The following is a 288,358-nucleotide window of genomic DNA, read 5'->3' on the forward strand; positions in this document are numbered from 1 at the left end:
GGTAACCATTATCCCATGCAAATTTGCATGAAAGAATATCATTTTATTAGTATGTCTATCATTACAAATTTCATAGATCCGAGTCACTGCAGTTAACACGATTTCATTATTTGCTCTTTGTTGGAAAGAGTTGAGGAAGGAGGGAGGGGGCATGAGAGGCAGATGGGGGCAGGGTTATCATACTAAACACTGTGTTGATCCAACATGTACTATTATAAAAAAGTGGCATAGATCAGTTGACACAAAATACTAAATGAGACTTAAGCCATTTACTAAATTTGATGCTGAGCAGTATAAGGGAAAGGTAATCACTCACCTCCAGTGGATCAAAGCATGCAGCACTGAATCATATAACAGGAAATGGCATTCACACTAGCTTTCGAGCAATAGCTCTTTTTCTAGCAATGGTATACAAATTAAAACATACAACTCCAGAGACACACAAATACACACACCTATGGTCGGGCCTTGCCATGGCCATGGGAGTGTGCATTTGGGTGTCTGTGCGGTTGTGTGCGCAACCGTGTGTACTATTGCCAGAAAAAGAGCTAATGCTCAAAAGTTAGTGTGAAAGTAAGACATGGCCACGCGAGTGCACATTTGGGTGTGTCTGGTTGCATGTGTGAATGTGTGTATTGTTGCTAGAAAAAGAGCTGCTGTTCAATACCTAGTGAGAATGCTATTTACTGTTATGTGTTTCTGTGCTTCAAACATCGACCTACTATAGGTGAGTTATTGCCTTTCCCATATTTTATGTACTGCTCCATCCAGGAATTTCCGTCAAGTTGATATTGAATTAGTTGCTTAAAATATATTGCATAAGAGACTGCATTCAGTTACAAATTGAGAATTTACTGACACCAATGCTTCCATAAATTCATGATTAGTAACTATATCTAATCAGTTATGATCACTACACAGCACAAACTGTGCAACAAACTACCTGTGGATTCTGTACTAACCACTGATAATTTTTAAGCAATGATAATAAGTTCTTTTGTCAATGATATAAATGTTTCTATCATTCTGCAATCAAATCTTGGTGGTTCACTGCAGGACTCTGTAACATCCAAACTGACGTTGAGAATTTTTAGCTCCAGAACACTTATTATTATTATTATTATTATTGTATTAAAACCACAGATAGCTCTTCATAAAGAAACATCTGAATTAACACAATGTCATCACTACAGTGATTAAACATAACATTCACCTATTTTCTTTTCCTCTTTTCCTCTCTCTCTCTCTCTCTCTCTCTCTCTCTCTCTCTCTCTCTCTCTCTCTCTCTCTCTCCCTCCCTCTCCTGTGCAGCTATTAAACCTTGTTATGTAACATTAATGTGCACTGTTCTTAATAATATTTATTCTTCAATTCATAAAGCATATTATAATACTTGCCACTTGTGTTGTGCTGACACCTATGGCTAAATATTCTTACTTATCGCTGTATCTAAATTTTATAAAAGAATTCATGTGAAAGGCTGCGTACATGTTAGAAACAAAAGTGCCAGATGCAGGTAGCCTCCTAGCGTAAAAAGTATCACTATGAATTACTTAAAATGAAGGTAGTTTTGACTGGGGGTAACATTTATATGTACTTTTTTGTTGTAAATGTCCAGAAAAAATAAAATAATTAAAAATTAACATCCTAATATGTAAAATATATCATGTAGAACTGCTTGTTACCAAATGTACTGACGAGTCCCTCTTTGCAAAGAAAGAAACTAACTACAATTTTTTTTGCTCGTGGCATTATTAATGCGATCACATAAATTACGATAAATACAAAAATGGATAAAAATACATTGCTCAAATAACACATGTCACTGACAAAGCCATGCTATTCAGTACCAATTAAGATTGCTTGTTTACCTATTAAACTACAAATGAGAAGTAGTAATTCATTTCTCTGCACCAAATTGAGAAAAATCTCTCATTCTAACTGACCAGGTGTCTTTGTACCTGTTTTTGGTTATTCTATACTAGATGTTACGTTACCACGTTTGTGCAGTGTTGAAAATATTTTCATCTTGCAAAGTTAGAAGACTTTTTTCCCATAATGAACAGTGTCATGAACTGAGTATTACACTACAGAATCTGCTTTGAGGAAGCATAATGCAATTTTATATTGTTTGACTATGTAGGTCTGTAACAAAATGTGATATACAAACTAAATTTCCTTCAATGGACTCTGAATCAGGACAACTGCAAGTTGACTTCTCCTGGTCTAGAACTCAAAGTTAAATTATCTTTAATACCTGTAAACTCGAATTGAATTAAATTAATAAGCAGTTCAGTACCCCCGAACGAAAGAGAACAGTCCATGGTGTATCATGTCATCACAGTGATTAACTACTGAATGCTTATTTCCAAAGAATATCTATTCTGTAAAAAATGTTGGTATATACTGGAAACAGAAGCAGCTAGTCAATGCTGAATCTTTCAAACTTTCATTTTATGTGCACTTGACCACATTCATGTCTCTACACTAAAGGGATACCCTGTGCACGGCACCAAGACAATGCAGTAAGATACAGAAAGTTATCTTAAAAACAATAATTAGCTTTTAGAAATTTTCCACATTTCTCGCTGTCTCTGTAACTAAGTTCTGAATTTCTGATGAATTGCTTTTCACGACACTTCCTGTAAATTACTCACTTTACAGTCTTCACTGCTGGCCACAGTTATTCTTAATTCTATACCCTGTCTCACACTAGAAATGGGATGAATATATCCTCCAAGTTCTGTTGGATACAGTGTATTCTTTTCTGTCAATGACAGTATGCATTATCAGCAAACATATTCTGAGTTTAAAACTATCCACTTATGTACTAGTGTGTTCAAAGTGTGTATAAACTGAGATTAAATTTGATGTATCCATATTTACATTTTTTTAAACTCAGTGATGTACAATATGACCTTTCTGCCAAACAATCTTCAACCAAACATCCCTTAACTGCATTCATTAAATTTAATAAATATTATGTTTGCTTACCTCTACTCTATTAGATATTTTCTTTATGGTCTCTTTATAAAACTGACTCATTCAAAATGTATCAATCTCATTTTGTATCACAGTGAAAGGGGTAGGGTCGCAGTGGGGAGAGGAGTAGTAGGGAGGGAGGGGGGGGGGGGGGGGAGATATGGTGTATGGCGTGGATAAATGAGAAACTTGGCCAAAGGGCTACACTCACTCCTGTTAATGTGTTCCCTATCTTCTAACTGAACAGTGCTTCCTCTAAGTATATTTATAGAAATAGCTATGTGACATCAAAGCTATTTTCAAAGCAAATTTATCATAACAAATGATCATAACCCCTGCATGAATTACTTCATGCAGCAAGCATTAATACAATAATCCATATAGACTATAAAATTTTTATAATTTGCAAATAAACATACATTATAAACATTTTTTGGCAATTACAAGCATTGCTACAATGCTTCAACAAGGTCACATAAATTGTAGTAAATTTTACAATAAGTTGTAAACAATAATTTAACTACATGGCAATAAGAAACTGCTCCGATGGCTGCAAAAATATACCACCATGGTATTGTTGAGTGTCTTCTGTCACTTAATGACATGACAACTAATATAAAGCCAATTCAGAGTAAAGCTTTAAATAACACATTTAAAAACAAATTTAAGGTGTTATAGCTCATTGGCTGTTAAGTAAATACTGTTTTCTGTGATTGTGGCACTACTACAAGAAAAGAAGACTGCTGAAACGAAATAGAAGTGAGTAGTGAAGCAGACACAGCATAGATCAAGCACCTCCACGAAATTCAACAACAAATAACATATTTCATAAATAGCTCAAGTACATTCATTGTGGCAAATACAGTTATGGCTACCGTTTCTAAAATATTACAGTGTACACGAAAATTTATGTAGTTTAGGTGGCTGTACATGGATTACACTTAAAAATTACACTTTGTTTTGGTGTGTTACAGTCTTTGTGAAACTATTATCAATAAGGTTTGATGTAGCAATAAAAATACATATTTAACCTCATTAATTTTTTATGTACAGCATACAACAGCACTGCAGAACAAACAGCCAACATAAATTCCAGCCTTGATGTTACTCATGCAGATTCCAACAAATAATATAATTTCTCATCATTATGATAGTTTTTTATTTATTTTTGAAGTCACTGCACTTCAGATGGCAACTGCTCTACTTCACCCATTTCAGTTATAGTGTCATCATCCATTGAATAACTTATCATGAATTTCAGGGAAACTGGTTCCTGAAAATGGAAGTAAAAAATGTCTAGTCCAACTTTCAGTAACAACAACAACAACAAATGATAGCAAAACACTAAATCAATTATGCACTTCATATGTTCAGTGAAGTGTAGTAGTGCACTTAAATTAAAAACTAGTACTATGGCACTTCTGTGAGAGCTAGTGAAGTGGCAAAAAGGGAGCAGGGGTGGAGGCAGTCGCCAACTGTATTGACCATTTTAAATACAGTGGACATATTTAAATTTTTTAATAAGACGAACAGTAGCCACCTCCTGATCTCACTTTTCAATATAGTGAAACAGCTCATCTTTTAACAAGCAATGCAATGACTGTTCATTCAAAAAATAATTCACTTGTAAATGTGTACAATGTCCCACTGGTAGAGGGAAACCTGCTAACATTTTGCAGAATTCTTACAGTTACAGTTTGCACCTGTAGGTTGTAGCTACTATTTCTTGAACTGAATTACTTTGTGCCAGCAGAAAGGTAACCCAATGAACAGATTTGCAATGCAGGTTGCTGTTGCGTCTTCCTGGCCTATTTATATCAATGAAGTGCATGCATATATTGACATTTGTCCATACTGAGCACCTGTTGTGCGAGTTAAAAACTTGGGAGAGATGCAATATCCACTGATGCGTGTGTGCATTTTACCTGTCTTGTAGTTTTTGTGCAGTCATTTTCTGAGAAATTAGAGATTACAAATAACCACTTATGTCCCACTCCTACCCATGTGGTACATCAAACAGTGGGAATGTTATTTTTTTCATACTGTCATTTCTGACCACAACAACAATAATTAAAATAACCATATACTAATGTCTTTCACCCGCAGGAAAGGGGGTGGGGATGTGAAAGAAAGAAAGCCAGATTTTTCCCATTTAAAAAATACACTTTTTCCATGTTAACTGACATGATTTCCCTCTGAGCTGTAATAGTTATTAATTGATTGCGTGGTAATCGTTTTATACACTGATGTAGAACTTCCTGGCACTTTAAGAAATGGAAAAAAAAGACTATGTTTTTGGAAAGATCTCTGATGCGCTGCAACATGCACACTGCACGTTTTCTAATTATGAAAGTATAAATGCAAATTCCACCAAATGCAGCACATTAGTTTCCGAAGCACTGAAATCAAGATTGCAATGCACTTTTGTCAGCCAACCAAAGCTCATGTCACCTGATCTTGCCAGCCGATTACAGCAGATATTCAGAGCATAGGACACGTGATGCAGTCAGCCAATAGCTACATCCCTGTTAAGTGACGTGAACACACAAATAGGAAAAGTTAATGGTTTAGATTAATGTACTCTTAGTTAGTTACAAGCAAAGCTAAGCTTTCACATATAATATTAGCCCTTTGTTGTGCTTGTTACCATTTAAGATATATTACAGACAAATGTGCCACTAAAATTTTAAAAAATGACATAAATGGCTGGTCTTTTGGATCCAAAATTTTTCTCCCTGGCTGGACCTCAAAGTGTTAAGTTTTGAATGAGAGTCCTACACACTGTGATTTAAGGAATTCATCGCACATTCTCACATGTAACGTAATTCATCTTGTGTAAAAGGAAATTTACTTAGAAAGTAACACTTCTCAAATCACCATTTGCAACATTCTCCTCGATCTGTTAGAAATAGGTTCATTTGACCAGTTGCCAGAGATGTCAGGAAACATGCGTTACTGCACACACAGAGCTACGATGATGTTGTAAGGCCTTGCTTGGCATTTGCTCTACTCATATGCCTCAAACACTTGTTTGTATATGCCAGAACTAAGCACAATAATTTTTTATGACATCTTCAAACACTATAAAAAATTAATAAGGTCATCTGTGAAGCCAAGAAATTGTACTACTGGCAGTTTATATTCTACTTCAGCATTAAATATAAAGCTTTATGGGGAGTTATAATGTAAAAACACTGTGTGCTTCCAGCTTATAATTTTCCGAAGAACGGCGTTCTGTAAATTTAAGCCAAAAACAACACAAATTAAGAAATAACGTCAAGCCTAGAGGAGGTATCAGATAAGAGTTGAAACATGTATTGTGATAAAAAGAAATTGTTTCAAGGAAGGCAGATTTGTAAAATTCTGCTGAAGCTGTCAATGTATTTGAAATAACATAATTTATTCAATACTACTGACCAAGTTTGCCCTTTTAGTCATCTTCAAATGAACATTAACTTATGTTCATAGGTATATAGGGTGGTCCATTGATAGTGATCGGGCCAAATATCTTACAAAATAAGTATCAAACGAATAAACTACAAAGAACGAAACTCGTCTAGCTTGAAGGGGGAAACCAGATGGCGCTATGGTTGGCCCGCTAGGTGGCGCTGCCATAGGTCAAACGGATATCAACTATGTTTTTTTAAAAATAGGAACCCCCATTTTTTATTACATATTCATGTAGTATGTAAACAAATATGAATGTTTTAGTTGGACCACCTTTTTCGCTTTGTGATAGATGGCGCTGTAATAGTCACAAACGTATAAGTACATGGTATCACATAACATTCCGCCAGTGTGGACGTATTTGCTTCGTGACACATTACCAGTGTTAAAATGGACCGTTTACCAATTGCGAAAAAGGTCAATATCATGTTGATGTATGGCTATTGTGATCAAAATGCCCAATGGGCATGTGCTATGTATGCTGCTCACAAGGGAACCTCCCCATCGCACCCCCCTCAGATTTAGTTATAAGTTGGCACAGTGGATAGGCCTTGAAAAACTGAACACAGATCAATTGAGAAAACAGGAAGAAGTTGTGTGGAACTGTGAAAAAATAAGCAAAATATACAAACTGAGTACTTCATGGGAAGATAGGCAACATCAAGGACAGTGGCAACGGAGGAGCGCCGTGGTCTCGTGGTAAAGTGAGCAGCTGCGGAACGAAAGGTCCTTGGTTCAAATCTTCCATTGAGTGAAAAGTTTAATTTTTTATTTTTAGTTTATGCGACAAACTCTTATGTTTTCATCACTTTTTTGGGAGTGATTATCACATCCACAAAAAAACCTAAATCGGGCAAGGTAGAAGAATCTTTTTACCCATTCGCCAAGTGTACAAGTTAGGTGGGTCGACAACATATTCCTGTCATGTGACGCACACGCCGTCACCAGTGTTGTATAGAATATATCAGATGTGTTTTCCTGTGGAGGAATCGGTTGACCTATGACCTTGCGATCAAATGTTTTTGGTTCTCATTGGAGAGGCACGTCCTTTCGTCTACTAATCGCACGGTTTTGCGATGTGGTCGCAAAACACAGACACTAAACTTATTACAGTGAACAGAGACGTCAATGAACGAACGGACAGATAATAAATATGCAAAAATAAAGAAAGTAAAATTTTCACTCGAGGGAAGACTTGAACCAAGGACTTCTCGTTGCGCAGCTGCTCACGCTACCACGGCGCTCCTGAACTGAAATTGTCCATGATGTTGCCTATGTGGCCCATGGAATACTCAGTGTGTATATTTTGCTTATTTTTTCACAATTCCACACAACTTCTTCCTGTTTTCTCAATTGATCTGTGTTCAGTTTATCAAGGGCTATCCACTGTGCCAACTTATAACTAAATCTGAGGGGGGTGCGATGGGGAGGTTCCCTTGTCAGTATCCTCGACATCATCCAAGTGTCCGGATCATTCGCTGGATAGTTACGTTATTTAAGAAAACAGGAAGTTTTCAGCCACATGTGAAACATCAACCACGACCTGCAACAAATGATGATGCCCAAGTAGGTGTTTTAGTTGCTGTTGAAGCTAATTCAAGCATCAGTAGCAGACAAATTGCGCAAGAATCGGGAATCTCAAAAAGGTCAGTGTTGAGAATGCTACATCAACATCGATTGCACCCGTACCAAATTTCTATGCTTTAGAAAGCATCGCTCCTGCGAAACGCAACTCGCCCTTTTTGCACATGATATCTTGCAAATCATGGATGAAGGGTATCAGACGCATGCCATATTCCTTGATTTCCGGACAGCATTTGACTTGGTGTCCCACTGCAGACTCCTAACTAAGGTACGAGCATATAGGATTGGTTCCCAAGTATGTCAGTGGCTCGAAGACTTCTTAAGAAGTAGAACCCAGTACGTTGTCCTCAATGGTGAGCGTCCATCGGAGGTGAGGGTATCATCTGGAGTGCTCCAGGGAAGTGTGGTAGGTCCGTTGTTGTTTTCTATCTACATAAAAATGATCTTTTGGATAGGGTGGATAGCAATGTGCAGCTGTTTGCTGATGATGCTGTGGTTTACGGGAAGGTGTCGTCGTTAAGTGACTAAAGGAGGATACAAGATGACTTGGACAGGATTTGTGATTGGTGTAAAGAATGGCAGCTAACTCTAAATATAGATAAATGTAAATTAATGCAGATGAATAGGAAAAAGAATCCTGTAACGTTTGAATACGCCATTAGTAGTGTAGTGCTTGACACAGTCACGTCGCTTAAATATTTGGGCGTAACACTGCAGAGTGATATGAATGGCAGTTGTGGGGAAGGCGGATAGTCGTCTTCGGTTCGTTGGTAGAATTTTGGGAAGATGTGGTTCATCTGTGAGGGAGACCGTTTATAGAACACTAATATGACCTATTCTTGAGTACTGCTCGAGCGTTTGGGATCCCTATCAGGTCAGATTGAGGGAGGACATAGAATCAATTCAGAGGCGGGCTGCTACATTTGTTACTGGTGGGTTTGATCATCACGCAAGTGTTACAGAAATGCTTCAGGAACCCGGGTGGGAGTCTCTAGAGGAAAGGAGGCGTTCTTTTTGTGAATCGCTACTGAGGAAATTTAGAGAACCAGCATTTGAGGCTGACTGCAGTACAATTTTACTGCCGCCAACTTACATTTCGCTGATAAGATGAGGGAGATTAGGGCTCGTACAGAGGCATATAGGCAGTCATTTTTCCCTCGTTCTGTTTGGGACTGGAACAGCGAGAGAAGATGCTAGTTGTGGTACAAGGTACCCTCCGCCATGCACCGTATGGTGGATTGTGGAGTATATATGTAGATGTAGATGTAGACCAGGAATTGCATGGCAACGACTTTGAACGTCGTGTACAGTTCTCCCACTGGGCACAAGAGAAATTACAGGACGATGACCGATTTTTTGCACGAGTTCTATTTAGCGACAAAGCGTCATTCACTAACAGCGGTATTGTGAACCGGCATAATAGGCACTATTGGGCAATGGAAAATCTGCTATGGCTGCGACAAGTGGAACATCAGCGACCTTGGCGGGTTAATGTATGGTGCGGAATTACGGGAGATAGGATAATTGGCCCCCATGTTCTACCGATGTTACTACAAGATGTTTCACTGCATGACAGAATGGCGATGTACTTCCAACATGATGGATGTCTGGCACATACCCCGCGTGCGGTTGCAGCGGTATTGAATAGCATATATCATGACAGGTGGATTGGTCGTCAATACACCATACCATGGCCTGCACGTTCACCAGATCTGAAGTCCCCAGATTTCTTTCTGTGGGGAACGATATTTGCTACTGTGATCCACCGACAATGTCTGACAGCATGCGTCAGCGCATTGTCGATGCATGTGCAAACATTACGGAAGGCGAATTGCTCACTGTTGAGAGGAATGTCGTTAAACGTATTGCCACATGCATTGAGGTTGACGGAAATCATTTTGAGCATTTATTGCATTAATGTGGTATTTACAGGTAATCACGATGTGACAGCACGCGTTCTCAGAAATGATAAGTTCAGAAAGGTACATGTATCACATTGGAACAACCGAAATAAAATGTTCAAATGTTTCTACGTTCTGTATTTTAAATTAGAAACCCTACCTGTTACCAACTGTTTGTCTAAAATTGTGAGCCATATCTTTGTGACTATTACAGCGCCATCTATCATAAAGCGAAAAAAGTGGTCCAACTAACATTTATATTTCTTTACGTACTACATGAATATGTAATAAAAAATGGGGGTTCCTATTTAAAAAACACAGTTGATATCTGTTTGAACTGTGGCAGCGCCATATAGTGGGCCAACCATAGCGCCATCTGGTTTCCCCCTTCAAGCTAGACAAGTTTCGTTCTTTGTAGTTTTTTCGTTTGACGCTTATTTCGTGAGATATTTGGCCCGGTCACGATCAATGGACCACCCTGTATAGCATTAACAAATCTGACTTTATGTCATCAAAGAAACAGGACATTTTACTCCAAGAGCACCATTTTTGTAAACCATATTAAAATTAAAGTGCACATTCGTACGTCCAGAGTCATGCAGAAATAGGCTGCTAGCTGGTATTATGCTTTTGAGTGTGGTTTTCAGGATGCGAATTTTTTTGGAGTACCACCACTGCATTATCTCAGGTTTGGTTTTTTATTTTAGCATTATGCTGTATGCTGCAGAAGATGAAAACATGCACCTAAAATTCAACAAACAGTAGAAACTAGCCAGTAGTGTGGAATGAAATACTTCGATTCAAATAAACTGGTTGCCTCTGCGAAACTGTTAATAAACTCCAAATTTCCTTAGCAATCAACAAAAATAACTCCACTGCTCTGCAAGATGATTAATGCTTGATTGCCAACAATGTGGAAATAAAATAAAATCAGAAAACTGAAACTAATGAAATATTTCAGTCTTCTATACTTATGTGAATGTATTTTAATTCACTTGATAGCTCCCACCCACAGAAATCCAGTTTGTTTCCATTTGACGTGAGATCTATAAACAAAGAGAAAACCGTAAACTCACAAAATGTGAACACAGGTCATGTGGAGACTACTACTATCTGCCTGCCCCCACTGCCAAATTACAACTCAGACTGCTTTGCATATGCACAAATCTGGCAGCCTGACCAGGCTAGAAAAAGTTTTCCAGATAGCATCTGGCTGCTTGCTGCTACTGCTTATGCAGCTGACAGTCATGCTTCAAGTAGCGAGAAGCGGGAGAAGGTGCTGCTCACACAATACTTCACCTCTTTGCATGTGCATGTGTCCTCTTGTAACTGATCAAAGGAAACTAATGTTAACAGTTGTGATGTCATGATCATCGAAAGCAGTTTGTTGTTGCAAAGTATTGCACAGTTCTGTCGTAAAGCCTCTGACACATTTTGCTGCTGGCAGACGCCTGTGTTTTGTTGTAAATGGACCATTTGCTTTGGAATTTAAGTTTCATTTTGGTGTTTTTCCCTCATTTATGCTTTATTGCTGCAGTACTGTTCTCCAGCATTGGGCTAAAGTAAAATTCTTTGTTAGAGTATCAGTTCTTATTATAAGTCAAAATTACAAAAATTTAACTGAAAACTAAAATAATGAAAAATTCCCATGTTTTCTTGTATGAAAAAAAAATCCTGTTGCCCCCCCCCCCCCCCCCCCCCCGGGCATATACACCCTGCAAATATGTATTTACGATTTTTGCCATATCAGCCAGTCAATACTTCAAACATGATGTTGTTGTTGTTGTTGTTGTTGTTGTGGTCTTCAGTCCTGAGACTGGTTTGATGCAGCTCTCCATGCTACTCTATCCTGTGCAAGCTTTTTCATCTCCCAGTACCTACTGCAACCTACATCCTTCTGAATCTGCTTAGTGTATTCATCTCTTGGTCTCCCTCTACGATTTTTACCCTCCACGCTGCCCTCCAATACTAAATTGGTGATCCCTTGATGCCTCAGAACATGTCCTACCAACCGATCCCTTCTTCCGGTCAAGTTGTGCCACAAACTTCTCTTCTCCCCAATCCTATTCAATACTTCCTCATTAGTTATGTGATCTACCCATCTAATCTTTAGCATTCTTCTGTAGCACCACATTTCGAAAGCTTCTATTCTCTTCTTATCCAAACTATTTATCGTCCATGTTTCACTTCCATACATGGCTACACTCCATACGAATACTTTCAGAAATGACTTCCTGACACTTAAATCAATACTGGATGTTAACAAATTTCTCTTCTTCAGAAACGCTTTCCTTGCCATTGCCAGCCTACATTTTATATCCTCTCTACTTCGACCATCATCAGTTATTTTGCTCCCCAAATAGCAAAACTCCTTTACTACTTTAAGTGCCTCATTTCCTAATCTAATTCCCTCAGCATCACCCGACTTAATTAGACTACATTCCATTATCCTTGTTTTGCTTTTGTTGATGTTCATCTTATATCCTCCTTTCAAGACACTGTCCATTCCACTCAACTGCTCTTCCAAGTCCTTTGCTGTCTCTGACAGAATTACAATATCATCAGCGAACCTCAAAGTTTTTATTTCTTCTCCATGAATTTTAATACCTACTCCGAATTTTTCTTTTGTTTCCTTTACTGCTTGCTCAATATACAGATTGAACAACATCGGGGAGAGGCTACAACCCTGTCTTACTCCCTTCCCAACCACTGCTTCCCTTTCATGCCCCTCGACTCTCATAACTGCCATCTGGTTTCTGTACAAATTGTAAATAGCCTTTCGCTCCCTGTATTTTACCCCTGCCACCTTTAGAATTTGAAAGAGAGTATTCCAGTCAACATTGTCAAAAGCTTTCTCTAAGTCTACAAATGCTAGAAACGTAGGTTTGCCTTTCCTTAATCTTTCTTCTAAGATAAGTCGTAAGGTCAGTATTGCCTCACGTGTTCCAGTGTTTCTACGGAATCCAAACTGATCTTCCCCGAGGTTGGCTTCTACTAGTTTTTCCATTCGTCTGTAAAGAATTCGTGTTAGTATTTTGCAGCTGTGACTTATTAAGCTGATAGTTCGGTAATTTTCACATCTGTCAACACCTGCTTTCTTTGGGATTGGAATTATTATATTCTTCTTGAAGTCTGAGGGTATTTCGCCTGTTTCATACATCTTGCTCACCAGATGGTAGAGTTTTGTCAGGACTGGCTCTCCCACGGCCGTCAGTAGTTCCAATGGAATATTGTCTACTCCGGGGGCCTTGTTTCGACTCAGGTCTTTCATTGCTCTGTCAAACTCTTCACGCAGTATCATATCTCCCATTTCATCTTCATCTACATCCTCTTCCAATTCCATAATATTGTCCTCAAGTACATCACCCTTGTATAGACCCTCTATATACTCCTTCCACCTTTCTGCTTTCCCTTCTTTGCTCAGAACTGGGTTTCCATCTGAGCTCTTGATATTCATACAAGTCGTTCTCTTATCTCCAAAGGTCTCTTTAATTTTCCTGTAGGCGGTATCTATCTTACCCCTAGTGATATAGGCCTCTACATCCTTACATTTGTCCTCTAGCCATCCCTGCTTAGCCATTTTGCACTTCCTGTCGATCTCATTTTTGAGACGTTTGTATTCCTTTTTGCCTGTTTCACTTACTGCATTTTTATATTTTCTCCTTTCATCAATTAAATTCAATATTTCTTCTGTTACCCAAGGATTTCTACTAGCCCTCGTCTTTTTACCTACTTGATCCTCTGCTGCTGTCACTACTTCATCCCTCAAAGCTACCCATTCTTCTTCTACTGTATTTCGTTCCCCCATTCCTGTCAATTGCTCCCTTATGCTCTCCCTGAATCTCTGTACAACCTCTGGTTCTTTTAGTTTATCCAGGTCCCATCTCCTTAAATTCCCACCTTTTTGCAGTTTCTTCAGTTTTAATCTACAGGTCATAACCAATAGATTGTGGTCAGAGTCCACATCTGCCCCTGGAAATGTCTTACAATTTAAAACCTGGTTCCTAAATCTCTGTCTTACCATTATATAATCTATCTGATACCTTTTAGTATCTCCAGGGTTCTTCCATGTATACAACCTTCTTTCATGATTCTTAAACCAAGTGTTAGCTATGATTATGTTGTGCTCTGTGCAAAATTCTACCAGGCGGCTTCCTCTTTCATTTCTGTCCCCCAATCCATATTCACCTACTATGTTTCCTTCTCTCCCTTTTCCTACACTCGAATTCCAGTCACCCATGACTATTAAATTTTCGTCTCCCTTCACAATCTGAATAATTTCTTTTATTTCATCATACATTTCTTCAATTTCTTCGTCATCTGCAGAGCTAGTTGGCATATAAACTTCTACTACTGTAGTAGGTGTGGGCTTCGTATCTATCTTGGCCACAATAATGCGTTCACTATGCTGTTTGTAGTAGCTTACCCGCATTCCTATTTTCCTATTCATTATTAAACCTACTCCTGCATTACCCCTATTTGATTTTGTGTTTATAACCCTGTAGTCACCTGACCAGAAGTCTTGTTCCTCCTGCCACCGAACTTCACTAATTCCCACTATATCTAACTTCAACCTATCCATTTCCCTTTTTAAATTTTCTAACCTACCTGCCCGATTAAGGGATCTGACATTCCACGCTCCGATCCGTAGAACACCAGTTTTCTTTCTCCTGATAACGACATCCTCTTGAGTAGTCCCCGCCCGGAGATCCGAATGGGGGACTATTTTACCTCCGGAATATTTTACCCAAGAGGACGCCATCATCATGTAATCATACAGTAAAGCTGCATGCCCTCGGGAAAAATTACGGCTGTAGTTTCCCCTTGCTTTCAGCCGTTCGCAGTACCAGCACAGCATGGCCGTTTTGGTTATTGTTACAAGGCCAGATCAGTCAATCATCCAGACTGTTGCCCTTGCAACTACTGAAAAGGCTGCTGCCCCTCTTCAGGAACCACACGTTTGTCTGGCCTCTCAACAGATACCCCTCCGTTGTGGTTGCACCTACGGTACGGCTATCTGTATCGCTGAGGCACGCAAGCCTCCCCACCAACGGCAAGGTCCATGGTTCATGGGGGGGTCAAACATGATATTTGGAAAAATTATCAGTGGTTTACAGCCGTATTATACATAATGGTGAATATGATTTAGTAGATTTTCTGCAGGAACTTTTAATTTGATATTTTCCTTGTTAACTACGATGTCACCTTTCTTCGGCTATCTGCCTGCACTAAATCTTTTGGATAGATTCATTATGGGTTCTTCCATCACTTCCAAGTCAGAAAGAAACTGCATTAGGATAAGAACGATGTTCAAAATTTAACCAATGTAGCTATTGTCTTTTTCAATATCCACTGCTGAGCAATGTCAATCAGTATTTTTTCTATTAATTAATTTGTTAATTTTTTCTTCCTAGTCTACCTTTTCTCCAGCTCTAAATGCATAGTGCAACGTCATATCAAAATATTGTTTGACCAGGTGTGCAGAAGTGAATATTTGTAGGAAATCCTTCGGTTGTTTACACTGAATCACATGCAAATGGAATTAAATCTCAAATCTCACGGTACTGAAATGGAACAGACTTATCTTTGCTAGCAGGATATTGTACACCAAAGGTAATTCTTCTGTTTTATGCTGTACTCATTCACAAGTTTATTTAATTCTTACTACAGCAAATTAACAAAATGAATATTGTTACTATTGTAATGCTGAACACTATAAGCACAAAATGATAAAAAGTGCAAAAGGTCTGCATTTGTTGACCATAACCTTTTTAAGCCTCAGACAGGAAGTGTGAAATGCAAATAAGTTACCTGACTGTATACCCACTCACTTTTGCTATATGTGTGTTATATTGTTGCATTAACAGGTGTCAATAGATGTAAGCACTATTTTATAAAGGTCCTGTAGTGTGAGGTGTTTACTCATGCCAACAGATAATGTAACAGACATTCTCTTTTTATTTTTGAGTTGTTTAACCTAAATACTAGAAGTTAAAACAACTGCGGTTTCAATACTTTACATTAGTTGTGTGCATATGTGTGTGTGTTGTGTGTGTGTGTGTGTGTGTGTGTGTGTGTGTGTGTGTGTGTGTGTGTGTGTTTTTTTTTTTCTTTTTCTAAAAAGGTTATAATATCAGTTTAACATGACAATGTTAGAATTTTTTAGGTCTTCAGATTAATATACAGTGTCTTTCTAATGAGAATATTTGTGTTTAGGTGTCAATGCAAATGGTTTGAAGATTCTAACATATCACCACCCACATTACAATAATATGCAAAATTAATTATTTCCATACTAAATATTAAAAATACCCTTCATCATTCAATTGAGGCAGAGTCATCAAAATACTTTTTAAATTATTATTGTGACTTGATTCCTCACCTTTCTTGGATTTGCAATCAGCATGACTTGCGTGATGGCGGAAGGTGGCAAAAATGGGCTGTGCCCAGGAAGTTCAGATCCAGATGGAGGCTGAAGCCTTAACTTGCACGACTGTAACAAAATAAATTATATGTCATGCAAAAAAAGACAAAGCATCATTGAACAAGGGCCTGCAATGTAAATGCATGTCTTTCAAGTTTTTGCACTTAAGGTGAACCAGTTAGTACTCTTGATACAACAGTCTGACACTGACATTGTTTTTAATTATTTTTTTTTAGAAAAAAAAAAAGATATAAAACACGAATTCAGTTAAGTCAGACTAACTTTCAGATTTCCATCTACGTTTACAAATATCATCACTTTAAAACTACAAATGGCTGAAAGCAGGGTGAGACTACAGCCACTATATTTCTCAAAGACATGCAGCTCCAATCTATGGTTTGTTGATTTTGGTATACTTACCCCTTTTGGAATTGCAGGTGTGGACTATTCAGGATGATGAGGTCACCATAAAAATTGAACTCTAGCATTCTACAGGTGAGAATGTGAAGTGTTAGATCCCTTAATTGGGAAGATAGGCTACAGAATTTGAGAAGAGAAATGGATAGGTTGATGTTATATATACTGAATATAAGTGAAGTATGGTGGCAGGAAGAACAGGATTTCTGGTCATTTGTGTAAAGGCTTATCAATAGAAAATGACATAGGGATAACACAGGAGTAGGACTAACAATGAACAGGAAAACAGGGCTGCTGGTAAACTATTATGAACAGTATAGTGTTTGTACTACCGCTGACCAGATGCACACAAAGGCAAGATCCACTACAATAGTACAAGAAGGCCCAATGAATTATGTTCACTAACACTGTAGATGATGAAGAGATAGAAATAGTGTGTGATGAGATTAAACAAATTATTCAGTATGTTAAAATGGAAATTTAATTGTGTGGGACAGGTACCTGATAATAGGAAAAGTAAGAGTTGGAGCTACTACAAGGTTCGAAATAGATTGTATAAAGGCAAAACAAAAGACTTTACAACCAACACATTTCCACAAATAGATGTGCACTCTGATCATAATGTATCTGTTATGAACTGCTGATTCAAACTTTACAAAATTGCAGAAAGACAAGGGGGAGGGGGGTGGGGGTGTGGACCACCACCAAAGATTGTCGTCAGTTTCAAAGTGAGCCTTAGGTAAAAGTGACAAACTGGGGGAAAGGAAACAGTAGAAGACAACCAGGTAGCTTTCAGATGGAATAGTGAAGGCAGCAGAACAACAACTACGCAAAAAAAAGAACCCGTTTAAAGCCCTGGACAAAACACCACCACCTCCACCACCACCACCACTGCACAATTCCAGTTCCTTTGGTACTGTTAATGAGCCTCTTCCTGTTTCTTCTGTCCATGCATAATCTGTCATGGAGATCATCATTCACTGTCCTTCTCCTGTCAGCACGGTCTTCCTTTAACATGTCCAATAACAGGTTCTGGATCTTCCTAATGGGCGTTTTTCTTCCATCTCTCTTTCCAAATCTATTCGGACTGTTCTTGAAGTCTCCAACCCATTACAAGCCCTTACCACAGTAGTCTGGATGTACTGCTTCTGTCCAAGTGGAATGTCTTGGTACCCGCTTTCTTCCTCATCTCCTCATTCCTTAACTTATCCACCTTAGTTTTCTGGATGGTGGATCTAAGGAAAGTCTTCTGGATGATGGAACTAAGGAATTTCATTTCTGATCTGATGCCCAGTCTCGTTCTGGAGATTAATTCTACACATTCTACCTATGTGGTCTCCTAATTTCACGATTGATGAATGCCCTTCTCTGCTGACTGCTATCACCACTGTCGTGGTCTCCCTGATGTGGAGGTTGTAACCCTAGAACTTGGATTTCCACACATTTGAGTCTGGTCTGAACTTCCTCTTCTGGATCACCTCAGACCATGACATAATCAGCAAAAGCAACAGCCTTATTATTATTATTATTATTATTTAGTGATGCTGCTGCCAATTGACTGTAATAATTTTTATTTTATTGCTATACAATCCAGATTTCAGCCTTAGGCCATTTTCTAGTACAAAAACTTATATATATGTCATAAGACATCAAATAAGTTTTTGTAACTAAAAATGGCCTAAGGCCAAAGCTGGATTGTATAACAATAAAGTAAAAGTTATTATCAAATGGCAGCAGCATCACTCAAAAACTTTACTATGATTGTGGCCTCAGCCAAAATAAAAACAATCACCTGTACTGAGTTCATCAAAACTTTTCTTAGTGTTCTTTATTATATTATCCATAAGATGATCTTCTCTCCTCAACTTGTTCACAGCTAGCACAGTTGTGGTATAGCACCTGGATTTTTCATACCTGTCCTTGCAGTCCATTCCTTTTCCTCAGGCACTCCCAGATCTACTTCCTCGGAACACTACTGTATGGCTTTTTCTACATCTTAAAAAACAATTAACAGGTTTTTGTCTTCATCCCAGTATTTTTCCATTAGTACACTGGTACCAAGGAAGATCCATTGATTATATGTTATTTCTGATGCTGTTCTGATCGATTTTAAAACCATTCTCAATCTTCACGCTATGGTTTTCTCCAGACTTTTCATCCTGTGTGACAGCTGGGATATTCCTCTCTGAACTAATCATCTCTGTCTGCTGCCTTTCTTACACATACAAATCAAAACACTATTGCTCCTGTCTGTGGGAATCTTGTTGTCTTTCCACAATGTACTGAGTGTTTTGTGTAGCCATTGTAGGCTCTGGATATGTTTTGCCTTTTATAGTGCCTGCATTTACTACATCTGCACCTGGAGTTTACCACTAAACACAGATTTTAACGTTGTCTCTGTTTCTGTCCAGATGGCAGGAAGCTCCTCACTGTGGTTCTGATTATCTGTTTTTTTTGTGCAGTTCTTCAACTGGACAAAATGGTCCTTCAGGATTTCTCTGATGACAATTTCTTTTCTAACCAGATTTACATCTTCATCTCCAAGTGCCTTTACAACATTCACTTTACCTCTGATAACATTGTACAGTTGTTTCTCATTGCTTCTGCTACCCTCCTCAACTTTCTGGGCAAATACCTGCCATGTCTCAGTCTTCTCTTCTGTGACTGTTCTTTCAAATCATAGTTTTTTATTTCAGTATATCTAGTAAGTTCTGGTTTCCTTTTTTCTTGGTCGCTTTCTTTTTGCCCAAGATTCTCTTACGGCTGTATCACTCTTTCATTCCACCATGGCATTCCCTTTTCCCTTGTTTTTCCACTTGTCTTCTCACAAACTGCTACTGCCTGCTTCACCAAGCTGTTCTGTAATGTAGTCCAGTCAGGCTCTCCAGTTTTCATTTCACCTTTTGGTATCTCAGTTATTATTTACATATTTTACAATAGTTGCAAATTTTTAAACGGGGCAAAGCCAATTGACAGTAAAATCCTAAAAGTAAGACAAATGAGAATGTCAGTGGTGTTTCGTGCAGGAAGCTAGTGCAAGTAGTTTACGAGTTATCATACAGTGAAAATTGTAAACACTAACAGCTGTTTTTTCCATCCTATTTGCTTAAATGCTATGCGATGATGCTATGTTTGTTTACATTGTTTGTGTGTACACTGCGATTGCACTGCGATGGTCCTGACAGTTATTGTGTGATAGTGGACACAGGAGGACATGCTTGGAAGAAGCATACATGTTTATGGTGAATGTAAGAAGATGTAGAAAGAATCCCGTTTGTTTGTGTACTGTCTACACAGAAAGGTATCCCAAGAGAAATCAATCAACATGACAATTATTTGTGAACCTCTTCAAACAATTGCATGTAACCGGTGGTGTAGCACCTAAAATATATAGCTGAACAAAATGTAGCTGGTGAGGAGGGTGAAATTAATATTCTGGCTGCTGTAGCAATAGATCCACAAAGTACTTCCTGTACAATCACACAAGGAAGCGGCCGAAGTTGGGCAAATGTACTATGCATTTTAAATCATCATAAGTTCCATCCCAATCACATTTCTCCCCCTCAAGTTCTGCACGGAAATTAAAACGTGATACTCCAGATGTGTCATGTCTCTTGTTTATGGATGAAGCAATATTTACTAATTGTGGCCAAGTAGACTGTTGTGACTCATCGATCTTTCAAAGTGCCACCATGCAGTTACGCATGTCCTCTACATGCGGCGCTGCCTGACAGCCAGCGGCCACTAGACTTTGACTCAGTTATGATTTGACTGTTAAAGTGTACACACGTCTTACTCTGTTTACTTGACCTGTGACTTTCATGTATTGCGTCTTCCTTGAAATATATTTGTTCAACTTGAAAGTTATAACAATTGACGATGAGGATGGGATTTTTCTTTTCCATCGTTGACCCACGTTTCCATGGCTACTTTAGAGCAACTATTGCAAGGTCTCATAGAGCAGCAAACGATTTTCACAAATTTGATTTGTGTCTCTACCTACTTTTCCTCTTCACAACGAGACGGTGGAAGATTGGTCTGATTACGAAAAACATCTTTGACAGCACTACTTGGCATTTCATGTCGCGGACAAAAAACATGTAAGTCTCTGTTCCTTTCATGGATTTCACCTCAAATGTATCGGTTGTTGTCGCAATTGGCTCCTTTGAAAGATCTTATGTCTTTGTCCTTTGCTGAAATGTGCTCACTTCTGTCCGTCTATTTTCAAAAGCAAAGGCATGTGGTAGCCTCTCGTGTTGCCTTTTATCGTTGTCAAAAACAACCGAATCAATCCTATCACACTTGGGCTGCTGAACTTCATGGCTTCAGTAGAAAGTGTCAATTTGTTACTGAAGTTCACAAAGAATCCTACGCCGATTCCATGGTACGGGATGCTATTATCTGAGCAGCGCCCGACAAAGAGGTTAGGCAACGTGCCCTTCAGTTGGCAAATCCAACTCTAGATGAAGTCCTATCCATCGCTCAGTCTTCTGAAATTTCTCGCGCCGCTGGAGCACAAATAGAGGCATGGGGCGATGTCGGGGAAATACAACCTCTGTGCGATGTTGAAGAAGCGTGTGGCATGTCGCCGCCGGCCGACGTGGCTGCAGTATGCTCCCTAGCGCAGCCTCGGCCTAACCGTAAACAAACCTCTAAGAAACTGCAGCAAAACCCAAGGCAACTTGCTTCATGTCCGCGGTGTTTTACGAAACATTCACAAGAAGATTGTCCACAATGTTGGACCATGTGTGTGTGTGTAAAAAAAAAAAAAAAAAAAAAAAAAGGGGGGGGGGGGGTCATGTGTCATCCATTTGGAAATCCGACCGCATACATGATGTTCACGAACATGACACAGATTCTGATTCTGTGTTGTCTGTCAATTGTACTTCTTCCCTTTCAGGGAAGTTATTCCTCACTGTCAAAATACTTGGTCGAGATGTTCGCATGCAGGTGGATACTGGTTCTGCTGCCACTATCATCAATTCTCAGATGTATCTTCAGTTGGGTTCTCCAATCCTGTCACTTGTCAGTAGGCAATTACGGACTTACAATAAACAGAAGATTTCTCTCTTGGGACAATTTGATGCTGAGGTATCCTCCAAATCTGTCATTCGGACTGTTCCCATATTTGTGGTCGACCATAGTAATGCAGAGAATCTTTATGGTTTTCATGCCTTTCGCGTTTTTGGGTTCTCCATAGATGACTCTGTCAATACCGTCTCTGATGCTATTCCTTATGCTCAACTGGATTCCTTGTCGACGACATTTTCGTGACTTTTTTCTCCTGGGTTAGGCCGTGCAAACGACTTTGAAGCTCATATCACGCTCAAACCCACTGCTCAGCCTAAGTTTTTCCTGGCTCGGCCCATTCCTATGGCCCTTCGTGATCAGGTCAAACGGGAGCTGGATCGTCTCACTGGTTCAGGAGTCTTGCTTCCTGTCACTTCCAATGAGTGGTCCTCTCCTGCCATCGTTGCTAAGCCAAATGGTGATATTAGTCTCTGTAAATGCTCAATGCCTTATCGACACTTACCCCATGCCTCAACCTGAAGAATTGTTCACTAAACTTGCTGGAGGCCAGTAGTTTTCTAAACTTGACCTGTCAGAAGCTTATCATCAACTTCCTCTCGACACTGCTCCCGGCAGTTTCTGGTCCTTAACACGCCTTTTGGCCTCTACCAATACCAACGATTGCCATTCGGGGTTGCCAGCGCCCCTGCTTTCTTTCAGCGATTCTTGGAACAATTATTGCTCACTGTCCCTGGGTGTATAAATTCCCAGGACGACATTGTTGTCACTGGCTCCACCACTGACGAACATCTTCAAAATCTCCGCACACTTTTTCATGTCTTACAAACTGCCGGTCTTATGTGTAATCTTCAGAAATCAAAATTTTTTCAGGCGTCTATCACGTACTTGGGGTTTCAACTCTCTCGGGATGGTATTTGTCTGCTTCAGCAAACTGTCGCTGCGATCGATGCCCTTCCTCGCCCTACATTTGTTAAGGAACTGCAGGCCTTCTTGGGGAAAATAGCATACTATCACAAGTTTTTACCGTATGCTGCTTCGGTGGCTCAGCTGTTGCATAAAAACGTGCCTTTTCACTGGTCCGCGTCATGCGATGCGGCTTTCCAGAAATTGAAGACTATGCTGAAACAGGCCCTGTGCCTGGCTACTTATCGACCTGGCCAACATCTTGTTCTTGCCATGGACGCCTCTCAATACGGGGTCGGTGCAGTCCTTGTGCACTGTTTTTCTGACGGTTCTGAACAACCCATTGCTTACGCCTCCAAAATGCTCACGGATGCCCAACAAAAGTATTCTCAAATTGAAAAAGAAGCTTTGGCCATTATTTATGCTCTTCATAAGTCTGGTGTTTTTCTCTATGGATCCGAATTTCATCTTGTTAGGATCACAAACCACTTGTTTCCTTGTTTCATCCATCAACGTCACTTCCCGACAAGGCTGCACACCGCCTCCAGCGTTGTGCTCTTTACTTGTCTCGTTTCAATTATGAGACTCATTTCCGGCCGACAGCTCAACATGCGAATGCTGATGCACTGTCTCGCCTTCCCATGGGTCCTGATGTGGCATTTGATAGGGACAAACTTTTGTGTTTCCACCTGGATGTTGCTGAGCAGCGGGTTGTGGACGGGTTCCCCATCACCGGGGACCGGGTGGTGGATGCTACAGGTTCTGACCCTACCCTATCCCGGGTTTTACGCTGTATTCAGAAGGGTTGGCCAGATCGTCCATCTGCCAAGACTTTTGATACGTTGCGGAACTACTGCACTTTGTGTTAGCGCCTCACGGCTAGGGATGGTGTTATCCTCCTTTCCACCGAAAACGCTTTGCCGCGTGTTGTGGTACCTGCGTCTTTGCGTGCTTCGGTCTTGCGCCTCCTTCACCAAGGGCACTGGGGTGTCTCTCGCACAAAATCTCTGGCGCGCTGTCATGTGTACTGGGTCGGCATTGACTCTGAAATCGCACACATGGTTGCTGCCTGCGGCCCTTGTGCGTCAAGGGCCACCGCCCCGAAGTCATCTTTGTCACCGTGGCCTTCGCCTGAGAAGCCCTGGGAGCGTATTCATGCTGACTTCGTGGGACCTTTTTTAGTCAAATGGTGAGGCTGAACGACTGGTCTGCACATTTAAGGCTCAGATGAGGAAACTCCTGACTTCTTCTGCTGCTGCTGACGCGCTTCTCCAATTTCTGGCTTCTTACTGTTTCACCATGGGCGACCACAGCCCGGCTGAGTTCTTATATGGCCGACAGCCCTGCACGCTACTTCATCTTCTGCGGCCTTCCACCTCACAGCTGTAGGTGCCTTCGCTTGGCCGGTTCACCGCCAGGCGGCCAAAATGGAGTCCTGACCGCATCATACAACACTGTGGCCAACACCTGTATGAAATCCAGATGGACACGGGTGTTGCAGTGTGTCATTCAGACCAGCTTCGGTCTTGTGTGCCAGCAACGCCTGTTCCGGATGCCGCTGCACCACGTTTGGCTCTACCTGACGCTCAGGATACTGGAATCTCTCATTACTCACAACGCAGTCCTCTCACCATCTTATCGGTGCCAGCACAAGAACTGATGCCACCAGGAGACGTGCAGGAACCAGATGGACCATCATCTGTCGGAGCAACTCTACTCGCCTCCCTCTCCTACAGACGCGGACACATCGCCCATGTCTCCTGTTATAACAGCTGGACTTGCTGCAACGGGCAGATTGGTGCATGGGGCCCCAGCAGATTCGACCCCCACATCTCCGGTCATCTTGACTCGTTATCATCGGGTCCACTTCCGTCCGTTCCGGAGGCCTCCTCCTCGAGACTTTACGGCCAGTCAAACACCACCTATGGACGTTAGCAATCTACAGGCCACCTCCACCAAGACCTGTGAAAAAAATTCAAAGGGGGAAAAGTGTTGTGACTCGTTGATCTTTCAAAGTGCCACCACGCAGTTACGCGCGTCCTCTACATGCGGCGCTGTCTGCCAGCCATGCAGCAGCATCGTCACCTAAGCGGCCAGCCAGCCAGTGGCCGCTAGACTTGGACTCAGTTATGATTTCACTGTTAAAGTGTACACACGTCTTACTCTGTTTACTTGATCTGTGACTTTCATGTATTGCGTCTTCCTTGAAATATATTTGTTCAACTTGAAGTTATAACATAAACCTCAGAAACAGGCACTACTGGTCTGCTGACAATAGCTGATGGCTTCATCAGTGTAACATCAGCGTCCATGGAGTTCAAACGTGGTGTGGAATAGTACACCATCACCTCAAAGGCCCATTGTTTGTAGAGGAAATGCTGAATTCACACAAGTACGAGGCCGGATCAAATACAAAAGGGATTTTATTTTTTATTTAAATTCATTTATTGAAATACTCAAGGCAATTATAATTTATTTTTTCACATCGTCTCCTGCTTTGGAAATGCATTTGTCCCAGCGTAAGGGCAGCTTTTTGATGCCCTCATGATAAAAAGAACTGGTTCGTGTCACCAGCCAGTTGTGCACAAAGTCTTCCACACTCTCATCTTCAAATCGTCACCTTCCTAGAGCTTCTTTAAGCAGTCAAAATACATGGAAATCGCAAGGCGATAAGTCAGGTCTGTAAGGAGTATGATCAAATGTAGTCCAGTGCATTTCCTGTAGCTTGGAAACAGTTAGAACTGCAGTATGGGGTCATGCATTGTCGTGGAGGAAGATGACCTGTCGAATTCATTGGTCGCATCTTATGCGGCGATATGCAACTCTCGCCTTGTTCAACAGTTCGCAGTAGTAAGCAGCATTGATTGATTTTTTGCAGGAGCGACGCACAATCAGCAAAATGCCTTGCTGATTGAAAAAAATGGTTGAAAGAACCTTGCCAGCTGACAGTCGAGTCTTGGCTTTCACTGGTGCTGCCTCCCCTTTCCTCCACCACTCCTTACTGGCTTGTTTGGATTCTGGAGTGTAGTGGTGAACCCATGTTTTGTCACAGGTGACGATCCGACTTAAAAATGCACCACCTTCTTCCGCAAACCTTGCTGTAAGCCTCTAACAGACCTCCAAATTCCTCAACTTCAGATTTTCGATCAAAAGTTTAGGGATCCATCTGGAATACACTTTAAGGAATTGTAGACCATTTGTGATGATTGCATGACAGCTCCCACAACTGATTCCCACTTTTTGTACAATTTCTGGTACTATCGCCCGTCAGTCGTCATCAATAGTGTCTTTAACGACCTGAATGTTTTTTTCTGCAATGCTGGTCTGAGGATGGCAATCGTGTTGTTGATTTTCCACATATTCTTGTCCTTCCTTGAACTTTTTATGCCAGGCAAACACACGCGTCCTTGATAATGTTTTATCACTGAACTGTGCAGTCAATCTTTGGTAAATTTTCACCACTGTAACTCCTTCACGAGCAAGAAATTTGATAATTATTCATTGCGCAATGGAGGGGTGCACCTGTTGCTCAGACACCATGAGCATTCCTGACAAAACGGCAGGGAAATCTAACAGTATGCTCTCCTCACTTCTAACGGTCCCGCCTAAGCATAGCAGAAGCGTGGGGCCAATTCTACCAACTGTTTATGTTCAGGAACAAAAATCCCATTTATATTTGATCCCCCCTAGTATCTCAACCTCCTAACAGACCATCTGCCACAGATGTTAAAGGAAGTTCCCCTTCATACTAGAAGGAACCTGTGGAATCATCATGGTAGGTGTCTGGCCCATAGTGCACGAATTATGACTGTGTGCGTCTTCAGGGACTGTTTCCAAATCATTGGACTGGAAGAAAAGAGCCCGAAGCTTGGGTGGCCCATTCCCAAGTTCTGATGCCTCTGGACTTTTTTCTTTTTCTTTTTTCTTCTTGTGGGGGAAGCTGAAAGACACTGTTTTCAAGGACATTTCAATGACACCAGATGATATGAAATGAAATATTACTTCTGCCTGCCCTGCAATTCCCACTCAAATGCTAGAACATGTGCAGCAATCATCGCATGGCAGACTCCAGGCTTGTGTTAATACTAGTGGTGCTCATTCTGACCACAGACTTTGAGGGTACACCAGTTCGTTATGTGTAAGACACCACAGAAGTACTGTATTCACTTTTGTTCATCCTTCGTTTGTTCTAGGCAATGCCCCATTTAACAGCACAACACCTACAGCCGCACATATGCATCCATGTCTAATTCACAAGTGTGCGTGCCACTACACTGAACAAATAACTGTCGGCATTTACAATGTTAAAACTATGATATCTTATAAACTATTTGCACTAGACTCCTGATATTGTCAATAGGCACTGTTCCCATAAGACTGGGTATGGGCTGCAAAGGCAGCCATTTAATCTGTAAAATCCGCATATCAATGGTGCCTTCCATTCCACAAATACTGGCAGAGTATGTATTAGGTAAATCACTCTGTATATCATTCCATCATGAGGCTAACCTCAAACAAAATAATATTTGCAAATTTCTTTTCCTTTAGTCAACAGTTTATCGTCCTTAAAAAACTTTTTTTTTTTTTAATTCTGACAACTGTAACTACAAACTGCTACCCAGAGGTTCCTGGCATGTACGTGTGGCTGGTGAAGTCTATCAAGTATGACAAAACAGCACCAGGTCGGGTTGACAGAGGAGATAGAGAAGATCCAAAGAAGAGTGGCGCGTTTTGTCACAGGGTTACTTGGTAAGAGTGATAGCATTACAGAGATGTTTAGCAAACTCAAGTAGCAGACTCTACAAGAGAGGCGCTTTGCATCGCAGTGTAGCTTGCTCTCCAGGTTTCGAGAGGGTGCGTTTCTGGATGAGGTATCTAATATATGGCTTCCCCCTACTTATACCTCCCGAGGAGATCACAAATGTAAAATTAGAGAGATCGAGCGCGCACGGAGGCTTTCCGGCTGTCGTTCTTCCCGCGAACCGTACGCGACTGGAACAGGAAAAGGAGGTAATGACAGTGGCACATAAAGTGCCCTCCGCCACACACTGTTGGGTGGCTTGCAGAGTATAAATGTAGATGTAGATGCATCCCTTGAGAGTTAGTGGCTCCAGCGGGTTTGGGCTAGGTGCTTGCATTTAATTTTCATGCGATTTTCCCAATTATATTGTGCTGTGCAACTTGCAAAATTGATGATGGCAGATCCCTGGGAACTATGCATGTGCATAAACTTTTGTTTCAGTCTCAGAAAAACCTCTACATAAACACATGACATGTTCAAGCATGCATCTGGGGAAGACATCTTAGGTCGCAGTCAAACTTGTGACTGTACTAAACATTTTCTAGGTGGCAAAATATCGTTTGACCATGAACCTCATTCGGGACGCCTGTCAACTGGCATTATTGCTGAAAATGTTACTGCTGTTTGGAATATGGTGCTGGAAGATCATAGTCAGACCATCCAGAATGTAAGCAATGTCATATGGCTGTCTTACGGGACATGTCAGAGGATTTTGTCCATTGAAAGTGGTGCACAGGCAGCTGGTTCCTCCATCATGGCAATGTGAAGTCACAAGTTATGTTGATCACCCAGGAGTTTCTGGTGAAAAGCAAAATGACAGTTGTTCCTCCCCAGCAATGTTCACCCAACCTCGCATTAAGAGACTTTTTTTATTTCCCAAATGAAACTCAAGTTAAAAAGCCAAAGATTTCACACAGTTGAGTAGATTCAAATAGAATCGCAAAGTGGAACTAAACAGGCTCACGAAAAAAGCATTCCAAGGAACTTTCAGCTCATGGAAAAACCATAGGGAACATTGTATATACCACCAAGTGATCTACTTTGAAGGTAATGGTGATAAATACATTTCAGGCAAAGTGGTGATGACGAGGACCACAAAAAACAACAAGTTACAGTTTAAATAAGGCTAAGTCAAACTTAAATGCATTGTCTTGTAATAAATAAGTAATGTGATGTATTGTACCATGATTATATAGACAAATCTATTGTAGCATGATTATAAGACAAATTCATGATTATAAGACAAATTCAGGCTACAATATATTGACTAGCAACATGCAGGCCTAATACTGATGTAATTTCGACAACTGAGTTACATACCTATGAACATTCAATGGAAAAATATTAAATATGGGATTTTAGTGACCTGCACAAGGTCTTTATGGGACTTTATTAACCCTTACCTTACAGCTGCTATGTAAAATTTATGAGGCAGGGAAAATACCTTGAGACCTTAAGAGGAATGCAGCAATTCTAATTCCGAAGTAGATGAGTGTTTACAGGTTAGAGTTACAAAATACTAACACAAATTATTTACATAACGATGATAAGCTGATCTTGACGAAGATCAGTTTGGGTTTCACAGAAAGGTAGGAACACAGGATGTAGTAACACTGTTCACGTTTACGTCGCGCTTCACTTAGCGTAGACCGGGACTGTGCCCTAGGCATGCCCGATGTTAACTGACTGGGCATGGCCCGTGCTGCCTGAGTTGTTGTTGTTGTTGTTGTTGTTACGCCGGCAGAGGTCGTGTCCGAATTCTCGCGTGCCCTCTGGTGGACGGGACTCTACTTGCGGCAACTACCGGCCGTGACGCGCTGTGCCGATGTGCACCTCCCGCGATCTTTCTGGTGGCTACTGCACAGGAGCCAATGCTAACACTAAAACTTTTTGTAGCAGATTAGATTGAAGAAAGGCCAAGATATGTTTTTACCTCATTAATGGTTACAATGCCTGTGTTTATACCCGGTTTGTATTTTCACAATACAATGTTCTTCACACATGCATGCAACTAACAGACACTGTCATTAACGAGTACAGCGGTGGTAGACATTACAAAAGAAGTTCGTATATTGCGAATATGCTTTGACGTCAGCTGTTTGCGACACATGAAAATTTGTGTTGAACCAGGACTCGAACCCGGATTTCCCGCTTGTCACAAGCGGTCATCTCAACCACATCAGCTGTCTGAGCACACCTCCAGGACTGAACCAAACTTCCTCATATCACATAGTCACAACCCTTATTCCCACATAATTTGTGATTCCCATAAAGGGAGACAAATATTATATCACCATTTTACCCTATCAAGCCATGGATACACCATTGTAGATTACAATGCCTGTACTTACACAGCGACAACGTCTGGGAACTTGCCCTTCAGTATATCCTCTCTTCCCTTTACCCACCAGGACTCAACCTCTGCTAATTTCAAGTTGCTGCCGCTCATACCTCACCTGTCATCCAACATCTTTGCCTCTGTACTTCTGCCTCGACTGACATCTCTGCCCAAACTCTTTGCCTTTACAAATGTCTGCTTGTGTCTGTATATGTGCGGATGGATGTGTGTGTGTGTGTGTGTGTGTGTGTGTGTGTGTGTGTGGGCGCGCGCGCGAGAGTGTATACCTGTCCTTTTTTCCCCCCTAAGGTAAGTCTTTCCGCTCCTGGGATTGGAATGACTCCTTACCCTCTCCCTTAAAACCCACGTCCTTTTGTCTTTCCCTCTCCTTCCCTCTTTCCTGATAAAGCAACCATTGGTTGCGAAAGCTTGAATTTTGTATATGTGTTTGTGTTTGTTTGTGTGTCTGTCAACATGCCAACACTTACGTTTGGTAAGTTACATCATCTTTGTTTTAAGTTATATTATAATTTGGATGATGTATAAAGCCTCGCACTTACAATGTAAGTTGTCCTGTGATACTAAAATGTAGACTTTCACGGCTGGAAATGTAATGTCCATTATAATTATCAGGGCTGTTATGCCATGGTCAGTTGATGAATTGTGTTGGAACTTCCATCAAGCTACAGACCCCCTTGAAGATGTCTCCCGCAGATGGGGACGAAACATTGGGAATTGACACACAATTCATCAATCGACCACAGCATAACAGCCCGGATAATTATAATGGACATGTCCTCTGATAGCCATCTTTCTGGTAATTCCATAAGAACTTTTGGATTACTAGTGCTACTTTTTGGTTACACATAACACACATAGGTTCTCAAACTTAATACATTTATTTTAGTGCAGCTTTAACAGTTGAGTACAATTGATAGTGTAATGTGAAAAGTGAGAAAGACTGGAATTTTGTAACAAAGCTGCCTTCTCTTTGGGATTACATTACTTCTTATAAGCTTTATAGATGTAGAGCTCTCCCAAATTTTTCAGTACAGTGCATCTTACTGTATAATAATTATTTTGTTGTATAACATTTAAACTTAGCCTTATTTCTAGCACACATCTAATACTATCCTTTTGCTGTGAACCATGAAATTTGAAGAGCCAAATGCTAGAAATATTGACTGGTGTATTGGCAGAGTAAAACTTAGTGAAAGATGTTAGATAAAATAATCGATGGTTGCATTGCGTCTGCATATAGTGAAGTCTAACTTAACAGAAACAGCCAAGACAAATTCATAAATCAGTCTAAAATTTATCAAATGGTTCAAATGACTCTGAGCACTATGGGACTTAACTAAAATTTATCAACACAGGGATCAAAATTTCAGCGATATGTACTAATATTCTGACAATATCTACTACAAATGATACATACACAACCGAAATGTAATATCCTAATCATTATTACAATTCTTAATACCACATTACATCATAAATATCATACTATTTACTAATGATAGTAAATTGCAATTACCTTGGGAACAACGGCCTGGAACAGGTAGTTAGTTAGTGGTGATGGATTTTTACTTATGGTTGTCACAACAACAACTGATACATCTTCTCGTGGTCTATCTTTTGCAAAATGAAGTATAACTGAGACACCGTTTTTCTCATCCAGCACAGTCAGCGGTGGGACTGATCCTGCAAAACCATTACAGCAGTAATGTGAAAATGTGAATTCATTTACTGGTTTCATGTACATACTTGCTTCAGCACTGCATGTTGACACCTTCCTCTACCAAGAAGTGCAAAGTTGATTGGCATTACCTTTGCAAAATACGGCATCAACAGAATTCATATGTACATACAACAAAAAGTACTAAAAATGAAAACAATATGTACTTAGGCATGTACGACAAAAGGTCTGATCAATTAACATCATGAATTATTGGGAGAGTGACGAGAAAAGATAGTGACGTAGAGAATGAAAAAAGGGGGAGGGGGGGGGGCAGGGAGGTTGCACAGGGTTATTACAAATGACTGAAGCGATTTCACAGCTCTACATTATTATTTGAGATATTTTCACAATGCTTTGCACACACATACAAAAACTCAAAAAGTTTTTTTAGGCATTCACAAATGTTCAAAATGTGCCCCTTTAGTGATTCAGCAGACATCAAGCCGATAATCAAGTTCCTCCCACACACGGCGCAGCATGTCCCCATCAATGAGTTCAAAAGCATCGTTGATGCGAGCTTGCAGTTCTGGCAAGTTTCTTGGTAGAGGTGGTTTAAACACTGAATCTTTCACATAACCCCACATAAAGAAATCGCATGGGGTTAAGTCGGGAGAGCGTGGAGGCCATGACATGAATTGCTGATCATGATCTCCACCACGACCGATCCATCGGTTTTCCAATCTCCTGTTTAAGAAATGCCAAACATCATGATGGAAGTGCGGTGGAGCAACATCCTGTTGAAAGATGAAGTCAGCGCTGTCGGTCTCCAGTTGTGGCATGAGCCAATTTTCCAGCATGTCCAGATACACGTGTCCTGTAACGTTTTTTTTTCGAAGAAAAAGGGGCCGTAAACTTTAAACAGTGAGATTGCACAAAACACGTTAACTTTTGGTGCATTGCGAATTTGCTGCATGAATGCGTGAGGATTCTCTACCGCCCAGATTCGCACATTGTGTCTGTTCACTTCACCATTAAGAAAAAATGTTGCTTCATCACTGAAAACAAGTTTCGCCCTGAACGCATCCTCTTCCATGAGATGTTGCAACCGCGCCGAAAATTCAAAGCGTTTGACTTTGCCATCGGGTGTCAGGGCTTGTAGCAATTGTAAACGGTAAGGCTTCTGCTTTAGCCTTTTCCGTAAGATTTTCCAAACCGTTGGCTGTGGTACGTTTAGCTCCCTGCTTGCTTTATTCATCGACTTCCGCGGGCTACGCGTGAAACTTGCCCGCACGCGTTCAACCGTTTCTTCACTCACTGCAGGCCGACCCGTTGATTTCCCCTTACAGAGACATCCAGAAGCTTTAAACTGCGCATACCATCGCCGAATGGAGTTAGCAGTTGGTGGATCTTTGTTGAACTTCGTCCTGAAGTGTCGTTGCACTGTTATGACTGACTGATGTGAGTGCATTTCAAGCATGACATACGCTTTCTCGGCTCCTGTCGCCATTTTGTCTCACTGCGCTCTCGAGCGCTCTGGCGGCAGAAACCTGAAGTGCGGCTTCAGCCGAACAAAACTTTATGAGTTTTTCTACGTATCTGTAGTGTGACGTGGCCATATGTCAATGAATGGAGCTACAGTGAATTTATGAAATCGCTTCAATCATCTGTAATAGCCCTGTACAAGAGATATTTCTGCTATCAAAATTAGAAATATTTTTACGAAATATGACGTGTAACACCATTAGGACAGGGACTCTAAAGAATAATTTAGTCGAAGGCACAACCCCTGGACCTCTAAAGTTTATGCAAGTCGCACAAATACGAAGGATTCCCTAAATACACAAACACTTCAATAGATGCTATCCATGCCTTGTAAGTGGAAGTTAGACTGTTTACAAGATTAATTTGTAGTATGATTTTCTCTTAAAATGTTACATAAGTGCCATCACAGAATGCTACAATTACATTAGTATTGCTTGGTGAATTGCAGGTAAATGTTGAACTACACATCGAAACATTCACGGTTCAATCCACAGATCTTTTTATGGCAATTCATGCCCTGTGCACATCTAGAACACTGTGTGTGTGTGTGTGTGTGTGTGTGTGTGTGTGTGGGAGGGGGGGGGGGAGGGGGAATGCATTTTCTCTGGATCCACGTTAAGCCATTAATCCATCTGCCAGGCTGGGTGAGTTAATACTCAAGTAAGTATGAATTCAAGTTAAATGGATTTGTCACAACACATAGAGTGAGGTCACCACATCTAAAATGACTGAATAAACACACAACAAAACATTTACCTCACATACTCATTCATGGAGGAAAATACTTACAGATACAGAGAAAAGTGACTTTCAAGGTTTCAGGGATGAAGAAATAAAAACTGTACAAATAATGAATATGACAACGGGTTTAAATTGTTTTGAAGATGTCAATGAAAAAAACTTGAAGGAGCAGCTGAAGTTTGACGCATGTGAACCCAGCTTCCAGTAGATAAGTGATGTCAGAACTGTGACTGCTGCTTCACAACAAAACAGAGAACACTGAATGTGGAAGAGGAGATGAAGACAAAGACAAAATATTTTTAAAAGGTGATTAAAACCTGACAAATTATTTCAATAAACAGACAAGGCACAAATGAACTGATTTCGTTTTTGATTATCTCCTACCAAAAAGCAGAGTTAAGAGCATAATACATTTCTCCATTACATTACTGGTTGGCATATATGCTCATTTATTCTTTTAAACAAATTTATTAATATGTTAGAGACATTGGTGACGCAGTTTTGGTAATTCGATATCGGTAATATTAATTCATAACTAAAATCTACATCACATTTTTATAATTAATAGCATTCTACATTTCAATACTGGAGAAGGAAAAACAAAATATTTCTGGAGTGCTGTTCCTTAGGAACCTTAACAAAAAATGAAGTGATCATACTAGATTTTTCTTTTCTCAAGATTGTTTTGAATGGTTTCCCACTTCCCTTTCTTTCACCCATTCTTCTGTCTTCATGATTTGTGCAGCCTCTAGCACTCTTTGTTGCCTTTAAATAATTTCTTTTGAGTGCTTTCATCAGTTTGGTTGAAGCTTGAGATAGAAGTTCTCGTATCTCTGCAGATAGTTTGTGTATATTTTACTGCAGCACTCAATTATCCAGCAGCTTAAGCTTACAGTAATATATGTTTTTAAATATTTCTTCTGGTTCAGTACCATGAAGATTATAGATTCACATTATCTACAAACATCTTCCTAAACTGCATATACTGAGAAGGTACTCTTCCAAATCACACTCATAATCACAGAAGTCGTCATAGCCCCCATCAATGTGACTCAAGTGCTAGATAATGGATCCAATTGTCTAGGATTCAATCCCTGGTCATTCCTGGGATTTTTATGAGTTACTTATCACATCTTGACTCTCTGTTGCTGTGAAAACTGCCAAGTTTTACTGTGGATTGGAGTTCATATAGAACTGTAGCTCCCCGTCTAACTGTCTGGGTAAGCTGTACATAAGACCAAAAGTCGCACAAAGGCAATGGCATACCATCTGCAATGGGACAATGCCTAGTGAAGCACTGTCGCATTCAAACCAATCCTCAGATTGATACCCCTCCCCCTGCATCTTTTTTCTAACTCAAATCAGTCAACAGGACTGTTTCAAACCCGGTACACAGGTTTGCATAGGATGGTACTACATGTATCTATGGACACCGGTTATATAATATTGGTTCCTGTTATGACTGCACACTAGATTGGATTCCTCCCAATTGATATTAGTCAAGGGGCCTGAAGATGATGTAGTGGAACATTGAAACTGGTTGCGTAAATAAATTAAATGAAAAAGTTTTAATTTTCATTTCAGATTCATTTCAGGCAAAATCCTTGTAACCATTTATTATAACAATGGACCTGTAAAGATTCTCCAATTGTCCTGACCAGCTTTCCACAAATGAACAAGCTGAATTTTGGCACAACAGATAAAATGGTAACATTTCTAACTACACAGTGAACAATTTTAACTTTTATTTAAGTCTGCAGGTTTTCGTGGCTGTCTCACTGAAAGTAAAAACTTTGGATTTTTAGGCTGTACTACTTCAATACAATCTATGTTTTGACCCCTCTGCTGCTATCTTTTTCAGGATCTTGTGGTGTCCACAGTTGACATAACATTCTTGTGGTGTCCACTACTGAGTGAATATAAATTTCAGTCAACTGTGGACTCCACAAGACAGAGGCACAACAAAGTAACAAATAAAGAATGGTCTTTTCGCTGCATAGAGCCATAATAAATACTGCAGCACCTCAAAGTAAGACACTGAATAGGTGGACAGCAATTACAAGCAGTACAAAAAGTTCAAAATTCTGTCAACCAGTTAAGTGGAAAACAGGCGTGTGGGGTGGGGGTTGGGTGGGGATGAGGGTTGGGTGGGGGTGGGGGGGAAATTAGAGGGATCAAGAAAAAGAGAATAAAAGTATAGCTCTCGCTGACTTAATTTCCTGGTCACAAATACAACACAGGTATTAAGTAATAAGAAAAGTTGTTTTTTTTAACTAAACACCTGTCAATATGTGTAATCTTACTGAGAAGTGTTGAGTTTAAAGCTGGCCTACTATTAATGGAGGAGGGGCAGGTGAGGGGAGGAGGAGAGAGTATTTCCATATCTATTCAATTATTATATTTAAATGTTTTCCTTCGTACCATCTTGATGTTTGGAGTGAAATTATTGCTCATCAAATGCATTGCTCCAGTCAGCTACTCTAAACAATTGCACATAATTACACTGAAAGTCAATGAGCTCCAACTGAATTTCAGGAGGCACATGTTGCATTTCCACTGCTAAAGGAGTTGCAAAAACACTTAAGATCAAGTTCAAATCATTTTACGCCACTAAATCTGCTATCAAAGTTTTCTAAAAAAGCCTGTAACATCACAAAGAATGTCTGCTTTTCAATATTTGTTTCATTTATAACTCATACAACATTCAACAAGAGCGCATATGGACTTTCTGAAAGTTACTTTAGCGATAACAACAATTTTCTTTTGAAAACCAAAAACAGTGTCAAAAACACCCACCTTGCAATTTTGTGTTCAAGATATTCAGATACTTTGTACGGTGAGTTAGGAAAACAATATCCACTGGGGTCACCAAATTCTTTTACTGGCCTTAATTTCAGGTCCATGAATAATGCTATGTCTTTACATAAGAAGAAAAAACATTCAGAAACAACAATGGAAAATCCAGGATGGAATGTAACAATATTATGAAAAGGGAAGTTGCAATCACCATCGGGGATGCTGAGTCGCAGAAGGCACAACAAAAAGACTGTCACATATAAGCCTTCAGCCAGCAAAGTGTGTGTGTGTGTGTGTGTGTGTGTGTGTGTGTGTGTGTGTGTGTGGATGCGCGTGTGGTCTATTTTTGACAAAGGCCTCGCTGGCTGCTCTGCCATAAAATATTTAAATTGCTGTTGCACCAAACTGTTTTCATCCAATTTACTATCTGTTTTTACAACAATGTCCGTGGCACTTCTTATTTTGGCATATTTTACCAGCAGATTAATGCAAGATAGGACACAGTATTTTGCTGGTATTTCCTGCTGAATATAAACTTTTTCACCTTTTTTTTCTTATCAAAGCAACACATCAGTGTTTTGACCAATCATTGAAGGAGGTCTGTCTGTTGCAACTGATGAAAGTCTTTCCCAATAAAGGTCATAGTTGTCAATAACGTTTCCTAAGAAAGAAAATATTTCATCGGCCACAACAGTGTCACACACTGATACTATATCAAGTGATCCACTATGTCACTGATCTCAAGTGTTGACACCTCTCACAATGCAGCAAGCTCAGCAACACCCATTAAATGCACACTTTCATATAATCCCAAAGAGAAAAAACAAAATTTTTAGTCTTATCTTTCAGTTGCATTTGCACACTTGCCACCTCTTCAAAATGCCTGCAAAGTGTTCTCCATGAAAGCACAAATGTTTCAGTAACAGAAAGAACCGTTACACACAAGATTGTTGCAGCAACAACAAGATGCTCTTTAACAAATTCTCAATCACTGAAGCGATACACTGTTTTAGCTATTTTAAGAGCTATGATAGCTTCCTTCCCTTTCACCATCGCTGTTAATGAGTTGGTTCTCTTCCTGTAAACATGTTACAAGTAACTGGTAAAAATCAAGGCAAAACCAGATAATGCTTTATAAATAATAGCAATATTTTCAAGTAATCACATACATCTACATGAATTTACTTCTTTCTCTCTCTTCTGTTTTAGCTCGAGAAGTTGGGCTTCTTTTCCAAAGGATCCAAAGTGATCACAAATTTCTCACGAAGGAGATGAAACTGTCATTTCACAGAGTACTATCTCCACAACAATAAAATAGCATTACATAACAGACACTGAGGGTCAGTTTGTGTTTCAATAAAAAAGTAGTCTTCCATAGTCTGCTTCCCACTGTGGGTTAAAACATAGGGATTCGAGAGATTTTTTATTTTGAGGGTCTTCACTCCTCCTCAGCCATTTTCCTATCACAAATCTTATCCTACCTCAAATGCCAAAGAGACTTTAACACAACTTCAGAGACACTTTGGCAGTGACAACATTAATGACAGGAATTAAACAGACCCATCCTACTGAGCACTGCAAATTATAAGAAATAACTGTCATTAGCAGGGAAATGGAGAGGAAACTGCTGTCTGCTTTTATTAGTACATCTGCCCCCCCCCCCCCCCCCCCCCCCCCCCAGCCCCTGTCCTAGTATCACTAGTACTCAATACAAAGCTACAAAGCCTTATGGGAAGTCTGTCCAATCCAGTTCATTTTCAAAACTTTCAACTGTTTTAAAACACCAGGAGTGCTTACTCACTTGAGTATTCGTATTCCAGGCAAATGATGTCAATAAGCAATGTATGTTGTAACTTGCAGTTTTCAAATATAAAACTTAAAATGATCATTTTCTTTTTGTAGCATCTGTTTGTGTGCCACACTGACTGCTGAGTTATTTAACATGTGATCATAATTTTTTTGACATGCTCTGAAAGATCGTTTATTTGTATACATCACGTATAAATTTTCTCAAAGGTACAAGAGTTATTAACATTGTCAACCAGGCACCCTACATTTTATTTTGAACTGTGTGTGCAACAGCGTGTTTTCTTTGGGTTTTATAAACAAACTGGTGATGAACAATGTTGTACCCAACAAAAAGTAAATTTTACATGAGGACAAAAAATTGTTTTTCAATTACCTACTTGGGCTTTCTTGATATAGGCAAGGTACACACAGTAAAATGCTATTCTGCATATTACTGTAAGACTTTGAAACAAAGACCACAATTTTAATCTTCCTGTAAGAAAAACATTGTATCTGCAGTTACAAAGTTGTACTGCTGAAACACACTGGATTATCTGTGTTAATTTTTCGCAGAAATAGAAAGCTTATTGCAATAAAAATCTGTCCAAGATGCAGCAGACAATACTGAAAAGTTTAACACTATTCCTGTCACAATGACACTACACATGCACATTCTGCATACCATTTGCAGTCCCCAAACAATGGGTTTTGCCAGATAGGCATGTTAATCGACTATTCAGTTGCCAATTGCTGATAGAAATTCCATTTTTCAGCAGGGATATACTGACATGTCAAGCAAGTCTCTCTTCTTGGTGCTTTTGATTTATCATATAAGACAAGGAAAACTGAAATGTTACCTGGTGGCAGTTTCTTTTCCCAGTACCTCTCAGCTTTTTTACAATGCTTTGACAAACCATAGTTGCACGATGTTGTGACTTTTCTTTGTCCTTAGTGTAGTACGGTCATCAGATTAAATTTGTAGCCAGATACACTCAGTTATTTTGTATAGGTCTGTATGCAACACTTGGTCTAGTGTGCTAATCCCTGAAATCATTAGCTTCCATATTGTAGACAAGAAATCCATTGTCCTTCACATGGCAAATTGCTATTGTGTCATAGGCAACTATTCCCCATAATGAGGAATCAAATATTAATTAACAATCAGATTTTGAAAACGGGATATCATCCAAATCATCCAATAACTGATATTCTGCCTAATGTAACAGTCAGACCAGACTAATGAATTCTGAGTCTCATCATCACTGTGCAGGTTGAAACGTGAGAAAATATACTTTAGGATGTATTAAGGTATCTTTGCTCTGTCTCTTCTGGCAATAATTTCAAGCCAAAAATACATGACAACAGCATTACTAGCAGTTATATACTTCCAGGTTGTGACAAGAGCAGTGTCAATTATAAAATACATGAGAATCTAAGGACAGAAGAGTACTTGCTGAAGTTCAACTCAAAATGTCACTTATTGTTGTTTTGCTTTTTCCAGTTTCAGCAGTAAGTGTTTTGTATGCTACTTCAGCTGGACCTAGCAGGGTAAATTGTGCTTTCCATTTCAAATATGTTAACTCCTTTGGTAGAATCTGCATTAACCGTCCACTGAAAAAGTTTCTCACCATATGAACATGCACCTGACCTTTGCACACCAAGATCTGAAAAATCTCCCTCTGCTAATTTTTGCTGGTATTTAGTTCAGGGTACTTATCCTGGAAAATGATATTAAACACACTTAGATTTGAATTTAAACAGCACACTTGCATGTCCAGAGCAGCAAGATTTGAATTTAATCAGGAACTAACACTTGTATGTACAGAGTAGCAGGTTTCTTACTTTGGAAATGATTCAATTTGTTTCTTCAGTAAGTCGCCATCAAGATCCAGGATTTTGTAAAACCTGTTGGAATGCTTTCTTCTTTTGTCATTAAGGGTTTAACTGCCGTTTAACTTGCCAATCAAAATTTGCAATGTAAGGAAAAGATAGATTGCTACTTACTGTAAAGATGACATGCAAGGTTGCAAATAAGGCACAGTTAACAGACACTTGGACAAAGCTTTCAGCAACAGCCTTCACCAGAAAAAGAAAGAGAAGTTTGCACACACACACACACACACACACACACACACACACACACACACACACACACACACACCTCTTGCACACATCAGTGGCACCTTGGACCAGCATTCCGAAAGCTTTCTGTAAGTGTCTGTTAATTGTGCACATCTGTAACTTCACATGTTGATATTCTAACCTGGAGTTTTGCATGTTCAGTCAAAATTTGCAACCTACTTGGTGTAATAATGTGAAACATTACATAGTGTCTTGACAAATGCATCACTTACCAATTTCTACAGGCAAATGATACATTAGTGAACAATGTGGACAAGACACACTCTCTTCTGTTGATCTTCTGTTCACATCAATCATCTCAATGCACTGGAAAGTAGAAAATTGCCTCTACTTGTCATCATCAGGTGCATAAAATCTCTGGAAGAGCTGCACCTTATCTTATGCAAATATCTCTTAGCATGGAAATTAATGGAGAAAATTCTTTCCCAAAAGATAATGAAATTACATTCCTGTTATTTTGAACAGCTTTCACAAAACCTGAGATATTTAGCATTAAATATGAAGAAAAATCATTTAAAAATTAGAAACTGGGTTCAAATACTCCATTTTTCAACTAAGTGTTACATTATTGTATTAGAACTCTGCAAATATTTAACAAATACAACTTTCTGGCTATGCGAATTATGAGCAACAGTTTTTTTTTTTTTTTTAATAACAGTTACAATGTCAAGGTTGTCATAAGTTTCCCAAAGTGAAATTCTCTGACTTCCAGACACAGGTTTAGTATTTATCCCTGACGTATTTTGATATCTGAAGAGTACGTAAACAGGTAAGTTGTAAAAATAAAAGTCATTTTTAGTTAAAATATTTTTGTGTTTATCAATGAGTTCGTTAGAACTTTGAATTAAGAGCAAGTTTTTGCTCCTCCTACCACCAAAGATTTATGAACTTTCCAGGGAAGATAATGCAACAAATTGGACAAGAAACATAAAAGGAATATTCTGAATAAAATTAATATTAAAGTTTCCAAAATAATAATAACAGCACTGTGGTATGGATAATGACATTTTCTCTGCCAAATAATACACATTTTGTGGCCCTCTCTGCTGGTATCCATGACTTTTTGGCCTTCAGTTCATTAACTAGCTGGATGATGCACCTCATCCATCCAGCTCTCTCAGCTTCTTCATCTTCTTCACATCACTTCAGCATAAGACTTTGCCATACCAATCTCAAGCAGTGCGAGAGTCACATCAGTCCTGAAGATACCACCAGCCAATTTCAGGCCATCATGTACTTGATGTACGACTAACAATGACTTGGTTTCTTGTTTGGCTACCACACACTCCTTTTATTAGGCTAATGAAAAAACTTTGCTCTGTGAAGGCTTAACCATGACTCAGAATGAGAAACTTTTCATGATAGCTACATAAATGTTGACAGGTTTATCACCATTCAATAAGTCTCTCCAAAAGTGATCAATTCTCGTCTCACTTCTCTTGTATCTTGCGTGAAGATATATATATTAAAAAAAAAAAAAAAAAAAAAAAAAATCTTACATGGCAAGTAGTTATGCAAATTCTTTCTCAACTTTGTCACAATCTTTGGCACTCAAACAATTTTGTGAATAGAATTTCTGTGATGCATTTGATTGAACACATTCTTACCACAAAGTAACTGCACTTGGTCCTGAAAGTTAAAACATCTTTGACAGGTAATTTTACCTTTCTCAGCTCAGACCGTACAGTATGACTTAAGTTAATTTCTTGGCACGAATAAGACTAGCTTCACCATCAAGTTTTATAACAAATACAAATTTCACAGCAGCTAATACATCAAACTTAACTACTATGGATATCACATCAGCTAGAATAGTTGGTGTTGGTGGGAAACTGTGGTATTAGTCGCTATCTAATCGGCTGCACTTTCAAATATCCGAGCCGCCAGTTACACCACCACATCTCCTACAGCTGCCAAGAACAATTACGCTGCTGCCAATAAGACGCAAGCATCCCCTCTCTGGAGCTCCAGTGGCAAGTGTACTCAAGTTTGAACATTCATGCACTCACCCCATTTTGTACGTCTGCCAGTTGAATAACATTTACAGACTTCCATAGCAGCAGGATCGTCGTCTGACCATGTGGGGGATTGCCCAAGAGGTTGGAGTGAGTACAGATTCTGCACATGCAATTCTGCAATATGATTTGAACTTGCACCGAGTGGCTGCGAAATTCGTGCCCAAGTTGTTGTCGCCGGAACAAAAAGACCTCAGTTTTGAAGTTGCACAGGACCTTCTGGACACCACCAACACGAATCCTGGGTTTCTGATCACTGTAATAACTGGAGATGAGTCATGGGTGTACATGTAAAACCCAGAAACAAAAAGACAGTTGTCACAATGGAAGCATCCCAAGTATCCAAGGCTGAAGAAAGTGCAGCAGGTGCAAAGCAAAATCAAGGTGATGCTGACTGTCTTCTCTGATGTCCGTGGAATTGTGCATCATGAATACGCACCAGAAGGACAAACAGTGACAAAGGAGTACTATCAACATGTTCTCCGGTGACTCCATGATGCAGTTTGGCGCAAAAGACCAGATATGTGGATGGCAAAATACTGGCAACTGCATCACGACAATGCCCCCGCACATTCAACCAACTTGATCCAAAATTTCTTGGCCAAACATGGAATTACAGCTGTTCGCCAGCCTCCCTACTCTCCAGACATGGCTCCTTGTGACTTATTTCCAAAGTTGAAGACGCTGCTGAAAGGATCACATTTTGAGAGTAGAGAAGAGAGAATGCGGAACACGACGACAGAGCTGAACACCATCCCAAAAGAAGACTTCCAGAGGTGTTTCTGGCAGTGGAAGGATCGGTAGGCTAAGTGTGTGCAAGCACAAGGGCCTACTTTGAAGGGATTAGGGTGCCAACCCCATCAGGTATTCGAAATATTTTTTCTGGCCAAAGGTTGGATACTTTTTAGACAAGCCTCGTAAATTAGAATTATACGTTGGATACTGAAATTTAAGTAAAAAACACATTTACTAAAATAAATCATACAAAATAATCATACAGTGATGTGAAAATTGTGTTTTAGAAGAAATACATCAAATATGGGATAGTATTTGACGAAGAATGGTGCTGACTGATTAAGCCTCACGATACCACCGGGAAGGGTGGTTTCTTTAAGCCCACCTTTTGAAAATATTGTAATCTAGTCACTTTTTTATATTTTAAAATTCTGGAAAAAATATTTGTGTGTTTAATGACTTCTTCTAGCAGATTCCAGACATGTTTTAAATTTTTCATTTAAACTTAACCTATAAAATTAAGTGTTAATAGCAGATGTCAAATTTCCCAATGAGTACCACTCTCAACATTTTCAGGTTCAGGACCTTACTTACACATCAGTACTTCTTTGAAAAGTATTCACATTCTGGGCCCTACTTACACATTAGCACCTCTTTAAAAAGTATGCTATTAATATCATTCAACAGCAATTAACTAATTTTACTTTTTTTTTATTTGTTTTATGGTGGGCATAAAATAACTCCCCTGCCCAAGTGCATCATAGAAAATGCGTTTGAACTGCTAGGGTTAAGACAATGTGACAGGACCAATGATAAAATACAGTGGTGGTGGTGGTGTGTTGGGGCTTATGGGCGCTCAACATCGAGGTCATCAGCGTCCTGACACACATTAAAAGGAACAAATGTGGGCAGACCTAAGAAAACTAAAGCACACACTCAAAGAAAGCAGGAAAAGAAGGAAAATGCTACATAAGAAAGTAAAACCTAAGGAAAGGGGAAACATAGCAACAAGAATGTCACAGGAAATTGTTATTGGCTGGCCACTGGAAATTGTTATTGGCTGGCCACTTACATAAAATATGGGCGAGCTTGTCACACAGAGACCAAATTAAAATCCTCTCCCTAAAATCTTTGTAAAAACATTTGACAGGGCACAGAACTTTAAAACTTTAACCACATTCGTCTGAGTGTTGCCTAAAAGAGATGGCAGGTCCGCTGGCAAGTCAGCCGTGACCCGCTGGTCAGAAAATAAAACGCAATCCAATAAAACGTGGCGCACAGTGACCTGGACGCCACATGCACCACAAATTGGAGGGTCCTCTCGCCGGAGCAGGAAGCCGTGCGTCATAGGGCTGTGGCCTATTTGAAGCCGAGTGAGGAGAACCTTGTCCCGTCAATGGGACTGAAAGGAAGTACACCACACACGCGTTGTGGGCTTGACTATATGGAGCTTATTGTCAGTCACTTCCAGCCACTCATCCTCCCACCGGCGCATGACCCGTGAGCTCAACAGCGAGGTGAGTGCGTGCAAGGGGATAGCAGTTCAATAAACTTCATCATGACAAGTTAATGAAATATGCAATAGTATACCGGTAATGAAAAATAGTTGTTCAAAATACCACAATATAAAAGTAAACAATGGAAAGCCCAAGCTGGAATATAATCAGCTATAAAACAATTCAATTGCTACTCACTGTAAAGATGACGTAGAGTTGCAGACAGGCACAATGAAAAGATTGTTACACACTGAGCTTGTGGTAAAATCCTTCTGCAGAAAATAAAGGAAAACATCACACTTTCACACAAGCAGGCACACCTCACTGCTATCTCCAGCTGCTCTGTCTTTTCATTGTGCCTGTCCACAGTTCAACATGTCACCTTCATGGTGAGTAGCAATCTATCATTTCACAACTGTTTTAGTATAAATTTGAATGTTCCACAAAATTGAAACTGTTCTCCTCAGTGCCTGCCTAATCACCACCTTAGAAATCGGAACACTCAGAAAATATCCCACCAAGTTTCTGAAATGATCATTTTAAAAGTGACTGCTATGAGTGGACAATCAAACAGCCACAGTCAAACGTAACCTAGACCTCAGTCTATGCTACATATCTGTCAGTCACCACACAAAATTTTCTTCTATTCACATTCGTTGGCTTTATCTACTCACAACCAAACAAACCTGAGCTGCACTATAGATCACATCATTACCACATCCATTTTTTTCTTGCACTAGTTCGCACATGTACCTTAAGGTGCACTACTTTCGCCTATTTGTGACACTAGGTCATATGTAGTTCATAAGAGTTGATAGTAAAGTTCCCAGTTAGAGGTGGCAACTTTCCTTCAGTTCAGACAAATACTAAATGCCTTTACTGCAGACAGGAAACAAGACATCGTTCGTGACGGTGTGTATGGTACACATAAGGCACGACTGTGAAACTGCCAAGCAGAAAACATTTGTCATGTGATGAAAAAGCAAAAATCAGTGGTTACAATGAAATGGGATACCAATTGTCAAATCACCAAGAAGTTGAATGGTTCAAGTACAATGACTGATAATTTTGTTAGATTGGGCACACTATATGGACAGAATGGAAAATATAGTCAATGTAGAAAATTATCTGTGGTATCAAAATGGTTACTTTTGGGAAAAGCAAGGGCCACAAATTGTTATCCTTCTCAACTTGTTGCCAGTTTATGGATGCCAGTAACTACCAGATACGGATTACATATTTTGTAACATGACAAACATCTAGCATTCAAGAATCACCTGCAGAAACTTGCTCTAACACTCAAACTTAAACATGGTAGATTGGAGTTCACTGAAAAACGTACGATGTGAACTTTAGAATGGGATAAAGTGACCTTTAATTATGAAAAGTTTATCTTTGACGGGCCGAAAGAATTTCAATATTAGTGGCATGATATGAGAACAGAGCAGCAGGCAAGAATGAGCAGAAATTTTGGCAGTGGAAGCATTATGATTTGGACAGCCTTCTGTGTTAAAGGTAAATCTTGCACTGCATGGTTGAACAATAGAATGAACTTTCAACATGTACACTGAAGTGATATAGATAGAACTGATAAGAATGCACACAGATTAGGGGACGAAACTCTAATTTTTTCAAAAAGATAATGCATCTGCGCATGTTTCTGCTGCAACCAAAAACTTCCAAGGCATGTTTATCATGGCTGTAATGAAATCAACGACACGGAGAATTTTTGAGGCAATTAGGAAGAACAGAGGTTGGAAAGATAACACAAAAGAACAGTGAGACCCTATGTACCACAATTTTCATCCAGGAAATGTGAACCCCTTATTTTGTTACCCATATTATCAAAGAAATTACGTAATTCCATTGTTACCATTTATGTGTCTAATAGTTTCACAACAAAACTGATACATGTATGCTTCACACACAAGACCAGCACTTTTGTAAGGAACCTGCCTTTACACCAATTTCCACTACTGTATACGCAAGGCACGCAGTTGCTGATCATACCAACACAGCAGCACTCAGTGAATGACTGTTGAATTTCTTTGTGATATGTACGATAACTACTAAAAATTTCAAACCACAAGTCAAAGCAACTGCCACTATCTACCTTCAGTTGCAACCTCTCACTAACAATAAAAACGCAGTGAACTAGTTTCCAAACATCAAAATTCAACACTAGAGAGCATCACCAAATACTACCAAACACACACTTCAAATATGCTGCCCAGCCTTCATGTCATATAAGACAACATTGTTATGTCATCAGTTAAAGCCTGTAAACCGTTAGGCAGAAGTAGGAACAGTGGTCCAAAGTGCCACTATCCTAGCATCGCCAGTTACTTGGTTAGGCAACAGCTGGAGAGCCTGGTGTGCAACAGGGATAGAGAGCACACTTGCAACACTACAAACTATCCTCCATCTTTCTCTCTGCACACAATGCATCACTCAGCTGCCTTCTTATCTGGACACCACTATATAATCTAAACGTTTACATTTGCCATAGTTTGTTTACAATTTCATTTTTCAATTAACTGAAGCAGAGATTTTGCATATTTTCCTTCATACAAGATTTCACTACACTTGCTTCCTTCTGAAGTGAGATAGATTTTGCGGCAAGAAAAGACTTTCAATCTGCCAAATTTACTTTTGAGATGGTTCAATTTGTGATCAGCCACATACATTTCAATGCCTTAAAAAATAAAAATCAAGAAATAAATTGGGCATATAGTGGCTAGCACACTGCCACAGAAATTATTTTAAAGAATGTTCCTAATGTATTTGTAGTGTCATTAAAAAATTACATTAGCATTCATTATAGGTGCCTTAGAAAAACACAAAACTAGACTAGGCCACTCTCCAAATAAACTCCATTTTTTGTATAAATAATTATTAATAAACATTATAGAATATAATTTTTTTCTCTATAGTGAAACTTCATAACATACCTGAAACTAGGGTATGATATCACGTGTATACAGGAAAATGGCAAAGAGCAAAATATAAGTTAAATTCAAAGATTTGTAACAATGTCATTTTAAATAACATATATGATAAAACAAGTTTATCATTACCTGGTTTTATACTGTCCAAAGAAACATTGATGTCATTCAAGGGTTTCACTTCAATTTGCTTAGGTTCACAGATATTTACACTTTCTGTGCTAGTCCTGTGAGATTTATCATCTACTGAGTTAACACTTAGCCGGTCATCACTGTCATTTTTGTTATTTTCAGAGAAAGAATGTACTGGTGTTTCTTCACTAATATCTACCATTGTATCATCACCATTAAGTAGATCTAATGTTCTGCTCTCCATTTTCTGCACAGAATCTTTTTCTAAGGGCTTCACTGGTTCTCCAGTAAGAAGATCCAAATCTAATACACCCGATGAATTGTCACTGCCACTCTTCTTGATGGGTGTTGATGTTGTGATATTGTCTGGCTTTGCCGCATCTTGCTGTCTGCTCAGCAAATTCATGGGTATTTTCGCTGGTGGCCTGTTTACAAAAAAAGCACAACTTCAAGTTCAATACTGAGGAATAAAAAGCTATTTATACTATAAGAGTCATCTGTAAAGTGTGTTTGTCCGGGGGCTGGGGGGTGCGTGTGCACAAGCATGTCAAACAGCAAGGGAAGGAGTCACAAGGAATTTTTTTACAGCATGACAATGACCGCATGCACACTGGGCATTACAAACAGGCAGTGGTGCAGTTCTTCAAGTGGGAAATATAGTACATCACTCATGTAAACAATTCTCTTAACAAGTAACTTCGATTTATTTGTAAAAGTTGAAGGAACATTGAACGGAAAATTTTTTTCAATCAATATGGAGGTTGAAGAAATGCTGACACTGGAACAAAACTACTTATACACACAATCACATTATGTATAGACATAAATGATTATATGGAGAATGGTACAATATGATTCTAATGAAATAAAAATGCATAACAGAAGAAATTTTTTCCCTGCTTGGTACTGTTACTTTGAAGATAACACTCCTATTTAACTTAATTTAAAATAAGCGAAAGGCGACTACTCAAGGCAACCACTCAACTAAGGCAGATCAATTTATGGAGCACAGTAACATATAATAGAAAACAGCATTCACACTAGCCTTCAAGGACTAGCTCTTTTTCCAGCAATAGTACACACACACACACACACACACACACACACACACACACACACACACACACACACACACCCAAATGCACACTCCCGTGACCACGACAGTCTTGCTGTGTGTGCATTTGGGTGTCTGTGTGGTTGTGTATGTGAATTATTTCTGGAAAAGAGCTATTGTTAGAAGGCTAGCGTGAAGCTGTTTTTCGTTGTTTCACTGTGCTCTGCACATCAATCTGCTTTTTTTTTTATGCATGTCAGGTAACCTGAACAGTTTCTTGGCAAGATCAGAAGGCACTTGAACCCATTAGTCACTTAACAGATATCAGAAAAAAAATTACCAACAAGAACTTTTTGCATGCAAGGCCAGGTGACTGTGTAATCATTTACATATGTACATCAATAATTAAAAGGTTCCTCAAAAATTGATAGCATAAATAATAAACTACTTAAAATAAAAAAAACTAGTATCAAAATAGAAAAATACTTAAAAAGCATAGGTGTCTAAAAGTTGTCTGGAAGAAAGGAAAAAAAAATAAAGAGCTGCAAAACTAATTTTAAATCTTGCTGGTACAGACATAGTTATTCCTTCTCAGAACTTTTGGTACAAGCAGGGAAAAAGTTGCAAAATGTTAATTTGTGTTTCCAACTTTAAACGTTATTACTTAATACTGAAGGCAAGTTCTCACTCAAGCAGTAGATTGCCCTCTCATTAGCAGACTGAGTGCTCTCTTTCCTAACATGTCATACAAACAGGACTGCACAAATTCCTTATAAAATTGGAGCAGATGTAGTGTGCTTTTCCCCAAGAACTGTGGCTAAGACGCTTCAAGATGTGCAAGTGTCTTAAGAGACCTATTAGTGTTACTTAACCATCAATAAACTATTGATTAATCAATAGTGTCTGCACTATCGTCACTATCAGTAATCTGGTTTACGTAATTATCAACAGTCATATAGTTTATAATGTAATTCTTCTTTAACTGTCGCGTGAAAAATTCTCAGGTCCTATTACCTCCATGGCGAGTGGAGTGCAGAGGGAAGTAGATTGCATGGAGATATTTAATCAGCATTAAATAAGGTAGTGCCTTAGCCAGTCTATGCTGTGTGTAAATGTATGTTGTTAATAGACTGGCTGCTATGGGGAACAGGTCGTCGGAGAGGGAGTTTTCGTGTTCGTCTTCCAGTGACAACAACTCATGGTCATGAGTACGTCGAACCAATCGCATGCTTATTGTGAAAAGTACACACATAAATAACATGAATTCACGAATGTGTATTATACAGGTTGTCATCTTCAAACGTGTGAGGATATTTACTTGTAGCAAGGAATAAAAAAGTAAAAAAGGTTGTTGTAATACAACACAGTAGGGGGGAAAAAAAAGGGAGGCCATTTTAAAGATTTGTAAGCATTTATGATTGTACTGTATAATGCATTTTAAAATAAAGATGATTATTATCATTATTAATTAAATACACTCGCTACTGACCTCTTCTGTTTCTGAGTCCTCACTGTAGACTTACAAGTGGTTGCAATCAGGCATGTTAATGCATAAGATGATTTGAAAACACAAAACATCGATGCAATCCTAACGCCCCTGTGTCACTTCTGCCTTTGTAGAAGCACAAATACCTTTCATATGTTGGTTACCTGTGTTCTATTCAATTAGCAGAGCTTGTTCCTTCAAGAGTGTACCACGTCCCACAAAACTGAATAAAGTTAAAGCACAACGTGTCAAGTGCCAAGGTTTTTATTTGTAAGGTGGGTGGATATAATCATTAAAATATACAACTGTATTTACAGGCTATCTGCTTTCACAGTATTGCAATGCATATTCAGTAGTAATTAAGGTGAAATGTGAGTGTTTCAAAGGATGTAAGATAAAACTAACCTCTTCTTGCCAAGACTTGGTGGTGAACACCCAGGAATGTTTTTGTGAAAATTTCTAATCCTGTAGATATTTGTTAAGTTCTTGCCCGTTAATGATGAAATCCCTTGTTTGAACCTAGTGAAGTTGGTGAATTAGCTCACCGGTTTACAGCATTCTGCAACCTGATTAATTTTTCAAGCACCAGGAGAAAGGATGCTGAGTTTCTAGCTCTTCGTGATATCGCAGGAGGTACCTCACAGTGCAAACAATGGCTTCTTCATCACTCACTTTGTTATTTAAATGCCACACAACAACGCGATTATTCTTTGTCACACAACTTTAATGCCACAAGCCACAACTGTTGAAACGCTACTGTTGGCAGCAGTGATACAAAGAGCACAGTCGCCATGAAGTACTCTGAGTGGCGCTGACATGAAATGATCTGTACTTTTTGTGTGCCACCAGGTCTCTGTTGGCTGAGGAAATCTTGTGTTTCCAAGATTACTCTGTTTATGTGTAAAGTGCATAAAAAGAGTTTTTTTGTTATTGTTTTGAAAATGAATCATAAAAATCAATCATCTGTGTGGAATTTTTTTCAAGGAGGAGGCAGATAATAGTTTGTGAAGTGTACCATCTGCAGTAAAGAATATAAACATCCAGAAAATACAACTAATTTAAGAGATCGCTTAAAAGAAAGTATGTGAAAAACTAGAGAACCATAGATTAGCAGTAGAATTGAAAGGTGAAGGTCAAATTATGAGCTATATCAAAGTGCAAGGGGCGAGGGGGGGGGGGGGGGGAAGAAAGAAAGAAAGAAGAAGTTTTTTAAAACATTATTTTAAAAGAAGTCAGTTGTATGACACCAGTTGAAAAGGAAAAAAAGAACTTGATTCCCTTTAAGCACAAATGATCGCTATCGATATGCTGCCGTAAAGCACTTCCAACAATCAAGGTTCAAAAAAATTTGTTCATGCCATAGACAGCAGATATGAGAGGCCAGATAAAACCACACTTAAATGTTCTCTGATTCCAAAACTACATGAAGAGATACAAAATAAATTAGAAAAAGCCCTTACAAAATGTAATTTGTTGAGTGTTACAACAGACATGGATACCGACACAAACAAAGGCGTACTGATATTTACTTGGCACTTTATAATGGACAAAAAATTAGTTTCACTCATATTAAAAGTGACAACAATTGTAGGTCACAACAGTGGCACATATAAGTAATATATTTTAAAATGTTTGCTTCCCTAACTTTTCAATACCATGTTGAGATTCAGTCCATTCTCGTGAGCAGTACATGCCTGTACAGTTCACGTCTGTACAGCTTGTGAAGTTCTTCTTGGCAGCTTCATCTCCCACCACCCCCACCCCTCTTGTCAATAGAAATCTAAAGACATTGTGTCATTTCAAATCATAGAATAATTGTGTTACAACAGGCTTAATTTATTTTTTTATCCATTACTACAAATAAGCAAAATGTTTGAATGCAGGTGTCTCTATAATGAGCTTTCTCAAAACCTTGTTACTTCTGCACACCATTTATAGCGGACTGCCCAAAGTTTACACTTGAGAGATGAATTTCAAGTTTGTACAATAACAGAGTAACAAGAGAGAAATGAATGTGAATCCCAACACTGAACCAAAATTAATATAGAAGAGCAAAATCGGCTGGTCGTGGCATTACAATTACTGTGTTGCTATCTTCCAAGAATATAAACAACGTGCTTTGGTGTGCAATTTATACGAAAAAGCTATCATTGTGTTAGTGAGTTGGAAAAGAACTAGAATTAAAACTAAAACTTCTGGTACTTATAAAATGGCGTCAATATTAATGCATATCTTTCACCAAAAAAGGCTAACCATAGCAAGTTGTTAACACAGGCTGTATTAATTGAATCAGAATTTTCCAATGGTAATGGAAACCTCTCATCTGTTGTGTAATGGTAGCTGTTGTATCACAAACATAGTGAATCCGTCAAAAAAACTTTCTATCAGGACCTGTCAAGTTCAGACTTCGAGTGGCCTGGGTATATTATAGGAATACATCGGTAAGATGGGTGAAGGTGCCAGCATTGCTGTCTCTCCCCGTACTTCTCCTTACCCTTCATTACTACTGTTCTCTTTATACCCCTCCTTACACTTCCCTCGGTGAACAGTGAAACACCCAACACCACTTCCACAAGCTATACACTTTATGCCGACTGCATTAAAATCATGAGTGCTGCCGACCTCAGCAATGTAGCAGCTGTAGCACTACAGTAGAGTAATGGCCCTATTGTTTTGTATTTAGAGTCAACTGAGAAACACCCCTTGTCCCTTCAATGCACTTTCTCTAAAGTTGTTACTCCCACGTGCAGTTTATATCATATCTGGTGCAGTTCATCAGCAAGCATTAACATGTAAGGTAGCAGCATTGCATGGCAGACCACTAAACATTTACCCTCTCACACACCTATTCATCATGGAAACCTTCCTCTCCTCCTCCTCCTCCTCCTCCTCTTTTTCCTGATTTCCCTGCACTTTTAAGATGCTGAAGCTGAACTTATCATCAACAAGTAATATATTGGCCTGATTTTTATGAGAATTATTTTTTTATATATGAAAGTATTTTTTCATATAAGAAGACATTGATTTTTTATGAGAATATTAAGCAAAATCTTGGACATATTGGCACTTAATTTTAACATTACATTTTTTTCCTGGTCATCAATCAAATCTTACTACAATACAATATTCATAACAAAACAGTAGCAGTCATTACAGACAATCAGACAATGCTGCAGTTATGAGGGAAAAAAACCCACCTGAAATCTTAAGGATTCAACACTCATCCTGTTTCGCCTATTGCATCAACTCAACAGTACACGATTGTTTCAAAGTAGAATCATTTTCCAAACTTTTATTGAAAGCAAAGGCTACTGTGACTTTCTTTTGTAACTCTACACTAGCCAGTGAAAAACTGCGCAATGCTCAGAAAGGAGCAAACAAAACAAACAAACTCATACAAGAGGTATCGACTCGATGGAACAGCTCACACTACATACTCAAAAGACTTTTGGAAGTTTGAAGTGAGCTTGCGACAGCAATCAATGAAAGTTGGAAAGCACAGCCTTCCCTCACAGCAGAAAATTACTTAGCTATACACGAGATGAGTCTTCTTGAACCTTTTGAAGTAGCAACAACAACAATCTCAGGGGAGTCATATGTCACTGCTTACTTAATTATACCTCTTATACGAGGTGTTTCAGCTAAGTTGTCAGACTTGGAAAGCACCTTAACAGCTAATGAAGAACAAAGGTTTTGGATTAATTGATTACATCAGTCAATGGAAGTCTGAAACCACACGTGTGACATTAGTACATCCTAGGTTTAAGAAACTTGGTTTCAGGACATTTCAAGAGGCACACAACACTGCACAATTATTTCAGAAAGAGTATGCTGCTATCACTGCAGCAACACCAAGAATAATACCTGAAACACAAGCATCTATGAGCAGTGCTAATACGTCTACATTTGAAATCAGATGGTCTACTTTTTTTGCCCAATCAGCAAGCGCGTAACATACATATCGTTACACCAGACGGTGATTTCATAATTGACCTACATCAATATTTTGAAAAACCTGTAACAGACAAGTGTGCTTGTGCATTAGAATACTGGGCAAAATCTAATAGCATGTTGCATGTAATGGTCACTAAATATTTGTGCTGTCTGTCGACTTTGCATAATTAATGAAAAATACAACAGACTAAAGGAGAAGAATTCAAATACCTTACTTTTTATAAGACAAATCTGCATATCTTGTATTGTTGTCTTTAAACAATGAAAATGCTTAGAAAGTTATTTTTAGTTTGAAATACTTGCACAAAACAGTCAATAGATAATTGATAAATTGATAGATTTTAAAAATACTTTCAATAATATCTCATGTGCTAGCTATCTATGTTCAAGTAATATTAAGACCTGTATATGTGATAGCCATATCAGTTCATAATCAAATATGGACCAAGAAATTTAAATGGCTGTTTCATATTCAGAATGGTCTCTCTCAACAATGACATGGAAGGAATAAACCCACACACCACTGTATCTGATGATCACTTGAATCTTATCTGTGCACTCTACTCCTCCAGTATCTTTAAAATCAGATACAACAGAAGAAAAAGGAAGAAAGATTAGGATTCAACGTCCTGACAATGTCAAGGTAATTAGAAATGGAGTAAGATATGATTGGGGAAGTAAATCCGCCATTTCATTTCGAGGAACCATTCCGGCATTCGCCTTAAGCAATTTAGGGAAATCATGGAACACCTAAACCAAGGGGACTGGATGGAGTTTGAACCAGCATCCTGCTAAATACAAGTACTTTGTCTCATCACTATGCCACATCACCTCACTCAGTCAGTGTCTCTGAAATGAGTCTCTGGAAGACAAAGACCCAAGGGCTTCACCAGCACCAAAAGTCTCACCTCAACAAGAATAGTGAAGACTGACCATGTGGTTTCTGGGGTAGATAGCTCCCTGTAGCAAACTTCAAAATTCATATTTTGAGGTGGACAGTCGGCATCAATCTCTTCGAACAAAATTTGCGCCACACAGTACGACACCTTTGGACCAATTTTCTGAAAGTCTGTTAGTATTGTGGGTGAGGGTCCACCAACTGTGCAGCCCTCCTTTTGTTCCCTGTAGTTATGAATTTCTTCATCTTGCAGTCTCCCTCCCCCTCCCCCCCCCTCCTTTCTGTTGGTTGTTGTAATGGTAGCACACTAAAGGACAGTAATGTTCACGATTATCTGGGAGCAGTTCTGGGTACTGGAAGATTTTTTTCTTGTCATGTGCATTTGCAGGTACATGTCTTATTGGTTTGTGCCATGGTTAATGCATTAGCCTTCTTAACAAACTTGAAAAATCTAGGTGCTTACAATGCCTTAAAAGCTTTTTTGCTTTCCCATACCGAATTTCTCTTGTGATTTCTAGCTCCTGGATTTTCGATCCTTAGACTACACAGAGCGTTGTTTACTCCACAGAGTGCAATTTACTGAATAGCTGACATACTTAGGCGGTGATGTACATTCCAATCCTCATTCACAAGCTGATGAATAATACTCACACATATAGCTTTATTTTCGCACATAACAGTGGAGTATCTACACCAACGGTGGAGTATCTACACCTCCGATAAGAATATTTTATTTGATTTCCTATAAGTGGACCACTCAAGCATATATCATGAGAATAATGGGTAACAGTGCCTCAACAGACCATGGGTTCGAACAGCACTGACAGCCTTCTTTCACACCTGAAACTGTATGTGGGTATTATGTATATGGTCTCAAGTCGTATTTGTGGAAACTGGACTTGAACCCCTTCATCTCACAAAATATGGAATTTAGACTTAACAAGTTTGTTTGCATAGTTATATGCCTTTGTCTTGCTGTAATTTATTTTAAGATTCCAGACATGTTTTGCCTATTACATTAAGACAGCTTCAATGGATTTAATATGTAATGATACAATTTTTTATGGTTCATTTATTATGCAGAGGATGTCATCCATTTATCTGAACCAGTATAATACGTTGCGTTCTTTTGCAACTGTTTTTTGACAATAATCTATTCAATGTGCTTTATAAAAGTAATAGCTAAGACTCATGAAACTGGGGATCCTGTTCGTAATCAATCTTCTTGTATACAACAGAAATTGATAAAATACAAAAAAATGTATACACACTTTGAACTGTCATAGGCAATTTACTTCCCGTTCTACAAGGTTAAATATCTGTGAGATAGTAATGTTGTGTTTCTTCAATACGTGGCAGCAGTGGCAAGGAAGTAACTGCAACATGGTGGACATGTGTTTGAGCTTTGAAGTGCGGAAACAGATAATTAAGTGGTACTGGAAGTTTGAGAATGTAGCTGCGGTTCAAAGACAGTGGAGAAGTGAGTATTGTGCAGAACCACCTTCAAGGTTAACAATTATACATCTACGAGACAAATTCGAAATTCGTGGAACAGTGTGTGATGTGCATAAAGGTCGATCGGGGCAACCTCGCACAGCTACAAGTGATGATTCCACAACTGCGATCTTGGAACTGTTACAGCGTTTGACTCAAAAATTTTCAAGGCAAGCGGCACGTGAGAGTAATGTAAGTGCTAGTAGTGTGCTACACATTCTGAAGAAAGGCAAGTTTCATGTGTACATTCCAAGGCTGGTGCAACAGCTAAGTGACGACGATCCAGATCGAAGGTTAGAATTTTGTGAATGGGTTCAGGAGATGGTGAGATGTGAACAGGGATTTATGGGTAGCATAATTTGGTCGGATGAAGCCCAATTCAAACTCAATGGAACTGCCAATAGGCACAATTGGTAATCCTCACATTACAGTTGAAAAGGCTGTGAATTTTCCTGGTGTAAATGTGTGGTGTGGTTTGTCTGCAAGGGGACTCATTGGGCCTTTCCGCTTTGAAGGTACTGTTACTGGAGAAAAGTACCTAACAATGCTTGCTGACTCCATATTCCCTGCCATTCGTGCATTATCGGTAATGATGAGTTTTATTTCCAACAAGATCATATCATAGGGACATACGAGCATACCTGGATCACAATGTGCCAGGCCAGTGGATAGAATGCAGGGGACCAATTCCTGTATGCTCTCCAGGCCTCACGCCACTGGATTTCTTTTTATGGGGCACAGTAAAAGATGAGGTGTACAAACGTAAACCACGTAACCTGGACACACTTTGGAATGAGATTCAGGCACTGTGCGCAGAAATCTCATTGGACACTTTGGTACAATGTACGGAATCAATGGTGACTCGTACTCAGAAATGTATAGATGCTGAAGGCCACCAGTTTGAACATTAATCACATCTGCAAAGTGCATTTATTTTTCCAATTGGACTTTAAGCTTTCCATTTCCAGAAATTTAACATTGTAGAACGGGAAATAAATTTTCTATGATGCTTCAAAGTGTGTATACATTTTTTTGACGCACCCTGTACATGCCAGCATAAACAAGGGACATAAAAAAAATAAAATTCAAAACTGGTAATGAACATATTAATCAAAGTAACATTTTAGATATAACAATTAAAAAAATACAAAATAACAAGCACCTATTCAAAATTTACCACAAATCCACAGCATCTGACACAATCACCCAACAAACCTCAATACTCCCAAATTCACAATTACAAGCAGCACTTCAACACATGCTTCGCAGACTCAAGATAGTGCTGCTCAATAAGAAAAGCTACTGAAAAGAATTAGACATCATAAACAGTCACAAACAATGAATGCAAAAGCAACATAATCCACAGTTAAACAACAAAATTAAACATTAAACGAAGAGCCATAAACAACACATACACACACACACACACACACACACACACACACACACACACACACACTCTCTCTCTCTCTCTCTCTCTCTCTCTCTCTCTCTCTCTCTCTCTCTCTCTCTTCCATAACATTAACAGAGAATAATCTGGAAAATATAAAAGATGTCTCAAGATGATACACAGTGACATACAAACACACATTCACACATAAAATCACCACCATTTTCAAAAGACAAGGCATACACATAATATGAATAACAGACAATTCTATCCAAGAACACACTGTTCAAAAGAATTACGGGAACACTTGTATCAACATCCAGTAAGTTAACACAGTACCTGTGGTCTTATTGGAGAGTTTCAAGTGTGTGTGAAACCTTATGGGACTTAACTGCTAAGGTCATCAGTCCTTAAGCTTACACACTACTTAACCTAAATTGTCCTAAGGACAAACACACACACACACACACACACACACATACACACACACACACACACACACACACACACCCATGCTGAGGGAGGACTCGAACCTCCACCAAGACCAGCCGCTCAGTCTATGACTGCAGCGCCTTAGACCGCTCGGCTAATCCCGCGCGACAAGAGTTGCGGATCTTCACTTTCAACATATGCAACAACTAATGTCATTCTCCACCTATTGGGCATGTTATACATTACAACATCAGGTGAATCCTAAGAAGGAAGTGAGAAACACAGTGTTCCAGTGTTTTCTAGTGAGTTACACAGATGATAGTCGTCATTTGTAAACCTTGTATTCAACCAATCACATGCAATGTGACATTTTAATACAATGCAAGATGCAAGGGCAGTATGTTTGATCCAAAAAGAACAAAATTCCGCCATGTTGCTGTAGGTGTCAATGTCTCTCCATCTTGTCATCCATAGGTCGTGGACATGCTACAGGCAGAGAGGTCAGTACATATGACGAGTTGGACATGGTAGCTGATGAATTACAATGCTGAGTGAAAGTGATATCTGGCCATCTCTGCATTGCAGTGGCATATGGCTACTACCAGAAGACTGCAAGACAACTGCTGCTGAGTCCAATCAAACTGTAAGGAACAGATTACGAGAAAAGACCTAACAATTCAGACATTCTGTTTAAGTACCCCGCTTGACATGACATTTCGCAGCCTGCCTCCAGTCCTACCATTCCCATGTCAGCTGGCAACTGCATCACTGGCAAAACATGTTAGTCACAGACGAGTCCAGACTTCCTCTGGCACAATGTGATGGCCAAGTTGTGTGGAGATGCCATTGTCAGTAGTGCATGCCAAATGTTGTCCAGGAAGCTATCAGATTTGGCCAAGATTCTGTGATAGTACACCAAACAGATCCTGCTGGACCATGTGTTGGCTGCTGCGTAAGGTGGTGATCATGAAGTCCTTTTCATTCATGATAATGCCAGAGCCCATATGGTGGGAGACACGAGTATGCCTTGCACCATCTGAACACTGAAGTAATGAAATGGCGAGTAGTGACTCCTGACCTAAACCCCTCTGAGCATATGTGGGACATGTTTGACAGACATGTTCATGCTTGCCCTATTCCATCACAGACACTCCAAGAATTCTCAAGGGCTCTCATTGAAGAATGGAAATGGATAACGTAGGGTGACCTCTGTAGACTTATAAGGAGTGAGCCACTTAGCTGTCAGGTAGATAAATGGTCATGGAGACCACACACATTTCTGAAGCTCTTGAAGTCCAATGAAAAGTGCCCAGGATGACAGGGTGAGTGATTGTTTCAACTTTGTTTAAGACACCTGTCAGGCATTTCAGTTCTTTTTGCAGAATGAACAAGGATGTAATGATGTTTTGTGGTGTACTTAATTTGTGAAATATACAAGTATAATTTGATAATATACTCAGTCCAGAATTATTGCTCAATGGAGTGTGGCAGATGCCCGAAGTCATGTTCCCCTAAATCTTTTGAACAGCGTACATTCAAATTACAATGTTATGCATGTGACAGCAGATACATGGGGCAAACAGGTAAAATGTTTGCTATCAGATACAAAAGCACTTTTAAAAACATCACATTATAGCTATCAGACCCAAAGACTGTATTATACAGAAGAACAAGGCGCCAATAGGAAGACAAATATCAACTGTTCACACACATTAAAGGCCTAAAGGCCTAAATACAGCCAAACATTCCCCTGAAACCCTGATTCCACACAATTAAGGCGAATAAAAAGTTTATATGCTCCATACCTTGCCTAAGATTTAATCATGGATAATCACCAAGCCATTTTCATTGAATACACATTCAAGATAATCCTTACTGTGAATGTGATCTGCAAACCCACAGACTGATTTCATGCAACAGATCATAAAATCTCCTCAACCATTACCATATAGAGAGAGAGGGGGAAAAAGAGAGAGAGAGAGAGAGAGAGAGAGAGAGAGAGAGAGAGAGAGAATTTGAAAGTATGGGACAAATCAATAATTTTTTGGAGACCATCTCAGAGAACAAAATCACAAGCCACCCTCCAGAGACAAAGGCATGAAAATAATCAGAATTAACAATAGGAGACACATTATAATCTAGCAAGAAAATTATCATATAAAAAAAAAAGCTGAAAAGAAATCCCTTTTGAATGTCCAAGTGTCCATGACAAACATCTCACTATTTACGTTAAAAGATAAAACAGTAGAATACCATCCCAATGATTGAGCATCAAAATAATGTCACAAAATCACTTTCCCCTCACTCTTCCATGATCCCCTCCAAATAACCTTTACACCAGAAATCCAACCATGCGAATGTCTGGTACATTTTACCCACTCTTTTTTTAAAAAAAAAAATAAATAAAAAATAATAAAAAGGTAATTTAGTTTTATGCAACATTGGGAAACATATTTACTCTTTGAAAAAGCTGTTTACTCTTTATGTTTGAACTGTATCATATTTTTGAAAATGCTTTTATTGATTTGTGTGTTCTACATAATATGATTCAACCAAATGAATACCATGATGCCACAATTCTCAAGATGTTTCGTCCATACTTCCAGACTAATAACATTAACTGTGAAAGTAACTATCTGTCACGTTTTCACTGCTGAACAGATTTCGATGATGTTTGGTAAAGAGATAGCTTGAACTCTGAGGTAGAACATAGGCTACTTTAGAAAATAAAAAAAAAAAAAAAAAAAAACAATAAATAAATAAAATAGTCAGACAGACTGTGAACTAAGGCATGGAAAACATTTCTCACATAAAGTGTCTTAAAATATTATTAAATTTGTCATATAATGTCCAGCTGTACAATGTATAGTTACTTCAGTAGCACGATGCATAGATGTGCACTCCTGCCCATGCCCCTCCACGCACACTGCTTGACAGAGACTCTGCACATGCCACCATGTCTTGCATTAGAGAAGTGGAGTGGCAGGGGGAGGGGGCTGGCGGCACACATCAATAGTTACACTTACCAGAACAGGCAGACACTTGAGGGCAGCTGACATCATTACATTACTACACATACAACAGCTTACTTACTGAACATCAATCATCCCAAAAGAAAACTACCGATGTGCATGCACAGCTGTGGGTAACCGCTAGTTTATTTGTAAAAAAAATTGTGATATGAACTATTTAATAACAACAATGTAAATTTCTGGATGAACTAAGAAATAAAATAAAGGTTCAACAACAGCTCATTTATGTATGGTACACAGAAATATTCACCAGAAAACAGTAATTACACTAGCTTTTGTCCTTTCTCTAGCCAAAGTACACATATTCGCATTCTCACACACAATTACGCGGACACCCAAATGCTCACAGCTGTGGCCACTGCAAGACTGACTGCAGTTGCCAGGGTAGATGGAAGTGGCAAGGGGTAGGAAAGGATGCACGATACAAGGAGGGTGTAGGAGGGTGGTGTGAGGCAGGTCTTCTGACAGACGAATCAGCAGATGTGCAAGACGACAAAAGGGGTACAAAGTGTAGAGCATATACAGGGGAGGGGGAAGGGGGGGATGGGGGTAGGAAAGGACACGAAGGTGGAGATGAGAGGAAAAAGAGGAAGGGAGACACCTCTGCATACAAACCTTACAGCCATGACCACATTCCAGTAGTCTAACAGGACTTGCAGCAGCTCCTCAACGCCTTAGGTCCATCCCGAAACTTGACACTTGAATCCATCTCCCTCCTCACACCAGCAAACCCCACCCCCTTGTACCTTTTACCTACTCCACAAACCCAACTCCACAGGTCTACCTACTGATCATCCCATTGTGGCTGTGTACAATATTCCCACAGAATGAACCTCTGCATTTGTCGACTAACAGTTCCCAGCTATTGTTGTTTGTCTGTAGCTTCCCATCATACATTCAAGACAATGCTCACTTCTTTCACCACCTTTCCACAGTTCCTGTCCCTTTATCTCTACACTCCTTGTCTGTCACTATGGATGCAACGTCCTTGCACTCTAACATCCTCCATGCCCATGACCTTGCGGCCACGTAACACCACCTTTCCCAATATACTCCTCCTACAAAACCCACTACCTCTTTCATAATCCTCCTAGCCAACCACACTGCTAGCCACAATTATAGCACATTCAAAAGCCAAATATACAAACATATCCATGGTACTGCCATGGGTACTCACATGGCAACATCCTATGTCAACTTATTTATAGGCCAACTGGAGGAATCCTTCCTATCCAGTCAGTGCCTAAAACCCTACTTTGGTTCAGATTCACTGATGGCATTTTGCTTATCTGGACTCATGGCATGGATGACCTCTGCTCTTTCCCCCGTAACCTCAAGGTCCTTCTCAATTCAACAACCCACCTTCTTAGATGTCGATCTTCTCCTCTCAGAGGCTCCGTTAAAACATCTGTTCATATCAAGCATACCAACCACCAGCAGTACTTCCACTTGGATAGCTGTCACTAATTCTATGTCAGAAAGTCTTTTCTTTACAGCCTAGCCACCTGTAATGGCAGATCAGCGGTGGAAATCAGGAGGTGTGGAAATCAAGGGCTATTTGGAAAGTAAGGTCTGATTGTTCACAAAATGGAAAAAACTGTGAAAATTATTTTTTTTTATTTGCAACAGTTAGTTACATCTTACAGCTGTTTCTCTACATAGTCGCCACTCTGAGTTAAGACATTTGTTGTAGCATTGTATCAACTTTCCAACAGCCTCGTCATAGAAGGCCTGTGCTTTCTGTCAATTCTCAACGCTAGTCTACAGCTCAAGGTCTGTGCCAAAATGATGTCTTCATCACTAGTGGTTCATGGGAGCAGAGATGAAACTCAGGGGAGCCAATTACAGTGTGTATTGAGAGAGATCAAACACTTCCCAATGAAAACAGTGTAGGAGCATCTTCGCTGCCCCTCCAGAGTGCAGCCAAGAATTGCCATGAAGAAGGAAACACATGACAGATATGTTATGTGTGCTGCATGACATCAAGAGAAATCTCTCACCAGGCCCTCATACTTGGTGGGAGACGATATTTTCTAGGCATTTTTATGTGCTCACTGTGCATTCAGAAGCGAAAAGAGAAATGTGATGTGATCCATGCGCATGCATTATATGCAATATATATGTGCAAAGATTCATCAGATTTTCACTGTGGTTTGCATTTAGCGTCCAATCAGACCTTAGTTTCTGAATAGCCCTCGTACAATAATACCAGAGCTTTTACTGGCCACAGCATCCTATCCAGCTCATCCACAAATAGATCTCCTATGCAATTTACTTGTTTGAAAGCATGAAGCCTGTTAACCAGCCACTGACAAGCACTACTCCAATCACCCAGCATTACTATGGACTTGAAATGCACAACCACATTCTTCTTCGGGGCCCCTGACTACCTTTCATCATGTCCTGAGATGAGGGACATTACCCACATCAACCAGACCAGTGTTTCACTGTGCACCCAACCTACAAAACATCATTATCCATTCCTACTCCAACCCTGCTATGCCCCAAGGGTCATCCCTTGTAATTGACCCACCTATCAACACCTACTGCAGTCCAGTTACAGGCCTTTCTTACCCATAAAAGGCAGGGACACATGTGAAAGGAGCCATGTTATATATTATCTGTGCTGCATTACCATGCAGCAGTTTAAGGGGGCATGACAAGTAACCAACTATCTACTCGCATGAATGGCCACTGCCAAACAGTAGTACAGCACAAGCTTAATCCTCCCATTTCCGAAGATGTTGTACACCACAACATAAATGACTATTAACAGCTGCTTCACTATGCAAGCTCTCCCTTCCAGCACTAGTTTTTCTGAAACAACAGGTGAGAATTGTCTCTCCAGTATATCCTGCACTCTTGTACTCCTCCTGGTCTAAATCTCCACTAATCTGTTTCCTATCGTGTCACTTTAACTTTTGCCTTCTTTCTTCTCTCCCCACCAATCCTTCCCTGTCCAGATCATGTACTGCCTTCTCCTACACCCTCTCCCCCTTTTCTCTTCCCTCCCTGTCTCCCCCTTTATCTCCTTCCACATCTCCTTTCCTCCCCTCCTCCCTACCTCCATCTCTTATGCGCTAAACCCTTCATTTTGTTGTATAGCTGCTGATTCATCTGTCGAACAAGCTATCTCACACTGTCCTGTTTGCCCCGTCTTTGCCTCGTGCATCCTTTTCTACCTTCTTCCCACCTCTATCTACCCAGGGAACTGCTATCAATAATCAGCGGTCAATCTTTCCACAGTTGCAGATGTGAGAGTTTGGATGTCTATGTGGTTGTCCATGTGAATGTGTGTACTTTTTCTAGAGAAAGAGCAACAGCTCAAAAGTTAATGTAACTATTATATTTTGTTGAGAGTTTCTATGAGCCACATACCAGTCGGCTATAGCTGAGCTGTTTTTTTAATTTACAAACATCACATATAAAAGCAAAACTGTATTATTCCAGATTATATCCACTAAACATTACTTAATGCAAAATAGTGGAAAGTGTTTGGAACAAATGAAATAGACTGCAGCAATAAAAGGCATCTGAATTTATAAAATTAATATTTGGGCTTAACATTCTGCACAATATAATTATGGACTTTGTGCCTTTTCACATATATATTCTGTCTTTTTATGTTACAGAAACACAGATGCATAAAATCTTAATAATGTAGTTCTATCTAAGGTTAAATTTACTTTTTTTTATAAAATTCCAAAATTCTCTTATACCTGTATTTCCTTGCTTCCTGCCATTTTTCTATGCACATATCCACGCTATTGTAACATGTCACACCTCGTGAAAAATTTGGGCCATAGTGGATGACAGGGTCTGATTCTGGTATGCTGTGGCAGGGAGCTTTGTCCAACATTGAGAGAATGGATCAGACTTTCCATAATCCTTCACACAGGGTTATGGTCAATGTCTACAAAGCTGACCTAAAGAGCTAGACTTCTGATAATAAGCAGCACCTTCCACAAGAATTTTATAAGCAAGGTTGACTGGCTGAAAGGGTTAAATTCTGAAAGAATTTCACAAAGCAACTTGGAGCTCACTAAATCGAGGCATTGGTAAGCAGCCCAGCAGAAAGGTGGTGGTGAGTCATGGGCCTTGTGATGATATGTTTTAAGAATGCTGCATATACAAAGGTATAGTGTGACTGATCCTTCATGATACAGAAAGTTATCATTACACCTGCACAGAAAATTCTGGAAGAGTTCACAATTGCTTTCCCACATGTGTACATGCTTGGAAGTTTGCTTAATCTGCAGGTTTTCTTGGTGAGTGTTGCATTTTAGTGAGCATGTACTTAGTCAGAAAAAAAGGGCCTCAGAGTGCTGAGCTGAAGTGGTGTTTACTGAATAGGGTGGATTACACAAAGTCTGCTTGAAATAACAAATTCCACGATTTCCACAGAAATTTGAAGTGAAATGCTTTTGTATCTCTGGACTAGTTGATTCTGAATTGTATTTCTGTTTTCACATTTTTTTTTATATTAACAGCAAAAGTTTCTAATAGTCAGCTGGAGGCAGTGTATAAACTGTTAGTGGTGCACATTTTCCAGTTCATTCTAAGAATCTATCTCAAAGTAAAAAGACTGGTATAGGGGATTTATTACTGGTACAGGAGTAGTGACAATTTTAATCCTGCATCGCGGATTAAGGTAAGGCTGGTGACCATTATTTAAAATGATTTAATTTAGCTATGTAGAGGATTAATTTGGGCACACTAAAAAATGTTTCTGAGTATTGCAAAGAGTGTGTGGATTCTGGTTACAGATGTATCAGAAAAGACTCTAAGGACCAGACATGAAATTATTTTCTTATCTGCAGAAAAATTATTTCCTCTATTCCCAACAGTATCCTATTGCTCAAATTGCAGTAAGCTAACAAGGAGAGTCAACTTATTACAAGTTTGAGAAAATTAATGTCATTATGTGAAATATTTTATTAAATTCTAATTCTCTTTTTATAATCTATTTTTAATGCTGGTGACTTACTTGGAAAATTGTGAACCAATTTTGGATGTAGCAGGCAAACTCTGTTTAAGAAGTGTTTCCCCCAGGACATCGAGATCCTCCAATGCCTTTTGTTTACTGGGCTTCTCAGGAGGATCCAACAAATTAGAGACTGCAACATAATAAGTTTCAATTAATCATTAAATGTAAACATCAATTAACATTCAGAATCACAATGAATCACGGCACAGTGACCCAATTTCTTACACAATAGTTCACATTTACTGGTAATGCGGCAGATAAAAACATCATTGTCTTTCCCTCTCTTCCTGTTGCAGTAAGTCGCACCTGAACTGTAGTCCTGGGTGACTCTCCCAAAATCTACCCTTTTTCCTAGACCTCTCCATTCGTTTTCCTTCACCCCTCTCCCTTCCCATTGAAGCCTTCTGCCTGAAGGAAGTGGCACTGGCTTCAAAAGCTTGCCAATTACAACCGTCTTATGTGTGTGTTCTGCTGACACTTGGTGAGTAGATTTTTTATCTATCCAGTTGAATTATTAACAGTATTTTGTAACACAATTACTATTTAAATGCCACACATGTTACAATAATATCCTGTTCTACAATGGAAGGAGATTTGTATAAAATCTCACAACAACATTAATAATTTTTAGACTTTTGATGAAATACAGCACATGTGCCATTCTCTAGTGCTTATTTTAGCTGGATTATGCTTCCAAAAAATAACAGCAACAATGGCCACATTTACAAAGTAAGGGATAGCTCCTATAACATAAGATCTTATCCACAGAATACTTATGACAGCAGATGCAACACATCAACCGAGTATTTATATTGGGCTGCAGAATTTCATAAATCTGTGTTCACTGCAGCTGTTAATCCAAGACCTGCACAAACTTTTATCAGAAGATAAGCAAAACATATCTGGGCAAACGACAACAAAGCCAATATTGGTGTAAAATACATGTGTAACACCCCCCCCCCCCCCCACACACACACACACACACAAACCACAGGTGGTGGTGGTGGTTGTGGTGGTGATGGTGGTGGTGGTGTACTGCTTGGCTCAACAATACAGACAACCGTACTTTACATATGATACACAGGAGGGTATCTGTGAACAGGGCAGACTGACATTTGGTTCCTGAAGAAGAGCAGTGGCCTCAATGCCCTGCATGAAGGCTGATCTGACCTTTTAAACATCATCTAATATCATGTTGCCATGTTGATACTGCTAATGGTTGAAATCAAAGGTACACCACAGCCATATTTTTCCCAAGGACATGCAGCCCAACTGTATAGTTTAATAATGATGGCATCTCCTTCGGTACAATATTCTAGAAGCAAAATAGTCCCTCATTGGGATCTTCAACCAAGGACTACTCGGAAGGATGTAGTTACCAGAAAAAACCGAACTGGAGTTCCACGGGTCAGAATATGGAATGTTATACTTAATTAAAATAACTTTGTAACATAAAGTGGTGGATGGGCCAGTTTTGCCAATGTGCACCTAACCATGCTTGGCAAAGCTAGAAAATTAAGAAAAGGCACATGAATAGGTTGAATTGAGATATAGTGAGGATAAATGAACTTCGGTGGTAGGATGGACATGACTCCTGTTCAGGTTTAAGTTGCTATAATCAGCATTATCAAAGCCAAGATAGGTACAAAGCCAACACACACCACAGTAGTATAACTTTACATGCCAACTAGCTTTGCAGATGATGATGAGACAAAGAATTTATGATGTGCACTTCACCATCCCCCCCCCCCCACCCGTAATCTGCTACATCTCTCACTCCTCGCCCCAGCCTCCTCCTCACCCCCATCACCTGGACTGCTTCTCCCATCGTGCGCTGTTGTTTGCAGTCTGCCTCGGCAGCCAGAGACAGTGGTCATGTGTGTGCGAGTTGTGTTTGCGTTAATTTGTGTGTGTGTGTGTGTGTGTGTGTGTGTGTGTGTGAGTGTGTTTTCTAATTCAGCAGTCTTTCTATTGTCTGAAACTCAACATCTCCACTATATAGTGAGTAGCAATCTAGCAATCTATCCTTTTAATAATACTGTCATTATTCCATCCTGGATTTTCCACTGTTTAATTTGTATAGGTAACATATTTAAGTGAGTAACACTGCAAGATCACAGGTTAATGCAAATGCGAGATAGGCCAATCCAACTGTGAAATACTGGTGTATTAATAACTGGTGTTACCACCAGAATGTTGAATGCAAGCATGTAAACATACACGCATTGTGTTGTATAGGTGTTGGATGTCAGTTCGTGGGATGGAGTTCCGTTCCTCTTGCACTTGGTCGGTCTATACAGGGACGGTTAATGCTAGATGAGGATGACACTAGAGTTTTTGTCGGGTGATGTCCCATATGTGTTCGGTTGGAGACAGATCTGGTGAGCGAGCAGACCAAAGTAACATTTGACAGTCTGTATAGCTTATTGGGTATGTGGGAAAGTGTTATACTGTTGGAAAACCCCCCTAAAATGCTGTTCATGATTGGCAGCACAACAGGTTGAATCACCAGACTGACTAACAAATTTGCAGTCAGGTTGCTTGGGATAACAATGAGTGTTCCTGCTGTTCTATAAAATTGTAGCCCAGACAATAGCCCCAGATGCAGGTCCAGTGTGTCTAGCATTCAGACAGGTTGGTTGTAAGCTCTCAACTGGCCTCCTCCTCATGAACACATGGGCATCACATGGGCACCAAGGAAAAACTAGCTTTCATAAGAAAAAACAACAGCTCTCCACCCTGTCCACCAATGAACTCTCACCTGACACCACTGAAGTTGCAAATGACAGTGGTTTGGGGTTAACGGAATGCACGCCACAGTGTGTCTGGCTCGGAGCTGTCCTTGAAGTAACTGATTCGACTCAGATTGCTGAAGATGCAATATGATGTGCCAGAGCTTACGTTGAACAACTACCTCTTGGTAGCACCAAGTGGTCGTCTGGAGACCAGTCGTCTTGTGATCGTACATTCTTGTGATCACCACTCTCAACACTCATGTGCTATGACTACTATCCTACCAAGTCTTCCTACAATATCACAGAAGGAGCATGTAGCTTCTCGTAGCCTTAATATGTGTGACCTAGTTCAAATACAGTGTGGTGTTGATAATGGCATCTTTGTGGTCTTAAATGCGTTATTGTATAATTGCAAAGATAACTAATGCTCATGACCATTACAGTGTGTATTTAAAGCAAACCTGATTTGCATCCTCATAGTGATGCTACTAGTGCCATTCTTATGCGATTGTCGTGAAATTTGAATAATCATCACCTTTCAGATGTAGAAACATGCATACCAGATTTCATTTATGTCGCCAAAACTACTCCTTGGTGTTGTGATTTTTCTTTTTTGCATTACTGCAGAAAGGAACAACTAAGTAGATCAATATGAGGTGTGAGATATACTGCGAGAACAATTTGACAGGTCACTGAAAGACCTAAGCCAAAACAAGGCATCTGGAGTAGGCAACACTCCCTCAAAACTGCTGATACCCTTGGGAGAGCCGACCATGACAAAACTATTCTGCCTTGTGTGTGCAATGTATGGGATGAGAAATCATTCTTGAACTCCATAAAGAATGTAGTAACTCCGATTTCAGAGAAAGTAGGTGCTGACACATATGAACATTACTGAACTATCAGTTTCATAGATCATGTATGCAAAATATTGACAGAAATTAGTTACAGAAGAGTGAAAAAGCTGGTAGAAGGTAACCTCAGGAAAGACCAGTTTGGGTCCTGGAGAAATGTTAGAACCCATGAAACATACTGACTCTAAGACTCATCTTAGAAAATAGGTTAGAGAAAGGCTTACCTATGTTCATATCTTTTGTAGACATAGAGAAAGGTTTTGACAATGTTTTCTCGAATACACTCTTTCAAATTCTGAAGGCAGCAGGGGTAAAATACAGGAAGTGAAAGGCTATTTACAACTTGTACAGAAACCAGATGATACTTATAAGGCTCGAAAGGCATGAAAGGAATGCAGTGGTTGAGAAGGGAGCATATATCCCTGACGTTATTCAATTTGTATAATGAGCAAGCAATAAAGAAAGAATCAAAATTCATGAAGAAGAAACAATGACTTTGAGGTTTGCTGATGTTTGTAATTCTGTAAGAGACAGCAGCACAGGACTTGAAAGAGCAGTTGTACAGAAAGAGGGATATAAGATGAACATTAACTAAAGCAAAACAAGGGTAGGGGAACATAGTCAAATTAAATAAGGCAATGCTGTGGTAATAAGAATAGGAAATGACACACTAAAAGTAGTAGATGAGTTTTTCAGTAAAATAAACGATGATAGCCAAAGTAGAGAGGATATGAAATGTAGACTGGCGATGACAGCAAAAACATTTCTGCAGAAGAGACATTTGTTAAGACTGAATATAAATTTAGGTGTTAGAAAATCTTTCCTGAATACACCTGTCTGGAATGTAGCCTTGCACAGGAGTGAAATGTGGACAATAAGTAGTTTAGACTAGATGAGAACAGCAGCTTTTGAAATGTGATGTTACGTGATGCTACAGAAGGATGTTGACAATTAGATAGATAAGTCGCATAACTAATGAGGAGGTAGTGAATAAAACTGGGGAAAGGCATTTGTGGTACAAGATGACTAAAAGAATACATTGGTTGACAGTACAGAGTCTGAGACATCAAGAAATCTTCAATTCAATGCTGGAGTAAAAATTGCAGAGAGAGAGAGAGAGAGAGAGAGAGAGAGAGAGAGAGAAGCACAGTAAGCAAATTCTTAAGGATGTGGGTAGCAGTAGTTATTTGGAGATGAAGAAGTTTGCAAAGGATAGAATAGCGTAGACAGCTGCATCAAACCAGTCTCTGGGATGAAGAAGACAACAACAACATATACGTCTTCGCTCAGCAGATGATGATGAGGTTCAAAGTATATACAATGATACAAAAGAAGTTATTCAGATAGTTAAGGGAGACAAGAATTCCATTGCGACAACAGACTGGGATTCAATAGCAGGAAAAGGAAGAGGTGGAAAAATAGTAGGAGAGTATACACTGTGTGAAGAAACAAAAGAGGAAGCTGCCTACTAGAATTTTGTACAGAACATAATTTAATCATTCCTAATGCTTGGTTTAATAATTATAAAAAGAGGCCATATATTTGGAAGAGACATGGCAACAACAGAAAGTTTAAGAAAAATTATAAAATTCGAAGGAGGAAATTTTGAAATGAGATTTTGAATTGCAACACTTTCACGAGCAGATGTAGTAGACCGACATCCTTTAAAACTTTCTTACTATACTCGTCTCTTGGTTTCTCTCTGCAATTTTACCACCCCCCTCCCCCCCACCCACCCACACACACACACAACACACACACACACACACACACACACACACACTTCCCTCCAGCACTAAACTGAAGATTTCTTGATGCCTCAGAAAGTGCCATATCAACGAGTCTGTTCTTTTAGTCACCTTATACCACAAATTTCTTTCCTCCTCAGAAATTTGCCGAATGACCAAAATTTTTTATCACAATCTCTGGAATGAAACTGAAAAATTGCAGAAAAGTAGGAAAGAAGAGGCCTGAATATGATGGAACAACCAGAGAGTACTGGGGGTTCAAAACAGAGTGTCAGGCAAAGAGAGACTGAAACAGGTGAAAGGAATGTGACAGAAGATCAATGGGTAACTTAGGATGATATGATATGATAGTGAAGGCAGCAGACATTCAAACAGCCGAAATGACACATTCCAGTAGTGGTACTCTCATCACACACGAGATATTTAACTGATGAAAGGAGAAAAACAGAAATGCACGCAAAAGGGAAGGAATGGCTACAGGAGAAATACGAAGCTGTGGACACATGCATTACTGAGTAAGGTAGATGCCAACTATAGGAAAATTGCATAAAGATTTCAAGAAAAGAGAAGCTCCTGTATGATTGCCAAGAGCTCAGAGAGAAAACCATATTAAGCAAAGAAGATACGGCTAAAAGATGGAAGGAATGTATAGATTAGCTATAAAAGACATTCAAAAGTCACTACTATGAAGTGAGAAGAAAGAGGGGATTAAGACAACATGGGGCACTGCGAGAAGAATATGACAGAGCACTAAAAAACCTGAAGTGCAACAAGGGACCAGTAGTAGAAGATATTACAACAGAGTTATTGAGATCCTTGAGTGAGCCAACCATTACAAGACTATTCCACTTGGTACACACGATTTAGGAGGCAGGCAAAATAACCCCTGGATTCAAGGAGGCGGCACTAAAACCAAGTCCATAGAAGACAGCTGCTAACAGTGGGGAAAAATGTTGTACTATCTACATCTACATCTACATCTACATCCATACTCCGCAAGCCACCTGACGGTGTGTGGCGGAGGGTACCTTGAGTACCTCTATCGGTTCTCCCTTCTATTCCAGTCTCGTATTGTTCATGGAAAGAAGGATTGTCGGTATGCCTCTGTGGGCTCTAATCTCTCTGATTTTATCCTCATGGTCTCTTCGCGAGATATACGTAGGAGGGAGCAATATACTGCTTGATTCTTCGGTGAAGGTATGTTCTCGAAACTTTGACAAAAGCCCGTACCGAGCTACTGAGCGTCTCTCCTGCAGAGTCTTCCATTGGAGTTTATCTATCATCTCCGTAACGCTTTCGAGATTACTAAATGATCCTGTAACAAAGCGCGCTGCTCTCCGTTGGATCTTCTCTATATCTTCTATCAACCCTATCTGGTACGGATCCCACACTGCTGAGCAGTGCTATCTGTTTAATACATCATGGTTCCAAAAAACTACCACAAATTATTTACAGCAGAAAGGAGAGACTGTTAGGAGCTGACCTTGGGGGAAGATCAGTTTGGGTTCTGGAGAAATGTAGAAACATATGATGCAATAGTGAACCTACGATTCATCTTAGAAGACAGACTGAAGAAAGGTAAACTAACATTTACAGCATAAAAAAGACAATTCTGACAAATGCTCTAATTGGAATTTAGAGTGTAGGTTGGACAAAAGACAAGGAGCAAGAGGTTATCAACAACTTGTACAGAAGTACAACTGAAGCAATATGGGTCAAAGGGCATGAAACAGAGACAGCAGTTGAGAAGGAAATGAACCATCTTGATAAAAGGTTGTAAGATGAACATCAACAACAATACAACAAGGATAAGGATGCGTAGTTGAATTAAATCACCTGAAACTGACAGAATTACATTAGGAAATGAGACAAAGTAGTACATGAGTTTTGCTATTTTGGCAACAAAATAACCGACAATGATCTAAGGAGAGAGGATATAAAATGAAAACTGGCTATAGCAAGAGAAGTGTTCCTGAAAAGAGAAATATTTTAACACTAGATATAAAATTAAGTGTAAGAGAATATTTCCTGGAAGTATTCGTCTGCAGTGTATCCTTGTGTGGAAGTGAAATGTGAACAATAAACAGTACAGACAAGAAGAAACTACAAGCTTTCAAAATGTGATGCTACAGAAGAATGCTGATGATTATACAGATGGAGCAGATATCCAATAAAAGGTAGTGCACCGAAGTGAGGGAGAAAAAATTGTGGCGTAACTTGGTTAAAAGAAGGAATCAGCTAATAGGACACACGCTGAGGCATTAATAAATGGCCAAATTGGGAGAGACAGAGGTGGAGAGGGGGATTTTAGAGAAAGACAAAGTTTGATGTTTTCAGACTGAAGATGACGAAGATGACCACCACCGCATCATCCTATTGTATTGTGTACGCAACATTACAGTCATTACTTATTTTACATCACATCAATCTCAATAAATGAACTTATTTTGTTTTGCCTCTCCCTTATTTCAAAATCAACAAGTGTTGGCAAATGAAACAACTATACTTTATTTGATTTTTTTCTCATTTATATGTTTCATTTCCCTGGCCCAGACACAGCAACTGCGAAGTCACCTTGGAGAACTGACAAATGGTTCTATTAGCAACAATGATCAGATCTAAGTGTAAATGTGGAATGCAGTCAACAAATTGTGTTAAAATACTTCAAATGTTAAAATTAGTTTTGCAGACAACTTCTTGTGTAAATAAAACATATTCAAATTTCGTGTTTTAACAGCCAAAATGTTTGTTTAATAAAAACATCTCATAGAGAAACAATATTCTGACAGATAGAATGGTCAGCAATACGACATTTACATGCTGCTTATCTATGCTTAAATATATTGCGTGGAAAACTAGGCATGGAAGTGATTGTGATGAACACTGATAGGAGCCACTGGTGGAACAAAGAGGTTCACATGCCATAAAATCTCATCGAGTTCATCTCATACTATAAACAACAAAATTTTCAGGCAAAAAACAAAATGTGCCAGAGATAACTGGCATAACAACAGGAGCTCTCTAAAGCAGATGACTCAGAATTATGAACAGCATTATCTCACAGTTCAGAATAAGTGGACCAAGTAACTGCAGGGACACCATCTGGCAAGGAAATGGCTACAAATGTGAAAGAAATGAATGACATAAATCAAAAACTAAGTGGCCTAACACTGAAATTAAAACTGTTGCTTCCCTTCTCTTGCCAGCCACTAGTGTAATAACCTAAAAAGTATTTGCTTTAGTTCTGACAAAGGAATTATTTTATTCTTTTGCTTTTTTAATTACCTTTGTTACATTATTATAATTACTATCATTATAACAAAGATTATTTACCGCTGCTACCATAACAATTATTTTAATTTTGGTTCTGAAATGTTCTTATTTGTTTCTAGCTCATGATACTACAGTTTTGTCATTTTGCTTGATTACATTATTAGTATATCATCCTGATTGTATCTGTTTGAACTCCAAATTATAGTCACAAATATCACCAGAGAAACCATCTGAACTGCATTGTTCCTTTGTGTACAAATCTTCTAGCTAATCTCTTCACTTTAGTTTACATCAATCAGCAACATTCAGCCCTGCAAATTGTGCCATTTTTTCCTTGCTCTATAAACCTCACAACTCCTTCCCACTGACTATTATTGCCTTTTTGTCATGTAGAATTACTCATACATCTCAACATTGTCTCATTTATATCTTAATGAAGCAGCAGCAGCTACAACAGCAACATCATCACATCTCAAATATTGCATCCTTATCTCCTAAATATGCATAACCTCTGCCAGAAAATTATTTTCACTAATATCTCTACTCAAGTTATGATGTATTAGGGACATTCAAAAAGAAATGACCCAGAGGTTGTAAAATGAAAACTGCTTAATGGATCACAATTCCACCACTGACAGAAGAAGGTGTGGTCCCTGTAAGAGTGCTGAGGACTTGAGGGATATTGGAGCACACCTACATAATGACAGAACAAGTATGTGCACCTGTCTAACATCCACTGCACTCATGGCGCTGAAAACAGAAATGGGGGATTCAGAATAACAGCAAATGGATGTAGTATGTTTCATTACAGCAAAAGCACTGCAGGGAACAGAAATTCACCAAAGAATGGAACAAGCATATGGAGAAAACTGCATTGCAATTCTGATGCTCTGGTACTAAAGGCATCCATCTATAGGACAGTGGTATCGCTAATGCTGTGTGATGTTCCAGATTGTGCCTCGTTGGCACATCAGTCATTTATTGAATTACTTGTGCCATACCTGGACCCTTTTAATGAACATGCACAGCTTTTTGTACACTTGGGTCACTATTTGATGAATTCCCATTCCCCCAACTCCTTTCACCATCAGAAAACAAACCACACCCCCTTACTTTTTCTTTTGAAGCCTTCATTTCTATGTATTCAGTACAATGGATGGTCAATGCATGCAAGTGCTCTTTCTGACAACATGCCCACGTCCCTCCAGCAGCAAGTGTGGATCCTCAGCACTCTTACGAGGACATCATCTTTGATAGGCAATGGCATTGCAATTCGTTCAGCGATTTTCGTTTTACAGTCTCTTGGTTGTTTGTTCCTGAATGACTCTAGTATCATATTTGTAGGAGAATTCAGGCATTACATACTACCAAAAGAGTTCTCTGCAGCCCTCTTGGGGAAAAAAAGACGGATTTTGTGTTACTGTAACATAACCAAACCACTGTCACTTTTGGTGAAGATACTGCACTGTTTGTCTCTACACCAGGATAACTTCAAGAACCGATGGAAGAACTTAATAGAGCAAGTTTGAAAACAGGGCTCATAATGAATTATAATACGACTAACTTATAAATTAATGTATAATCAAACCATGGAGGAAGAAAAACAGCATGAATTAAAATGAAGCCACAGAATGATTTGAAGAGTTGTATTTAGGAGAGTTGATGAGTACTGTAAGGACAGAAAAAAAATAAAGGGCAGACTAAAAATAGCCTGGAGTCCTTTCAGTCAAGTAAACAGAATTTTAAAAAATAAATAAATTTCAATATGTCTGAAAGCAAAAATTTACAAGAATCTAAGTTTAATGGAAAAATCATTCAGAAGTTGAGGGTTACTTAGTGAGGCACTAAGAGACACACACACACACACACACACACACACACACACACACACACACACACACACACACACAGAGAGAGAGAGAGAGAGAGAGAGAGAGAGAGAAAATAGAACAGGCTACAGAGCCAAGTGGACTACATAATTACAACTGAAATTTTTATTCAATTCTAGGAGCTGAAAAGAAGAGAGATAGATACCTAGTAAAAGGTGAGTAGACAGAAAATATTCTAGAATGGCATGGATGCATATTACCAGAAACCATAATGTACAAAGAAATTTAGAGGATATCTTCGTCAAGCATTGTCATTGGCTTACATTGCTGCCAGGAAAACAATACAAGTTGCACCACCTATAGGGCACGGACAGTGACATGTGCCCATTTGAAACATAACAACAGAAATAAGTGGAAAAAAATGACAGTTAATTTTAAAAACAAATATTGTCATGTAGAAGAAGGTGTAATTAGATGAATGGCAGACACGAACTTCACTTAACGAAGGTTTATTCAGCACTTGCACGTACAAGAGTGGGGAGCAAACTGCCTCCGTCCAGAACACATACAGTATATATACAGCTATGGAACATTACAGAACAATGGTTCTTGAAATTTGTGGATAATTCTAGAATTTACTCGAACCGAATATAGAAATTAAAATTGTACAGTCCAGGTGAGTTTTGAACTCACGATCCTCCATGTAACAGTTTAGTATCATAACAACTACACCACGGTGCTACTCAACTTCTTCTGTGACAATATAAAGAAAGAGAGCTTAATGTATTATTGAAAATACACAGTAGTCAATCAGATTAAGTATAAATAAGAGCCATCTATTAGATTTTACAGAAATTACTATTATATAAAGGTCAGAATAATACAGGTGTTTTTTTTTCTTGCAAATAGATGTACAATCCAGGAAATATCTGCATGAAGGTAACTTTAGTAGCACATATCTATGAGCTTCAAAGGAAATGACTTTTTGGAACCAGAGGCAGGAAAATACAGTAAAAATAAAGGGATCAAAATTCTACGAGCAGTGGATTGAAACAATTGAAAAAATTTTTGTTACATGGTGGTAACTGTTCATTGAGGATGAGGCCATTGTTTTTAGAAATGTGCTAGAAAATCTCCAGCTCTTCGAATGCATGAAGCCTATGACTTTGCTTTTCTGTAAGTAAAATGGACTTTTTTTCAAAGCTTTTCAGTTTGCATCTGGAAATTACTAGATGATCAGCAAAAATGGAATTGTGTATATTAGTGCCTCTTTTTCCCAATAAATGTTCCTCGTACCCAACACTAAAAGACCTTCCAGATTGTCCTATGTAACAAACAGGACACATATCACAAGTGATTTTATAAACTCCTGAACTGTTTATAGGAGAAACTGTGGACTTGAGATTGAATCCATATTTTTTAATTAGAAGAAAACAAATTTTGTATGAAACAGGGCCTAAAGCTACTTGTGACTGTCAGAATCAGCACTGATGCCTAAAGTGGTCACCTTAGTGTCAGTTTTAACTTTGAAGACCTTTTCAACTAAAATTGGATCATAGCTGTTTCTAACTGATATAATTTTATTACATTCACCTCGTCATGAAGCTTGTCAGGTGACAAAGGTAAACTGCACAATGAATGGCTGAATGGAAAAATGTTTTCATGTGGGAATGAGGATGCACTGAACTAGCAGGAACAACTTGATCTGTATTATGTTTTTTCAAAAAATACCAAAGAAAGTCTGTTACTGTCAGTAGCAATACCAAGGTCCAAGTTATTAAGCTGACGACTGTTACTTTCTAATTCACAAATGAAGCTGATTTTTTTCATGAAGACTATTAAAAATTTCAAGCAAATGCTGAATTCCTCCCCGGGAACCACAATATATGATCAAAACATTGTCTACGTACCACGCATATGACAAAATGGCCATATCAGCAGCTGAAAAACTATTGAATTTTTTTCTAGCGTATTAATGAAAATATCAGCCAAGATGCCAGCAAGTGGGTCACCCATTGCCTGGCCGTCATGCTGGTGGTAAATTTGCCATTGGAAACAAAGTAGTTACATTTCACTACCATTAATAGCAAACAAATTACGTCAGTGATTTGCTCATCAGAAATACCTTTTCATTAGTTTGCTAGAAGAGAAATTCTTCAATAATTTTTCAGTGCTGATCTGGGGATTCTGTCTTATGCTTGACGCGTAGACGACATTTTGATATATACAGTGGTTCCTGAGGAGGATTTCAGCATTTATTTGAAATTTTTAATAGTCTTCATGAAAAAATCAGCTTCCCTTGTAAATTAGAAAATGATGACTGTCGGCTTAATTACTTGGACCTTAGTATTGCTACTGACAACGACAGACTTACTTTCGCTATTTTTCGAAAAGCCACTAACACAGATAAAATTGTGCCCGCTAGTTCAGTGCATCCTCATTCTTATGAGAAAGCATTTTTCCATTCAGGCATTCATCATGCCGTTTCTGTATCTTTGTCACCCGACAAGTTTCATGAAGAGATGAATATCATAAAAATTATTGCAGTTAATAACGGCTATGATCCAATGTTAGTTGACAAGATTTTCAAAGTTAAAACTGATGCTAAAGTGACCACTTTAGGCAGTAGTGATGATTCTGGGAGACACAAGTACCATAATGTTTCCTCGATTCCATTTTTAGGCCCTATTTAGTATAAAATTCATCGTCTTCTGATAAAAAATATGGATTCAAAGTTATCTTTCCCATGAAAAATCTCATTCATAACCTCCTATACACAGCTGTTCCTATAAACAGTTCGGGAGTATATAAAATCACTTGTGATACATGTCCCGTTTGTTGTATAGGACAAACTGGAAGGCCCTTTAAAGCCAGGTACAAGGAACATTTATTGGGAAAAAGAGGCACTTCCACTTTTGCTGATCATCTGGTTATTTTCGGGCACAAACTGAAAAGCATCGAAGAAATTTCCATTTTACATAGAGAAAAGAAAGGTCACAGGCTCGATGTACTCAAAGAGCTGGAGATTTTCAAGCACATTTCTAAGAACAATGGCCTCATCCTCAATGAACAGTTACAACTACATAACAAAAATTTTTTCAATGGTTTCAATCCACTGCTCATTGAATTCTGAATCCTTTATTTTTACTGCATTTTCCTGACTCTGGTTCCATGTGGTACTGAAGTTACCTTCATGAAAATTTTTTCTGGATTGTACACCTGTTTGCAAAAAAAATCTATATTATTCTGTCCTTTATGTAATAGTAATTTCTGTAAAGCCTAATAAATGGCTCTTATTTGTACTTCATCTGCTTGACTACTGTATATTTTCAATAATACATTAAGCTATCTTCCTTTACATTTGTTTTTAAAATTAACTGTTGTTTGTTTTTCCAATTATTTCTGTTACAATATTTCAAATGGGCACATGTCACTGTCCGTGTGCAATGGGCGGCGCAATTCATATTGTTTTCGTGGTGGCACTGTACACCGCTGGGCTGGTAAGTCTGATGATGTTCCTAGTGAGGCACACGTGGCAAAGGCTGGAACATTTTACTTTATTTTTAGCTTGAGCACAGCTGCTCTAAAATTGGACCACTCCGTTTTCACAACGTAATTTTACATAAGTAACCTTTGTACCTCATGACAATTGACATCTTGGTTAATGTGTTTTTTGTCATACTAAATTTTCCATATATTTTTTTTACACGGTTTATCAAAATTTCATTCTGATGAAGACACTCTTAGTAGGTGTCGAAACCTAGGTCAATGTACCAAACATTGATTTTGCAACCGGCTGGCTGTTTAATCCTATGTTGAAACTTGTATGTGGTTGCTGAGTAACAGCCATGTTTGAAACTGTACAATAAAAGAGCTCTTCCAAGTATCATTTACAAAAGACCTCTTATAAAATCTTTGATAGTGTATCTTTTACATCCTTCCCCCAAAAGTTGAGCTATGGTACTAATTATTATACAAGATGTGTGTTTAACGTCCCATTGACAATGCGGTAATTAGTGACAAGAGCACAAGCTTGGGCAGGGGAAGGGTGTGGGAGGAAATCGGTCATGACTTTCCAAAGAAACTATTCTGGCAATTTAGTGAAATCATGGACAACTTAAATCTGGATGGTCGGATGCAGGTTTGAACAGTCATCCTCCCAAATGTAAGTCCAGTGTGCTAACCACTGCGCCACCTCGCTTGGTAAAAGATCTATCAAAGCTCTTTGACAGTATAATATGTTTTTCACTTCCATACCCTTGCAACTCTATATCTCCAGTAACACTAGACATAAACACACAGGTACACTTCAAACTTGTTAAGTCATCCATTACAATGTCCAGCACCTGGTTTCACACAATGAAGAACTAAACTTTTACACTTCCCTCTTGCCTGAAACACAGTTGAAGCAACATATGTCCTAAAGTCTGTGAGTCTCTCAAGATACAATGCGCTCAGAGCTGACAAGCTAAACAAGCATGTAGCAGTGGTAGTGCATATGTCAGATCTCACATCAAAATTAAAGTTGTAAAAATGTTGAATGTCAGAGATGAAATTTAAGCAGAATCCATATTCATGGAGCTACGCCTATGAGCCCACAGTACATAGCTGACACCATTTATAAACCACCAAAGAACTACACAATGTCATGCTTCCAGTCAGCATTACACACATTTCAGTCTCAATAGTAAAACGTCATATAGCACACCATCATAATGGGGGACATGAACATGGGCTTAGTGAGAACCACCCATTCCCCAATTAAACTGAGGTATTATTTAGTTCTAACCACATGAGCATTCTGCCATCAGTAATCACATACAGAAATTATCATGAGTTTCTTCAAACCAATTACCATTTCCTTCTTCAAACAACAAGTATACTTGTTGAAACTGAAAATGGTGCCATTAAAACACAGTTTTCTTTCACCGAAACTGTGATGGATATAACATAACTGATGATTTGTGCATGAAAGACAGTGGGAGGAAAAGTATATCATAAAACAGTCAATAAACAAATAAGAACTCACTGGACTGTTCACAGGGTCAGTTACATTATTTATAACAATGGCAAAGAGTGTGGCACTTAAAACAATGCCTTAAGGGACATCTTTCTCTTGTATAAAATTCCTTGACAGTGTGCATAACAATAACAGAAAGACAACCTTGTACTTTTCCAGTATCAGAGGGTACCCCTATAGGTACTTTCTGCATTGGAGGGATTCCTGTAGAGCTGCCTCCAGTGAAGTCAAATTATCTAGGGCACAATGATACTTCCTGAATCCACACTGGAGGTGGGTAACAAGTTTCTTCCTATGCAACATCCAAACGAGATGCATCTTTTCAACTTAACTTGCAAGAGCACCACTATGGTCATTTCTCATGACGGTTCTACCATTTTCCAGTTTTTGGAGGAGTATTTGATAATGGATTCACTTCGCAAATCCGTGTATAGCTCCTATGACGATATGCGGTTGAAAATACCAAGAAGGGTTTCTTTTGATCCTTTATAAGGCTGATACAAAATGCTATACATATAACACATTTACCTGACTATAAGACAACACCCTTCTTTTCATGGGGCTTCTTCAGAAAAATTTATTTTTAACATATTCTGATTAATCAAAATTTCACTGTTTTACTAACAAAGTGTCTCCCTAAAAAGTTAACTTTATACCTATTCCAAATTTATGACAGTTATTGATTGTCTACATTCTGATAATATAAAAGGAAATAAAATAAATGAAAGGAAATGGTTTACATTAATTTTCAGGCTGATCCTTTTCTACATTTATCACTTAACAACCCTATCATCTGCGGTATCATTTTTTTAATCATCATCCTAATAGTACAGCTGTGAAATTTATACCTTGTTGTCACTAATATCTGGCTGTTTTTTCCAAACATGTTGTGATTTCTGAGGTTCTGCTTACCATGGGATCCGAGAACACAGCTGTTTCCTTCCAAATAAATATCAGATTTTAATTTGATACTTACACGAGAATGTTGCAACGTTTCTTGCTTTCAAAATTATCATTTGCCTGCTGCTCTCTCATTGGCTGCATAGAACCAGCAGCTGTCACACCCCCTTTCGTTCCCATCGTAAGTCACGGTGAGCACTGACAACATTGCAGCGCAAAACACTTAAGTATACCATTGGTCCCTATAGTCAATTAAATTCCGACCTCATATGGAATCAGACAACTGCAGTTTAAACATGGAAGATGTTTCTAAAATTCCACAGTATGTGCCTAGATACCCATGGTTGGCAACATAGTGTAATTGCTGCCCACTCACTACTCTCCTCCACACACTCATGTTCTCAACCAAGCTGTTATCACTTTTCCCCCTACAACCCTTCCATTGCTGCTGTTCTTGAGCAACTGTGAAACATGGACTGCAATACCTTCTGGGGAGCAAGTAATATGTTACAACAGTAACTAATACATAAGTAAAAGATCCCAATCATGGTAAGTCATGTTCTCAAACTTTCACGCTCCCTGCAATCTGTTGAGGTCTGTTGGGACCATCTACAAGACAGGTCTTGACGATGTAATTTATTCTCATGAAAACAACTACAATCAGTTTAAAATAATTTATTTCAATCTAGATCGATTTTTCTTCTTGTTTCATCTGAATGTCGCCATCATGTTCTAAACCTGATTAAAAGCTGGTAACATTTTAACCAGTATTCTAATACGCGAACAGTGACCAAATTTTTCATTTGCAACCCATTTAATAAGTCATTACAGTCTCTTATAATCAAATAAAATATTGATCTGGATTCAGAATCAAGTAAGATTTATTGCATTTCTGCTTTTGAATGTAACCTTTATTTAAAAAGCAGCATTAATATTTCTACACAGTATCTGAACTTGTACGAGAACTTTTATTGCAAAACACTTCAAATAAAACAAGAGTTTGTAAGACAATTGAATTTAGCACTAGTTCCTCCTGCATCTCACAAAATTGTCAAATTTTAAGCAGAGCAGTTAACTGTTTAGCAACAATTTCATAGTTTCTCGCATACCCCTTGCACTGGCACCACATTCGTAAAATGTCACGGGATTGTTCGAGCAATGTCAATACGGTTTCAAGTGCTTCAGCGAATCAGGAAATCTTGAGCCTGTTCAAACATGCAAATCATTTGCCCAGATGTCCTTCCAAATTCTTCAAAATAAATCTGCACATGACAAAGCTTCATCTGTAAATGTAAGATGACCACTATATACTCTACAAACAACATAAAAATGTTAAACCTCGGCAGCAATAGCTTGATCTGCAAATGTAAGATGACCATGTAGTTTTCGAATGATGAATTTGGAGACAAAGCCTCATCTTATAATTAGGTAAATATGATACATTAGTGTCTGATCAAGGTGCAGTACTGTTAGCAGCAGACAAGGCATTTCCAGTTCTCAACTTTTCAGAATGAGATTTTCATCACACATCATATATGAAGATATTCCGCCATGCATGGATGATAACAATTACAACCTGTAAGCTGGTGGTGCATGAGACAGGTGAAGTGTGGCATGTGCTAAGAATAACTCTGTCAAGTATCTTTTATAAAAGAAATTTCATAAAGTCTTTGACAGTGTTCTAGGCTACTTTTACAGAATGTTTTATAAAAGTTGCTGTGTGACTATTTTAACAGATTTCACAAAGCTCTTTGACTGTGTAGCATGTCAATAGTTTTCAAGCCTGTCTTCTGCAAACACTTACATAAAGGCTCCCTTTGTACTAGAAATTTGAACTCATCTTATTTACATTCTCCATTCTTTTCCATTCCAGCGAATCACAGAAACTATCAATCATTGAGAGTTTTCTTTTCCTACTCCTCTTTGTGTTGGAGATGTGCAGTAGATGATAAAATAAAGAGCTGGAATGCACCATAGGGACATTAATAACCCACCACTGCCTTCACATTGGAAAGTGACTCTGCATTGTAATTTGATGGTTTTAAATTGATTTTCTTTGGCTTTGCTCAGCCTCTCTTTATTTGGAGGTAGTGGTGTTTTTTATGGACAAGAACACTGACTTTTTAGCTTCTTAATATTCAAATATTTTTATTTGTACAGATTTCAGAGCATTTGAAGGTTCACAGGAAGTTCTGCACTCTCAGATGCAACTACCTGTGCCTGTGTCCAATGTTGATGCGAGTGTGGGTTGAGGTTTTGCTCTTGGCGATGGATTTTTTAGGATTTTCTGGAATGTATGTTGTGAATGCTGCCAATTGCTTTTGCTTTGTAGGCTTTTTTATCCATTCATAAAGTAATCTCCTCATAATTTTCAATTCCTGATTTTTTCCTTCTTCAGGATAAGCGCACATGAAGAATTGCGAGTGTTTGCTAGACATGTGCACGATTCATTTGCTTACGCCCAGGTAGAACCCTGCTTGCCTGGGTAAGCCTCATACAGCTGAGGCGTGGCAGCTAGCCCAAAAGTTGCCAAATATAATGGTGTTCACATAAGATGATGGTAAGTGGGGTGATGCATAGAGGCAAGAAGCAATGTACCACATGACATCATTCTGCCACTTCAACCCATAGTATGCACTTTGGCATGCACTTAGAACAGTTAGGATTGATTTTAATGTTAATTTAGTTATGCTGATGTTATTTAGTCACTATAGTTTTCATTTTGAGTGGCATAAAGCACACAAACCAAGAATTACATAAAGAAGTGAGTCATAGTTTTTCAAGTGTATAAATTATACTCGGGAAAATGAGGAGGAGGAACAGTGGCCCAGTGCAGCACTCACCCTAGCATTGTCAGTTACCAGGGTAAGCAACGGCTGGAGTGCAAGGTGTGAGACAGAACATACAGCTCTTTGGCAACACTGCGTAAGTATTTCCCCCCCCCCCCCCCCTCTCTCTCTATCTGTGTGTCTGTGTGTGTGTGTGTGTGTGTGTGTGTGTGTGTGTGTGTGTGTGTGTGTGTGTGTGTGTTGGGGGGGGGGGGGGGGTTGCTTATGCACACACCCCTACAGTAACTATTTAACTATTTTGCCTCAATTGCCATTCACCTCACTAGTACCTAATTAAAAACATATATGTTTGTACCATCCTCATGATCTGTACAGAATAATCCAAGACTCCTGCTCTCTAAGAGACACCACATTTGACTGTCACATCCTACAGTGGTTGCCAAAACATGCCCTGAGATTACAGTAACAGAGGATTAGCTGAGCTGACCACCCAATAGCTCTGGAACCCCAGGACCGCCTGGTCCAAACCCGGCTGTTAGAGGCTTGGCCCCTTAATATTTGAATACTACATTGTCTTTTAATTTAACTTTCCTCTTCTACTTCCTACAGATATCTCCTACAGCCTGTCCATGTGACTTTTCTATGAGGTTTCAAATTACACAACTTTTTTCTACTTCTGGATGGTGCTTATACACTCTTCTGCACGATTCTGATATTCTCTGACTTTCTGTCAAAATGACAACATCAAGAAGGAGTTGTGGGACATAAACGAAAGTTGATAGGCTTGTTTACATCTGAAATATGATGTCTATTCAAATTTCACAAGTGATGCTAGTAGCACCACTAAGAGGATGCAAATCAGGTTGGCTTTAAATAAACACTGTAACAGTCATAAGTGTTTGTTACTTTTGGGATTTGGACATGGTGAGTTAATGTTAATCGAGAATGCTTTTAGGACCACAAAGATGCCACTGTCCACACCTCACAGAGTTTGAACAAGGTCGTGTATAATAGGGATACAAAAAGCTGGGTGTTCTTTCTGCAGCATTGCAGAAAGACTTGACAGTAATGTAGACTGTGTATACAACTGCTGTCAGCGGGAGTCAATAGAATGTACGGTCACAAGAATGCCTGGTCCAGACAGCCATGTGGCACTACCAAGAGGGAAGACAATTGTGTTCAGAATGTAGTTCAGGTGCTTCGTACTGCATTTGCAGCAGCAATCTGAGCAGCAGTTAGTGACACTACGTACTTTTACAAATCAGTAACTTCAAGGACCACTCCGAGCCAAACACACTATGGCACGCCTTCCATTGACCCCAAAGCACAGACATCTGCAACTTCACTGGTGGCAAGTAAGAGCCCATTGGAGGGTGAGGTGGGGGCCTGTTGTGTTTTCTGATGAAAGCTGCTTCAGCCTCAGTCCCAGTGATGGCTATGTGTTGGTTAGGAGGAGGCCAGTTCAAGGCCTGCAAACAACCTGTCTGCGTGCTACACACACTGGGCCTCAGCGTTAAGGAATGGTCTGCAGTGCGATTTTGTATGACAGTTGGAGCACTCTTGTGGTTTTTCCACTCACTGTGACTACAAAATTATACATCAGTCTGGGGATTCGACTTCTTGTGCTGCCATTGATTAACAGAATTCCAAGGGGTGTTTTCCACCATGATAATAAACACCCACTGATAACTCCAGCATCATCCACAAGCAGGATTAACGATCCCTGTATTGACTGACACATGCAACAGGCACACCATCCCACAAACTGACAACTGACATCCAGCACTTGTACAACACAATGCATGCAAGTTTGCATGCCTGCATTCAACATTCGGGCAGTTACACTGGTTTTTAATATTCCAGCATTTCAGATTTGCAATGGTTTATCTCGCATTTACATTAACCTATGATCTTGCAATGTTAATCATTTAAATATGTTGCCTAGACAAATGTGTTCCTGAAATTTCAGTACTCTAAATTAATTACTTTTGATGTTGTGATTTTTTTCCGTCAGTGTATAATGCCCAGTGTCCTCCAATATCTATCTCTTCTTTCAGCTTAATAACTAACACAGTGCATAGGCCTCACATTTGGAAGAATGGTGGTTTGTATCCCCATCCAATAATGCTGATGTCGCAAATGTCAGGATCATCTCTTTGAGAAGTACACAGCCAGCGTTTTTCATTCATCCTTCCAAATCAAATAAACATATTGCTTTGTTTCTTTCATGACCTATGTCTCTAAAACAAAATGTTAACTATAAATTCTACTAAATAGGTGATGGCTAGTTGAGTTCTCCTAAATTTCATTATTACATAAACCAATGACAATCCACTTATCAACAATCAACACAGTGTGACTTACAAGAAAACTCTTAAGTTTTAATTATCTCTGCCATGAATAATAAATCCAGTATTTGGGCAACAATAGATTTGTCTCTTACATTTTGGAACACATTTAATTTTATTGGGTGTTCATTTTTAATAACAATGTGGAAAGAATACTACACACATTGCTATTATTTTAAACAAAGATAGTACTAAATGAATACCTACTTTTATGCGTCTGCTGTTGGAGTGTGACAGGCTGCAGAACAGGAAGAGGTTTAGGTGCAATATCTGCACCACCAAATATATCTCCGAGTACTTCTATGTTTGATTGTGTAACTGATGCGTTTGGTGTATTTGCAGACTGTTTTGGAGGCTCTACATCAAGACCTAACAATAGAGAATATAACATTAATTGTGGTTCACCAATTAAATATATCCTTTTTGGTAAGGCAATTCATATTTCTAATTTGTGATGTGCTTTACTGGGACCTTAAGACTTGCAGTTACAAGACATTAAAGTGTTACCCAAATCAGCAAGTTGTTTGCCAAGAAGTTCCGTTGGTACTGGTGGGAGCTTTTCTTCACTTGGTGTGCTGAGATCCAGCAAAGACGTACTTTTGGTTTCAGGCAGTTCACCTTGAACAATTATGGCATTGTATTTGTCCGACACGTGACCCAGAGCATCACTTGCTTGAAGTACTTTGTTGAGAAGATGTTCATTGTTGTGTATCTCTGTTGCAAAGCGAAATAAGTTTGTTCGTAGATTATTACAGCTTTGATGCAACTCCTTGATAAGTTCAAGTTCCTCTTCTGAAGTCTCGCCAGGCTTGTAAGAGTCCAGCATTTCTGATAGTAATCTAACACTGCTGTGTACAGACTCTATTTCATTATTACAACGGTTGGTCATTTCAAGTCTTCTTTCATCCTGGAACAATAAATACACTAACACTACCATACACATTCTGAAAACCACAACATTAAACTGTTAACAACAGAATTATGAAAGATTAGTATAGCCTCAACAGAACAAAATGTTACAATACTGTTAAGTTTGAAGTGTAGCATATCACTTCCGGTTGCAATATCCATCCCTCAAAAGTGATTATTTCAGTGCCTGTAACATTAGTTTCCACTGTTCTATAAAAACAATGATAGTTCTACATTTCAAAATTTGTTATCACTGGTATCACTAATGATATAATGACAGCAATATCTAGTTCAAAACAGAAGAAAAGAAAGTCCTTAACAACGTTCTGTGGAAATCGACACCTTTAATAAAGGAACACAATTTCAACCGGACCAATTCACAATGAAGACAGGTAAGTCAATTAATTCCAGCAACCACATTGTGCAATTACCTACAAATACCATAGATGCAGGTTTGAATGAGGCTATGAGGACCATCACTGGCACTGGCAGATAAATTCCCATCCAGTAGTGCCCTGTTCCTCCAGATCTCAGGAGAAAAATGTTGAAGGGGCAAATTCTTAAAAATACGAAGTCCCAAAAGAACTCACTTTTCGGAATCCACAAGCTATACACGTGAAGTTTTTATCTTCGGATCACATACGTTTTCGATGTCACTGAGAAATGGGACAAAAGCTGGAACCAACATCCACTTCAGAATGCCCATTTAAATCAAAACGCAACAAATAAGGCTGCATGGTTTGATGTCCCCCATCATGGAAGGTCAAGATTCAATCGTGTCTGAACAAGAGCATGAGTATGGTGCTACATCTTGAAGAAGGGGAATACCTGTGAAAAGTGCTGCATTTGACTCTGGTAAGCAGAAAGAAACTGTAAGTGATGTTACAGATAACTACCCCGTACATGCTTTGAAAGATGGCCTGAAGGACTTGCATACCAAGTGTTGTGATCTGGCTGTCAGATTTTATTATTACCCTAGGGGACATCACTCAAATACCATGCAACACCACCTTTACCCTTTATAACACCAACAATTTGGTGGTGAAAGGAGTCCTCAAGTCTTCCCAGGTATGCCTTATCCAGATGAAGATCGATTGAGTCAGCAGGCCAGTCAAGCCAAGCATTCGCCAAAATGGAAACATATGCGCACCAGCCCTGTGAAGTTGGCTGTTATCTAATAATATGGAAGTGCCCACAGCTTACTCATTATGAAGATGCAGAAGAAAGGGCAACACCCAATTTATGAGAATGCTGAAATAAATAGTCTAGTTCACATTCACAGTAACATGAATGAGTGTGTCCAAGTTATTATACGTCCCCAACCTCCAGGTAGAGTTACACCCTCCACATAGTGTGGGTATAATGCCCCTCTGGGCAATCAGCACACTCAAAGCTTTCATAATTTAAAGAGAGGCAAAACTGCTACATGTCAGACCACACTGGCACTCCAAAGTGACCAGCATGCTCTTTTAACGGGTGGGGGGGGAGACCAGTTTTTTGTGCAATGAACTTATATTGCATATATACAGGGTGAGGCATTTAAATAGTATCATGGCCATTTTCCATTTTGCTACAAAACAAACGGGAAAATCGAAAATGTTTTCATACAAAATTTGCAGTAGGCATAAGGGAACATAAGAGAGTGACTGTAACTCATCCTCGAAATGCCATTTTAAGAGTTTTATCAGGGCAAATTACGTTTTTTTTAATGGGATGGTATATTTTCTTCTACAGAAATGGTAAGGGTATTTAATTTTGAGTATAAAAGTTTTAGTACAATTAACTAGGGGTGATATGTGATGTGACATTGAACAAATATGAGATCAAATGGTTTTCACGCACTTTGATTTTCTCTCTCTATTTTTATTTTGTTATTGTTATACAATGAAGGGAATTCTTTTTTTTAATGTAAGTAGGTTTGTTGTTCTTTTACTTGTATTCCCATAACGATACTCATTTGTTTACAGGTTTGTCGGCATCGGTACAAGCTTATCCAGAGCCAAGGTGAACCTCTTAAGAACATTACCTACTATTCTCAATGAGATCCACCTTGTTTCGTAATCATGGATGTTCGATGCACAATTAATGATAGAATCGATATGATTTACATTATGGTGAAGCTCATAAGAACGCTGGAGCAACTTGAGACTTATACAGAGAATGAGAGACTTATACAGAGAATGATATCCTGAAAGGAAACAATCATCTGCAAGAAAGTTTCAATGACTTGCCAACTTATTCACCAAACTGAGAGGTGTTACCCAAAAAAACACAGTCGACAAAGAACTGCAACTGATAAAAATTTGGAAGTCGCTGTATTAGCTGCAACTGCCACTAATCCTCACGTAAGTTCCCGTCAACTGAAATGTGATTCAGGAAATTCTCAAAGGAGTGTTCTTCGAATACTTAAGTGTAATAAATTCCATCCATATCACATTAGTCCAGAAGCATGTTTAATTTTGCCAAAGGGTTGTAGTACAATGTGAACATAGTACATTTTCAAACATTTTATTTTCTGATGAGGCAACATTCGCCAATGTTGGTCAAGTGAACCAACATAATATGCATTGTTGGTCAGAGGAAAATCCAAGATAGTTATGTGAAGCTGAGCATTACAGGTAGTGGAGCATGAATGGTTGATGTACAATTCTGGGATTACATATCAATAGACCATACTTCACTGAAGGTAAACTGAATGGCTGGAGATATAGAAAGTTTTTGGTCAAAGAACTTCCAGCATTGCTGTGCCCCTTATGGAACAGGGTGCCATGCGGTATCAACACGGTGGTTGTCCATCTCATTACTCAGCAGTTATCCATCTCATTACTCAGCTGTTGTCCATCTCATTACCCAGCTACAGCTCAAGAAATACTAAACAGCGATTATCATGATCGACGGATAGGATGCTGAGAGCCTGCCCATAGGCCACTGGATACATTAAGGACAAAGTTTATCACGAAATGCCAGCCACACCTGAAAATGTACATCAAAAGGAATGTCCACACTGGAATCAACAAAGAAATGTCTTTTGAAGCACGTTTTCAGAAATGCATCGATGTTAATGGTCGTAACTTTGAGCATCTGTGAAACTGAAATTGTTTGTAATGTGAAAATGAATTATGGTTATGCAGTGTAGAAGTACTGTATGTATATTATGTAAATTGATGCCAGTAAAGTCAAAATGTATGAAAACCATTTGCTGTCTTATTTGTCAAATATCACATCACCTATCACTACAAAACAACAAATGTAGTACAACTTTTATACTAAAAATTTAATGACCTTTCTATTTCTGTAGAAGAAAATACACAATCACATTTAAAGTAAGTAATGTGACCCTGAAAAAAATGTTGAGAAAGGGATTTTAACAGTCACTCTCTTATCCCCCCCCCCCTTATGAATACTGCAAATTTTGTATGTAAACATTTCCAATTTTCCCCTTTGTTTCAAGAGCAACACGGTTATGGCACTATAAATGCTGGAGGAGGAGAAGGAAGAGGAAGGGGAGAAAGAGGAGATCAGTGTTTAACAACCCATTTACAACAAGGTCATTACTGGCAGAGCACAAGCTCAGATTAAGGAAGGATGCAGAAGGAAAGCAGCTGTGTCCTTCAAAGGAACCGTCCCAGCATTTGCCGTAAGCGATTTAGGGAAATCGTGGAAAACCTAAATCAGGATGGCCGGATGCAAGTTTGAACCGTTATCTTCCCGAATGCGAGTCCAAGTGCTAACCACGGCGCTACCCTGCTCGGAGTGCCCACACCACATATATGTGTATGTTCTGTAATGCCATATGCAAGAAATAATGAAGGTGTAATTTAAAGGAAAAATGAGAAAAGAGTAAATCAATAATTCTACCAGCAAACACAAGAAAAGAATAAATCACTAACACTAACTCAGAATTGAAGGTACAAAGACAATGCATGTATAAGCATCCCACTACCATTAACGAAAATATAGCCTTACCGTAAACCACAATATATATTTATGTTTCATATGTACTTGTAGGAGTCATATAGAATTATGTTTTGGTATACATGTCTGCCTAATCCACAATGTATTTAACAACACAAGAATGGAAATTTCATGACAGAAACAGCAAACTAAAATTAGGAACAATACTTACTCAACAGCAGATAATAGCTGGATGGCACAAAAATACAAGTAATTGTTCTGAAAATTACACCTGCATTTGAGCTTTCAGCTTATTTCTAGTCTAAGCACACATTATCATGTTCAACTCAGCACTGACAAGGTCACTGACATTCAGGACTGGTTGCCACTGCCCTCAGTACCAACTAGCAGCACAAAAATGATTATGAACTCTGGTAACAAGGCAATGAACACAAAACTGATGGGTGGAGCATAAGGAGAAAAAAGGGGGAGAGAAAAAATAATTTGCCCAGCTATTACAGAAATTTCCTACATCATTTTTTACCATGACACCAGCAAATGTCTCAACACATTGCCTGGCCAACAACCAGTACTTGCCTTATCAGGCACGCCTTGAAAATCTCAAACATATCTTTAATGTGTTTTGTCTATATCTCCCTGTGTTGGAGACAAGGCATATTCTATGCAAAATCTTACCCTCATCCCTCTAAGCAGTTTTCTGTCACACACCAACCTTAGCTACACTCTCATCTATCCATAAGCCAACTGTGCTCCACACACAATTCCCAGTAGGTGACCTAGCTGCAAGATTTGTCAAATACCTATCCACCATCTCCTATTGCAGCTCAGTAACAGACACTTAATATGCTACAAAACAGAGGGCCGTGGCCATTTAATGTGCTACAAATGACAGGGGCACATATGACAGCTCCACATTATAACTCTATACTGTAATAAATGAAATGGAAATGGCTCTGAGCACTATGGGACTTAACATCTGTGGTCATCAGTCCGCTAGAACTTAGTACTACTTAAACCTAACTAACCTAAGGACATCACACACATCCATGCCCGAGGCAGGATTCGAACCTGCGACCGTAGCGGTCACGCGGTTCCAGACTGAAGCGCCTAAACCGCACGGCCACACCAGCCGGCACTGTAATAAATGTGCAGTGTTCTATGTGAGTATGACAGCTAATCCACTGGCTCCTCCCATAAGCGACCACAACTTAAAAGTGTCTAGTAGCAAACTCCAGCACAGCAATGGTGAACATGACAACACCAATTACTTCAACAGCTATTTCAATGCCTGTGCTATTTCCATCCTGCCCCAAAGTAACAGCTCCTCTAAAATGTGTAGCTGAAAACTGTTGTTCGACCATACCCTTCATTCCAACAATCTCCCTGGCATAAATCTCAAGCAGTCTCCATCTCCTACATCCTATTTCTAAAAGCCTGCCCTCACCCTTTACTCACACATCCTTTTTCAAGCCATACCACATTTCTCATCTCTTTCCCAGTCCATCAACAGTGTCAATACATATATATATATACACACACCACTGCAAGTACCTTGTATTGACCATGTATGATTTTTTTCCTCCTGGTTTACTGGTTTGAATATTTACCAGCCCACAATACATGGTGGACTTAGATGTTAATCATAAATTCAATAGTTTTATTCATTATTATTCTCAAAGAGTGAGCTGCTAATAGGTGTTTCCTGTTATGCCAAAAAAGGCTGACATCTCTAAACTTAGTTCCACAGAATATCTCAGAAGTCAAACATGTCCCACATGTCAATTATCAGTAGGTGACTCGTTGACTAACCACAATTAACTAATAACAACCAAAAATGAGATCATTTACCTCTTTCACCATGTTTTTGATAAGTCTGTTAGCTGCCTGCAAATCATCAGGGTTCTTGCTCTGCAGCAACCTTTGCAACAGCCGTGACTGTTCATCATCATCAAAAATAGACTTTTTTGTTCTTGGTGGTGGTGGTGGCACTGGAGCTGGTGTTGGACTTACTGCACTGTCAGTTTGGTAAATAGGAAGAGGAGGATCTTCCTAAAAATTAAATGATTTTCTTCAGAATAATCCATCTTAACTTTTATTTAGGAAGAAATGACACAAAGAGTATCAGAACAGCTGATTAACAAAAATAACATGCATTTAAATACACACAGTACTGTATATTTAAAAAATGTTGTAACTCATGAAAATTTTAAGTTTATGTTGTATTATATGATCACTTGCTCACTTACACATTGCTGGGAAGATTACCTTTATCACACCTTGTTTCTTCAGCATTTCATAAGCTTCACGGATTTTTGTCTCATGGGGAAACTCTTTTGTCCACATATACATTAGCTGCAGCACTCTCTTCTTCACTACAGGAGATGTGTGAGCCCCAAGATACTTTGGGGATACTAATTTAATCATTTCATTCAGGAACCTGAACTTCCCAACTTCCGCTTGAAATGTTGGTCCACTATGCCTCATACAAGTATCTACAACCTGGAACACATTTAAAGACTCTTATTGTATTGCAGCACACAAGTCTTTTCCACTATTATCATGCACAAAAAAACCCTACATGTACAGAGGACTACAGGTTTTTTTTTTTTTTTTTTTTTTTAAATTAACAGTGCAGTTTTCATTTATTTCATTCTTCTTAAAATAAAAATGTATGTTTCAGATGCTGCAAAAACAATATTTCATTGGCATCAACTAACACTGCACCTTAAAAATTGTGTTTACTCTAAAGTACAAAAGTATCCTGGAAATGGAAGCAGTTCATTTAAGGTTTTAATAAATGTGCAACAACGTGATGTATCATTATGCAGACACTTTAATGAGACAGGTTAAATAGGAAGTGGTTTGAATCATGGTTCCATAGGACACTGGCGAAGACTGGACCTGAACTACAATGTTTATGACACTGCCAAAGCAGCAAAAAACTGTATTGTAGCCGTTGCCAAATGCTTCGTGCACTCCAATCTAGTTTGTGCTGTGTAATGTTCATTGTTTTCTTTTACTGTGAAATGAGTGAAGAGAGTAATCCTGGTTCATGATGGGGTTTGAATATGACCTTCGCAATACCAAACCTGATCAGTGATCCCTGTGACTGTTATATGTCAGTTCAGCCTTCACAGAAGTACAAAACACAGACATAGGCTGCCAACCCTGTGAGAGGGAGGTGAGACTGGTCCCCCCTTCCACTCCTCTTCCTTCAGGTGGTCTAAATATTCAATTGTTTACATTTGCAGTGGACAGATATGTTAGAGTGGCTGCAACCTATCTGCATATGTATACATTGCATACAAAACCTCTTTTTAACAATTTTCTCTAAACATTTAATGACCGAACTTGGAACATCTAGGGCAATATGATTGGCATTCAATAGTCAAGGAGATGAACCTCGAACTTTCAGAACAAGTGAGAGGCAGCTTTTTTAAAAGCTGAACATGCGGTATGAAAAGGAGAAAAGAAGATCAAATGTGATACCATGAATTATGTAGAACAAATTATCACTCTGAATTCCAGGTTATGAGATGCAAGTGGTCTCCAGAATGTATATGAGATGTAAATCAAACTGTAGGTAGGAATGGAAGCTAAATAAAACAAAAAAAGCATTTTTTTTAAATAAATAAATAGAAAACAAAACATATAAAGTTCCTTAGTAAGACAGAAACAGAAGTAAATAACAGAGGGACATTATCAGTGGTCGAAAAGGGAAGAAAGAACTGAACGTGCTAAAAATTGAAAGTGCGAATTGAAAGTGCTAAGAATTGAAAGTGCTTGATGAGAAGGAAACAGAGCACAGGAACTCTGTTAACTGTCATGTAGGCCTACAGCAAATTAAAGAGAGAGTTTCTGAATGTTGGTGATACAAATTAAAGTTGCTAATGGAGCATTAAGATATCTATTTCAGACAGTTTAGAACAAAAGAGTTTTGTATGCTAGCAATCTGTGATGGAGTTTCATAATTATTATGACAGCCAACTCGAGTACACATTGCACATAAGCAATTAAATGAAATCAGTACTTTAACAAACAGTTCTTCCATTACTTATATAGATACTATTGCTGCAGAAGCACTGTATTAGGCAATACCAGTTCATTTCAAGGGGCAAGGGCTTTTTTAATGGTTATAAATCTCATCATACAAAGCACAATGCCAGGATTTTCGTCCCAGAGCCCCAATATTATGACAAATTACAGTAGCGAATAATAAGATAGCTACTTTAGTATGGCATAGTGAAGGTTTCCAATCAGCTGACCGATGCTTGGTAGCAACCTGTTAAGGCCTTTTGCACCACAATATATGATTTTTTTGAAAACTAGACAGAGATGAATTGTCCACATGGAAATTACTTTTTCTTTCAGTACTGTGGATGTGAATTCCACAGTTCATACTACTGTCATTCTTACTATCCAGCAGTAATACAAATATAGAAAAACTGCACTGGAAAATGGAACAGAACTGAGGCTTCTGAAGACAGCTCATTATCAGATTTATATAATATTCTTACTATACACTTCTGTAGAAAAAATACTTTTTGAACTTACTGCTTTGCTCCAGAAGGTGATGCCATAGGACAGCATCTACTGCAAATATGTAAAGTATGCTAACAATCTTATCCACAGATCAATGCACGAGGTAAATTTTTAAATAGAAAGAAGGTGGAAATGGGCCTACTCAGTTTGTTATCTTCCAAAGTACCTAGGAATTTTACACATAATGTGCCACTCACTGTGTGCCCATTGACCTCTATTTCTGATACCTTAAAGTCATTTTTATTTGTTAAGAATGGCATAATATGAGGCTTTATAAGATAAAAAGTTAAGCTGTTTACAATGAACAAGCTGTAAACCAGCTGCATCTTTCTCCTGGCTGAGGCCCATGCAAATGCATTTTGTTACTTTATCCACATACTTGTATCACCTGCAAACGTAACAGTATTTGAAAAGATCTTCAAAATCTTTGGCAAATCAAGTACTGTCTCCAGTTAACAGTTGGTCAGGTAAGATGTTCAAAATGTCTACTGTTGGCAGCTAGACACACAGTGGGATGGCAAGTGGTCACCACAGCTACATGCTGTTGTAATCTCTTGGCAGAGGTCCTCCAATGTGTGTGGCTTAAGTCAACTGGTTTGATATGTTATAGCCCCTCACCCAACTCGCTTTATTTGTTCATGAGACCCAGAAAATATTAGATACAGGCTCCCAGGTAGATGCTATTTTTCTTGACTTCCGGAAGGCGTTCGATACAGTTCCGCACTGTCGCCTGATATAGTAAGAGCCTACAGAATATCAGACCAGCTGTGTGGCTGGATCGAAGAGTTTTTAGCAAACAGAACACAGCATGTTTTAATCAATGGAGAGACGTCTACAGACGTTAAAGTAACCTCTGGCGTGCCACAGGGGAGTGTTATGGGACCATTGCTTTTCACAATATATATAAATGACCTAGTAGATAGTGTCGGAAGTTCCATGCGGCTTTTCGCAGATGATGCTGTAGTATACAGAGAAGTTGCAGCATTAGAAAATTGTAGCGAAATGCAGGAAGATCTGCAGCGGATAGGCACTTGGTGCAGGGAGTGGCAACTGACCCTTAACATAGACAAATGTAATGTATTGCGAATACATAGCAAGAAGGATCCTTTATTGTATGACTATATGATAGCGGAACAAACACTGGTAGCAGTTACTTCTGTAAAATATCTGGGAGTATGCGTGCGGAACGATTTGAAGTGGAATGATCATATAAAATTAATTGTTGGTAAGGCGGGTACCAGGTTGAGATTCATTGGGAGAGTGCTTAGAAAATGTAGTCCATCAACAAAGGAGGTGGCTTACAAAACACTCGTTCGACCTATACTTGAGTATTGCTCATCAGTGTGGGATCCGTACCAGGTCGGTCTGACGGAGGAGATAGAGAAGATCCAAAGAAGAGCGGCGCATTTCGTCACAGGGTTATTTGGTAACCGTGATAGTGTTACGGAGATGTTTAACAAACTCAAGTGGCAGACTCTGCAAGAGAGGCGCTCTGCATCGTGGTGTAGCTTGCTCGCCAGGTTTTGAGAGGGTGCGTTTCTGGATGAGGTATCGAATATATTGCTTCCCCCTTCTTATACCTCCCGAGGAGATCATGAATGTAAAATTAGAGAGATTAGAGCACGCACGGAGGCTTTCAGACAGTCGTTCTTCCCGCGAACCATACGCGACTGGAACAGGAAAGGGAGGTAATGACAGTGGCACGTAAAGTGCCCTCCGCCACACACCGTTGGGTGGCTTGCGGAGTATAAATGTAGATGTAGATGTAGAAGTAAAAGTTCATAGCAGTTAGATTTGTGGAACAAGGGGGAGGGAGGGGGCGAGGGCGGTGAATCACTCAATGGGCCCCGTTCCTCCAGTCCATTGCCCCTGCAGACTGTCATGATTCAGGAATGTTCACAGGTAGTGTGGTGGTGCCCCATCTTGTTGGTACAAGAGCTCATCACAGCTCCATAACGTGCACATACACCTGATAAAATTAATTTACGTAATATATATGGACTCCATACACAATCAAAGGCCTTGTCAAGTTCACAGAAAAAGCTAACAGTTGCCTAGTTCTACAAACTAGTGCATGATATTGCATATTACTTTGACCGCAGAGAATTCTCTGTGCAGGCCAAACCAAGCAGTGGCTAGAACGTTATTCCCAGAAAAGTGGTTCAATATTGCCATAACCTACCTTCTCAAAAAACTTAGGAAGATGGAATATAGGTCTACAAATAGAGGTCATTGTTATCTTCACTTCTATAAATAGGTGTTACTATTGTATAGTTCAATCATTCAGGAACTGCAACTTTGCTCATCAACTGATTTCCAAAGTAACTCAAGGGCACACAACCAAGTCAGCACAAGATTTCAGTACTCTGCTTAATACACCATCATGTACGGAAGAGTTACTGTTTTTTAAATTTTTGTTAATCTTACTCTCATAGCTGAGCTGGTGAAAGTGATGTCTGTTGCTAAATGTTCTATATTCTGCAGTATTAAATTATTGAGTTAACTGGTTTTCGGCTTATAACGCCATCATCACAGTTTAACTGACTTTTGTCACCCAAGAAGTTACTGTGTTTGTAAACGACATTAGGAAAGAGGTTACTCATATAGATTGAGGCACAAACACACAATAAATCTCTTTTTTCACAGTGCGGTCATAATGCAGTTTAAAAGGCAAAACATTGTAAAATAAATAAATAAATATAATATAAAGGGAGTAAACAGGAAAAATAGACACTATACTTTAAACTCATGCCTATATAACATTTTATATTAAATAAACAAACCAAATAAATAAAGTAAAGTTAGTACTTGACAGGACTACTTCAAGAGGTGTTACACATGGAAAGTAATACAGAAACCAATTAAAAGAAAGAATTAACAATTGTAACAACTCAATACGTGAAGTACACAGGCAATCACAATAAAATAACAAGAAATGATTACAGACGGAAAATGGAGGAACAGCAAGGAACAGCCAGTGTGGAAAGTAATGGAAAACAGAGGATTACGAGAAGTTTGGAAGAGGGGAAGTCGTTTAAGATTAAATAAGGACTGTGGGCTAGATGCTCATTGATTTCCTAGGCTTCCAACAGACTGAGTTTCCAGCCTTTGTATGCTAAAAGAAGGACATGGTACCATGGCTGGTAGTTGTGGCCTTCACTTGGTACATACTCAGCACATGTGGTCATAATTCTGCAACCTCCAGCTGCATTTGTGTGGAAATCTGCATGTTTGTGTGTTAGTGGGAGTTGTGAACAAGAAGGTATTACTGTGCCTGTAGATTGGCAACAAATCCATAAACTTCCTAGATTTCACCACTGACATCAGTACACAGACACATTGTTTCAAAATTTATAGGATAACTTAGGGTGTCCATTCGTCCTGTTTTTCCTGGGACAGTCCCGTTTTTTACCAAAATGTCCCGCTGTCCCGAAAGTTTTTTTGGGGATGCTCAAATGTCCCGGTTTTTTATGATTACGCTTGGCTAGAGTATTTTACGCTACTGGTTGTTTGACTTGCTATTAACTGCGCAATTATTAACGCTAGGGAGCGTGTGATGACTTTCAGCATACCCCAAACATGTACCGAACTGTCAAAAATCGCAAGTAATTTTAAGCGCACTATAGGTTACGAATAACAACGAAGATTCTTCTCTTCTAAATCGATCCACTGAATCTGTCCTTTCGGTCCAGAGATACTCTATACCACTGATACTTGCTCTCTGGCTTTCGTCACCACACTGTTAATGTTTTGCACTGTGCAATCACTGTTTCATTATGCCAAAACAAAAGTGTAATTTTAACAGCAATATAAAAAACCAGTTTCCTTTTACCACTGGTAGTGGAGAAACTATAGAATGTACATTGTGCATATCAAAATTTACTATTGGTCATGGTGGAAGGTCTGACACTGTGAATCACATCGCATGAGTGATCAAATGAAAAGAGCAAATAAATGCGTGAGTGACTAATATGTAAACTTAAAATCAGTAACAGAAATTGATAGGCAGTTCGCATCACAAAAAGCTACGTTTGCATACCACAGTGCAATGCATAACCATAGCTTTAAGTCAATGGACTGTACTACAGCAGTTGTTAAAAAACTTTTCAATCCTAAATTCACATGTGGACACACAAAATGTAATACAATCATTTCAAATGTTATTGCACCATATCAGCTCAGCAGGTATTAAATGAACTGAAAAGTGCTAGAGTCATTTCTGTAATGAATGATACATCGAATCATCTGGATTTGAAGTTGGTTCCTCTCCTTATCAACTATTTTAACCCTGAAAATGGCACCACGGTGAAAGTGCTCGAATTGGTTAATTTAGCTGGAGAAACTTCAGATTTACTTCAGAATTATGTGCTGGAGGTTTTAAAGAAATATGATCTTGAGGGAAAGGTGATTGCAGTTTTACAAACTGGCTCAGATTGCCTACCCATCGACTGCCAATTGATTGTAAACAAAATCTGCCAGCATTTCCACATATACAGGGTGTTACAAAAAGATACGGCCAAACTTTCAGGAAACATTCCTCACACACAAATAAAGAAAAGATGTTATGTGGACACGTGTCCGGAAACGCTTAATTCCCATGTTAGAGCTCATATTAGTTTCGTCAGTATGTACTGTACTTCCTCCATTCACGCCAGTTGGCCCAATCGAAGGAAGGTAATGGTGACTTCGGTGTTTGGGTTGACATGCGACTCATTGCTCTACAGTACTAGCATCAAGCACATCAGTACGTAGCATCAACAGGTTAGTGTTCATCACGAACGTGGTTTTGCAGTCAGTGCAATGTTTACAAATGCGGAGTTGGCAGATGCCCATTTGATGTATGGATTAGCACGGGGCAATAGCCGTGGCGCAGGACGTTTGTATCGAGACAGATTTCCAGAACGAAGGTGTCCCGACAGGAAGACGTTCGAAGCAATTGATCGGCGTCTTAGGGAGCACGGAACATTCCAGCCTATGACTCGCGACTGGGGAAGACCTAGAACGCGAGGACACCTGCAATGGACGAGGCAATTCTTCGTGCAGTTGACAATAACCCTAATGTCAGCGTCAGAGGAGTTGCTGCTGTACAAGGTAACGCTGACCATGTCACTGTATGGAGAGTGCTACGGGAGAACCAGTTGCGTGTGCAGGCACTATCAGCAGCTGATTGGCTCCACGGGTACACTTCTGCGAATGGTTCATCCAACAATGTGTCAATCCTCATTTCAGTGCAAATGTTCTCTTTACGGATGAGGCTTCATTCCAACATGATCAAATTGTAAATTTTCACAATCAACACGTGTGGGCTGACAAGAATCCACATGCAATTGTGCAATCACATCATCAACACAGATTTTCTGTGAACATTTGGGCAGGCATTGTTGGTGATGTCTTGATTGGGCCCCATGTTCTTCCACCTACGCTCAATGGAGCACGTTATCATGATTTCATACGGGATACTTTACCTGTGCTGCTAGAACATGTGCCTTTACAAGTACGACACAACATGTGGTTCATGCACAATGGAGCTCCTGCACATTTCAGTCGAAGTGTTCGTACGCTTCTCAACAACAGATTCGGTGACCGATGGATTGGTAGAGGCGGACAAATTCCATGGCCTCCATGCTCTCCTGACCTCAACCCTCTCGACTTTCATTTATGGGGGCATTTGAAAGCTGTTGTCTATGCAACCCCGGTACCAAATGCAGAGACTCTTCGTGCTCGTATTGTGGACGGCTGTGATATAATACGCCATTCTCCAGGGCTGCATCAGCGCATCAGGGATTCCATGCGACAGAGGGTGGATGCATGTATCCTCGCTAACGGAAGACATTTTGAACATTTCCTGTAACGAAGTGTTTGAAGTCACGCTGGTACGTTCTGCTGCTGTGTGTTTCCATTCCATGATTAATGTGATTTGAAGAGAAGTAATAAAATGAGCTCTAACATGGAAAGTAAGCGTTTCCGGACACATGTCCACATAACATATTTTCTTTCTTTGTGTGTGAGGAATGTTTCCTGAAAGATTGGCCGTACCTTTTTGCAACACCCTGTATACAGTAAGGGTTGAATCTCTGAAGTCATTCTGTAAGTTTACTGAAACTGAATTCAAAACTGTACTTGGGCACAGCAAGACAAGGTGGCTATCTCTGCTACCAGCATTGGAAAGAATTGTAGAGATATTTCCTGCTTTGAAATCATATTTCATTTCCCTTGATAAGGGTACTGTTATCCTTAAACAATTCCTTGATAACCCTGTGTCCATTGTTCTTCTACATTTTCTAGTTAGCCAGCTAAAACTTTTCTCCACAACAATTAAATGTATTGAGAAACAAGAAATCACAATAGTGGAAGTTTATCAAGAAATAAACAAATTATTGGGCAAATTACACTCCTGGAAATGGAAAAAAGAACACATTGACACCGGTGTGTCAGACCCACCATACTTGCTCCGGACACTGCGAGAGGGCTGTACAAGCAATGATCACACGCACGGCACAGCGGACACACCAGGAACCGCGGTGTTGGCCGTCGAATGGCGCTAGCTGCGCAGCATTTGTGCACCGCCGCCGTCAGTGTCAGCCAGTTTGCCGTGGCATACGGAGCTCCATCGCAGTCTTTAACACTGGTAGCATGCCGCGACAGCGTGGACGTGAACCATATGTGCAGTTGACGGACTTTGAGCGAGGGCGTATAGTGGGCATTCGGGAGGCCGGGTGGACGTACCGCCGAATTGCTCAACACGTGGGGCGTGAGGTCTCCACAGTACATCGATGTTGTCGCCAGTGGTCGGCGGAAGGTGCATGTGCCTGTCGACCTAGGACCGGACCGCAGCGACGCACGGACGCACGCCAAGACCGTAGGATCCTACGCAGTGCCGTAGGGGACCGCACCGCCACTTCCCAGCAAATTAGGGACACTGTTGCTCCTGGGGTATCGGCAAGGACCATTCGCAACCGTCTCCATGAAGCTGGGCTACGGTCCCGCACACTGTTAGGCCGTCTTCCGCTCACGCCCCAACATCGTGCAGCCCGCCTCCAGTGGTGTCGCGACAGGCGTGAATGGAGGGACGAATGGAGACGTGTCGTCTTCAGCGATGAGAGTTGCTTCTGCCTTGGTGCCAATGATGGTCGTATGCGTGTTTGGCGCCGTGCAGGTGAGCGCCACAATCAGGACTACATACGACCGAGGCACACAGGGCCAACACCCGGCATCATGGTGTGGGGAGCGATCTCCTACACTGGCCGTACACCACTGGTGATCATCGAGGGGACACTGAATAGTGCACGGTACATCCAAACCGTCATCGAACCCATCGTTCTACCATTCCTAGACCGGCAAGGGAACTTGCTGTTCCAACAGAACAATGCACGTCCGCATGTATCCCGTGCCACCCAACGTGCTCTAGAAGGTGTAAGTCAACTACCCTGGCCAGCAAGATCTCCGGATCTGTCCCCCATTGAGCATGTTTGGGACTGGATGAAGCGTCGTCTCACGCGGTCTGCACGTCCAGCACGAACGCTGGTCCAACTGAGGCGCCAGGTGGAAATGGCATGGCAAGCCGTTCCACAGGACTACATCCAGCATCTCTACGATCGTCTCCATGGGAGAATAGCAGCCTGCATTGCTGCGAAAGGTGGATATACACTGTACTAGTGCCGACATTGTGCATGCTCTGTTGCCTGTGTCTATGTGCCTGTGGTTCTGTCAGTGTGATCATGTGATGTATCTGACCCCAGGAATGTGTCAATAAAGTTTCCCCTTCCTGGGACAATGAATTCACGGTGTTCTTATTTCAATTTCCAGGAGTGTACAATGTAGAAAATCTGAAAGATTTCTCACATCCTTTGTACATGAGACTCTAAGAAAGCTGGAAGAAGAGGGTGAAATTATTGTAGAATAATTTCATATTTATGCTGACATCTTCAATGACTCTTGCATTGAGTATATTAAAGAATGGTGATTACAATTTCTCACACCTTTTAAAGCATTTGACTGGGTAAATACTGAAAAGGAGCAGCTACAGTGGAAGGATATTCAGGACTGTTGTGTTTTTGTTAAAAGTATTGTACCAAATTTTCCTGTTGATGAAGACTAACTGTTCGATGAATTTTCATGTGCACAGAACTTCATAAAAAATGAAGAAGGAGACAAAGAAAGTGTTAGTGCAATGTGGTGTAAAATATTTGCTTATTTCAAAAGTAAAAACATTATTCATTTGGTGGAGTTTTGTCTGGCAATTCCTGGGTTAGATGCTGCTGTGGAACGTGTGTTTCCGTTAGTGAACTCCTTGTGGTCAGATGAAAAAAACAGAATGAAAGTTGAAACAGTGAGGGCCTTGCTCATTGTCAAAACACACTTTAATGGTGTATCGTGTACTGACTTTTATGATACAATTTCAAACGAAAATGCACTTCGTGATAAAGTACATCAAAGTGAAAAGTACGGTGATAGTGTGGCAGAATAATTGTAAAAAGTGATTTCGGATCATCTGAGTGCACGTTGTAAAGGTAAACTTGTATGTGTATTAAATTTAGTCAATACAATATTTATGTCCCGTTTTTTTTTCTTCATTGTCCCAGGTTTTTCTCTAATTTATTTTAAATGTCCCCTTTTTCAATGAAAATGAAATGGACACCCTAGGATAACTACAACTGCAGACATAGTAATATTTTCTAGCTCACAACACCTAGTAACATACAAACATGCAGCTTTCCACTCAATGGTACACTGTCCCATATATGTGCCCATGTCCAAAGAAGATTTCACAGCAGAATTAGAAAAAAAGGAAAATTATTGACACAACCAATGGCTACAGTTCTGTTCTCATTGACAACATCTTGCAAATTGAAAATTATACCCTTCCTCTTCACTCCATCTGCTGCCTCCTCCACTGTCTGCAAGAAGTGGTATACAATACCATACCTAGGATAGGTATCACAGACTATAGCAGAAACAATGACATCCTTCAGCTACAGAATTTCCTACTATATGAAGAACTTCACAGCCCAATTTTTTTTTCTTTCTTCAATAACAAAGATAAGAACTAATTACTAGCTAACCGTAGGGTACTCAAAATTACTTTTCCTGACTGTGATAAGTTTTATCTAGTGTAGCAACTAGGCTGGCTGATTATGACTACAGCAGGAGGTTGCAGAATTAGGACTCCACAATTGCTTAGTATGTACTGCGTGAGGGCCACAACTACCAGCCACCATCCCATGTCCTTCACTTAGCATACAAAGGCCGAAAACTAAATCTGTTGGATGCCCTGGTTATCAACAAACATCTAGCCCACAGTCCTGATTTAATCATAAATGACCAAACACAGCTTAAAACTTCCCCTTCTTCTCCACATAATCCTCTCAGTTGCATTCCAAACTAACTGTTCCTTCTTATTCCTCCATTTGCCTGTATGTACTCATTTCTTGTTATTTTACTGTGATTATGTATGCCATGTATATATTTGGTTGCTGCAATTGTTAATTCTTTCTTTCAATTGGTTTCTGTATCACTTTCCATGTTTAATACCTCTTTAAATAGTCTTGTCAGGTATTAATTTTCTTTTCTTCTATTGGACTTTCATTTATTAATGACAACTGTTAAGCAAGCACAATTTTCAAGTTTAGTGCTTACGTTTTCCTGTTTGCCACCTTTATATTTATCAGTCAACTTTTTATCTTTAAATTGCATTACCACCACACTGTAAAGATGACATTTACTGTGCGTTTGTACCTCAGTCTAGATGAGTAAAATTGCATTCCTCTAACTGATGTTAGGAAGTATTCATTGGAAATGGTGGCTAATGTTTAAAATTTAAAACCATCTGTCTTGCAACTGCAGAGATTATCTTACCGAGTTTATTCATTCTGCACCTTATAACACGCCAAATTATCTTTGCTTTGTTCTTGGAATTTTGATTTTCTGTTCATTCTGTTTCATTACACAATGTAGAATGCTGCAGATTTTTTGTTTGTAGTGTAGCGTAGCTAAGTCTTGATTAAAGCTAGTCCAAAGTTCCCTTCAGATCCCGTAACCCACCCCCCCCCCCCCCCCCCCACATACACACCGCTGTATATGCCCCTGACTTGACATAAAGGAGAGCTGGATTCAGAGTATTTGACAAATATTTTAAGATGGAATTAAATTTCTCATCTACCATGTGTCCTTAGAAAACTACTTCATATTGTTTTTCCAGTAAATTATCACCGAATAATGTGAGGAGTCAACATTTATGGTTCTACAAAATTACTTTTTTCCCTTCTCAATCCAATCTGATTGATAGGGATGATTTTTTGCTGTCACACAAATGATTACTTCGCATTATGTGGACAAAACAAGAGGTACACAACAAATACCATGAGAGGCTGCCACCACACAGGCACAACCACTGGCTGGCACCTCTCAGTTCCGAGCAGCAGCCTCCTGAAGGTGCTCACGATCAGCAATCTGGACATCTTTCTGCTTCTGCACTACACCCTTCAGTTTGTTGTACTCATCCACTGACACAGAAATCCTTCTGCCAAACACACACATGAAGGGGGAGCACGTCCCAAGGCATGCAGACATCCGCAAAATTACACACGACCTAGTTGCTGTGTTGTGAAATTAAATGATATTTCGATTTTCAGTAATACGATTAAAAATAGTTACGCACTATCTATAGTCAGCAAGCCCAACAACAGATTTAAACTATCTATTTATCCATAGTACTACCTGGTTTTAGTGAAGACCAAGTGTTGGCCTTGCTTGAGCTCAGTTGTTTTGTTAATAAGTTCAGTTCTTACTTGCAGTTGAATTTAATGTAATTGCTACCACTCATTGTTTTTGTGTTGTGTGCTGTAGTGTTAGTTTCTATCTGTGGGTAAGTCTGTGACAAGAAAGGGGAAGAAAACTGGTTTTGATCTGTCTGCTAGAGTTATGGTAAGTTAAAAATATGTACTACTGTAACAGTGTAATTACCTGCTATAGCACTTAGCACTGGATTCATTATCTGGAGGCTGGAAGAACTTTGGGGTAGTAATATTTTAGTATTTCGCATGGCAGTGGGGCGGTCAATATCATTTCAAACAACACTAAATTCAATTCAGTGCATATAACACACATGAATTTGCCTGTGCAGTCTAAAAATTGCATTGATCAATAAAAATACTGCCCAAATGGCTATGGTTACATTTCCTTTATAAAAATTTGCTGATTATTTTATCATTGCTAGCCAAAATGGCAAAATATCATCCAGTCTGGTCACCTGGGACAAACTCATTTATGAAAACTAGTTCCAATACGGAAAGGAAAGATGGGGAGGGGTTAGTGGAGAGTGAAATAGATATGTGCTGACAGCACATTCCATAGTTTGTTTGTTTCTAAAAGATTTTTTCATCTGGCTTCTTGACTTCATCACAGCTGACTGTGCCCTGCAACACCTTTTCATCCAAAATCTATTTACACTCTTGTAATACTATAATAACTAAAGCCAGTTATTCCATGCACAATTAAATCCTAAAATATGCATGCACGCATGCACAATCAAAATGACTAAAATATGCACAATTAATGGGAAAACATCTTTTGTTGAGGTGCATTTTATTTTATTTTAAAACAAAGTGTACAACAACCATGCTTTTCGAATTTTCCACCAGCTTCAGGTGGCTCTGCATGTCGAGGGGCTGAGGTAGCAATCCCTGGATTCGGGAGCAGTGATGGTTTGAATCCATCTGCTGGCAACCTTGAAAATGGTTTTCTGTGAGGGTTCCACTTCCAATTTAGGCAAAGGCCGGGTTTGGTTGCTTACTGTAGGCCACAGCCAAACCTTTCCAAATACCTTTCTTTCCCGAAAGATTTCAATTTCCTTAAAGATGCAGCTCCTCTGATTAAATAAAAAGGAGCTGCATCAAATGTGAGCCATTCACCTCTTCGGGAACTCCCAGCACTAGAAGCCGTATGATAAATAGATAAATAAATAAATAAATAAACAATCATACAAATTCTCATGATTTAGGCTCAAGAATTTATTTACTGGGAGATTCTTCAATGCAGGAAATGATCTTTCTTACAACACAAGAAGTGGCAGATGCATACTTAAATGAGGAAATTTGGGAATGTATATGGCTGAATAATTCTCCAGATCCTTCGCATTTTCACCGCCAAAAATTGTTCTAGCTTCTCTGTCAAACATAGATCTCTTTGACAAACTGCCTGTTGGCGTCTGCCTCTAGTTCTTTGGTTGACGTTTGTTTGATGATTTTTCTGATGTTTCACCAGCATGTGTGGCTGCCATTGTCAAAGCTTCACCCTCCATTACTGGTGATGGACTGAAGTCGAGCTTGTAGCCACAGATTATATGTACCTGGAGTGCAAACATCAAGGGCCTTTCTGGTACGGCTCTCTTCTTGCAACCTGCAACAGTCATTCGCTGCAGCACAGGAATCTAGGATCCGTTCACTTTGATGACTTCTTCTTTCTTGTTGAATCTATTCTCACGTTGTGCATTTCTAAAGCTTCTCTGAACAAGCAGATGCAACAGCTCTTCTCTACAGCTAGAAACTTTGTCTCAGCGAATTTTACTATGTGATAGGTTTCACATAGCGCGTGCTCCGCCACGTCTGATTTCTGCACCAGCCCTAACCAGCAATGCCGCTTATATTCTGTATTCCAGTTGTTGATTGATCATCCAGTCATTCCCACATAAACTTTTCCGCATGTGCATGGTATGTGGTGTATTCCCAATATTGTAAGTGGGTCCCTTTTCTCCTTTGCCAATCTCAGGCATTCTGCTTTTCTTTGTTAGTTTATAAATAGTCTTTACACCATTTTTAGCACAATACACAACCAATTCTGTCTGACTCTAGGAATATATGGCAGAAAGGCCTACCCAACATTTCTTTTTCCGATGTGTCAATTCACTGAGTGTTTGACACTGTTACACTTCTTTTTAACTGGTGGAGAACCCATTGCTCCTCAGAGCACTTTCCAGGTGTTGCATCTCACATCTGAAGTGCTGCAGCTCACATATTCATCTTGCTCTAAGAACGTATTAATCATGCATCTTTTCTGGCTCATGTGGTGATTTGACAGTTGGTGTATGTGTCAGTCCTTGTGTGTCGGTTTTCAACACACACAATGTGTCCCAGGTTTTCACCATCCCTTGTAAACAGCACATCTAGAAAGGGTAGCTGTTTGTCTTTTTCTACTTACGTGATAAATTTTATGTTGGCATAGAGGCTGTTCAAGTATCTTAGGAGGTCACCGAGCTGTTACTATGGCTCCACACAACGAAGGTATCATCAACATATCTGTACCAACCTTAGATACATAAGGTGCCAAGTCCAGCGTCTGTGCTTCGAAACGTTCTATGAAGGAGTTGGTCACCACTAGACTAAGAGGACTGCCCACTGCAACATATTCCAGCTGCTCATAGAAGTTGCCATTCCATGCGAAATACTTAGTGGTGAGACATGCATGAAAGAGTGTGGTGACGTCTTGCAGGCAAATGGAACCAATATGCTCCAGAGTGTCACTAAGTGGTACTCTCGTAAACAAAGCAACAACATCAAAGCGAACCAGAAATGTTGTTTGGTCCTAGTTTTAGTTTCTTCAGCTCTCAAAGAAATGTCTTGAGTCCTTTATGTATATTGTGCAAACACAGCATAAAGCCTATTTATAATCCAACAAAGTAGATTAAAGAGTGTCAGATTGGCAAAGGAGAAAAAAGACTAACTTGTAATGTTGAGAATATACCACATACCATGCACATGTGGGAAAGTTTATGTTGGAATGACTGGATAATCAATTGACACCAGCATCATAGAACATAAGCAGCTTTGCAGGTTGGTGCAGGTGGACAAATTGGCCGTGGCATGGCGCGTGCTGTGTGAGGCCTATCATATAGTAAAATTCGATGAGACAGAAGTTCTGGCTGTCAAGAAGAGCTATTGCACCCACTTGTTCAGATAAGCTATAGAAACACACAAACTTGAGAATAGCTTCAACAGGAACAGAGAAAGCCTCAAGGTGAACAGATCCTGGATTTCCATCCTGTAGCAAACGACCGTTGCAGGTAGCAAGAAGAGAACTGCACCAAAAATGACCGTGGAAAAGCCTTTGGACGTTTGTGTGCCAGGGATATATAATCTGTGGCTGTGAGCTCAACTTCAATCCACCACCAGCAATGGGGGGGGGGGGGGGTGAAGCTTTGACAATGCCAGCCTTTTGTGCTGTCAAAACATCAGAAAAATCATCAAACAAACGTTGGGCAAAGAACCCAAGACAGAAGCCAACAGGTAGTTAGCTGCAAGTGGCCACAGGAGGCTTAACAGTTTTGTAGAGATCTGTTTACTCCAAGAGCCCTGTCAGTAATAATCACATTGCCTCAAAAAGTTAGCGCTCATCCGTTCCTGATCACTTCCTTGGCTCAGATCCAGACTGAAAGAAGATGAATGTAAAATGACCTTGCAGCATGAAGGGCAATTTGAAGACGACTGCTTCTTAGTGGTTTCCCAAAAGACAGCTCTCCAAAGTAAATCTCGTGACAAAAATCCTGTTGGATGTCCTATTGGCCGGCGTAGTGCAGCAACTCAACATGCATGGACTCAAGAAGTTGTTGAAGTTGCCACGGAAACTTTCGGGGATGTTTGCCTTTCCAGATCAAATCAAAAAGGCGGCATAAGCTGTTTAGAGGAGATCGGGAGGATGTCGCCAATGAGGCCTTCGCAGAATGCCCATCAACACTGCAAACAGACAATCAGGCAACTCATGCGCCAGTTACTGAATTCAGGCTGTCAAATGAGTGTTCGCTTGATGTTGGAAATATTTGACTTGCTGAAAATGGATGTTTATGAGACTTTACCTGAAGACTTGGCCATGCAGAATATTTGCATGAAACTTGTACCCAGACTATTGATTGGTGTGCAAAAGAACACTGAGTGGAAGTGTGTGAAGAACTTAAGAAACTCTGCAAAGATGATCCCAATTTTCTAGACAATGTGATCACTGGGGATAAGTCATGCGTCTTTCAGCACAATTCAGAGTCAAAGAGGCAAAGTACAGAATGGCACACAAAGTCATTCTCACGCCAGAAGAAGGCTCACATGAGTAAGACATGGGTGAAGTCCATACTCTTTTCTTTTCTTTTCTTTTTTTTTTCCAATGAGGATAATGCATCATGAGTTTATATCCCCCAGACCAGACCATCAATGCTCAGTTTTACATGACAGTGATTGGTTGGTTGTTGGTTAAAGGATCAGGGGAAGGGACCAAACTGCGAAATCATCAGTCCCTTGTTCCCGATAAAATAATTACACAATAGAAAGAAGAAAAGGAAGGAGATGTACAGCACAATAACAGGAGAAAAGAAGAACCAGAAAAATGACAGTAGGACAACCAATGGACAAAACAGGAAAAGAAAACCACAGAGAGAAGCAAGAAACAGGTACAAGGGGTAAAATCAAAAGAGTAGATGACCGTGACTGGCCAACCACGAGAATAAAAAAGAAAAGCCACCCACTCTGTGACACACATTGAAACATCCATCCTAAAAGCATTAGAGTGCAGAACACTAAGGGACAAAGGAAATGCGCTAAAGCTTATATAGAACAATACAACCCACCGTCATGTATAAAATGTAAAACGAAATTAGCCAACAAGGCATTGTCAGCTAAAATTAATGGCAACGAATCTGGTAAATGAAGAGTCCGTCGCAGGTCAGCCAAAGAAGGTCAGCTCACCAAGATGTGGGCCACTGTCAGCCGGGGGCCACACCGACACTGAGGTGGGTCATCACGATGCAGGAGGTAGCCATGTGTCACCCAAGCGTGGCCAATGTAGAGCCAGCAGAGAACCACAGAGTCCCTGCGAGAGGCCCGCATGGAGGACTGCCACACACTCGTAGTCTCCTTAATGACATGCAGTTTGTTGTGCATGGTGAGGTTATGCTAATTTGTCTCCCAAAGCCACAAAACCTTGCGGTGTAGTACTGAATGAACGTCAGTTGCACAGAAGCCGATCTCCATTAGCGGTTTTCGCGTAGCCTGCTTCACCAGCCTGTCGGCAAGTTCTTTGCCTGGGATTCCGACATGACCTGGGACAAACACCACTGAACGACTAGACCATTCCAGTGCATAGATGGACTCCTGGATGGTCGGTACCAAAGGATGACGAGAGTAGCACTGGTCAATATCTTGTAGGCTGCTCAACAATTCAGCACACAGAAGAAACAACTCCCAAGGGCATGAATGGATGTGCTCAAGAGCAAGAGATATAGCCACCAGCTCGGCAGTGAAAACACTGCAGCTATTGGCCAGGGAATGCTGTCAATATGTCCTCCATGGACATACGCAAAGCTAACGTGAACATCAGCCATCAAACCGTTGGTGTAAGCCACTTTGTGGCCTTGGTACACGTCAAGAATCGATAGGAAGTGGCAGCGGAGAGCTGCAGGGTTAACTGAGTCCTTAGGGTCATGTGAAAGGTCCAGGCAAAGCCGCGGCCTAGGTGTACACCACAGAAATGTATGTGAATGGACTTCAAGTATAGGTGGTAAAGGCAACAGCTCCAGTTCGGAAAGAAGGGATCGGACACTAACTGCAATTGGAAGCTCTGACTTGGGCCACCAATGCGGGAGATAAACTGTTGTGGGTAGGAAAAGAAGACTGTGAATCGGATGTGCAGAAGAACTACAAATGTATGCAATGTAACTGGGCAGCAGTTGTGCATGCCTACATGCCTAACCTGCAATGGAGGGACTCCAACCTCCGCCAGCACACTAGTCACCGGACTTGTCCTAAAAGCTCCTGTCACTAGGCAAATGCCACAGTGGTGCAGTGGGTCGAGTAAACACAATGCTGAGGGCACCGCCAAACCATAAATCAGACTCCCATAGTCAAGGCAGGATTGAACCAGGGCTCTGTAGAGCTGCAGCAGTGTAGAGCGTGACCTCAGTTGGTGTTGCTCAGGCAGCAGAGGGCATTGAGGTGCTGCCAGCACTTCCGCTTAATCTGATGAAGGTGAGGAAGCCAAGTCAATCGGGCGTCGAAAACCAGTCCTAAAAGTTGACATGTCTCCACTACAGTGAGTGGATCGTTGTTGCAGTAAAGTCATGGTTCTGGATGAACCGTACGATGCCGACAGAAGTGCATAACACATGACTTTGCGGCTGAAAACTGAAGACCGTGGGCTAGAGCCCATGACTGTGCCCTGTGGATGGCTCCCTGTAGGTGCCGCTCAGCAACACCAGTACTGGTGGAGCAGTACGAAATGCAGAAGACGTCTGCATACAGAGAAGGTGAGATGAACGGCCCTACAGCTGCTGCTAGACCATTAATGGCCACTAAAAATAGAGAGTCACTCAATAAATAGTCCTGCGGGACCCTATTCTCCTGGACATGGGGGGAGGGGAGGGGATTGGGGAGGGGAGGGGGGGACTATGGGAAGCACCAACCTGGACACGGAAAGTACGAAGCGACAGGAAATTTTGGATAAAAATCGGGAGCGGGCCTCGGAGACCCCACTTGTATAATGTAGCATGGATATGATGTCGCCAGGTGGTGTCATACACTTTTCGTAAATCAAAAAATACTGCAACCAGGTGTTGGCGTCTGGAAAAGGCTGTTCGGATGGAAGATTCGAGGTACCTAAGATTATCAGTGGTAGAGCGACCCTGGTGGTAGCTGCCCTGACATGGAGCCAGTAGGCCACGTGACTCCAGGACCCAACCCAACTGCCGACACACCATACATTCCAGCAGCTTACAAAGAACATTGGTGAAGCTGATAGGCTGACAGCTATCCACATCAAGTGGGTTTTTACCGGGTTTGAGCACCAGAATGATGGCGCTCTCCCGCCATTGTGATGGAAAGACACCATTGCACCAGATCTGGTTGAAGATGATGAGGAGATGTTGCTTGTAGTCAGATGAGAGGTGTTTAATCATCTGATTGTGGATCCGATCTGGCCCAGGAGCTTCGGGGCAATGTGCAAGGGCACTGAGGAGCTCCCACTCTGTAAATGGGGCGTTATAGGCTTCACTGTGGTGTATAGTAAATGAGAGGACTTTCCCTTCCAGCTGCAGTTTGAGAGCTCGAAAGGCTGAGGCATAATTCTCCAATGCAGACACTCGAGCATAGTGCTCTCCAAAGTGCTCAGCAATCGCATTTGCGTTGGTAGATAACATACCATTTATGTCAACACCGGGAACACCTGTTGGAGTCTGGTACTCAAAAACACATTTGATCTTTCCTCAGACTTGGGAAGGCGACGTCTGATACGTTGGCAAACATGGGCACGGAGCCGTTTAAAGGCTATGAAGTGCTCCAATGAAGGGTGCCGCTGTAGAGCTCGCCAATGCTCCTTAATTGCTTCAGCGACTTCTGGTGACCACCAAGGGACTGCCTTTCGCCAGGGGCACCCTAAAGAGCGAGGGATCTTGTTTTCTGCCACAGAAATGATTGTTGTTGTCACCTGCTCAACCATCACATCGATGTTACCGTGTGGGGGAGATTAAATTATGACAGCAGAGGTGAAAGTTCCCCAGTCCATCTTGTTTAAAGGCCATCTGGGCAGGCGTCTGTGGACCTGATGCCAAGGCAATGACAAGAAGATGGGGAAGTGGTCACTATCACACAGGTCGCCATGTACGGATAGATGGGAGAAGTCCTGTGCTGCAAATTGATAAATCAATGGCCAAGTAGCTACCATGAGCCACACTGAAATGTGTAAGCAACCCCAGTATTTAAGAGGCAAAAGTTGTACTGAGACAGTCAAGTTTCGACATCTCTGCCTTGACCAGTAAGAACAGTGCCACCCCACAAGGGGCTTTGGGCGTTAAAATCTCCCAAAAGTAGGAAAGGCCTAGGGAGCTGATCAATCAGTGCAGTTAATACATTCAGGGATACTGCACCATCTAGAGGAAGATATACATTGCAGATAGTTATTTCCTGCAGCGTCCTTATTCTGACAGCCACAGCTTCAAGAGGAGTTTGAAGAGGCAAAGTTTCACTACAGACCGAGTTTAATACATAAACACAACTCCACCTGACACTCGATTATAGTCGCTACAGTTCCTTATGGCAGCGGAGAGCAGGGGTCCACATTTCCGGGAACCAGGTTTCCTGGAGGGCAATGCAGAAAGCAGGTGTAAAGCTGAACAGTTGCCATAGCTCAGTCAGGCAGTGGAAAAAACCACCGCGATTCCACTGGAGGATGACACCATCGTGAGACTGGGAAGGCATGGAACATTCAGTGAGGCAGTTTATGTCTCAGGGTCACCTGCTGCCACCGACGTTTTGCCTGAGCAGTCTATATCCACTGTGTCTGAGGGTCCGGTGAGATATAGGTCCTCAGCAAATGCCAGAATCTCCACCTCATCCACAGATTCAGAGCTTGCAGGTAGAGGTCGTGTGGGTGCTACTGCAATTCCCTTGGTTTTGGGAACCTTCTTTTTGGATTTCTCTCACTGCTCCTTGGGTTTCCCTGGCTGGGAGGACTTAACTGATTCAGTCTCCAGGACTGACGATGATCGTGAAGCCCTATGACCAGCTGCATTTGAGCTCTTCAGCCACTGGCGGGTGTCATCTTTCCCTCTAGCAGAAACCTGGGAAGGGAGTGACCCAAGGGACCCGAAGAGCCGAAGAAGACTTACACTTCTCCAGCTCAGAAGTGGGGACTGATATCCCCAATGGTTGGGGGGGGGGGGGGGGGGGTACTGCTCCCGAAATAGGTGGTGCGGAAGCAACAGGGAGGGAAGTGCCCCCTCCCCCCCCCCCCCCCCCATCAAGGGGGCAGGTGTAGGCTTCTGGTTCTGAGAGGTGACTGGAATGCAAGGAAATGACGGGGCGACACCTGTTCTCGCAGTGGCAGAGTAGGAGGAGGTCATAGCCACAGGATGTAGGCACTCAAATTTCCTCTTAGCCTCAGTGTAGGTCAGTCAGACAGTGGCTTGTATTCCATTATTTCCCTCTCTTTCTGTAAAATCCTGCAGTCTGGCGAGCAAAGTGAATGATACTCTTTGCATTTGATGCAGATGGGAGGCAGGGCACATGGAGTAATGGGATGTGACAGATGTCCACAACCTTGACATGTGACGCTGGAAGTACAGCGGGAAGATGTATGGCCAAACTTCCAGCACTTAAAGCACCGCATTGGGGGAGGGATATATGGCTTGAAATCACAGCAGCAGACCATCACCTTGACCTTCTCGGTTAATGTGTCACACTCGAAGACCAAGATAAAGGCACCATTGGCAATCTGATTATGCCTCGGTTCCCAATGTACACACCAGACGAAATGAACACCTCGCCACTCTAAATTTGCGTGCAGCTCGTTGTCAGACTGAAAAAGAAAGTTGCTGTGGAATATAATACCCTGGACCATATTTAAGATTTTATGGGGCGTGATGGTAACAAACATCCCCCCCCCCCCCCAACTTGTCACAAGCGAATAATGCCCATTACTGGGCAGAGGATGCTGTTTTTATCAAGACCGACCCAGAGCACAGTTTGACAAGCCTTCCACCTCCCCAAACTTGTCCTCCAAATGTTCCACAAAAAAATTAGGCTTCATGGATATGAAAGATTACCCATCAACTCTCGTACATATGAGGTACCGGGATGAATAAGCGTCACTGCCATCCAGAGCCTGGCGTTCCTCCCATGGTGTGGCCAGGGAGGGAAACAACTTGGGGTCATATTTCTTAGCACTGAAGTTAGACTTTGCCTGCTTAAAGACTGCTGGCGGCGGACCACCAGCAATAGATGATGTATTACGCTTCATGGTGTGTCATCCGCCCTGATGCCAACCACTCCGACCAGGGGCCCTCCACACGAGTGCCACCCAGCCTCAGCAAGGGCCACCTGGCAGGATGGCCATTGCTGGGAGTCCCCATCCCCCAGGGTGATGGGCATCTACTCCATGGCATACATGGGGAATTAACAGCACAGGCATCAGCAGATCGACCCTGTATTGTCAGGGGGCTACAATCAACAGGGTACATGGTGGCCCCACCACCACAATGGACTGGCTACCGTGCTGGATATGAGGTTCAAAGAATTCCATGGTCCTCGTCGGTGCAGAAAATGACACTGCATAGTGGGTAGAGGAAAATGCACCCAGGAAGGTGTCCTCGCTCATGAGATGGAGGATGAGCGGGACTGCAATACCATGATGAGAAAGTGGGCTAAAGATCTTAATGCATGATGGAAATGATGCACCATGTAAGGCGCCCTTCACCAATTGGGTCATTCTTTGGGAAAATTTTGAAAAATGTAGGTCAAACCCTACAGCAGAACATCACAAAGGCCGAAAGGTGAGAGACTCCTTTCAGTCGACTCTTACAACAGGCAGGAATACCTCGGGCCTATTCTAACCCCAGTGCCCGCAGGTGGACACGACAGTGCTCCAGAGATTGACTCACAGGGTCGCCTGTATTCATAGGAGTTCCTTGCATCACAGAAACTATGCACCGACAGTGTGCTGGCTGACATTGCCTTTGTTGTATCGGCCTATCTGACCCATATCGGTGTGACGAGGGTGCCACAGCCGCCCTACAGCTCTGACCTGGCCCCAGTGCACTTTATCTGTTTCCTTGACTGAAAAGCAAACTCAAAGGAAAACATCACGTCGGTGGGCAATGTGCAAGTTACTTCAACAGCTTTCTTGAAAAGCATCCTGATAGAGAATTTCCAGAAACCTTATGATGCGTGGTTAAAATGGCTCTGAGCACTATGGGACTCAACTGCTGAGGTCATTAGTCCCCTAGAACTTAGAACTAGTTAAACCTAACTAACCTAAGGACATCACAAACATCCATGCCCGAGGCAGGATTCGAACCTGCGACCGTAGCGGTCTTGCGGTTCCAGACTGTAGCGCCTTTAACCGCACGGCCACTTCGGCCGGCTATGATGCGTGGAAATCACAGCGGCAAAAATGTATTGATGCAGAAGGACCATACGTCAGAGAATTTTAATTTGTGCAACCTATCTGAGCAATAAATTAAAGAAAAAAAGAGTGATACATTACTTTCCAGACAAACCCTCTATGAAGCCAGTTCTCCCCTTTCCTTTTATTATAACTATGGCAATGTGATACTAAATTGTATCCGCATAGGTGCATCTGTGCAACTTCTGTGACATCTAAATGATGTTCTGTTACGCATAACACATCTGTAGCAATACATTCTGATTCTTCAGTACACTATAGCAATATGCGAACAACATTTTTCTTATTTAACAGGTTTCTTATGTTTTTATGGGAAACTCAAAATGTATTTTGATTATTACATCTTTTGCTGTCCAAGTTGTCCTTTTCTGTTTCTCCAAAAATTCTTAGAAGTATGTCTATAGTTGAAACTTCCTGGCAGATTAAAACTGTGCACTGGGCTGGGAATTGAATCCTAGACCTATGCCTTCCATGGGCAAGCGCTCTACCAACTGAGCTACTGAAAATCAATTCACAACGCATCCTCACAGCTCTACTACTGCCAGTAGCTCATCTCATCTTCCTTCCAACGATCACAGAAGTTCTCCTGCGAAACTTACGGGACTAAAAGGTCTCAGCTTCAAGTCCCTGTTCGGCACCCCGTTTTAATCAGCCAGGAAGTTTCTTATTAGTACACACTCCGGTGCACAGGGAAAATTCATCCTGATGACTACAGTTATTCAGGAGTACAAAAATAATTGCCATAACTAGGCCCACTGGAAAAATAGTAGCACTGCCATCTTTAAAATGTCCACTAACACACCACAACTTTGTCAAAATATTTTCTACTATGTGATTTATACAAGTAACTCTTATAAGAGATTATATTAATGAAAACAGTCAATTTTTGAAAATATAATGTAATTAGATAGATTAAAAAATCTCGTTTCCAAGCAGCAGCAGAACACACATATGTAGGTAATGAATCTTGGAAGCTTTCAAAGCCAGTGGCTCCATCTGGCAGAAGAATTGGAGGGAAAGGAAGAGGGATGAAGAAAATGTACTGGTGAGGTTTACAAAATGGGTAGAGTTTGGAAATTTAGTCCACAACCCCGAGTCAGGGGAGACTTACCGGACAGGTTGAGAAGGATTGATTGAGTGTTGGGGACTGTACCGAATGAGATTTTAAAATGTGAGAGTGTGTTACAGTATTCTCTTTTAATCTGCACCTGCCTGGCATAAGCTGTAAGCAGTGCACAACATTGTTCAGTTATTTTTCCACCTGTTACCATCACAGAAAACCTCCAGTTAGTTTGTAACTCATACTGAAAACCTATCCCAGGTATATTCTTTGTATTACCATGCAATCAACAGATGTTTAAATAACATAGATGTTAAAAAAGATCACACAAATACTAACAGCACAATTTTCCTTTTCCTCTTGGCAGCCAAGTTCTGAACTGCCGTAAAATGGAAGACACTGCATAAATAGTGTGCTTGAACGGTGTAGCACAGGAGCAGCCACTGTAATATTGCTGTTGAACAACATTTTCTACTTTTATGTACGATTCTTTTCTACTTACTGTAAAATATCAGGTGGTACATACTTAGTTTTATTCTGTTTCAGATCTGAAGACAAGCCATTGTGTAACAAAGACTGAAAAATAACTGATAATGGTTTAGGTATCACTTGTTAATTAATTAACTAATTAAGTTACTTGGTCACAGAATGAGTCAGCACATAGCATACAGAATGCTTATAAGAAAATGTATGAATGAAAGAATAAATAAAACAAAGAAAAAGTTGTACGGGTGTATACGAATAAATAACACATTACAGAGAAAAGTTCTCAACTATTACAAGGAATTCTTGTACAAAATAAAAGGCAAAAACAACAGGGAAACCTTTCAACTTGGATTTGAATACTTGGGGTTTATCACTCAATTTTTTTCAGTTCTGGTGGAAGACTATTCAAAATAAAACTTGCTGAATAGTATATGCCTTTCTGTACAGCAAGCATTATCCAAGAGCAAATTGTATTTTCACCTAGTAATTGATGAATGAAAGTTGCAGTTTCTTGTGAATGAGTCCATATTGTCAACAACAAATCCCACAGTGGAATATTTGTCAGGGACAGCACAGTCAGAATTCCAAGACACCTAGACAGTGACCTACCACAAACTTCGTGAACTGAAACTGCTATCACTCTAACCACCCTTTTTCTAAGCTAAGAATATTCTTCGTGAGTGCACAGAGTTGCCCCAAAATATAACACAATGTGAGATAACAATGTGAAGGTAAGAAGAGTATGCAAAAGCACTGTCTGAGAAAGTGAAGATCATTCTTATGGTGAAGACACTAGCATTTAATTTCGGCCCAAGATTTTGAAAGTGATCCTTCCAGAAAGTCTACCATCTGCACTCAGCCCTAAGAAGTCGGAACAGCAATGGATACTAAAATTCTATTTTTACTGGAGTTCCATGTCTGAACCTACGTGCATATCAATTTATTAATGTTAAGGGTTGATCTGTCCTCTGAAAGCCACGTGCTGATATTACTACTCTAGCAGCTATTAGCTCCACTGTTTATATTACATTCCACTTCCTCCACAGTTACGCTTGAGGTGTCATCTACAAGAAAACAATTTTTGAGTCATCTGTCATGGTTACTAGTGTAAAGTAACAGTAATCATTTCATTAACTCAAAAATGCAGTTATACACAGTACACATACTCAAAAAGAGTTGCCAAAACTGTTGGCACATTTATCCCATTCCGATACCAGCCATCCAATTCCATTCTTGAAAAAGGTAGTAGGCTGCTGTCAGATCCAAGCCTGGACCCAGCCACACACTTCGTCATCCGTTGTGAATCGATGTCTGCGAATAGCTTGTTTTAGAGGTCCAAACACACGCAATTCACACAGTGAAAGGTCAGGACTGTACGGTAGATGTTCCAGTGTTTCCCACCGAAACTGCTGCAATGTTATTTTCACCACATTGGCCGTGTTTGGGTGGGCATTATCATGCAGGAGGATAACGCCATTGCACAACATGCCTTAGCATTTTGACATGACGGTTCGTCTAAGGTTCTGTAAAGTGGCATGATAACGCTGGGCATTGATGGTGGTTCCCCATACCAGGAACTCAACAAGCAGTGGGCCCTTGTGGTAAAAAAAAAGGACATCATGATCTTACCAGAACTGGTGTGCACAGCCTTTTGCTTCTTTGGAGGTGATGAAATCACATGTTTCCACTGCTTGCTCCGACACTTGTTTTCCAGTTCAAAATGATGAGACCATGTTTCGTCAGCGGTGACAATACATGTCAGAAAGCCGTGTTCCTCCTCATGATAACGTTGTAGATGACTCAAAGACAGCACCATTCGAGTATTGCACTATCTGCTGTCAGTTAAATGTCACATTTAAACATATGATTAAATTAGACACAGGCAGAAGAGGTGCGCGGATTTCTCCCAAGGGGGGATGGGGGGCAGCTTTGTAAACTGCTCTGTTAATCTACTCCCAAGCTTAACCCCTTTCCTAAATTGCAGTCATGGGCCAGGATTAATATTTTTCCCTCTTCAAATTCTGTTGACAGTTATAGCACAGCAAAAATAAAGAGTGTTCTTGCAGTCAGCAGCATCATACTCAACCCTCTGAAGCTTCCTTGCACATTAAAACTATGTGCTAGACCAGGATTCTTTAACTAATGTGTGGAAAGTATTTTAAACCTCACTGATGAGATAAACCTTTGAGTAAATGAATTCCTCTCTTTATGAGGGTGAAAGCAACTTGCAGCTTAATGTAGTACACTTCAGGATTGACACACTGCTGCTGTACTATGAAGATCATGCAACAGGCAGCTGTAGCTTCTTTCAAATGTTGACACAACCCCTGCAAAATACCTTGATTGTAATTATTGTGTGTGCTTCAGACTTGAGTCTTGGTCCAGCACACCATTTTAATCCATCACAGTTTTATAAACTGTGTGTACTCTACTGTGAACGCGAAGCCCGCCTTCAACCTAAAGGTAAGTTTGAAAACCACTATGTTTTACTAGACATTGTCCTATTAGGGATGGTATACTCCTTGCTTCCTTCAGCCTTTGAAGTGACTTAACCAGCCAGTGATAGAGTGACCTGTAGTTTAACAGATATTGAACCTTAGTGCAACTCAGCATTTTCAGATTAACAAATCATTGTCAGGAGCAAAAAACCCGCAATGTGACAAAAAAAATCCTAGAACTAGCTGAGGATTATATCTCAGACCATTTGATTTCCCTTTCCTATCTTCAGATTCAAAGATACCAAGCATACATACAATACATATCACCACAGCATGTGATATGCTCATAGTGCAGCTTGGAAATTATTTCACATGCAGTTCTTGTGCTGATATCATCATCATCATCATCATCATCATCATCATCATCATCATCATGTGTGGGGTCTTTCACATGCTTATCACTGATCAGAGAAGTAAACTTTGTGGTGGTTTGATACACACTGTGTCAGTCCAACAGTTGTATATTCAGAGTTGCTTATTGATGTGGCAGTGTTTGGAATCGTCCAATTCTGCCAAGATACCAGCAATAATTTAAGATCAACTTGTGGGCTGAAAATGTAGGGGACTGTCTGGTGGCTTTATATGTTCTCCAAAACAGATTGCTCTTTCAGACTTGTTACAACAGGTGTCTCTGCGAATAGTAGGAAGCACGTGTTTTCAGTAACAGTGTTCAAGATAAAATGGATGAGACCCATCACATAAGGTAGATAAATACGTTGACAGAAGAATAAAATCAGTTCCATGGCCTGCATGTATTCTTGACGTCGTTGCTTTGGATCATCATTTACTAAACCAACTGAAACGGTAGATTTATGCAGCAAACACTGCCAATACAGTGTCACTTCACTAAAATGTCACGAAATTCGGTGAAACCATTTCATACTATCAGAGGCATTTTGAAGGGTACAACAATCCACGAGGGGTAAAAAAAAAAAAAAAAAATGCAAGTATATAGTTATTTAAGAGTTATTTTCTTCTTCTGCTGCATGGAATATGGCCCGAAATTCAGAAATATATATCTCTTACACAGTGAACATTAGGAACAACTACAATGAAACAAAGAATAAATATTGCAGCTATGAAAGAACTTACGATCTGTATCATATTCTTTGAGTAGCTTTCACCAATGAGCATGATTATGTCTTAAATGGAAAGAAAGAATGAGTAAAACCAAATGCTTTACCTGCTGATGACCATTCAATATCAGGATGCTATTTGGAAATTGAGGAATGGAATGAATTCAATGAGAGACACAAATACACAATGAGAGACACACAATGATATTGGATTACTGCATAAATACAGAAGGAAAGGACCAGTACAGAAAGGCACTCTAAAGGTGATAGCTATTTAGACTTTTTGGAACACTCTATTGGAAATGGACAATGTTAATCATGAACACTTTGAAAAAATGTTGTCAAACTCATTTCCCTGAATGTGGGAGACACTACTCACAAAAGCTTATTTTCATTACGGTATATAGCCATTCTCACAGAAGAAGAATGTTACGTGTACATGATTGCTACTGGGTGTGTGTAATGTTGCGGCAACTTTTCAGTTTAAAATTACAACACAAAATGCATGCATAGTTTTTCCACCACCTTTCAGAGTTTTAAAATAGACTGAGTCATTAGCATTATGAATAGACAATGACGATACTAACTTATCATACAGACAGTTGGCATTGGTCCAGAGCGAGTGGTGACAAGATGGACCCACAATATCACTTTAGTTTGAAGATAAGCTGCGAGTCCTTTCAATATGACTACACCATGACAATATTTTAGAACTGATGAACAGACACAAGGCAACAGTTGAAATTTGGTCGGAGGTTACAGGTAGTGTATCACCACAACAGTCGGGAACAGATAACTGAAATCTGGGTTGAGATCTTGATTTGCCATGTGCTATTTTCAGCTGACACTACACCACAAACAGGGGGCTGCATATTGTAGTTCCAGAGTCAACTGGGACATTGAATGGCATTCTGTGGTGTTCGGAGAGGATTCTTGCTTCTGTTTGTGGCAGTCAGATCAACTCCACCACATCCACAGACAGCTTGCTCACAGAACACAAGTAGCAGAAATGATTAAGACCCATATATCTCCAACATCTGGGATTATGGTGTGTGGGAATTATTGGATTGATCTGGTTACTGTTGAACACATGCCGAATCTTTTGCCACCATGTGGCAAGAACAGTAAACCCTGTTGTTGTACCCTTCATGAGCAGGGTTCCAAAAGGCATATTCCGGTACAACAATGCAAGACCTCACTATATAGTTCACACCACAAGCTGCTTGAGGAATTTATGGATCCTTGACTGGCCTGCCTAATCCCCTGACTTGTTACCCACAGAGCACGTCTGGCAAGCAATGGCTAAACATACACTTCCATGCCAGCCAGCAGCCAGCAATGTTCACGAACCTTAACTGACACAGCATGTGCTCCAGGCCTGACACGCAATTCCCCAAAATGATATTCAGAGGCTACTTACTTCCACCACAATGGGTATAAGAAAGTACTTGTGTCTGTGGGGATCATACAGCACACTGATGTTGAAAATGTAAATCAGTTCTGAATAAAATGAAAGTTTAATCAATTACTACCTGCCAACTGGCTGACAAATAAGGACTGATCCTCCTTATCATCACCATATAATGGCGAGTCTAGTTTTAAACATGCCAAGCTAAAAGAAAACAACTGATGAGTTTACCAATTTGTGGTCGCTGAAATAGTTATACTTTCAATCTCACAAAAATTCATATTACACAATCTATATAAATAAAAATGCATGTCTGTTTCCTACAAAATCATAGTAAATCTCCAAAACTCCTTCACAGATTGCTCTGAAATTCTGGAATGATGTTCCATTAGTTAGTTGCATGTTCCATGGATCATTTTGTACAATAAATTGTAATGATGTGGAACATATCATTTTACATTCACATCATAAATTAATTTGTACATATGGTTACATTCTGAACATTTCAATTTGTACAAAAAGAAAATAGATGTGAGTTAGTAATCCCTATCCATCACCTTTTGCACATTACAGAGATAGAAATTATTCTACAGAATAGAAGTAGTGTCAAGCAAAAAAATGGTTCAAATGGCCCTGAGCACTATGTGACTCAACTTCCGAGGTCATCAGTCCCCTAGAGCTTAGAACTACTTAAACCTAACTAACCTAAGGACATCACACACATCCATGCCCGAGGCAGGATTCAAACCTGGGACTGTAGCAGTCTCGCGGTTCCAGACTGTAGCGCCTAGAACCGCTCAGCCACTCCAGCCGGCTGTTGTGCAGAAACCTTTCTTTGCAAATTTTACTTTGCTGTCTGTCAGGCATTTTATATCACTGGGTAAATGATCAAAAATTTTTGTTGTTCCACTGTCCACACCCCTTTTTGTGCTAAAGACAACCTTGATGTGGAATAACGAATGTCATTTTTTCTTCTGGTACTGTAATTATGTAGCCCTACATCATTGTTCCTTTTGAACTGTAGTGGATTATTTACAACAAATATTCAAATATGCACATTATTATACTCCAATGAATATACATATTACTACAGAATCTGTATTTGCAATTACAATAAATAAGACTCACTGTCGAGGAGGGGGTGATGGAAGTGGGAGGACACGAGCATAGAAAGCAGAAAGGAGTAGATGGTAAGAGGGGAAGTGGTGATGGACGGAGAGAGGGGAGGCAGAGGGGCTAGGAAGAGATGGATAGAGGGAGAGGGGAGGAGGAGTTTGACAGAGATGGGGGAAGACACATATCCAGTTCTCATATGTATTAGAAACATGCGATTTCTCTTTTCTTTCTTTTCCATTTAACCAGACTGAGTAATAGCAACACATGGCAGGGAACAGTTAGTGGCAAACAAATTTCAATGACAAACTAGTCTCAGGACACTGACATTAATGGCGACACAATAAATGCCCTCGAAACATGAAATAAACAATAAAGTGAATTTTATACATCTTAAAAATATAACTTTCTTTACATTCAATAATGCCTGTCCCTGCACTGGCCTTTGTACAAAAAGATACCTTCTGTATATTTTCATTTTGTGCAGACTGAGGATTATCTACTGGTGTAATAAAGAAGAAAACAATAAACTGTTTGGCAAAAAGAAAACTGTAACTGGAAACATAGGTACCGTTCTTTTGCCCCTCCCACGTTAACACTTTTTGTGTGCTTATCACTGCTTGGTGCTGAAAAAAAAAAAAGAGTAAAGCAAATTTATTTTACTTGTTTCTTGAAGGACATCATTTTCCTGCATAGGCTGCTATTTTACTTTGAAGTAAACACTTTGTTCTACAACTTGACAATTAACTAATTATCAAGCTTCATCACAGTAAAAATTGTTATGTATATCACACAATATATTCCACACATCCACATACGGGAAGCAACAAGTGATTGTGTCCCTAATAAGAGTTTTCAAACAACCACAGTACACACAGGCACAACTATACCAGATGTGAGACCCATATGTAAAAGGAAAAAGGCACAAGCCTTATGTGGGTTTCGTGATGTTGCCAGCATATACCACATTATATGTTAAGTGGTATTTAGCCCATTTGATTTGAAGATGCTGAACAAAGTTTCACCTTTCTTCAACACAAATATACCACCTTGACCATTGCACTACCTAATTCATTTCAGCAAAGGGAACAGAATAGGCAGTGAACTTGTTGAAGTCCGTTCCCCAGTGATAACATCAAGCAATTTTGGGGAAACAGCAGAAATCTAACAGGTGTACTGAATAACCAGAAAGAGCTTGAACACTACTCCTGAACACAAGTCTTCTGTCTTAAACATAATGACACTTTATTGCAAATCCTGGCTTGTTTACACAAAAGTGACAAGGAGAGGTCTCTTAAAATTTTTTGTACCTCTGTAATGTGGCTAACATGTTCATTTTGCCATTTCAGTGAGTCAATATTTGAATCTTATCAATGCTGACTAATAGTTCCCAAAAAATTTCTCATATTCCATACATTATGCAATACACAATGATGACTTTAATGAGGATTTGAAAGATATGGATAACAAATTATAGACAATGGAAAATGTTTTATTTGCATGCAGTGAAACGATGCTAACACAACACCAAATACATAACTTATGACTGACAAAGATACAAGCAAAAATATTTAGATCCACAATGAAGTACACTTAGAACACATCTGTGACACAACATACTGTCAAAATTAAAACAATTTTAGGCAGATACTACACATTTAGAAATAACAGTAATATCCCTACCACCAGAGCACGCATGGCTTCCTTTTCATCAGGTGACTGAATTTTCGCTGCAAGTAGGCGTGTTGCTTCGTGTGCACAAAATGTTTCTCTTTCCAGAAACTTGCATGCTTCATATATGGCCTGTGTGTCGTGTACAAGTTTACTGGGGTTTGTTGCTTTATCTGAAAAATAATTCATTTTGCATATTAAAATATCTTTCTGAGGAGGCAAATATCTGTGTTGTACAATAAACTGTCTAGATTTAGGGACATGCGGGTAATGTACAACAGAACTGAAAATTTAATTGTCTTGAACACCATTTTTATTAATACAGTACTAAGTACTTTCTCACTCTAGCAACAGCTTCCATTCTGCTTTTCTAGAGACAAACCATTACTCTTTTGAGGTACAATTTTATATCACTTTGTCATTACTGAGAAGAGGAAGAAAAATTCTTTATATTTATCCAGCCTCCTACAAAGAACGATAGTAACTCAATAATCTCCAGGTTTCATGACTTTGCCAATAAAGTTGCCGACATTCACTGTCACATTTTTTGAACTAACATAGAACAGTCAAACGAAATCAAACAATGGAAAATCTAGGATGTAACGCAACAATATCATGAAAAGGATACTTGTTACTTGCCATATAGTGGAGATGCTGGGTCGGAGATACGCAGAACAAAAGGACTGTCACAATGACAATTCAGACACACTTGCACCCCCCCCTCCCTAACCCCCCCCCCCTCCTCTCTCTCTCTCTCTCACTCTCTCTCTCTCTCTCTGTGTGGTCGTGCGAGTATGAAATTGTATTGCATGAGAGAGAGAGGGAGAGAGAGGGAGAGGGAGGGAGGGAGGGAGAGAGAGAGAGAGAGAGAGAGAGAGAGAGAGAGAGAGAGAGAATGCCTTGTTGGCTGTAAGCTAATCTTTTGACAGTCCTTTTGTTGTGCCTATCTGCACGTGGCATCTCTGCTATATGGTGAGTAGTATCTACTCTTTTCATAATATTGATGGAATAGTCATTGTTGTTTGTGAGCTGATAACTTTCCACACCGAGTTTCATCGATAAAATCACCTCAGTGGGTAAGTCCCATAACAACAAGTGGAAACCTTAACTTTAGATGACTACTGTTCAGCCCAAGTGTTAGGAACAAGACTGACTACCAGGAGGCAGGAAGCTAATGAAACATAGCAGAAGGCATTAAGCAATTTGAAATGGGCACTGAATGTAGAGAAAGATGCTGGAATACATTACAGTGTGTTTCAGTTGATACAGGAATAGAGGAACGGAAAAGCATGTTACCACACTGTCAGTTGCATTCAGCCATTGCGTAGTACTGTAGTTCAGTAAGTGAAGGCTATTCACAAGCAGAACTTCAATGCTACAGTTAGCGAGTCTGCAAATGATTGTATTAACATGACAACACGACCAAAAATTTGACAAGTCTCTAGTCTCCAAGCAGAGTACCGAAAAAAAAAAAAAAGTCACCTCATAAGCAACTGAGATAGCTGCTGTTAACAAAAGAAACGCATGACCCAGCAGATGACATCAAAATAAAACAGCCACTCCTTTTTGACACAGTCACCGCTGAGAACGAGACTGTGTTTCTGCGTAAGGGACAAGTTACTTTGGGTAAACTCCACATCTGCATTCATTTGTTAAGATGAAATAGTTATTTATATTTTCATATGAAATATATCTCAGTTATGGTGACAGACAGCTTTACCATGAAGTTATGGGTATACTCTTGGTTAGAAGTAAACAGGTTTATCTGCCGTGAGCAAATAACATATTTTCACTGAGCAATGCTTCTTCACGTGGTTAACTTCTACTTATTTGATTCTGAGATCAAAAGAAAATTGTGTTTTAATTGTATCTCTGGCTGCGAAGATTCAAATTCTGTTTGAGTATCATCTCTAAAAATGGTTCAAATGGCTCTGAGCACTATGGGACTTAACTTCTAAGGTCATCAGTCCCCTATAACTTAGAACTACTTAAACCTAACTAACCTAAAGACATCACACACATCCATGCCCGAGGCAGGATTCGAACCTGCGACCGTAGCAGTCGCGCGGTTCCAGAGAGCATCATCGCTATCCTACAGCTGATTTTATACGGCTAGTAATTTTATTCACAGATTTTATATGAGAGTTCAATTCAATAGCCACAGCCAATAACTCACTCTGTGCTTGAAAAGTTCTCTTTCCTTGTGCTTCTGATATCTGACACATAATAGGAGCCCAATAATGTGAAAAGGGGTAAGGTGGAATACTATTTCATGATACAAAATAAAATACCTTCTGAAAGATTATTTCAATGATTAAAACTAGCTGATGCCGTAATTCAAAATAAATATGCAATTACAATATCAATGTCTTCACAGCATTGCGGATGCAAACAATGAAGTAACCACTTTTGTTTGGGACTTGTGGGATGAGGAAGTGCACCGACCACAGATGAAATCTGCCCAGATTTGGGTTGGGTTGTTTGGGGAAGGAGACCAGACAGCGAGGTCATCATTCTCATTGGATTAGGGAAGGATGTTGGCCGTGCCCTTTCAAAGGAACCATCCCGTCATATGCATGGAGCGATTTAGGGAAATCACGGAAAACCTAAATCAGGATGGCCGGACGCAGGATTGAACAGTCGTCCTCCCGAATGCGAGTCCACTGCGCCACCTCGCTCGGTGAAATCTGCCCAGAGGATTAATGATGAGGGTCAGTGCGTTGATCAGCCTGGATCTGGTTTCCCACATCCCACTAAGTGACCACTGAGCTGGTACCCAAGTCCTGCATCAGTTGCACAATTCAAAACATTTAAGAAACTTTTCCTTATTTTCACGTGACTAACACTACACACAGATAGTCAAAATACACAGATTTCATCCTGAGGGTTACAGGTTGGCAACAGGAAGGACATTTGGCCATCCCTTATATTGCCAGATCTATTAATTACCGTACTGACCCTGTGCTGTCGCAGAGAGGGAAGAAAAAAAAAAAAAAAATTTGCCGTTGAACATAAACTTGCTATTGGCTTAATTTCACCCAAACAGGAAAATTATTCTCTGTGAGGGATTTTCACAAAAGATACAGTAGAACTCATCCAAACCACTTTCACTGATTTTCATATGCAACACTTAGGTTTGTTGTGCTAAAGTGTCAGAGACCCTGACTTCGGCATATTAACATGGTACCATTCTTTCAGATCTGACAATCATCTACTTGGTTTCCAGAATGAGATTTTCACTCTGCAGCATAGTGTGCACTGATATGAAACTTCCTGGCAGATTAAAACTGTGTGCCGGACCGAGACTCAAACTCGGGGCCTTTGTCTTTCGCAGGCAAGTGCTGTACCAAGCATGTGCCCGCAAAAGGCAAAGGTCACGAGTTTGAGTCTCGGTCCGGCACAGTTTTAATCTGCCAGGAAGTTTCATCTACTTGCTGTTTTCTGCACTTGTTTAGAGACTATATATTTCAAAGTTCTTTTCTTTTTTTCTCTCTTTGAAACAAAAATGTTCTACGTGACAGGCACCTTACCTGAGTAAAATAATGCAAACTTAAATGAGGTTACCCACATTTAGTGAAACATAAATACACATTCAGACATGGAATTTCTCACACACACTGTACAGAACAAACATGACAATTTTACATACACTACTTGTAAAATGCTTTGATGTAGTCCTACTGAACTGTAAACAAAGAGACCAAGTACTCTGTATGGGGCAATAAATTTTAGGATTCAATGAACTCTTACAAGATTAGAGAACAATAGTTAGACAATTAATTATAAAAGAAATGTTTACACAAGAACAATGCACAGAGTACTGCTATGTCTTTCATCTGATTTTCCCAAAACAAAAACATTCAAAAAATTCACACAGACACGATACAAAGAAAAGCTATATGATATAACTCCAAGTTTTTTTAAGATGCATCTGACCAATTAATGGAGATTTACTTCAAATACTACGTAAAAGATTTTGAAAATAGTGGAATAGTAAAAAGATCACACAAACACAAAAAATCAATTCCTATTACCAGACAATGAATACAATAAGAAGCATAAGTTTTCAAAGCCTGCATAAACAGTGGAGTTATCAGGGATCCATCATTGGGTCACTTATGTGGAGGATACACCGATTAAGGAAGCATTCAGCTTAATCAAAGAAGGCAATGTGTTAAAAAATAAACCTGGAGGAAAATTTAAACCATCATCTCCTGAAAATGGAGACATATCTTAACATCTATGAAAAGATAGGCTACTTTGTGCAAAATACATCTCGTTGAAAATAAGCAAACTGAGAAGCGCAATTATCTTCCTGTGATGTAATGTAGGCTATTACATTCACATAATTCATACAACTTACTTGTATTTGATCATTTTCTTCATATCATCATCATTCGAAAAATGCAAAAAAACTGTCCATATAAATGAATGGAGCACTGTCATCCTACTTGCATCACATTCAAAGTACTTTTATTTATGGACTTGTAATTTAAGTTTCATTATCATATAATAAAATCAATGTCATGGTCAGCATGTTGCCATATTTTACATTAACAAAGTGCATTTCTCCATTTTATTATAGTATCTTAATGAAATTCCAATGGGGCTTATTTGGTCCTACCTTGTCAATGATATAGCATTGGCAGTAAATGTACTTATAATTCATGGAACATGTAGCTCTAAACAACTAACAACATTGAAGAATTCTTTGATTTACATAATGAGGATAATACGATTTGAGTTGTTTATATTGTGACCTACTGTGCTAACACATTATTTATTATGCCTTTTATTTTCTAAAGGCCTGCCAATTACGAAAGCCATTCCACTGAAAAAGGATCCACGACTAACAAATTCTTGATACCCTGCTCAGAAGGGAATCCAGCATACTAGAAGGCAATAATAATTCTGAACTTTGGTCAATTATATGTAGTGATTTTTATAAATACTTAGCTTAGGCTCTGTCTCAACCAAATTAAGATTAAAATAACTATTTTCTAATACCGTATCCTCTGAAATAACACAAAACTTGTCGAAAGGGTAGTTTACTCTCAATATAAGTTATACACACAACTGCATACCAGTCTAAGTGAAGCAACACACTGCCAATAGTTTAATTTATGTTTTAAATACGGTGTTGTACACAATTCTTGTAATCATGAAATTAACTCAACTAGTTACTTTTCATGAAACTTTGTTTTATCCTTTGCGATTCATATACTAACTTCGCTTAGCCACGAGCAATATACGTAGATCTAGAATGTGTATCATTTGTTCTGGACGCACTGCACAAAACTGGGGATCTGGCGTAAGACTATTCCTGTCCACACGCGTTCTCTAGCAAATTATTTCAATCCCAATGTAACAGTTTGTCAAGCAAAAATGTTACGATGATGCAGACAAAAACAATTTTCGCCTACAAAAAAGCGAATATTCAACACAATCCTTCTGCACGCAGTGGTTAACCAGGCTAACCAGACACACAGTTACCTTTTACGAGAGCACAATTAGATCTGACGCCAGACACCTGCACATCACAGTTACAGGAACAATGCTGACATTCTGTGTGTACGCATTTCATCAAAATATTGACAACAGTCGAAAGCTTCGGATTTTTAATACAAGTCATTACAAAATGTTTTCTTAGAAATATGAAAACACATCAGTCGACAAGTCTCAAGTATTGGATTTTGTTACGAAGCTGTTGCTCACTTCGTTTGTTTTAGTTTTCGTAAGCATTGCAACCTCCCTACCAGTCAACTGCTGATAAAAACTATTGTGGTCACTTTTTATTTTTACATCACTGAAGCACAAGAAAACTGTTTACCAAGGACATTGTTTACTCTATTTAGCGCTATAGTGTCGTCCTATTTCCAAAATTCACTTTAATTCTATGGAACGTAATGAAAATCAGAAACACACACTGCTCTTTTGTTGGAAATGCCATCGCAGTAACCAAATTCTAGTCGTGCCAAAAAAACTGAATTTCGCTATCTTCCGAAAGGTTCGAGGTTCCATGAAATTTTGGTTCTCGTAGTCATTGATAGTTTATTTTTATTCATAGTCAGAAGCAGCGCCTAATCACAAACTTCTCATTCGTATATCGTCTGCTAACGATGTACCACGCATTGTAACTCTATGCTATTGACAACAGCTGAATACTCAAGAAGCTAAACTAATTCATGTCGAGCGGTTCTCAGGTCTTGTCAAACAGAAGGTAACAACATAGAAAGCGACGTTTTAAAATCTTCGTTGCTGACTGACGCATTTCATTGGGCGAACAATATTGACAATGGTATCTTCTTTGAGCACTCTACTTTTGGATTAATATCATCCAGTTACATAGCATTAACAACTTACGTATAATATTTTCTAGCGTAGCTGAGTAGTCCTCCATCGCCTCAAACACTGCATCCACTGCACAGTAGTCTTACCAACTGTACAGCCATTTGTCAAAACAAAATACTCAGACCTAAATGCCCCTGATACAAATTGTGGTATGTTGCTTTCAGTTTCGCAGAAGTTTCATTTAATTGTTTTCGTTGTTCAAGTAAAAGCAAATTTTAATTGTAATAGACATTATACTGCGGACGTTTCTATGCAAAATTCAATTGCATCAGCTGATTCATCAAGAGTACACCGCAGCGTTCAATCAAACATTTTCGTATTGGTACTCGATTTTTCTATCACTTCCAATGACCTTTCCTACACGGTTTTTCACCTATAAAAAGCCATAATGGAGTAAAATAGTTTCAGAAAGTTCTCATGTAGGCCTTATATCCAGCGCTTAAGAGAGTAGCTTAAAACAATAGTCAAGAAACATTTAGGTCTACCTGAAGAATAAATACAAGGATCACAATGTCAAATGTAAATTTTATATACTGGTACTAGTTTTATGAAGAAAATTTATGATGAAATGAAAAGCTGCGACTCAAATAATATCTCTGCTATGCATCTGCTCTAAAGTTTCGGTACAAAATTTGGCTACCGTAGTTGTAGATGCGTCTTCCTTTATCGTATCAGCTCTCAGCTATCGATTAATCACGTACGCACTTTAAAACATCATTACTAATTTTGAGAAGAATAACAATGATGACAGAAAGTTAATGGTTTTCAACGAAGACTATTAAATTGCGATTTTAATTTAACTACCACATGTTTATGGTTCTCGCAGACTACTCAGTATCGCTAGCAAAAATACTGCTCTCATCAATAGCAAACATTAGAAGAGTGATTTGAGCACTATAGGATAGTAATCAAATTCCTGTTGAAACATTTGAAGTTTGTGTTAATGAACTCCAAATGTGTATGTTAAGAACAAAGCTTGAGGATATGTGGAGAATTAGCATCAATACTGGACATAACAGATTTGCATACCTTTATAATAGTGTTAAGCTACAATGTATTTGTGAATGATCGATAAACAGAATTTTTTATGATTTTATTAAATTCTGTAGTATTTCTTGATTACATTGACGTACTTTACTGGGTACAGAATGAGAAATGATCGTAAAGGCCCGTCCACACGCAACGATCTGTCTGCGCAAATGTCTGCGCACATCACATCTGCGCAGACAGATCGTTGCGTGTGAACAGAAGATTTGCACCAACCTGAGGTGTGTGCAAACCTGGAAGTTGGAGTTGGAGGTTTGAGCGAAACCTCTCAAATCTGTCGGTTCAAACCACATCTGCGCAGACAAGTTGGAGCGTGTGGACAGGAGATCGTCGCAAATCTGGCGCGAAACAGCTGTTTGCTCAGTCTAGTGTTTGTATTTGTGCGCACAGGGCATTAAAATGGCTGATACTCGTCAGTGTTCTCGAGAGTTTGTAAGTGAATTCATTGAAATATACAGAAACCACCCATGTTTGTGGAAGATTAAAAGTAAAGAATATAGTGACCGAGACAAAAAGACAGCAGCATACAATGCTCTAATTGAAATATTGCGGGCAGTTGCCACCTCGGCAAACAGAGAAACGGTAATAAAAAAATAATTTCGTTGCGAACTGGCGAAATTATTTGCGGATGGATGTCGAAACTTATAATTATCTCTTAAAGCATGTAACCCTCATATTATGAGAAAAATACTTGTATGAGAAGGGAAATTTCTCCTCATGAACGCCTGGCAGTAACATTAAGATTCCTAGCAACAGGAAGGAGCTAGAATGATTTGGAATTTTCATCTGCAATATCGAAACAAGCATTGAGTGAAATAATACCCAACACATGTGAAGCTATTTACGCTTTCCTGAAAGATGAGTTCATGAAGGCAAGTCAAGTAAATTAGTCTGTCAGCGAACTGTTTACCGAAAAGAGTTATCCAAAGTTCAGAAATCTAGAAGATCTGGTGAAGGAGTAGATCAAGTATACCAGCCAACGGTATGGTATTTTGATCTGCTTGGCTTTCTTAGTGATCAAGAAACGCCAAGACCAAGCAGAAGTACAATTGAAGATGAAATTGGAGTGCCAATGTGCGAGGAAATGGAACACGAGGTTATGTAAAACAAAACAGGTTCGCCCTGCAACTCTCGCAGTAAATTTACGTGACAAAACTGCTTTCGCTTTTGCAGCCACTGTCTGCACCATTTTGACCGCTTTCTCTGTTTCCTGCGGTTTGTCTGAATGTTTTTTGCAACACAAGTTGCGAACACAGACCACAACAGAACTTCCTCCATTTCTATTTTTCAAAATAACTGAATTAAATTTTGACGTTTTCGGGGAGCGTAGTCGCTTGCCACTGATATTTCTTTTCTACACCGACAGATGGCGGGCGAGTAGTAGATTGGGGTTTGTGTCGTGTGAACACACCACATTTGCAGCGATCTTTTGCATGTACAGACATCTGCGCCGATGTCTGCGCAGACAGATCGTTGCGTGTGGACCGGGCTTAAGATACAAAATGTTAGAGTGAAGATCGTGTCTGCTGCTACACCTTATTTCAATAACAGAAAACCATTCGAGTTCTGGAAAGCAACTGGATTTTTTTTTCTTCCAGCGATTCTGTTTGGGATACATTGTATACAATGGGCCCCACACACATAGTTACAAGGATAGGTCTCCAGCAGTGGTATCGACTTTTCGAAATCATCTATATGGTTATGTAGGTTAAGATCCGCGGTATCACACAATGCAGCTGTTCACCTTAGTGGGCCCTCATTTGCCAGAAACTGACGAAAGTAATTTCGAAATTTTGTGTGGCATTAAAAATATTAAATAGTCTGGTTGTGTGGTGTAAGGGACAGGATAGCAGCTTCACATGCAGGAGGTTCTGGATTTGGATCTTGCCACATGCTGTAAATTTTTAAATCTTTATCTAAATAACTTTGATCATCATTTTTATTCAAGTAATTGATTTAAAGGTTTAATTTTTTCCATTCCTTCGTCACATCATTTCAATCATTATATCAACTTCTTCATTTGCTCCCATTTTCCACCTGTCATTCTTTTTCCACTTGGAAGCTTTGTTCATGTGCTTTTAGTTAATTTTATGTATTAATTTCAATTTAATTTATTTTGTTTCATCACCCTGTTTTTTTCATTCATATTATTGCATTCATTACATCTATTTCTCATTTTGTTTGAATTTTGCTGTACTTAAAAGCCCCTTTTTCATTTAAATCTTCACCTTCGTTATTTTGAGCATAGTGCAATAGTTATTATTTTATGTTTTAAATTTTTGTATGAGGATTACCATGCAAAAAAGTTACATATCTGGCAACAAAAAATACATTTTCACACCACTGCACAATCAATATTGCTGCCACTCGAATTCAAAAATCTTAGCAGTAATCCACGCGATTTCAAATCGAAACTGAAGAGTTTCCTCATGGGTCATTCCTTCTGTTCTGTCGAGGAGTCCCTTGAAAAATTAAGCTGATTCTTATTAGATTGCTGATAGCGTTTACTTAAACTTATGGACAGACTTTTTTCAGGTTCATGAACATTTATTTTTATGTGTTATTACTTTTATGTTGTAAGTTCGTGTACTGACACGTTCCATGACCTTGGAGATTTGCTCCTCAATTTGTTCCTACAGAACTTGATTTGTAAATAAATAAATAAATAAAAAGATTATTTGGTCTTTTGTTTTGTAACTGATAGATCGGAATTTTCGAATAACTGAATATAATAATATATAAATATAATTAAATTCATATTCATAAAAATTCCGATTGGAAAAAGAAAGATATAAAGAAAAAATGAAACAAATGTAAGAAGTTCATATGGTGATTAATATAAAGTAGAGGAGTAGAAATAAAAAGGTTGCATTAAAACCAATTAATTGAATTAAAAGCAATAATCAAAGTCATTTCGATAAAGATAAAAAAACCAAATTGCTGCACCCGATAAGAATCGAACTCAAAACCTGTTGCATATTAAGCTGTTGTCCTATCCAGTTCACCATGCAACCAGAGTACATAATTAGATTTTTTAACTCCATTGGGAATCACTAAAATTCCGAAATTTTTTTGTCAGCTATCCACAATCGAGGGTCCACCAGGGTGAATGGATGCAGGATGTGATACTTTGTACTCGTATCTTAACCTACGTCACTGTACATTTGGTTTTAAAAAGTCGGTCCCACTACTATGGGCCTCTCCTTGTTAGTAGTGAGCTCAATGACTTTACTTGTCAGTAGTGAGCTCAATGACTTTATGTTATGTGATTTCCTGTCATGGTGTTCCAGCACTTGCAAATCATCATGTTTGCACCTGTTTATTTTAACTTTGGTGAAGTATTTTGTTTACATCCTACTGAAAGAATGTTGCCTAAGCTCTTACAGATACAGTGCAATACCATCTCCTCTGAGGGGCGATCTTGTTCTCGCCTAGTTGTGACAGATGTAGTGTTGGCGGGCTTTGTGCATTGTACTTTTCAGCGGTGTTAGGTACGTCATGTATTTTCTGTGGTTTTAGTTTTTCAAGGGTGTTTTATATCAAAATTTCACGTGTTAGTTAGAGTATACCATTGATTTACTTACTGTGTATGTTGTACTTTTCAACAGTGTTACATAATATGTTGATATGTTTTCACTTTTTCAGCAGCATTATTTTCAAAATTTCTTGTGCTTGTTATACCATTTATTTACTTCTTGTGCATGTTACAGTCAGTATATAGACTATGTATTTGTGATTCCTCTTCCAGTCACATGCTGAGTGAGAAGATTATGTCAGTCTTAATTCTGTACACTACCACTTGGGACGAATGTGGCTTATTCACCATCCAGCCATCCTGAGTTGGGTTTTCCATAGTCATCCCTAGTTGCTAGAGTAAATATTGGGATGGTTCCTTTGATTAGGCCAAAGCTGACTTCCTGGCCTATCCTCACCTAAGCCTATCATACACTGTTATTGTTTTACATATGTATATATTATTTCTGTAACATATGACAGTCTGATACTGTTGCACTGAATGGTCTATAGACAAATAAATAAATAGGTTCTGTGTGTGTAGATTTTTTTGGCATGCAGTAAATACTAGCAACCCAATACATCCATAAATTCATTAAAGGAAAAATCAAGAGTGATCAATGTATGAACGGAGCAGTCAGTGCTACTGAGAGAAACCTCTGTATCAATTATTGGGTAAGAAGCTCCCATGTGGCTCGCCTCCTGATGATTCAAATTTTTTCATGAATCCTTATTATCAACTTAAGAACATGACAGTGACTCAAAGAGATGTCAAATGATCAGGCACCAAAATTTTTAGCTCTCTCCCTGAACAGATAAAATGTCTAAGAGATCTCTTTTTAAAGTTAAATTACAGAAATATTTGTTAAATATGTCCATCTCTTCATTAGAAAAGTTTTATGCACCAAATGGGGACACTGCATTTAGAGAGAACTCTCCATTTTATAAACAAAGAAATGGCTTTCAATCTTCCAATTTAAAATATGTAAAACTGTAGTACTGCTTTTCAGTTATTTAATAATCAAAGAAATCTGCTCTTATATGTACTTTTCTTTTAAATCTTGTATTAGAATGTGTAATTACACAGAAAATTTTTAGGTATTTAAAGAAGATTGTTTCGTATATTTCGTATCTTTTTGTAATTTTGTTGTTTTGTATATATGAGTCGTTCCACATCTCATGTGACATGCCCACACTTCAGGATCTATATAAAATGAAATAAATAAATAAATAAAATTAGCAGTCATGATTTTTCTAGTAGATGCTAAACCCTTTCTACTACTTTGTTATTCAATTACTTCCAGACAATCTACACCATCACATTGTTTACATTTCGACAATTTCTTTATCAAAGAATATACTTACGAAATTATACAACAATATTTGCCAGAATTATGTGCATAATGGTAAATTAAGTCAAAGTTCTATTGCTAGGCAGATATTATTTATTTTAAGCAATTCATCTATGTAAAATATATTTATCTCCTAAGCAACATCATTGTACATAAAGAAGCTGAATAGTTATTTCTGTTGAACTAGGTGAACATAAATATAATTAATATACATTGACCAAAGAAACAACCTATGCAGAAAGGAATGACAAGAAGAAGTTTGATGACAAAGAAATACCGCAGGATGATAACTATGCTTCAGGAATGGTCTTTGGTGCAATGTAATATGAAACAAATCTCCATTTGTAATCTTGTCCAGGTCATATTTTCAAAATTGTCTATACCTATATCGTAGACCATTGCAGTTTCAACTAAATTTCAGAAAAATAAAGTTTTTAATTAGCAACATGTCCTAAAAAGTAAAATGTAAGATATAATATTTTTATGGTTAATATACATAATGTGTGGAATTAAATTGTTCTAGTATGTTAGTCATCACATTATCATGTGTAGTAAAAATTGGCTGCCTCCACATGTCTGTTATGAAATTAAATGAAATATGAATTTTTAAGAACGATTCCAGAAAATTTTGTACATAGTGCAAATTGTTTAGAAGGTACTCTGCATTAAGTGTGATGAACTACAAAATTTTAAAACATATATAAAAATAGTGCATGGAAGAGACAGTAAAGATTTTTATTTAATATGGTGCCAAAAAAGTGCCCATAAGGTACCCTCCCAAACATAGGCGATATATTGCTGGCAGCCTTAGCAGTATTGCCACCTGCAACACATGATTAAATTCAGGCAATATTTCAAACATTGTGCATTTGCACAATGGAAAATTAACTTTATTTAGTAAAATCTCCAAGTACTTTTCTCTTTTTAACTTATAAAGGTTCAATTTCATTTTCAATATTAATTCCTTTTCTCTGACCAATTGAAAAACAGACATCTAAAATCTTGAAGTTGATCTACATGCAACAATCTACCTGCACAAATGTTTGTGCACATAACATCCATGCAGACAGATCCTGACATGTAGATCAGAAATTTTTTTAGATACAAAATGTGTGCAATCTGGGAAATGAAGCTGGAATATGATGATGCGTTCATACTACATGGAACATCGACGTATCACTTCATTGGTTCATCCCAGTACTGAACAGCATAATTGAGGTTATGAGATATGGTACATTAAGTGATACCAAAGGTCTGGATATAGTATCACAATTAAGGAACTAAAAAATATAAAGTTTATTAAAGGCTGAAGCATAATTCATAACAAACATTCTGCAAAAAATGTGTATAATAAACTGCTGAGAAATGAAACAATTGGAAATGTTTCAGCCAAACATTTCAACATATAGACATTTATTTGCTAGAGAATAAATGCAAACACATCAAACAACATATTTACCTCACCTATTGTTTTTCTTTCTATATGCCAATTAAGTTAAAATTAACAGCGATTTTTCTCTTTCACTAGAGGTGAGTTATTAGCTGTTGAATGAAAATTGTTTAAATAATTCATATTCTTATGGCTCATAAATGTAGGCTCTTTCTTTGTCTAGGTACAATACTGAAGCAAAGTAACTTTTTGCTTAGAGATATCTCATCTGTGTTCGAAGAACGCTAGAAAGTAAAACATCCAAGTTACTTAGAATCTTTGCAACCTGTCACAAAAATTAAAGCAAACAATAAATAAAAACTTAGAGAAAGACACAAAATCCAGTACAATAATGTGAGTGACCATGACAAGAATTATTTAACTTCCAATGTTAGTAGATTATGTTACAGTTCCCAGTTCCACCACCTATGTTAACATCAAAACCTTCTTCCCAACCTTAATGTTGGCACACTGTTCCATTCTGTTGATGACATGTGTGAACGCTGGCATTTGAAATATGTTGTGGAATGTTTTCACATTTTTGGATGTCTAATGCATATCAACATTTAGTAATTTGGGTGAGATAAGTTAAAGACTTCTAGCACTTAAACAAGAGGCTTCAGCCATGAAACACATTGGTGTGTTATGTAAACATGGCTGTAAAGTGTGTAAATGCTATGAAGGTAAATCAAATAAAGAAGATAATTGAAACACTTGTACAGGGTATGATTCGGTATAAATTTAACTGTATGTCCTGTATTGATTACTTATGTCTTCTTGAATGTGATCATGGAAGTTGGCTGAAATGCACAATTTGCTTATGTGACACTTCAGTTCTGAACTCTTAGTTCTGGTTAGTTAGTTTGCTACAAGCTGACTCTGATGTGGAGTAGTTCAGTTTACAGAATATAAATTGCATGGTGGCTGAAGACAGGCCATTTGCAGATGCGTTCACATAACACAAAATAATATTTAGTTTAGTCACTGAAGTCGCTATTTAACACTTCTCCAATGAATAAGTGAGAATTTTCTACATAAAAAGTCTTCTGTTTTATTGAAGGAGTTGCCCAAAAAGAAGTTTTCCACCTTGCTTTGAAATTTAGCCTTGCTGTCTTTCAGACATTTAATATCACTGGGCAAATGATAAAATAATTCACTAGCAGCACCATTCATTCCTTTCAGCAATACAGTCAGTTTCAATAAAGAGTAATGAGGATCATTTTTTTCTAATTTTGCGGTCACAGCTTTCATTATTCCTTCTTACTGAATATAAATAAGCTAAGCATGTTAACTTACTGATTTATCTGGTTCAAAGACCCTCTACAAAATAAAGAGAAAATCTGACTGACTTCCTTACAACCTCAAGAATTTGTTTCTTTTCAATTTAAATTCTCATAATCATATGTACCCAAAAATTTAAATATCCAGCCTTATTTATTAACCACTGTGTATGCTTCAGATTTATCACTACTGATGTACTCTTTGGCATGCTGAGCTTAATATGATGCACTTTCTTAAAACTAAGAGAGAGACCATTTGCAGTAAATCAGTCAATAATATTTACAAAGAAATTATTTAAAATTTTCCTTGTTCTGATGTCGTTTGCAGCTGATTATAATACTTGTGTAATCTGCAAATACGGCTATAATGCTTATTAAATGGATGTATGTTAAATGGAAGACCATTAACACACATGATAAACAACAGAGGAACTAATATTGAACCTTGTTGATCTCCATTTACTGTCCTGTCTGTAGCTGTTCAATTATGAAATACAACTTTCTGCATTCTATCCGTTAAGTATTATGTGACTAAACAGTTAGTTACTCTGTTGATTATGTAAGAACTCAGTTTTTGTAACAAAATATTGTGATTTGAGCACATCACAGAAAATACAGTGTACAGCAGCAAGAGATTGCTACGATATGTGAATAATTTGGACAGTGCGTTTTTCATTTACCTAGCATGGGATTGCATCATTATGAGGGATAATTGCATTATTAATCAGTTATTGGTTGGTATGGTGTAGCCACACTAACATTTCTGTAGAGGTGCATGCTTAGAATGTACTTTCACACTGCCTTTGACAGTGGGACAAAAATGGGCCCTCGCAGTCCCTGTGATCTACATGGGACAAGCTCTGCAGCGAGAGCACTTTTATGACTCTGAAAAGAGCATGCTGGGTTTTTACAGCCTATGAGCGGTACCCCGTCATGTGGCCAGTGGAAAAGGGGGCTTCTCACAGCAGACCTGCGGTCACTGAGGAGGTGGGACCAAGACGATACTGAAACCACAAGACTGTTGAAACAGCGTCTTGTAACCGCCACGATCAGCCTTTTTAGCATGATGGAATGTACTGTAGAATGTCTGCTGCAGATGGGGACTAACTGTCACAAAAGTTCCAATGGCAAATGCGCAGGTTTATTTCCACCAAAGGTTACAGAAAAGCATCTGGTTGGCTGAATTTGTAGACAGAGGAGGGGTCACAATTTGTTGAAGTTTGTTTGATGGCTTCATGACTTGGAGAATGGGAGGTATTCCATTTGAGACGAGGTGGTGACTAGCTGCAAGAAGGGTTCACGCTAATGAGGCGAGGTTTGCTGAATATTAGGCACTTGGAAGTGAGCAGACTCCCTGGCAGGGTGTTGATAGGTACACATCACTAGACTGTGTGTTATAGGACTCTCTGTGAAGTGTCGATAAGTGCACTTGGCTATTTGAAACCACTGATTTCGCCACTAGGAGGGTATCATTCGTTTCTTTCTGAGTGCATCAACGAAACTGTGCTTTGTGGAGACTGCAGCATTATAAAATGCTTCTTTACTACCACACGCTTGAGTCAAGTCTATGTTCCTGGCTTATGAGAAAGCACAATTTTTTTGTTCGTCTCTGGCTTTGCACTGAAATATCTTCGAACCTAGGAGTTTGCGAATGCTGCATCTCGTTCTCTATTCTATCAGCATCTTCGGCTATGCAACGTATGTCGTCTGCAGGACCGCCGTTTAAAGGCACATTTGCATGCAGAGCTTTTATTAGCAGAAAACTTAATTATAAATAATGAAATAAAGAAATAATCTGAGTTATAGACATAGTCCGCGGCTGTATAAATATTGTATGCAGCTGCAGGAAACATTTGAAGATTTTTGATCGTCAGATTATTGGCAGACTAAGAGGCATCTTTTGTTTTCTAGGTCTTGTCCAGATCGGATGTACTTTGGCACACAGCCATTAACACTGCATTATTGTATTAATACATTTACGAATTGCAACCAAACAGCTCTCGCAATTGCCTAATTCAAGTCTCAATGTAAGTGTCGTAATTTAATTGAGTTTTATTTCAGAACATACTGTATTACTAATCTGTATGTTTTATTTTGTATCTTTAGTCAATGTAAGATTGTTGGGTGACTTGGTATGGAAAAATGTTCCGTACTTCTCTTGGCATGGCAAAATATTCCGTACTTCTAAGCAAAAAGTCGTCCAGCTCGATCCAACGTCGTCTTTGGGTGCTGTCTTATTACGAAGTCCAATTATAGTAAAACACAGGGAAACGAAACACGGTTAATAAATACATGAACGGATCTTTAACATAAAAAAAGGCCATGCTCAAGCGCCGAGAGTTTGTATGATATTTAATATTCACTACTATAATTAATTGTATTTTCTCTATCCAGGTACGAACGGGCTAAAAATTAAAGCCGGCAGCAGTGAGCAGATCGCCACTGCAGAATATAACTTTCCAGCACTGAGTTCGGTGATACATGCAACTGCTTGGCAGATAGGGAGTTAATGTTTAACAGTAAACATGTTAAGCTCCATTTGGTTGCTCGCACAGCCCTTTACAATAGTACCAGTCAGGGTGCAGCTTCGATGCTAATCAGTATCAATCACTTACTGTTTTTGTCTTGTAAAGGGGAATGCTATTTTGAATCAAATCATAGACCTTTTGCCAATCTCAGGTTTAGCTTAATGAGCAGGAGTTCACATCTTATATGGCCGGCCGGTGTGGCCGTGCAGTTCTAGGTGCTGCAGTCTGGAACCGCGTGACCGCTACGGTCGCAGGTTCGAATCCTGTGATGTCATTAGGTTAGTTAGGTTTAAGTACTTCTAAGTTCTAGGGGACTGATGACCACAGATGTTAAGTCCCATAGTGCTCAGAACCATTTGAACCAGGATGTTGCACAAATAAGATCTTTTGTGAAGAATCAGATAATACAGGGTGATTCAAAAAGAATACCGCAACTTTAGGAATTTAAAACTCTGCAACGACAAAAGGCAGAGCTAAGCAATATCTGTTGGCGAATTAAGGGAGCTATAAAGTTTCATTTAGTTGTACATTTGTTCGCTTGAGGCGCTGTTGACTAGGCGTCAGCGTCAGTTGATGCTAAGATGGCGACCGCTCAACAGAAAGCTTTTTGTGTTATTGAGTACGGCAGAAGTGAATCGACGACAGTTGTTCAGCGTGGGGCACTGAGAATCAGCGGGAAACAACTCAGTATGAACGTGACTCGCCTAAGGTGAACGTTTTCTGTGCCATTTCAGCCAATAAAGTTTTTGGTCCCTTTTTCTTCGAAGGTGCTACAGTATCTGGAGATGTTAGAGAATTGGCTGTTCCCTCAGCTCGAACAAGAAGCACAACAATTCATATTTCAGCAGGATGGAGCGCCACCACATTGGCACTTATCTGTCCGTAACTACCTGAACGTCAACTACCCGAGGCGATGGATCGGCCGCCAGGCAGCCCGTGACAGAGCACTTCATCACTGACCTCCAAGAAGCCCTGATCTTACCCCCCTGCGATTTTTTCTTATGGGGGTATGTTAAGGATATGGTGTTTCGGCCACCTCTCCCAGCCACCATTGATGATTTGAAACGAGAAATAACAGCAGCTATCCAAACTGTTACGCCTGATATGCTACAGGGAGTGTGGAACAAGTTGGAGTATCGGGTTGATATTGCTCGAGTGTCTGGAGGGGGCCATATTGAACATCTCTGAACTTGTTTTTGAGTGAAAAAAACCTTTTTAAATACTCTTTGTAATGATGTATAACAGAAGGCTATATTATGTTTCTTTCATTAAATACACATTTTTAAAGTTGTGGTATTCGTTTTGAATCACCCTGTATATTATCAGCACATTGGGTGTAAACTTCTAGATAGGAGGACTGGCAATAACTGTCTCAGTAAATTTAAAAATAATTATATAGAATCTTAAGTAGGTTGCTGTCTTTTGTATCTGTATGTGTTTCTACACTCAAAGCTGATAGAGCAAGTGACGCTACTACTATACAACAAAGTTTTTTATTATTTTTACTATTTTATATTAGATGTAGAATTAATTAATAACTGAATTGTCCGTTCACGAGTAGCATCTGTTCCTCGCTCCTGAATAGACTAAAGAACCACAAAGCATGCAAAGGAAGCCTTAACAGTCTTCCTGTTATGCTACATCTGTATGTGTGGTATGGACACAACTTTGTACTGTATGTTAGGATAGGTCTGGAACCGATAGGCACGATCCAGTGTATGTCAAAGTCAGTACGTAAGAATTTGCATGTGTTATTGTACTGATACGTGTTATTGTACTGATTTTTCATCTAGAGTAGATTGTGGTTTTAATTTTCACATGTAGCAAGGCGCATAAAGTGAGTAAGTATGACGAAATGGCAGAAAGGCATCAGGTAAGAGAAAATACATTTAAGAGCCAAAGAAACTGGTCACCTGCCTAATACTATGTAGGGCCCCACGACCACACACAAGGGCTGCAACACGACGTGGCATAGACTTGACTAACGTCTGAAGTAGTGCTGGAGGGAACTGAAACCACAAATGCTGCAGGGCCGTCCATAAATCCGTCAGTGTACGAGGAGGTGGAGATCTCTTCTGAACTGCACGTTGCAAGGCATCCCAGATATGCTCAATAAAGTCTGGGGAGTTTGGTGGGCAGTGGAAGTGTTTAAACTCAGAAGAGTGTTTCTGAAGCCACTCTGTAGCAATTATGGACATTTGGGGTGTCGCATTGTCCGGCTGGAATTGCCCAAGTCCGTCAGAATCCGAAATGGACATTAATGGATGCAAGTGACCTGACGGGATGCTTATGTACGTGTCACCTATCAGTCGTATCTAGACATATCAATGATCCCATGTCACTCGAACTGCACACACTCCATACCATTACAGAGCCTCCACCAGCTTGAACAGTCCCCAGATGATTCGAGGGGTCCATGGAATCATGAGGTTTTCTCCATACCCGTACACGTCCATCTGCTCGATACAAAAGACACTCGTTCGACCAAGCAACCTGTTTCCGATCATCAACTGTCCAATGTCGGTGTTGACGAGCCCAGGCGAGGTGTGTCGTAGAGTCATCAAGGGTACAAGAGTAGGCCTTCGGCTCCGAAAGCCCATATCGATGATGTTTTGTCGAATAGTTCGCACGCTGGCCCTTGCTGATGGCCCAGCATTGAAATCTGCAGCAATTTGCAGAAGGGTTGCACTTCTGTAACACTGAACGATTCTCTTCAGTCGTCGTTGGTCCCGTTCTTGCAGGATCTTTTTCCAGCGGCAGAGATGTCGGTGATTTTATGTTTTACCCGTTTCTTAATATCCACGATGCACTTGTGATATGTTCGTAAGAGAAAACCCCCACTTCATCGCTACCTCGGAGATACTGCGTCTCATCGCTCGTGCGCCCTCTAATAACACGTTCAAATGGTTCATATGGCTCTGAGCACTATGGGACTTAACATCCGGGTCATCAGTCCCCTAGACTTAGAACTACGTAAACCTAACTTAACCTAAGGACATCACAAACACCCACGCCCGAGGCAGGATTCGAACCTGTGACTGTAACAGCAGCGCGCTTCCGGACTGAAGCGCCTAGAACCGGTCGGCCACAGCGGCAGGCCAATAACACGGTCAAACTCGATAACTTGGCGTTATAGCAGCAGTAACCGATCTAACAACTGCGCCAGACACTTGTCATATAGGCGTTGCCGACGCAGTGCCGTATTCTGCCTGTTAACGTATCTCTGTATTTGACTACACTTGTCTATATCAGTTTTTTGGCGCTTTAGTGTATCTTGGATGACGATAAGAGCATCGTTCCAGCTGAGCAACAGAAACCACACATTGAAGTACCTTATCTTGAAGATACTAGCAATGATCAGATAATAGGAGATCAGTCAGATAACGAAGAACAGACGAATAGTCATGTAGAGGCTGTAATGCCGGCTCGAGACTATCAGGACGTCGAATCAGGCAGTTTGAGAATACAGAGAAGGGATTTTAGCACGCCAAGGGGTAGTCCGATGGGCACGAGAAATGTTTCATACGGAAAGAGCAGATTTAAGAGAAGCTAGACCCTCGCCCGTCAAAGTGGGGGGACAGGAACCAGAGGCAGAAAAATGAATATGAGGTCTGTTTTATACTCTATTGCCTGAAAGAGTTAAAACGAGATGGGGAAACGAATATGAAACGTTTGCAGACCGATATTAATAAGACAGTACAGACAGACAACCAGACGTTTGTATTCTGCGCAGAAATAAAACAAGACATTTCAAGCACAAAGAAACAAGCGAAAGATGCGAGAATAATCGCCAGAGGTGCAAAACATACTGCGCAAGAAACACAGGCGGAATCACGAAGTACGACAAAATCGAGAAAAACTGTTCAAAGCAAAATTCGCGGTAGAATAAAGAATCTAGAAGAGGAGAAAGTGCAACATTCAAAAAATTTAACTAGTGAAGAGCACGACGCAAAATTCGGAGAAATAGAGAAAGGTTTAGAGCAAAGCTTTCTACAACGTTTTGAGGAAAAAGAGCCCTAACGATTGAGTATCGAATGCATAGGAAACCAACACACGCAGGGGCAGTGCCACGCGTACATAGAGACGCCGGGCGTAAACCCGCCACAGCGCGAAAGGGTCACAAAATGGGGTGCGTAAAATACCAGCTGTGCATGATGACAGCACTATTTAACCATCAGCGACACAGCTCTGCTCTGAACCAGTTTTACAGGGCGTAGTTCAGATTTTACTGTGGTAGTAAGAAACGGAACCGGTGCGTGAAATCAATGCAAATCAGGAATTTCAGCAGTACAATAACTGCATTCCGTTAAGGAAAAGGGACCTATATCGTGAATGTGAGAGGGTCACACCAGTCAGCAGAGGCATCAAGAGCCGGCCACTGTGACCGAGCGGTTCTAGGCGCTTAGGTCCGGTACCGCGCTGCTGCTACGGTCGCATCTTCGAATCCTACCTCGGGCATGGATGTGTGTGCTGCCCTTAGGTTAGTTAGGTTTAAGTAGTTCTACGAGGGTCACTCGAAAAGAAATGCACACTATTTTTGTAAAAATACAGTTTTCATTCTGCATGTGTGAAAGTTTTACAGTGTATAGATACATCCTTCCCGCTTGTTTTCAAACTTAGTTCAACCTGTTCCCGTGAGTGGCGCCGTCACAGCTTGTCTTCAAGATGGCTGCTACACTTGACGTTCGTCAGAAGCAACGTGCTCTCACAGAATTCCTGTACTGTGAAAACGAGACAGTGGGAAACCTTCACAAAAGGTTGAAAATGGTGTATGGAGATGCTGCTGTCGATCGCAATACAGTTAGTTGGTAGGCAAGCAGGTTACATGATGAAAGCGGGCACGGCAATATTGAGGATTGTCCTCGCAGCGGCAGGCCTCATACTGAACACTCTCCAGACAATGTGCAGAGAGTTAACGAATTGGTGACTGCTGACAGACGCATCACAGTGAACGAATTGTCACGCTACGTTGGGATAGGGGAAGGAAGTGTTTGCAAAATACTGAAAGTGTTGGCGTTAAAAAAGGTTTGTGCCAGGTGTGTTCTCAGGATGTTGACAGTGGCTCACAAAGAAACAAGAAAAACGGTATGCAGCGAACTTTTGGAACAGTACGAGAATGGTGGAGATGAATTTTTTGGAAGAATTGTGACAGGTGATGAAACATGACTCCATCATTTTTCACCAGAGACGAAGAGGCAATCAGTGGAGTGGCATGATGCAAATTCACCCAAGAAAAAAAAAAATCAAAACCACACCTTCAGTTGGAAAAGTTATGGCTACGGTGTGATTCGATTCCGAATGACTCTTGCTTGTGTACATCATGCCAAGTGGAACCACCATAAATTCTGATGCATATGTGACGACACTGAAGAAACATCAAGCTCGACTGAGTCGTGTTCGACCAAATCGGCAAAAGCAGGAAGTTTTGCTGTTGTACGACAATGCACGGCCACATGTCAGTCAAAACACCATGGAAGCGATCACAAAACTCGGATGGACAACACTGAAACACCCGCCTTACAGTCCTGACCTGGCTCCATGTGACTATCATCTCTTTGGGAAACTGAAAGACTCTCTTCGTGGAACAAGGTTTGAAGATGACTCCCTTGTGCACGCAGCCAAACAGTGGTTCCAACAGGTTGGTCCAGAATTTTACCGTGTGGTTATACAGGCGCTGGTTCCAAGATGGTGTAAGGCACTTGAGAGGGATGGAAATTACGCGGAGAAATGAAAATATTGTTCCTAAAGGATGTATCTACACACTGTAAAACTTTCAAACATGTAGAATAGAAGATGGATTAAAAAAAATAGTGTGCATTTCTTTTGGAGTGACCCTCGTAAGTCTAGGGGACTGATGACCTCAGATGTTAAGTTCCATAGTGCTTAGAGCCATTTTTGAAGAGGCAGTAAAAATGGAAAACGTTCTTATGTACGAAATATTATGACTGTGGGCAATAGAAGAGAATCTAAAGAGGCGTTTGACCAAGAACGGTATCTACCCATGAGAAAATTCCAACATTATAAAGAGAATGGGAACATGATGCATCCCCGAACTTTTATCGAACAATCCACAGAGGCAATACCACCGCACTGGCCTGAACAGAAGAATGATTTTGTTTACGCACACCTGCAAGATGTAGCCGCAGAAACAGTGCATAAGACGACCGGCTTAAAAACGCGTTCCTGAGTCGCTACTGGTAGCGGGCCACGCGAAAACGAATAAAACATGAATTAATGATTTTCCAAGATATGGAGTCCCCCGGTCTTAAGCGTCCGGTGAAATTCTTTGATCAGATGAGCAAAAAAATCAATACCTCGATGTACCATGTAGCGACAGTGAAATAATTCGCATATGTTTTACGGAACTGCCGCGGATGTCGAAATGATACTGAGACATTCCGAGGTATCTTGCGGAAATGACTTGTGTAATGAATGAAGATCACGCGAAAAACTAGGGACGTCGTCGTAAAGCAAATTCTGAGCAGCCCTATTATAATACACTCCTGGAAATGGAAAAAAGAACACATTGACACCGGTGTGTCAGACCCACCATACTTGCTCCGGACACTGCGAGAGGGCTGTACAAGCAATGATCACACGCACGGCACAGCGGACACACCAGGAACCGCGGTGTTGGCCGTCGAATGGCGCTAGCTGCGCAGCATTTGTGCACCGCCGCCGTCAGTGTCAGCCAGTTTGCCGTGGCATACGGAGCTCCATCGCAGTCTTTAACACTGGTAGCATGCCGCGACAGCGTGGACGTGAACCGTATGTGCAGTTGACGGACTTTGAGCGAGGGCGTATAGTGGGCATGCAGGAGGCCGGGTGGACGTACCGCCGAATTGCTCAACACGTGGGGCGTGAGGTCTCCACAGTTCATCGATGTTGTCGCCAGTGGTCGGCGGAAGGTGCACGTGCCCGTCGACCTGGGACCGGACCGCAGCGACGCACGGATGCACGCCAAGACCGTAGGATCCTACGCAGTGCCGTAGGGGACCGCACCGCCACTTCCCAGCAAATTAGGGACACTGTTGCTCCTGGGGTATCGGCGAGGACCATTCGCAACCGTCTCCATGAAGCTGGGCTACGGTCCCGCACACCGTTAGGCCGTCTTCCGCTCACGCCCCAACATCGTGCAGCCCGCCTCCAGTGGTGTCGCGACAGGCGTGAATGGAGGGACGAATGGAGACGTGTCGTCTTCAGCGATGAGAGTCGCTTCTGCCTTGGTGCCAATGATGGTCGTATGCGTGTTTGGCGCCGTGCAGGTGAGCGCCACAATCAGGACTGCATACGACCGAGGCACACAGGGCCAACACCCGGCATCATGGTGTGGGGAGCGATCTCCTACACTGGCCGTACACCACTGGTGATCGTCGAGGGGACACTGAATAGTGCACGGTACATCCAAACCATCATCGAACCCATCGTTCTACCATTCCTAGACCGGCAAGGGAACTTGCTGTTCCAACAGGACAATGCACGTCCGCATGTATCCCGTGCCACCCAACGTGCTCTAGAAGGTGTAAGTCAACTACCCTGGCCAGCAAGATCTCCGGATCTGTCCCCCATTGAGCATGTTTGGGACTGGATGAAGCGTCGTCTCACGCGGTCTGCACGTCCAGCACGAACGCTGGTCCAACTGAGGCGCCAGGTGGAAATGGCATGGCAAGCCGTTCCACAGGACTACATCCAGCATCTCTACGATCGTCTCCATGGGAGAATAGCAGCCTGCATTGCTGCGAAAGGTGGATATACACTGTACTAGTGCCGACATTGTGCATGCTCTGTTGCCTGTGTCTATGTGCTTGTGGTTCTGTCAGTGTGATCATGTGATGTATCTGACCCCAGGAATGTGTCAATAAAGTTTCCCCTTCCTGGGACAATGAATTCACGGTGTTCTTATTTCAATTTCCAGGAGTGTATTAATAATGAAGGGAAATTGAAGAAGTCGAATAATTGGAATGGTAACGGAAGCAGGGCACAGAATAACGGCCAGCAGTTCCGAAACCACAATAATAACGGGCGAAAGTGGAATGGTGGCCATAGGAATAACGGATCACTTTTTCAGCGGAATCTAAAAGCGCCAAACGAACCTCTACCGGAGGTTGCGATTGTGGAGGTCAGTTCACCAAACTCAAAATGAATAAGGGAGGAAGAAGGAGTACAAAATCGACTAGTACCCAAAGTGGGAAAGCCGGCCGCGGTAGCCGTGCGGTTCTAGGCGCTGCCGTCCGGAACCGCGGGACTGCTACGGTCGCAGGTTCGAATCCTGCCTCGGACATGGATGTGTGTGATGTTCTTAGGTTAGTTAGGTTTAAGTAGTTCTAAGTTCTAGGGGACTGATGACCTAAGATGTTAAGTCCCATAGTGCTCAGAGCCATTTGAACCAAAGTGGGAAAGACTGCAGAGAAACCCGCATCTAGGATCGGAAACAGTCACGTAAAGTTGTTATATAATACTATGATGGCATAGGAGAACTGCTATTTGAAGACACGCACACAAACCTTGAATGACTCCTATCTAATAGTCTAAATGTAAAAAGGTGAGATCAAGGTAGAAGCTGTTATGGGTAGTGGCAGTCAATTGTCAGCTATCTCAGAGCAATTATACGAGTGCAAAATACGTATATATCCCAATATTAAAAGTTTAGGAAACGAAACTATGAGGGACGATACTAGGAAACAGTACTGAGATGAATGGACAAATCAGTTGGAATTTCTGTGCCAATGGTACAAGTTGATAGCGAATTTATTCTTGGTGCCTAATTTGGTCACAGGAATTATCATCAGAAAGGACTTCCTGGCTGAGCATAAGGCAATTATGGACGTGAGACGAGGAAACGTGACACGAGAAAACAAAGGTAAAAATCAACATTAGATTCGATGAACAAGCTACGGAGGGACACATTCCCTCTAGTTGTCTAAAATTACAAGTAGAAAGTTAGGTTGGTGACACAACTAAGCAATACCTGAGGTAATCGAAGAAGGGATAACAATGCGAGAGAGAAGGTGGCAATTGCCGAGATCTATCAAGCAATTGCTGTAAAGCTATTTCAGCTTACCAGAACCACAGAAATGATTAAAGCGGTACTAGAAGCATTCTTACTAAAGAGGGGGTCGATCAAAGATTTCCAAAACATGTTCAACATATAACCACACAAACCATTCCGCGTTCCACCTTATGCAATACCCTTGGCTTACCGGAGAAAGGTCTTTCTCGAGCTCCATAAAATGATGGATAATTGGGTGATAGAACAAACGTCGTCGACAAATAATAATCCACTGCGAATTGTTGAAAAACAGGACTGCTGTATACGCCTAGTCCTCGATTCAGGACAAATCAACAGAATTATTGTGGAACAGACAGACAGACCAGGAGATTTGGATAATGTAGTACAGAAGTTTCATGGAGTGTCCGTATTTACATCTATCGATATCAGATACAGGTTCTGGCAGATCGAACTGGCACATGAATGTCGCAAGTACACGGCCTTCAGTGCGTCTGGTAAGGTCTTACAATCCGAAAACTATCGTTCCGGCCTGAATGTGTCGTCTGCGGCCTTTTTTCGCGGTTTAGGGACTATACTAGATGAGAATCTAAGGGACAGAATAATATGTTATGTCCATGACATAACAATAGGGAAAAGAATGTGCGGACAACAGAGCGAGGTGTTAGGAGCCGTACTCGACAAAATGCTAGCACATGGAGTAACGGTTGTTGTTGTTGTTGTGATCTTCAGTCCTGAGACTGGTTTTATGCAGCTCTCCATGCTACTCTATCCTGTGCAAGCTTCTTCATCTCCCAGTACCTACTGCAACCTACATCCTTCTGCTTAGTGTATTCTGCTTAGTGTATTCATCTCTTGGTCTTCCTCTACGATTTTTACTCTCCACGCTGCCTTCCAATGCTAAATTTGTGATCCCTTGATGCCTCAAAACATGTCCTACCAACCGATCCCTTCTTCTAGTCAAGTTGTGCCACAAACTTCTCTTCTCCCCAATCCTATTCAATACCTCCTCATTAGTTACGTGATCTACCCACCTTATCTTCAGCATTCTTCTGTAGCACCACATTTCGAAAGCTTCTATTCTCTTCTTGTCCAAACTAGTTATCGTCCATGTTTCACTTCCATACATGGCTACACTCCATACAAATACTTTCAGAAACGACTTCCTCACACTTAAATCTATACTCGATGTTAACAAATTTCTCTTCTTCAGAAACGATTTCCTTGCCATTGCCAGTCTACATTTTATATCCTCTCTACTTCGTCCATCATCAGTTATTTTACTCCCTAAATAGCAATACTCCTTTACTACTTTAAGTGTCTCATTTCCTAATCTAATTCCCTCAGCATCACCCGATATAATTTGACTACATTCCATTATCCTTGTTTTGCTTTTGTTGATGTTCATCTTATATCCTCCTTTCAAGACACTGTTCATTCCGTTCAACTGCTCTTCCAAGTCCTTTGCTGTCTCTGACAGAATTACAATGTCATCAGCGAACCTCAAAGTTTTTACTTCTTCTCCATGAATTTTAATACCTACTCCGAATTTTTCTTTTGTTTCCTTTACTGCTTGCTCAATATACAGATTGAATAACATCGGGGACAGGCTACAACCCTGTCTCACTCCTTTCCCAACCACTGCTTCCCTTTCATGCCACCCGACTCTTATAACTGCCATCTGGTTTCTGTACAAATTGTAAATAGCCTTTCGCTCCCTGTATTTTACCCCTGCCACCTTCAGAATTTGAAAGAGAGTATTCCAGTTAACATTGTCAAAAGCTTTCTCTAAGTCTACAAATGCTAGAAACGTAGGATTGCCTTTTCTTAATCTTTCTTCTAAGATAAGTCGTAAGGTTAGTATTGCCTCACGTGTTCCAACATTTATACGGAATCCAAACTGATCTTCCCCGAGGTCCGCTTCTACCAGTTTTTCCATTCGTCTGTAAAGAATTCGCGTTAGTATTTTGCAGCTGTGACTTATTAAACTGATAGTTCGGTAATTTTCACATCTGTCAACACCTGCTGTCTTTGGGATTGGAATTATTATATTCTTCTTGAAGTCTGAGGGTATTTCGCCTGTCTCATACATCTTGCTCACCAGATGGTAGAGTTTTGTCATGACTGGCTCTCCCAAGGCCATCAGTAGTTCTAATGGAATGTTGTCTATTCCCGGGGCCTTGTTTCGACTCAGGTCTTTCAGTGCTCTGTCAAACTCTTCATGCAGTATCTTATCTCCCATTTCGTCTTCATCTACTTCCTCTTCCATTTCCATAATATTGTCCTCAAGTACATCGCCCTTGTATAAACCCTCTATATACTCCTTCCACCTTTCTGCCTTCCCTTCTTTGCTTAGAACTGGGTTGCCATCTGAGCTCTTGATATTCATACAAGTGGTTCTCTTCTCTCCAAAGGTCTCTTTAATTTTCCTGTAGGCAGTATCTATCTTACCCCTAGTGAGACAAGCCTCTACATCCTTACATTTGTCCTCTAGCCATCCCTGCTTAGCCATTTTGCACTTCCTGTCGATCTCATTTTTGAGACTTTTGTATTCCTTTTTGCCTGCTTTATTTACTGCATTTTTATATTTTCTCTTTTCATCAATTAAATTCAATATTTCTTCTGTTACCCAAGGATTTCTATTAGCCCTCGTCTTTTTACCTACTTGATCGTCTGCTGCCTTCACTACTTCATCCCTCAGAGCTACCCATTCTTCTTCTACTGTATTTCTTTCCCCCATTCCTATCAATTGTTCCCTTATGCTCTCCCTCAAACTCTCTACAACCTCTGGTTCTTTCAGTTTATCCAGGTCCCATATCCTTAAATTCCCACCTTTTTGCAGTTTCTTCAGTTTCAATCTGCAGTTCATAACCAATAGATTGTGGTCAGAATCCACATCTGCCCCTGGAAATGTCTTACAATTTAAAGTCTGGTTCCTAAATTTCTGTCTTGCCATTATATAATCTATCTGAAATCTTCTAGTATCTCCAGAGTTCTTCCATGTATACAACCTTCTTTCATGATTCTTGAACCAAGTGTTAGCTATGATTAAGTTATGTTCTGTGCAAAATTAACGGTTAACATTAACAAATCCTGTGTTGAGACAAAGCAAGTCCACTTCCAGAGTCTCATGATCGCGGCAGAAGGGACAGGCCGGAAAAATTAGAGGCCAAAGTTGAATTCGCAATACGACATACACTTATACAACTTCGCGGGTTTCTAGATATTGTAAATTTATACAAAAGATTTATTTATACGAAGGAACCAGCCATACAGGACAGTGGTGTAGGAAACATAATTTGTCCCCTGGGCACAACACTTTATTGATGAATCCCCTCCCTCCTCGGAGCCAGGGCTACAATAATACACTTTACTGGTGCCTCCCCTATTTACAGAAATATATATAGTATAATATATTTTATGGAAAATCTTGTTTGTCTTGGATACCATTTGGCACCCCCCTGCACCCCCGCCTCGAACCGCCCCCCCCCCCCCCCCCCCCCCCTCGGCAGCCTCACTGCGCCGCTGCAAGATTGTGTGCCATTTCAGAAAAGAACAATACCGTTCATGTGAGACGACATTGCAGATGGATGGGGAGTTTCACAGTTCTAAGGCAGCGCTATTCACAGTCCCGATTACTGCCCCCAGCCAGAAATTGCTGGAGATTTTTGTATAGCCACGGACAGTTCGAAGACAGGTTTTCGCATATTAATATTACAAGAACATGAAGAGAATGGGCAACTGACTCACAGGACAACTGGACAACTGCATTCGGACGCCATGTGCTCATGAAGTGCGAACGAAATTGCTTACTACTGAATTTGAAGCTCTGGTAATCGTCTGGGGTTTTCAAAAGTTTCAGTATTTTCTGTACGAACGAAAAACGAGGGTGAAAACAGATCACAAAGCGTCAAAGTTTCTGATGACAGAGAAACTCGGGTACAGGGGACGGGGGCGCTAGGTTTCGATACTCCAGGAGTATAACTTTAGCACACTATGTACCAGGTCCCCCAATATTATCGCCGACGAATACCCACGCTCGCTTACCAGGAGGAGCCACGAATTATGGGGGAAAGGCATTTGGGGATGACCCCTTCTCAATTTATTATACTCAAAAGGTGGCGTTTGAAAATTTCGTAACAGCTTCAAAGCAAAATATTCGAACAGGACAAGATAAATACTTAAATCTTCTCAGGATTAAAACTAAACGGACAGACAAGATCAAGCGCAATTTTGGCAACATTGTCTTTTGAAAATACGTGTGTCATTCTTCAGATGGAATGTGGGCAGCCCCTATGGATAGTGGGTGCTCCGGAAGAATAAAGTAATTTGATACACACATTTTCGTGCCAAGAAGTCTCCTGAAACTGAAAAGTCTGTGCCACTTCAGGAACACTGAGAAGCAGATACGAAAGGTTCTGACAATCTGTAAAAGGCTGCCAGAACACAAAAACAACCACAGTTCGGACGCAGGTACTGTTGCATCCGATTGTACAAGTGGAGTTAAGGGAAACGGCCGAATCGGGTCTGATGGACCTGCTACCATGCTCATCACGTGGCTTTAATTATATTATGGTAGTGGTCGAGTTAACCTCGAAGTATGTGACAGCCACAACACTGAGAAAGGGCGATGTTATAGTCACAAACATATGGCCCACAATTTTAGACGAACAGTTGGTAACAGGTAGGTTTTTTAAATTAAAAAACAGAATGTAGGTACGTTTGAACATTTTATTTCGGTTGTTCCAATGTGAACCTATCATTTCTAAGAACGCATGCTGTTACAGCGTAATTATCTGTAAAAGCCACATTAATGCACTAAATGCTCAAAATGGTGTCCGTCAACCTCAGTGCATTTGGCAATTCCTCTCAACAGCGAGTAGTTCGCCTGCCGTAATATTCGCACCTGCATTGAAAATCCACTGACGCATGTTGTCAGGCGTTGTCGGTGGATCACGTTAGCAAATATCCTTCAACTTTCCCCGCAGAAAGAAATCCGGGGACGTCAGATCCGGTGAACGTGCTTCGACGACCAATCCACCTGTCATGAAATATGCTATTCAATACCGCTTCAACCGTACGCGAGCTACGTGCCGCACTTCCATCATGTTGGAAGTACATCGCCATTCTGTCATGCAGTGAAACATCTTGTAGTAACATCGGTAGAACATTACGTACCAAATCAGCATACATTGCACCATATAGATTGCCATCGATAAAATGGGGGCCAATTATCCTTCCTCCCATAATGCCGCACCATACATTAACCCGCCAAGGTCGCTGATGTTCCACTTGTCGCAGCCATCGTGGATTTTCCGTTGCCTAATAGTGCATATTATGCCGGTTTACGTTACCGCTGTTGGTGAATGACGCTTCGTCGCTCAACAGAACGCGTGCAAAAGATCTGTCATCGTCCAGTAATTTCTCTTGTGCCCAGTGGCAGAACTGTACAAGACGTTCAAAGTCGTCTCCATGCAATTCCTGGCGCACAGAAATATGGTACGGGTGCAATCGATGTTGATGTAACATTCTCAACACCGACGTTCTTGAGATTCTCGAGCAGTTTGTCTTTTACTGATGTGAGGATTAGCCACGACAGCAGCTAAAACACCTACTTGGGCTTCATCATTTGTTGCAGGTCGTGGTTGACGTTTCACATGTGGCTGAACCCTTCCTACTATCCGGAGAACGGTCCGGACACTTGGATGATGTCGTCCAGGATACCGCGCAGCATACATAGCACACGCCCGTTGGGCAATTGGTAAACGGTCCGTTTTAACACGGGTAATGTAACACTACGCAAATACCGTCCGCACTGGTGGAATGTTACGCGATACCAAGTACTTATACGTTTGTGACTATACAGCACCATCTATCACAAAGCGAAAGAAGTAGTCCAACTAAAACATTCATATTTCTTTACGTACAACACGAATATGTAATAAAAATGGGTGTTCCTATTTAAAAAAGCGCAGTTGATATACGTTTGACCTATGGCAGCGCCATCTAGCGGGCCAAGCTAGACAAGTTTCGTTCTTTGCAGTTTTTTCGTTTGACGCTTATTTCGTGAGATATTTGGCCCGGACCACCCTGTATATATCCCCTGTGACATCTCCTGTACACATCGAATAAAACACTATTCTTGTATAAGGGGAGTGTCTAAGCGCGGACCAGGTGTTCATAGGTAATTTCTGATGGTTTTACTACATCATACCATGGAAAAGCAACGTTCACCTTATCGAAAGGACCCTGCACATTTTTCCTCCAGTATTCTCAAACTGAATTTGTTCTGCAATAGAATCTACACCGAAAAGGGAAAGAAACTGGTACGCCTGCCCAATACCGTGTAGGGCTCCTGTAACCACGTAGAAGTGCCGCAACACGACTTGGAATGGACTCGACTAATGTCTGAAGTGGAACTTGAAGGAACTGACACCATGAATCGTGCAGGGCTGCCCATAAATCCGTAAGAGTAGGAGGGGGTGGAGATCTCTTCTGAACAGCACGTTGCAAAGCATCCCAGATACGCTCAATAATGTTCGTGTCTGGGGAGTTTGGTGGCCGGCGAAAGTATTTAAACTCAGAAGAGTGTTCCTGGAGCCACTCTGCAGCAATTCTGGACGTGTGGTGTGTCACATTGTCCTGCTGGAATCGCCCATGTCCGTTGGAATGCACAATGGACATGATCAGACAGGATGCTTACGTACGTGTCACCTGCCAGAGTCGTATCCAGACATATCAAGGGTACAATATCACTCCAAATGCACACGCCCCGCACCGTTACAGAGCCTTCATCAGCTTGAGCAGTCCCCTGCTGATATGCAGGGTCCATGGATTCATGTGGTTGTCTCCATACCCGTACACGTCCATCCGCTCGATGCAATTTGAAACTAGTCTCGTCCGACCAGGCAACATGTTTCCAGTCATCAGTTCCAGTGTCTGTGATAACAGGTCCAGACGAGGTGTAAAGCTTTGTGTCGTACAGTCATCAAGGGTACTCGAGTGGCCCTTCGGCTGCGAAACCCCATATCGATGATGTTTCGTTGAATGGTTTGATTGCCCAGGATTGAAATATGAAGCAGTTTGCGGAAGGGTTGCACTTCTGTCGCGTTGAACAATTCTCTTCAGTCGTCGTTGGTCCCGTTCTTACAAGATCTTTTTCCTGCCCCAGCGATGTCGCAGATTTGATGTTTTAGCGGGTTCCTGATGTTCAAGGTACACTCGTGAAGTGGTTTTGCGGGAAAATTCCCATTTCATCGCTATCTCGGAGATGCTGTGTCCCATCGCTCGTGTGCCTAGTATAACGCCACGTTCAAACTCGCTTAAATCTTGATAACCTGCCATTGTAGCAGCAGTAACCGATCTAACAACTGCGCCAGACACTTGTCATCTTATACAGTTGTTACCGACGGCAGCGCCGTATTCTGCCTGTGTACAAATCTCTGTATTTGAATACACATGACTATACCAGTTTCTTTGGCGCTCCAATGTATTTCACACGACGTTAAACATTTTTTAAAGTAACTTTACAAGTAAACGCAAACTAACAACGGTTTTTCATTTTTCATGTAATGTTACAGGCAAATAATTTTACATTTGTTATCATCTTACTTACGTGTGTCCGGGCAACGAATTCCGGGTGTATTTCGTGTCTGGTAACACCAGTACGTCGCCGCCCCAAAGAGTCGAGTTCCCATGTATAAAACAGCTTCAAATATCTGATTACTTTACAAATGAGATAAGGTGTTAAACATTTGGCATTAAGCGTGAAGTTCAGAAAATGTTCGAAATTATGTTTAAAGTTTGCTGGAAGTCGCTAAGTGCTCCTATCATCTAACACTGGATGAGTAGCCCTAAAGTCTGGGTAACTGACGCTCCGTTTGAAGCAAAAGCTAGTTTTTCACGCAACTCAATGTTTATGACATCGTATTTCCTGGACCGTGTGTCGTGCTATTATACAATTTAGTAGGCATATTCAGTGGTATAAGTGAATAATTTATGTGTTGCTAGTAGAGTTTGCAGATAAGAAGTAATAAAAATTCATGTACAGGGTGATTCAAAAAGAATACCACAACTTTAGGAATTTAAAACTCTGCAACGACAAAAGGCAGAGCTAAGCACTATCTGTCGGCGAATTAAGGGAGCTATAAAGTTTCATTTAGTTGTACATTTGTTCGCTTGAGCCGCTGTTGACTAGGCGTCAGCGTCAGTTGATGCTAAGATGGCGACCGCTCAACAGAAAGCTTTTTGTGTTATTGAGTACGGCAGAAGTGAATCGACGACAGTTGTTCAGCGTGCATTTCGAACGAAGTATGGTGTATGTGTGGTATGTGTGATAGGTGGTGTATTAAACGTTGGTATAAACAGCTTACAGAGAATGGGTGTTTGTGCAAAGGGAAAAGTTCTGGACGGCCGAGAACGAGTGATGAAAATGTAGCACGCATCCAGCAAGCATTTGTTCGCAGCCCGGGAAAATCGACACGCAGAGCTAGCAGAGAGCTGCAAATTCCACAATCAACTGTATGGAGAGTCCTGCGTCAACTACCCGAGGCGATGGATCGGCCGCCAGGCAGCCCGTGACAGAGCACTTCATCACTGGCCTCCAAGAAGCCCTGATCTTACCCCCTGCGATTTTTTCTTATGGGGGTATGTTAAGGATATGGTGTTTCGGCCACCTCTCCCAGCCACCACTGATGATTTGAAACGAGAAATAACAGCAGCTATCCAAACTGTTACTCCTGATATGCTACAGAGAGTGTGGAACGAGTTGGAGTATCGGGTTGATATTGCTCGTGTGTCTGGAGGGGGCCATATTGAACATCTCTGGTTTTTGAGCGAAAAAAAACCTTTTTAAATACTCTTTGTAATGATGTATAACAGAAGGTTATATTATGTTTCTTTCATTAAATACACATTTTTAAAGTTGTGGTATTCTTTTTGAATCACCCTGTATTATGCTACATTTTTACTGAAGAAACAGCGTAAATTTAAGTGATAAACTTTCCTTCTTTCATCATTTTCTGAGGCGTATCACGCAGAAAAAACTTCGTTAAGGTTTGATATTATGTGTAAAGTTTGTTGGAAGTCGCTGACTCATATCGCTCTCAAAATACTGGACGAATTAATATAGTCTATGTAACTTTCTCTCCGTGAACTGTACTGCCTCAACATGTAACAGAGAGCGTACCGAAAAGTGATTCCCTGGAATTTTGTTTTTTGCTCAATGCGGGTTGAGGTTTTACATGTCATGCATATTACACGGTCGACTTTTCCGCTTCGCTGACGCAAAGGCTCCGAATTGTAGCATGTAACAAGGCGGTGTGCCACGTAACTACGTCGGTGCATAAGAAACAGCTTGTTGTAATCGAGTTTCTAACTGCTCCTATGTATAATCGCTAAGCAGGTTTAACGCTTCCGTTCAGTCACTCGTTGACCAGTCTGGTTTGGCAGTAGAAGATAGTAAAAGGAAGGCCGAAGTTTTAAATTCCACGTTTAAGAAATCGTTCACGCAGGAGAATCGTACAAACGTACCATCGTTTGACCGTCCCACAGAGTCCTGTATGGATGACACTGTAATAAGCATTCCTGGAACAGACAAGTAACTGAAAGAGTCGCCAGGTCCAGATGTAATCTTAATTTGGTTTTAGAAAGAGTACTCTACGTTATTAGCCCCTTACTTAATATACATTTATCGCGAATCTCTCGACCCGCGGAAATTGTCAAGCGGCTGGAAAAAAGCGCAGGGGACTCCTGTATACAGGGTGTTACAAAAAGGTACGGCCAAACTTTCAGGAAACATTCCTCACACACAAATAAAGAACAGATGTTATGTGGACATGTGTCCGGAAACGCTTAATTTCCATGTTAGAGCTCATTTTAGTTTCGTCCACCTACGCTCAATGGAGCACGTTATCACAACATGTGGTTCATGCACGATGGAGCTCCTGCACATTTCAGTCGAAGTGTTCGTACGCTTCTCAACAACAGATTCGGTAACCGATGGATTGGTAAAGGCGGACCAATTCCATGGCCTCCACGCTCTCCTGACCTCAACCCTCTTGACTTTCATTTATGGGGGCATATGAAAGCTCTTGTCTGCGCAACAAAAATGGTTCAAATGGCTCTGAGCACTATGCGACCTAACTTCTGAGGTCATCAGTCGCCTAGAACTTAGAACTACTTAAACCTAACTAACCTAAGGACATCACACACATCCATGCCCGAGGCAGGATTCGAACCTGTAACCGTAGCAGTCGCGCAGTTCCGGACTGAGCGCCTAGAACCGTGTCTACGCAAACCCGGTACCAAATGTAGAGACTCTTCGTGCTCGTATTGTGGACGGTTGTGATACAATACGCCATTCTACAGGGCTGCATCAGCGCATCAGGGATTCCATGCGACGGAGGGTGGATGCATGTATCCTCGCTAACGGAGGACATTTTGAACATTTCCTGTGACAAAGTGTTTGAAGTCACGCTGGTACGTTCTGTTGCTGTGCGTTTCCATTCCATGATTAATGTGATTTGAAGAGAAGTAATAAAATGAGCTCTAACATGGAAAGTAAGCGTTTATGGACACATGTCCACATAACATATTTTCTTTCTTTGTGTGTGAGGAATGTTTCCTGAAAGTTCGGCCGTACCTTTTTGTAACGCCCTGTATAAGAAGGGTAAAAGAACGGACCCGCAGAATTACATATCAATGTCCTTAACATCGGTTTGTTGCAGAATTCTAGAACATATTTGAATTCGAATATAATAAATTTTCTAGAGACCGTAACGCTCATCTCGACGAACCAGCACGGCTTCAGAAAGCAGATTGTTAGTGAAAGTACGTGCATACGCAATAGGCTCCCAAATACGTGACTGGCTCGAAGACTTCTTACGTAATAGATCCCAGTGTGTTGTCCTGGAGGGCGAGTGTTTATAGGAGACGGGGGTAACATTAGGGAATTGTGATAGGACCGTTGCTATTTTCTGTGTACATAAATGATCTGGCAGACAGGGTGTGCAGCAATCTGCGGTTGTTTGCTGATGATGCTGTGGTGTACAGTGAGCTGTCGAAAGTGACTGAGTGCACGTTGATACAAGATCTAGACAACATTTCTAGTTGGTGGGATGAATGACAGCTGGGCCTTAATGTAGAAAAATGTAAGTTAAAGCTCTTGAGGGTAAGTTAAAGCGGATGAGTAGGAAAAACTAACCCGTTATGTTCGGGTACAGCATTAGTAGTGTCCCAGTCGCGTCGGTTAAATATCTGGGCGTAACGTTGCGAAGTGATATGAAATGGAAAGAGCATGGCAGGACTGTGGTAGGGAAGGCGAACGGTTGACTTCGGCTTATTGGGAGAATTTTAGAAAACTGTGGTTCATCCCTACATCTACATCTACATGGTTACTCTGCAATTCACACTTAAGTGCCTGGCAGAGGGTTCATCGAACTATTTTCATACTACTTCTCTACCATTCCACTCTCGAATGGCGCGTGGGAAAAAGGAACACCTAAATCTTTCCGTTCGAGTTCTGATTTCTCCTATTTTATTATGATGATCATTTCTCCCTACGTAGGTGGGCGTCAACAAAATATTTTGGCATTCGGAAGAGAAAGTTGGTGATTGAAATTTCGTAACTGGATCTCGTCTCAAAGAAAACCGCCTTTGTTTCAGTGACCACCATCCCAATTCGCGTATCATATCTCCCTATCGCGCGATAACACGAAACAAGCTGCGCTTCCTTGCACTTTTTCGACGTCCTCCGTCAATCCTATCTGGTAAGGATCCCCGCGCAGCAAATTTCCAGCATAGGACGGACAAGTGTAATGTAGACTGTCTCTTTAGTGGGTTTGTCGCATCTTCTAAGTGTTCTGCCAAAAAAGCGCAGACTTTGTTTCGCCTTCCTCACGATATTATGTATGTGGTCTTTCCAATTTAAGTTGCTCTTAATTGTAATTCCTGGGTATTTAGTCGAATTGACAGCCCTTGCGATTTATCGTATACCCAAAATTTATCGGATTTCTTTTAGTACCCATGTGGATGACCTCACACTTTTCTTTGTTTAGTGCCAATTGGCACTTTTCGCACCATACAGAAATTCTCTCTACACCATTTTGTAATTGTAATTGATCGTCTGATGATTTTACTCGACGCTAAATTACAGCATCATCTGCAAACAATCTAAGGGGGCTGCTCAGATTATCACCTAGATCATTTATGTGAATCAGGAACAGCAGAGGGCCTATGACACTACCTTGCAGAACGCCAGATATCACCTCTGTTCTACTCGATGATTTACCGTCTATCACTACGAACTGTGATCGCTCTGAGAGGAAATCAAGAATCCAGTCACACAACTGAGACGATACTCCATACGCACGCAATTTGATTAATAGTCGCTTGTGAGGAACTGTATCAAAAGCCTTCTGGAAATCTCTAAATGAGACTGCATAGAGGACGCTAGTGCGACCTATTCCTGAGTGCTGTTCGAGTATTTGGGACCCGCACCAGGTCGGAGTGAAAGAAGACATCGAAGAAGTTCCGAGGCGCGCTGCAAGATCTGTCAACGGTAGGTTCGATCAGCAGGCAACTGTTACGGATATGCTTCGGGAGCTCAAGCGGCGGGAATCCCTGGAGGGAAGAAGAAATTCATTTTGGAGAACACTACTGAGAAAGTCGACATAAAAGTTTTCTGGGTTTGGTACCGCGTCATAATGTAAAAACTATTGCTGCTATAGAAAAAACCAACGTTTCGGCGACGACTGCAGCGGCCTTCTTATGGGTCTAATCATTAGTTTTTACATTATGACGCGGTACCAAACCCAGAAAACTTTTATGTCGACTGACTCTGGCCGCGGAAGCCTACGCAATTATACTACTGAGAAAGTTTAGAGAACCAACATTTGAAGCAGACTGCAGAACGACCTTAGTCTCGCCAACAAACGAGGGTTGCCACTATTTAAGTTCCAACCTACGTACATTTCGCATAGAGATAACGAAGATAAGATACGAGAAATTAGGGTTCATACGGAGGCATATAGACAGGAAATTAAAGGAAAACAAACGTTAACACAAGAGATACGAAAAATACCACAAAAATATTCCAGAATGAGATTTTCACTCTGCAGCGGAGTGTGCGTTGATATGAAACTTCCTGGCAGATTAAAACTGTGTGCCCGACCGAGACTCGAACTCGGGACCTTTGCCTTTCGCGGGCAAGTGCTCTACCAACTGAGCTACCGAAGCACAACTCACGCCCGGTACTCACAGCTTTACTTCTGCCAGTACCTCGTCTCCTACCTTCCAAACTTTACAGAAGCTCTCCTGCGAACTTAGCAGAACTAGCAATCCTGAAAGAAAGGATATTGCGGAGACATGGCTTAGCCACAGCCTGGGGGATGTTTCCAGAATGAGATTTTCACTCTGCAGCGGAGTGTGCGCTGATATGAAACATCCTGGCAGATTAAAACTGTGTGGTAGAGCACTTGCCCGCGAAAGGCAGAGGTCCCGAGTTCGAGTCACGGTCGGGCACTCAGTTTTAATCTGCCAGGAAGTTTCGCAAAAATATTGTTTTTCGAGTGTGCAGCAGACTTGTAGACACTACTTTTTTTGTCGCACATGTTTTCACATCATAGAATTATGAAGTTCACTTGGGACAGAGGTAAATAACAGTAATACAACTTAACTCCTTGTGACTTTGATTTGATTCCAAAGATGAAGGAACCACTTCGTGGCATTCGCTTCAGAACTGTTCCAGAGACTCGACAGGCAGTAGACAGCTCCATTCGCACCCTCAACAGAACAGGCACTGGAGACAGATAGGGCATGGATCTTGACCACTGTCTTGTGATGCACGTATTTGCTGAAGGTCAAGAGGAGCTAATCCCCTAACTTTTGAGTATATGCCGCATCATGACGATCTCAGTAGGGCATGGATCTTGACCACTGTCTTGTGATGCACGTATTTGCTGAAGGTCAAGAGGAGCTAATCCCCTAACTTTTGAGTACATGCCGCATCTTGACGATCTCAGTAGGGCATGGATCTCGACCACTGTCTTGTGATGCACGTATTTGCTGAAGGTCAAGAGGAGCTAATCCCCTAACTTTTGAGTACATGCCGCATCTTGACGATCTCAGTAGGGCATGGATCTTGACCACTGTCTTGTGATGCACGTATTTGCTGAAGGTCAAGAGGAGCTAATCCCCTAACTTTTGAGTACATGCCGCATCTTGACGATCTCAGTAGGGCATGGATCTTGACCACTGTCTTGTGATGCACGTATTTGCTGAAGGTCAAGAGGAGCTAATCCCCTAACTTTTGAGTACATGCCGCATCTTGACGATCTCAGTAGGGCATGGATCTTGACCACTGTCTTGTGATGCACGTATTTGCTGAAGGTCAAGAGGAGATAATCCCCTAACTTTTGAGTAAATGCCGCATCTTGACGATCTCAGTAGGGCATGGATCTTGACCACTGTCTTGTGATGCACGTATTTGCTGAAGGTCAAGAGGAGCTAATCCCCTAACTTTTGAGTACATGCCGCATCTTGACGATCTCAGTAGGGCATGGATCTCGACCACTGTCTTGTGATGCACGTATTTGCTGAAGGTCAAGAGGAGCTAATCCCCTAACTTTTGAGTACATGCCGCATCTTGACGATCTCAGTAGGGCATGGATCTTGACCACTGTCTTGTGATGCACGTATTTGCTGAAGGTCAAGAGGAGATAATCCCCTAACTTTTGAGTAAATGCCGCATCTTGACGATCTCAGTAGGGCATGGATCTTGACCACTGTCTTGTGATGCACGTATTTGCTGAAGGTCAAGAGGAGCTAATCCCCTAACTTTTGAGTACATGCCGCATCTTGACGATCTCAGTAGGGCATGGATCTTGACCACTGTCTTGTGATGCACGTATTTGCTGAAGGTCAAGAGGAGCTAATCCCCTAACTTTTGAGTACATGCCGCATCTTGACGATCTCAGTAGGGCATGGATCTTGACCACTGTCTTGTGATGCACGTATTTGCTGAAGGTCAAGAGGAGCTAATCCCCTAACTTTTGAGTACATGCCGCATCTTGACGATCTCAGTAGGGCATGGATCTTGACCACTGTCTTGTGATGCACGTATTTGCTGAAGGTCAAGAGGAGCTAATCCCCTAACTTTTGAGTACATGCCGCATCTTGACGATCTCAGTAGGGCATGGATCTTGACCACTGTCTTGTGATGCACGTATTTGCTGAAGGTCAAGAGGAGCTAATCCCCTAACTTTTGAGAACACGCCGCATCTTGACGATCTCAGTAGGGCATGGATCTTGACCACTGTCTTGTGATGCACGTATTTGCTGAAGGTCAAGAGGAGCTAATCCCCTAACTTTTGAGTACATGCCGCATCTTGACTATCTCAGTAGGGCATGGATCTCGACCACTGTCTTGTGATGCACGTATTTGCTGAAGGTCAAGAGGAGCTAATCCCCTAACTTTTGAATACATGCCGCATCTTGACGATCTCAGTAGGGCATGGATCTTGACCACTGTCTTGTGATGCACGTATTTGCTGAAGGTCAAGAGGAGCTAATCCCCTAACTTTTGAGTACATGCCGCATCTTGACGATCTCAGTAGGGCATGGATCTTGACCACTGTCTTGTGATGCACGTATTTGCTGAAGGTCAAGAGGAGCTAATCCCCTAACTTTTGAGTACATGCCGCATCTTGACGATCTCAGTAGGGCATGATGGATCTTGACCACTGTCTTGTGATGCACGTATTTGCTGAAGGTCAAGAGGAGCTAATCCCCTAACTTTTGAGTACATGCCGCATCTTGACGATCTCAGTAGGGCATGGATCTTGACCACTGTCTTGCGATGCACGTATTTGCTGAAGGTCAAGAGGAGCTAATCCCCTAACTTTTGAGAACACGCCGCTTCTTGACGATCTCAGTATGGCAGTTGTTCAAATGCAGACATAACTGCCATACTGTGCGCCATACGCCGGCCGGTGTGGACGAACGGTTCTAGGCGTTACAGTGTGGAACCGCGCGATCGCTATGGTCGCAGGTTCGAATCCTGCCTCGGGCATGGATGTGTGTGATGTCCTTAGGTTAGTTAGGTTTAAGTAGTTCTAAGTTCTAGGGACTGATGACCTCAGAAGTCAAGTCCCATAGTGCTCAGAGCCATTTTTTTTTTGTGCGCCATATGCACATTATGGATGCTCATAGTTGCGGTTCTCACCTGTGCTCTAACACGGAAGACATGTCGATGATGCCCCGGGTATTGTGTTAGCAGGAGATGCGAGTTTTGCGCTTCTGAAGAACGTGATAGTTTTGGAGAGTAACTTTTCCTGTCAGTGTATGAGACATTGTCAGTATGTGTGCATTCAAATGACATCTACTTTCATTGCTTAACATTACTTACTTTAATTCTCTCTGAATGTAATGGGTTCCTACCTGTTTTTTCTTAACTAGATGTCTTCGTTTCCTTGCATGTTCTATTCTTGAGCCTAGAATTTTCTTTCTTGAAGTTCTTCGTCTCTTGCACCTTCAAAACTTCTAAATTGTACACTTCATAGTCCTCCTTTCTTGTTCTGCTGGTCCCAAGTTTGATTAGAGCGTGCTTCTAATTTTGATAATGGCAGAATGTCACGTGATTGACAGCTGCATAGGGTTACCCCCAAAGTACAGATGTACAGGTTCTTTTGCCACTTTTTTCTGCGAGAGCTAAGTGAGAAAGTTCATTTTTACGGTCGTGCACTGAAGTGTCTTCGCTCGGCACGCGACCACGCCTCAACCAGCTCCTTGCCGCTCCAAGCGACCTCTCCAGTCTGCCTCATTATCCTGACTCAGCTAGGGGTACGGTAGGGCCGCTTTCTCCCGACAACTTACTGCTCAGACTATATAGTGTGTCTTAATACTAACCACTTCTCATTACTACGCAATTTGTTTTTTTCTCACGGAATAACTTTACAGTTTTAAATTTACGGGGCTATTACAAATGTTTGAAGCGATTTCATAAATTCACTGTAGCTCCATTCATTGACGTATGGTCACGACACACTACAGATACGTAGAAAAACTCATAAAGTTTTGTTCGGCTGAAGCCGCACTTCAGGTTTCTGCCGCCAGAGCGCTCGAGAGCGCAGTGGGACAAAATGGCGACAGGAGCCGAGAAAGCGTATGTCGTGCTTGAAATGCACTCACACCAGTCAGTCATAACAGTGCAACGACACTTTAGGACGAAGTTTAACAAAGATCCACCAACTGCTAACTCCATTCGGCGATGGTATGCGCAGTTTAAAGCTTCTGGATGCCTCTGTAAGGGGAAATCAACGGGTCGGCCTGCAGTGAGCGAAGAAACGGTTGAACGCGTGCGGGCAAGTTTCACGCGTAGCCCGCGGAAGTCGACGAATAAAGCAAGCAGGGAGCTAAACGTACCACAGCCGACGGTTTGGAAAATCTTACGGAAAAGGCTAAAGCAGCAGCCTTACCATTTACAATTGCTACAAGCCCTGACACCCGATGACAAAGTCAAACGCTTTGAATTTTCGGCGCGGTTGCAACAGCTCATGGAAGAGGATGCGTTCAGTGTGAAACTTGTTTTCAGTGATGAAGCAACATTTTTTCTTAATGGTGAAGTGAACAGACACAATGTGCGAATTTGGGCGGTAGAGAATCCTCACGCATTCGTGCAGCAAATTCACGATTCACCAAAAGTTAACGTGTTTTGTGCAATCTCACGGTTTAAAGTTTACGGCCCCTTTTTCTTCTGCGAAAAAAACGTTACAGGACACGTGTATCTGGACATGCTGGAAAATTGGCTCATGCCACAACTGGAGACCGACAGCGCCGACTTCATCTTTCAACAGGATGGTGCTCCACCGCACTTCCATCATGATGTTCGGCATTTCTTAAACAGGATATTGGAAAACCGATGGATCGGTCGTGGTGGAGATCATGATCAGCAATTCATGTCATGGCCTCCACGCTCTCCCGACTTAACCCCATGCTATTTCTTTCTGTGGGGTTATGTCAAAGATTCAGTGTTTAAACCTACTCTACCAAGAAACGTGCCAGAACTGCAAGCTCGCATCAACGATGCTTTCAAACTCAGATGGGGACATGCTGCGCCGAGTTTGGGAGGAACTTGATTATCGGCTTGATGTCTGCCGAATCACTAAAGGGGCACATATCGAACATTTGTGAATGCCTAAAAAAACTTTTTGAGTTTTTGTATGTGTGTGCAAAGCATTGTGAAAATATCTCAAATAATAAAGTTATTGTAGAGCTGTGAAATCGCTTCAATCATTTGTAATAACCCTGTATATTTTTACAATTTTAAATTTCCTTTACTTCACACCTACGATCACAATTTGCTTTTGTCATCAGACTACCGGTTTCGTCTATGATGATCGGCTCTGGCTCCAGTATATAATGACATGTTTTTATAAAACAGATCTGAAGATGGTCATTATAGACCGAAACCGGTAGTCTGATGACAAAAAAAGTTTGTGATCATAGACGTGATGTAAAGGAAATTTATTTTATATTCAGGTCACTTTTCAGTTCGCAACCAAGTCCCAGCTTGTGTTTACAGTTTTACTCTACAGAAAAATTATGAAATTAAATGAAAATGATTTGTTGGTATATTTTTGAATTACCCTGTTACGATGATGGTTATGATTGATGGTCATGATGCATGTGCATCTTGTGAAGGTTGGTGCACTGTCAGTTCATCACACAGGTAACGTACAGTGTGAGAATTATTGAACTATATGACAGAAAATGTAAATTATTTAGAAAATACGGCGTGCACGCACTTTATTCAACGCGTAAACTTCACTACAGATATTCGGATTTACGTTATGACATGTTCGACATGTCTGACATCAATGACGAAGTGCGACGCAGACGAATAGCGAAATTTTGCACAAGCCGCTGAAGTATCGTAATGTCGATGCTGTCGATGACCTCCTGAAGGCAGTTTTCAGCTCAGTAATGGTTTTGAGTTATTGCTGCACACCTTGTTTTTAATATAGCCCCACAAAGAGATGCATATGTTCAGATCCGGAGAATATGTAGGCCAATCAAGGACCCATGCCAGTTGCCGCTGGGTACCCCAGAGCCAGAATGCGGTCTCCAAAGCGCTCCCCCAGGACATCAAACATTCTCCTGCTTCGATGGGACCGAGTTCCGTCTTGCATGAACCACACCTTGTCGAAATCAGCCTCACTTTGGATAATGGGGATAAAATCATCTTCCAAAACCTTTACGTACCGTTCGGTACATCGGAGGAACATCGCACCGATTATTTCGTCACTGGACAGTCGAGGATGAAGAGACTTCTCAATCCGCTAAATGCGGCTTCTCAGTCCCCCAAACGCCCCGATTTTGCTTAAATGTGAGATTTCCTAAGGGACCAAACTGCTTATGTCATCGATCCCTAGACTTACACACTACTTTAACTTATACTAAGAACAACACTCTCACCCATGCCCGAGGGAGGACTCGCGCTTCCGGCGGGAGGGGCCTCGCAATCCGTGACATTGTCTCTCAAACCGCGCGGCCATTCCAAGCGGCAAATTTTGCTTATTCCTTGACATTTTCAGGTGAAAATAGATGACAAAAACAAGGCGCGTGCGCATGCACATACTAATTCCCATCATGCCTCACGGCCAACCGTGCAGTTTGAACGTCCTAGTGCAAACCGTTCAGAAGTTATGACAATTTCATTTCATATAGTTCAATAATTGTCACCCTCAACCAAAGTTAGTTGTAAGTTAATTTCTTCAACTACTAAGATTATTTATTGCGAAAAATTTCCTTTTTTTGTGATGATTCCTTCTCTCGGCGCCCGCTTCCCTTTTCGGCGACACGCAGCTGCCCGGTGTTGCCGACTGGCGCTGTCGTTAACATCTGTGAGCATGACAGAAAACACGATTTGCACAAAAATGTTTCAGAAACTGTTATTGTTGCACTACCATTACAATTTTTCTTAAATATAAGTGGTTTTAAATAATGATTCAAAGCAGTTACATAGCTTTTTACATTCAGTGTTTCTACATTGCGCTTGTTTCATTCTCTTTTTATTCCTTCCATGTTCCTTATTATGGGCCATCATGACTTCCTTCTCTACGCTAATATTATCATGATGATATCCATGCTACCTGCTGAATAGTCATGAATTAGTAATTGTGGGGCACTCCTTAAACATAAGACAAATATATCTCCTGCCTTCTTTCACTTCACATAGACATTTCCATTTAAGTCTTGGTAGTATAATATTACGAAAATATTTTTCTACTTCATTTGTCCGTCGTCATGAGTTTCTTCATCAAAACTGCGCTTCCATTCACTGCAGCCAGCCCTCTCAAAACGTCAATGCAAATTATCGCTCTCGCTTCTACGAAGAGCCCACCAAACATCATTTTGCATTTGATTTACTGTGTTTCTTCACACCTTCCTATATACTTAACATCGTTCAAACAACAGAACAATCCCATCCGCCAAATGCATGTTGGCAGAGCAAGGAATGACTCCTCATTGGGAAAAACAAGAAAGAAAGAAGAAACGTAACCTTATTCTGATGTTCATGTTGTGCTTAAGAGTACAGTTTCATTCCAACATATCCGCTGTACTTTGCCAGATCTTCAGGCGCTTCAATGAACCTATTATTCGTGAACCTCTGATTTTAAAACATCGCTACTAACCTTTCCTTCTTCTATGTTTCACAGTTCTTTACGAGGTGCGACAATAAAGTATTGAGACTGATTTTCTTTGCAAGATGTGGCAATCCTGCAGGCTTGCGTAGGTACAATATTTTTGACCTTGTTCTATAAGTTGTGCTGTAATAAGTTAACACGTTTGTGTCTCTCGTCACCGAAATGGAACTGCATAATATTGCGCAACGGTATGCCATTTCTTTTTGCCTTAAATTGAGTGAAAACATGATGACAACTTAAGGTAAGCTTCAGAAGGCTTTTGGAGAGGAGATTTTGTCAAGAGATCAAGTTTTTCGTTGGCATAAAATGTTTATTGAAAACAGAACGAATGTTGAATATGAAGACCACAGTGGACGACCATCAACCTTCTTTGCTTCTTTGATTCCAAGGGAATTGTTCATAAAGAGTGGGTGACTCCTGGACAAACAGTTAACCAATATTACTACAAAGAAATTTTAGAAAGACTTCGTAAAATACACTCCTGGAAATGGAAAAAAGAACACATTGACACCGGTGTGTCAGACCCACCATACTTGCTCCGGACACTGCGAGAGGGCTGTACAAGCAATGATCACACGCACGGCACAGCGGACACACCAGGAACCGCGGTGTTGGCCGTCGAATGGCGCTAGCTGCGCAGCATTTGTGCACCGCCGCCGTCAGTGTCAGCCAGTTTGCCGTGGCATACGGAGATCCATCGCAGTCTTTAACACTGGTAGCATGCCGCGACAGGGTGGACGTGAACCGTATGTGCAGTTGACGGACTTTGAGCGAGGGCGTATAGTGGGCATGCGGGAGGCCGGGTGGACGTACCGCCGAATTGCTCAACACGTGGGGCGTGAGGTCTCCACAGTACATCGATGTTGTCGCCAGTGGTCGGCGGAAGGTGCACGTGCCCGTCGACCTGGGACCGGACCGCAGCGACGCACGGATGCACGCCAAGACCGTAGGATCCTACGCAGTGCCGTAGGGGACCGCACCGCCACTTCCCAGCAAATTAGGGACACTGTTGCTCCTGGGGTATCGGCGAGGACCATTCGCAACCGTCTCCATGAAGCTGGGCTACGGTCCCGCACACCGTTAGGCCGTCTTCCGCTCACGTCCCAACATCGTGCAGCCCGCCTCCAGTGGTGTCGCGACAGGCGTGAATGGAGGGACGAATGGAGACGTGTCGTCTTCAGCGATGAGAGTCGTTTCTGCCTTGGTGCCAATGACGGTCGTATGCGTGTTTGGCGCCGTGCAGGTGAGCGCCACAATCAGGACTGCATACGACCGAGGCACACAGGGCCAACACCCGGCATCATGGTGTGGGGAGCGATCTCCTACACTGGCCGTACACCACTGGTGATCGTCGAGGGGACACTGAATTGTGCACGGTACATCCAAACCGTCATCGAACCCATCGTTCTACCATTCCTAGACCGGCAAGGGAACTTGCTGTTCCAACAGGACAATGCACGTCCGCATGTATCCCGTGCCACCCAACGTGCTCTAGAAGGTGTAAGTCAACTACCCTGACCAGCAAGATCTCCGGATCTGTCCCCCATTGAGCATGTTTGGGACTGGATGAAGCGTCGTCTCACGCGGTCTGCACGTCCAGCACGAACGCTGGTCCAACTGAGGCGCCAGGTGGAAATGGCATGGCAAGCCGTTCCACAGGACTACATCCAGCATCTCTACGATCGTCTCCATGGGAGAATAGCAGCCTGCATTGCTGCGAAAGGTGGATATACACTGTACTAGTGTCGACATTGTGCATGCTCTCTTGCCTGTGTCTATGTGCCTGTGGTTCTGTCAGTGTGATCATGTGATGTATCTGACCCCAGGAATGTGTCAATAAAGTTTCCCCTTCCTGGGACAATGAATTCACGGTGTTCTTAGTTCAATTTCCAGGAGTGTAGTTCTTCGTGTCCGTGTCAACATTGCTGATAATTGGATTCTGCATCAAGATATTGCGCCATCCCATACTACTCTGTCAGTACAGCAATTTTTAACCTCAAAACAAATTTCAGTACTACTACAGCCACCTTATTCACCAGATATTGCTCCATGCGACTTTTTTCTATTTCCAAGAGTGAAAACCGCGGTCAAGGGACACCATTTTCAAACAACACAAGATGTCCAAAAAGCTGTGACGAGGGTCTTGGAGGATATTACAGATGAGTTCCAGAAATGATACCATCAATGGCAGATGCGGTGGAAAAAGTGTGTCTAATCAGAAGGAACTACTTTGAAGGAGACAACACTAAACTTGACTAAAACGGTAAGCAACATTTTTTTCACATCTGTCTCATTACTTTATTGTCGCACCTCGTATGTGTATACATTCTATACTACCTAAAATTTCTGCATGGTATGCTCTCTATTCTGTAAATGCCTGAGGCGGGTCATTTAATGGACCCCAATCGATTTCCCTGTTTTATGCTTTCGAGCTCGACTGCGTTCATTTGAGCAATGCCGCGTCCCCGCACCAGTCCATAGAATGTGAAGAAAAACTTAAGGTAGGTCCTTTTCTGACTGTTCGATGATTGGTGTGCTTTTACAAGAACTTTTTGTCCAACGTGGAATTCCATCACCGTTGCCGTCCGGTCGGCCCTCGCTTTGCGTTTCTGTCCCACAACCTGGATGTTGTGGAGCGCTTGCTACACAATTTCCTCGTACCTTAGTCGAGTTCTGGGTGGAATATCCAGTGGTGATTGTTTCTCAACACCGTCATTTGTGGGAGTTGTGACGTTCTATGAGGAAGCTCATTTATGACATCCTGCAAGTCCCTAAAACACACGTCTCAAGTCAAGTGTTTCTTTGTGCTATACAGACTGCATAAATTTGTCCAAATCTTTCATAATGCGCTCGCACGGGTTCGAACTCGGGAGGTACCAGCTGATGTACACTGGTGTTCTGCCACTTCTATGACCTATACTGTGAACCATTGTTTGACAGAATTCGGTCAACTGGTTTTATCTTATGGCTTCCAAATGTGTTCTGCCACATCTGTGACCTATATTTTGGGGCGTTGTTTGACACAATTCGGTCAACCCGACCCATTTGTGCAAGGAAATCTTTACATGGTGCCTCTCTGATCGAGAACTCTGCTGCCTTCCATTGTGGGGTGGGATTCGCGTACTTTGGGGTTAACTCGACCACTGCCATTATGTAGTTGAATCCCTAGGACATTCGTGACAGGCGGCCCATCACATTCGATGCGGCTGTCTCCTTCAGTTTACTGGGCACCATTGGATAAATGGGTAACTATGCCGTAACTCTTGACGTCTTTATCTTCTGTGCCTCTCCATGTTCCTGAAGTGACACAGGCTCTGTAATTTTAGAAAATATTTCTTGGCACCGAAGTGGGCGCAGATGAGATGTGTGTACCAATTACATTATTTATTTATTCCTCTGGGACACACACTACCCATAGGAAGCTGTCCACATTTAATCTGAAAAATAGCAGGCCATCCCTCAAAAACAGTGCTCCCGCATCTGTGCCTACATCTTCTTTTTTCCATTTTGTTTTGTCTGTTAGGAGATGAGAGTTTTTATCTTGTTCCACTCTTGTATCTTTCATTGAGGCAATTATGAATTTCTCAAATGCCACCTTTTTTAGGTATACTGGGAAACGCCCATCTTCAAGCGCCTTTCTCCCACAGTTCGTTGGTCCTCTTGGTGATCACATTTGTTGGTCCTGGTTTATAGGTTGCTGTGAAATCGTACTTCTGAAGTACTGAAACTCATCGCTCAAGTCGCCCGTACGTGAGTTTAGCTGCTATGAGAAACATCAGCGCTTTATGAGCCGTGTACACTTCAGTTTTGCGTCCATACAAAAAGTAACGAAATTTCTGGAAGAGCCAGACGACAGACAGTACTAATTTCGTGGAGTAATTCATTGGGGACAAGATTTGTGACTCCCTTTTCGACAAGGATGATGAACTACATGGCCCGACACCTATTTCAGTATCACTTTCACTTGTTAAGCACGTATCGTCATCATTGTAGTCATGTACATTGTACGCACAGTCGAGCGTACATGACACCGCACATTCCACTGACTCATCTTACAGAAACATCAATATTTCATCTGCCACTTCTTTCTTACTCTGCGAAATCCTTGGGTTCGTTCCTGACAAATGTCAACTTCGGCAACCGTTGTTGTAAATGTAATGCAATGTTTGACTTGTTTATCATTGCTAATGCTCTGCTTTGTATCAACACCACTGTAGCACTGTTGTAAGTTACCTGTTGACTAAGCAGTTCATCCACGCTCCGTAGCCTCATGCTATGCTCACCACTGGATTCTTCCAGTCCCGCCCCCTGTTACCATTAGCAGCCAACACTGATTGTATGGTAGACAATATTGGGACGTCGAATGCAGTAAACATCATTGCCCTTTTACCACCTCGCACCCACCGAACGGTAGCCATCTTAAGTGAAGGCACCTGCCAAACGCAACGAAGGCACTATACTGTTCAATTCTGGCACTAATCCGATCTGCCAGCAGCTTTATCTGAGATAAATCGAGTAAAAGATCGATGAGGCGTAGTAAAATTTGCTGTTTTGAAGAGCGTGCCGCAGCGCGTAGTGTAAAGCAGTCGCAAACCGTTTCTGGCGGTGGCGCCGCTGTGGCTATCGCAGCTTTGATCACTGATGGGAAAGGGGAAAGGTTGTCTGTTCACGTGCATTTAAGGGGCGCTATCAGCTTGGCAGGTTGTCAACATCCTCACAACCAGGCAATTCCCCTCTGTCTGGAAACATGCTGAGGTGGTCACCATCCCCATGGCTGGGAAGGCTCTTCATTCCCCTGCCAGCTACCATCCCATCAGCCTCTTGCCCGCCATCTCCAAAGTGTTCGAGAGGCTGTACCTTAAACGACTGCTCATCCATATTGCCCGAGAACGAGTCCTCCATGACGAGCAGTTTGGCTTTAGGCAGGGTCATGCAACCACTCACCAACTCCTGCGCCTTGTAGAAGAGGCACTGGACACCATAGAACGTAGGGAGTACTTCGGGGCCATACTCCTCGGCGTGTCCAGGGCGTTTGATTCGGTCTGGCAAGAAGGGCTGCTCTACAAATTATTCTCACTTGGCTTTCCAGTGTCTGTCCCATGTACGGCTAATAGCCACATATCTGGAAGATCGCCCCTTCCACGTTAGGATCCCTGACGGGAAATCTACACGATGACGTATCAGGGCAGGAGTACCATAATGCAGCGTACTTGGACCGCTACTCTACTCCCTCTTCACGGTCGACCTGCCCTCTGCGCCGAGGATAAATTTAACCCTCTATGCAGATGACACTGCACTGTTCTCTTGTTCTCCGAGTGCGGCAGTTCTCCAACAGCGGCTCCAGGGGGCAACAGATTCCCTAACCGAATGAGCTAGGACCTGGCGTCGGGCGTTTAATCCCTCCAAAACCAAAGTCCTTATCATCTGCCGACGCCATATTCCCATTCGGCTCCCACAGGTGTTGGTCCTTGGTAACCCAGTCCCTTGGACTCGTACTGCAAAGTACTTGGGCGTTACCCTGGACCAGCGCCTCACCTGGCGCCCCCCACATCGACGACGTGCGTCGAAAGGCGAAAGGGCGGCTATGCCTGCTCTATCCCCTCATCAATCCCACCTCTTCATTCCCTACACACCTTGCTGTCAGATTGTACACCTCCCTTGTTCGTCCCATCCTTGAATACGCGGCTGTAATGTGGGGCAATGCTGCCCCCACCCACCTCCGCCGACTCCAAACTGTCCAGAATCGGGCTCTCCGGCGTCCCCTCCACCTCCCGTTCGACTTCCCTACCCAAGAACTCCACATCCTGGCCGAGGTGCCGCTCCTTCAATCCCGCGTCCTCTCCGCTGCCACTTCCTTTTACCAGCAAACCCGCCACTCTACCAATCCTTTAATCCTTTCCCTGGGCACCCACGTCCACCGTCTGGCCACCACTCGATGACCTACCTTCTATTTCGCCCCCCATGACTCCCCATTCACTAGCCACTTCATTTCATGCCAATTTTTCTTTGGCCTAACCCTGACAGGCCCTTCCTCTTTTCGCTTCTCCATCTCTCACTCTTTCTCTTCCCCCCCCCCCCCCCCACTCCACCACCTCAAGGTTGTCTGCCATCGCCATCACCGACGCCGCCACGAAGATGAGGCCAGGATAATGGCCCTTCACTTTCATTTAACTCTTACTGTCCCTCCTCCTCTCCTTTAACCTGTCACTTAGTCGTAATTACCGGCTAGCCAATGGGCCGTTCGTTTCCCTCACACTCCTACTGTCCCTTCTACTGTCCTGTCAGCTTTCATTTTTAAATATCACGCCGGCCAGTCGATCGGGCCGTTCGTTTTCCTCCTTCTTCTGCTATCCCTCTGACTATTCTTTCATCTCATATAAAAAAAAACCCAGCTCAAAGTCAAGTTAAAACCATAAGCACTATGTCATCTCCCCACCACCACACCATGCAAGAAGGAGAAGCGTCCCAGAGGCACTAAGACTTCGCTCCCAGCTGAGGGTCCAACCCTCCGTCACGTGCGTCTGCGGCAGGTGGTCAGTTAGTCGGAGGCAGTTGGTCAGCCAGGGCAGTCTGTCTGGGCGAGTCTGGTCAGTTGGTCAGCCAATTTAGTCTGGATCTGTGTCTCGTCCGCATTGGTGAGGCGGTTAGAGTCTGTCGGTCTCCCGGAGTGCTAGTATGTGTTAGGCCGCCAGTCTGCTCGAGTTTGCTCAGGCAATGTGCATTGGCGGTTGGATCGATCGGTTGGTCGGTCGCGCATGTGAGGCCGCCACGTGAGTCCAGTGGCCGCGCCGTATAGCGAGGCGTAGTGGCTTCGCGGCCGACACGAGAGCAGCATGAGTCAACCCACGACATCGGTCTGGCCGGGGCGAGCTGCGACGCAGTGAGACGGGAGATTGGCGCGCCTTCCTGCGTCCGTTGGTGTTGTTTCAGTTACTTGTTAAATTCCACTCGTTTGTCTCTCGTCCGCATTTGTTAGGCTGTTAGTGTCTGTTTATTTGTCTGTCTGTCGGTCTGCCGTACGTTAATAGCTGCCTCTGTCATGTTTGTCGGATTCAGTGTTAACGAATTTATAGAATTAAGGTAAAGGCCGAATTCCTGAAATATGTTTTTATCTTGCCTATCATCTCGCGAGGCGGTATATGCGTAATGTAGAGCATGTTGTACACTTTATGTAAGTCTGAATTTCATGGGTTTTATTTAAATAGTCATTTTTATAAAGTTGCCACCCTCCCACCGTAAGAGCACTTTTAAAAGCAAATTGCACTTTTGGTAGCAAACAATTTCTTAGTGTGAGCGTTTGTACCATTTCCATCCCTTTTACGGGGTGCATAGCTAATGTGTTTGTGTGAGTTGTTAATGTTGTGACTTGGCAAGACAGCCAAGTCACAATGAGACGAAGCCGAAAGGCACGCGCTTAAGCTCACGCAGGCTGGCGCGAGGTCTGGAACAGTTAAGGGAATTGATAGTAGCAACTAAAGTAAGTAGTTGATATAATACTTAACTTTAATCCACAATTGTAGAACATCTCTCTTGACGGTACATGTTATAACCACAATATAAAATAATATCCAATGCTATGGCGCCTTGCTAGGTCGTAGCAAATGACGTAGCTGAAGGCTATGCTAACTATCGTCTCGGCAAATGAGAGCGTAGTTGTCAGTGATCCATCTCTGGCAAAGTCGGCTGTACAACTGGGGCGAGTGCTAGTACGTCTCTCTAGACCTGCCGTGTGGTGGCGCTCGGTCTGCGATCACTGACAGTGGCGACACGCGGGTCCGACGTATACTAATGGACCGCGGCCGATTTAAAGGCTACTACCTAGCAAGTGTGGTGTCTGGCGGTGACACCACAGTTAAAATTTTTAGTTTAAAGTAATCTGATGTGTTGCAGATTTGCACCAGTGTAGTTTTTCAGAGGTCGTTGTGAGCGGTCGTGACTTCGGCCGTGTTGAAAGGGAGCGGAAGCTTCACAGCCCGAAGGCTCCTACTGGGAAAAAAAAATTGTTATTCTGCTTCTGAATAATTGTAACTTCATATTTAGAGGGTGTTTTCTGGGTTTTAGGAATAAAATTCACATTTGTTAAAGGTAATTTTATTTTCCATCAGTTACTTCCTGGCAACTACTTCCATGCTCACCTAGGGTGATTAAATGTGTTAATGTTATTGGTGAATCGCTAGTAAATAAAGTAAATTCTTTAAGAAAAAGATTTTGATAGTTTAAATTCACGGTTCAATCGACACTCTTGAAATTTTTATAGGAGCTTCTACAACTTTTCGGGTCTATCTGTTTCTTCCACAATTATTGTGTTAATTTGTCTCGAATCTAGGACTAAGCGGAAACTGCCATCCCGTTTGTCCACAACCGTGAGTGGACTGTTGCATGTAAATGTGGCTTCTTCAGTTACATCATCATGAATCATCTTCTGTAGCTCCAGATAAACATTTTTTTCTGTAAGCCAGAGGATTCGCATATGGCGGGACTCTGAATGTCTTGTGTAGTTCTACGTTAAACCTGCACTGGAAGCCTTTAATGGCGCCCAGTAAGATACTTAGGAAATGCGCTACAGTACTGCCTCCAGTTCTGCCTTCTCTGATTCTGTGATTCCGGTAATGCCGGCTAATTTGACGTCTACGGCCAGGATATTTCTGAAAGTGCCGCCTTATCCCTATCACTAGTATCCATTTACTCGTTTATCACGGGTGTTCCTCGATGGTATCACTAACCGAGCTCTCGATCTGCAGTTTCAGACAGTTAGTGAGAATCAGTCCCTCCGTAGTTTGTTCATCAAATCGAATGATGATCTCACCTTTTCTCCCAATGTGATCTGCCCGCCTCTCATGTCCAATATTCCTTTATGCTCGCTCAGGAAATACATATACATAATTATCCCAGTGGCCAAATTGAGCACCTCAAAGAAATTAGCTTCAAGCTTCACCCCTTGTCGCATAAATTTTAACCTGGTTTGCCCGCTAATTTCCGTATTTTTTCCTTGTATTGCCCGCGTATTGTCGTTTTCTGAACTTTTAAAGTGGGTTATTTAAATATTTTGAACAAGTATTGTATAAATCTTCAGAGACAGCTGAGTGGCACTATCTAGAATGGCTCCCATTTTGATTTCACCTATTGTAATTTGTACTATAGGATACAAGTCAAACCTGCTTCTTGTCTCCGTTTCCTCAACTAACAGTTCTGAAATGTCATAATCTAACAATTTCAGATGACTGTTTCCGATTCAGGTTGTGGGTTTGTCTGCAGTCTTTCCCGCTTCCTGTGCCAGTCTGTTCTGCGCGCCTTCTTCTTCCCTGACACAACTTGTATTCGGAGGACGCACCTCAACGCTCTGAACCCAAGGCTGTGTACAGTTTTGCACCGTTTCATTTCGCCGAAAATGTGACCCATTATTCCGTCGGCCACTGTTCAATTTCGGCCCATTATCATTCTGAACTGCGAAGCGATGTGATACGACCTGTTCTGTTGCTTTATCAGTTGTTTTAGTTCTTCAAATTCTCCTCATTGTTACCATGCATCTGCACGAAGTTGGCCTCGCGCTGTCATCTTTTCTTTCTGGCCTGTACCTCGCTCACCAGAAATTCTACTTCCCGCAATATTCCTCTGAACGCTTCATCATCTCCACAACTGCCTATCAGTACAGGAAGTGTTATAAATAAGAAATACCATTTTGTTTTTCGTTCAAAAATTTCTCGCTTTTACACATTAAGCAAACAAAATATCTGTAGCTCATACTGTGGGATGAACTTTGATGCTCCCTATATTTTCGAATACATACTACGTCAGGAACACTTCTAAATTAGGCTTAACACAGTTTGACATTTTTGGCTCTTCAGATTTTGGGTACAAATATGGAACAGTGCATTCGTTTCAAGTTTGTTAAAGTTAAAACAAATAATAGAGAATCTAATAATTTCTTCTTCTAATAATTTCCGGGTATGCAGCCGGATCCCGTCGACATTCTGCCACGATATTTCGGCCCAGAGACGTCCGGCCATCATCAGGCGAGTACACAACTACTGAAGAGCCCAGGTGCAGTCGCGGTATTTATGCCGAATCTCGCGCATGTGAAATGTACTGGCATCCTACAGCGCATGCGTCAGGTGTTGACATGCGCAGCATAGCCGAGTTGTACGTGCTGCCCTCGGTGGTGGAAATAAAGGTTCATCTAGTCATTGAGTATCGAATGACACTGTCGATTCCGCTGTGATTGTATAATTTTAATAACAGGATTCCAATTTTTATCCAGCTGAAAGCCGTTGTCTCGATTTATAAGATTATTGGCAAGACGTATTTCCACTGATTCCTTGATTACGGAATCCCAAAAACCGGAAACCGGGGATAAAATTTTTGTTACATTGTATTCCATTGAATGTCCCAAAGAAATACAGTGCTCTGCTACTGCCGATTTTGACGGTTGCCGCAGACGGGTGTATCTTTCATGTTCTATACATCGTTCATGGACAGTTCTTGTCGTCTGGCCAATATATGCAGCGCCACATTCGCAGGGAATTTTGTAGACGCCTGCCTTCTTCAGTTGTAAATCGTCTTTAACGGATCCAACCAGGGCCCGGTTCTTTGCTGGTGGACGGAAGATAACCTTGATTTTATTTTTCTTCAGTAATTGGCCTATTTTCGACGACACATTCCCGGCGTATGGAAGGAACGCAGTTGTGTACTCACCTGATGATGGCCGGACGTCTCTGGGCCGAAATATCGTGGCAGAATGTCGACGGGATCCGGCTACATACCCGGAAATTATTAGAAGAAGAAATACGCCGGGAAAATTTCAGAAGTCACAATCTAATAATTCATTGTCAAAGCAAACACTATAAAACATAAAAACAGAAAAACACGAAATATACTATTTTCAGTTACTAAATATTGTCACATTCTCTCTTGGGAAACCTAGAGATCTATTAAGTGAGGCTGCTGTGCGTTTTAAAATCGAAATATTCTTTTTGTGCCACTTCAAGAAAAGGCGTAACCACCCTCTTCCAGCCTGTTCACCAAAAAATGGATTCTGGATATTATTCGATTTGGGAAACTGAAATGCCATCTGTTAAAAATAATTTCAGATATGTCCAAAAAATTTAGTTTCCACTGGCATACTGTTCGTTAGATAGAACAGTTTTTCTCCCTAGTTCGCTCTTTGTGGCTAAATCAGGTGCTAAATCTGATTTTACTAGCCTTGCACAGAGCGGCCCTGGGAACTTTGAATGTTTTTGCTGCTTTCGAGTAGCCCATTTTTCTCTAACCATTTTAATTGCTCTTTGCGTAGCAGACTCATCCCACTGCTTTCGAGCTCGTGAAGTCATTTCTGAAGCAATGCCTGTAAATGGAACTGGTTGTGAAACTCTGGTACAATACAGCATACTAGTATTCCACATTTGTGACACAGCCATCTTGAAATTCAGAAACGCAAATAAGATCGAAAATTAAATTTAAATAGGCAACAAATAGTCCATTTTACAGCTTAATGTTAGCTAAATGTCTGTTCTGAAAACTTAATAATTTACATATTATGACAAGAATGAAATAGAAATCCACCAACCTGCAACAGCTAATGCTCCTAGCGATTTATTAATGACAGTTCACTCACTCGCAGTGGCTGCCAACTGCAACATGAATGCATCCAAAAGCAGTCTACAGTTGATGAACGTAGTTTTCAAGTAGCTCACCAGCGGACAGGCAAGAAACCGTAGTATTTCATACTACTGTCTCCTGCATCGTTCCCCTACGCTCTGCCAAGAAACATGGGACTTCATTTCCATTTCCACCTCTATTACATACACTCCTGGAAATTGAAATAAGAACACCGTGAATTCATTGTCCCAGGAAGGGGAAACTTTATTGACACATTCCTGGGGTCAGATACATCACATGATCACACTGACAGAACCACAGGCACATAGACACAGGCAACAGAGCATACACAATGTCGGCACTAGTACAGTGTATATCCACCTTTCGCAGCAATGCAGGCTGCTATTCTCCCATGGAGACGATCGTAGAGATGCTGGATGTAGTCCTGTGGAACGGCTTGCCATGCCATTTCCACCTGGCGCCTCAGTTGGACCAGCGTTCGTGCTGGACGTGCAGACCGCGTGAGACGACGCTTCATCCAGTCCCAAACATTCTCAATGGGAGACAGATCCGGAGATCTTGCTGGCCAGGGTAGTTGACTTACACCTTCTAGAGCACGTTGGGTGGCACGGGATACATGCGGACGTGCATTGTCCTGTTGGAACAGCAAGTTCCCTTGCCGGTCTAGGAATGGTAGAACGATGGGTTCGATGACCGTTTGGATGTACCGTGCACTATTCAGTGTCCCCTCGACGATCACCAGTGGTGTACGGCCAGTGTAGGAGATCGCTCCCCACACCATGATGCCGGGTGTTGGCCCTGTGTGCCTCGGTCGTATGCAGTCCTGATTGTGGCGCTCACCTGCACGGCGCCAAACACGCATACGACCATCATTGGCACCAAGGCAGAAGCGACTCTCATCGCTGAAGACGACACGTCTCCATTCGTCCCTCCATTCACGCCTGTCGCGACACCACTGGAGGCGGGCTGCACGATGTTGGGGCGTGAGCGGAAGACGGCCTAACGGTGTGCGGGACCGTAGCCCACCTTCATGGAGACGGTTGCGAATGGTCCTCGCCGATACCCCAGGAGCAACAGTGTCCCTAATTTGCTGGGAAGTGGCGGTGCGGTCCCCTACGGCACTGCGTAGGATCCTACGGTCTTGGCGTGCATCCGTGCGTCGCTGCGGTCCGGTCCCAGGTCGACGGGCACGTGCACCTTCCGCCGACCACTGGCGACAACATCGATGTACTGTGGAGACCTCACGCCCCACGTGTTGAGCAATTCGGCGGTACGTCCACCCGGCCTCCTGCATGCCCACTATACGCCCTCGCTCAAAGTCCGTCAACTGCACATACGGCTCACGTCCACGCTGTCGCGGCATGCTACCAGTGTTAAAGACTGCGATGGAGCTCCGTATGCCACGGCAAACTGGCTGACACTGACGGCGGCGGGGCACAAATGCTGCGCAGCTAGCGCCATTCGACGGCCAACACCGCGGTTCCTGGTGTATCCGCTGTGCCGTGCGTGTGATCATTGCTTGTACAGCCCTCTCGCAGTGTCCGGAGCAAGTATGGTGGGTCTGACACACCGGTGTCAATGTGTTCTTTTTTCCATTTCCAGGAGTGTATTTGTACCTCTTCCTCTACATACTGATTCGACCTTGGCAGTTCTGTGAAACATAAGAGAATGATCTTTACTGGGCTTTCAGATCCAGACGACTTCATATTCCTATGAGCTCGTGTTTTATTCCGTCTTGAGTGGCTCGCTACCAGCAGTGAGTCAAGAACGCATGTTTAAATTCTTCATACGTTCTGCATGAATTAGTCATTTGTGCATCGTTTCGGCGAACAAAACTTTTAGATGCACGCAGACAACATCTGTCTTTTTGTGCTCTGGCCATTACGGAGGTATGGCTTCAGCAAACTGTTCTTCGAAAGTAGGGGGATATAGAGTCTTTCTTTCTTCCTTGTAGTGCTAGAATTTTCTGACAGACAAAGTTCGTGGTCAAATGCCACTTAGTTTCCCTTCAATCCTGTTCAATTATCGCACTTTGTGCGCACTAACGCGTGTTTTGCTCTTGTGCTACCTTCATCTGGTAGTGCGACCTGCTTTTATCCATAACATGCATGTCATATCTTTTTGACGGATGCAGTTCTTATACTGTTGCGAATCCCGTTTTGAACTTATCGCTCGCATCGGTTCCATATTTGTCGGCATGGTGAAATCTGAAGACCACTCTGTGCTTGTGGTTCTGTCCATTGTGGCGTTTCTCACTGCCGAACATTGTTATCACTCACCGTGTGCATTTCCTTGTACAGACTCGCTCCGTCGAGAGGATATGGGTCTGAGCACTATGGGACTTAAAATCTGAGGTCATCAGTCCCGTAGAACTTAGAACTACTTTAACCTAACTAACCTAAGGACATCACACACATCCATGCCGAGGCAGGATTCGAACCTGTGACCGTAGCGGTCGCGCGGTTCCAAACTGTAGCGCCTAGAACCGCTCGGTCACACCGGCCGGCCCGCCGAGAGGATACGCTACACGTATGTGGATTCATGACATCGCTTCTGCGTGTGTCAGTTTTCTGTGCATTAGATACCTATTCCAAAGAGTACTTTTTTCAAAAGCTTGTAGCTACCTTTGTCCTAAACCTTTCTTTATGTCTTTGTATTTTGCATCCTGAGTTTCACATGTCAAGTGGCCTGAATGCTGCCCTTTTTCTTGTTCTAGTTTCTTAACCCCATCCAAGTTGTACACAAATTTGGTTCCCTTCAGAGTCTGCTGATGCAACAGCTCCGTACTTAACAATCGTATACAACAGCTCGCTCGACGAAAGATCCGTACCCAAGGATCGGAAACTTTAACAGGTCCCACCAATATTCAAGTAAGGGAATACGCATAATCCACTAAAAGGCCCATATCATCAACTTCGATACGCAGCGCCATTGTGGAACATATATTGTATTGGAACATTATGAATTACCTAGAAGGGAGTGGTCAGTTGACACGTAGTCATCAATGATTAAGAAAACATTGTTCTTTCCTCACACGAAGCGCTTAGTACTAACGACAAAAGTTTTCAAACTGATTCTCTATGTCTAGGTTTCCAGAAAGCTTTTGACACAGTACCTCGCAAGTGGCTTGTAATCAAGTTGTGAGCTTATGGAATACCGTCTCAGTTATGCGACTGAATTCGTGATTCCTCTCAGAGGTCACTGTTCGTAATAACTGACGGAAAATCTTTGCGCGAAACGAGTGATTTCCGGCGTTCCTCAAGGTACTGTTTCAGGCACTTTATTGTTCCCGCTCCGGCACAAGTTTTCATTGTCATTCTATTCTACAGCTGAAAGTTGTCCATATTCGCAACTGCAAGTACGTTTAATGTACTGTATATGGCAATTCGTTGTCAGGATCTGGTTTTTCGGCAGGATTGGTGCTATCGGCCTCATACAAAAGATTTTTTTTGCGTACATCACGCTTTTGCGCCATTTCGTTTCCATTTTCTAACTTAATCTGTTCGTTGCTATCAGCATCCAGCTCAAATTAATTCCCAGGGATGCAACACTACAGAAAAAAGTTATTACGTGGTGCTACCCAGTATCACCCAAAGAAATGATCAATTATCTATCGTTAATCGCTAGCTCACATCGAATATATTGCGCAAACGAACCGGCATAATACAGGGTGATTCAAAAAGAATACCACAACTTCAGGAATTTAAAATTCTACAACGACAAAAGGCAGAGCTAAGCACTATCTGTCGGCGAATTAAGGGAGCTATAAAGTTTCATTTAGTTGTACATTTGTTCGCCATTTCAGCCAATAAAGTTTTTGGTCCCATTTTCTACGAAGGTGCTACTGTAACTGGACTACAGTATCTGGAGATGTTAGAGAATTGGCTGTTCCCTCAGCTCGAACAAGAAGCACAACAATTCATATTTCAGCAGGATGGAGCGCCACCACATTGGCACTTATCTGTCCGTAACTACCTGAACGTCAACTACCCGAGGCGATGGATCGGCCGCCAGGCAGCCTGTGACAGAGCACTTCATCACTGGCCTCCAAGAAGCCCTCATCTTACCCCCTGCGATTTTTTCTTATGGGGGTATGTTAAGGATATGGTGTTTCGGCCACCTCTCCCAGCCACCATTGATGATTTGAAACGAGAAATAACAGCAGCTATCCAAACTGTTACGCCTGATATGCTACAGAGAGTGTGGAACGAGTTGGAGTATCGGGTCAATATTGCTCGTGAGCCTGGGGAGGGGGGGGGGGGGGGCATATTGAACATCTCTGAACTTGTTTTTGAGTGAAAAAAAAAAACCTTTTTAAATACTTTTTGTAATTATGTATAACAGAAGGTTATATTATGTTTCTTTCATTAAATACACATTTTTAAAGTTGTGGTATTCTTTTTTTCGAATCACCCTGTATTACATGTACGGAGGCAAAGTAAAGATGATTTGATGGTTTAAAATCCGTATCAAGGCGTTCAGTGTGACTTCATCTTCAGCATGAGTACAAGCGGCGAGTTACCTCGCGGCTGGCAGTGGAATTCGATCACAGAAGCCGGAATAAAAAGAGGGAGGGGGAGCCCTCACAGCGATCAGGTATCAGGTGGGCAGCAGGCGTCGCAGCGTCACGGATTAGGCCGTGATTGTAACGACCTCCGTCCAAATCCCAGCGCTGAGACTCGTGGACAGCTGTGTAAACAATGCGGTAATAATTGCACGTAAAAGTCTTCATTTACTGACACAAAAATAATGCAAATGCCTTTTTTTTAAAAAGAAATAAAAATTTTCCTCTTTACTGGGTATTCTCATTAATTACTATCGTGCTTTACACTATGAGAAATGGGGGGTTAGATGAGGAAGAAACCGAATTAAATAGCTAGGATAGATATAATCAGTCTCAGATACGTATACAGGGTGGTCCATTGATCGTGACCGGGCCAAATATCTCACGAAATAAGAGTCAAACGAAAAAACTACAAAGAACAAAACTTGTCTAGGGTTGAAGGGGCAAACCAGATGGCGCTATGGTTGGTCCGCTAGATGGCGCTGCCATAGGTCAAACGGATGTCAACTGCGTTTTTTTAAAATAGGAATCCCCATTATTTATTACACATTCTTGTAGTACGTAAAGAAATATGAATGTTTCAGTTCGAGCACTTTTTTCGCTTTGTGATAGTTGGCGCTGTAATAGTCACAAACATATGGCTCACAGTTTTAGACGAACAATAACAGGTAGGTTTCTTAAATTAAAATACCGAACGTAGGTACGTTTGAACATTTTATTTCGGTTGTTCCAATGTGATACGTGTACCTTTGTGAACTTATCATTTCCGAGAACACATGCTGTTACAGCGTGATTACCTGTAAATACCACATTAATGCAACAAATGCTCAAAATGATGTCCGTCAACCTCAGTGCATTAGGGAGTAAGTGTAACGACATTCCTCTCAACAGTGAGTAGTTAGCCTTCCGTAATGTTCGCACATGCATTGACAATGCGCTGACGCATGTTGTCAGGCGTTGTCGGTGGATCACGATAGCAAATATCCTTCAACTTTTCCCACAGAAAGAAATCCGGGGACGTCAGATCCGGTGAACGTGTGGGCCATGGTATGGCGCTTCGACGACCAATCCACCTGTCATGAAATATGCTATTCAATACCGCTTCAACCGCACGCGAACTATGTGCCGGACATCCATCATGTTGGAAGTACATCGCCATTCTGCCATGCAGTGAAACATCTTATAGTAACATCGGTAGAACTTTACGTAGGAAATCAGTATACATCGCATCATTTAGATTGCCATCGATAAAATGGGGGCCAATTATCCTTCCTCCCATAATGCCGCACCATACATTAACCCGCCAAGGTCGCTCATGTTCCACTTGTCGCAGCCATCGTGGATATTACGTTGCCCAATAGTGCATATTATGCCGGTTTACGTTACCGCTGTTGGTGAATGAAGCTTCGTCACTAAATAGAACGCGTGTAAAAAATATGTCATCGTCCCGTAATTTCTCTTGTGCCCAGTGGCAGAACAGTACACGACGTTCAAAGCCGTCGCCATGCAATTCCTGGTGCATAGAAATATGTTACGGGTGCAATCGATGTTGATGTAGCATTCTCAACACCGACGTTTTTGAGATTCCCGATTCTCGCGCCATTTGTCTGCTACTGATGTGCAGATTAGCTGCGACAGCAGCTAAAACACCTACTTGGGTATCACCATTTGTTGCAGGTCGTGGTTGACTTTTCACATGTGGGCGAACACTTCCTGCTCCCTTAAATAACATAACTAACCGGCGAACGGTCCGGACACTTGGATGATGTCGTCCAGGATACCGAGCAGCATACATACCACACGCCCGTTGGGCATTTTGATCACAATAGCCATACATTAACACGATATCGACCTTTCCGCCATTAGTAAACGGTCCATTTTAAAACGGGTAATGTATCACGAAGGTAATACCGTCCGCACTGGCGGAATTTTACGTGATTCTACGTACTTATACGTTTGTGACTATTACAGCGCCATCTATCACAAAGCGAAAAAAGTGTTCCAACGAAAACATTCATATTTCTTTACGTGCTACACGAATATGTAATAAAAATGGGGGTTCCTATTATTAAAAAAACGCAGTTGATATCCGGTTGACCTGTGGCAGCGCCATCTAGCGGGCCAACCATGGCGCCATCTGGTTTCTCCCTTCAAGCTAGAAAAGTTTCGTTCTTTGTAGTTTTTTCGTTTGACGCTTATTTCGTGAGATATTTTACCCGGTCACTATCAATGGACCACCCTGTATATTACACTGATGGCAGAAAGTGAAGTAGAGTTACAAATCCTCTGACTGAAGGTGAAAGAAGAAAGCGCAAAGGCTAGTCCAGTGCTGAATGTCAGGTAAACTAAAATTAGGCAACTACACCTACCACTTCATGGCATACAGCAGGAGAAATAATGGAAGTAGTTTCTATGTTCAAATATCTCGGTTCCCAGAATTCTGCTGATGGTGAGCGCAGCCACGAAATCAATAGACGCTTCAACAGCAGCTCACAACAACAGCAAGAATACACCGGTTAGGCAATCTATTTAAGGGCGACACAGAGACCGCCCTTTAACAAAATCCTTTTAACTCTCAGCCACAGGTCACACAAACAGCATCATAACCAGTTTCCACTTATTAAGTCATCATTAGATGATATTAGAAACAGGATACTTATTAACAACGCGTCATTGGTAGATATTCAAAATACAACTAAGTTCCACTTCACAAAAACTTGTGAACAGGAAGATCCATTGCATATATTGTAAGTAAATGTTGTAAGTCCTGTTCTACTGAAAGGATAGAAGGAGGAGGCCTGATTGACCAGATAACCGCTTGTTGGGCTCCGGTATCCAGAAGCTTTATAGCTTCACTGAATGGGAGCGCTTCCGAGCTAAACAATTTAAGAGACGACGCAGAGTCACTCTTTACTCGACTAGCTACTTTTCTCGAGACTAGGCGATTTACAGCTCTTTTGCCTCAGAAACCGCGAGAAAAAAAAAGAGTCTGTAAATCACATACAGCGATCCAGTTAATCTGTTGATATACGGTAATTTTTCCAGGGTAGACGATCACTTTCAAAGGTGAAGATGGAGACAGCGCGTCATCGTAGCTACTACACTGCACCTGTGGCAATTTGAAATCACGTCTTTATACGCGACGGGTTTTTGAGGAATACCTTTAAAAATCCTAGTGAAAAAAATTGTATAATTTTCTGTTTTCGGCAGTGTTATGATGCTTCGTATTGCCACACAAACGGTTCCGGGAAGTGAGGACGAATATTAAAATGCTACAGAACATTCAAAATTTATTGAAACTGTAATGTTTCTTTTTTTCACAGAAACGTTAAGTAGCTTCTCCCATTTACATGCAAAAATTATATCCTCCATATGACCACCCAAGGCCACGTCGCAACGAGCAGTGCATTCACTGAAGTTCTCCGTGACGCATTCAGAAAGATCTGGTGGGATATCGTTTAAAAACCCTTTTGATTTCATCTTTCAATTGTATTGTTTGCGGTTTGTTCACGTACACTTTTGATTTCACAAATCCCCACAAACAAAAGTGACGAGGCGTAAGATTCTAAACATTCTGCGTGGTGTCTGTTTGTTCTATATCGTGTCTCCCTACCACTTTCGCGCAACGACGCTCTGAGCGTGTTTTTTAGGGAATTGACTAGTTTGAACCTGGGACCTGTTGCTGGTAAGGAGACGCCAGACGACACATGACATGTAGAATTCAGAAGAGTTCAGTGAGACTAGCGATGATATAATCAAATACTTAATGATTTCAGCGTCAGCTCCACTGCACTCCCTGTAAAAGAATCTTAATATTAACTAAATTTAGTGGAAGGGGTTCAAGGCTTTCCTATTTTTAGTTAGTTGGTAAAATAACGCCGAAAAAGCAGTTAAGTTTACCATTGGAAATTTTATTCTACTCACAAAACATCGTTTATAAATTGCACTATTGATAAAAGGAAATGTTTTAATACAGGATGGTAAAAACCAACTGCGTTCGGAACAAAGATGTGAACGAATATTCCCTGAATGGGTTTCCAAGTTCTACAATGGATAGAAGGATGACCTATGCCATATCACATCTGTAATCTAGGTTTAAATTAAGTTTCACAAAAGAGAAAACTATCAAAATGGCCTACAGTGACCCTCAATTATCTTTAATTACTTACCTAACTTGTCGTAAATTACAGTGGCTGATGTGGCTTCTCAATAACTATATAACAGAAAAATCATCGCGTTTCAGATTTTTTACTTCAAGTGGCAAATGTGAACACCATGAGCTTTAATTGACGATCGACACTATTATTACGCAAAAAGGGGGTGTAACAGATGAGACTTCTGCAGTTCTGAGTGAAGCTTTATGCGCTGTTATGCGGCATCGCGTGCGTTCATTACGTTGTCGGTGTTCGTCAGGGGGCGGCGGCCGGCGCAGCTCTGCTCACCTCGCCGTCTGGGAAGCAACTCTCTCTAACTTCTCCTTACTACAATTTACCGAAGTTGGTTTAAAAAAACTATCTGGCTGTGTTTTCATCTGACCAATCAGGGTCTCAGTGTTAACCTTAAGCTCTGCCCACAAAAATTCTGTCTATCCAATGAGAAACGTTATACTTTTCGTGGTGGGGCAATGTTTTTAAAGTTTGCAACGTAACAGAGACGCGAAAAAGTCTCACGCTAAAACTTGCGGCTGGGGTGTGCCTCTTTTTGTGTTATCGTAAGATCTATGCTATTCTTCTGGAGGGCTCTATCTTTTAACATGGGCTGGAGGGTGGTCCTGACGTAACAGAGACGCGAAAAAGTCTCATGCTAAAACTTGCGACTGAGGTGGTACTAGCGGTTAGCTGGCGACGTGGGTGTCCGCCCCTTATCGTAGGGCCTTCCAGCTTAACACGGTTCTGCTATCGGCTTCTGTTTTCGTTTTTCCCCTCGGAACTGCGTCTGTCTTACGGTGGGAAGGTATGACATGCATTTAGGCATTCTTGTGTTAGTCTGTGGTATTCCATTTGCTCACTCGTTAATCGTATTAGTTTGGTTAATTTAATGTCACGATTTATTCGGAGCTATGTGACATACTACTGGATTTGCTTATCATGTCAGGGTTTTCATGGAAGGTGTTGGATTTGCCTGACACCTTACATATCACCACCCTTCGAACTTAATTTTTGCACTGAATTTAGGCAATGATTGAATCGTTGTCTAAGTCAGTCAAAAATTATTCCTTTATCTAAATTTTGTTGCCTACTGTTCAGCCACATTATTCTGGTTCTATGCTAGTTTGTACTACTAATTTATATTTTTATATTCTTCCACATTATTCTCAAAAATCACAAGAGAAGAATATTTTTATGCTATTACTAATTTTTTTTTTCTTTATTTAAGTGTGAAGTTTGTTTTTTAAGAAGTTTGTTATCGAAAGTGAGGAGTCTTTCACATCGATTTTCTTAGAAATATTGTAGTAATTAAGTAAAATCTATTCCTAACACATTTTCTAAATATCATGTACATGTAAAATGTTTTTGTTTCTAGACACTCATTTCAACATTGTTACACTAACAAATAAGAATTATTTCCAAGAATTGCTTTGACAAAGAAATATACATACACAAGTATTGAGATATTATCCTAACAAATGGTACAAATGTTATAAAAAGGGAAAACATCCAACAAGATAATTTTTTTATTCTTTGTTTTTATAAGGAGAAAATAAGTAAAATATAGTTATTCTTTTATTTTTATGAGGAGAAAATAAGTGGCATATAGTTTTAGTGTTTATTATGCCTTACTTTTGTTCTTTATATACTATCCATTACAGAACTAATGACTTATTTTTATCGATAGTCTATTTTTTACTTAAGTCCATAGTCAATGACTGTTATTTTGTAGTTTATTAGCTGTCTGGTGTGCTTAACTTATTTAGTTTTTCACACGTTTCTTTTGCACAATTCCTACATCACATAATTTGATTTCACACATTCACACAATCCTATGAATGTTTGAGCATGAGGTTGGCGAATGTTTTTGCACGAAGGCGATGGACTTGAGCGAGATGGATGTACAGCTTCGTTCGTTATTCCTTGTTGGCTTTGCAAGTGTGTGTTGCTGTTGTGGAGGTCCCATAATGGAATGGAGCTGTGAGTGCAGAATCTCGTGGTTCACTGGCTTTGTATGCGTGAAAGTCATCGTTATGTGTCGCTGAAAGCAGTCGTTTTTCGTTGTAATGCTTCGCAGGTGACTAGTTTACGATAGGATAGGAGTTTGGGAAGGTATGTCATCTATTCTTCACCCATCTTCTTTCTTGGTCTCAATCTTGCGAATCTTCAACTTCTGTTCATCCTGCTTTTTCTCTGCTTCTTACTTGCTTCTTGGTTCTTCGCTGGGCAGGATATGGAAATATTTATTGATAACTAGTCGCTTTGAATTTCTCCTCTTAGAAACAGTTTGATAAATTGTTTGGGTGTGTCATTTTTAGTTTGTGGAAGTTTACTTCAGTTTCGTGCATCAGCCTGCTGTTTAATAGCGGTAGTGTGACTTTTACACATATTTTTTGCCAGTGGTGGCTTGCCCAAGCGGTCTTCTCGTCGGGCCGTTTTTTGCTCGCTCCGTTCATCCGGGGCGCCCCAGGGCTTACGAGCCGGTGTTTTCTTGTCAGTCCCTGCACTGGTCCCTTCAGCAGTAGATTTACAAGTGCCCTTTGTTGGTCTCACTGTCCTTTCCCTTCTCTCGACGCTTCTGCCTTGTAGGAATCGTGTCTTGCTAATTACGTCCTTTTCTTTCTTGATACTTCTCACTTTGCAACTTGTGGGTCGTTGCATCTGGTCTTTGCTGGAGTTTTTACAATGGCTCTTACAAAAAGTTTTACTTATAATCATCTAACATATCTCTAGTACCTACATTGTTTTACGCCTTCTTAAAAAGCTTTACAAATTTCGGCGTCCTTTCCATGTTACACTTCTAAGATATTTTGAGTCTTATCTTCTAGAAGAATCCTCAAATTCGTTTTTTTTATTTTTTGTGTAGTGTCGTGGTGTATAGCATTTTAGTATTTCATGCTGTTAGACTATCTACGCTTTATCCCTTCACCTTAATCTATGGTACTATTGGTGTTATTTTTGTTTTTGTTTTTATTGAAACTACTTTCCTTTTCCCACCTTCCTCTCTTCATTCTTCTTTCTCCTGACGATCTTATCTGCAACATAATCTTGAAATATTGTGCTGATTATTTACCAGTAATAAAATTAATCTTCAAACTTGTACTGAAAGTGTTTAATACTGCCAGTCTTAGGTAAAAATACCTCTGCTTTATCTCGTAAAATACCCTCTAATTCTCTTTTACTGCGTTCCGAAATACCTTGAGCTTCTTGCAATTTTTCGTCGATTTCTTTATGAACTTCTAACATGAGTTGAGGCGATTCCCCCTTTTGTGCATACCATTCTAATTCTTCATCCTCTTTATCTCACGTGATTCTTAATTATTTATTTATAACTGGTATTTCTTCTAATTTTAGCTTTTGCTCAAAGAGAAGTGTGACATTCCCGAATGTTACGCTACCTTTCCCCATATCTATTATTGCTCGTCTCTCATTTTAAAAAATCTGCACCTATAATCAAATCTACAGTTAGTTTAGGTATAATCACGAAGTTGGCTTCGATCTTTTGACCTTGGCACGAAAGAGTTAACCTTGTTTCTCTCGTAACTTCCGCAGCATTGTTTCTAATAGGACCTCTTACTTTAATCTTACATGTTTTCAGCACTGGCAATTCCTCATTGGCATTACACTGCATGAATAAATTTTCTGAGATCGCAGTCAGTTCACTTCCGCTATCAATTACAATATTGACTGGGATATGGTTTACCATGGCCTTCACAATTGGTTGAATTTGAAAGGGTTGGTTCTGTTCTTCTTCTTCTTCTTCTTGCATCAACGAATCCTCCACTGAATCATACATGAGTCTTTTTAGGAATTTCCATTGTGAATTCGAACTTTCTGTAGGATAAGCTACGACTGCTACTTCTCTCTCTTTTATTTCCTCTTCTCTATTTCTTCCTTCATTTACGCTTTCTTCAACATCCTCTACTTTTTCCTCATCCTCGTCTATCTTCTCCTTATTCGTCGCTACTTCCACATAATCGCATCTAAATGCTCTAATTATCGTTTCATAACTTCCTTCATTACATACGTTGGGTTGTGTGCCCACTTGTAACTTATTTTCAACTTCTGTTGACTGCACATTATCCTCATTAATTCGCTTTCTCTGGTTTCCATCTCAAATAGCTCTGCAATACTCATTACTTCGTCCTTTCCTCCTACATTCGTTGTGCATGCCTCTGGTAATTCATCTTCCTCGTCAGTATTCTCCCAATTAATTTCGTCCCAACACGATATTGTTATTTTCTTGTCTTCGTTTTCATCTGATCCCTGTGGATTTGTTTCTTCCTTCTTCTCTTCTCGTGATAAGATTTTTACTTCTCTGTTCAAGGTGCTGCAATTGTCCTGGGTCGGTGCGTCATTCTCTTTGGCATGGGCGCTTAGCTGTCAATTCGAACGTTTATCGGGGTTTGGTGGTCTTACCTCCACCTCTTCTATCTGTATTCTCTTTTCTTGTTCAGCTTGTTGATAGTGGTTTCTTTGTTGATAATTTGTCACTCTATTGGTTCTCCAGTACCCGTTCCGGTTGTCGTTATTCCATCTGTAATAGTTGTTGCCGTTTCTGGGTGAATTATAGTTATTGCCATATTCTCTTCTAAATCCATAACCGGTTCTTTGTTGAAATCTATTGTCGTTTCTTGGTGCGAAGTTATAACATGGTTCGTAATTATTCTTTCTTCGTACTGTGTCTTGTGGATTCCACTGCTTTTTGCTTTCGTTTTCACGTGCGCTTCGTCTTTTTCTTGCGTCATCTTCCGAAAATATGAACTCTAGTTCCCTTAGAATACCTTTAAATGCTTCGACGTCATTGCCTCCGCGACCTACTGATGATTGCTGGTATTTCAATGGTAGCTTCATCGCGCATAATTTAATCAACTCTCCGTCACTGTATAGTACATCTAAGCATTGATTTTTCTTTGCCATTAATTCGAAAAATTTCACGGGACTCTTCTCTCCTGAATTTTCAAAATATGGGTTCTGTAATAATTCGTACTTCACTCTGTTCTGTGCTTCGCTGGACCAATATCGTGAGAGAAACTTCTCTCTGAAATCTTCGTACGATCGGCATGTCGCGGCAACATTCTGCATGGTTTCTGCGACTGTTCCTGACATGTGTGCATATATAAAGTCTAATTTGTGTGCTAGCGTCCAGTGTTCTGGTAATCCTCCTCGGAATTGATCAATAAAAGTTCGTGGATGTAATGAGTTTCCTTCTCGAAAGTGTTGAAATTTTCTGACTGTGAGGAAATGATCGTTGTCGTACTTCGTCATAGTTCCATATGAAATTCGCGATCCTTCGCCACTTTTGTTTCTGATCATTTCTCCCGTCGTTCTTTCCGGTTGTGGTAGATCCATTGGATATTGTCCACTGTAACTTTCGCCTACCCTTGCGTAGTATCGTTGGAGTGGTACGCAATAATTTTCTTCCATCGGTTGTGAACGTGTAGCTGAATGCAATGCACTGTACTCTTCGCGACCTGGCTTTCCATTGTCACGTATTGGTTCGGTATCTTGTCTGGCTAACCTTGCTGCTTCATTGCACGATCCAAACTGTCTTGAAACAGTGTTTGTGATGACGTTTGTTCATCGAGAATTTCGAAACGTGTTTGTTGCTGTGCAGGCTGTCTATTTCACATATGTTACTTTCCGCCTGTGATTGGAATCGCAAATGCGTAATATCTTCGTTAATTGCTTGTTTTTCCGGTGCTGTTACAGATACGGATGTGGTTGCAGATTCTGTGCTTGTTCGATCCTGTTCACTACCCTCTTCAATGGTTTGCAACAACTCTATTCGCAATTTCTGAAATTGTCGCTTCGTTTGCGCTTCTATTTTGACTATGCGGTTATCGTATCTTTTCAGCGCTGCTTTTGTGATACGTTTGTGTAACACACTGCTTTCAACAACTTCACACGCTGTACCTGCTGCTTGTTTAGTAATTTCGTTTATCTGTTTCTCTAGTTTCTTGACTTCTCCCTGGGTGTTGTTACGTAATGTTTTGATCTCGTCCTGAGTGTCATTACGCAATGTTTGTACGTCCGCTTGTACCTTGTCAATGTCTGTTCTCAATTGATTGTGACCTGTTATTAAGTTTCCTATCACTTATCGAGATTCTTTTGCCTCGTCTTCAATATGACTTAGGTGTAACTGAATTTTTTTGTTTTGTTCTTTAATCTCACGCATTTGTCTCGTGGTTTCTGCATTCTGAATTTTAATTTGGTTCGCAATTTCTTTATTTTGTCTTGTCATGGTTTCCGTAATTTGTTGTAATAATTCTGCCAGATTGGTGGGTGCTATTGCGTTTTCTTCCGACGTCCTACGCTCTGTGTTTTCGCCCAAGTGTTGGTTCGCAACCGATTGCATTGAACTGTGCTGTGACACGTTTCTGCTCGCATTCCTTGTACTCTGTGGTGAGGGAGCTCTGATTACTTGTACTATGGGTTCTACGTATTCAAGACGCAAGTTAGAATCCTCATCGACTGTCTCTCTACTTTCCTGCTCCTCTGTCGTATGCTGACTTATGTTTTCTAGGCCTTGACGTACATTATCCTCGTTATGGTGTGTTATATGTCCTATTTCTCGCGATAATGCATCGTCTGTTGTACTGTCCTCTATTCTCTGCCCATTTTCTTGCTGGGTCTCTACCTCAATTCGGTCAAGGTCTCGATTTGCCTTTGCTAATGTTTCCGAATCCCTTATTTTCTGTTTCTAAAAGCAATTCACGCGCCCTACTTCGCGTCAACATGCGCTCATACGATCTCACGCGTTTCATAAACTTCTTGTACACACGACTTGACAATCCATTCACTTACTTGTTGGGTCAGAACCAACTTGTCAACGATGTATCCGCCACCTGTGCGCTTGCATTGAGGAGAAAACTTAAATCTAACAATTTTTAAAATTCATAACTTAATAATGCTATTGTCTCTGCTAGAATGTCTCACTATTTATTGAATACTTTCTTACTATCTATCGCTGCAGTACTGTTTTCGACTATGTATGCCTTTCAAAAAAAAAATTTTTTTTTATTACGAAAATTTTTCAACAATATATTTTTCTGACCTAGTTAGGCATGTGGTCGACCTTCAATCATGGTATTTTACCATCCTGGCAGGGTCGCCATTTTCTAAAATTCTGCATGGTGTCTGTCTGTTCTATATCGTGTCTCCCTACCACTTTCGCGCAACAACGCTGTGAGCGTGTTTTTTAGGGAATTGACTAGTTTGAACCTGGGACCTGTTGCTGGTAAGGAGATGCCAGACCACACATGACATGTAGAATTCAGAAGAGTTCAGTGAGACTAGCGATGATATAATCAAATACTTAATGATTTCAGCGTCAGCTCCACTGCACTCCCTGTAAAAGAGTCTTAATACTAACTAAATTTAGTGGAAGGGGTTCAAGGCTTTCCTATTTTTAGTTAGTTGGTAAAATAACGCCGAAAAAGCAGTTAAGTTTACCATTGGAAATTTTATTCTACTCACAAAACATCGTTTATAAATTGCACTATTGATAAAAGGAAATGTTTTAATACAGGATGGTAAAAACCAACTGCGTTCAGAACAAAGATGTGAACGAATATTCCCTGAATGGGTTTCCAAGTTCTACAATGGATCGAAGGATGACCTATGCCATATCACATCTATAATCTAGGTTTAAATTAAGTTTCACAAAAGAGAAAACTATCAAAATGGTCTACAGTGACCCTCAATTATCTTTAATTACTTATCTAACTTGTCGTAAATTACAGTGGCTGATGTGGCTTCTCAATAACTATATAACAGAAAAATCATCGCGTTTCAGATTTTTTACTTCAAGTGGCAAATGTGAACACCATGAGCTTTAATTGACGATCGACACTAGTATTACGCAAAAAGGGGGTGTAACAGATGAGACTTCTGCAGTTCTGAGTGAAGCTTTATGCGCTGTTATGCGGCATCGCGTGCGTTCATTACGTTGTCGGTGTTCGTCAGGGGGCGGCGGCCGGCGCAGCTCTGCTCACCTCGCCATCTCGGAAGCAACTCTCTCTAACTTCTCCTTACTACAATTTACCGAAGTTGGTTTAAAAAAACTATCTGGCTGTGTTTTCATCTGACCAATCAGGGTCTCAATTATTAACCTTAAGCTCCGCCTACAAAAATTCTGTCTATCCAATGAGAAACGTTATACTTTTCGTGGTGGGGCAATGTTTTTAAAGTTTGCAACGTAACAGAGACGCGGATAAGTCTCACGCTAAAACTTGCAGCTGGTGTGGTTCTTTAGTGTTATCGTAAGATCTATACTGTTCTTCTGGAGGGCTCTATCTTTTAACATGGGCTGGGGGGTGGTTCTAACGTAACAGAGACGCGAAAAAGTCTCACGCTAAAACTTGCGGCTGGGGGGTGCCTCTTTTTGTGTTATCGTAAGATCTATGCTATTCTTCTGGAGGGCTCTATCTTTTAACATGGGCTGGAGGGTGGTCCTGACGTAACAGAGACGCGAAAAAGTCTCATGCTAAAACTTGCGACTGAGGTGGTACTAGCGGTTAGCTGGCGATGTGGGTGTCCGCCCCTTATCGTAGGGCCTTCCAGCTTAACACGGTTCTGCTCTCGGCTTCTGATTTCGTTTTTCCCCTCGGAACTGCGTCTGTCTTACGGTGGGAAGGTATGACATGCATTTAGGCATTCTTGTGTTAGTCTGTGGTATTCCATTTGCTCACTCGTTAATCGTATTAGTTTGGTTAATTTAATGTCGCGATTTATTCGGAGCTATGTGACATACTACTGGATTTGCTTATCATGTCAGGGTTTCCATGGAAGATGTTGGATTTGCCTGACACCTTACAAGATCGCATGATCTGGTTGCCACGGAAAGAGAATTTTTGGAAGAAACTTTTTATTCAGCAGACCAATCGTTTCACGGGTTGTATGACATGTCGCACATTCTTGTTGAAATAAAAAATTGTCGTTTTCATAAATAAGAGGGAAGAACCAATCAGAAAGCATGTTTCGGTAACGGTCGCTGTTGACAACGACGGCAGTTTCATCATTTTCAAGAAAGTTCGGGCCGATCGTTCCTCCTTCCCATAACCCACACCACGCAGTCGTGCGTTCTGGATGCGTCTCATCTGCCACGGTCACTCGCGGATTTTCATTACTACTCCAAGTTCTGCAGTTCTGCATTATTGACGTACACACTGAGGAAGTGCGCCTCATCTGGGAAAATTATTCTTTTTGCGAAGTTCTCGCTCTCCGCTTTTCGAACCAAGACTCACTTGGCAAATCGATGCCTCTTTCTCTGATCTGCAGGCTTCAAAACTTGTGTAAGTTGAAACTTCTATAATGCATTTTCAGATCTGTTGAAAGGATTTCATGCAGTGAAGTTTGTGATCAATTGTTGAGCTCGTCAGCCAACCGATTTTGTGTGGCTTGCGGTCTCATTGTCAGGCACGACAGCAATGTTTTCTTGTGTTCGTACAGAACGCGGTCGTCCTGTTTTCTTAACGTTTGAAACAGAATCCGTGATCTCAAACTTCCGGATCAATTTCCAGAGTGATGATTCCGTTGGTGCAACATTACATCCAAGTGTCACACGCTATTCACGAGCGGTTGCCGTGGGACTTTCACGTTTTTGTAATAACTTTTTATCACTTCGATAAGTTGCTCAGTTATCTGCTCCGTGACGAAAATAAATGTCAAGCAACAATGCTCACCACACAAAAGCTATCAGGCTGTTAATGGGGAAGATCGCGGATAACAAACATGAAAAAGCCACGGCTGCCAACCGTCATATGACAAAGTGATTGTAGAACATTCTATTCTACTTTGTACAGGAGCGACGTGCTTCTTGGAGAAACGAAAGAAATTAGCGACAGGATTGATGAGCCCACTCGCTGCTGAACTGAAAGTACATTTTGCTGTCATTGTGTCTCAGTTAAAAAGGTAATAAGCAGTATCTTCTGGGCCCTATTTGGGGGGGAGGGGGGGGGGAGCAAATGGACGATTTTCCAGGGCGGCAAGTTTTAGGGGCCAGCAGTATTAGTGGAAAGTTGTATATAAAGCATGAGCATCACACAAATTCCTAAAATTCAAATCTCTTGCTCACACGGGAAAATTAATTGACGCACATTAGTAGTGCTGACTACTTTCCATGTCACGTACAGATTCCTAAAATTTAAATCTCCCGCCCACTGGGAAAGATTAATGTTACGTAGTGTCGTTTATTATCGATACTATTAGCAAAAATAAGAAATAGTTCAAGGTTTTAATGTCGTTAGCCGCATTTGGACCTTGAAATGTATCAATCTTAACATGTGATAATTTGTGCCGGATCGGTACTCTTACCAGGATTTCCAGCTTTACATGGGCGATAGTTAACCGCCTCGGCCATCCTAGGACGCTTCTCCTCTGATCCAAATTCCTAGCCAGTTACACACTACTCACGTAGTGTCACCCCTAACCAAGAACCCCTTAACGCAGTTTCTGTTTCCCGTAAGGGAAGTCATGGTGTGCATCTACACTGAAAGACAGGATCGTTGACCGTCGTCATATCCGAAAGAAAAGACATCGAATATATATATGTAAGAAATAGTTTGACATAGTGTTGTTGCTAGTTCTTGTTTATCATTTATGAGGGGGCGTTTTTACGTGTTTCATTCTCTATTGATAATTACGTTTTATTGTGGCTGAAATGGGTTTAAGGTACGTCCACAACAGCGTGGTTTCATTAACTGTCGGTAAACTCTTAAGGGGCTCCGGAAAGGCTCAAAATCATGAAAAGTTCAATTTTTACTTTTTTGCGTTTTCTGAATCTTCAGACTATTACCTTTTAATAGATACATAATTTATTCAATTCCGAAGACTACAACTATTTTTAAATTTTTTTTGAAATGTGTTCTACATGGGCTGTCAAATGGTGTTATTATTAACGTCCGTGTTCATCAGGTACATTTTAGTGATGTGAGATAAAGTATGTGTTGTGGCTAACCTGTGATGGTTCAATATATATCGCTGGTGAGATTGTCGATTGTTTCATGTTTATTTACTCTGTCGTTATCTCGAAAATATTCGTAATTAATTCTGTTTCTTGAGTCTCTGTTTTGTTGAAGTATAATGATGAGTAAAAGTAAAGTTATTAGAAATCCTCTGAAGGCTTTTAAGAAAAGGAGAAATGTTGGAAAGCCAAAGTTATGTGTTATTACTGTAAACAATAAAGACGATAACCAAGTGAGTGAACCTAACCTCTCAAGTACACCAGCCCATAGCAGTCAAAGTGGGAAAGAAAATACTTCACAGAAGAAGCTTGGTTCAATGAGTGAAAACTATGAATGTTTTATGGGCGAATCGGATGTGAATGAAATATTTGATATGTCGGTTCTCAAAGGAATTTTTCAAACTGTGTAAGATGTATTCATTGTAGTGAAGTTGGTCTGGAGCTCTCCATAATAAAGCACGTAGGACTTGCTAGTGAAATACAACTGAAATGTGATAAGTGTTCATACATGACCACCTTTTGGAACAGTGTTGCAGTAACTGCAACTGAAGAAAATGGTAGCAAAATCTACGAACACAACATTAGATTTGTTTATTCATTGCGTTCAGTTGGTAAGGGTGCTACTGCAGGTGCAATTTTCTGTGGCATCATGAATCTTCCAAATCCCCCAACCAAGTTTACGACCTATAATAAATTAATAGGGTCTAAAGTAGAACATGTCTGTATAGAATCTATGAAGAACGCTGTGGAAGAGGCAGTAATGGAAAATAATGGTAACAGAGATTTGACTGCAGCGTTCGATGGTACCTGGCATAAACGGGGACACACATCTCTTCATGGTGTAGTATCTGCCACCAGTATGTATACAGGGAAAGTTTTAGATGTAGCAGTAATATCAAAGTATTGTAGATGTCCACAAAAATATAAAGGTACACATGAAAATAATTGCAAAGCTAACTATAGTGGCAGTAGTGGAGGAATGGAAGTGGCTGGTGTTGCCAGTATGTTCCAGCGTTCTGAGGCGTGTGATAAAGTGCGATATGTTAATTACCTTGGTGACGGTGATTCTAAAAGTTTCAAACATGTTCAAGGGCTGAAGCCCTATGGTGATGATGTTGTAGTGCAGAAATTTGAGTGTATTGGACACGTACAGAAGCGAATGGGAACAAGACTAGGGGGCCGGAAAGCTTCGTACAAAAAACAAAAACTCAGTGATGGTAAAGGGTTGGATGGGAAGAGAAGGTTAACTGACAGTGTAATTGACAAAATACAGAATTATTATGGAATGGCTATTAGGCAAAATACACAAAGTGTCGACGAAATGAAGAAGGCTGTTTGGGCTCTTTTTTTTCATACTTCTTCAACCGATAAAAATCCCCAACATAGCTTGTGTCCCAAAGAAGAAGACAGTTGGTGTAAATATAACAAAGGATTGCTAACTGGTGAAGTGTACACTCATAAACATAGTCTGCCTCATGCAATAATGGAGATGATAAAACCTATTTTCAGAGACTTAGCAGCACGTGAACTGTTGAAAAAGTGTATTCACGGAAAAACTCAAAACCCCAATGAAAGTGTAAATAGTGTTATATGGTCGAGAATCCCCAAGACTGTATTTGTTGGAATAGAAACACTTCACTTTGGTGTGTATGATGCTGTTGCGACTTTCAATGATGGCAACATTGTAAGGTGCAAGGTATTTAGAAATATGGGAATGAAGATAGGTTCTAACATGGTACGAGCGATGCTTGCTTTAGACAAGGAACGCCTTCGGGCTGCAGACAGGGCTGTAAAGAGTCTAGAAATACAAGCAAGAGTAAACAGGAGGAGGAACAAGAGGAAGCTGGAGGGGGAGTTTGCAGAGGATGAAGATAATCCATCCTATGGACCTGGAATGCACTAAAAAGTTAATCCAATCTTTGTCGCTCGATTCCCAAAACTTTTATTTTCTCATACTAATTACATGTTTTCTAAGGACCTTCCAAACACATTTGTTTCAAACTTTCAGTAAATGTTACACAGTACCTTCTGCATAATTTAACACAGCCTTTTTCCAAAAAACTGTATATTTTTGAAAATATAAATAAAAAATTGCAAAAAAATGTTGTGAATTTTCATTACAATTGCAAAAAAATCATCTTTAATAACTGAACTAAAATTTTGTAAAATCCCTGTGTTAAGTTGTAGCCCATATTCCAGTAAATAATCTGTAAAAAGTTCAACTTCCTACCTCAAATACTTTGTGAGGAAAGATGTAATTTATAAGCGTTATTTTAACATTGCAAGTATAGGGCGTTCCGGAGCCCCTTAACAGAAGATATTCATGCACATTTTTCCAGTTATTTTTGAAACTCTAAGGGCGTCTTTTACAAACGAAATGATTTAAAGTTTTTATGAGTCAAATGGATCAACTTACAATCGCGTTTTTGTTACCTATTTTACGTTGCGCCTGCGACTTTAATAGCAGAGACAAGCAGATGCTCTCTGTATGATTTTTACGGGAACCACCGAATACAGTTTGCTTTATTTCGTTAAATCAAATGGCAAGTTACTTCTAATACCACTCCTGCCCTACATTAATGGATGGTGCTTTGCGATATATTGATAATCACTGTAGAAAATTACTGGAACGAAACTAAGTGTTCCTCAGTATCTAACTCTAACAAAAGAAAACAAAAAGCCGAAGCATTGAAGAAACTTCCACACTTTGACGTTTTTCTAAAATCCTCAAAGTGTTCAGGTAGAGAAAAAATAGACTCCTCAAGTGTAATTGTAGGAGACAAGAAAAGACCAGACATCCTAAATAAACCGAAAGATGAAAAAAAGGAACTTCCACTAAACCAAAGTGAAATTGGAACGCCTACTCTTGTCGAGTAACATTACACACTTAGTCATTTTATGCTGTAAGATGCATAAATAATTACTTAAGGACATCACAACAAGATCTTAGTTATTTTGGTGTCCTTGCTATTGTGTCACACTGCATAGTGAAACAAAACTTAGAAGAAAGCAGAAACTTGTTCGCAGGAAAAAACCACTTAGTTTAAATTATCAGTGTTTTGCATCCTGGTACCGTTCTAAATATAAAGTAAGTTGTTTATATTGCTTCCATTTAATTTTAACAAAATCGCAATTATAGTATTCGCATTTACTTTATTACGTTTTTCTATTTGTAGTTTTTATAAAAGTGTGGTTTTAGGTTTGCAGCTCATAGCTGAGTACATAGCTGAGTATTACAGAGAGAAAAGACGTGCTCACATGTTAGGCAAAGCTTAATAGATATCTATTTCCAGTCTGGGGGAAGGGACAGGAAGTGGGCTGCTGAATTACCCAGTGGCGTCAGGAGCCCTAAGAACAGGCCTGACTGTCTGAAAGGGAATTCAAATCAGGTGTGCAAAACAGTGATGGAGAAGGAATTCGATAAAGCTTTTTTATTAATTAATTAGAGTTCCATGACTGAATCTGTAAAAACGGAACCCCAATAGGACAACTTTGCTGTGCGTGTCCGTCCAACTGTTAACCCTTTTTTTTATCAGGAATGGATGTATGAATCAAGTTCAAATTTATGTCACATATTAAGCTTTGTCATATTAAACTGTCACATTTTAAGCTTCTAAGTATCTTCGATCAAAAGATGCGGCCATTTATGTCTCATTTTGATATTCGAAAACCCACATCAAAACCTATAGGGTGCTTCCCATTGATCTAGAATCATGAAATTTGGCAAGAAGAATTGCGAAAACTGTTAATTTTGTAACTATATTAGACGAAAAAATACGTTCCGTCATGTTTTAACTGGGTGTCTCTCCCCGTCTGTTGAGACCCTTTTTCTCTGGAACTGTTTGGCGTATTAAGTTAAAATTTGTCGTGCACTGAAGTTTATGGCCCCTTGAGGGTACAAAAGAGTTTAGCTAAGTCATTGGAACCAAAAGATTCGGACATTTATATCACATATTTTGATACTCGCAAAAATCTAAACCTATAGGGTACTTTCCGTTGACGTAGAATCGTGAAATTCGGCAAGAAGCAAGGTTTCACAGTGCAAGTAATGTCAAAAAATCTGAAACTTGCTAAACTGTAATTATATCAATACCTTTTGCCACTTTAACGTATATTGCATTTAGTCACTCGTCAAAATCATTATGGACGAACATTATTACTGCGTGTGAACATACAATGTAAGATGTAGTCATATTTTAGTAAGTAAATAAAATTTTTATTAAATTCTCTCTCTACATATATAAACTGTTTCGTTTTGTATGTTTGGAGTAGTCTGAGGAACCACAGTAGAGATTTTGATACGGTCTTGGTATCCGTGGGACCAACACACACACACACACACACACACACACACACACACACACACACACACAACTTAAGTTTGTACGGAACACTCGGTGCGCGAGCGTTACTCACACTTGGCCCACTTTTTCTGATACACGCAGTACGGCAGGAAGAGCGGACCGTTAACTGCAGTTATGAAACATAGCTGTCTATGTGATAACGTACAGAGGGCATTGCAATGTCAGGAATTAATCGAAAAATATAGCACAGGGTATGCGACTGCTACGGTCGCAGGTTCGAATCCTGCCTCGGGCATGGATGTGCGTGATGTCCTTAGGTTAGTTAGGTTTAAGTAGTTCTAAGTTCTAGGGGACTTATGACCACAGATGTTGAGTCCCATAGTGCTCGGAGCCATTTGAACCATTTGCAGCACAGGGTAGCCACGCTCCTTGTTCACTTCGTATCCAACGTTAACTTGGCCAGGCACACGGCGGTGCGTACGTCACGAAGGTAGGCCCGAGCTCACTCGCTTGGCTCAGCAGACAAAATGCTTTTGTAAACCGAGAAACTCGTAAATAGGTGTTTAAGTAGTAACTAGAATTGCATCTTCTACTGAAATCTATTATGGAGTCTTACTGATAAGTAGTACTACAATTAAATACACAACTTTGCAGTATGCTGCAAGTTAAGATCTATGCGCGACCAAATGTCAGTGGACGCCTCAGGTTTAAAGGAAGAACTAAACCGGCATGGGAAGGTGCAGGCCATTTATGACAAGTCATTTGCTACTTCACAAAGCTCAAAAAATTGTTCAAATCGCTCTAAGCACTGTGGGACTTAACGGCTCAGGTCATCAGTCCCCTAAACTTAGAACTATTTAAACCTAACTAACCTAAGGACATCACATACATCCATGCCCGAGGCAGGATTCGAACCTGCGACCGTAGTAGCCGCGTGGTTCCGGACTGAAGCGCCTAGAACTGCTCGGCCACCGCGGCCGGCTCACAAAGTTCAACAATATTGTAGTCCACAACCTAACTAACCTAAGGACATCACATACATCCATGCCCGAGGCAGGATTCGAACCTGCGACCGTAGTAGCCGCGTGGTTCCTGACTGAAGCGCCTAGAACTGCTCGGCCACCGCGGCCGGCTCACAAAGTTCTACAATATTGTAGTCCACAGCAAATCTTGTAATTAAACTGCCTGACAAAAAACATTCTCACTGAATACAGAGCATTGTTCAAACATACATTAAAAAAGGGAACTCCAACTCAGATTTAGAGGTAAACAGAAAAATATAAAAATTATTTGTAATAATAAGTTATTAACAGACCTGTGGGCTTCCGATCGTTACAGGACTAACGAACAGTAAGACTCCACAATAGCGGATTCAAGTAAAAGATACAATTCTCGGTCGTATGCAGATACCCGGCCACAAGTGAACGGGTCTATACACACAGTTCGTCGGCTGAGTCGGGTGAGCGCCGCAGACTGTCTTTCTCTTGGACTCTCGTGGCCCTCGGTAACTGAGCATGTGACTTCACTGTGTTGGCAAATACACCAATATGGCAGGCAGAAACTTAGCAACTGGTAGCGATGAAAATTTCTTCTACCGCCAGCATTTTTTAATTGATTTGAAATACGACCTGCGTTCAATATGTAATGCAACACTTTTTTTCTGAAAGCAGATTGATTTTATTTAGGGTTCTCCAATGCAGCTTAATATTCCCCACTCGTTTGGCTACAAAAGTTATTTTTCAACATAATCTCCGTTCACTACGACGGACTTACGCCACTTCGCTATCTATACGTGCACGATACCACTGTACTGGTCGACGTCGGAGCCACCGTCTTGCTGCATCAGTAACGTACCCATCAATCACGTACAGCCGGCTGCCTGCGGAGTGCATTCCGCACAGATGGTCTTTTGTTGCTGTTAGTGGTCTTATATTAGGCGGCGAAGAACACAGAGGGCACACACCTTTCAGTACCCCAATTAGCGGACGGATGTGTCAGCACTAACAACAGAGACGTCCAGCTGAGCAGCGAGGTCTTTAATTATTTATTTGTAATTTCTGCTACTAGTCGGAAGAGGCAAAATTAAAGTTCGCTTAAAAACATCTTGAGGGCAATGCATAATCACGAACAAATTTAATGAGTGCTTCATTTAGTAACTATGAAGTGTCTGACAATTGTTTCCTGAACATGTTCTGAAGTGATGCGAAACAAATACGACTTAAGAATGAGTTCCTAAATGGACCAAATTTCAAAACTTTTATGAGCGACAATTGGTTAAGTTGACATATATAAAGCGTCCGCAGGGAGCGTTAATGGCGATTACGATGCTAAAAGGACGACTATCAGAATTTTTACAGTGAGATATTGTCCAAAGTTCAACAAATTCCGTTCACGTGTTCACATCAAAGAAGATTTTGCATAATCTCGGTTCCGAGAGTTCCGGAACCTGTACAGAAAGTTGGAATAGAGATCAACATAAACATCATTTCCGCCACTTTTATTGCTCATGAAGACCACACCCTGCATGTTGTACCACCATACAATGGGACCTTCAGTGGTCCAGATTGCTGTACACACTGGTACCTCTGATGCCCAGTAGCACATCCTCTTGCATTGGTGCATGCCTGTATTTGTCATGGCATACTATCCACAAGTTCATCAAGGCAGTGTTACTCAAGATTGTCCCACTCCTCACCGGCGATTCGGCGTAGATCCCTCAGAGTGCGTGGTGGATCACGTCGTCCACAAACAGCCCTTTTCCACCTATCCCAGGCATGTTCGATGGGGTTCATGTCTGGAGAACATGCTGGCCACTCTAGTCGAGCGATGTCATTATCCTGAAGGAAGTCATTCACAAGATGGGGGCGCGAATTGTCATCCATGAAGACGAATGCCTCGCCAGTGTGCTGCCGATATGGTTGCACTATCGGTCGGAGGAGGGCATTCACGCATCGTACAGCCGTTATGGCGCCTTCCATGACCAACAGCGGCGTACGTCGGCCCCACATAATGCCACCCTTAAACAGCAGGGAACCTCCACTGAGCCGTGTGTGGTTCGTGTTCCCGCCATATGTACTCTACACCCTCCTTTCAACGTACTTCCACCTCACTACGTTAATTTAAATTACTACTGTCACTGAGTTGCTGCTTTGCCTGGCCGTGAGCGGCGCTAGCAGCGCGTATCGATATATCCCGTCTCGTAGTATCTTTGCTCGACTGCTATTACTTCCCGGTCGTTGTCTGTCGAAACCGAGTCTGGGTTGCGAGTTCGGGTCGCGACTTCGGGCTGCCAGTCAGTGGGAATGCGTCTGCAGAGCAGTCCGGACCTGCCAGTCGGGGAGTTGCAATGCGGCCCTAGTGCAGTCGTGTTGGAGCAGCAGTGAGGTCTGCGTCGACATGGCTCTCCCGACCATTGCCGCCACGCATCACTTGAGCCGGGCCACGGTCTTGGTGGATCGTCGGTCGGTCGTTTTTTATTTATTTTTATTTATTTATTTATTGTTCCGTGGGACCACATTTAGGAGAAGTCTCCATGGTCATGGAACGAGTCAATACATGAAATTATAACACGATTGTAGAAACAGATAAAATGAAATATAAGAAACATATTCAGGCGACAAGTCGTTAGTTTAAATAAAGAAATCAAGAAGGTAACACTGGAATTTGCTTAATTTTTTAGCTCTTCCAGGAGCTCCTCGACAGAATAGAAGGAGTGAGCCATGAGGAAACTCTTCAGTTTAGACTTAAAAGTGTTTGGGCTGCTGCTAAGATTTTTGAATTCTTGTGGTAGCTTATTGAAAATGGATGCAGCAGAATACTGCACTCCTTTCTGCACAAGAGTCAAGGAAGTGCATTCCACATGCAGATTTGATTTCTGCCTAGTATTAACTGAGTGAAAGCTGCTAACTCTTGGGAATAAGCTAATATTGCTAACAACAAACGACATTAAAGAAAATACATACTGTGAGGGCAATGTCAAAATTCCCAGACTATTGAATAGGGGTCGACAAGAGGTTTTCGAACTTACACCATACATAGCTCGAACAGCCCGTTTTTGAGCCAAAAATACCCTTTTTGAATCAGAAGAATTACCCCAAAAAATAATACCATATGACATAAGCGTATGAAAATATGCGAAGTATACTACTTTCCGTGTTGAAATGTCACTTATTTCAGATACTGTTCTAATGGTAAATAAAGCGGCATTTAGTTTCTGAACAAGATCCTGAACATGGGCTTTCCACAACAGCTTACTATCTATCCGTACGCCTAGGAACTTGAACTGTTCCGTCTCGCTTATAACATGCCCATTCTGTCTGATTAAAATGTCAGTTCTTGTTGAATTGTGGGTTAGAAACTGTAAAAACTGAGTCTTACTGTGATTTAGCATCAAATTATTTTCCACAAGCCATGAACTTATATCATGAACTACATTATTTGATAATGTTTCAATATTACGCACAAGATCCTTCACTACCAAGGTGGTGTCATCAGCAAACAGAAATATTTTTGAATCACCTGTAATACTAGAAGGCATATCATTTACATAAAGCAGTGGCCCCAGAACCGACCCTTGGGGAACGCCCCATTTAACAGTGCCCCATTGGGACTGAACATCATTACCACTCTCAATATTGCGGAGGATTACCTTCTGCTTTCTGTTCTTAAAGTAGGAGGCGAACCAATTGTAAGCTACTCCCATTACTCCATAATGTTCCAACTTCTGCAGTAATATTTTGTGGTCAACACAGTCAAAAGCCTTCGTTAAATCAAAGAAAACACCTAGCGTTCGGAACCTTTTATTTAATCCGTCCAAAACCTCACAGAGAAAAGAGGCTATAGCATTTTCAGTTGTTACGCCATTTCTAAAACCAAACTGTACATTTGACAGCAAATTATGTGAATTTAAATGCTGCAGTAACCTTGTATATACAACCCTCTCGATAACTTTAGCAAACACCGATGGCATAGAAATAGGTCTATAATTGTCAACATTATCCCTGTCTCCCTTTTTATAAAGTGGCTTCACTACCGAGTACTTTAATCGGTCAGGAAACCGACCACTCCTAAAGGAAAAGTTACAGATATGGCTAAGTACTGAGCTAACATACGTGGAACAATACTTCAGTATTCTGCTAGATACCCCGTCATATCCATGAGAGTTCTTGGTCTTTAGTGATTTAATTATTAACTCAATCTCCCTCTTGTCAGTATCATGGAGGAGCATTTCAGGTAACAGTCTCGGAACACTTTTTTCTAAGAGCGCTATATGATTCCCTGTTGGGACTAGGTTTCTATTTAGTTCACCTGCTATATTCAGAAAGTGATTATTAAGTACTGTACATATTTGCGACTTATCAGTAACACGGACATCCCCACTACGCACTGATTCTATATTCTCGACCTGTCTCTGCAGACCAGCCACTTCCTTTACGACTGACCATATGGTTTTAATTTTATCCTGAGACTTAGCTATTCTATCTGCATACCACATACTTTTTGCCTTCCTAATAACTTTTTTAAGCACCTTACAATACTGTTTGTAATGGGCTGCTGCATTTAGATTTTGACTGTTTCTAACGTTTTGATATAATTGCCACTTTGTTCTACAAGATATTCTTATCCCTTTAGTCAGCCACCCAGGCTGCCTGTTTGTGCTAGTACCCTGTTTTGAACGTTCTAACGGAAAGCAACTTTCAAAGAGCACGAGAAAAGTCTTGAGGAAAGCGTTATATTTATCGTCTACTGAATCAGCACTATAAACATCTTGCCACTCTTGTTCCTTGATAAGGTTTACAAAAGTCTGTACAGCAACTGGATCAGCTTTCCTAAAAAGTTGGTAACGATATTTAACATGTGTTGCAGCACAAAAATCTTTTAGACTTAAAATTTGTGCATCATGATCTGAAAGGCCATTCACCTTTTTGCTAACAGAATGCCCTTCTAATAATGACGAATGAACAAAAATATTGTCTATGGTTGTTCTACTGTTCCCTTGCACTCTCGTTGGAAAGAATACGGTTTGCATAAGATTATATGAATTAAGGAGGTCTACCAGCATCCTTTTCCTTGCACAATCACTTATACAATTAATATTGAAGTCACCACATATAACTAACTTTTTGTATTCCCTATAAAGTGAACCAAGAACCTCCTCTAGCTTTTGCAGACGACCCGTTTTGGCTCGCCGATCGTTCGTGAGTGGGCTGTGTGTGTGTGTGTGTGTGTGTGTGTGTGTGTGTCGCGCATCGACTCCCGATTTGTCATCGTGTGCGCTTAGTTACTGTTGGGTATCGTTCAGGTCTTCGTGCAAGTGTTTTGTCAGGTTGTGTGTGTAGTTTTGGCAACTCAATTCACATACACGTTTTTTTGGGGATAGTGATATTTGTAATTATTTTGGGGGACCTTGAATCCTCGTGTACTCCGTCGTGGCAAGCAAGCGGTTGGTCAGTCAGTCCATGACTGTCCCTTGGTTGGGATCGCACGAATTAAGTGTAGTTGGACTCACTATCTGTCTCGCCTAATTGAACGAGGGCAGCCCGATCCACTGGAGACTCCTGAGTGCCGTTCTCTTAATTATCCTTTTGGCAGTCTTAATGTTGTTGTAAGTTAACTGTATTTCATATTTTTAATTTGGCAAGGTTAGTTGTGGGCCTTCAGCCCTGGAGTTTTCTTCAAGTCCAAACATTATCGCCTTCTGCTCTTGAAAGTTTATTGTAATTTCCTCTGAAAGATTTTACAAGTTATTGTGGGCCTTCCGCCGTTGGTGTTACAAAAAGGAAGTTTTTAAATTTAATGTATTGTTTTACCGATAGTTGCAATATATATATTTCCTTAATTTGCAGAATCTAACTTTGCGGCCTTCAGCCATCTTATTGCGTTTGTTTATCTCTTTCTGTGCACCTTGTGGGCCATCAGCCCTTTTAGCATCTTAAAACATTGTGGCCTTCTGCCTTCAGTAATCATCATAGTATATCTGGAATTTTGAACACTTAATCCGGCGGCCTTCAGCCGCTCCGCATGCTGATCTCATATGTGTACAATTTATCTTATTCGCAAATTTAACTGTGTATCATGTCTTTTCAAAATTGAACTTATTCTAGAGCATCTGTTTGGAGGCCTTCAGCCGCAAAGCAAATTTCATTCTTTCAAAAGTGTATTTGTGAACTAAATGACAATAAATTACAATTGTGAAATGAATCCGACCGCAACTCCCTTGGCCCTTTCAACAATATTACTTACCTGTTAGCCCTGCGTGATTTAGCGGGCGTTTCATCCACCTTGCTGCACTTGCTGGACAGTATGTCTAAGGCGTTCAACCTGACCGGCGTACCTACAAACACGTCTCCGACGATTGTCTGGTTGAAGGCATGTGCCAGAACGGGAACAATAATAAAATCCACAATCATCACAATAATCACCAAAATAATTATTGCCGCAGTGGTAACAATGATTTTCGAAGGGGAAGTGGGAATTCTCACAACGGAAATCAAAAACGAGAAAGAAGAGTTGAGGGGCAGGAGCCTTTCGCAATGCAATACAGGAATATGAGGTCGGGAAATTAGAGGTCGCAGCATTTCAGGTCCGGAGGTGGCGAAATAAAGTGTCGTTGAAATGGACAAGCAATTTTAAAAATTTTGTGGGTGTCGAAAATTCGAAGAAGAAGCCATAAATGTTGGAGATAAAGGTTATAATAAGAAAGAATAAAACGGGGAATAATTTTAAGTAGCGCAACCATAAAGAGGTCACAAGAAATGTTGTACAATGTTTAGAGATATTTGATAATAATGATATGGGGGTGAAAATTTTATTTTATGAAATGGATGTGAATGATGGAAGGAATGAATGTATGTTTGGTGGGAAATTTTGTCATCAGAAGAGATGCAGGGGTAAACCTGAATTGGGTGGAGATAGAATGTATGGTGAGTTCTGATGAGGCGCTAATCAGTAAGAACTGTTATAGTAATGTGGGTGAAAGTAATGTAGATGCTCTATCGACGGAAATCTGTGAGGATATCTGCGAAGGCGGCGACGATGTAGTCTCGTCAGTTGGAGATGAATTTTGTGGTTTATCAGCAGAAATACGTGAGGATATTTGTGAAGATGCCTTAGCAATAGTCTCGTCAGCTACTAATGTATTTTATTATGTATTGGCAGATGTGGGTGATTTATTGTTAAAGGGGAGTAAAAGTGATGCTTTAGGAGCTGACGTTGCGAAGGTTGAAGCTACTGATTGAGGTATCTCGGAGGAAGGAGTCTGTGCATTTATTTCTATTGACGGAGGTGAAACGCCGGCTCTTGATGAAAACATGAATTTTAAGTAGATGTTGGAGGATGAACGTGAAATTGTGTTAGACGCTGTTTTAATGCATAAGGTGGCGGAGGCGTAGGGTTGAGGAGAAAATGTGAAGGAGAAAGTGTTCGATCCGAATTGGGCGGAATTCATGTGTACTGTGAGTTCTGATGTTGTACGCTGAAATAGTGGCAATTTATACGGTATATTGATGGAGGTTAACGGAATTGTTGGCTGTGATTTCTACAATGTGTCAACGGATGTAATGGATGTTTTAAGTAGGGAATTTTATGAGTTATAGGCGGATGTTAATGGAGTTAGTTGTGATAAAGTTTTGTAGTGATTCGGTGGAAAAAAGTGAGAATTTATTTGTTTTGTAAATAAAAAACGCTTTCTCTTGCTGCACTGTATTTTATTCTCCTAGAAGCGTTTCGCCTTTTTTACTTTAACGCATCATCAGCGGTATCTACACTATATGATCGAAAGTATACGTTTTTCATATTAGGTGCATTGTGCTACGACCTACTGCCAGGTACTCCATATTAGCGACCTCGGTAGTCATTAGACATCGTGAGAGAGCAGACTGGGGCGCTCCGCAGAACTCACGGACTTCGAACGTGGCCAGGTGATTGGGTGTCACTCGTGTCACACGTCTGTATGCGAGATTTCCACCCTCCTAAACATCTCTAGGTCCACTGTTTCCGATGTGATAGTGAAGAGGAAACGTGAAGAGACACGTACAGCACAAAATATAGGCCGACCTCGTCTGCTGACTGACAGAGACCACGGACAGTTAAAGAGGGTCGTAATGTGTAATAGACAGACGTCTATCCAGATCATCACACAGGAATTCCAAACTGCATCAGAATCCACTGCAAGTACTATGAAGTTAGGCAGGAGATGAGAAAAGTTGGATTTCAAGGTCGAGCGGCTGCTCATAATCCACACATCACACCAGTAAATGCCAAACGACGCCTCGCTTGATGTAAGGAGCGTAAACATAGGACGATTGAACAGTCGAAAAACGTTGTGTGGAGTTACGAATCACGGTACACACAAAAAAATTGTTCAAATGTGTGTGAAATCCTATGGGACTTAACTGCTAAGGTTATCAGTCCCTAAGTTTGCACACAAATTAACCTAAATTATCCTAAAGACAAACACACGCACCCATGGCCGAGGGAGGACTCGAACCTCCGCCGGTACCAGTCGCACTGTCCATGACTGCAGCGGCCAGACCGCTCGGACAATTCCGCTCGGCCACGGCACACAATGTGGCGATCCGATGGCTGGGTGTCGGTATGCCGGATGCCCGGTGAACGTCATCTGCCAACGTTTGTAGTGCCAACAGTAACATTCGGAGGTGGTGGTGTTATGGTGTAGTCGTATTTTTCATGTAGGGGGCTTGCACCCCTTGCTGTTTTGCGTGACACTATCACAGCACAGGCCTAATTCATGTTTTAAGCAGCTACTTGCTTCCCACTGTTGAAGAGCAATTCGGGGATGGCGATTACATCTTTCAACACGATCGAGAAGCTGTTCATAATGCACAGCCTGTGGCGGAGTGGTTACATGACAATATAATCCCTGTAATGGACTGGCCTGCACAGAGTCCCGACCTGAATCCTATAGAACACCTCTGGGATGAAACTTCCTGGCAGATTAAAACTGTGTGCCGGACTGAGACTCGAACTCGGAACCTTTGCCTTTCGCGGGCAAGTGCTCTACCAACCACGACTCACGCCCCGTCCTCACAGCTTTACTTCTACCAGTACCTCGTCTCCTACCTTCCTACCTTTACAGAAGCTCTCCTGCACCTTTGGGATGTTTTGGAACGCCGACTTCGTGCCAGGCCTCAGCGACCGAAATCGATACCTCTGCTCAGTTCAGCACTTCATGAATAATGGACTGCCATTCCCCACGAAACCTTCCAGCACCTGATTGAACGTATGACTGCGAGAGAGGAAGCTGTCACCAAGGCTAAGGGTGGGCCGCAACAATACTGAATTCCAGCATTACCGATGGAGGGCGCCACGAACTTGAAAGTCATTTTCAGGAAGGTGTCCGGATACTTTTGATTACACAGTGTATAATGGTACACTTATGATACACTTTTGTTTTGATATGTATTATTCGTAGATTATAAAACAGTTCGCTACTCGCATATTATGCAAATAAGAGATTACTTACAGTTCTTCGCGTTTTTAGTTGGCATCTACGTTTCCTCTGATCTGGTCGCATTCTGGAGGTCGCACTACCGCTCAATTTACTAAACATAAGCCTGTTTTTTTGTTTCGAACATTTTTCTTTCCGCTTTTCGTTTTGATTGCCCTTGTTGTTGTCTTCTATCATTAATACAGACATTTGATCGGAAACTGTGACTTCAAGACGTAACTACTTCGAATTTCCTGTGTGTCTTATCCTGTTTGGTTTGTTTACATACATGTTGTCAACCTAGCGAAGCGTATGCCGAAAACTAAAGTATGTTCATTTCTGTTATGTTTATATCTGCGTGTATGTGTGTGTGTTTTGTGTGCGTGCGTGTGTGTGAGCGTGTGTGTGGACGCGCACGTGTAGGTGAGAGAGAGAGAGAGAGAGAGAGAGAGAGAAAGTATACATGCAAGGATTTTTTTTTATATGAATGTAATGGCTGTCAGAGAATTGTTGAAAGATATTGTATTTAGTTGACCTGAGTTTTGGTTTAAATTTTTTGTGGAGAAGCTCATGGACAAATGAGTGGAAAAGGGGCTGGATGATATTATTATTATGATGATTATAATTCTCTGTTGCAGAGTTCCTGTATTATTTTATCTGTTAGTGTAAACAATGAGTTGTTTGGCATATGTACTTGACCATTCAACAGGGTTTTCTTTCTGTACGTGGTAAATTTCTTGCAGGTTTAGGAGATGATTTTTGGTGTTGATTCTAATTAATTTCATGTCTTCTCCTCTAGTGGTTGGTTTATCACTGTGTTCTCTTAGGTATTCTGCAAATGTGGGGTGATTTGTTCCATACTTCCAGGCTCTCATGTGTTCTTTGTAACTGCCACCAAGTGTTTTGCCTGTTTGTCCTATGTACCTGCCATCACAAGTGTTACACTGTCACTGATACTCGTACATACCTGCTTTCTGGAATATATCTCTGTTTTTTTTGTCAGTTTTGGGGTGTAGTTTTGAATAGAAGTGTCTGTTGTGTATACTATGTTTCTTCCCTGTCTCGTGATTTCATGTGTGGGTTTGTTCATATGTCATTGTGAGCCATGTTGTGTTTTCTCTTATATTTGCCTGGTTGTTCTGTCTAGTCGTTATGGTACTGAGTGTTTGTGACTGTGTCTGGTTCTCCTGCGATGTTGTCAATGATTTTGTGCTTTCTGCTTATATTTTGTTGTTTAGCTTTATGACTATTGTACCCACTGTTTTGGGCTATCTGCATTATTATGTCCAGTTCTTTTTGATAGCTTTTCTAGTTAAGTGGGACTATGTTTAGTCTATGGAGTATGCGTCGGTGCTACTTGATTTTGTGTGTGTGTGTATGTGTGTGTGTCATTATCCCCATAAACAACGCAAATATTTATGGCTGTCTTCGGTGCTGTCACCTCTCTACTGAACTCAAACGGAAGAATATGTCGCAAACGTTCCGATCTCTCCACTTAGCACTCTATTTTCTAGCGTCCACAATTCCACTCACTATCTCCAAATGACAATACGTAAACTCAAATAGCAACAGTGAACTGTAAATAATAAATGACAACCGATAAATAAACGCATAACAAACGGAAAACCAACATGCAAAACAAAAACGCTACGAACTTAAGCACCAACCTAAAAGATGGCAGGTCACCAGGCATGCGTGCACTATCCGGTGCCGCCGAAGCGGACGTGGAATTTTTCTTCCATTCTGGTTAGCTTGACCTCACCTATCGACTACAGTCACTGCCGACAACTGGCTGACACTCTGCGCTGGCCCATTAGATAACACGGCTGCATTCTTTCCGCTGCGTGTAGCTGTCACCCACGAGGGCTCCTTGCTACTGTTTAAAACAGGGGCGGGCACGAATCCTGCACGTGTGCGATGCACTTGCACGTGTGCAGTTAACAGGTGTTCTGCATGCACACAGGGGCAAGCTGGCCACCCGCTTCTCTCCACTCCCCACCATACCGTCTCTCCGCTTCTTCCTCTGTAATGCGTTTTGTTTCCTGGCCTGCTTTATTGAGTGAAGGAATAAGGTTAGTTGGAGTGTTTGAAAGAAATGGTTCAAATGGCTCTGATCACTGTGTGACTTAACATCTGAGGTCATCAGTCCCCTAGAACGTAGAACTACTAAAACCTAACTAACCTAAGGACATCACACACATCCACGCCCGAGGTAGGTTTCGAACCTGCGACCGTAGCGGTCGCGCGGTTCCAGACTGCAGTGCCTAGAACCGCACGGTCACCGCGGCCGGCTGCTTGAAAGAAATTATGGTTTGAAAGAAGACCTATTAGCTACGATACGTTTTATTTAATTATCACAGGTGGAGTTTACAATACGTGTAATGTCTGGAACAAAATTTCTACATACAGACAAACGCAAACAGTTACGTAAATTTTCATTTCTGATGTTTGCTCTTAACCGAGACTTATTAATTTTCATAACAGAAGAAACCTCTCACAAACGTATGTCGAGCCAAACATTGATATTATCTTCGCGGCTTCACGATGGAGACGAGGAAACTCTTGCTGCGGAAAGTCGTGATAAAAATCTATTACACGTCTTGCCAAAAGGAACTTGTCTCTCAGACGAGAATTATGCTGTAGAATCTACAGTGCAGATCTATTAATTCCATTTGCAAACTGGGATGAATATCATCTGCAGAAACAGCAAATTGTGTCGAGAACCTTAGGATAAGCATGATATATCCCCAAATCGCTTGAGAAATTCCTCTTTTATTGCACTAAGTACGGGAACATATTGAAATTTATTATAATGGTGTTCAATATTAAACTTCCGCTGACCAGCGAGAATACTGTCACATATTAAACATTTCGAATTTTCACGTTTTTGCACAAAGAAAAAATGATTCTCCCATTCCTTTTTGAAAGATAGAAAATTCCCACTTCTCCGTTTCCTTGATTCACTCTGCATTTTCCGGTTCTTGAAATACAATGTTCACTACGTAGTGGTCGCTTCGCTTCAACGTCCGCAGCTTAGCTAGCCTGGTACTTCACTGCCGCAACCTGCCGGCTGTCGTCACTGCCCCGTTTGACGATTTCACGCGAGCAGCACACGTGCAGCGCCTTGTGCTCATGAGCCGCGTGCAACGTTCGCCCGCCCCTGGTTTAAAAGAACCCTGAAACGGCCTCTCACTCTGAACGTTAATGTCACAATATGATTGTGACGATACACTGCGCAAAAGTGTGAAGCCAAGGAACGGCAAAATACTATTGTGCAATACTAATTATGTCCGGGACGCCTGAGTTAGAACACCACCTTCATAGCGAAAGTATCGGCGTTCGACGATGTGGATGTCTATTGCGAGTGGGGTGCTTGCCTTGCAAAACGCAAGCAGAAATTACGCAGAGCAGGCGAAACAAGTTCGAGAAGCATTCTGTGAACGTCTTAATGGATCAAGGACTCTTTCATAGATTCCGTACACCACAATAACAATAATTACAAAATAAACAAGAGAACTGTGTAATTTACACTACTGGCCATTAAAATTGCTACACTAAGAAGAAATGCAGATGATGAACGGGTATTCATTGGGCAAATATATTATACTACAACTCACACGTAATTTGGGTGCATAGGTCCTGAGAAATCAGTACCCGGAACAACCACCTCTGGCCGTAATAACGGCCTTGATACGCCTGGGCATTGAGTCAAACAGAGCTTGGATGGCGTGTACAGGTACAGCTGCCCATGCAGCTTCAACACGATACCACAGTTTATCAAGAGTAGTGACTGGCGTGTTGTGACGAGCCAGTTGCTCGGCCACCACTGACCACACGTTTTCAATAGGTGAGAGAGCTGGAGAAAGTGCTGGCCATGGCAGCAGTCGAACATTTTCTGTATCCAGAAAGGCCCATGCAGGACTTGCAACATGCGGTCGTGCATTATCCTGCTGAACTGTAGGGTTTCGCAGGGATCGAATGAAGGGTAGAGCCAAGGGTCGTAACACATCTGAAATGTAACGTCCACTGTTCAAAGTGCCGTCAATGCGAACAAGAAGTGACCGAAACGTGTAACCAATGGCACCCCATACCATCACGCCGGGTGATACGCCAGTATGGCGATGCCGGCCAGAGTGGACGAGCGGTTAAAGGCGCTACAGTCTGGAACCGCACGACCGCTACCGTCGCAGGTTCGAATCCTGCCTCGGGCATGGATGTGTGTGATGTCCTTAGGTTAGTTAGGTTTAAGTAGTTCTAAGTTCTAGGGGACTTATGACCACAGCAGTTGCGTCCCATAGTGCTCAGACCCATTTGAACCATTTGAGTATGGCGATGACGAATACACGCTTCCAATGTACGTTCACCGCGATGTCGCCAAACACGGATGCGACGATCATGATTATGTAAACAGAACCCGGATTCATCCGAAAAAATGACGTTTTGCCATTCGTGCACCCAGTTTCGTCGTTGAGTACACCATCGCAGGCGCCCCTGTCTCTGATGCTACAATCCGACCTTTATCAAAGTCGGAAACGTGAAGGTACGCATTTCTCCTCCTTACACGAGGCATCACAACAACGTTTCACCAGGCAACGCCGGTCAACTGCTGTTTGTGTGTGAGAAATCGCTTGAAAACTTCCCTCATGTCAGCACGTTGTATGTGTCGCCACCAGCGCCAACCTTGTGTGAATGCTCTGAAAAGCTAATCATTAGCATATCGCAGCATTTTCTTCCTGTCGGTCAAATTTCACGTCTGTAGCACGTCATCTTCGTGGTGTAGCAATTTTAATGGCCAGTAGTGTAGATTGCTATGACCTGGGCCTTCTTCCAGTCCCGCGGAACTTTCCGCTGTTCCTATGAACTCTGATAGATGACAGATAAGAATGGTGTTATATTTGTAGCATAGTCAACATAAAATCTTACGGGGATGCCGTCTGGGCCGGATGCCTTCCTGGCGTCTAAGGATCTTAACTGTTTTACAAATCCCAGATACACACACGCCGTATACACCAACGACCGTCAGTCCGATAGAGCATAAAACGTGATTCATCTGAAAAGGCAACCTGTCGCTACTAACAAGGGAACCTCCCCATCGCACCCCCCTCATATTTAGTTATAAGTTGGCACAGTGGATAGGCCTTGAAAAACTGATCACAGATCAATAGAGAAAACAGGAAGACGTTGTGTGGAACTATGAAAAAAATAAGCAAAATATACAAACTGAGTATTCCATGCGCCAGATATGCAACATTAAACATAGTATGAGCTTAGGAGCGCCGTGGTCCTGTGGTTAGCGTGAGCAGCTGCTGAACGAGAGGTCCTTGGTTCAAGTCTTCCCTCGAGTGAGAAGTTTAATTTTTTATTTTCAGACAATTATTATCGGTCCGTCCGTCCGTCCGATGCGAGGTAACTGCGCCGTAAACAAACATCGAAAGGTAGCAGAATCTTTTTACCCATTCGCCAAGTGTACAAGTTAGGTGGGTCGACAGCATATTCCTGTCATGTGACGCACATGCCGTCACCAGTGTCGTATGGAATATATCAGACGTGTTTTCCTGTGGAGGAATCGGTTGACCCATGACCTCGCGATCAAATGTTTTCGGTTCCCATTGGAGAGGCACGTCCTTTCGTCTACTAATCGCACGGTTTTGCTGTGCGATCGCAAAACACAGACACTACACTTAATAAAGTGAAAAGAGACATCAATGAACGAACGGACAGATCATAACTTTGCGGAAATAAAAAAAGTAAACTTCTCACTCGAGGGAAGACTTGAACCAAGGACCTCTCGTTCAGCACCTGCTCACGCTAACCACGGGACCACGGCGTCCTGATCTCACACTATCCTTAATGTTGCCTATCTTGCGCATGGACTACTCAGTTTGTATATTTTGCTTATTTTTTTCATAGTTCCGCACGACTTCTTCCTGTTTTCTCGATTGACCTGTGTTCAGTTTTTCAAGGCCTATCCACTGTGCCAACTTATAACTAAATCTGAGGGGGGTGCGATGGGGAGGTTCCCTTGTAAGTGCACGTCCAGTTGCGGTATTGGCGTCCCGAGAAACAGCAGTCAGCATGTATGCATTAACTGAACGCCTGCTGCGGAGGCCCATACGCTGCAACAGTCCCTGAACCGTCGGTGTGGAGGCACTGTTGGTAGCCCCTTGATTCATTTGAGCGGTCAGTTGCTCAACATTTACAAGTCCATCCGCCCTTACACTTCTCCGAAGCTGTCGCTCGCCCCTGTCATCTATGGCCCCCGTGCATTGCCGTTGCCTCGGCGTTGTTATGAATAGCGCCGTTTTGCCGTGCTCGGCATACTTTAACCACGGCGGCATGCGAACGGTTTACAAACTTAATCGTTTTGGAAATGCTTTCACCTTTGGCTGGAAATCCATCGTGCCCTCCGCTCTGTAACTGATGTAATGATTTGCGGTAACACGACCTTGGATAGTTGCCAGGCCAGTTGGAGCGCTGCAGCTTTATCAGTCCGTCATCTCGCATTCTTATTGGCTGATTTTTAGACTTCAATGTTTGTTTTGGTTTCATAGTTAACAGAAGTTGATTTCACTCTTTCAATTGCATTGCAAATATATTGCTCGTATTCTGATTGTACTCTGCTCGCATCCGTAATATTGGACGTGGTAATTTTTCTTTTTTTTGTTTCGTATGAAACAGAGGTGCTTTCATTTATGGTGTTCTGCGGATTTGTGTGTATTTATTATTGATGTTTTATTGCTTGCGAATCCGTGTGAAGTGATCTATTTAAATACATTGCTTTAGTTCTACTTTATTTTCCTTTGCATCTGTTCTCCGTACTGTCTCTCATTTAATGGAGAACTTCATATTAACAGGTTCTGACAGAACTGCTTTTCAACTTTATTATTTCTTATCACGGAATGAGTATGTTATTTTTCCCTGAATGGTGTTGCTTCTTGCCACTACTGGGCACCATGCATTTCACAGTGGCTTACAGAGTATCAATGCAGACGTAGATGAATATGATTTGTTGTCTTGGTGACTAGAGTATTCTTCCTTGCAAATGCTAAAAATACGACCGTAAATAGTTACGCTACTGTTTCCGCACGCTATCAGCAGGTCTACAAACAGTACAATTTAGCAGAAGTGAATGAAAATTTCGCTGGCCTCCATTAAATGCGAGAGTACGAAAAATCGAATGGGAACAAAAATATTGTAGGATACGAGCAATATCTTCACAATGCATTTAAATTGAGTTCACACACGAATTCGCAAACAATAACAAATAGACACGGGTCCACAGAATACCAGCTTGTTTCACATGAAAAAAAGAACAAACATGGATTCAATTACCCCACCCAATATTACGAATGAGAGCAAAATTTAATCAGAATGTGAGCAACGTATATACACTGCAATTCAAAGAGTGCAATATACCGGAGGAGGTTCGAGTCCAGAAAAAAGGTTCAAATGGCTCTGAGCACTATGGGACTTAATATCTATTGTCATCAGTCCCCTAGAACTTAGAACTACTTAAACCTAACCAACCTATGGACAGCATACACATCCATGCCCAGTCATCACGAGGCAGAGAAAATCGCTGACCCCGCCGGGAATCGAACCCGGGTACCCGGGCGTGGGAAGCGAGAACGCTACCGCACGCCCACGAGCTGCGGACGGTTCGAGTCCTCCCTCGGGCATGGGTGTGTGTGTTTGTCCTTAGGATAATTTAGGTTAAGTAGTGTGTAAGCTTAGGCACCGATGACCTTAGCAGTTAATTCCCATAAGATCTCACACTTTCTTGAACAGTGCAATATACACAAGAAGGGCTTAATCAGGAACATAATTTCCTCCTGATAACAGCCACACGGTTTAAATTGCAAAATTCAACAAATACCCTTTACCACCAAATTATCAGGCCCGCCTACAAAGAACAAATGAAAAGTATTATTGTCTGTTGTTGTGGTCTTCAGTCCTGAGACTGTGCAAGCATCTTCATCTCCCAGTACTTACTGCAGTCTACATCCTTCTGAATCTGTTTAGTGTATTCATCTCTTGGTCTCCCTCTACGATTTTTGATGCAGCTCTCCATGCTACTCTATCCTGTGCAAGCATCTTCATCTCCCAGTACTTACTGCAGTCTACATCCTCCTGAATCTGTTTAGTGTATTCATCTCTTGGTCTCCCTCTACGATTTTTACCCTCCACCCTGCCCTCCAATACTAAATTGGTGATCCATTCATGCCTCAGAACATGTCCTACCAACCGATCCCTTCTTCTAGTCAAGTTGTGCCACAAACTTCTCTTCTCCCCAATCCTATTCAATACCTCCTCATTAGTTACATGATCGACCCATCTAATCTTCAGCATTCTTCTGTAGCACCACATTTCAAAAGCTTCTATTCTCTTCTTGTCCAAACTAGTTATCGTCCATGTTTCACTTCCATAAATGGCTACGCTCTATACAAATACTTCCAGAAACGACTTCCTGACACTTAAATCTATACTCAATGTTAACAAATTTCTCTTCTTGAGAAACGCTTTCCTTGCCATTGCCAGTCTACATTTTATATTCTCTCTACTTCTACCATCATCAGTTATTTTGCTCCCCAAATAGCAAAACTCTTTTACTGCTTTAAGTGTCTCATTTCCTAATCTAATTCCCTCAGCATCACCCGACTTCATTCGACTACCTTCCATTATCCTCGTTTAGCTTTTGTTGATGTTCATCATATATCTTTCTTTCAAGACACTGTCCATTCCGTTCAACTGCTCTTCCAAGTCCTTTGCTGTCTCTGACAGAATTACAATGTCGCGAGTCATAGGCTGGAATGTTCCGTGCTTCCTAAGACGCCAATCAATTGCTTCGAACGTCTTCCTGTCGGGACACCTTCGTTCTGAAAATCTGTCTCGATACAAACGTACCGCGCCACGGCTATTGCCCCGTGCTAATCCATACATCAAATGGGCATCTGCCAACTCCGCATTTGTAAACATTGCACTGACTGCAAAACCACGTTCGATGGTTCAAATGGCTCTGAGCACTATGGGACTTAACTTCTAAGGTAATCAGTCCCCTAGAACTTAGAACTACTTAAACCTAACTAACCTAAGGACATCACACACATCCATGCCCGAGGCAGGACTCGAACCTGTGACCGTAGCGGTCACGCGGAAAACCACGTTCGTGATGAACACTAGCCTGTTGATGCTACGTAGTGATGTGCTTGATGCTAGTACTGTAGAGCAATGAGTCGCATGTCAACACAAGCACCGAAGTCAACATTACCTTCCTTCAATTGGGCCAACTGGCGGTGAATAGAGGCAGTACAGTACATACTGACGAAACTAAAATGAGCTCTAACATGGAAATTAAGCGTTTCCGGACACATGTCCACATAACATCTTTTCTTTATTTGTGTGTGAGGAATGTTTCCTGAAAGTTTGGCCGTACCTTTTTGTAACATCCTGTACACTCCTTCCACCTTTCTGCATTCCGTTCTTTGCTTAGAACTTGGTTTCCATCTGAGCTCTTGATATTCATACAAGGTGTTCGCTATTCTCCAAAGGTCTTTTTAATTTTACTGTAGGCAGTATCTGTCTTACCCGTAGTGAGATAAGCCTCTACATCCCTACATTTGTCCTCTAGCCATCCCTGCTTAGCCATTTTGCACTTCCTGTCGATCTCATTATTGAGACGTTTGTATCCCTTTTTGCCTGCTTCATTTACGGCATTTTTATATTTTCTCATTTCATCAATTAAATTCAATATTTCTTCTTTTACCTAAGGAGTTCTACTATATAGCCCTTGTCTTTTTACCTACTTGATCCTCTGCTGCCTTCACTACTTCATCCCTCAAAGCTACACATTCTTCTTCTACTGTATTTCTTTCCCCCATTCCTCGCAATTGTTCCGTTAAGCTCTCCCTGAAACTCTGTGCAACCTCTGGTTCTTTCAGTTTATCCAGGTCCCATCTCCTTAAATTCCCACCTTTTTGCAGTTTCTTCAGTTTTAATCTACAGCTCATAACCAATAGATTGTGGTCAGAGTCCACATCTGCCCCTGGAAATGTCTTACAATTTAAAACCTGGTTCCTATATCTCTGTCTTACCATTATATAATCTATCTGAAACCTGTCAGTATCCCCAGGCTTCTTCCACGTATACAACCTTCTTTTATGATTCTTGAACCAAGTGTTAGCTGTGATTAAGTTGTGCTCTGTGCAAAATTCTATCAGGCGGCTTCCTCTTTCATTTCTTACCCCCAATCCATATTCACCTACTACGTTTCCTTCTTTCCCTTTTCCTACCACCGAATTACAGTCACCCATGACTATTAAGTTTTCGTCTCCTTTCACTATCTGAATAATTTCTTTTACTTCATCATACATTTCTTCAATTTCTTCGTCATCTGCAGAGCTAGTTGGCATATAAACTATTACTACTGTAGTAGACATGGGCTTCGTGTCTATCTTGGCCACAATAATGCGTTCACTACGCTGTTGGTAGTAGCTTACCCGCACTCCTATTTTTTATTCATTATTAAATCGATTCCTGCATTACCCCTCTTCTATTTTGTATTTATAACCCTGTATTCGCCTGACCAAAAGTCTTGTTCCTCCTACCACCGAACTTCACTAATTCCCATTATATCTAACTTTAACCTATCCATTTCCCTTTTTAAATTTTCTAACCTACCTGCCCGATTAAGGGATCTGACATTCCACGCTCCGATCCGTAGAACGCCAGTTTTGTTTCTCATGATAACAACGTCCTCTTGAGTAGTCACCGCTCGTTGATCTGAATGGGGGACTATTTTACCTCTGGAATATTTTACCCAAGAGGACGCCATCATCATTTATCCATACAGTAAAGCTGCATGCCCACGGGAAAAATTACGGCTGTAGTTTCCCCTTGCTTTCAGCCGTTTGCAGTACCACCACAGCAAGGCCGTTTTGGTTAGTGTTACAAGGCCAGATCAGTCAATCATCCAGACTGTTGCCCCTGCAACTACTGAAAAGGCTGCTGCCCCTCTTCAGGAACCACACGTTTGTCTGGCCTCTCAACAGATACCCATCCGTTGTGGTTGCACCTACGGTACGGCTTTCTGTATCGCTGAGGCGCGCAGGCCTCCCCACCAACGGCAAGGTCCATGGTTCTTGGGGGGAGGTATTATTGTCTAGCACTCGTATTTCGCGAAGGAAAAATACAGATTATCGCCCCATATTTTCCCGAATTCGAAGTTCACTGCCAGGCCATTCTGAGAGTTGCTGTCGGTTTCCGTATCGTAACATGGACCTTGCACTTCTGATACTTTGGTTCTGTGACAGCATTGTTTTCCGCGTCCCCCGGCGCGCTTTATATACCCTCCACTGCTAGTGCTGCCATCTGCCGTCTGTGAGTGTTTGTTTCACGATGATGTCGACCATAGGCTACATTAATGTAGCTGGATAGTGTATAAGTGATTTGTCAGAAGTCAAAAGGCAGTAGCAGCCACCGACGTCTGTCTGTGTAATATTACTAATAACTAGTTATGGCTAGATGTAATCTGCTCACACTGAAGTTTCTGCAAATTACTAGCAGATAACTTGAAAGTAGTTGCACAGCTGTTGTTATTAGCTATTACTTCATACTAAGCATTAATGTAACTTCACTATCAGCTGTTCATACTGGGTGTAATTGAAGTACGTGCACAAGATTTTAGAATAGATAAAGACTTATTATATGACCCGCCAGGTTAGCTGAAAGCGCTAATGCGCTGCTTCCTGGACTCGGGTACTCGCACCGGCCTCGGATCGAATCCGCCCGTCGGATTACCGACGAGGGCCAGTGTGCCAGCCAATCTGGATGTGGTTTTTAGGCGGTTTTCCACATCCCCCTAGGTGAATACCGGGCCGGTCCCCACGTCCCGCCTCAGTTACACGACTAGCAGAGATCTTGAACACGTTCGCACTATTCTATGACATCCACTAGAAGCAGACAGCTGGGGTACACTCCTTCCATCCCAGGGGTTATGGGGTGGTTGCAAAAAGGGCATCCAGCCACCCCTTAAAATTAGCCATGCCAAATCCGTCGTTAACTATGCCGACTTTGCACAAAATGTGGGACAAAGGCACTAGCAAACGAAAGACTTATTATAAGACAAAAATGTAACTGATGCACTGTTTGGATTTTGACGCTGGTGATGTCCAGAGACGGTGTTTCTATCTACTACGCGATGAGTATTTTTTAGGGATATTGCTGAAAATGTCGTCTGCTTACATTAATGCATATCTGGCATCTGCATGCTAATGACAGTCTAACACTCTCAAAACAACCAGGTGTTTCATGATAAGGCTGCGGCTTCTGTCAAATGGGCATCTAATTCTTGTGGAGTGTCTATCGGTGTCTTGTACGCCAATCGTTTCACATTCCCCCACAAAAAAAATCCATAGGAGGTCAGCAACAGTTACAAAACAAAATGCAGCTTGAACACTGTCTCTGAACATCATCAACGTCATAACCTCTATGGACGCCTCGTGGTGAAACGGTGCACTTGCGACATTTTTGTCACATGATAAAAGTGTTCCTTTTTATCTTCTATAATCGCTCTAACATTTTGTATGCGAAGTTTTTTTACACTCTATATAATGAGAGGAAATTTAAAATCTGTAATCAACATCTTCGTTAATCACAATTTACATCAACACATCCAAATAATCTCGTAATTTATACGAGGACGAGCTTGGTAGTAATGCCTCCGAATTTTTATTCTTTTCTCATTATCGGTTGAAGTATTACGTCATGCATATTATTCAGTCAACTCTCCCGCTTCGCTGACGCAAATTGCAATCCTCTGCCGCTAGAGGTCTCCGAATTTTAGCTTGTAACATGCAGCTGTGTAACTTAACTAAGTCGGTGCGTGAGAAACGACTTACTGTAATCGAGTTTTGTAATCGTCCACAAATGGAGCACGCTCGCCTTCAGCAAGTAAATGCCAGACCACACATGAGCGCAGCGGCATCTTCAACAATTCGACGCCTTGGGTTCTCTGTCATTCATTATCCTCCATTTAATCCCGACTTGGCCCCATTCGATTTTCATCTGTTTCCAGAACTTCAACAATATTTTCAAGGACTTCACTTTGATAGTGATGAGACGGTGCAAGCAGAAGTGAGATTAACAAACACTCTGCAGTGACAGTACCACAAACTGGCCTGTCATTGGGATAAATGTGTTCGTCGCCAGGGTATGTTGAAAAATAAATATGCAGATATGAAGGATAAATATGTACACTAGAATGAGATTTTCACTCTGCAGCGGAGTGTGCGCTGATATGAAACTTCCTGGCAGATTAAAACTGTGCCGGACCGAGACTCGAGTGCACTTGCCCGCGAAAGGCAAAGGTCCCGAGTTCGAGTCTTGGTCCGGCACAGTTTTAATCTGCCAGAAAGTTTAATATGTACACTGTTAATAACGTTTGTTTTATTTGAAAAGCTTTGAGTTTTCAAGTAAAAAATTCGGAGGCATTACTTTTCAGTACGCCCTCGTAGGAGCGAATAACAAAGTACCGCTTTTTGGTTTGTCTTTATATTGAGCAATTTCTAATTTCCTGAATGTTGTCTACTTATAACAAGTTGAATTTACGACTGAAGACATAGCGAGGTCCACTCGACTGCGCTGAGAAGGCACGTTTATTTGTGTCTCCGTTACACAGGTGATCGCAAACTGTGCATGTGCAGGGGAGTTGCAAAACGTTTTTTTTAGATTCCACCCGCTAGAGAGGAAACGTATTGATACGTGTAGGTTACTGAGATGTTCTGTGTACAAATTACGATTAATATTTGCTGTTAACGAAGTTAAATAAAGGAAGATATCTAAACTAAATGAATTGCTCTAGAACAGCAATCGTGGCCATGGCTGTCTGAACCTTTACGAAAGAAGCATACATGGGCCATGACCGGTGCATGCCAGTTCTTCTGACTCAGTTACATAGGTTAGATAAGCATGCTAGTGATAAGTCGCGAGACCATTGACATGCGCGTGAATCAATAGGACTGTTGCCCGTTACCTAATTGGTTAAGTTTCCAACCACGAATCCACAAGTTCAAATGTTCAAATGTGTGTGAAATCTTACGGGACTTAACTGATAAGGTCATCAGTTCCTAAGCTTACACACTACTTAACCTAAATTATCCTAAGGACAAACACACACACACCCATGCCCGAGGGAGGATTCGAACCTCCGCCGGGACCAGCCGCACATTCCATGACTGCAGCGCCCTAGACCGTTCGGCTAACCCCGCGCGGCTATCCATAAGTTTGGGGCTCGTGCCCCAGGCAGTAATAGGATTTTTTATTTCTCATTTAGCACACACTTCACCTCTGGCTGTGTTTGTAACGTGAAAAATGCAAAATTCCAAACAGTTCCACGCCTTGTAAAACACTGTGGTGCTCAAACCAATCTTTAGGTTTTCACTTAAAGCTTCCGGGCTGATAGGCCGTGGTCGAAGTATAAAACTCTCCCCTGACGTTTCGTCTCCGACTGCAGTTCGCCGCTGTACCTCCGAGGATGTCTCCCACAGTCGGAAACGAAACGTCAGGGGAGAGTTTTATACATCGACCACCGTCTATCAGCCCGGAAGTTTTAAGTTAAGACAATACCGGCCGTGAAAGCTTACGTTGAATGATCAATCTTTAGGTTGATGATAGCTTTGCCCATGAGTCAATAAAAATATAGTCACATTTGGTGGTTCTTCATATCAGCAGCGGTACCTGGAAAACTCGAATCCAGTGTATTTGTTCGTGGTTATCACATAAGGACGCCCTACTAGGAAAGAGTCTCTGTGATGGATGGTTACTGATGGCATTTCAGAAACCTCAGAGTCCAAATCTGCGACAGTCAGGTGTTTGAAATTCCAAGAGTGAGGACCCCAAGGAACGTTAGGTGAAGCGGTAAGTCAAACCATCAGTTTAGATGGAGCGCGGATACGTAGGTGATTGAAGGGCAGACACCTGTTAGCAAAAGGGACGTGATATGCGACAGTCACTTTGGCTCCACTTCCGTCGCATATGTTTTGGAGTGCATCTTGAAAACTTCGCCATCATTTTCGCATTGATGATAACTATTTTTCGGTCACAGTATTAATTCAGCAGACCAAAGACAAGACTGTTTTTGGTTGCTTTTTGTTAAGTAGTAGCTAAGTTGTACGATTTTTTGTGGTACTGATTGCATATCAGACCTCAATTTCTGTCTATACGCCATACAGTTTTGTCACAGTGAGTCTTCATTTCTTTTTTCCTTTCGCTTACGCCATAGTCCCGCAGCGATCGCAGGGTCGGCGTGGTTACAACTGATTTAGTAATGGTAGTTTTAGGATGGCCGGATGACCTTCCTGCCGCCATCCCGTATCCCCCAGCACAGAATCAGTGTACCCCAACTGTCTGCGTCTAGTGTAAATCGTGAAATAGTGCGGACGTGTTACAAATGTCTGCGATGCGTGTAACTGAGGCGGAACGTGGGAACCAGCCTGGTATTCACCTAGCGGGATGTGGGAAACCGCCTAAAAACCACATCCAGGCTGGCCGGCACACCGGCCCTCGTCAATAATCCGCCGGGCGGATTCGATACGGGGCCGGCCGCGGGTGCCTACCCGAGTCCAGGAAACAGCGCTTTAGCGCTCTCGGCTACCCTGACGGGTGCAATGAGACTTCATATTAAACTAAAAAATTATCAAAATACAGGTCCTTAGAATGACCAGTAATTTTTTATTTTGATTACATGAAGAAAGTTTTATTGAAGTATAAACATGAAAGACCTATTCCATTGTTACATAGGAATTGCGTGTGGACTGGTTTACTTTCTCTCTTCTCCTTAAACGGATGAAACAGCTTTCTCTCTGGTGAATTGCCCACTGCATGCCTCGGTGAAGCGGTGAACAGTAGTACCTTTTGAGCAACGCTTACATCCCTTGAACGTTCACACTATGCTGGCTACAACAAAAATGCACGGCTGTTACAAATGATTCATTCGTTTTCACTGTTCTATATTTTCCAAAGTATTGCATGTACACGTATGATTTATGCGTGAATAGAACCGTAAACACGAGAGTTTGCGTTGTGACCAACTGTTGGCGTTACGAGTGTAGTGCTCGACAAAATGCCGACAAAACTAGAAAAGAGTTTTTGTGTGTGGGAATATGCGAGATGTTTATCTGCTACAACAGTGCAGCGTTCATTTAGAAGGAATTACGGAAAATAGTCGCTAAGTTAACGGAACTTTTTACATTGTTATCGACAAATTTAGGACAATGGCTATCTCTGTGAACAGAAAAGCACCAGTCGAGAAATGCTTATGCAGTCATGGAGAGGCTGAGGAAAAGTTTCGAACGCACTTAAAAAAATACAGCGATCCGTGCAAGCCACGAACTTGGAATACAGCAGCGAACTGTATGGAAGGTTTTGCGACGGTGGTTACATTTCAAACCGTACTGTCTGTAGCTCGTGCAACAATTGAAACCGGAAGATCATGGCCGGGGTTTGGGCGGTCTCCTGTTTTGCATCACATTGCATGGAGTTCTAGAGGATGAATATTTCGTCTCCATGTTGATGGTCAGCGATGCTGCAACCTTCCATTTATTTGGAAGTTTTAATCGCCATAATATGAGAGTGTAGGGCACTGAAAATCCTAATGAAATTGTGGATGAGATCCGTCGATGGTTAATGTTTTCTGTGCAGTGTCACACACGAACCTCTATGGGCAACTTTTCTTCTGCGAGAAAACTGCTACTGCTTACCTTGATGTGTTCCAGTTGTGGTTGTTTCCACCACTGACTGCTGATTCCGAGAATTTCATCTTCCAACGAGGTGGGGCATCCACACATTGGAGCACCGATGTTCGTCGCCATGTAAACGGCTGACTTCCGCATCGCTGCATTGGTCGTGGTGGTGAAGATGATTTGGCTCTGTTCTTTTGCCGCTCCCCAAGTCGCCTGAACAAACGCCTGGTGACCTTTTTCTTTGGGGTTACGTTAAGGAACCTGTTCACGTACGCCCACTGCCAACAATACTGGAACAGCTCAGAAAACGCATCAATGCTGCTGTGCTGACCACTGACAGGATGTTACTACATAGGTATGGAACGAACTTGACTACTGCTTGGTGCATAATGCAGATTTGGCGAGTTTATAGTTCTACTCATGCAACAATCATATCTGGGCATGTAGTATTACTTTGGAAAATATAGAGCTTTGAAAACGAATGACTCAAGTGTAGCAACCCTGTATAACGAGATATCTTTCCGTGGCCTAGGGACTTGGTAGCAACCTCATTTATTGGTACACAAGCATCACACTTATTCGCAGCAATTTTAACTAAGTCGGAATCGAATAAGAGTCTTCAGGTCCAGCAAAGGCGCCTTCTTTCAATTTCGCTTATGGCAGATGACGAAACCTCTCACAGAGATGCTTGAAACATATTCCGTTTTTGGGCAAGACTTTCGCAAACTGTTGCATTAGGTGCAGTTTAATGTGCAGGAGCAGTAATATTTTTTTTTTGTATCTACGAGGTTCTTGAGCAATACAGTCTCCTGTCTAAGCCTCAAAGGCTTCCTCGCAGACCGTTTTAAATCCGGCATGGTGTTGATTCGTTGCCCTGTTGTCCATTTCATAAATCAAAGTAATCACATCCAAATCTCCAAAAAAGGAATTTTTAAACAATGAGTGTAATCTGTAAAAATGGTAGTGCCACGACTTTTTGATACTGTATTATAATAAAGCTCATTGAAATCACAAGAAAAAGGTCCTTTCATTAAACAACGGTTTTTTAGTAATTAGTCTGTGTAGCTGAGGGCCCGTTTCGGAATAGTTGATGTTTGACATTCGTTAGAAACCAGTTCGACAACTTTGGAATTATCCTTACTATCGAGTGATAATCGATCAAGGTGTCTGGGCAAACTCGTTGCGGGGCTATAGGAGTGAATGAAAGGCAAACAGTAATTGTAAAGGGCTGTGTAACCGCACCGCGTTTCCTGTTCCCGACTGTGTGACACAATCGCGGTAGTCCCCAAGCACGACAGGAAACCTACACGTTATCGCATTATGTAACTGCCCCGTAGGGACGGACTGCCGTTGCTCGAAAGCCTACACGGACGCAGCCAACGTTTCTGGCGGGAGGTTGCGGGTTACAAAACATTAGACAACGCGAGTTATTTGAGATCGGTCTGTGTGTAGGTCCCGAGTTGTATGTTCAGATTTACTTCCGCCATTTGCCGTCTTACAGGGTGCACCATCCACAGATAATAACAATCATACAACGGAGTAAACAGATTAACACATGGTTCAAATGGCTCTAAGCCATCAGTGCCCTAGACCTAGAACTACTTAAACCTAACTAACCTAACGACATCACACACATTCATGCTCGAGGCAGGATTCGAACCTGAACTGTTTAGCAGCAGCGCGGTTCCGGACTGAAGCGCCTAGAACCACTCGGCCACAGCGGCCGGCAAACAGCTTAACACATGCAGTCCGCCGGCCGTTGTGGCCGAGCGGTTCTAGGCGTTGCATTCCGGAACCGCGCTGCTGCTGCGGTCGCAGGTTCGAATCCTGCCTCGGGCATGGATGTGTGTGATGTCCCTAGGTTAGTTAGGTTTAAGTAGTTCTAAGTCGATGGAATTGATGACCTCAGATGTCAAGTCTCATAATGCTCAGAGCCATTTGAACATGCAGTCCTGACGGACGTCTATACGCTGCTTGGCAATACTGATAGAAGCATCAAGATTTTCCAATTATCTCTGATCACTACGTGGACCATCGTTCAGGTACATCTTCTGAGTATCTTGGTATGGGAGATCCGTGGTCTCTGTTGGCTCGTTCTTTTCTTATTCCCATACAATAGCTGACCAAAAGTATCCGGACACCCATTACTCGACATTAATATGGGGTATGTCTATCCTTCACACATATTACGGCTTGAACTCTGCTTGAGGCACTTTCAATGGGGCGTCTGAATGACTGTGTAGGATTGGCAGTCCGCTCTTCCTCAAGACCCGAAACCAGAGAAAGTGATGTTGGTTGCTGGGATCTGGAGTGACCTCGACTTTCTCACTAACCCCAGAGGTGTTCAACCGAGTTTCGGTCGCGGTTGTGGGCAGTTCAGTCCATTTCAGGAATGTTGCTGTACGCAAACCACTACTTCACAGATTGTCAATTGTCATCTCAGAACTGTTCCTCTGCTGTGCGCAATACACAGTGCTGTAAAATTCGTTGATACTATTCCGCATTTATCGTTTTCTTAGGCACGATAAGGGAACCACACCCTAACTACGAGAAGCACTTCCATACCACCTCGCCTGCTCTTCACTATTGGCACTGGACACGAAGGCAGTTAAGTTCTCCAAGCACTCACCAAATCCAAACTCTTCCGTCAGATTGCCACAGGGTACAGCGTGGTTCATCAAATCTCCGTTTGCAGTCATCCACTATCTAGTGGCGTTGAACTTTACTCGACCTCAAGCGTCGTTTATCATTGACTACAGAAATACAGGGGATAGGCAAAACAACGTTGGACACATGAACTTACTTGGGAATGGTTTATTAATAAGGTGTTGGACCCCCATATGCCCTTAATACAGCTATAATTCTCATTGGACCATTGACATATAATGATTCGCGCGGGATTAGCTGTGCGGTCTAAGGCGCTGCGGTCGTTAACTGTGCGGCTGGTCACAGCAGAGGTTCGAGTCCTCCCCCGGTCATGGGTGTGTGTGTTTGTCCTTGGGATAATTTAGGTTAAGTAGTGTGTAAACTTAGGGACTGATGACCTTAGCAGTTAAGTCCCATAAGATTTCACACGCATTTGAACATTTGAGCATATAATAACTGTATAGTCTCCAGTGGAATGTTATGCCGCTCTTCGATCAGAACCTCTTCTAACCCATGTAGTGACGAGGGAGGCGGAAACCTGCCCCGGAGTCTGCGCTCCAATACCACCCACAGGTGTTCCCTAATGTTCAAATCTGCTGGCCAGGAGGCCGCTGTAGTTCGATTGCATGCTCCTCGTACCACGATTGTACTTAGGCTGTATGAATCGTTGCATTATCGTCCTGGAATATGGCTTCGTTGTTGGGGAACTACGTTTGAATCATGTGGTGCACCTGATCACCTAAAATGTTCACATATCGCTGGCTGTAACATGGCCTTTGAGAGTAATGATGGGGCCAGCAGAAAACCATGATATAGCAGCCCACACCATCACACTTCCACTTCCATGCTTAACCGTTGGAATCAGGGAATCCAGGAATCCAGGATTGTAGGCTTCTTTTGGCGTTCTCCAGACGTAAACCCGGCCCGATATTGACTCGTCAGATCATCTGTGCAGGATTTATGCTCCTGACAACAAGTTTTATGCTTATTTGCGTTGGTTGTCGTCACTAATGGTTTCGGTGTAGCAGCTCGACCACGAATATTTGCTTTATGGAGCTCTCGGCAGAAAGTACGGGCCTCGAAGATGGCTCTCGAGCTCTGCTGTAACTTTGGCCGCCGTAGTTTTGTGCCGTTTTGACACAATTCGCGTTCGCGTACGACGATCTCTGTCATTTAATTTTGATTTGCGCCCACTATTACGTTTACACGATGATGTCTTTCCATGTTTTGTGTGGGCTGTCCAGTGACACAAAAGAGGGCATCGTTGGGTCTACTTGCATGCCACCTCTCTGCCATTTACATCACTTGTTATGGTTCGGCTGCTCTACACATCCTCTTGTAGTGGCGTGTTGCAGACCACTGCTTCTGAGTGTTTCACCTTTTACAAATGATAGTGTATTACTGTTCTGGGATAGTTCCTTTTTCACAATTTAAAAACTTAGTTACCTAAGCATTGGTCGTTGTTATTGTGCAGGGTAAAATTATTAATTATTTGAGCCCCTGCTGTTCAGATGCAGCTTTATCATTGTTGTTGTTCTGGGCTGTTTTTTTTTTTTAAACTATTTCAAATTTAATGTTGTGTATAAGGTTTGGCATTTATTGTTGTGGAGTAGAATCACTAACTGTTTACTGTGGAGATAAACTTTGGCTATTTAAAAGGGCTGACTGTATGAGTACCTTGTTATTAATTATTTTGAGGTTCGACACCTGTAGTCGAAATTTCATTGTCTTGAAGACAGACATTTTTTTATGTTTAAGGTTGGTTTCTAATATCTGGAAATGTTTGTTAACTGTAGCCTGATTTAAAATAGTCATGTATGTAACTATGAATACAGCTGCTCTTCCATTTTTTCCTGGTCCAGACTTCCACTCCAGAGCCACTTGCGCTGCACGTTGTGTCATTTTACCCAAAGAGACGCACCAGTTAGCAGAATGATTCTGTTCAGAATTGTGGCTACCGTTAAACTTTCCGTTACTGGTTGCATCTTCCGAGTTTTCATGGGCTACATCTGTGGAATCCAAAGCAGATAGGAATTCCTCCAAATTCGCTTCTGATGCGGTGATAAGTTTCTGCTTGATGTGGAAGGTAACTTCACCTTTAATATTCACAACACGTCACGGTAGACAAACATTGTTATGAAGCCCAGCAAAGAAGCATAACAGAGGAAATAGTAAATGAAGTTTTTATCAAAGCTACTGAATGATTTTTCACAAATTAACTAGCTTTAAACTTCTAAAATAACCTTCTGCAGTTCTGTACTGTCACAAATATCCCATTCCCTATCAACCTAGAACACCAACAAGAAATAATAAACATTGTAGAAAATTCTAAGTTCTTACGTGTAAATGTTTAAGAAAAGTTACGTGAAAAATCTTATTGTATATGTGCCAAGATGTTTACTTTCTGCTGCCTTTGCATAACATTAACAGCTAAGTTTGGGTATAGACATCAGTAAGTTAACATACTTTTCTTATTTTAATCCTTGTGCCATAGGTATAGGATGAGGTTCATTATAAACAATAATTTTCTCTCTGTAGGGAAATTGTCAGGAAATAATAACAATATATCAAATTGACTTACGGTTTGTTAACATTCTTTGCAATACCGTTTCTTAACAATAATTTTTTGCAATAACCTTTTTACTAAATCTCTTACAAAGCTATTTTTACGTGGTTCAGTTTCCATAAGCACTCATCACTCTTTCTTTATAAAATTTTACATTTTAATCATTTTCCTATATAAAATACAGCGTGTCCTAGAAGTGTTGTGACAAAGTCCTCAAGGGGCTGTGGCACATCATAAGGATTGAGAATTGCATAACAGCCTGTGCCGAAAACATTAGAGGTCGAAGATCGGAGAGTGATTTATCTGAAATGTCTATCGGATGTAATGAGTACACATCGTGTACGACATGAATACAGCTCTAATGTTACAACAGATCATTGATGTTTTCACCATCAGACGCCATGCATGCCTCAGACCGATGGAGCATTGACTGTCAGACGTTTCTTTGATTGTCGCAGCTGCGCAGACGGTTCTTGCGACGTGGTCCATTTCAGACTCCACGTCGGCCGCTGTGACCGAGCGGTTCTAGGCGCTTCAGTCCGTAACCGCACTACTGCTACGGTCGCAGGTTCGAATTCTGCCTTGGGCATGGATGTGTGTGATGTCCTTAATTACGTTTAAGTAGTTCTAAGTCTAGGGTACTGATGACATCAGATGTTAAGTCCCATAGTGCTTAGAGCCGTTTGAATTTCCAGACTCCACAAATGATACATGATAGATTTCAAGGGCTCCCAACAGAAAGAAATCAAGACTCAATGAATTCAGTGAACATGGGGACCAGGGATCCGATCCACCATGCCCAATCCATCGATGCAGGAATGACCTGTTCAAATGCCTACTAACAGCCAGTCCAAAATGCGCAGGCACTCCATCATACTGGAACCACATGCTGCGCCTCACATTTGCTGGAACATATTCAAGCAAGCTGGGAAGAATCTGTTCCAGAAAGGTCTGACAATTTGCGGCTGCCAGGTGGGATGGTATAAGGTGCATCCTGATTAATAAGTTACCGACGAAACCTGCGCCGACAAATAAACTGTGAAATGATGTTGTGCCATGTGATGCAGCACACCAAGTGGGTTTTCTGGTGCCCTGGTGGCCTTGTGGCCTTGCAATGAAATCCATTGCCCCGTAACACCCACATCCCATGGGTTAACTAAATGAATTTCACGGTATTCTCCAATGTTTTCCCACAAATTGAATTGTTCATTAATTTGTAAAAGCGTATTTCGACGTTACATGCTGCGAGAGCCCTCTGTTCAGAGTTACATCAATGTACTCCTTCGTGACTGGCTGAAAGAGATACCATGGGTGATTCAACACGTTTCATCCCCAAGCTGAGACACTTCAAGAGAACTCCGTAGCGCAGAATGTGTCTCTGCTTATTCCCCAGCTTTGTCATTAGCTTGGATACAAAAAAAATCCGCGCGTGATTAGGTGCTCTGGACAAAGAATCAAGTCACTGTGCATGTCAAGCATATAGGCGGGATATCCCAGATGTTCCTCGAGGAGATATCCCTGACCAAAATACTCAGCCACATCAGTCTGCCGATTTCCCCATTTCCCCATTGGACATCCATCGGGACCCTCCAATCAGATCGTGCACGTCTTGTCCATAGAGTTTGTTTACGTGCAAGTAAAGGAGTAACTTAAACCGTCAGATGATCTGTACTCCTCCTCGCTCATTTGCGGGTATATTCGCTTTGGCGTACCTGTGCGCGCACTGACAAAACCCCCATGAATCCCGCATTCGAAGATGTCCACGTCGATCGACAGTTCGATGTCGACACACCTCTTCCTTAACATTCCGTCCCACGAAAACCCTGTCACGGTATGACAGAAAGCCGGATCCAGGAAGTATATCTGAGTCATACTGTACGGAACTTCACAAAAGTGTCAGCGAGATGGTATACATCGGCGCTATGTATAATCTTGCAGAGTCCCCTAAATCACGGATATTGTTCTGCCAAACATTCGCCGTGTGCTCGTACTCCGCATCCATTGTGGCAGTGCCTCTCCGATTTCTGGAGAATGCGGATACGTCGGACAACTTGGTTTCATGGAGTCTCTCCTCCGAATCTGGGTATTCATGAGGAAAGTTCCGCTTGTTCCTCACAAGCTGAAACTTTGCATCATCTGGATATGTGACTCTGGTGATATGCATATCCTCGTGACTCGTCTTCTCAGCAAGTTCCTGAAGAGACGAGAGGACGAGACATAGCAAATCCAGGAAGCGGAGCGCTATTCTAGGCGTATTCCTTTTGTAAAATGAAATGTACTTTTCATTTGTCAGGAATGACACTGACCTTATCATCCTTCAAACCGAAATCACCCAAGTACTCAACAAGAAAGTGAGCTTGATATCTACTCAAATTGTGGAAGAAGACGAGTATCGATCATGGCAGTTGGTACCTCAAGTTACATGCATTGTCGACTGCACCCAGCAGATGACAATGGTCTCCTGGAGTTTACACTTTTTATCCAACAGCAGCCCACAATCATGAAGATCGGTCATGGGAACGTTGTTGCGATAATTTCCATCAACTTCCCACACAAGTTCTTCGAACTCAGAGAGCAACAATCTCGCAAGAGATTCTAATTCGCTGTGACTGGAGTCAAACTAGTATACAATTTGTTTTGCATATGTGGAAATAGTTTATTTTTGCTGCACTGTGGATGTTGTTCAGCCTCATCTTGGATGGCAGGGTCATGTATTGCAGCACCAAAAAATAATTAATTTAAGGTAACGAAATTTTGGGAACATATTTGTCAAGGTAACATATTTAAGTGATCGACATTGCAAGATGACGGGTTAATATAAGCACGAGAGAAACCATCGCAAATGTGAAATGCTTGCACATTAATAACCTGTATAACCACCAGAATGTTGAATGCAAGCATGCAGATGTGCTTGCATTGTGTTGTACATGTGCCGGATATCAGTTTATGAGATGGATCGCCGGCCGGAGTGGCCGAGCGGTTAAAGGCGCTACAGTCTGGAACCGCACGACCGCTACCGTCGCAGGTTCGAATCCTGCCTCGGGCATGGATGTGTGTGATGTCCTTAGGTTAGTTAGGTTTAAGTAGTTCTAAGTTCTAGGGGACTTATGACCACAGCAGTTGACTCCCATAGTGCTCAGAGCCATATGAGATGGATCTCAAAGCTTATTGCACTTGGTCGGTTTGTGGATGACGCTGGAATTCTCGTCCGATGATGTCCCAATATCTGATTGACTGGAGAGAAATCTGGTAATCGAGCAGTCCAAAGCAACATGTCGACACTCAATAGAGCACATTGGCTTACAACAGCGTTACGTCGGCGAGCGTTATCCTGCAGGAAAACGGCCTCCCGGAATGGCAGCATAACATCACCAGACTGACGTACAAATTTGCATTCATGGTAGTGGGATAACCACGTGAGTGTTCCCGCTGCCATTCGAAATTGCACCCTAGACCACACCTCCAACTGTAGGTCTAGTGTGTCTACCACACTGACAGGTTGGTTGCAAGCGCTCAACTGGCCTCCTTCTAATCAACACACGACCGTCACTGGCATTAAGGCAGAACCAACTGTCATCAGAAAACACAACAGATCTCCATCTTGCCCTATTATGAGGTCTCCCTTGACATCACTGAAGTTGTAAATGGCGGTAGTTTGGGGTTGTGACTTAGGAAGTCGGGATTAGCATGGAAGGTCAAGGTCCCTATAATGTCACTCCTTAAACACAACAACTAGCAGATCAATAAATTAACAATTTATTTAAGACCACATTTATAAAACAGCTAACATACAATCAACACGTCGCCATTTTAAAGACAGTGCCCAAAATGACAGATAGCTTCCTTCTCAAGCAAGCAGCAAATTAGAATTACTTAATGAACAATAAATTATAATCTGAAGTAATTTAGAAAAATGTGGCTCAGATAAAATTGTTTTTTGAGGAATAACACAACCAGCACAATACGTTACACTTAATATAATTCATTGGCAAGCGAAGTTAAATTTTTTAAAAATATATATGAGAGATTTTAAATGTTTATCAAATGGGCAGTGATGCCAGGCTGCCCTGGGAAAAAGGTGACTCAACTTAAAATGCCGGAAGCAGCAGACCAGCCCTCCAAAACAACACCTAAACCCCGGGGCCCGACCGGGAGTCACTTCCCATTAGACGACATGTCACAGCTTCTGAGCATCGAAGAGGAACACGGCACAGCTCCCACGCACCCCAACTCACAGAAAACTGGACCACAAGCAGACCACAGAAAACACCAAGCAAACATCAATTATTATAAGTTAAAAGATCAATAAACAACAATATAATTTTAAAAAAAGTGCTTCCAATATCAATGCTGTAAGCCATTTAAACTAACACTTGTACACAAATCCTATGCTGTAAAATAGTATCAGACTTTTACACTCTCTTAGTTTGCTAAACAATATTTGCACATATGATTAACGCCGACAACGTCTACAAGGATGATATGGAAAAAATTTCAAGATAATATCATGTCATTCAAATGCACAACTTCGCAACAAAACTAGGTTTTATGCAGTTTAATTTCTTTGCATAGGTCTGCAATGTAACTGCCAATTGTGTAATCTTGCCGGCCGAAGTGGCCATGCGGTTCTAGGCACTGCAGTCTGGAACCGCGAGACTGTTACGGTCGCAGGTTCGAATCCTGCCTCGGGCATGGTTCAAATGGTTCAAATGGCTCTGAGCACTATGGGACTTAACATCTGTGGTCATCAGTCCCCTAGAACTTAGAACTACTTAAACCTAACTAACCTAAGGACATCACAAACATCCATGCCCAAGGCAGGATTCGAACCTGCGACCGTAGCCTCGGGCATGGATGTGTGTGATGTCCTTAGTTAGGTTTAACTAGTTCTAAGTTCTAGGGGACTAATGACCTCAGCAGTTGAGTCCCATAGTGCTCAGAGCCATTTGAACCATTTGCGTAATCTTGGTACACAGAAAATTACGACTATGGCCTAATATCTTCAATACCTTACAGTTACATCTTCTGGGGACGCTGATTTCCTTAAAGGAAGTAGTGAATGCTGGTCTCCATGCGACCACACACCTTGCCGGCTGCTCTTACTTCAACAACACATACATCAGGGCAACCAACCTACAAGTGACATTCGCTGCAATACAGATGGTACCACGAAAGGAAGGCGCCGAAACCACTTACACCTTCGATGGAGAATATTGTTCGAGATGGCCTCGAGGGATGGGTCTCTACGAGAAAACAGGCACCAAAGCAATGCGACGAGCAGAGCCCGGAATTGACATCAGGCGGGTGCACCACAAACTCGCGACTGTCCTGCTAGGTAGAACGGCCGCGCCGCTGCTGGGCGAGCCCACGTGTTTTGCTCCTTCATCCCTTCAAGCACGTCCTAGCGCCTCGTAGCGAGTCCGACGACCAACTCGCCGACGGCAAAAACCCGCCGCCAGATCACAACAGGGGCAAAGATCGTAGCACAGCCGGGCAATAGTCGTGCCAAAGAGCCCGTGTTCCAGAAAAGGCGCACCATGGCTCAGGGGTCAGTGGAATGCACGCTACAGGGCGTCTGGCTCGGAGCAGTCCTTGAAGTAACCGATTTGTAACAATTCGTTGTGTGACTGCGGTACCAGCTGCTTCTCCAGTCGCTGCTGCAGTTGCAGTTAGGTGCGCCAGAGCCATATTTCGAATACGATGGTCTTCCCTCTCCGCAGTGACACTAGAGCGTCCAGAGCCTGGTCTTTTTGCGACCGAACATTCTAGTGACCTACGCTGCCAGCAATGATGTACTGTGGCTACATTCCTGCCAAGTCTTTCTGCAATATCGCAGAAGGAACATCCAGAGTCTCAAGGTCCTATTACATGACCCCCTTCAAATTCAGTGATGTGTCGATAATGGCTTCTTTGTGGCCTAAAAGGCATTCTTGACGAACATCAACTCGTCTAAAAGGTAACTAACACTAACGACCGTTACAGCGTGTATTTAAATCAAACCTGATTTGCATCCTCATTGAGGTGCTACTAATGGCACTCTTATGCAATTGGCGCGAAATTTGAATAGGCGTCGTGTTTCATATATAGAAACACGCCCACCGACTTTCGTTTATGGCGCACAACTCTTTTTGGTGTTGCGAATTTTTTTTGTCGTCAGTATATATACAACATATCTACTTACGAGTGTAATAGTGACACCGCACACTCATATTGCCAGTTTATTGCATGTTACATGTCGTGTTATTCTAGCTAGGAGTGGTGGCAGGTCTCGACCATCATCTTTGTGCTTGCAGGATTGTGTTTTGTGGCTAAATTTTTCTCGTTGTGCAAAACAGGGTTCACTTGTAGGGAGGGAATATAGCAGTTTCTTCGCATTGTGACATTCCTTTCTACTTTTGAAGGAGACTCCAGAATAACCTAACCAATCTGATGTACATAGGAGGATTGCTGGCCAGCTCCCTTACTAGAATTTTTTAGATGCCTTCTAGTAATGTCACACACTTTTTAACAATAACAGCAAAATACTTTATATCATGTTACCTGTCTTCATTCCACCCAAGAGTTCTGGCTGATCCATGTTGTTGCTGGTATTTCGTAATGATCCACTCCGTATTGTGAAAAGAACTGGAAAGGCCAATCATACAATGAAGGCTTCCACGACCAGATGTTTCAGCTGTTGAGAATTCCTCCGGGTTGTATGGCTGTGGTCCATGGAACTCTTCTATCCCTGACGTTTCGTCCAAGCCTGCGTTGGACATCTTCAGAGGTACTTCTGGTTGTGCTGAGTCATGTCGACTGACGAGTCGGACGTCGAAGAACGGCCTAAATATCGTGGAAAGTGGGCGTGGTCTGGATTTCACGTGATAGCAGATATGCCCTGTCAAGGATAAAATATAACTACCGACCATAGTACGTCAAAGATAAAAACATCTCATCGATAGTGTAGCGCCACTGTCCATATATCGCTGAGTTTCATGGCTTCTTCTTTTCTGTTAAAAGTATCCCCATGTTTATATATTTCGATGTATAGAGAATACAGCTGTGGATAGTAGTTCGTCATAGTACATAAAACTTCAGTTTCCGAAAATTTCACTACGTGATCACCTGACCGAAGAGCATGTTCCGCCACGGCTGATTTGCCTGTTTTTCCTAGTCGGCAAAGACTTTTATGTTCCTTCAAGCGTGTATTCACACTTCTCTTTGTAGTTCCAATGTAGACCTTGCCAAACGTACACGGAATCTTGTACACACCACTTGCAGACAGAGGGGGACGTTTATCCGTAACGGAACGAAGTGCTTGGCCTATTTTCTTAGTTGGTCTGAAAATCGGTCGAACGTCATGTTTCCTTAAAATCTTGCCAATTTGATCCGTTACTTTTTCGATGAAGGGTGGAGAAACCGTGCTCTTCCAGACCTCCTGTTATTCGGTCGCAAAACTCTATTTATTTCCTTACTAGAGTACCCATTCTTCTCAAAAGCCTACTTTAGATGTTTTAACTCGGCGTCCAGGTGTTCCGGCGTACAAATCCTTTTAGCTCTAACCACTAGACTTTTAATTACGCCTCTTTTCTGTTGTGGATGATGATTGGAATCCTTATGCAAGTATTTGTCGGTATGTGTAACCTTCAGAAAGACTTTATGTTTCAAGCTGCCACCAGTCTGTCTCATAACGAAGATATCCAAAAAGGATATTGCATTGTCCTTCTCCATTTCCATGGTAAACTGGATTTTTGGATTTATACTATATAAATAACGAAATTATTCCTCTAGAGCTGTTTTGCCATGTGGCAAAACCACAAATGTATCATCTACGTATCAATACCACCGAAATGGTTTGTTATTCGCTTTTTCCAGAGCTAATTGTTCGAATTTTTCCACGTAAAAATTAGCGATCGTAGAACTCAATGGGTTACCCATGGCCACACCATCAACCTGCTCATAAAACTCATCCTCCCACTGGAACTGACTAGAAGTAAAACAGTGTCTGAAGAGAGCAGTCAGATCTGCCGGGAAAACATCCGCTATGTAAACCATAACTTCGTTAAGCGGAATCATAGCAAATAAAGACTATGTGGAAACCGACAAGAATATCCTCAGGAGCCAAAGTTAGTCCCTCAACTTTCTCAATGAAATGACGTGAGTCTTTTACATAAGAATCAGTTTTGACAATATGTGATTGTAAAGAAGTTGCCAGATATCTTGCTATTTGCTACGTTGGAGAATTAATACCACTGACAATGGGTCTCAGAGGAAGGTTAATCTTATGAACTTTAGGTAGGCCATAAAGTCTAGGACTCATAGCTTCACCGCCACGCAAGCGTAGGCTCTAGCGTTAAAAACGGGTTGAGGCGGGAGAGGGGTGGGCTTGGTTCTTATTGGTCCAGAGAGCAAGGGGAAAGGGAGGGGAGTGTTTGACATTTAAACGGTTAGCAACACTTACGCGCAAAGAGACTCACAGGTTTCCGATGGTGAACATGTAGATGTTGCCCAATTACGACTGGTTTACTGTGCCGGATGCCCCCTCCCTCAGTGACTGATTTAGTAGCAGTGCCGTTTGTACCAGCCAGCAGGCGGCTGCCTCAGGGAGCATTACACACACAGATTGTTTAAATAACACAAACTTCTCTTCTGGGGAGTGTTAGGCAGTCATCGTGAGCTCTCTCGTTCGCAGCCAGGGATTCAGCGGTGGCCGCAGCCATTTGAGGAGTTGCATGAACTGCTGGAATCACACTTGACTCGGTCGACCCAGTATTATCCGGCGAATGCAGGGTGAGATTCGTACCAGTGTGCTAATTGTTACACATACCGTATTTATACACGTCTCTGGTTGACTGTCGGTAACACTGCGGAGCGTGCAGAATTTTGCTATGATGTCACACACCGGTGTCATTCATTTTGTTAATATTTACCGGAATATGCCGTGACATAATTATTTATACTAGTATGAGCACGAACTTGTTTTAGAACACACAAGTACTGTAGGAACGACTTTGCATCAGTTTGTTCATCGAGCAGTGGTATTTCTGCTAGGTGTCCTCCACCAGATTAAACTCACCGAGGTGATAGAAACACATAGTTCACATAGATGCGTGGACAGACTAACATATTGCAAAAAAGTATAGCAACTTGCAGCGATCAAATATTGCAACAATTTCGTGCTTTGTAATGAACATGTTTGTGTGTTCCATCTTATTGCACAAATTTTTCCCACCATATGGTATCTTTAATTTAGCAACACACTTCAATGTCATAGTGTCTTACAACATAAATTACGCACACACACACAATAGTAATGATAAAGCACTAACAATGATAAAGACAATTCAGACTGCATTGTGATTGGCTGAGAGCATCTCAACGTCGACACGACACGGTGTTAAGTCATGTTGACTTGACATCGGCACAGTCGGACGGAACTCACGTAAGTGGATACAATTTTTGAAAATACGAAAAACTGTAGAAAATACGTGAAATTGCGGAAAATACGGAAAAAAACGAAAAAGTGAAAATTACGCAAAATTATGCAAAATATAGAAAAAATACGGAAAACGATGTGATAGATTTCGTTTTGGTTTAGCCATGACCTACATTTCATTTAATAAGTATAAGAACACTGTGCGGGGCAAATATAAAATATAAACATGCCTGCACAAAAAAAAGATGAACATGTTCTGTATTCTAATGTTTCCTTAAGCTGATATCAAATTATTCGCTCTTCAACTATCTGTCTCCTCCCGTCCGTGATTCTGAGTGGATGAATTGCGTGTGTGTCAGACAACAATACATATTTGTGTAAAAATTTTACATCATATCTTCCGGAAAGGGAGGCAGTTCCCTTCATTTCTAAATTGCTTCATCCTGAAAATGATACCAGAATACACGGTAAGAAATAAGTTGATAGAGGAGCAGGACCGTAGGGTCTGTGCGCTTCAGGTGCAGTTACAACGTGCAGAGGAGGAACTAGATAGGTTGGCAGTTGGCAAGAAGGCAGCCTAGGGGAGGAGGTATTCAGACAGTTATACTTCGGGTATATGCAATGGATTTGACCAACTGTCAGAGCTGAGTGGAGAGGAGTCTCTTGTAGCTGAAGATGTAGGGAATATGCAGCAGTCCTCAGTAGTCAGGAGCCCTAGGTCAGTTGCCAAGTCTAACAGAAAGAAGAAGGTTGCGTTGCTAGGTAGTTCGCACGGTAGAGGTGTGGGCCAGCAGTTGCAGGAAGTGCTGGGGAGTGAGTACCAGGTCACCAGCGTTGTGAAGCCTAGTGCAAGGTTGGCTCAGGACACTGACAGCGTAGGGGAGTTATGTAGGAATTTTACGAAAGAGGATCAGGTAGTGATATTGGGTGGAGCAAGGAACAGTCTTGATAGCGACGAATATGATGTAGGTGGTGATATGATGTATCATGCAGCGTAACTTGCTGTGACAGTGCGAGAGAGAGACAAAGATATTGTTTATTAATCTGTGACGGTCAGCGCTCACATAATTATTCTTAGGATATAGAGTCTTTTTGTTCTGGTTAAGAATAATTTTTAGGAGAGGAGAGCCATTCTTGTGATGTAAAAAATCGACGCCATTGCGAGTTTTTGATTCACATTGTAAAATATAAGTGCATATGGAAGGAAATCAGTGAATAGAACAATAAAATATTGTTCATTTCAAGAAGGTACGTCTTATTATACACCCAGCGATATACTGCTATTGTGATTTACTAACAAACACCAGCTGAGAACAGTTCCGACGGGGAAGTTCAGTTCTAGTGAAATAGTTCGATGTTTTCTTCGGAAAAGGAGTCACTTCATGGATCATTCAAATCCACAATAGTAACTGGACATTTCTCAGAACTGAAAGCAATCTGATTTCTATGCAACAGAGTCCCGAAGAATATTTCTCCGTACTTTGGTTACCACTTTCAACTCAACACGGTATCTGCAGCATCTGGAGCAGATTTCTACAACAGCGGAAGCGTGTAATCGCTATCAGTTTCACACACCGCCCTGTGTACGCTGTATGTATTTACCCACAACAGTGAACATACAGTTACTCACACACATAGAAAGACAATACTAGGTGGTGTGGGGAGACATTTCAGTATAAATGCCCTGTAGAGCTAAACAGTAATTAGCCTAGTAAGAAAGGGAGTCTTTATAGTGACCTGGTAAAGATAGTTACTCAGCCTGGTGGCACTAATGTGAATTTCGTGCAACTGTTTCAGCGTCATGGTCGGCCTCATCTTAATACGGCTGTTAGGCGCGTTAACATGGGGCAGGAGAGGGCGCTGATGGCAAAGTGCATGGGTCTCATTTCAGTGGTGCCAGCTGGATCTATCAGTAGATCATGTTCCACTAGGCATGGCCTGTACCTCAATAGGTATGAGAAGGGGAGGCTGACAAACCTTATAGGTGACAGTGTAGTAGGTGGTGGTGGGATCACTCATGGAAAAATTCCTGTAGTATTTGGTGTTAGAGCTGCACCTTGTTTAGATTAAAGTCTGTTAATAAGTATACCTGCTTAAAGGACGTCCCTCTATGGGCTCACCTTCTGAGGATGTAATGTTTCCAAGTAGAGAAGGAATTAGCATATTTCATCAAAATATAAGAGGTATTAGAGATAAAGTTAATGAATTGCTTATAGATGTTGACTCTGAAATATTGGTAAGTCGGAGCTCCACTTAAATAATTTGACAATTCAGAGACTTCCTTTACCAGGATACAGATTAGCTGGCTGTTTTTCAAGGAGTTCCATGCGGGATGGGGGAGTGGCTATGTACGTAAAAATCAGTATTCCATTTGAATCCATAGACGTATCACGGCACTGAACAGATATTTGAATGCTGTGCAGGGGCAGTTGAATTTAGTGAAACTACACTTCTAATTGTTGTTGTTTATAGGTCCCCTAACTCTGATTTCAGAGCATTTCCGCTTAAGTTAGATAGGATTCTTGATTCACTTTGTAGGAAGTTCCGGACATTACTTATATGTGGTGATTTCAATATAAATTTTGTATATGATGGTGCAACAAAAAGGATGTTGGTAGATCTCCTACATTCATATGATCTGACGCAGACCTTGTTTTTTCCAACTAGGGTGCAGGGGGACAGTAGCACGGTGATAGATGATATTTTCATTACTAGAGGGGCATTCCATTAGTAAACAGGTGAATAACCTTTCAGACCATGATGTACCAATTTTAACACTAAAAGGCTTTTGTACTCAAACAAATGTCACATATAATTACAAACTACACTCCTGGAAATTGAAATAAGAACACCGTGAATTCATTGTCCCAGGAAGGGGAAACTTTATTGACACATTCCTGGGGTCAGATACTTCACATGATCACACTGACAGAACCACAGGCACATAGACACAGGCAACAGAGCATGCACAATGTCGGCACTAGTACAGTGTATATCCACCTTTCGCAGGCTTGCCATGCCATTTCCACCTGGCGCCTCAGTTGGACCAGCGTTCATGGTGGACGTGCAGACCGCATGAGACGACGCTTCATCCAGTCCCAAACATGCTCAATGGGGGACAGATCGGGAGATCTTGCTGGCCAGGGTAGTTGACTTACACCTTCTAGAGCACGTTGGGTGGCACGGGATACATGCGGACGTGCATTGTCCTGTTGGAACAGCAAGTTCCCTTGCCGGTCTAGGAATGGTAGAACGATGGGTTCGATGACGGTTTGGATGTACCGTGCACTATTCAGTGTCCCCTCGACGATCACCAGTGGTGTACGGCCAGTGTAGGAGATCGCTCCCCACACCATGATGCCGGGTGTTGGCCCTGTGTGCCTCGGTCGTATGCAGTCCTGATTGTGGCGCTCACCTGCACGGCGCCAAACACGCATACGACCATCATTGGCACCAAGGCAGAAGCGACTCTCATCGCTGAAGACGACACGTCTCCATTCGTCCCTCCATTCACGCCTGTCGCGACACCACTGGAGGCGGGCTGCACGATGTTGGGGCGTGAGCGGAAGACGGGCTAACGGTGTGCGGGACCGTAGCCCAGCTTCATGGAGACGGTTGCGAATGGTCCTCGCCGATACCCCAGGAGCAACAGTGTCCCTAATTTGCTGGGAAGTGGCGGTGCGGTCCCCTACGGCACTGCATGGGATCCTACGGTCTTGGCGTGCATCCGTGCGTCGCTGCGGTCCGGTCCCAGGTCGACGGGCACGTGCACCTTCCGCCGACCACTGGCGACAACATCGATGTACTGTGGAGACCTCACGCCCCACGTGTTGAGCAATTCGGCCGTACGTCCACCCGGCCTCCCGCATGCCCACTATACGCCCTCGCTCAAAGTCCGTCAACTGCACATACGGTTCACGTCCACGCTGTCGCGGCATGCTACCAGTGTTCAGGACTGCGATGGAGCTCCGTATGCCACGGGAAACTGGCTGACACTGACGGCGGCGGTGCACAAATGCTGCGCAGCTAGCGCCATTCGACGGCCAACACCGCGGTTCCTGGTGTGTCCGCTGTGCCGTGCGTGTGATCATTGCTTGTACAGCCCTCTCGCAGTGTCCGGAGCAAGTATGGTGGGTCTGACACACCGGTGTCAATGTGTTCTTTTTTCCATTTTCAGGAGTGTATGTAGGAAAGTTAATCCAGCAGCAATAGAGAGTTTTTTAAACCTTGTCAAAGAACAAGAGTGGCAGGATGTTTATCGTGCCGAAAACATAGATGACAAATATACTGCTTTCCTTAACACATTTCTAATGCCCTTTGAGAGTTGCTTTCCATTAGAACATTCTAAACACGGTACTAGCAGCAATAGGCAGCCCAGATGGCTGACTAATGGGATAAGAATATCATGTAGAACAAAGTGGGAATTATATCAAAATGTTAGTAGTCACAATCAAGCTACAGTAGCCCATTACAAACAGTACTGTAAGGTGCTTACAAATTTAATTAGCAAGGTAAAGAGTATGTGGTATGCAAATAGAATTGCTAACCCACAGGATAAAATTAAAACCATATGGTCAGTTGTGAAGGAAGTGCGTGGTCAACAGCACAAGGTCGATGATATAAAGTCAGTTCGTAGTAAAAATATTTCTGTTACTGATAAATCAGATATATGTACAGTATTTAACAATCATTTTATGAGCATTGCTGGTGAATTAAATAAAAATTTCGTTTCTACAGAGAATCTTATAACTCTCTTGGAAAATATCTTTCTGAGACTGATGTCTGAAGTACTCCTCTGTGATACTGACAAGGGGAAGATTGAGTCAGTAATAAAATCCCTAAAGACTAAGGACTCTCATGGATGTAATAGAATGCCTTGCAGAATATTAAAGTACTGTGCTGCACACGTTAGCCCTGTACTTAGCCATACCTGTATTTTTCCTTTAGGAATGCTCGGTTTCCTGGACGATTAAAGTACTCAGTAGTAAAGCCACTTTATAAAAAGGGAAAAAGGGATAATGTAGACAATTTTAGATGTATTTCTATGCCATTATTGCTTGCTAATGTTAATGAAAAGGCTGTGTATGTAAGGATAATTGATCATTTTACATTGCATAATTTGCTATCAAATATACAGTTCGGCTTTAGAAATCGTTTAACAACTGAAAATGCTATATTCTCTTTTCTCTGTGTGGTACTGGATGAGTTAAAGAAAAGGTTCCAAACCCGGGCCTTTTTTTTTTTATATGACTAAGACGTTTCATTGTGTTGATCACAAAATATTGATCCAGAAGTTGGGCCATTACGGAATATGGGGAGTATCTCACAACTGGTTCACCTCTTACTTTAACAAAAGACTGCTGTAAGCTCATTATTCACAATGTTGAGAATGGCTGTGATGTGGGATCTGAGTGGGGTACAGTCAAGTGGGGATGCCCCAGGGATCAGTGTTGGGGCCATTCCTGTTCCTTATATGTATAAATGGTATGCCCCCTAGTATTATGGGTAACTCTAAAATATTTATGTTTGCTGATGACACTAGCTTGGTAGTAAAGGATGTTGTGTGTAACACTGGCTCGGTTTCAAATAGTGCAGTTCATGACCTAAGTTCATGGCTCATAGAAAATAAAATAACACTAAATCATAGTAAGACTAACTTTTTACAGTTTCTAACACACAATCGAACAAAACCTGCCGTTTTAATTTCACAGAATGGGCACATGATTAGTGTAACTGAACAGTTCCAATTTCTAGTTGTTCAGATAGATAGTAAACTGTCATGGGAAGCTCATGTTCAGGATCTTGTTCAAAGACTTATTGGTGCCATTTTTACTATTCGAATGGTATCTCAAGTGAGTCGAACGAAAATTAGTTTACTTTGCTTATTTTCATTCGCGTATATCATATGGTATTATACAGGGTGATTCAAAAAGAATACCACAACTTTAAAAATGTGTATTTAATGAAAGGAACATAATATAACCTTCTGTTATACATCATTACAAAGAGTATTTAAAAAGGTTTTTTTCACTCAAAAACAAGTTCAGAGATGTTCAATATGGCCCCCTCCAGACACTCGAGCAATATCAACCCGATACTCCTACTCGTTCCACACTCTCTGGAGATGTTAGAGAATTGGCTGTTCCCTCAGCGCGAACAAGAAGCACAACAATTCATATTTCAGCAGGATGGAGCGCCACCACATTGGCACTTATCTGTCCGTAACTACCTGAACGTCAACTACCCGAGGCGATGGATCGGCCTCCAGGCAGCCCGTGACAGAGCACTTCATCACTGGCCTCCAAGAAACCCTGATCTTACCCCCTGCGATTTTTTCTTATGGGGGTATGTTAAGGATATGGTGTTTCGGCCACCTCTCCCAGCCACCATTGATGACACTGTTCGACATGGGTTCTATTTCTGATATTAAAGTATGTGCTTCTAGACCATTTTACCGTGGGAAATTCAAATATGTAAACAAAATATCGTTGTCAGGGATACTTTTTATGTAATATGTATATATATGTATATTCACAATTCATGGCAAACACAGAGACGTTATAGAGAAATACGGGTATGTTGCCGCATCCACTAGTGATAGAACGTGATAATTTCTTGTGCAACAGCAGGTGGGAAGAATCAGGTATCATTAGGTTATCCCCCCGCCACACCTATGTCACTAAGACCACCTGAAACATCTCATTAACTCGAACGGCGACAGCCGGTCGCTGCCTCGGCAGTAAAGCTTCACGCCTCCTAGGGGCAGGTGCATCGAGTTTACAACAGTGGTGTTAGCCGCAGTTTGTGTCAGTCTTAACGAGTGGGTGTTTTCGCTGACAAGTAACTGTCTGTCGTATTTCCGAGCACGGTTGAATTTTTTAGTTCCAGTGTGTAAACTGATTGAGCCTGGTGTTGAAGGTAAAACGACTGCTTGTTTTTACACATCAGCGTTCCTCTAGTTCTCTACTATTAAGTTAATACAGGTGTATTACCAAAGCGGTATTTCTAAATTTGCAGAAATGCCACGTCATCGTGGATGTCGATATAAGCCGGACAACTTCTGCTACATCTGTGGGAAGTTCAGTTTTGCCAGAAATAGGAAGAAAATTTCTTCAGTCATAAAGAAAGCATACAAACATTACTTTGGAGTAGAGGTAGGAGACCAAGATAAAGAATGGGCACCACATTTCTGTTGTGCTACATGTTACTGCAAACTACACTCCTGGAAATGGAAAAAAGAACACATTGACACCGGTGTGTCAGACCCACCATACTTGCTCCGGACACTGCGAGAGGGCTGTACAAGCAATGACCACACGCACGGCACAGCGGACACACCAGGAACCGCGGTGTTGGCCGTCGAATGGCGCTAGCTGCGCAGCATTTGTGCACCGCCGCCGTCAGTGTCAGCCAGTTTGCCGTGGCATACGGAGCTCCATCGCAGTCTTTAACACTGGTAGCATGCCGCGACAGCGTGGACGTGAACCGTATGTGCAGTTGACGGACTTTGAGCGAGGGCGTATAGTGGGCATGCGGGAGGCCGGGTGGACGTACCGCCGAATTGCTCAACACGTGGGGCGTGAGGTATCCACAGTACATCGATGTTATCGCCAGTGGTCGGCGGAAGGTGCACGTGCCCGTCGACCTGGGACCGGACCGCAGCGAACCACGGATGCACGCCAAGACCGTAGGATCCTACGCAGTGCCGTAGGGGACCGCACCGCCACTTCCCAGCAAATTAGGGACACTGTTGCTCCTGGGGTATCGGCGAGGACCATTCGCAACCGTCTCCATGAAGCTGGGCTACGGTCCCGCACACCGTTAGCCCGTCTTCCGCTCACGCCCCAACATCGTGCAGCCCGCCTCCAGTGGTGTCGCGACAGGCGTCAATGGAGGGACGAATGGAGACGTGTCGTCTTCAGCGATAAGAGTCGCTTCTGCCTTGGTGCCAATGATGGTCGTATGCGTGTTTGGCGCCGTGCAGGTGAGCGCCACAATCAGGACTGCATACGACCGAGGCACACAGGGCCAACACCCGGCATCATGGTGTGGGGAGCGATCTCCTACACTGGCCGTACACCACTGGTGATCGTCGAGGGGACACTGAATAGTGCACGGTACATCCAAACCGTCATCGGACCCATCGTTCTACCATTCCTAGACCGGCAAGGGAACTTGCTGTTCCAACAGGATAATGCACGTCCGCATGTATCCCGTGCCACCCAACGTGCTCTAGAAGGTGTAAGTCAACTACCCTGGCCAGCAAGATCTCCCGATCTGTCCCCCATTGAGCATGTTTGGGACTGGATGAAGCGTTGTCTCACGCGGTCTGCACGTCCAGCACGAACGCTGGTCCAACTGAGGCGCCAGGTGGAAATGGCATGGCAAGCCGTTCCACAGGACTACATCCAGCATCTCTACGATCGTCTCCATGGGAGAATAGCAGCCTGCATTGCTGCGAAAGGTGGATATACACTGTACTAGTGCCGACATTGTGCATGCTCTGTTGCCTGTGTCTATGTGCATGTGGTTCTGTCAGTGTGATCATGTGATGTATCTGACCCCAGGAATGTGTCAATAAAGTTTCCCCTTCCTGGGACAATGAATTCACGGTGTTCTTATTTCAATTTCCAGGAGTGTAATTCAGTGGTGGAAAGGTAAAGAGAATGTGGCGATGTTTGCTGTTCCCATGGTGTGGAGGGAGCCTAAGGACCATGTTACTGATTGTTATTTCTGTCTAACAAAAATTCAGGGTTTTACAAACAAAAAGTCGAAGAGGCACATTGTTTACCCAGATCTGCCTTCAGCGAGAATGCCAGTGCGGCATTCGGACAACCTTCCAGTACCTTCAAGAGCTTGAGGTCAGATTCCGAGTGACAGTGAAATAAGTAGTACTGAAGAAATCACAGATGATGATTCTTTATATCACTGCACAAGTGAGTCATCGCCACATTTGTTAACAAAGGCAGATTTAAATGATTTAGTACGTGATCTAGGACTAAGTAAACAAAAGGTGCAGCTGCTTGGTTCAAGATTACAATAGTATAATCTACTGCACCAAAGTACTAAAATCAGTGTGTTCAGACACAGAGGACATGCCTTTATTTCTTATTTTTCAACTGACGATGCACTGACATTTTGCAATGATGTTGCTGGCCTGATGAAAGTGCTGAACTTCACTTATATTTCACAGGAGTGGAGACTTTTCATAGATGCATCGAAAACAAGTCTGAAGGGTGTTTTGCTCCATAACGGAAATAAAATACCCTCTGTTCCAGTAGCTTACGCTAGTTTGACAAAAGAGAATTACGAATTCGTACAAAGGATGCTAAATTCATTAAAATACAATGAACACAAATGGAAAATATGTGCAGATTTCAAGGTAATTGCTATGGTACTGGAAATGCAACAAGGCTACACAAAGTATGCCTGTTTTCTTTGCGAGTGGAATAGTCGAGACCGAAATTCTCACTTCGTGAAAAAGAAATGGCCTAGGCGAAGATGGAAAGTTGGCGAAAAGAATGTACAACGTGAAAGTCTGGTAGCTCCTGAATATATACTACTTCCACCGCTTCACATCAAACTTGGCCTGATGAAACAATTCGTGAAGGCCATGGATCCAACAGGCTGTGGGTTTGCATATCTAGCTACCAAATTCCCCCGTCTTTCAGCTGCAAAAATAAAGGAAGGTGTATTTGTGGGCTCACAAATCAGGGATCTGCAGAAAGATGCAAATTTTGAAGCATGTTTAACTGATGAAAAAACCGCATGGGACTGTTTCAAGATGGTGTCGGAAAACTTCCTCGGAAAAAGAAGAGCTACTAACTACAAAGGAATGGTGAAGGATATGATCAAAGCATATCAGGATTTGAGGTGCAATATGTCTTTGAAGGTACATATGATGGACTCTCATCTGGACTACTTCACAGAGAGTTGTAGTGACGTATCGGATGAACATGGGGAAAGATTCCATAAAGACATTTCTACCATAGAAAGGCGCTATGAAGGGAAGTGGGTAGCTTCTATGTTAGCAGATTATTGGTGGAATATCATTCGAGAGAAGAAAGATTCATAATACAAGAGAAAAAAGTGATGTGTATTACAAGGCAGTGGCTCATTGTTTGTCAATTTTCTGTAATTTCTCATGTCAAATAAATGCTTCAAAGTGTATACACATAGGTTACTGTGTTATATGTTAGATCACACCCTACATTAGTGTGATGAACTTATAACATCATAGAGATGGGCATTTGTTTGTCGAATTTCACCTCACGTTTGCTGCAGTATATCAGAAACTGAAAAGAGAAATAAAATTGCGATTACTCATAAACTATCCCTGACAGAAAAAAACCAAAAACAGTTTTCAATTCAGCACTCAAAATACAGCTAGGATCACAATATTTTTTATTAGAAATAGAAAAAAAGTTTATTTTTGTAGAAAAGTGTGATTTGAAACGAGAAATAACAGCAGCTATCCAAACTGTTACGCTTGATATGCTACAGAGAGTGTGGAACGAGTTGATATTGCTCGAGTGTCTGGAGGGGGCCATATTGAACATCTCTGAACTTGTTTTTGAGTGAAAAAAACCTTTTTAAATGCTCTTTGTAATGATGTATAACAGAAGGTTATATTATGTTTCTTTCATTAAATACACATTTTTAAAGTTGTGGTATTCTTTTTGAATCACCCTGTATTTTGGGGTAACTCTCAGATTCTAAAAGGATATTTTTGGCTCAGAAACGGGCGGTTCCGGCAATAAGTGGTGTAAGTTCACGAACCTCTTATCGACCACTGTTCACGACATTGGTATCTCAATATATGCCGGGTGATCAAAAAGTCGGTATAAATTTGAAAACTGAATAAATCACGGAATAATGTAGATAGAGAGGTACAAATTGACACACATGCTTGGAATGACATGGGGTTTTATTAGAACCAAAAAATACAAAAGTTCAAAAAATGTCCGACAGATGGCGCTTCATCTGATCAGAATAGCAACAATTAGCATAACAAAGTAAGACAAAGCAAAGATGATGTTATTTACAGGAAATGCTCAATATGTCCACCATCATTCCTCAACAATAGCTGTTGTTATTGTGGTCTTCAGTCCTGAGACTGGTTTGATGCAGCTCTCCATGCAACCCTATCCTGTGCAAGCTTCTTCATCTCACAGTACTTACTGCAACCTGCATCCTTCTGAATCTGGTTAGTGTATTCATCTCTTGGTCTCCCTCTACGATTTTTACACTCCACGCTGCCCTCCAATGCTAAATTTGTGATCCCTTGATGCCTCAGAACATGTCCTACCAACCGGTCCCATCTTCTTGTCAAGTTGTGCCACAAACTGCTCTTCTCCCCAATTCTATTCAATACCTCCTCATTAGTTACGTGTTCTACCCATCTAATCTTCAGCATTCTTCTGTAGCATCGCATTTCGAAAGCTTCTATACTCCTCTTGTCCAAACTATTTATCTTCCATGTTTCACTTCCATACATGGCTACACTCCATGCAAATACTTTCAGAAACGACTTCCTGACACTTAAATCTATACTCGATGTTAACAAATTTCTCTTCTTCAGAAAAGCTTTCCTTGCCATTGCCAGTCTACATTTTATATCCTCTCTACTTCGTCCATCATCAGTTATTTTGCTCCCCAAATAGCAAAACTCCTTTACTACTTTAAGTGTCTCATTTCTTAATCTAATTCCCTCAGCATCACCTGACATAATTCGACTACATTCCATTATCCTTGTTTTGCTTTTGTTGATGTTCATCTTATATCCTCCTTTCAAGACACTGTCCATTCCGTTCAACTGGTCTTCCAAGTCCTTTGCTGTCTCTGACAGAATTACAATGTCATCAGCGAACCTCAAAGTTTTTATTTCGTATCCATGGATTTTAATACCTACTCCGAATTTTTCTATAGTTTCCTTTACTGCTTGCTCAATATACAGATTGAATAACATCAGGGATAGGCTACAACCCTGTCTCACTCCCTTCCCAACCACTGCTTCCCTTTCATGTCCCTCGACTCTTATAACTGCCATCTGGTTTCTGTACAAATTGTAAATAGCCTTTCGCTCCCTGTATTTTACCCCTGTCACCTTTAGAATTTGAAATAGAGTATTCCAGTCAACACTGTCAAAACCTTTCTCTAAGTCTACAAATGCTAGAAACGTAGGTATGCCTTTCCTTAATCTTTCTTCTAAGATAAGTCGTAAGGTCAGTATTGCCTCACGTGTTCCAGTATTTCTACGGAATCCAAACTGATCTTCCCCGAGGTCGGATTCTACCAGTTTTACCATTCGTCTGTAAAGAATTCGTGTTAGTATTTTGCAGCTGTGGCATATTAAACTGATAGGTCGGTAATTTTCACATATGTCAACACCTGCTTTCATTGGGAACGGAATTATTATACTCCTCTTGAAGTCTGAGGGAATTTCGCCTGTCTCATACATCTTGCTTACCAGATGGTAGAGTTTTTGTCAGGACTGGCTCTCCCATGGCCGTCAGTAGTTCTAATGGAATGTAGTCTACTCCCGGGGCCCTCTTTCGACTCAGGTCTTTCAGTGCTCTGTCAAACTCTTCACGCAGTATCCTATCTCCCATTTCGTCTTCATCTACATTCTCTTCTATTTCCAGAATATTGTCCTCAAGTACGTCGCCCTTGTATAGACCCTCTAGATACTCCTTCCACCTTTCTGCTTTCCCTTCTTTGCTTAGAACTGGGTTTCCATCTGAGCTCTTGATATTCATACAAGTGGTTCTCTTTTCTCCAAAGGTCTCTTTAATTTTCCTGTAGGCGGTATCTATCTTACCCCTCGTGAGATAAGCCTCTACATCCTTACATTTGTCCCCTAGCCATCCCTGCTTAGCCATTTTGCACTTCCTGTCGATCTCATTTTTGAGAGGTTTGTATTCCTTTTCGCCTGCTTCATTTACGGCATTTTTATATTTTCTCCTTTCATCAATTAAATTCAATATTTCTTCTGTTACCCAAGGATTTCTACTACCCCTCGTCTTTTTACCTACTTGATCCTCTGCTGCCTTCACTATTTCATGCCTCAAAGCTACCCATTCTTCTTCTACTGTATTTATTTCCCCCATTCCTGTCAATTGTTCCCTTATGCTGTCCCTGAAACTCTGTACCACCTCTGGTTTAGTCAGTTTATCCAGATCCCATCTCCTTAAATTCCCTCCTATTTGCAGTTTCTTCAGTTTTAATCTAAAGTTCATAACCAATAGATTGTGGTCAGAGTCCACATCTGCCCCTGGAAATGTCTTACAATTTAAAACCTGGTTCCTAAATCTGTCTTACCATTATATAATTTATCTGATACCTTCTAGTATTTCCAGAATCCTCCATGTGTACAACCTTCTTTTACAGCTGTAGTCGAGGAATAATGTTGTGAACAGCACTGTAAAGCATGTCCGGAGGCATTGGCGTCGGATGTTGTCTTTCAGCATCCCTAGAGATGTCGGTCGATCACGATATCCTTGCGGCTTCCGGCAACCCTAAAGCCAATAATCGCACCGACTGAGGTCTGGGGACCTGGGAGGCCAAACATGACGAAAGTGGCGGCTGAACACACGATCGTCACCAAACGACGCACGCAAATCTTTCACGCGTCTAGCAATATGGGGTGGAGCGCCATCCTGCATAAACATCGCACGTTCCAGCAGGTGTTTATCAGCCAGGCTGGGGATGATGCGATTCTGTAACATATCGGCGTACCTCTCACCCGTCACGGTAGCAGTAACAAAACCAGAATCACGCATTTCCTCGAAGGAAAAAAGGCCCGATAACGGTAGATGTGGTAAATCCAACCCATACCGTGACTTTCTCGTCGTGCAATGGAGTTTTCACGACAGTTCAAGGAATTTCGGTAGCCCAAATTCTGCAGTTGTGGGCGTTGACAGACCCTCGGAGCGTGAAATGAGCTTTGTCGATCCACAACACGTTACTCAACCAATCGTCATCTTCCGCCATCTTTTGAAACTCCCACACCGCAACTGCTCTCCGCTTCACTAAATCGCCAGGTAGCAATTCATGATGCCGATGGATTTTGTACGGATAGCATCGGAGGGTACGCCTAAGTGCCAACCAAACAGTAGTGTATGGAATTCCGGTGTGACGTGAGACTGCACGAGCGCTGGCTTCTCCGTACATAGACGAACCCGCTACAGTCTCTATTTCTTCCTGAACTGTCTCAGCAACATTACGCCTTGTGCTCGGTCGGCCACTACGGGGTGTATCGTCCAAACAACCCTTGGCTTCGAACTTCGAAATCATTCTCGCCACAGCTGCATTTGTCAACGGATCTTTACCCGTTCGAATCCCCCTTCCTATGGCGATAGGATCGTAACGCTGAACTAGCACATTCCCCATTCTGATAATACAGCTTCACTAAAAGCGCCTTTTCAGGTAACGTTAACATGTTGCGACTGCTGGCGCATCTGATTCTCTCTCTCATTACAGCTCCTTTTATATACCATTGTCATGCGCAGTCACTGACGTTTTGCTGTCCAGCGCCATCCGTCGAACATTTTGTGAACTTTGTTTTTTTTTTTTTGTTCTAATAAAACCCCATGTCATTCCAAGCATGTGTGTCAATTTTTACCTCTCTATATACATTATTCCGTGGTTTATTAAGTTTTCAAATTTATACTGACTTTTTGATCCCCCGGTATATTCCTTACTGTCATTTCTTGTTGACAATATTAGCTTATTACCAAGAATAAGCAGCTTTCACTCAGTTGATACTCGGCAGAAATCAAACCTGCATGTGGATCAGACTTCCTTAACTCTTGTGCAGAAAGGTGTGCAGTATACTGCTGCATCCATTTTCTATAGGCTACCACTCGAATTTAAAAATCTTAGCAGTCATTCACGCCATTTCAAATCGAAACTGAAGAGTTTCCTCATGGGTCACTCCTTCTATTGTGTCGAGGAGTTCCTTGAAAAATTAGGCTGAGTCTTGTTGTATTGCTGATTTCGTTTTCTTAAACTTATGGATTGACTTTTTTCGGGTTCATAAACATTTTATTTTTGTCTGTTATTACTTTTATGTTGTAATTTCATGTACTGACACGTTCCATGACCTTGGAGATTTGCTCCTTAATTTGGTCCTACGGAACTTGACATGTAAATTAAAAAAATAATAAAAACTGTAACATGTAAACTGCGACATTACTTACAACTGTATTATACTGCATTCTTTATCATGGAGCTGGACGGTGAATCTTTTTCTTTAAGAAATAAGAGGCAAATATCACCCTGGTCAAAGGAGAGTTAATATTTCAATCAATTTAGACTGTTACAGTGATAACTGTGGTGAGAGACTGTGGAAGTGCGAACTTAGATGTGTGAATTGCTGCTGGTGAATGTACCTGTGAGACACACACATCGAAATAATCCACATTATTCGCATCTGCTTACGGTGCCAATACTTAAACACCAGAATAATGGGTGAAATGTACATAAAACTGAGTAAGAGTGAGAGTACTTGCCCATTTCCCTGGGTGTGGTTTTCGCTGGTGCATCGAATGTCGAAAATCATGCAGTGTTAAACTGTTATTAACAACTAGACCTCGAGTGACAAGACCTATCATAATTACAATAATTTGTTACTAACAAACAGACACAGTCTGATTCTCTGCCTATGCTGCACAGCTCCAGAGTGAACTCCACACAGTCAACTGACCCAGTTATAAAAGAAGAAGATGGGGAGGGTGTGCTTCATTATTGGTCTAGGAGGGAGGAGGGGGATGGAGAGAGGGGGAGGGGAGCGATGTGAGTTCCCCTAGGTGACCTTGATCGATGGCCAGTGTTTCGCCAGGGGGGTGGGAGTGGGGATGATTTCTATTATAAGTCGCCCAAGTATGGAACCTGACATCAGAAGTTGTGGAAGTTGTTATTAGTGACCTTGAGATAATATCGTTATTTGGACCAAATCCACTTTGATAACCTACTTTTTATCAGTTACGGAGTTCTGTTATTACCGGAAGTGACGTGCTTCGCAATGTGTACGTGTCTTTAAATGAATCCTGCCCTACTGCTTTGGACACCACTAAGGTAGTCTTATAGAGAGGTGATTGTTTTCTAACACTCTAGTAATGTAGGGACAAGTTTCTTACAGTGAAATGTAGACATAGTATGTAGCAAACGTTTATTTGTTTAAATGACGCGTTGTAGTATTGTTAAACATTAAATGTCTCACATTTATATGTGTCTTTTAATTACAATATTGAAAAGTGGGTATCTGAAATACTGGGAGGGGGCTAATTGGCCAAAAAATGGTACGCTTCACCTTAAAGTTGTAAATAGAAATGGGAGGTGGTTATATGTTGGAATTATTACAGAAAATACGATGACTTTATTAAATTATAGTAATTCAGACAACAGGATAATGTGCCCCTTTGAATTTCACGCAACATTTTAGTCAGAGGGAGTAATGTCAAAGTATCTTATTTAGTTTTGGATCATAAATTAATATGATACTTCTTGCCAGTAGGATAACTCCGCTGCTAGCACTTCATGATCCTATGACAATAGTGTACAGTGCATAATTAAAGTGATTGACATAATTGGTCTAAAGAGAGAAGGGGAAGGGTAGGAGAGGGGAGGATCAGGGAGGGAGGAGAAGAGGAAAAGGGTTGACTCTCCTGCCATTTTTAAATCATTCTTTTGGGCTAGATCAATGAGTGAACTGTGACCATGAATTTGGTACTTGTATGCCTACAACAGATTGGTAACCTACATTTTCACGACATTTTCATATCATAAAAGTTCACTAGAGTCATCGGCTTCGGAAGGAAGCTATCTTGATACGTGATAGGTATCAGGTTACACTGTGACCCTGAATTTAACGCATACAGTCGCCCTAGAGGTGCAGGTGGTCACATTGACTTAGATACACAGTACAAATGGTGTCTGTTCTTTACAACATGCCCAAAAGAACGGACACCACATGTATAATTAAGCTGAGGACAGCCAATGGTCACTTCAGTGCGGATGTACACCATTCTCGAAATCTTATGGGAATCGGCGAGTACCACAAATAATAAGGATAATAGGCAAGGGCACTTCATAAGTGATGTGTGGTTAAGTTGAGAATGTAGGTCTGACGGGGGGCACGCTTGGGTAGTCCATGCAATTGCGATGACCAGTAGCTCTGGATGGTGCAGTGGTCAACACATCTGCCACCGTTCAAATCCCTGTCCAGCGCAAATCTTCAACTTCCCTCACTGATTTAAATCAATGACCGCTTGATACTAAGGTCATTAATTCCTTTGTGCATTGACTTATATCTTTATCTGTTACTACTCCCAATATCCTGTCCACACAAGACTAAAATTAATGAAATGTTTCCTAACATTCCCTAGTCCATGAAGAAAGGTGATGGAAATGGAAATGAGCGTTTGGCGTCATTGGCCGGCAGGCCCCTTACGGGGCAGGTCCGGTTGCCTTGGTGCAGGTCTTATTATATTCGACGCCACATTGAGCGACCTGCGCGCCGGATGGCGATAAAATGATGAAGATAACACAACACCTACTCCCTGGGCGGAGAAAATCCCCTACCCAGCCGGGAATCGAACCCGGGCCCCTTAGGACAGCAGTCCGTCACGTTGACCATATATATGCGTCAGCGTGACGCACTGCTGACCTAAGGGGCCTGGTTCGATAGATATATATATATTGTTGATCATTGTGTTTGGTCGTTGCGGATGTCTCATGACATCAGTTCAAGTTCGTTTGTTCAAATGGTTCAAATGGCTCTGAGCACTATGGGACTCAACTGCTGAGGTCATTAGTCCCCTAGAACTTAGAACTAGTTAAACCTAACTAACCTAAGCACATCACAAACATCCATGCCCGAGGCAGGATTCGAACCTGCGACCGTAGCGGTCTTGCGGTTCCAGACTGCAGTGCCTTTAACCGCACGGCCGCTTCGGCCGGCCGTTTGTTTGTTGATCCTTCCACTCAGTTTCTTATTACAGAGGCCAACCGGCTCTCTGACAGAACGCGCTGAGCTACTGTGCCGGCTGACCATTCATTCAGCTATTGGGGCGGATGCACGGGTCCACGACGTTGGGAACACAGATTTACTTCAAATTTTGTACACCTTTAGTAGCCCATTAAAACAACACAATGCGCAAAGTAGTAAGGTGCGCTACTCTGGCAATTCCGAGAAAATCGAAAGAGAAGGTTTGCTTGTCTAGGCCGGCCGGAGTGACAGAGCGGTTCTAGGCGCTTCAGTCTGGAACCGCGTGACCGCTACGGTCGCAGGTTCGAATCCTGCATCGGACATGGATGAGTGTGATGTCCTTAGTTAGGTTTAAGTAGTGCTAAGTTCTAGGGGACTGATGACTCCAGATCATAAGTTCCATAGTGCTCAGAGCTATTTGCGTGTCTATTATGTAACTGATGTGTCTGTAGGTAGGTGCCTGACGTGAGAGTTGATGGTGGTCAAGTCGGGTGCCGGCACGATAGCTCAGCGTGTTCGATCAGAGGGTTGATTGCCTTCTGTAATAAAAAAAAGAAAGAAACTGAGTAAAGGAATCAACGATAGACTTGAACAGATGTCATGTGATGTCTGTCCAGACCAAATGCAAAGAAACAAAATGGAACAAAATGAAAAAAAAAGAAAAAAAGAGAAAAAAAGTGATTAGCGTTCGAGCTATGTAAGACGAATGTGTAAAAGGCGACGGTTCGACTACCACTCAAACTCAATTTTCAATCTTTTTTCCATTAGCGGTCATATTATTTAATTTATATGACGTTTGAGAGGTAATATAATTTAAAATCACGTGTATTCGCGCGAAGTTTTAGTGAATTACGTGTTATATGACTGCTTACTATTTTTAATTAAATTTAATTTTTAGGGCAACCACATTTATAACATCGACAAGTAAATGCAGAAACGCATAGTGTTTCCCTGAAAATGTATGCCTGTCGTGATTTGCGAAATCTCTTACACACACAATCTGGTAAGGTACTAGGACTGCTTTACACCTCGACGCCTCGAGCTGCAGGCACACAAGCACGCCTCATTTCGCAGTTAACCTGTGTAGCGGTGAGACGTTGGTAGTGTAGCAAGAACGAATAGTGTAGGTGCAAAGCTTTTGAATATCACAAAACTTGCACTTTTACTACAAAAATAAAGGTTTGAGCGCGAGCCGAACCATCGCCTCATACACATGCGTTTTACGAAGCTCGAACGCTAACCACTTGATCACCACGAACTCTAACGTCGAACACCTACGCACAGATACATCACTTACATAATAGAAGCTTAAAACTTCTCTTGCTAGTTTCTCGGATTGGCAGAGTAGTGCAACTTACTACTTGCTCATTATGGTTGTTTAATGGCCTGCTGAAGGTGTACAAAGTTTAAAGTAAACCCGTGATCCCAAAGTCGTGGTCTCCCGTTGTTAGTGAAAGTGTCCCCAGCAGAGTTCAATCTGTGGTAGAAACGACGGGTATACATACCCCATATTGTCGAGTAACGGGTGTCTGGATGCTTTTGATCAGATAGTGTACACTGTCGTTGTTGTTCCATGGAGTGAGCCCGAAAGCTGTTAACATTGTATTCTTTATTTGTGAGTACATGATCTCCATCCCCCCCTCCCCCCGCCCATGAACCATGGACCTTGCCATTGGTGGGGAGGCTTGCGTGCCTCAACGATACAGATAGCCGTACCGTAGGTGCAACCACAACGGAGGGGTATCTGTTGAGAGACCAGACAAACGTGTAGTTCCTGAAGAGCTTTTCAGTAGTTGCAGGGGCAACAGTCTGGATGATTGACTTATCTGGCCTTCTAACACTAACCAAAACAGCCTTGCTGTTGTGATACTGCAAACGGCTGAAAGCAAGGGGGAATTACAGCCGTAATTTTTCCCAAGGGCATGCAGCTTTGCTGTATGGATAAATGATGATGGCGTCCTCTTGGGTAAAATATTCCGGAGGTAAAATAGTCCCCCAATCGGATCTCCGGGCGGGGACTACTCAAGAGGACGTCGTTATCAGGAGAAAGAAAACTGGCGTTCTACGGATCGGAGCGTGGAATGTCAGATCCCTTAATCGGGCAGGTAGGTTAGAAAATTTAAAAAGGGAAATGGATAGGTTAAAGTTAGATATAGTGGGAATTAGTGAAGTTCGGTGGTAGGAGGAACAAGACTTTTGGTCAGGTGAATACAGGGTTATAAATACTCAATCAAATAGGGGTAATGCAGGAGTAGCTTTAATAATGAATAGGAAAATAGGAGTGCGGGTAAGCTACTACAAACAGCATAGTGAACGCATTATTATGGCCAAGATAGACAAGAATCCCACGCCTACTACAGTAGTACAAGTTTATATGCCAACTAGCTCTGCAGATGATGAAGAAATTGATGGAATGTATGATGAGATAAAAGAAGTTATTCAGATAGTGAAGGGAGACGAAAATTTAATAATCATGGGTGACTGGAATTCGACAGTAGGAAAAGGAAGAGAAGGAAACGTAATAGGTGAATATGGATTGCGGCTAAGAAATGAAAGAGGAAACCGCCTGGTAGAATTTTGCGCAGAGCATAACTTAATCATAGCTAACACTTGGTTCAAGAATCATGAAAGAAGGCTGTATACATGGAAGAACCCTGGAGATACTAGAAGGTATCAGATAGATTATATCATGGTAAGACAGCGATTTAGGAACCAGGTTTTAAATTGTAAGACATTTCCAGGGGCAGATGTGGACTCTGACCACAATCTATTGGTTACGAACCGCAGATTAAAACTGAAGAAACTGCAAAAAGGTGGGAATTTAAGGAGATGGGATCTGGATAAACTGACTAAACCAGAGGTGGTACAGAGTTTCAGGGACAGCATAAGGGAACAATTGACAGGAATGGGGGAAATAAATACAGTAGTAGAAGAATAGGTAGCTTTGAGGCATGAAATAGTGAAGGCAGCAGAGGATCAAGTAGGTAAAAAGACGAGGCTAGAAGAAATCCTTGGGTAACAGAATAGCTACTGAATTTAGTTGACGAAAGGAGAAAATATAAAAACGCAGTAAATGAAGCAGGCAAAAAGGAATACAAACGTCTCAAAAATGAGATCGACAGGAAGTGCAAAATGGCTAAGTAGGGATGGCTAGAGGACAAATGTAAGGATGTAGAGGCTTATCTCACGAGGGGTAAGATAGATACTGCCTACAGGAAAATAAAAGAGGCCTTTGGAGAAAGGAGAACCACTTGCATGAATATCAAGAGCTCAGATGGAAACTCAGTTCTAAGCAAAAAAGGGAAAGCAGAAAGGTGGAAGGAGTATATAGAGGGTCTATACAGGAGCGATGTTCTTGAGGACAATATTATGGAAATGGAAGAGGATGTAGATGAAGATGAAATGGGAGATATGTTACTGCATGAAGAGTTTGACAGAGCACTGAAAGACCTAAGTCGAAACAAGGCCCCGGGAGTAAACAACATTCCATTAGAACTACTGACAGCCATGGGAGAGCCAGTCCTGACAAAACTCTACCATCTGGTGAGCAAGCTGTATGAGACAGGCGAAATTCCCCCAGACGTCAAGAGGAGTATAATAATTCCGTTCCCAAAGAAAGCAAGTGTTGACAGATGTGAAAATTACCGAACTATCAATTTAATAAGTCACAGCTGCCGAGTACTAACGCGAATTCTTTACAGACGAATGGAAAAACTGGTAGAAGCCGTCCTCGGGGAAGATCAGTTTGGATTCCGTAGAAATGTTGGAACACGTGAGGCAATACTTACCCTACGATTTATCTTAGAAGAAAGATTAAGGAAAGGCAAACCTATGTTTATAGTATTTATAGACTTAGAGAAAGCTTTTGACAATCCTGACTGGAATATTCTCTTCCAAATTCTAAAGGTGACAGGTGTAAAATACAGGGAGCGAAAGGCTATTTACAATTTGCACAGAAACCAGATGGCAGTTATAAGAATCGAGGGACATGAAAGGGAAGCAGTGGTTGGGAAGGGAGTGAGACAGGGTTGTAGCCTCTCCCGGATGCTATTCAATCTGTATATTGAGCAAGCAGTAAAGGAAAGAATAGAAAAGTTCGGAGTAGGTATTAAAATCCATGGATACGAAATAAAAACTTTGAAGTTCGCTGATGACATTGTAATTCTGTCAGAGACAGCAAAGGACTTGGAAGAGCAGTTGAACGGAATGGACAGTGTCTTGAAAGAAAGATATATGATGAACATCAACAAAAGCTAAACGAGGATAATGGAAGGTAGTCGAATGAAGTCGGGTGATGCTGAGGGAATTAGATTAGGAAATGAGACACTTAAAGTAGTAAAGGAATTTTGCTATTTGGGGAGCAAAATAACTGATGATGGTCGAAGTAGAGAGGATATAAAATGTAGACTGGCAATGGCAAGGAAAGCGTTTCCGAAGAAGAAAAATTTGTTAACATCGAGTATAGATTTAAGTGTCAGGAAGTCGTTTCTGAAAGTGTTTGTATGGAGTGTAGCCATGTATGGAAGTGAAACATGCACGATAAATAGTTTAGACAAGAAGAGAATAGAAGCTTTCGAAATGTGGTGCTACTGAAGAATGCTGAAGATTAGATGGGTAGATGTCGTAACTAATGAGGAGATATTGAATAGAATTGGGGAGAAGAGAAGTATGTGGCACAACTTGACTAGAAGAAGGGATCGGTTGGTAGGACATGTTCTGAAGCATCAAGGGATCACCAGTTTAGTACTGGAGGGCAGTGTGGAGGGTAAAAATCGTAGAGGGGGACCAAGAGATGAATACACTAATCAGATTCAGAAGGATGTAGGCTGCAGTAGGTACTGGGAGATGAAGAAGCTTGCACAGGATAGAGTAGCATGGAGAGCTGCATCAAAACAGTCTCAGGACTGAAGACCACAACAACAACAACAACATGATCTCCATACCTGCTAACAGCATTTCAAATGCGTTTTTGCAACAACTAAAAATGTGTCATTTTCCTTACATCCAGATGTGTTGTCTACATGCACATTTTCAAGGTTTTCCACTTTATATACATAATATCACTGTGACGTGCTGCACTATATATACTTACTGATGTAAAACACAATTCGATAGGGCACCAATAAAGTTTATTTATATTTTTATGTGGACACAGACGTATTTATTCTAAGAACGTGAATTAACATTAGCGGTGACAATATCTACTCGTGTTTTACATCAGGTGTGTAGGGCAGTAATTTGAAGTTATTCTAAACCACAGACAGCAGTCCCAACTCAAGAAAACATGAAAAATGTGCTTGCATACTACTCACCAAATGTAGGTAAAATGAGGCGAAAAATGCAACGACAGACGATGTCTGAAGCGTATAAAACGAAAAGTATATGGCAAAATGAGTACTTACTTTTACTTGTTGGACACACGGATTTGAAATACTGTTAGCAATGGCTGACATTAGTACAAAGTACCTTCGGCCATGTGCTGTACAGTGATCTGCGAAGTATGTACGTAGATGTCTACATTACGAGACACGCGTTACGAGCCTTGTGTAGGATCAGTGCAAGGATGAAAAACGAACTTCATAACTAACAAATTGCCGGTTGGCTGCTGTCTCGGATTCTTCGGCCGGCGTTTGTTTAACAACTTTTCCTCTGAAAAAGTTTTAAACATGTCTGCTTGGTTCAGTGACAGTTTCGAAATTAAAATTGAAACAAATGAGCCCTCGGTAACTATTATTTATTTACCGGGTTTCAACACTTCTAAGAGTGCCTTCATCAGAATTAAAACAATTAAAATGGTCTATAACATACTTTCAGATTTATAGGAAAGACATTTTTTATATAAAAAGTGTAAATACTGACTAACAATAAAAGACAGAGGTAGTACTTACATGTCACATATAAAGCCCTTCTGGCCTGTTAATTATTTTATGTGTGACATGTGAGTACTACTTACTCTTTTTATATAAAAATGTCTTTTCCTATAAATTTGACTATATTATAGGCCATTTTAATTATTTTAATACTGATGAAGGCACTCTTAGAAGTGTTGAAACCTCCTCAATAAAACTAAAAATAATAGTGACCGAGGGCTCATTTGTTTCAATTTTTCCTCTGATGTTTCGCCAGCTCTAGTAGTTGGCATTGTCAAAGCTTCACCCTCCATTGCTGCTGGTGGATGGGAATCGAGCTCGTGGCCGCAGACTACATGTACCTGACGCGCCAACGCCCAAGGACTTTCCCACGGTCATTGCCTCTGCTGTTCTCCCATTGCTATCTGCAAAGGATGTTGGCTGCAGTACGGGAATTCAAGATCCGTTCACCTTGAGGCTTTCCTCTATCTTGTTCAAGCTGTTGTCATGTTTTGTGTATTCCTGTAGCTTCCCTGAACGATCGGATGTAATAGCTCTTCTCTACAGCAAGATCTTCCGTGTCGATGAGTTTCACTATGTGGTCGGTCTCACACAGCGCTTGCTTAGCTACGGCAGATTTCTCCGCCTCCCCGAATCTGCAATGCCTGGGCTTTTGCTAACTGACCGTCCCGTCATTCCAAGACAGATTTTTCCACATGTACACGGCACATGATATATTCTCGACATTGCGAGTGGGTTCCTTTTTTCCTTTGCCGATCTGAGAAACTCTTTGATCTTCTTTGTCGGAATATAATGTAAGATGGGCATGCCATTTTGATTTTTGTAAGTTGTCGATGTACAACTGAGAGCAAGTTATGTTACTGTTAAACAATCTTTGGTCTTGTTGTGGCACAGTCTTTGCCTCTGCATAGTCTCATATACTCTTAATTGAAGTGTGGTACGTGATGCACGTATACAGTAGTGCTGTACTGATTGTGATTGTATCTGCTAATCGAAGAAAGATTTATTGTAAAGGACGACAAGGGTGACCGTGAAGTACACATTGAAAGGCGAAAAGAATATAATCTTTGTGTGGTGTCACCGCCAGACACCACACTTGCTAGGTGGTAGCCTTTAAATCGGCCGCGGTCCGTTAGTATACGTCGGACCCGCGTGTCGCCACTGTCAGTGATTGCAGACCGAGCGCCGCCACACGGCAGGTCTAGAGAGACGTCCTAGCACTCGCCCCAGCTGTACAGCAGACTTGCCAGAGATGGATCAATGACAAATACGCTCTCATTTGCCGATACGATAGTTAGCATAGCCTTCAGCTACGTCATTTGCTACGACCTAGCAAGGCGCCATTACCAGTTATATTGAGATTGTAATTATGTATCATCAAGAGTGATGTTCTCCAATTATGGATTAAAGTTAAGTATTCCAGAAGCTATGTACTATTTTTGGCTACTATAATTACTTTACCTTGTTCCAGACCTCCCGCTAGTCTGCGTGAGCTTAAACGCGTGCATTTCGGCCTCCTCTAGCAACACGGTGTCGGCTCTTCTGCCAACACATCGCTTTGAATAACATATTAAAAGGGAGAGAGAGAGAGAGACGAAGTTGTAGGTAAGATTCCAGCTCGGTGCAGCTATCTTGTCGGAATGATTATTGTCAGCTACTCAACTTTGTTCACTTGCTCAGAGCTGTGAGAACCCCCTCCCCCCACCCTCCCGCTTCCCTGAGTCATACATTAACATATCAACTGATTAAACTATTTGATTTTTATAGAAATTATCTGTTAACGTTCTACCCTGCCTGCCGCGGTGGCTGAGCGGTTCTAGGCGCTTCAGTCTGAAACCCGCGACTGCTACGGTCGCAGGTTCGAATCCTGCCTCGGACATGGATGTGTGTGATGTCCTTAGGCTAGTTAGGGTTAAGTAGTTCTAAGTTCTATGGGACTGATGACCTCGGATGTTAAGTCCCATAGTGCTCAGAGCCATTTGAACCATTCGTTCTACCCTATTTAAATTATTGTTCACTTTGTTAAGCATAGTATTGTTCAGATTAATATTATGTGCGAACACCACGCGAAGTTTTACTCTGTCTTTTTGAATAAATATTTCACTATAAAATCGTTGGCTTGGAATATCATTTCATAGGAGTAGTAACTCTCCCCGTCCCACTGTTTATCATTCGCATTACCACCTTGCGTCAAGTGGTAAGCAACAGATGGAATATTTATTTAAAAATAGAAATCTAGCTTAGCCACTGCCTCCTTGCTCTCTGCTGCTGTGCTTTCGAGAAATCCGTAACAATATTGTGAAGACACGAAGCAAGGGAAAATTTTGATTAGCGCAAATAACTGTTTTACTTCCATTGCGCATTTAATATAACCACAAGTTACACTTCTATTAAAATTAGGTTCTCTTCAGTCTAAGGTTGGCAAACGACTTTAAGTTGGATAATAGTTTGTGAGTAATAGGTTTGATGATATGTAGACTTTTCGTGACGTGAGAGGTAAATTTGGGCTCAATTTCAGACAGAGACACATGGTGGGAAACTTAACAATAAATGGTCTTTACGCCGTGTTTGGGCAATATACGGTCGATTCTATGCGTCGCTCTCGGAATGTATAGCAGAAAGGCCATACCCGACATTTTTTTCTCCAATGTTTCACTTTGCCGAGTGTTTGATTCATTAACACTTGTTATATAACTGATGGAGTACCGATTGGACCGCTAAACGCTTTCCAGGTGTTGCATCTCGCGACTGAGGTACTGCGGTTCAGATATTCATCTTGCTCGCGTTACGAACGTGTTAATCATGCCTATTTTCTCCTCGGTTCGTGATCTGATAGTTTGTGCAGGTATCGGTACGTGTAAGTCGGTTTTCGATGCACGCTGTGTCATGTTTTCAGCGTCCCTCGTGACCAGCGCATCTAGTAATACTAGCTGTTGGCCCTTTCCTACCTCCATGGTAAATTTTATTTTGGTATAGAGACTGTTCAGGCGTGATAGGAACTCACAGAGCGGTTCGTCACTGTGGCTCCACACAACGAGAGTATCGTCGACGTATCCGTAGCACACCTTAGGTTTACAACGTGCCAAATCTAGCGCCCGTCCTTCGAAAAGTTCCATGAAGAAGTTCGCCACTACTGGACTAAGTGGACTACCCATGACGACACCTTGCTGCTACTCGTAGAAGCTACAATTCCACATGAAATAGCTCGAGGTAAGACATGCGTGAAAGAGTTTGGCGATGTCTTGCGGGAAAATGGAACCGATATACTCCAGAGAGTCAGTGAATAGCAGTTTGGCAAACAAAGAACCAACATCAAAGCTCACCAAGATGTCGTTTTGTCTAAGTTTACCTTCCCCAGCCTTTCAATTAAATGTTGTGAGTCCTTTACGTACGAGGGTTGGAACTTAAATAGTGGCAACTATTTATTCACAACCGATACAAAAGAGTTACATGTTTGCACCTGTTACTATCCTTCAAAGTAGTCACCAGCGTTGTGTAAAACCCATTGGCAGCGATGTGGAAGGCGTAGTATACCGTTTGCAGCGCCTGTTCTGTTGATGGTGCGAATGGAGCGGTCTAAAGTTATCGATTCTCGTGTACAAAAAAAATAAATGGTTCAAATGGCTCGGAGCACTATAGGACTTAACATCTGTGGTCATCACTCCCCTAGAACTTAGAACTACTTAAACCTAACTAACCTAAGGACATCACACACATCCATGCTATAAAATAAAAAATAAAATATTAATTATTAATTATGTATGATAATGATTGGATGTAATTAATATTTGCTTATCTGGAACGTGGACGTTTAATTATTCGGTATCAGACGCTTGACAATGGCTTTTTCGTAAATGTAATGTTATTCGTAGTTGACCGTGAAATAAGACTCAAATAATCGGACTTCGTATTTAAATCGTTTCCAAAGACTGCTGCGGTAGGTGCGGACTCAAATCTAAATCTCAATATTAGAATAATTTGCCAGCCATGTCAATACGTCGTACAGAGGTGACTGTCTACTAAACATAGAAAGTTTACACAGTTAGTTAAATCAGATATATTCAACGAATAAGCCTACAGTTAAATAATTCTACTTACTTTCATAAATATAAATTCTGTACAGAATCGAGTGCCTAGTAAGATTGCAACTCGCAGTGTTCTTATATAACATCAAATATGGCGGTGTGCCAGTCAATGAAATATATGTGCTTCCCGCACCACTTGTCCAAGACCTCCCCTTCTTAAAGAAACATAAGAGTATCGTAATTGTGTTTTTGTTTTATCAGCGACACAGCGCTGCAGTTCTGTGCCATAGGCTTTATTTATTTGTCACAGATTAATTATTTAATTAAGATTTCGCGTTTCCGAGGAAACTCACGCACGGCATGCAAATGTGCCTTTATATTGCCCCCTGAATTGCGAGGCGAAAGGACACACCTGCAGGCGAGCAATTCACCTAAAGGCACAAGAAAATCAAAGTTATTTACAACTATTTACAAGACTTACATTATACTGTATATTACATACAAAATTTGAATGACGCGCGTGCGCCGTAAAAGTTCTTATATTGGCAAAATAGAGTGCGCGCATGCGCAGAAGCGTCTGTGTGACTCAGGCACTGCCGTTATATCGAAAATTTAGATCACGCGGCACAGTATTGCAGTTCATATTGTTCGTGTGCGCGCGCATTTCTTAGTCGTTGCACAAAGAAAATATTCCACCAAGATTACATATGAAGACTACATTCTATGACAGGTAACTTAGTTTTAAAATTACAATATTTGTTATAATACAATACAACTTTAGATTGTTGAATGTTCTTAGTTACATAGTATTGCAATGAAATGCTTCAAAGAAAAATGTTTTTTTGTTTCAGGTGCGTTGACCTATACACATCGTGTCGTTATTACAGATTATATTCATCTGCTGCACAATAATTTTCCACAGGTTAGTGTCGTCGTGGTAAAGTTTTTTTTTTTTTTTTTCACAGTAACATCGCTGTATAACAACGTGATTGATACATAAGCATTTCCATCTCCTATTTCCATTATAGTCGTTGTGATGCAGTTCGTTGTGACAAAAAGCATTGTTTATTGCAGATCAGACGTGACCCGTCGAGTAATTGGTCCATATGCAGTTCGTTTTCGATATTCCGTGGAAGCTTGGTTGCAGAACCTTGGACAGATCCTTGAACAGTCCAGGTAAGTGTGTCCGTCACATTTCGAGAACATTCCATTCCCTGAAGTTCCAACCAAAATTCTTCCACTCGTCGTGTTGCTTTCTGGACAGGCACGTTGTGACCATTTAATCCACTTAACATCTTGAAGTTAGACACTGTAGTAATGTCACTAGACGATCCACCAATGTGATTATACATTTCCCTTATCTGCATTGTTATCTTTAGTGTACTATTTTTTCTGCTTGAGCTATGTCATGTTTAGATATAAGCTGCTGTTTGCCAGGCATAGTGCTACTGAACTTTAATTTGTGTTACTCTGCTAAGCCAGATTTATTTTTTTGTTTGCTGCACATTGCCTCATATTAGTTGTAATGTTGAATTGCTTGGTAATTTAGATTTACTGTAGCTTGCTTTGCGATTTTCCATTTTTTTTTTCATTGCTGTTTATATTAATTGTTTTATGTGCTGCTGCATTGCCTCGTCCCTTAGTTTAGCATCTGAGCTCAGTAGATTTAAGTTAGCTTAAGAGGGGGTAGACTATATAAGAAACTGACTATGGAGAATAGGTAAAGAATGCATTGCGAAGTTATATGAAAAAGATTTGGGCCCAAATGAGTATTGTACAATCAGGAATAATTATTTTGAAAGAAATATGAACAGAATATAGAAAGCAAGCTTAGATAGGACTTTTTGGGAATAATGATGAACAAAGGGAGATCTCCATGCAAAATACTGCAGTAAAACAAACCCTGTCCTTTCCCTTTTGTGTTATCCCACTATATGTTTGTGTATCCTTGTGTATTTGTTTTCTTCCTGTCTCTGTGTACTGTTTCATAGAACTTTTTTCTCTTCTAATACTAAGTTACATTCACTATGATGAGGAATACTGTTATCCTCAAATACAATTGGCATTAATAATGTGTTATTTACTTTGTAAAGATGTTTAGACATTATTTATTCTGTTTTGTGTTAATGCTCATGTGTGAAGTTGATGTTTCGAAAGTTATTCTGATCGTTTATGTATTTACTTATGTCATAATTCCTGTAACACTAATGTATATGTTAGTTTGATTCTTTTATAAAGCCTGTACCACGAATGTTATCTGTATTTTTATGTTCTTTAATGATGTAGTTTGTACCTTTGTAATTGTATTCTTATGTTATAAAATTGTAATTGACACCAGTTCATCAAATTAAGTAACTTGTAAGTTACATTTCACTGCACACGTTTCTGTTGGTCATAGTATATGGACAATATGTGAGAAGTAGGGACTGTTAGTGTTTGCACGTGTGTTAATAATTCAGCAAGGGACTGGATAACAGCATTGCTGGTTCTAAGGACAATTTCAAAAACTTTGTGAGTGCACAAGTGGTGGTTTATGGACTTGCTATATTATCCGCAAGACTCTTCAATGGTGATTGTGCACCTGCACAGTCACAACAGATGGCTGCTGGCTATCTCTAAAAGGACTACAGTGGGTCTGCATCTTTGATGACCCACCAGTACCATTATCTCTACAAGGACTACAGTGGGTCTACATCTTTGATGATCCATCAATATCATTATTTCTACAAGGACTGCAGTGGGTCTGCACCTCTGGTTGCCCACCAATACCGTAATCTCTACCAGGACTACAGTGGGTCTGCTCTGTGATGACCTACCTACCAATACTCTTCAAAATTTCGACTGACTCTGCTGTGGGTTTGCTCTGTTGTGGCCCATTACCTGTATGCATGTCAAGAGTCAGCACTGTCTTTCCTTTGGAAGGACAACACTACTTCTTCAAGACTGCATGGAAATCCACTACTTCTGTGTGCATTTTCTTTTACTGCTCAGACTTTGAGAAAAACTCTGCATTTTTACTGTGATGAACAATCTGGACTGTCTTTATGGACTGTGAGAAATTTTTAGCTTTTGACCAACATTGTATCAATAAGTGTGTGCATTTGATTTCTTTGTTATTGTAATTATGAAAAATTTTTTCAAATCTGTATTGGCCACTGCCCAATCCAATTTGTAAAATTTTTTGTGGGGAGCATGGGGGCTATGTAAGTAGGCTGTTTAGGTTTTTTTTATTGGTAACGCCACCTCTGTATGAAAATCACTGGCTGTGCTGTGTGCAGTCTGTGGCTGCTTTGCATTGTTGTAATACTCGCCATTGTAGTGTTGGGCAGCGGCAGCTGGATGTGAACAGCGCGTAGCGTTGCGCAGTTGGAGGTGAGCTGCCAGCAGTGGTGGATGTGGGGAGAGAGATGGCGGAGTTTTGAAATTTGTCATGAACTGCTATATTTATATATGATGATATCAAGGTAAATACATTGTTTGTTCTCTATTAATATCTTTCATTTGCTAACTATCCCTATCAGTAGTTAGTGCCTTCCATAGTTTGAATCTTTTATTTAGCTGGCAGTAGTGGCGCTAGCTGTATTGCAGTAGCTTGAGCAGCGAAGATTTTTGTGAGGTAAGTGATTTGTGAAAGGTATAGTTTAATGTTAGTCAGGGCCATTCTTTTGTAGGGAATTTTGAAAGTCAGATTGCGTTGTGCTAACAAAATATTGTGTGTCAGGTTAAGCACAGTCTTGTATAAATTTTTCTAAGGGGACGTTTCAACAGTTACATTAAACATCAGTTTAAAAAAAAACATAAGTAATCATACATATACACGTCACATATTTTCTTAGCATAAACATAATACAGTTACACATAAACATGTTTACATCATCATTACATAGCTATAAATTATTACATTATGTCACATTTGATTACATGAATTGCAGATATTTACGTTCTCTTTAACGATTTTGCTGGGATTTTATCGATGTTTTTTGTGATGTCATCTGAAATTAAGATAGGTTAGACACAACATTCATTACATCAGTAGGCAAGACCAGGCGTTTTCACTACTCAATAAATATTCAAAATAATAAGAGACGGAAAACAGTTCGATTCCTCGCGTTTTGTGCGTATGTGTATAGTGTCTGTGTGGCCTTGGCTACTGGCAGATGCTTTTCTTGCTGAGAGATGTGCGTCTAATCTATTTCTCGAAGTAAAAGATCGCTTCACAGATGACGTCTGTCGGTTCGTCAGGTGTCATACCAAGTCAGTGGTACCTACAGTCACAAATGTTCCGTGAAAAATTAATATATCATTCACTGCTACGTAATCATAAATTTTACTTTAATATTCAGTCTTCTCGGTGGTGCCGCGGCCTTGAAAGAAAAGTTCTTCTGTCTTCAACTGCGTCACTGGAACCGCTGAAATGATAATTTCTATACTACTTATTATCTGTGTTGTAGCAAACAGAGTTTTTCGAGTTGCTTAGCAATGTTTTCATGGGTATGACTTTGACATTATTTAGCATGAAATGCTCTAAGATCTCGGTGTGCGCATAGCCCAATAATTTTGTTAGTTCTAGGATGTTGTAACAGATACGCACCAGGATGTGGTATGTTAACAATTATATAAGGTCCTTCATATAGCAGACGCCACTTAGCATTGCGTCGTTTGAGTGCTACAGATTTATGATGAGTACGAAGTAGCACAAGCATTCCTACCTTGAATTTTTGTTTTCCTTTTATTATGTTTATGTGATGTTTGTTTCGTTTCTGTGCGTGATGTGTCAGTGTAGTCAATACTTCTTTTATTTTCTGTTCAGGTGTGATTTCCTTGTCTGACAACTTAGGTAATGGTTCTATCCATTGATCGTTCTGTTTGCAATTGAACATGATCTCGTTAGGTGTGTAATTTGTATTGTAAATATTTAAGTTATTGTGTACGTCTTCGAAAAGACTTAGGTAGGACACCCAATTAGTATGTTTTGATGAAATATAGGTCCTCATGAATCGGTTTAGTACTCGGAAAAGTCTCTCAGTCGCGTTACATTGTGGACTACACCTTGAAATAAATATACTTTTAATGTTATTGTCCTTCAAGAAATTTCTCCATTTGTACCCAGAGTAGTATGCTGCATTATCTGACAGAATTGCTTTAGGTTTTCCCACGTGCGTCAGGTAATCACTTGAGAATCTTCGTATTATAGCATTTGCAGTGGCGGATTTTAAAGCATAAAGTTTTACATGTTTAGAAAATATATCGTAAAAAGCTAAGATATATTTGACGCCTCCAGAGCTTGCTGGATGCGGTCCACTGATGTCAGTACACAGAATTTCCAGGGGTTTACTCGGTAAAATAGAATGTAAATCTGTTTTTGTGGATAAATTCTGAGGTTTTGATTTTTGACATATGACACATGTTTTCAGTTCCCTGTAAATTTTTCTTCTCATATTGCTAAAATAACAGTATGTGCTGAGCTTTGCCAAACACTTTTTCGTCCCATAATGACCCCAAACTAAGTGTGTGTGCCAAATCAAATTACGTTCAGACTCTTTGGGAATGCATACACACCAGTTAGTAGCATTTGGATGTCGGTGATAAAATAACACATCATTGTGTAACTTGTAATACCTAGTCAAAGGGTGATTGTGTTTTTCTACCAGTAATGTTATTATCTTATACCAGTGAGGATCAGATTTTTGTAATTTAGCCATGTTTCTGCACATATCAATATAATATTGGTGATACCGCTTGTCTTGCATTAAGAGAATCCTGTAGTCATTTATATTTTCTAAGTCACTGTTGGTTTCATTCATACCTTGTGGAAGTCTAGACAAAGCGTCGGCAATGGTGTTGTCCTTACCTTTTATGTACTTAATTTCAAAAGAGTAGTTCTGAAGAGTAACTGCCCATCGTGATAGTCTAGGATGTACAAGTTTACAAGTTAACAAAAATGTCAGGGCCTGGTGATCGGTATAAATTACTGTATGTTTTCCAAATAAATAATAATTGAATTTCTTGAATGCCCAGACTATGGAAAGTGTTTCTAACTCAGTAGTGGAGTATGTACGCTCACATTCAGTTAGAGTACGACTTGCAAACCCAATAATTCTTATCTGTTCCTTTTCTTTATTCTTTACAACTTGAAATAAGCAACAGCCCAAGCCAGTACGTGAAGCGTCACAAGTCATACAAAAATCTAAATTGAAATATGGATGGCTCAATATGTTTGCATTCACTAAAGCATGTTTAATTGTATTTAAGTCATTCTGGCACTGTTCTGACAAGATCCAAATTTGATTCTTTCTGAGTAGATTTAGCAGATGTTTACTGTTCAAAAGTGGTTGTGGTAAAAAACGTCTGAAAAATGAACATAGCCCAAGGAATGATTTTAACTGCTTTTTAGTTCGAGGGCTAGGAAAGTTTCTGATAGCATCTAATTTACTGGGATCAGGACGTATGCCCTGTGAATTAATGATGTGTCCTAAATATTTTATCTCACTGCAACCAAATTTTGATTTTCTAAGATTGGCTGTGACTCCAGCTTGTGCAAATTTTTCTAAAATTCTTTGAAGTGTGTCAACGTGTTCATTCCAAGACTGTAGCTATCAGTATATCATCTACATAGTGTGTGACTGTCTCAACTAAATCATCGCCAAGCACGGTATCCAGGGCTGTAATGAATACCCAGAACTGACATTCAATCCGAAGGGTAGAACACAAAACTGATAGGTTCGCCCCCCGAACATAAATGCAGTATATTTCCGAGAATCAGGAGTGATACCTACTTGCCAAAATGAATTAGCGAGATCTATTGTGGAAAAATATTTTGCATCTAGAAATTTCTGTAATTGCTCTTCTAAATTTTTGGGTTTTGTGTGAACCGGTAAAATTATTTCATTAATTGCTCGTGTGTCTAACAGTAGCCTAATGCTACCATTTGCTTTTTTGACAACAAGTAGAGGACTACAGTAAGGTGAGGTGGATGGTTCAATGACCTTCCAGTCTAACATTTGCTTTAATTCTTGCCACACAGCAGGTCGTTGAGATAACGGTACGTTATATGTCTTGTGGTAGAAGATCTTGTGAGGCTGAACTTCAATCTTGCACACATACGTGTTGATAACACCTAATCGTTTGGTAAAAACTTGTAAATATTTGGATAACACTTCCTGTAGTTTTATACGTTCATGTACA

General features: G+C 41.2%; 1 protein-coding gene across 4 annotated transcripts; it reads right to left on the minus strand.

Moving 5' to 3' along the window:
• Positions 1 to 3,407: 3,407 nt before the first annotated feature.
• On the minus strand, positions 3,408 to 135,300 carry LOC126462962 (ADP-ribosylation factor-binding protein GGA2). 4 transcript variants are annotated; one of them, XM_050096115.1, is made up of 11 exons: positions 135,033 to 135,300; positions 128,682 to 128,842; positions 95,154 to 95,387; positions 94,737 to 94,937; positions 88,572 to 88,971; positions 88,272 to 88,433; positions 66,569 to 66,698; positions 47,842 to 48,266; positions 31,366 to 31,532; positions 16,297 to 16,407; positions 3,408 to 4,255 (listed from the first exon to the last, which is right to left on the minus strand). In XM_050096115.1, the coding sequence occupies exons 1-11, from the start codon at positions 135,067 to 135,069 to the stop codon at positions 4,157 to 4,159; spliced, it is 2,127 nt and encodes a 708-aa protein (XP_049952072.1). In that variant the 5' UTR covers positions 135,070 to 135,300; the 3' UTR covers positions 3,408 to 4,156. The 4 variants fall into 4 exon arrangements, with proteins under 4 accessions (XP_049952072.1, XP_049952074.1, XP_049952075.1 ...); XM_050096117.1 differs by lacking the exon at positions 135,033 to 135,300 and adding an exon at positions 134,595 to 134,706; XM_050096118.1 differs by lacking the exon at positions 135,033 to 135,300 and adding an exon at positions 134,500 to 134,580.
• Between the last annotated feature and the right edge of the window lie 153,058 nt (positions 135,301 to 288,358).

This window comes from Schistocerca serialis, chromosome 1 (genome assembly GCF_023864345.2).
Source record: "Schistocerca serialis cubense isolate TAMUIC-IGC-003099 chromosome 1, iqSchSeri2.2, whole genome shotgun sequence".
NCBI classification, from domain to species: domain Eukaryota; kingdom Metazoa; phylum Arthropoda; class Insecta; order Orthoptera; family Acrididae; genus Schistocerca; species Schistocerca serialis.

Coding starts and splice junctions, on each gene's coding strand:
- LOC126462962 (XM_050096114.1), bottom strand. CDS start 134,301: ATGACTTGTATTAAAAATCCGAAGCTTTCGACTGTTGTCAATATTTTG. Junction 88,434..88,571: donor CAAACAACTTGCTGATTTGG/GTAACACTTTAA, acceptor CTCTATTGTTAG/GTCTTGATGTAGAGCCTCCA. Junction 31,533..47,841: donor TTTGGACAGTATAAAACCAG/GTAATGATAAAC, acceptor ATGGTTTTGCAG/GATCAGTCCCACCGCTGACT.